At 39.0% G+C, this 255,717-nt stretch overlaps 42 protein-coding genes and 1 non-coding gene across 54 annotated transcripts; 23 read left to right on the top strand and 20 right to left on the bottom strand.

The window, feature by feature from the left end:
- Window positions 1-14,484: 14,484 nt before the first annotated feature.
- Window positions 14,485-18,973, top strand: LOC112172543 (conserved oligomeric Golgi complex subunit 6). Its single transcript, XM_024309934.2, has 9 exons — window positions 14,485-14,986; window positions 15,080-15,187; window positions 15,290-15,357; window positions 15,484-15,607; window positions 15,680-15,826; window positions 15,914-16,174; window positions 16,278-16,553; window positions 17,002-17,145; window positions 18,131-18,973. The coding sequence occupies exons 1-9, from the start codon at window positions 14,570-14,572 to the stop codon at window positions 18,638-18,640; spliced, it is 2,055 nt and encodes a 684-aa protein (XP_024165702.1). The 5' UTR covers window positions 14,485-14,569; the 3' UTR covers window positions 18,641-18,973.
- A 2,276-nt stretch (window positions 18,974-21,249) lies between these two features.
- LOC112172023 (WAT1-related protein At4g19185) lies at window positions 21,250-26,372 on the top strand. The gene is made up of 7 exons (XM_024309179.2): window positions 21,250-21,663; window positions 22,114-22,176; window positions 22,294-22,410; window positions 22,523-22,808; window positions 24,607-24,762; window positions 25,597-25,748; window positions 25,996-26,372. The coding sequence occupies exons 1-7, from the start codon at window positions 21,443-21,445 to the stop codon at window positions 26,201-26,203; spliced, it is 1,203 nt and encodes a 400-aa protein (XP_024164947.1). The 5' UTR covers window positions 21,250-21,442; the 3' UTR covers window positions 26,204-26,372.
- A 6,022-nt stretch (window positions 26,373-32,394) lies between these two features.
- LOC112173423 (ABC transporter G family member 14) lies at window positions 32,395-35,550 on the top strand. Its single transcript, XM_024311043.2, has 4 exons — window positions 32,395-32,821; window positions 33,007-33,814; window positions 34,115-34,312; window positions 34,400-35,550. The coding sequence occupies exons 1-4, from the start codon at window positions 32,684-32,686 to the stop codon at window positions 35,236-35,238; spliced, it is 1,983 nt and encodes a 660-aa protein (XP_024166811.1). The 5' UTR covers window positions 32,395-32,683; the 3' UTR covers window positions 35,239-35,550.
- A 10,012-nt stretch (window positions 35,551-45,562) lies between these two features.
- LOC112170381 (small nuclear ribonucleoprotein SmD3b) lies at window positions 45,563-47,136 on the top strand. Its single transcript, XM_024307644.2, has 5 exons — window positions 45,563-45,813; window positions 46,213-46,265; window positions 46,380-46,446; window positions 46,528-46,584; window positions 46,839-47,136. Exons 1-5 carry the CDS (start codon window positions 45,655-45,657, stop codon window positions 46,896-46,898), a joined length of 396 nt encoding a protein of 131 aa, XP_024163412.1. The 5' UTR covers window positions 45,563-45,654; the 3' UTR covers window positions 46,899-47,136.
- A 428-nt stretch (window positions 47,137-47,564) lies between these two features.
- On the bottom strand, window positions 47,565-53,197 carry LOC112170377 (BTB/POZ domain-containing protein At2g30600). Of its 3 annotated transcripts, none has more exons than XM_040509543.1 (13): window positions 53,088-53,197; window positions 51,837-52,702; window positions 51,284-51,613; window positions 50,893-51,123; window positions 50,370-50,531; window positions 49,763-49,975; window positions 49,598-49,645; window positions 49,442-49,500; window positions 48,710-48,842; window positions 48,529-48,603; window positions 48,374-48,454; window positions 48,027-48,095; window positions 47,565-47,915 (listed from the first exon to the last, which is right to left on the bottom strand). In XM_040509543.1, the coding sequence occupies exons 2-13, from the start codon at window positions 52,617-52,619 to the stop codon at window positions 47,697-47,699; spliced, it is 2,403 nt and encodes an 800-aa protein (XP_040365477.1). In that variant the 5' UTR covers window positions 52,620-52,702; window positions 53,088-53,197; the 3' UTR covers window positions 47,565-47,696. The 3 variants fall into 3 exon arrangements, with proteins under 3 accessions (XP_040365477.1, XP_040365476.1, XP_024163407.1); XM_040509542.1 differs by lacking the exon at window positions 53,088-53,197 and adding an exon at window positions 52,845-52,995; XM_024307639.2 differs by lacking the exon at window positions 53,088-53,197 and having other exon boundaries at window positions 51,837-52,808.
- A 1,848-nt stretch (window positions 53,198-55,045) lies between these two features.
- On the top strand, window positions 55,046-57,364 carry LOC112170378 (U-box domain-containing protein 15). The gene is made up of 4 exons (XM_024307641.2): window positions 55,046-55,360; window positions 55,466-55,579; window positions 55,687-56,109; window positions 56,207-57,364. The coding sequence occupies exons 1-4, from the start codon at window positions 55,046-55,048 to the stop codon at window positions 57,257-57,259; spliced, it is 1,905 nt and encodes a 634-aa protein (XP_024163409.1). The 3' UTR covers window positions 57,260-57,364.
- Window positions 57,365-57,509: 145 nt separating this feature from the next.
- On the bottom strand, window positions 57,510-62,461 carry LOC112170379 (ABC transporter E family member 2). 2 transcript variants are annotated; one of them, XM_024307642.2, is made up of 13 exons: window positions 62,304-62,461; window positions 61,586-61,708; window positions 61,362-61,447; window positions 61,152-61,249; window positions 60,955-61,072; window positions 60,776-60,865; window positions 59,664-59,968; window positions 59,340-59,535; window positions 59,075-59,260; window positions 58,676-58,945; window positions 58,355-58,600; window positions 57,992-58,124; window positions 57,510-57,902 (listed from the first exon to the last, which is right to left on the bottom strand). In XM_024307642.2, the coding sequence occupies exons 2-12, from the start codon at window positions 61,686-61,688 to the stop codon at window positions 58,005-58,007; spliced, it is 1,818 nt and encodes a 605-aa protein (XP_024163410.1). In that variant the 5' UTR covers window positions 61,689-61,708; window positions 62,304-62,461; the 3' UTR covers window positions 57,510-57,902; window positions 57,992-58,004. The 2 variants fall into 2 exon arrangements, with proteins under 2 accessions (XP_024163410.1, XP_040365478.1); XM_040509544.1 differs by having other exon boundaries at window positions 57,510-57,897.
- A 442-nt stretch (window positions 62,462-62,903) lies between these two features.
- LOC112170380 (F-box protein SKIP31) lies at window positions 62,904-66,512 on the bottom strand. Its single transcript, XM_024307643.2, has 8 exons — window positions 66,352-66,512; window positions 65,938-66,239; window positions 65,730-65,805; window positions 65,454-65,564; window positions 63,959-64,133; window positions 63,729-63,847; window positions 63,371-63,431; window positions 62,904-63,262 (listed from the first exon to the last, which is right to left on the bottom strand). The coding sequence occupies exons 1-8, from the start codon at window positions 66,427-66,429 to the stop codon at window positions 63,192-63,194; spliced, it is 993 nt and encodes a 330-aa protein (XP_024163411.1). The 5' UTR covers window positions 66,430-66,512; the 3' UTR covers window positions 62,904-63,191.
- Window positions 66,513-67,579: 1,067 nt separating this feature from the next.
- Window positions 67,580-68,346, bottom strand: LOC112172585. Its single transcript, XM_024309988.2, has 2 exons — window positions 68,052-68,346; window positions 67,580-67,978 (listed from the first exon to the last, which is right to left on the bottom strand). Exons 1-2 carry the CDS (start codon window positions 68,253-68,255, stop codon window positions 67,772-67,774), a joined length of 411 nt encoding a protein of 136 aa, XP_024165756.1. The 5' UTR covers window positions 68,256-68,346; the 3' UTR covers window positions 67,580-67,771.
- Window positions 68,347-68,527: 181 nt separating this feature from the next.
- LOC112172584 (uncharacterized zinc finger CCHC domain-containing protein At4g19190) lies at window positions 68,528-72,045 on the bottom strand. The gene is made up of 7 exons (XM_024309987.2): window positions 71,723-72,045; window positions 71,554-71,616; window positions 71,337-71,476; window positions 71,132-71,236; window positions 70,411-70,612; window positions 69,832-69,949; window positions 68,528-69,732 (listed from the first exon to the last, which is right to left on the bottom strand). The coding sequence occupies exons 1-7, from the start codon at window positions 71,939-71,941 to the stop codon at window positions 68,870-68,872; spliced, it is 1,710 nt and encodes a 569-aa protein (XP_024165755.1). The 5' UTR covers window positions 71,942-72,045; the 3' UTR covers window positions 68,528-68,869.
- A 1,403-nt stretch (window positions 72,046-73,448) lies between these two features.
- LOC112170366 (1,4-alpha-glucan-branching enzyme 1, chloroplastic/amyloplastic) lies at window positions 73,449-78,984 on the top strand. The gene is made up of 13 exons (XM_024307627.2): window positions 73,449-73,893; window positions 74,021-74,231; window positions 74,417-74,486; window positions 74,576-74,845; window positions 75,021-75,927; window positions 76,125-76,241; window positions 76,570-76,632; window positions 76,800-76,907; window positions 77,453-77,554; window positions 77,950-78,017; window positions 78,133-78,214; window positions 78,372-78,488; window positions 78,639-78,984. Exons 1-13 carry the CDS (start codon window positions 73,738-73,740, stop codon window positions 78,798-78,800), a joined length of 2,433 nt encoding a protein of 810 aa, XP_024163395.1. The 5' UTR covers window positions 73,449-73,737; the 3' UTR covers window positions 78,801-78,984.
- A 282-nt stretch (window positions 78,985-79,266) lies between these two features.
- LOC112170367 (glutelin type-D 1) lies at window positions 79,267-80,698 on the top strand. Its single transcript, XM_024307628.2, has one exon. It carries the CDS (start codon window positions 79,504-79,506, stop codon window positions 80,569-80,571), a length of 1,068 nt encoding a protein of 355 aa, XP_024163396.1. The 5' UTR covers window positions 79,267-79,503; the 3' UTR covers window positions 80,572-80,698.
- A 203-nt stretch (window positions 80,699-80,901) lies between these two features.
- LOC112172801 lies at window positions 80,902-81,940 on the bottom strand. Its single transcript, XM_024310288.2, has 2 exons — window positions 81,751-81,940; window positions 80,902-81,662 (listed from the first exon to the last, which is right to left on the bottom strand). The coding sequence occupies exons 1-2, from the start codon at window positions 81,860-81,862 to the stop codon at window positions 81,154-81,156; spliced, it is 621 nt and encodes a 206-aa protein (XP_024166056.1). The 5' UTR covers window positions 81,863-81,940; the 3' UTR covers window positions 80,902-81,153.
- Window positions 81,941-94,020: 12,080 nt separating this feature from the next.
- On the top strand, window positions 94,021-95,454 carry LOC112174270 (stemmadenine O-acetyltransferase). The gene has a single exon (XM_024312010.2). The coding sequence runs from the start codon at window positions 94,021-94,023 to the stop codon at window positions 95,452-95,454; it is 1,434 nt and encodes a 477-aa protein (XP_024167778.1).
- A 1,286-nt stretch (window positions 95,455-96,740) lies between these two features.
- Window positions 96,741-100,651, top strand: LOC112170129 (carboxypeptidase A6). Its single transcript, XM_024307301.2, has 11 exons — window positions 96,741-97,033; window positions 97,291-97,348; window positions 97,436-97,546; window positions 97,652-97,789; window positions 98,343-98,412; window positions 98,620-98,675; window positions 98,987-99,112; window positions 99,338-99,477; window positions 99,854-99,926; window positions 100,017-100,091; window positions 100,176-100,651. Exons 1-11 carry the CDS (start codon window positions 96,885-96,887, stop codon window positions 100,482-100,484), a joined length of 1,305 nt encoding a protein of 434 aa, XP_024163069.1. The 5' UTR covers window positions 96,741-96,884; the 3' UTR covers window positions 100,485-100,651.
- Window positions 100,652-100,711: 60 nt separating this feature from the next.
- Window positions 100,712-104,582, bottom strand: LOC112170128 (pentatricopeptide repeat-containing protein At5g42310, chloroplastic). 2 transcript variants are annotated; one of them, XM_040508131.1, is made up of 5 exons: window positions 102,428-104,582; window positions 101,695-101,847; window positions 101,522-101,593; window positions 101,202-101,392; window positions 100,712-101,020 (listed from the first exon to the last, which is right to left on the bottom strand). In XM_040508131.1, exons 1-4 carry the CDS (start codon window positions 104,180-104,182, stop codon window positions 101,279-101,281), a joined length of 2,094 nt encoding a protein of 697 aa, XP_040364065.1. In that variant the 5' UTR covers window positions 104,183-104,582; the 3' UTR covers window positions 100,712-101,020; window positions 101,202-101,278. The 2 variants fall into 2 exon arrangements, with proteins under 2 accessions (XP_040364065.1, XP_024163068.1); XM_024307300.2 differs by having other exon boundaries at window positions 100,712-101,029; window positions 102,428-104,581.
- A 10,984-nt stretch (window positions 104,583-115,566) lies between these two features.
- On the bottom strand, window positions 115,567-117,080 carry LOC112173346 (stemmadenine O-acetyltransferase). Its single transcript, XM_024310957.2, has one exon. It carries the CDS (start codon window positions 116,974-116,976, stop codon window positions 115,654-115,656), a length of 1,323 nt encoding a protein of 440 aa, XP_024166725.2. The 5' UTR covers window positions 116,977-117,080; the 3' UTR covers window positions 115,567-115,653.
- A 6,462-nt stretch (window positions 117,081-123,542) lies between these two features.
- Window positions 123,543-125,003, bottom strand: LOC112171754 (stemmadenine O-acetyltransferase). The gene has a single exon (XM_024308887.1). It carries the CDS (start codon window positions 125,001-125,003, stop codon window positions 123,543-123,545), a length of 1,461 nt encoding a protein of 486 aa, XP_024164655.1.
- Window positions 125,004-126,078: 1,075 nt separating this feature from the next.
- LOC112172221 (pentatricopeptide repeat-containing protein At1g76280) lies at window positions 126,079-132,409 on the top strand. 3 transcript variants are annotated; one of them, XM_024309484.2, is made up of 14 exons: window positions 126,079-126,302; window positions 126,389-126,440; window positions 126,563-126,623; window positions 126,820-127,013; window positions 127,507-127,614; window positions 127,812-127,994; window positions 128,722-129,243; window positions 129,526-129,621; window positions 129,753-129,926; window positions 130,418-130,645; window positions 130,860-131,003; window positions 131,097-131,285; window positions 131,363-131,482; window positions 131,583-132,409. In XM_024309484.2, exons 1-14 carry the CDS (start codon window positions 126,289-126,291, stop codon window positions 131,985-131,987), a joined length of 2,490 nt encoding a protein of 829 aa, XP_024165252.1. In that variant the 5' UTR covers window positions 126,079-126,288; the 3' UTR covers window positions 131,988-132,409. The 3 variants fall into 3 exon arrangements, with proteins under 3 accessions (XP_024165252.1, XP_040363422.1, XP_024165253.1); XM_024309485.2 differs by having other exon boundaries at window positions 126,080-126,302; window positions 126,549-126,623; XM_040507488.1 differs by lacking the exon at window positions 130,860-131,003.
- Window positions 132,410-132,804: 395 nt separating this feature from the next.
- LOC112172222 lies at window positions 132,805-135,796 on the bottom strand. The gene is made up of 7 exons (XM_024309487.2): window positions 135,465-135,796; window positions 135,179-135,268; window positions 134,968-135,048; window positions 134,748-134,879; window positions 133,989-134,210; window positions 133,557-133,649; window positions 132,805-133,187 (listed from the first exon to the last, which is right to left on the bottom strand). The coding sequence occupies exons 1-7, from the start codon at window positions 135,681-135,683 to the stop codon at window positions 133,026-133,028; spliced, it is 999 nt and encodes a 332-aa protein (XP_024165255.1). The 5' UTR covers window positions 135,684-135,796; the 3' UTR covers window positions 132,805-133,025.
- A 3,901-nt stretch (window positions 135,797-139,697) lies between these two features.
- LOC112173238 (O-fucosyltransferase 16) lies at window positions 139,698-144,819 on the top strand. The gene is made up of 10 exons (XM_024310830.2): window positions 139,698-140,170; window positions 140,275-140,325; window positions 140,414-140,510; window positions 140,643-140,719; window positions 141,097-141,185; window positions 141,345-141,528; window positions 142,457-142,638; window positions 142,971-143,073; window positions 143,261-143,592; window positions 143,685-144,819. The coding sequence occupies exons 1-10, from the start codon at window positions 140,021-140,023 to the stop codon at window positions 144,124-144,126; spliced, it is 1,707 nt and encodes a 568-aa protein (XP_024166598.1). The 5' UTR covers window positions 139,698-140,020; the 3' UTR covers window positions 144,127-144,819.
- Window positions 144,820-145,347: 528 nt separating this feature from the next.
- Window positions 145,348-150,059, bottom strand: LOC112170178. The gene is made up of 11 exons (XM_024307363.2): window positions 149,419-150,059; window positions 149,207-149,313; window positions 148,928-149,121; window positions 148,638-148,677; window positions 148,245-148,326; window positions 148,034-148,111; window positions 147,791-147,916; window positions 147,121-147,242; window positions 146,201-146,240; window positions 146,031-146,105; window positions 145,348-145,870 (listed from the first exon to the last, which is right to left on the bottom strand). Exons 1-11 carry the CDS (start codon window positions 149,745-149,747, stop codon window positions 145,669-145,671), a joined length of 1,395 nt encoding a protein of 464 aa, XP_024163131.1. The 5' UTR covers window positions 149,748-150,059; the 3' UTR covers window positions 145,348-145,668.
- A 1,717-nt stretch (window positions 150,060-151,776) lies between these two features.
- Window positions 151,777-156,364, bottom strand: LOC112170179 (WD repeat-containing protein DWA2). Its single transcript, XM_024307366.2, has 13 exons — window positions 156,148-156,364; window positions 155,978-156,061; window positions 155,772-155,904; window positions 155,215-155,326; window positions 154,622-154,721; window positions 154,115-154,239; window positions 153,686-153,755; window positions 153,269-153,357; window positions 153,063-153,108; window positions 152,723-152,796; window positions 152,554-152,627; window positions 152,423-152,481; window positions 151,777-152,109 (listed from the first exon to the last, which is right to left on the bottom strand). The coding sequence occupies exons 1-13, from the start codon at window positions 156,190-156,192 to the stop codon at window positions 152,068-152,070; spliced, it is 1,053 nt and encodes a 350-aa protein (XP_024163134.1). The 5' UTR covers window positions 156,193-156,364; the 3' UTR covers window positions 151,777-152,067.
- Window positions 156,365-159,552: 3,188 nt separating this feature from the next.
- Window positions 159,553-162,261, top strand: LOC112173680. Its single transcript, XM_024311362.2, has 2 exons — window positions 159,553-160,270; window positions 161,281-162,261. Exons 1-2 carry the CDS (start codon window positions 159,761-159,763, stop codon window positions 162,058-162,060), a joined length of 1,290 nt encoding a protein of 429 aa, XP_024167130.1. The 5' UTR covers window positions 159,553-159,760; the 3' UTR covers window positions 162,061-162,261.
- Window positions 162,262-163,789: 1,528 nt separating this feature from the next.
- LOC112171753 lies at window positions 163,790-164,089 on the bottom strand. The gene has a single exon (XM_024308886.1). The coding sequence runs from the start codon at window positions 164,087-164,089 to the stop codon at window positions 163,790-163,792; it is 300 nt and encodes a 99-aa protein (XP_024164654.1).
- Window positions 164,090-169,632: 5,543 nt separating this feature from the next.
- LOC112173520 lies at window positions 169,633-170,544 on the top strand. Its single transcript, XM_024311154.2, has one exon. It carries the CDS (start codon window positions 169,633-169,635, stop codon window positions 170,542-170,544), a length of 912 nt encoding a protein of 303 aa, XP_024166922.1.
- A 3,655-nt stretch (window positions 170,545-174,199) lies between these two features.
- On the top strand, window positions 174,200-177,440 carry LOC112173476 (protein ALTERED PHOSPHATE STARVATION RESPONSE 1). Its single transcript, XM_024311110.2, has 4 exons — window positions 174,200-175,097; window positions 175,261-175,364; window positions 175,464-175,687; window positions 176,200-177,440. The coding sequence occupies exons 1-4, from the start codon at window positions 174,332-174,334 to the stop codon at window positions 176,942-176,944; spliced, it is 1,839 nt and encodes a 612-aa protein (XP_024166878.1). The 5' UTR covers window positions 174,200-174,331; the 3' UTR covers window positions 176,945-177,440.
- A 1,075-nt stretch (window positions 177,441-178,515) lies between these two features.
- LOC112173455 (serine/threonine-protein kinase BSK1) lies at window positions 178,516-182,959 on the top strand. The gene is made up of 9 exons (XM_024311086.2): window positions 178,516-179,384; window positions 179,465-179,600; window positions 179,993-180,126; window positions 180,307-180,412; window positions 180,969-181,054; window positions 181,518-181,706; window positions 181,989-182,153; window positions 182,227-182,340; window positions 182,538-182,959. Exons 1-9 carry the CDS (start codon window positions 179,016-179,018, stop codon window positions 182,784-182,786), a joined length of 1,548 nt encoding a protein of 515 aa, XP_024166854.1. The 5' UTR covers window positions 178,516-179,015; the 3' UTR covers window positions 182,787-182,959.
- Window positions 182,957-186,002, bottom strand: LOC112173454 (ATP-dependent zinc metalloprotease FTSH, chloroplastic). The gene is made up of 5 exons (XM_024311085.2): window positions 184,686-186,002; window positions 184,071-184,317; window positions 183,787-183,970; window positions 183,467-183,638; window positions 182,957-183,322 (listed from the first exon to the last, which is right to left on the bottom strand). Exons 1-5 carry the CDS (start codon window positions 186,000-186,002, stop codon window positions 183,101-183,103), a joined length of 2,142 nt encoding a protein of 713 aa, XP_024166853.1. The 3' UTR covers window positions 182,957-183,100.
- A 1,641-nt stretch (window positions 186,003-187,643) lies between these two features.
- LOC112171751 lies at window positions 187,644-188,363 on the top strand. Its single transcript, XM_024308885.1, has one exon. The coding sequence runs from the start codon at window positions 187,644-187,646 to the stop codon at window positions 188,361-188,363; it is 720 nt and encodes a 239-aa protein (XP_024164653.1).
- Window positions 188,364-188,646: 283 nt separating this feature from the next.
- Window positions 188,647-190,539, bottom strand: LOC112170147 (NADH dehydrogenase [ubiquinone] 1 beta subcomplex subunit 2). Its single transcript, XM_024307318.2, has 4 exons — window positions 190,362-190,539; window positions 189,594-189,639; window positions 189,454-189,516; window positions 188,647-188,893 (listed from the first exon to the last, which is right to left on the bottom strand). Exons 1-3 carry the CDS (start codon window positions 190,463-190,465, stop codon window positions 189,454-189,456), a joined length of 213 nt encoding a protein of 70 aa, XP_024163086.1. The 5' UTR covers window positions 190,466-190,539; the 3' UTR covers window positions 188,647-188,893.
- A 1,077-nt stretch (window positions 190,540-191,616) lies between these two features.
- On the top strand, window positions 191,617-193,107 carry LOC112171750. The gene is made up of 3 exons (XM_024308884.2): window positions 191,617-191,643; window positions 191,788-192,320; window positions 192,537-193,107. Exons 1-3 carry the CDS (start codon window positions 191,617-191,619, stop codon window positions 192,658-192,660), a joined length of 684 nt encoding a protein of 227 aa, XP_024164652.1. The 3' UTR covers window positions 192,661-193,107.
- Window positions 193,108-197,142: 4,035 nt separating this feature from the next.
- On the top strand, window positions 197,143-200,078 carry LOC112170142 (4-coumarate--CoA ligase-like 5). Its single transcript, XM_024307314.2, has 5 exons — window positions 197,143-198,501; window positions 198,873-199,018; window positions 199,146-199,213; window positions 199,328-199,430; window positions 199,615-200,078. The coding sequence occupies exons 1-5, from the start codon at window positions 197,265-197,267 to the stop codon at window positions 199,732-199,734; spliced, it is 1,674 nt and encodes a 557-aa protein (XP_024163082.1). The 5' UTR covers window positions 197,143-197,264; the 3' UTR covers window positions 199,735-200,078.
- Window positions 200,079-205,710: 5,632 nt separating this feature from the next.
- Window positions 205,711-208,541, top strand: LOC112170143 (lysine histidine transporter-like 8). Its single transcript, XM_024307315.2, has 4 exons — window positions 205,711-206,274; window positions 206,536-207,100; window positions 207,182-207,313; window positions 207,858-208,541. The coding sequence occupies exons 1-4, from the start codon at window positions 205,796-205,798 to the stop codon at window positions 208,344-208,346; spliced, it is 1,665 nt and encodes a 554-aa protein (XP_024163083.1). The 5' UTR covers window positions 205,711-205,795; the 3' UTR covers window positions 208,347-208,541.
- Window positions 208,542-213,748: 5,207 nt separating this feature from the next.
- Window positions 213,749-216,532, top strand: LOC112170145 (lysine histidine transporter-like 8). The gene is made up of 5 exons (XM_024307316.2): window positions 213,749-214,153; window positions 214,261-214,394; window positions 214,995-215,431; window positions 215,525-215,656; window positions 215,739-216,532. The coding sequence occupies exons 1-5, from the start codon at window positions 213,789-213,791 to the stop codon at window positions 216,219-216,221; spliced, it is 1,551 nt and encodes a 516-aa protein (XP_024163084.1). The 5' UTR covers window positions 213,749-213,788; the 3' UTR covers window positions 216,222-216,532.
- LOC112170146 lies at window positions 216,465-218,263 on the bottom strand. Its single transcript, XM_024307317.2, has 2 exons — window positions 217,958-218,263; window positions 216,465-217,029 (listed from the first exon to the last, which is right to left on the bottom strand). Exons 1-2 carry the CDS (start codon window positions 218,068-218,070, stop codon window positions 216,822-216,824), a joined length of 321 nt encoding a protein of 106 aa, XP_024163085.1. The 5' UTR covers window positions 218,071-218,263; the 3' UTR covers window positions 216,465-216,821.
- A 131-nt stretch (window positions 218,264-218,394) lies between these two features.
- On the top strand, window positions 218,395-221,135 carry LOC112170141 (lysine-specific histone demethylase 1 homolog 1). The gene has a single exon (XM_024307313.2). The coding sequence runs from the start codon at window positions 218,426-218,428 to the stop codon at window positions 220,829-220,831; it is 2,406 nt and encodes an 801-aa protein (XP_024163081.1). The 5' UTR covers window positions 218,395-218,425; the 3' UTR covers window positions 220,832-221,135.
- A 2,941-nt stretch (window positions 221,136-224,076) lies between these two features.
- LOC112170454 (dehydrin ERD14) lies at window positions 224,077-225,396 on the top strand. The gene is made up of 2 exons (XM_024307750.2): window positions 224,077-224,512; window positions 224,614-225,396. The coding sequence occupies exons 1-2, from the start codon at window positions 224,192-224,194 to the stop codon at window positions 225,136-225,138; spliced, it is 846 nt and encodes a 281-aa protein (XP_024163518.1). The 5' UTR covers window positions 224,077-224,191; the 3' UTR covers window positions 225,139-225,396.
- Window positions 225,397-226,709: 1,313 nt separating this feature from the next.
- LOC112174910 lies at window positions 226,710-226,810 on the bottom strand. Its single transcript, XR_002926221.1, has one exon. It is a non-coding gene; the product is annotated as a small nucleolar RNA Z162 (small nucleolar RNA).
- Window positions 226,811-228,979: 2,169 nt separating this feature from the next.
- Window positions 228,980-232,555, top strand: LOC112174495 (neutral ceramidase 2). The gene is made up of 9 exons (XM_024312269.2): window positions 228,980-229,396; window positions 229,502-229,710; window positions 229,793-230,089; window positions 230,183-230,438; window positions 230,580-230,838; window positions 230,937-231,062; window positions 231,213-231,276; window positions 231,695-231,864; window positions 231,995-232,555. Exons 1-9 carry the CDS (start codon window positions 229,026-229,028, stop codon window positions 232,553-232,555), a joined length of 2,313 nt encoding a protein of 770 aa, XP_024168037.1. The 5' UTR covers window positions 228,980-229,025.
- Window positions 232,556-232,594: 39 nt separating this feature from the next.
- On the bottom strand, window positions 232,595-235,326 carry LOC112174496 (alcohol dehydrogenase-like 7). Of its 3 annotated transcripts, XM_024312270.2 has the most exons (10): window positions 235,163-235,323; window positions 234,908-235,044; window positions 234,769-234,815; window positions 234,240-234,568; window positions 234,012-234,094; window positions 233,845-233,920; window positions 233,592-233,656; window positions 233,355-233,450; window positions 232,929-233,093; window positions 232,595-232,838 (listed from the first exon to the last, which is right to left on the bottom strand). In XM_024312270.2, the coding sequence occupies exons 1-10, from the start codon at window positions 235,221-235,223 to the stop codon at window positions 232,719-232,721; spliced, it is 1,179 nt and encodes a 392-aa protein (XP_024168038.1). In that variant the 5' UTR covers window positions 235,224-235,323; the 3' UTR covers window positions 232,595-232,718. The 3 variants fall into 3 exon arrangements, with proteins under 3 accessions (XP_024168038.1, XP_040365718.1, XP_024168039.1); XM_040509784.1 differs by lacking the exon at window positions 234,908-235,044 and having other exon boundaries at window positions 235,163-235,326; XM_024312271.2 differs by lacking the exon at window positions 235,163-235,323 and having other exon boundaries at window positions 234,240-234,623; window positions 234,908-234,972.
- An 8,565-nt stretch (window positions 235,327-243,891) lies between these two features.
- LOC112173136 (alcohol dehydrogenase-like 7) lies at window positions 243,892-247,614 on the bottom strand. Of its 3 annotated transcripts, XM_024310701.2 has the most exons (10): window positions 247,339-247,609; window positions 247,102-247,238; window positions 246,950-246,999; window positions 246,355-246,683; window positions 246,097-246,179; window positions 245,918-245,993; window positions 245,668-245,732; window positions 245,450-245,545; window positions 244,464-244,628; window positions 243,892-244,375 (listed from the first exon to the last, which is right to left on the bottom strand). In XM_024310701.2, exons 1-10 carry the CDS (start codon window positions 247,388-247,390, stop codon window positions 244,256-244,258), a joined length of 1,173 nt encoding a protein of 390 aa, XP_024166469.1. In that variant the 5' UTR covers window positions 247,391-247,609; the 3' UTR covers window positions 243,892-244,255. The 3 variants fall into 3 exon arrangements, with proteins under 3 accessions (XP_024166469.1, XP_040364003.1, XP_040364004.1); XM_040508069.1 differs by lacking the exon at window positions 247,102-247,238 and having other exon boundaries at window positions 247,339-247,614; XM_040508070.1 differs by lacking the exons at window positions 243,892-244,375; window positions 244,464-244,628 and having other exon boundaries at window positions 245,444-245,545; window positions 245,635-245,732; window positions 247,339-247,605.
- A 1,783-nt stretch (window positions 247,615-249,397) lies between these two features.
- Window positions 249,398-253,489, bottom strand: LOC112173137 (alcohol dehydrogenase-like 7). 2 transcript variants are annotated; one of them, XM_024310704.2, is made up of 11 exons: window positions 253,384-253,489; window positions 253,070-253,272; window positions 252,839-252,975; window positions 252,216-252,262; window positions 251,598-251,926; window positions 251,186-251,268; window positions 251,011-251,086; window positions 250,764-250,828; window positions 250,536-250,631; window positions 249,829-249,993; window positions 249,398-249,695 (listed from the first exon to the last, which is right to left on the bottom strand). In XM_024310704.2, exons 2-11 carry the CDS (start codon window positions 253,119-253,121, stop codon window positions 249,576-249,578), a joined length of 1,170 nt encoding a protein of 389 aa, XP_024166472.1. In that variant the 5' UTR covers window positions 253,122-253,272; window positions 253,384-253,489; the 3' UTR covers window positions 249,398-249,575. The 2 variants fall into 2 exon arrangements, with proteins under 2 accessions (XP_024166472.1, XP_040364005.1); XM_040508071.1 differs by having other exon boundaries at window positions 253,070-253,209; window positions 253,384-253,436.
- Window positions 253,490-255,717: the final 2,228 nt, after the last annotated feature.

Here is a 255,717-nt window from a genome sequence, read left to right as displayed (position 1 = left end):
TGAGTTCATATTTATTTTCATGATATAATAATGATGGAGATATGAATCTACAAAGTTTTTTTTTTTGTTTTTTTTTTTTAGTAATGTCATGAGGGCGAAATAATGTATGCATCACAAGTCAGAATAGGCCGTTACATATCATTTCGCTGACATTTATAGGTAGATAATAAGCTAGTGGTAGTACACACAAGTGATACGTACATATAATCCTACTCATTACACATGTAAATACGTAGAGGTAGCGGACACCCTATTTCGGTACTACTTCAGAGGTGCTAGAAGTACATTGAGTATTCCTAATACAAGGAATTTATTGTAATTAGACAAACTAATAACATAAGGATGGGCCTAGGCCAAACACCCTAGCCCACCATAGAAGCCCAAAAAGGACAGCCCCATGAAAAGAAGCTCAAACTCAGGTCCGACAAAGATTGGTTTGGCCCAAGCCCAAACTTCATCTTCCTCAGCCGACTGGCCATGCGTACAACTCCAACGTAGTTCCAGCGGTTGCCACTGCCGCACCCCAACGTTGTCCCAACGACCCACGCCGCTACAAAGTTAATTTGATATGAAGGCAAATTAGTGCTGTACAGAAATAGGATAGTCTAAAATATTTTTCGATCTAAAACCACTCTTGCATCCATACTTTTTCTATTCAATTTTTTCTTCGATCTGGTTTACAACTTCACGTGCTGGGATTTGAACAAATGGTGAACCAAACCAAATCAAAATCAATTTGATTTGATGTTTTACCCTGAATAGCTAAACCAAGCATCAAATATTGACCATTAACAAGACATGTCTATACAAAAACTAAAAAAGTTGATCCAAAGTTTAGAAGAATAGTCGAAAATGGTTTCTCTTTGCAAACCCTATAATTTCTTGGTAAGAGGTAGAGTGATGTGTTTCGGTGATAGCCCGATGCATAGGAAGTCAATTACCTTGATGCACGGGTCGTAAGCATGTTTAGAGGGCTGAACTTTTAACACGGTGTGTTCCTGGTGTATGGGGTGGACTTCACTTGGTGGACCTTCTAATTCAGGAGTTGTGAAGACCAATGCCTATGGCGAGAGTGTTGGTGCAAAGGAATCACCGCTTAAGTTCTAGGCGGGTGGGTATCCATGTCAGGTTCGGGTCGCATCAGAAAGGTTGTGGTGGGCAATGTCATTGCTTCTATTCTTACTCAGGTGGCTACAACTTGTGTTGAGGAAAAAATTTGGTGACAGCAATGAATTCTGCGGATGGTTTGGTGGTGAATCCAGCCCCTAAAGGCCGGATAATGGTGGTGAACTGGTGATCTAGTATAGGTCACTCTGGACTTGGTCCTTGGGTATGACTCTGAGTGGTTATGTTTTCTCTTGTTTGATCCAAAATGGGTTTGGGTTTTAGGCTCTAAGCCTACTGCCTTAATTTCTTTTTCTTGTTTTTTTTAGGGGAAATGGTCATTTACCCAATTTTAGCTTTAAAATTGTTCACTTACCCAAACACTCTAAGAGATTATTTCCCTAATACCCAATTAAGCATTTTTTTATATTATTTTTTAGACAATTTTGCCCTCTCCTTCTTTGTCACTTAGTGAGAGAAGTCATCGGAGACCTTGCGGAACTTCGGTGACCAGTGGCCGGCCGGTGAGTCCGGCGACCGATGACCGGAATCAGGCAACCGATGACCGGAATCAGGCGATAGGTCACCAGAATCCCGAATCCGGCTACCAGACTAGTGACCGGATTCCGGCGTCTGAATTTATTGCCCGCCAATAATCATATTATTGCCCCCCAATAAACATATTATTGCCCCCCAATAATAAGTTCATTGGGGATCAATACTTAGTGAAAAATTAAGATGTTTTAAATTTTAAATGTTTTAGTAGGTTTATCTAAATAAATAATCTTATTATTGCCCTAATAAACATTTTATTCCCCCCAATAATATTATTATTGCCTCACAATAATCTTATTATTGCCAACCAAATTATAATAAAAAAGGAAAAATGTCCTTTTTCTCAGTGAGTGACGAGTCTCACTTTATGGCTCTCTCAGTTTTAGTAGAGAAGGAGAGATTGAAATAAGCTTGTAGTCCTTCACATGGAGACACATGCTTTCCTTTTTATCTTCTTCTTTATTCTCTTCTCCCAAAGAATCTCTCCCACCTTTTCCAATTTCTAGCTATTTCACTCTCCCACTGGGAGCCTCTGTGACTCACTTACCTCACTTTCAATGCGAATAAGCTGCGTTAGAATCTGAAGATTATTTCCTGGTCTATCTATCTACCCATGAATCCAGCCGTCAAGTACTCGCAACACTAGAATCACACCAAGCTCATCTCTAATTCTGAAGCCAAGGCGATGCGGCCCAGGATTGTATGAATTTTTGTCACTGACGGTGACGCCACCGATTCCTCTAGCGACGACAAGCCGGAGCCGTTCTTCGGCTGCCAGAGAGTGAAGAAGTATATGAATGAGATTTCGATTGAGTCGTGTTCGAGGGAGGCCGAGGAGGCGGTGGCGGTCTGGAAGAGCAAGACGTCGAGAATGGTGAGGAAGAAGAACTTCTACTTATGGCGAGTATGTAGGCCTCCGGCGACGGGCTCGGGAAGCAGAGGAGAGAGAGAGAGAGACGAGAAACAGAGGAGAGAGAGAGTGTGGCATGCTTTTAATTTTATAATGAAAGTTTGTCTAAAATAGTCTTCTTATTTTTAAATGGGTAAGTGGGCACAATAATCTCTTACTGGAGTAAGTGGACAATTTTGAAGCTGAAATTAGGTAAGTGGTCACGACCCCTCTTTTTTATTTTGGGCATCCCTTAAACTTGTTGATAATATGTGTCAAGTTCAATTCAGTGAGTAGTATTGGTGGATGTTCTGTAATGTAGTTATGTAATGGATGTTACTTTATGGAGGTGGCTCAGTGAAGATGTATGAATATAAAAATAGGGTTAATGCTCATACACCCCAAATCCGGGAAAATACTTCTCATACACCCCAGTGTATTATTTTTGTTCCCTCTTACACAATCTTTTCTCACTTTCCTTCCTACCTACCCATCTTTTCAAAATCCCTACCATGAATACCCTTATTCCGTTCTTTAGTTTTTTTTATGTTAGAGTCTGCATCTGCATATGTCTCTTTCATATAGCTTTTGTTTAATTAACAGTTTTAGAAACGTGGTGGGCCCATCAGAGTTTATATTTGAATATATATATGAAATTGACAATCATCCTCTAAATTCGAAAGGTAAACAGTATAATTTACTATTCATAATACCGATTGTAGACAGACTTGAGTTGATTGCTATCTGCAAAATTACTACTAAGGAACTTCAAAAAGAGAGAGAGAAATTGAGAAAATTGACAGCCTATAGAGACAATCTTAGTAGAGATTCTCCCAATTACTGGGATATTATTTATAGACTACAGACTAGAATCTATAGAATAGAAGAAGAGATAGATAATCTCTTAGATGTTCTGCAAGAGGAACAAAACCCTCTTGATTATTTGAGCATTGGTTAGATCCGCACATCACTGGTATCAGAGCTTGTAAAATAGCTCAAGGAGAACCCCTCCTTAATGGGGACTATGTCCGAATTGTTATTAGAGAAAATAAATTCTCTACTGAAATCTTCTGATGAGAAATATTAGAAGCTGTTACTAGAAGTATCTAGATGTCAGTCGACTCTAGAAAAACTACTTGCTATAATCCACCAATTAGAAAGATTGGAAAACAAACTGGATTATATCAAGGAACTTCCAAAAACGGAAGAAGAAAAACTGACGAGTGTCAGTAGAAAAATCAATGAACAGCAAAAAACGCTGGAAAAGATACTGAAGGACAAGAAAATGCCTACAGTAAAGAAGAAGACTAATGGGTTTAAACCATTAGAGAAACCAGACTCAAATAGTGTTCCAAACATGATTTTTCTGGAACCATCTACTAGTCAGACTAGTATCCGGTATGAAAACCCGGAAAAAAGAGAAATGAAGATGTTAAGCATCTTTGGAAAAAAGAAGGGAGTCCAACTCCTGAATTCTGAAGAATTTGAATACAATGAAATCGAGCACGAGGTAAAAAACGCCTCAATTCCAAAGCTAAATTTCAAACAGATCTACAGACGGGGAACATTTGACCTGATGGACAGCCATCATTTCAAAGTACTTGAATTCACAATCCCCTCAACATCTGGAGAGACAAATCTCTTGATGATCACTCCAGCTGAAGTTGCCAGAGCACAAGCAAAGAAGCATCAATTTATGCACATTGGAGCAGTCCAAGTCGGCATAAAGCTTTTGGCAAGAGAATGCATCAACTATTCAGTCCTGTGTGTCCTGCAAGACAACCGCTAACAGACTTCCAAGCTAGTCTGTTGGGAACTCTAGAAGCATCATGGTGCAACCAAGTAGCATATTTCAACTGCTTCCCCAACTTCTCAACCAGCCTGAAGGATGCAGCCCACTGTCTCCGACTGAGAGTCAAGACAGATGGCATATCCATGAAAGAAGATATGCAAGAATTGGCGATAGTATACAGAATATACTATAAACTGATGAGCACCACAGTAGAGCTGAAGACACGGATTTCCAACATCCCTGGTCTCACTACTGGATTCCTCACCAGCCAGAAGAACCATTCACAGCAGATTCACAAAGTTGCTTGGAATGAAGTAACTTTTCCTATTGAATGGAAATTATCCGGTCCGAAGCTACCAGCAGAAAGTGCAAAAGCAAAAATCTACGAGAGTAGAAGAACTGGAGAAATCAGCCTCAACTTCGACAACCACAGAAAAAGTGATGTCGGTCCTGAGAAGCTCAGGATAAACAACAACCTTCTGAGAAGAAGCTACAGCACTAGAGATGCTAGTGTCAGTGGAACAAAATCCACCCTAGAAGAGCCCATATCAGAAGAAGACCTGGAAGCTGATCTAAACAGACCAGTCCACTTGTTCAGAGCTGAGGAGCTCTATGATCTTTATGAAGAAGCTGAGAATTGTGAAAGTCCTGAACGATTAGAAAAACTAATCGAAAAAATGAAAGAGTTCAAAATCAGAAAGACAAGAAAAGTCTTTCCTTACCAAGATCTCGAAATGGAAGATAGAGAGAGCTCCAGAACTTTCATAAGCAAAGAAAAAAGGGAAACAAAACTCCCATTTCAGAAAGCCCCCGCGGGTAAAAAAGGAGAAAGAAATTCCCAAAGATTCGTCCCCGAGGACAATCTGCCTAGAGTTCCTATCACGAACTACGATATCTGGTTGAATCTAGACAAAAGTCTAGACAAAAGAAAAACCATTGACCAATGGGTAGATAGCCTGATGATGGCTTCTGCACTTACCCTTGGCAAATTTGAAGCACCAGATTTGCAGGTGTACTATGAAACTACTCTCACAGGAGTGGCAAAAAAGTACTACCTATCTTTCAAGGAAACCTCCAGAGGAAGAAACTGGCTTGAAGAGATCAAGAATTCAAAGTCTCCGTATGATTTTGCAGTACCCCTGTACGATCAATTCTGTGGAGATCTCTTAAATCTGAGTGAGAAAGCCAAAGAAACCGCAAAGTTGAATATCTATGCGCTCAAGATCTGCGACATGAGATACTTCGAAAAATACCTGAATGAATTTCAGGAATATTACTGTACAATTGGTGAACTAGAGAATACTGATCTAGTTAATCTGTTGCACAGAAAGCTCCCTGAACCATGGAGAACAGCTGTGAGAGAAAGCATAGCTGAAAAGCTAATTGAAAGATTTTCAGTTGGAGGAATTGCCGACAGAATCCGGCAACTACTGAAGGAGCAATGCAAAGCCAATCTTAGAGCTAAGATGACCAAGAAGCAACTCAAAGGAGTTGAAAATTTCTGCTATAGAATACTGGATATACCCACAAATTGGGGATGCCATGAATCCAAATTCCACAGAAAGAAGAAAAAAGAAAAATATTACTCTAAAAAATTCAAAAAGAGTAATCAGAAGAAGGATTGGAAGTTCAAGAGAAGTTCCAATTACAAGAAGCAGCAGGATGAAGATCCAAAAAAGAAATTCTTCAAGAAAAAGAAGAATACTCATCAGCATAAACAACCTAGCAAGAAATCTTGCAGATGTTGGTTGTGTAAAGCTGAAGGGCACTATGCCAATGAATGCCCGGAAAAGGGTAAAAGATCTACTAAAGCTCTCTTTGAAGAATATGAGCAAATAGTAGAGGTAGCAAACATGAAAGGCTACGAAATAGCCTATTCTGATGATGAAGAAGATGACAGGTCAGTCTATTCTGCCTGGTCTGAAGAAGAAGAGTCATCAGATGAGTCTGAGATAGATTCTGAAGTAGAGTACTTCGAATCCAGACAAATGAATGTTTTGAGAATCAAAAACTGGGAAGAAAGCAAGACATAATCCTTCATGTCTTCTTATCAGGTGAACCCTGGTACATTCGTTTGTGACTACTGCTTATGTCACGAAAAGAATGGTCTCCCTATGTTTTGTGAAGAGTCTAAGAAGACTGACAGGACTCGCCCCGGATTTCACCCTGAAATCCGAAAAAGTCCTGCGGGGCCCACCTTAGAAGAAATTCTACCAAAAAATTTGACAGAACTTCCCCTAAAAATGGACAACCCAAAACCTGTAAACAAACAATTACACTTCTAAATCATCCATCCTTATTCTCCTAGAGCCACCCTGCTCCCTATATCACAACATCTCTCATATCACAAAACCATTCTGAAACTTAAGAATATTAATCTCAAGAGATATCAGAGCAATCTATTTCTCAGTCGTACAAGAAGGTAGAATACAAGATAAACGACCAATACTTTTATAATGCGGAAGCTATGACAGCTATGCCTCAACCCCAAGTACGCTCGACCTCAAGCTAAACTGGCCTGCAAACTGGGCATTTAAAACCGAAGGGCCCAGGGGAAAACATTTAAAATCCGTTAGAGTGAGTGGACGAAAAATAAGTAATTTCAAATGAATAAGTAAAACTTAATGCTTTCCCAAGTTATTCTCTAAAACCTCGCATGCAGTAACAATCTTGAACACACTCTTAATCATCCTCTTTACTGAAATCTCAATCACGTAATAAGAACATCTTGAAGTCTCTTAAAATCTCATCCTCAATCCTTATAAAAACATCATTTTCATGAGGCTCGTTTGATGACTAGAAAGGACTGCTGTCTAGTCATCTCATGCCATCTAGGAGGGACTGCCACCCAGATGACGCATCGGAAGGGACTGCCAACCGGAATAGGAGGCGGTGGATAGATGGGACTGCCAACTAGCCACATGTAGTAGACGGGACTGCCGACTAACCACAGGTAGTAGACGGGACTGCCGACCAACTACCTCATGTCATCTGGAAGGAACTGCCAACCAGGTGACGCATCGGATGGGACTGCCAATCGAGCTGTAGTCTGGAAGGGACTGCCAACCAGACCATTACCTAGAAGGGACTGCCAACTAGGTAAGATACGCATGCGCCAAAACTGGCCTCCTTAATAAACTGAATAGCCTCCTCAGGAAACTGAAAATAACCTCTTTCAATTACTTGCTTTTGGAAAGAAACTCGGTATTACTTCAATAAATCAATAATAATTCACCGAAAGCATAACTCAGGATTAACTCACTAAATCAAACTTCAATATCTTAATAAATCCTCGAAAGCATAAAATCAAATACTCTGTAAATCAATAAATGCTTTCGGAAAGAAAACTCAATCTAACTTCAAGGCTAATAAGTGCGGAGCTCAAAGCTCAATAAATTTCGATAAAACATTCGTACTTGTGAATCCTCATAAAAACCGATATTTGAAATCCAAAATTCTCATAATATTTTCTGAATCAGTCACTTCCCGAAAATCATTTCCCAACTCAATAACTCATGAATGACTATCTCAAAAATCTACTAAAAGCCCTCGGGAAGGAATTTCAATACTAATCTCGTAATCCATAAATAAATCTCAATAAACTAAATCTCAAATATTCAAAACATAATTAAATCTCAATTGGAAGAAAATAATAATAATACTGCATGCGGAATTAATTTAAAAACAAATGTCCACTCACAGTACTATTTAGGCGACCATGCATACGAGTTCCTTCGTCGAGCAATAGCTCGGTACATCGCCCTGTACACAATTATATTCCGTGAATAACTATTCAACAATTAAATACGATTCTCAAAATCAAATCCTCATAATTACATCTCCACTTCTCCTCGGATGCAACCCAAATTATACCACTAATACCATTTCATTAATTTAAAGGTTCCAAGGCAGAACCGAGAGATATCCGACGGCCGGATTCTCGTAATTCGATAATCGAAACCCTAAACTTCAAAAATTCATAATTAATTCCAAGCTTCTCCAAAATTCACCAAATTTCACATATAAGCTCTACAATATTTATAGGATTTAATGGGATAAAAACTGGAATTAAAACACAGCCCAACACGCCTCCACGCGCCACCCACAGTGGCGGCGCGTGGGACCCACGCGCAGGCGGCAACCACCTCCGATGGCCACCATATTTTGACAGCAGCACCTACACAACACACTGATTAATTTTCTCAACTACAACACATCCCAATTTTACCTTTAAACAGTCGAATTCAACCGGTGAAGAAAACCCAGAAAATCAAGAACCCTAGATTTTCAATTCTGCCTCTACACTTCAAATCTTGATTCGAGGCTAGGGGCGAAATGATCTCCGTGGAAAACCAAACCTTCGACGGCAAAATGGTGACCAGAGGTGGCCGGAATCGCCGGAAATCGGCAAAAATGGCTAACTGCCACCGTAGCTTCCTCCGCTCCAAATCGAGCTTCTCCGGCCAAATCACCGTAATATACCTCCACAGACGTGATAAGGGGAAGAAACCGAGCTTGGGGGTGGCCGGATTACTTTTTGGGTCGGCCGGATGAGGAAGAAATCGGAGGGGGAAGAGATCGGGCCAAAAGGGAGGAAGGGTCGGGGAGAGAGAAGAGAAAGTTACCGGGGGCTAGGTAGATTTTCCAAAAATGGAAATCTACCAACAGTAATTTCCATATATATATACAACTTACCATGAACAGTAAATTCTACATTTTTGGCCATAACTCTCACATACTAAGTCCAATTTTTACGCATCACATATGCACGCACTCGGTTTAACGTCCTCTACAACTTTCATGAAGGAAATTTTCTCAAATTTTGACCCGAACAAAAAGTCAACTTTTAGGGCCCCCTAAAAGCATTGAAACGACAGTAAAAGTGAAAGTAAAAGTTGTTTACCGTCCAAATGACTAGTAACCCGGTGAATTCGGGTTCGGGACGTCACAAAGACTTATCATAAAGAATGCTTCATAGCTGAAGCAAGAAGAAAAACCAAGAAAGGTCTTGTCAGCCAGTTGGTTGAGCAAGAATATGAAGAGTATTTCGCTGAGCAAAAGGCGAAAGAAGTTGAAACTCTATTCCAGGAAACCATGGAACCTTCTTCCTCAAAAAAGGAAGAAATCATCGATGAAGAAAAAATTGATGAAAATATTGAACTGGTTGAAATACCAGAAAATGTAGAACTGGTGAAAAAACCAGAAACTGTTCATCTCTTAGAACGACAAGAGACTACTGAAACATGGGATCTACTTGGCCAGCCATCTGGCAAGTTTGACTATAAAGTCAGATATGACCCTCCGTCATGGTTCAGTAATCCAGACATCAAAGAGATAATTCCTACAGATTGGGATGATGGTGCAGACAAATCACCCACTCAGGAAAATGTTCCAGAAGAATGTAAACCATTCATTCCAACGGAACAAGCTCAAGAAAATAAGCTTCAACAATCGAAGGTCGTCTCTACCAGTAGATACAGCAACTACATAGAGATTGGACTAAAATTCCCGGATCATAGAAAATATCATCTACATGCCTTTGTAGATAATGGATCGGGATTTACTGTTGCAAAGAGATTTGTAATTCCAGATGAACTCTGGAACGAAGATAAGAAAAAGTCAGCTACTGGTGTTACATTTGATGGAAGCCATCTCACCATGAAGAAAGTAGCAAAAAATGTTCATATCACCGTTGGTGGAGGAACATTTATCATCCAGAATGTTTGGCAGTCTGAAGGCCAAGGATCTGATTTCTTGTTGGGAAATGATTTTATTCTCCAACAAAGATTCATTCAGGATGCAGAAGCGTTAGGCTTCAGGAAAGGAGAACGGGTGTTCTGGGCAGACCGACTCACATAAGCAAAAAGTGTGGTAGGTCCCGGTTTTACTACGCAGTATCAGAGATCGCAACAGAATAGTGGTGATCTTACCCCCTTACAAGCCCAAATTTGAGCCTATACTCCAAATTAAACAACAAGAAGAACTACTTGTTGAAGAATCTTCAGAAGAAACTAGTGAAGATGAAGAAGCTAGTTTCATCCATGAGCACAACCTCAAGCACTTTCAGAACAAGCTTGAGTCTCAGCAAATTCCCACTCTTGACAAAATCAAGAAACTACTAGAGCAGAATGTGGATACAAATCCTCATAAGTTTTGGGAAAAAGACCCTGTGGTCTGTGAATTGAGATTGCATGACATGAACGCTATCTGCCATGTCAAAGCCATTCCTCAGTACAAAGAGGAAGATCAGAAAGAATTCAGAAGTGATATTGAAGATCTCCTGAAGAAGAGATTAATTCAACCTTCCACTAGCCCTCATCATGCTCCAGCTTTCTACGTGAGAAATCATGCAGAAAATTTACGAGGAAAGGCTAGAATGGTTATTGACTACAGAGATGTCAATAAGAAGACTGTCAAAGACGGCTATTAGATCGCTCAAGTAAGAGTACTGATCAATCAGCTCAGAGGAGCCAAAGTCTTTTCGAAATTCGATGCAAAGTCAGGTTTCTGGCAGGTCAAGATGCATCCTGAGAGCATTCCTCTCACTGCATTTGGAATGCCTCAAAGCCATTACGAATGGTTAGTAATGCCTTTTGGTCTAAAGCAAGCTCCCTCAATCTTTCAGAGAAAGATGGACAACATCTTCAAGCATGTAGCGGAGTTCTGTGTCGTCTACATAGATGACATCCTGGTCTTCTCCAAAAACAGAGAAGAACACATGAAACACCTCCATGAGGTAGTAAAGCTGATAGTTCAGCATGGAATTATCCTAGGCGAGAAGAAAATCTTCTTTATCCTTGATGAAGTTGATTTCCTAGGGATAAACATCAAGAATGGAGTCATAAAGCTCCAACCACATATCCTTGAAAAGATCTGGAAATTTCCAGACAGAATTCCTGATGCTAAGAGTCTAGAGAGATTCCTTGGTGTCATAAACTATGGGAGAGATTTCATCCCCAAAATCTCAGGGTTAACAGCAATGTTATCTCCTAAGACAAGTTCCAAAAGAAAATGGAACTTCACTGAAGATGATGAAAAAATCGTGAAGCAGATAAAAAATCTCTACAAAAACCTCCCTCCTCTTCAACAACCAGAAGAGAATGATGAAATTATCCTCCAGACAAATGCGAGTGATAATTACTGGTCCGGTGTTGTTCTGGCGAGAGCGCCTGGAACTAACATTGAAAAGATCTGCAAATTTTGTAGTGGCAAGTTCAGCCCTGCAGAACTGAATTATCTCACAGGGGAAAAAGAAATTTTAGCTGTCAAGAAAACGATTTTAAATTCTCCAGCATATCTTGGAAAACCCTTTACTATCCGCACCGATTGTGCCAGAGTAAAGAATTTTAAAAATTTTAAACTTGACAAAGCTGCTGATAGAGGAAGATTAGCAAACAAGCAATTATTTCTTAGCCAATATGATTATACTGTTGAATTAATTGCAGGTAACAAGAATTATCTTCCAGACGCATTGACCAGAGAAATGGTAATGTTCAACCAAAGAGAAGACGACGAAGGTCGTAATCCCAGAAGCAGAAAAGCTGGGAAAGAACAGGAACCTGAAGAGAATCCAAAAGAAACCAAGGAGAAAATCCTTAAAAGGTTTCTGCTAAGCTCAAAAGGCTTAGCCCCAACTGATCAATCCCAGGGTAAAGGATTGGCTAGCCCGTCTCAAACGGCAGACGGTAAAGGCACATCAAGACCGTTGATGGCTGCTGCTTTGCCAAAAAGCAGACCAACTCCTAGTGGAGTTATAAATGTTTTTAATTATGAATTAAGAACTTTTGACACTCCTGTGTTCAGAACTGGCAGGAGACTACCTTATCACCAGAAGGCAATCCTGGATAATCTCTTATTTGCCTTTCAAGAAAGAAGCAGTGGTCTGATGTTTCCAGCCCTCTTTGCATTAGCTGAAGAGCTTTACGCAAATGGTAGGCCACAAGAGGAAGAGCTTCCTACGCAGCAGAGTGCTGTCAGAAAAGAAAAATTTTCCTTCCTTGAAAGTCTAGAAAGTGCTAGGGTCCCTATCATGGCACTAAATGAATCAGACTGGCATGAATTCCATCGTCTGATAGGAAGGCATAATCTAGAAAACCTAGTTCCTCCAACTCTCTTCATTGTCGCTGGACCATATGTTGGAAGATACCTGGTAAATGTTCAGAGTGAACATCCCCAAGAACACAAGCTTTGGCTTATTGAAAATGGTTTTGTCCATAATCTGTGGACCAAAACAAACGATGATCTGAAAGGTTTGCCGCCCATCATTGTCAACACTGTCAAAAATATCAGAAAAAACGACTGTAGACTTCGTCTGAAGTTCAGATCCACTCCTCCAGAATGGATCCAGAAGGCAAACAGTGAAGTTGAATATATTCCTCCATATCATTATGTGAGAATTATTCAAAGAAGATATCTTCAACCAGCCTGTGTAGCATACAACGGCCAACCCAATTCCAGCATCCCTTGGATGAAAGCCATGGCTCTTGACTACATCAAAAAGATCATCTCTGAAGAAGTCAACAATACCTTCCTGGCAGCAGGAGAAAAGATAATCATCACTGCTTACGATCATCCTGACGTAGTCAGCAGTGACTTATTCCTATCTCTAACCAGAAAAGAGATAGACTCGACAATGGCATGCATGCGTTGGGTGGAAAAGCTTGAAAATGACAACCACCACAAAATGTATGTTGATACAGACGTCGAGGATAATGCAACAACAACTCGCATGGCCCAGGCAGACAACAACTCCTTTGTCTTTGGCCACCAGTCTGAAACGGACGAAAACATGTGAAGTTACAGGTGAAGAATCAGCACCAAAATAGCAACTGTATAACTTTAGACTTTTCTAAAGCTACTTTTGCCTTTTCCTTTTCACAGAAGAAAAGGACGAGTGAAAAACATTTCACTTATCACCTTTTGCTTTTCCCTGACCCACCTCCACCAGCAGGAGCACTCAGAAAAGCAGGAGTCACGGAGTTGTTCTGTACATTTTTGTATTTTGAATTCTAGTTTGAGTTCCGCTCCCTATATAAGGAGCTTTAGCTTCTCTTAGAAGGCATTCAAAAACTTGGGATATCAGTTTTAGATGCAAAACTTTGGATATCAATTCTAGATTCGAAACTTTCGATATCAATTCTAGATTCGAAACGGGAGATAGAAAATATTCTCTCAAACAAGAAAGCCATAGTAGCAGTGTGCTTCCTTTCCTGTTTAGGTGTGAAGTAGTGTGCTTTCAGTACAAGTAAGTAACTGTTCTCATTCTTATGAATATAGCTAAACAGCTTTTGCTGTTTACCTGAGAATGAGGCTCTGATTATTTAATATCTATATGTATATTTGAATAAATAAATTCAGATGGATGTTCACCCACTTCTTTAACTTATAAATTCAGCATTATGTTCAAGTCTAAATGTCATTATCATACTCATCTTTATCATTCATAGTTTACTATGTAAAGTTTAACATTCGAATGCATGCATCTCATGGAAATCCAAAAGTTCTAAAACTTTACTGTTCAGCCGGAAAAATCAGTTTTAAAAACAGAAAAAATTAGGACAAGCAGCAGTGATTCCGCCCTGTGAGTAGCCGCTTAGACAGGATGTCGTTAGGTGAAATGTGGCATGTTGAAGGCTAGTCTTGTTTTTGTTTTGACGTTTTTTTTACTGGTCCTTTTTTGTTGAATCGGACTGTAGAAGAACCTAAAGGTCAACATAGTATACAAATGACATTTGTTTGTTTAAACCATCCCTGTTAGTTTTTGTTTATCAACAAAAGTATAATATCAAAGTGTTGGGCAGTTGGGAAAAATACCAAGGCTTTTTGGGTATACGGGAAAAGACCCATAAAAATATTCATTAATCATGGAGAATGAAATTCACACTGCTTAATTTGAAATTCACACTCATTTTTTTCTCTTTTGGTTGAATTCTTTTTTGTTTAAATAACAAAATTTTAGTTATTAAAGATAAAATTTAAATTAATAAAAGAAGAAACATGAAGTGTGAATTGTAAAATGTGGAGTGTAAATTTCACTTATGTTAATTATATTATAGAAAAAAACAATCGGATATGGGTTCGGTCTGTAAAGGCGGACATGCTCCACCTCTCTCGTTTTAGCCCTCACCCGACCCGATACCCATCTCAGGCCCCGCTTGTAAGTGCAGATTTAGAGCAAGCTCTCTCCCTCACTCCCAACACAACGAACAAGACTAGAGGACGACGACGACATGGACACGAAGCTGGCGCCGGGGCTCTCCCGGAAGTTGAAGAAGGTTCTGGACTGCCGCACCGACTCTCCCGACGTGCTCTCGTCCCTCAACACACTCTCATCCTTCTATGCCGAAAATACCCCTCAGTCGCGGCGCAATCTCAGATCGAGCATCGAGAAGCGAGGCCTCTCCATCAACGTCGACTTCCTCGAGGCGTCGCGTGCGGCGCAGCAGGCCCTGGATCGCGTGGAGGACGAGGTCAATGCCTTGGCCAATTGCTGCGACAAGATCGCCAAGGCTCTCAACAGCTGCAGTGCCACCACCGGTGACATTATCACCACCACCGAGCGGCTCAAGCAGGAGCTTAACGTCACCACTCAACGGCAGCAGATCGTCTCCTGCTTCCTCCGCGATTACCAGCTCTCCAACCAAGAGGTAAACGGAATATTTCTCCATTACAGTGTAACGGAATATTCTTCTTCCGATGGTTGAATCTGAGATCGGATTAGTTTGTTCTGTGTTTGGTAGATCAATGCTTTGAGGGAGGAAGAACTGAACGAGGACTTCTTCAAGGCGCTCTCTCACGTTCAGGAAATTCATGCTAATTGTAAACTGCTACTGAGGACTCATCACCAGGTACATTATCTTCGTTTTCCTGTGTGTCATTTATTTGAAAATCGAAAAGCGGAAATGTGATGCTTGTGGATATAATGCTGATTTGAAGTCGATCATTTACAGCGTGCTGGTTTGGAGCTCATGGATATGATGGCTGTGTACCAAGAGGGAGCTTATGAACGCCTCTGCAGGTTTTTCTTCTCTTATGGCTTCGTTGTTGTGAATAATCTTTGTTTATATAACGACTGTTTCGATTCGGTGAACACTAGTATGCTAGTCGTAACTTGGTGACTCTTTAATTACTCCTCCAATTTTAGGTGGGTTCAGGCGGAATGTAGGCAGCTTGGTGACTCTGATAATCCTCAAGTTAGTGATCTTTTGAGAACCGCGGTTCGTTGCCTCAAGGAAAGGCCTGTGCTTTTTAAGTACTGTGCAGAAGAGGTGGTTGTCTGGGCTAAACTGTTTCCCATGAATTTTCCACTTCGTTTATTTGCTAATGGACTAATCTTTCAGGTAGCGAATATGAGGCATAATGCATTGTTCAGACGGTTTATCAGTGCTCTTACACGTGGAGGACCTGGAGGAGTGCCGCGACCTATTGAAGTTCATGCTCATGATCCATTACGATATGTTGGGGATATGCTGGGGTGGTTACATCAGGTGTGGAAACAAAGGCCTATTGGTTATCTTATATCTGTGCATCTTAATTCATCATGTCTTAATTGTAGTTTCTTGCTCTCTTTGCAGGCCTTGGCATCTGAACGTGAACTTGTACTTGCACTACTTGATCCAGATTCTATTGCTGATAGTCCAACCACAAACCAAATGTCCAAGAGCCAAGAAAGTGATTCTCAGAAGACAGAGTCTGATATTACATTTGTTCTGGATAGAATATTTGAAGGAGTTTGCCGTCCATTTAAATTGAGAGTTGAACAAGTTTTGCAGTCTCAATCCAGTCTCATAATTTCATATAAACTAAGTAACACCCTGGAGTTTTACAGTTACACTGTAAGTGGTCTTTCTTGTAGTTCATCAATGGAACAAACTGTCCCAGATGTCTATAGTTTTTGTCGTTTTCCCACCCGATTTATCGCTGTCTGTTTACTTGCAGATATCAGATTTGCTTGGGAGAGATACAGCTTTATCTAATACCCTGTGGACACTGAAAGATGCTGCTCAGAAAACTTTTTTTGATATTTTGAAAACCCGGGGGGAAAAGCTTTTGAGGTATCCTCCCCTGGTTGCTGTTGACCTTTCTCCACCCCCAGCTGTAAGAGAAGGAGTCTCTGTACTGCTTGAATTAGTTGAGACCCATTACAGCATGATGCTTCAGAAAAAGCCTCCTTTCGATCCAGTCATATCTGCTTTACTCGATCCAATTATTCAGGTGTGTATATGTGGACATTTGATCTATAAATGGCATAATATTAAAGTTGCTGCGGTATCACAATACTTAAATGAACTTCACCTAGAGTGTGATTGATTGTTGTGTGTTGTATAATCGCACAAACCGGCTCTCTATTAGCTGGACCAGTCCATAAAGCAAATAAAGTTAGATGAGCTGGCCTTGTGAGCCAAACTTGTTGCAGGGTCAGACACTGACACGATCTTATGGAACATTTAACTAATATATCTTTTTATTGTAGCTGTTCCAGATCCACTCATGTTATAGGCTTAATAATAGAAGTTAGAAGTATCCAACCCAAAATCCATCTTCAATGGGTGGAGAGGCTCAGGATATTATACATTGCTATGCAAAGGCTTCACATGCACAATGTGATAGTGTCCAATCAATTTAATATGTTGAATAAACTCCGTTACTTCCATCATTGCAGATATGTGAACAAGCAGCAGAGGCACACAAGTCCAAGGGAGTTGGCCATTCTTCAAGAAGAAGTAGAATGGGTTCTGATTCTGGTCAATTCAGTAAGTCCTCAGTTGATGCACTACTGTCCAGCAGTTCTGCCCCATCACCTCAGGTTTCTACTTGCCCTTTTCTCAGTACTTTCGCTGCTGTCTGATTGCAAATTTATCTTCATATGCGTAGTGCTAGGTTTTGCTGTTCTTATCAACTCTACTGTATTGAAGTTTTCCTGGTGCTGAGTCATGTCAAACTAGAATCCCATCATCTCACCCCCACCACCAATCCTATATCAATCTTTGCAGACTACAATGACATCCCTCCTACTTTTAGAAATTTTAACAACTTCCCCTGGGACAAGTGAGTTCAAAGATTTCTGTCACTCCCATTTTTATTTTTTTAACTCAAAATTTTATTAAATGAAAGAGAAAAATTACAAAAGAGAAAGAGGGACTAGGCCAAAATCTTTCTCGGTAAAAGAAAGTAGAGAAAAACTCTCTAATACAATCAAACAAAAGGCAACAAGCAGAAATTAATGACATAGAGAATATGAGCTGCTAGAATCTTTGAGAAATCAACCCCAAGAAGAGTCATCAGACCAATATTTTGACGTTAGTAGCATGAGACCATCAGCATCATATGTAATCATGCAAAAGAGCTATGCTAAACTTGCCGAAAGAAGGGAAGCCTAGAGAGATCACGCCGAAATCTTTCTGAAGCAAAATCAGGTACCTCAGACCACCAGTGCCTTAAGTCATGAGTTGCTCCAAAGTCAGCAAAGGCATCAGCTAGACAATGGGGAACAGAGTTTTTAAGACTTATTAAAACTAATATTTCTGAGCTTTTCAAGCTGCAATCACTTTTCAAAAATAAAATAAAATAATAATAATAATAATAACACAACTTGTCAAAATGTTAAAGGGAGATTGGTAGAATCATAAAAGGGCCTTGTATTGTTAATGATTTCCAGCTTTGTTCTTGTGGTTGTAATATTTCATTCTAAGAGTTTTGAATCCCAAGTTTGGAATTCTGTTCCTTTTGTGATAATATCTAAGGTCTTCAAATTGGTTCTGACTATATGCATACTCCATGGATTGATGCAGTCTAGTGAAACATCCTCCAAAATTTTCCTCATCAACTGCTTGTGTGCCATCCAACAACCATTGTTGGGACATGAGGTTGCAGCAGAGTATGTGAAGAGTCTTGGGGCAATGATAGACAGACACATACACGGTCTCGTAGAAAATGAAGTCGATGCGATCCTTAAAAGATGTGGCTTGTCAACCAAAATGTCTCACTTCCGAGACTCGGTCAACAAAGAGTCTGGCAATACTCCATTGGTAGAGATTGAGGACACTTCTCCAGCTGCTCTTTCTGAGAGTTTGAAGGCTTTCTTTGGGCTTGTTTTGGGAAGTGACAGCTCCCTGCCTGAATTTGAGCAGATGCAGGTTCCAAAGTTGCGTGCTGAAGCTTGCATCCAAGTGGCCAAAGCATTGGCAGAAACATATGACCTTACATACGAGGCAATTATGGATCCGAAGAATGGCTACTCAGATCCCAAGTCACTTGCAAGGCATCCTCCGGACCAGATAAGGACCATTTTAGGAATATGAAGAAGCACTATTTTCTTCTCTTCACTTCCTCTTGCCTCCCATTTGCCTGTTTGTTTTATAAATTTGCCTTTTCTTTATTCAACGGCTTATCAAACACTTGATTCCAAGTATTAACTTTAGCCAAAAAAAAAAAAATTGTAGGTAAATACTTTAGGATGGATATTCTGGTGGTATAAGACATTAGTACGAGGGAGATACTGGTGGGATATGTTGTATTTTTGTGGATAAGATTACTTTTCAATAGCTTGTTTCATGAGTTTCGTGCAAACATATTTAGCGGGAAGCTCATTGTCTCTATATTTCAATCAATTCGTGATTCAAATATCCCAGTATTAGCATCGGCTTTTGGTATTGTAATTGCTTGGCATTGTATAATCAACTCATGATACAGATTCCTCTTTTATTTGTAATATTAAGGGCATCTCCAACAGACTACTTATTTCAAAATAAATTTAATATTTAGCTAATTTTAGGCTGAAAATCTACTCCAACAGAATACTTAAATTTTCTAGCTATATTAAATTTAGCTATATTTAGCTAGGATGAGAGAAAATTTAATTAAAACCTAAATTTAACTTGAAATTTAGGTATTCTGCTGGCAAGGTTTTAAAAATCGGCCTAGGCGGCCGACTAGGCGCTAGGCGCTGCAACCCCGTTCCAATTATGGCCTAGTCGATCGAGCTAGGCGTTGGGCAGAAAGTTGACCGCCTAGGCGGCCTAGGTGGTCCTGGAAGGTGTTGGGCGGTCGGCGATTAGGTGCTTCGGTGATGTGTGTGTGTGTGTGTGTGTGTATCTTTTTTTTGCTTCGACAAAACCAAACCCGAGACCTAAACACTCGTCGCACAGCCTCTCTCTGTCTCTCCTCTGGGTCCTCTCTCTCTCTCTCTCTCTCTCTCTCTCTCTCTCTCTCTCTCTCTCTCTCTCTCTCTCTCCGGCACGACCTTTTCTCTCTTCGACGGTGACGGACTGACGGTGGTAACTGGTAAGTCTGGGTTTATGGGTTTGTGTTTTTCACTCTTTATGAACTTCAATTGATCGGTCTCTTACTGTGACTGCGTTTCTGGGTTTTCAATTTGCAGTGTCCTCAAGAGTTAAGAGTCAAGTAGAGTTCTGGGTTCTTGAAGGCTTACTTGAAGGCTTGAAGGCTGGGTTCAATTGATACTTCGATTTCAGTTTTTGATTTCAGATTCTTGAAGGCTTGAAGGCTGGGTTCGATTTCGGATTTCTGGGTAAGTTCCTTGGTTACTCACTTTACTTACAAACTTGAGGGTTCGATTTCGGATTTGGATTTCTGGGTAAGGCTGGGTTCAGTGACTTCATTCGATACTTCCAGTCTTCCATTTCTGGGTTCGATTTCATTTTTTCCAGTTTTGTTCATACTTCAGAGTTGTTATTTGTTAATTTGTTATTACTATCTCATCTCTGTGTGTGTGTAGTTACTGATATGATCACCAATTATTGAATCAGTCTCATCGTTATAGCCATGGTGGATGGTTTCTACTTTCTAAGGGTTACAAATATAGTACTACTAGCTGCTGCTGGTGTATATGGTTTTGTATGGTGAAACTTGCTAGGATGGTATTTATATATATGTTGCTATTACTAAAGTTGTGGCTGTTGGACGATGAAATTTTGTATGTTGATTCTTTGTTTTCTTCATTTGGCCTAATTGAGAAGGCACAACTTCTCACAGGGACATTCACTGATCCACCGGAGTAGAAAGACCATGTCAAGCAGTTAAAAGGTCAAGATATGTTCCTGTAATCTGTTATTATTGCCAGTTTTGGTAATATGCAAATGTATTGGACTATTGGTATGCTGCTGCAAGTTTTGGACTTTTGGTAGCAAATGAACAAATGGTTGTTGTCTTATTGAGTTGTTGAATATTTCATGGAACATTTTATCCATATTTTTACTATTTTCAAACATTATAATACTTTTTATATTTTTATTTATATAATTATATGTTATAGAAATAAAAATAAAATTGAAAAAAAAAAACCGCCTAGGCCCCTGGGCGCTAGTCCCTGAGCTTCCGCCCGACTAGCACCTAGCGTTTTTTAGAACCTTGTCTGCTGGAGCATAACTTAATAGCTAATTAGTTATATTTCACTTTTAGCTATAAATATAAGTATCATTGTTGGAGATGCTCTAACACTGGACAGTGGGACATGCCATTTTTTCTATCGTCATTTTTAAAATGCTTGAAAAATTGTGTGTAATTCTCTCGAAATGATACACAATCTATTTCAGTGAATTATATATTAAAATTTAATTTATACACTGTAAAGAAACTCAACACCTATATATATATATATTTATTTTTTTTAGAATACTCAACACCTATATTCGAATACTTGATATTTGTATATTTCATTTTTTGTGAAATTACGTTAAACTTCAAGGCTTATCAGTTAGGGAGAAGAAAAGTCAACTGAAGACAAGAAAAAGAAAAATAAAAAGAAAGAACAAAGCACTTGGAATTCTGGGTCGCCGAGGTTGTTCTTAACTTCGTCTCGTCGGAGGTTTTTTTTATTTTTAATTTTTTTTATTTTCTCAAACTGAAAATGACACACCAACGCAAATAAACATCGCGACAAAAGAAAAAGAAAAAGAAAAAGAAATACAAATATTATTTTCTGGTGATTGGTCTCGAAACAGAAAGGAAATCTCCAAAGCTAGCCAAGTCTTGAAGACGATAGAGTCTGATCCACACAAACAACAACTCTTAACCCACTGCCCTTAAGATCCCTGCCCCTCTCTCACTCTCTCAGACCCAGAAAGCAAGAGAGAGAGAGAGTGATGTCAGCAGTGGTGGCTTCTGTGTCAGCAGCAGGTGTTGCAGTTGGAGGAGATGTATGGAAGGCACATGCGGCCATGGCTCTAGTTCAGCTCATCAACGGAGGCTATCATGTAATTACCAAAGTAGCCCTCAATGTGGGCATCAACCAGCTTGTCTTTTGTGTCTACAGAGACCTTCTTGCTCTGGTCATTCTTGCTCCAATCGCCTATGTCCGTGAAAAGTATGTTCCTTCTTCTTTTAATTGATTTGATTGGATCTTGTGGGCACCCATTAGTTTCTGTTCTATTGGTACTTTGTGTAATCTGTGCAAAGACATGAACTTAACTTGGATTTGATCAGACAGAAAGTTTGTACCTTTGATGCCCGATCAGTAAAATAAAAGCTGTGATTTTTAAGTAATCTGGATATCTTGGTATTGAGTCGAGAATGGGCACGAGCAAGAACTATGGAAGTTAAGAATCATTAGTAAGTCCACATATTTTGTATTTGAAGTCATACTGTGGAATAACATTGAGCAAGCAGCTGTTTTAGGCGTGTATCCAAATGGCCCTGATTTGAATAGGAGCAAAGCAGCTTCATCCAGTGCATGTAACTCTGTAGGTTATGATAGTGGTATGATCATGAACGAAAAACCACTGCATTCTGAATTTTTCTTATTTACTGTTTGTAGACGGATTCGACAACCAATGAATAGGCGCCTCTTCATGACCTTCTTCTTCCTTGGTCTAACTGGGTAAGACGAGATTTATCTCATTGGCATTCTTATACCCTATCATGATTACTTATATTACGCATGACCCACCGATCTAATGATGGAACTCGGCTTTTGTTGGTTCTTTGTATTAAACAGAATTTTTGGCAACCAGCTTTTGTTTCTTCTTGGTCTTGGCTACACAAATCCAACTTACGCTGCGGCCATACAACCTGCTATCCCTGTTTTTACTTTTATCCTGGCAGTACTCATGGGGTCAGTTTGACAATGTTTATCTTGAGCTCTTCATTTTTATGTTTCTCTAGAATATGTACACTCATAATGGAGGTTAATTGTACGATATCATATGTGAACGTTTTTCATGCAGCACAGAAAGAGTGAATTTGCTCAGAGCTGAAGGGCAGGCCAAAGTTTCTGGTACACTTGTATGTGTTTCTGGTGCCATATTAATGGTCTTATTCCGAGGGCCTGCTTTGATTGGAAGTACAGAACCAGACTTCACATCACACAGTGAGATAAGTGCCAGAGGTCAACCAGAGCCTGTTGGGTGGTTGATGTCCTCTTTCCTGGAATTTGGACTAGATCATTTCCATATCGGAGTTTTATGCTTAATAGGGAACTGCATGTGCATGGCGGCTTTCCTAGCCATTCAGGTGCATGACTATATACTCTACCTTTATCTGTTGAATCTATAATCATCTCATTTACTTACAAAGTTTGCAACTTTTTCTTTTCAAGAACGGAAAATTCACCTGACAAATCAGTAAGTTGAATCATCAACTGTTCTAGATGGTAGGTGTGCATCTTTATGCCATTCTTGACAGACACCTGTCCAGAATTACAAATTTTCTATAGGGAAATTGATATTGTTCAATGCATGATTTTTGATTTCTGGTTGAGTAATCATGTTTAACCTTTCCTATCAATGCTGGCATCCTGGCTACTCTTGAGCCAAGAATTTGGAGGAGCTGAGGTCAACTGATCATATTTTCAGCTTGTTTGGGTAGTGTATGAGTGAAGAGTCATATATATATATATATGGATGATGACATCCAATGGATCTTTCAAGGTTAAATCTGCTTCTGATCTCATTCTGAAACTGATAACCTCCTGCATTTTGGGCTCGTTTGTGGAAGCTGCAAGTTCCTCCAAAATGGAAAACTTCATGTCAACCTTGGTTCAAGATAATACAAAAGGTGGAACTTGACACATGACTCTACCGCAATTTGTGTAATGGGATTCTTGAGTCTTCAAACCATTTGCTGTGAGAGTGTTCTAGAGCTCCAGCTCAGCTGTTCTAACTGAATTGTTGATAATCCGAGATGTAGATCCCTAGGCATTTTTTTATGGAGATATAAGTTGATATTTTTATCATGAGATTGGCCTTGGTCTCATATTTGAGTTATCACTTCAGCACATGAGTACTGATTAGCCAATATGGTAACAAACCCCCAAGACAAGAGACGTTTCTATCTTTGCCTGTCCCTCCTAGGGTGTCTTGGTAAATGGTAAATTTGCCGGTGTTGAATTAATTAGAGGTGAGGGACTGCTTGGTTGATGTGTTTTTCAGAACATCTTAGAGGTGGCGGCATCCTTATTGCTGAGTTATGCGGCTCTGGTTTGGTTTGAAGCTAGCTTGGGAAAGGGGATTCCCCACCCCACAAAATTATTGTTGAATCTGACTCGAAGTGTAGTGGAGTTGTTCCTTGGGTCAGTTACTTCCGACAATGTTTATTGTAAATTATTGGCAGCAAGATCTGATTAATAAAAATAGGGATTGCACTCAACCATATTCAAGGGGGAGGAAATGTGGCAGCAGATTGGTTGAATTCTTTTTAGCCTGACTTCCAGAGTTCCTGTTAGCTATCAGTGTTATCAACAACTGCCTGGGTGTATTGACAGGTTCTGCAAGAGGACTTCATGGTGTAGCCAGACCTAAGAATTGTTGGTGTGTTTTTTTTTTTTTTTTGGGCCCCCATTTACACCCAAAAAAAAAAGAAATTTCCTTCTTCATTGATATGACTGCTTAATTGCATTTGTTGTTGATATTTCATAATTCCATCATGTTCAGAATGAGCTTACAGGCCACAGACTCCTGGCGTCATGGAAATTATCCATTCTCCAAAGTAGGTGCAAACTATTGACCAAAAAAAAAAAAAAAAAACCAAAAAGTAGGTGCAAACTATGAGACTGGGGGAGCTTTTGTCTTCTAGTTAACTGCTGTACAGATTTGTCAAAATGAATGAACTTGAATTGACTTGTTTTTTCATTAAAAGTTAAAATTTGATTTACCATGCCCATGAGTGAACCTTGACCTTTTTTAGTAATTAATTTTATTTTGTTTTTCTACTTGTTCAAGTGATAGGTAATATACAATTTAACGTGCTTTCTGTTTCTAACAGTTGGTACCTCACTACCTTGATGTTCTGATATTAATATTGAAACTTTCAGGCTCCACTTTTGAAAAGATATCCTTCCAATCTGTCAGTCACAGCATATTCATACTTATTTGGTGCTTTATTCATGGTGGTGACTGCATTATTTATGACCAATGAATCAACAGACTGGACGTTGACACAGTCCGAGCTTTTTGCAGTTATTTACGCTGTAAGTTTCCATCTGGCTGGGTATATGTGATTCTCTGGTAATGGATTACTATTCTCCAGGTGATAAACCAAATGTAATATCAAGTAAAAGTTCTGAGCTAATGTGAGCAGAAGCCTAACCTTTTTAGGTCAAGAAATCTGTCCAGGATTCTGATGGCCGATGTACTAAATATTATATCAAGCAAAAAACAAACTCTATGTGAAGAAAAACCACCCCAAATTTATATCTAAACAGATGGGAACAAATTTAGCAATGTAATCTGAACTTTGCCTGTTTCTGTTTGACCCTGAGCTCTTTTTGTGCCAAGTTGCCTCCTAAACTCTAATTTCATTTTTTAAAGTCCCTACTGTTGATTAAGATGAACTTTCTGTTAAAAATGGCATGATTAAGGATATACTAGTCCTTTTACTTGTTTTACAAAAAATAAAAAGGTCTTTTGCTTTTCCTCCACTTCACTTCCATTCTTTCTTTCACCAGATTGACCTCTATACCCATCTCCATAGTATCTGTGTTAGGAGAGAGAAGGTTGGTTAGCAATGGTAGACTTTGTAATTTTCAAGGGGAGGTGAAACTTTTTGACCCAAGCAGTTTCACAATAGATTACAAACATCTTATACAATGACGACTCTTTGGCATGTCTACTGGCTGTGTATCCTTGTGTATTATCTGTAATGTAGTCTGTAACTATATTACAAATAGTGAATCATACGGGTTATAATCTGTTTTATAGACATTTCTGTGAATTCTTTATGTATATAGTTTTTTCACCAAACCCTATTGCCAGTTCAGGCTGGCTTAATTCTTAAAGTTGTGAACATACTCCTTTATTTTCAGGGAATTATTGCATCTGCCCTTAATTATGGACTTCTGACATGGTGCAATAAGATCTTGGGGCCTGCTTTGGTTGCTCTTTACAATCCACTTCAACCTGCAGCTTCAGCCTTTTTGTCAAGAGTTTTCCTAGGGAGCCCTATCTATTTGGGAAGGTTTGCTCCGGTCACACCCTCAATTTCTGTGATTAAATCCTTCTGTTGGTTGGCCATAGATGTTAAGTTACATAGATTTACAAGTGCCTTCTTTTGGTTAATAAAATTGAGTTCTGCATCAACTTTATTTAAACTACTTTTAGAAGTCCCATGTGTCTACTTCTTTTGTACTCTGCTATTTTGTACCGGAGCACTTTTTTTCTGGAATGATGCTAATTGGTCCTTTTTCTTTTTCATGTGAAAACAGTGTTGCAGGGGGTTTACTAATTATTGCTGGTCTTTATGTGGTCACTTGGGCCTCCTTTAGAGAAAGACAAGCAGCTTTGGGTGTTATACCGCCGATTGCTCGGGTCTCCGAACCTCTCGTCTCCGAACCTCTCATCCACAAAGATGCAACAATTAACAAGACACCATTCCACAGAGTACACGTTTTACCAAAATCATCGTCAGATTAAGAACATTATATTGTTTGTGTGATATAAAGATTTACAATTTCTTGAAATCGACATAAACCCAGTTGAGATGTGACAGTGTCTTTTCCATTGATGTGTTTTCTTAATGAAAAGTCAGTTGAGAAGATACAGTTGGTATGAACTGTCTTTTCCCCTGATCCGTTCGTCTTCACGATTTCACTGTGCACGAGTCATTCACCTTGGTTATGATTATCCCAGTTTGGCTCCCCAGGAAAAGTGAAGAATGCTTCAAAGATTTCGGTCTTCTCGATTTGAACCAGGAACATGGTGTATAACGGAACCAGCAGCAGTAGTGTTCTCCTAGTCTTAAGTCTCTAAGGATAGACAAAAACCATAAAGCAATAATAACCTGATAACATCCTTATTTCAAAGTTCTACACTATTAAATTAAATCAGACGGTGAGAGATCGAAATTTCTTGATCGCCAAGACTTATGTTGAACTATCAGAACGTAGTGTTTAATGGTTGTTCGTTCTTGGTGGTGCTCATGCTTACGTGAGAATGATCAATAGAGTAAACAGGTACAATGCGCGTGCTCTATGCTTAGGTAATAGGAAGATACTTGGATTAGACTAGTTTGATTTTCAATTCGCACAATGATTCCAATTATATGAGATAGAATCCCACTTACAGCAACAGCATCAACAACAACAACCTAAGATCTGCACTACTATTGCCTTTTGATCAATAATATACTGGCTTGAAAAGAACACCATCAACTTGTATACTATTAGCTACTTAAGCAGGATATATTCATATCATTCTAGCAATCATAACGACCATTATCGACCTCCTCCATCTAGATTGATAGGCATGTGTGTCTAGTTTTAGAATTAAACAAGGACATAATCGAGTTTGAAGTGGGTGGGAGTACAACGAAAGCAAAAGAAAACAATAGACGCACACACGCGTGGTTTGAGGGCTTCTGTTTGTCTGCAAAGTCTTAATAAACAAAACATAATGGAAATCTCGCTCCAAGCCTTACCCTCGCGATCTCGCGTTGCTTACCCTCTCTCTCTCTCTCTCTCTCTCTCTCTCTCTCCCTCTGAGTACATCGATCATTGGTGACAGTGGCATGCTTTGGAATCGATCGGTCACATGGGGCTGTGCCAAATGCATGATTATCACACGTCTAAAGGAGCTCATATATTTTCTCCAAAAAGAAAAAGAAAAATTAAAGGAGCTCATATATAGTTGTAGTATATCAATAAATCTTACCAACTTAGTGATTTATCATGCTTCTGAGTTCTTCGAGTTTGAGACGTTTCGATAAAAAAAATTTTTATAAAAAAAGTAGAGTATCCTTTATTGGCAATGCTCATTAATGTTCAAAATTTGATTCACGTGAGGTGAAATATGTAACCAAATAACGGACGACCTAAAAATGATACATTAGTCATTTACTGATTAAGTGAACACCGTTGTACCTAATAAAATGATAAATGGCAACTCACAAGTCAGACTGCCATCAATAATAAGTTTGATTTCCTTCTCCACATAAATCAAGAGAAAGAGAGGGCGATCCAGGAGAAGTATGGATGGTTTTGTGCGTATATAATAGGAGCAGCCATTTAGGACCAACATAATTTCTGCCAAATCGAGATGGCATGCATTATAAGAAACATGATCGATCGAGTATAATCCTACCAATTCACTTTTTAGCAGATCTCTTTCCTTACTTTCACCCAGTCCTGTCGTCCTGATCATCATCATGTACTCATTAAAACAACCTCTTGTGCTTTCAATTATATGACATCCGAATCATACATCTATGCCCCCATTACTAATAATGATCATAATCGACCGTCAATACTAACAAACTCAATAATCATATCTATTTGACTAGTCTTGCAGTAATACCGCAGTAGTACTACTCAAAAACATAAAAATATATATAGATTGATATAGTAAATTAGTAATCAACTCCCACTTTCTACTCATGATCTTCTCTCTTCAAGATATTATATTAGTGCTCTCTCTCTCTCTCTCTCTCTCTGTTTTCTGTTCATGACAGTAACATTCATTTGTAATGCAAAAACTTCAATCACAATACATAAAACTGATCAGCATGTGTTGTTTGATAATGCTAGTTTAAATGAGGATAATCTAAAATATTTTAATCACCGAGTCTTCAATCAATTGGTCAGTTATCACCATCCATCAAAGTAAAGACTAAAGAAAGGTGGTCTCCCACCACACAGTTGAGCATTCTCCTGAGACGTAAACATCATAGGAAATCAGAGAAAAGCAATTTGACCTAGAGTCAAGAATTGAAATGAAAACGAATTATTTGTCGACAGAAAAATAACTCAAATTGATCGAACTCCACTTCTACAGATCGACTTGCAAATTTGATAGTTTCTCGAGATTTTCTCCTGCGAGGAATTACGGAGAGAAGTGATTGAGTTTTGTTTTAGAGAAAATATAGAACAAAAATCACATGAAAGAAAATAGGAGAAAAAGAAGTGTGGAAACAAAATTTTTGGGTTTTGGAAGGAAATGAGTTGGCGGGACCAGCAAGGACACTCCCACCAAATGATTTGAATATGACGCTCGAAAATTGATCTCACCCCACTAGAAAGTGGGATTGTGTGCCACGTGTCGATCTACCAACTGCCCTTATTTGGCCAACAAACGAACTAGACGACAAGACAATTTACCGGAAAACGCCGTCCCTCCAATGATCTTGTTACAAGCAAAGTAGCACAAGCTTCTTACGTGTGTATTCAAACCCTAACTGGAACTACACTTCACTGTCTCATTATTTCTCATATCTTTAATTGGGTATCAAAGTATTACATACTATGAAACATGATAGAAGTTTTCAAAAACAGTATAGAACGCGGGGGCCGGGCCGCCGGGGGTGGGGGGGGGGGGCCTTTGTCGGCGCTGAGAATCATTCTAAACTTCTATCTAGATAGCTAGCTATTTAGGGTCAATTTTCTAAAGATAATTAAAGTCCAGATAGAGAGAATCGATCCATTGATGCATATGAAGCTTTAGATATAGAACACAGAAATGGTGAAATACCAAGGATGTGAAATTAATAATGAGATAGAGACTACATCTGTGTGTGTGTGTGTGTGATATTAAAAAGCAAATGCAAGTTGGGATAGTAAAGAGAAAGCACTAGAAATATGATATGCGCCACCAAGCAAAGCTAAGCTAGCGTCAAGTAGCCAAAACCAGTCTTTTTTTTTTTCTCTTTGCGCAAGTCTTTGAAACCAGAAAAGGGCAGGCTCCACCATATATTCAGGCCAGGACCCATTAATATATTTCCTCTTATCTTTCTCAGTTCGATCAGAGACGTCTAAGAGTACAAAAAACTCTCGGTGCTCTCTGCCAAAAAATATTAATTCATATTTTTAAGTTTTATGGACAGAAATCGGAATCCCATTGATGGGTGCTTCCTAGCTTTAATCATTCTGCTCTCTAGCTTATGCAGCTTTGAGTTTTAAAATAGATTAGCAAACAAAACAAAAGTGAAAGAGATTAAGGCAAATGGGCAAATTGGGGAAGCAGACAATAGGACGATACATATATAGAAGATTAGAAGACTTTGTTTAATTAGCATCTTACTTGGGAACTTTTCCCCAGAATCTTTTGCAGATGATGAATATTATTAGTGATATATAAACATTATGCAATCATAAAAATATAGCAGTCATATCGAATTTCTATGATACGAATGTTGAAAACTACAGTCCGAATCAAAATTAACTGTATTTTTAAAGGACAAAGGAATATAGGAATCAATCAGTTGGCTGCTTTAGAAAGAAAAGCACCATTAGTACCACTTTTAATTTACTCAGAAATTCTTTAGACAATTCAATTCACCATAACTGGCTAGCTTTTCCTTTTGAACTTATTCTTTTGCTGTTAAGAGAAAAAGTAAATTCTACAAAGAGAAGCGCGCACTTGAATATGCTTTATAAATAAGTTTGTGACAGCTGCATGATCACCATTCACCAAGTAACTTCCGATGGCATTTTAATTTATTGTACTTTTGAATCTAATATTTGACTAGTTACGATCATATCTACAGAAGATAATAAAAGGAAAGGAAAAGGTCTTTTGACTTAATAATGATGTTGAGTCCTGAAATTTCTTTGAAGGCATTATGTGAAAAATAAAATAAAAATTGATTTTTTTTAAAATCTTTTTTTGAAATAAAAGTTGAATTTATTAGATCAACATCAAAATGGCTGAAGTCTACCAAAACTTACATAATAAATCCAGCAAGAAAATCCGGAGTAACCTACCTAAGCTAAAACAAACCTTTAAAAATCACTGGGATGCTCACATTTAAGCGAGCCTATACAAGAATGAAAAACATCGCCTTCTACGGAAAAGAAATAATTCAACTAGCCCTCACTTGTCAATCACGCAATTGTGGTACAAGCAAGAGACTAGAAACGTCATAGAAGACTCATAGAAGTGAATCCACCCTCAAACAGGCTCATACCCTAATAAATTAGGGCCCAAATTGTCGTGATCTGAGCCCAAGCCCGGAGGTCCAAGCCCAAGTCAAACCTTTCCTAGCAAGAATAGATCCTTGCCCCATCAGCCCAAGGTTGAACCTAGGCCCAAACCCGAGCGAACAAGGGAGAGGCATCCCTGCACATTGCTCCTGCACTGTCACCGTCAGGCGGTTCTCTGGCGACGCACCATAGCTATGGCGGCCGGCTTCTCCAACCGAGCATCACCATCGCGATCAGAAACTGTCGAAGCCTCTGCCTTAGAGCCTCGACCCCTCAATGAAACACGATCAGACCTTCGCTGCCAAGCTCGACTCAAAGCCTTGCGACCTCGAGCCCATAAGCCTCCGTCAGACCCGACTCGTGCTCGCTTCTCCTCTACAATCCAGACGACAACCACGAAGACAATCTCCAGCCGCTTTCGCTGCTGTCGCCCTCGTCACTCACCGCTTGGACAGGAAGACCGCCACCACGGACTGAGAAAACCCCTCGCCGCACCCACGATCACCGCAGAGATCCCTCCCCACGTCACCGCCGTCCACGATCGTCGCAGAGATCCCTCCCCACGGCGCCGCCGTCCACGATCATCTCCTTTCTAGAAGGAAGAAGCGACGCTGCCTGTTGAAACCTAGGTTTCGAGAGCCAAGTCGCACTGAGAAGCTCGGAGACGACTTCTTGAATAATTATTATTATGTTTAGGAGTTACATGCAAAGGCTAATTTGCTTTAATGGTTATTAATATGATAGTTCTCTCTTGATTTTTTTTAATCTTTTTTTCCTAGTATCATAAGTAATGGATTAAAGGGGATTAGCACTTTGGACTTTTGGAGCTTAGGCGAGACTTAGGTGGATTCTTATGTTAATTTTATTTTATTATACAACATATAAATATGTGCAATTAAAAAAAAGTAATAATATATTGATTCAAAACATAATAAAAAAAATTAGGAAGAATTCCACAAATGGTCACTCAACTATGATTAATTCGACATTTTGGTCACTGAAGTTTCAAATATATCACTTTGGTCACTCAACTATTACACTGTCAATCATTTAAGTCACCCAAAAAGTATTTTTTCTAATTTTTTTTAATGAAAAAAATTAACAAAGTGACTTAAGTGATTGATAATGTAATAGTTGAGTGACCAAAGTGATATATTTGAAACTTCAGTGACCAAAGTGTCGAATGGGTCATAGTTGAGTGACTATTTCTGAAATTTTTTCCAAAAATTAAGCATATAATTGGTATTTACAAATAAAATGTTTAAATCCAACCCACCTAGACACTGTCCACACTAAATTTTTAGAACACTAATCATAAACCTTCAAAATTAAATGATTGTTATATCTTATCATTTCGCAATATTAATGGTAATCTAGCATTAATATTATCATCGACTTTTTGTAGAATCTGCATTTTTGTATCGATTGTAAAAAATATCTGTACCCACGACGGATGAGTACTAATCAAAAGTATACAAGACATAAAATATACTAATGAACTATAGCCAGTGACCAGCTAGCTAGCTTGGTAGACTAGCATAAAAACTAATGGTTAACAGTTAGTGCATGTTAGAATAAACTAAGATAAGAAAAAAATTAAAGGTGGGTTCCCATCCACCGTCACCATGGAGGCTTAGCTAGCTTAGGCCTACATCACTCACACTGAGACCGCACACACAAACAGAGAAACCTGATCGAGGAAGAGGACATATATCCTCCATCCATCCCTAACCTGTATATATCTCGGTATCGACCATCTATATATATATACCCACATGCCCCATCTCTCCTCTCCACTATAAGGCTATAAGCAACTCAGAAAGTAGTGTGCTTGTGCCTCTCATCTGTTACTGATAGATCAAACAAGAAAAAGAGTAATTTCTTTAGAGAAAGTATACTTAGTGGTTCCTTAATTCTTCTTCCGATCAGTCCCTGCAATCAGCATCATCGTGGAATCCAGCTAGCTAACTGTGACGTCATTATGGAAGGTCTGCCGCAGGCGGAGGTGTCTGAAATCCACAACAACAACAAGGCGGCCGTCCTTGCCTACCCCGCCGGGGCTGCACAAGTTAATGCACAGTCTTTCCTACAACTCGCCATGTACCCTATTACTCTAAAGGTCGATCTTTACTCTCTCTATCAACTACTATTAGCTAGCATCATCTTGACTTTGATTCTTTCCAGTTTCATATCATCTTTGTTAGCCCAATGAGGAAACATTTGTCTAATTTCACAAAGGCCATGGTTTTTTTATATTAGTAGAAGGATTCGCATGATCTTGATCGTTCATATACGTACTTGCAGTTTGAGGAGGTGTTTTACAAAGTGAAAATGGAGCACAACGCTGGATTAGTACCGTGGCCGAGTAGTAGTAACAGGTCATCGTCTGAGAAAAGCATACTGAACGGAATATCAGGTGTGGTTTGCCCCGGAGAGATACTAGCCATGCTAGGTCCCTCCGGTAGTGGCAAAACAACTCTTCTCACAGCTCTCGGCGGCCGCCTCCACGGCAAGCTCTCCGGCAAAATCACCTACAACTCCCAACCATTCTGCGGCGCCATCAAACGGAGAACCGGATTCGTCGCACAGGAGGACGTACTGTACCCTCACCTCACCGTAACCGAGACTCTCGTCTTCACAGCCCTGCTGCGGCTGCCCAACACCCTGACACGAGACGAGAAAGTGCAGCACGTAGAGCAAGTGATCAGCGAGCTCGGGCTGACCCGGTGCCGGAGCAGCATGATCGGGGGCCCCCTGTTTAGGGGAATATCTGGTGGAGAGAAGAAGAGGGTTAGTATTGGACAAGAGATGCTGATTAATCCAAGCTTGCTTTTGCTGGACGAGCCCACCTCGGGTTTGGACTCCACTACGGCTCAAAGAATTCTGACCACGGTGAAGAGGCTTGCAGGTGGGGGTCGGACCGTCGTCACCACAATCCATCAGCCCTCGAGCCGCCTCTACCACATGTTTGATAAACTGGTCTTGCTTTCCGAGGGCTACCCCATTTACTATGGCCCTGCTTCTGCTGCCCTCGAGTATTTTTCCTCTATTGGTTTCTCCACGTCCTTGCCTTATGTCAATCCAGCTGATCTCTTGCTCGATCTTGCTAACGGTACGTACCTAATTAAGAAAGTTTATTAATTTCACGAAAGAATCTAGGTTGCGTAATTTAAGGTTTGGTTCTTGACTTTTGTGATTAAAATTTAAATGAAAAATGATGAGATAAAATTAAGAAATTAAAATAAATCACTAAGCACGTGCGTGTTACACACGACTTCACTAAATACATTATTAGCCATGATTATGTTATATATTCTAGCTCAATAATTCGTCGATAATTATTAGGCTTATACCTGATTAATTAGAGCATTGAACTATTTGATTATCTAAGATTATGTACGTACGTATAAAGGAATCGCCCCTGATTCGAAACCTGCCTCCGATCATCAACAACGTGAGAACATGGAACAGGATCAAAAGATGGTGAGAAAAGATCTCGTTTCTGCCTACGACAAAAACATTTACACAAGATTGAAAGCTGAGCTCTGTGGTGGTGGTTTGGAGGTCAACAATGTCTTCAATAATTACATCAAAGAAGCTGCTTCTTCAAGTAAATTAATATTTAAGCACATCCTCTCAACAATGCATCAATTTGTTCTAATTTTCGCTAAGTAGTTAGCTTGACAATCATGTGCAGGACACGATAAACATCATGAACATTTTTGGTGTACAAGCTGGTGGCACCAGTTCAAGGTACTACTCCAGAGGGGACTAAGGGAACGAAGGTACGAAGCATTCAACAGGCTAAGAATTTTCCAAGTCCTAAGCGTCGCCACGCTCGGTGGACTCCTCTGGTGGCACACCCCTTCTTCCCATATCGAAGATCGAATTGCCTTGCTCTTCTTCTTCTCCGTCTTCTGGGGATTCTACCCCCTCTACAATGCAGTCTTTACATTCCCCCAAGAAAGAAGAATGCTAATAAAAGAAAGATCTTCCGGAATGTACCGCCTTTCGTCATATTTTCTGGCCAGAACAGTGGGTGATCTACCACTCGAGCTTGCACTCCCCACCGCATTTGTGCTGATAATCTACTGGATGGGTGGACTCAAACCCGACCCGTTCACCTTCATCCTTTCTCTTCTCGTTGTTCTCTACAACGTCCTCGTCTCCCAGAGCCTCGGGTTGGCTATCGGCGCCATTCTCATGGACATAAAGCAAGCCACCACTTTGGCTTCGGTTACGACACTTGTTTTCCTCATCGCCGGAGGCTACTACATTCAACAGATTCCTCCGTTCATAGTGTGGCTAAAGTACTTGAGCTATAGCTTCTACTGCTACAAGCTTCTTCTCGGGGTTCAATACCGGGAAGACGATTACTACGAGTGCTCGAAAGGTGTCTTGTGCCGAGTTGGAGACTTGCCTGCCGTCAAGTCAATGGGAGATCTTAACAACTTGTGGATAGAGGTCTCCATTCTCGCCCTGATGTTACTAGGTTACCGACTTATTGCTTATCTCGCTTTGCATCGAGTTCGCTAGCTAACTAGTTAAAGTTTTTGCACTTCAAATCATCTCTGGAGATCGCGACAGTCTGAAGAGTTTTATCCTACCTTCTTTAACTGATCATCGTCTCTACATTGGCGGCTCAACGACTAATAATTCATTAATAAGATCTAGTTGATTAATTAGCTAGTTAGCAGAAAATAATGTACGTGGTATAATGGTAATCAAATTTTTGAGCCATATATATATCCTTGTGACCTATTATCAGAGCTGGCTATATGATTGTGGCTTTATATAGATTAGGTACTACTGAATTGAAGGTTCCAATCTTAAACCTATTTACTATAAGAGGAAAGAACATATGCTCTTCTTAATATCTGCATCATATATGAAGAAGAAAAAATATTGATGACCGCACCCTTTTGTTCTTTGGCGATGAACAATGACCGCAAGTTTTTCTTTGAATTAATGCTGAAAAGATTTATGAAACAAAGAGGGAAAAAGGAGGGTTGGTAAGATTGACAAGGCCAAGTTCAAGTCCAATAATCTTAAAAGTTCTAATTGGTAAGTAATCAGGTTAACTCTTGTGCGGCCACCATCAAGGAACACGGTAGGGCTCATGGGTCCATCAGTACGCTGACGAGTAAAAGGGAGCAATAGAACCATCGGTGGATGCCTGTGGGTTCTTCAAGGTGGACAACCTTGGGACTAACGAAGTCTGTCCACTCTCATTAATCTTGATGCGGGAAGTGTGAACACGATAGCAAGAGGTTTTGTCAAGCGTCGAAAACCATATGAGATGAACTAGAATCCAATAGTAATTACGGGCACATCCGTAAGAAACATAGAGAAACTTCTCTAATATTTGGGTTTTTTTTTATATTTATTTTTATTGATAATTTCCATGAAAATTACAATCTAAGAGGTGCCTTATATAGGACACATAACATAAACCTAATACAACTAGAAACCAGAAAGAACAATTTATTATAGACTAAAACTAGGAAACCTAATTAAATCTCATTAAAGAAAAATCAGAAATAAAATCCTAGATACTAAAGAATATTACGCAAATATGTATTAATTTGGAATCCCAACCAAGATTTTGCTCAAGAATCCCGATATATCTAAAAGAGTAATTTATGATTAATTCCATCATTAAGAAGCTATTTGAATACTAATTTCCAACATTCAAATCATTTTTCTTAATGTAAAGATGTTTCTTTCTTTTCGAGATTCTTTGTTGAAATTGGCTAATATCTCGTCCTATGTCAATCTCCTCCACTTGAAAAGAACTCGACCTCAAGTTCCTCTTGAATAAAGCTCGATCATTAGTAGGAATAAAACATGATAAGCCATCAACTTCAATATTCTCGAATTTAAAGGTATCACCATGAATCCAATACCATAGACAAGTTTAGAATAAGCATCTTGAAACTTGAATTCCTCCACTTGAAAAGGAATGGGCATTGACTTCTCCTTGGGTTGAACTTGAACACAATTAGGCATGCATGACATGGATATCGATGTGATGAATGAATCAGCTTCCTTGTCTTTGATGAGTTTCTCTTCAATCTTCAAAGTATCTTCTTCATGTTTCTTTTCATATACCTCAGGATGGTCATATATTCTTGATGTTCTTCCTTCCAGGCTTGATTTTAATTTTGTGCGACTCTCACATAAATAAGTATGTGTTGTCTTTGCAATAACCACCATTGACGCTTTTATGCCATGGTCTTCCAAAAAGCACATAAGTGTCGTCCATGTCAATCACATGACAGAAGCCTTTATAAGATTTTCCCGTAGAGATAGGAACTTTACAAACCTTTGTTACTTGTGCATATTCATCCTTCCCAAGTGAAATCCAGTATGGATCACTCGGCTTCACTGTTGGTAATTGAAAATAATCCATAACTTTGTTTGCTACAAAGTTCTCTCGTAGACTACTGTAAATTATTACCGAGCATACCTTGTCTTTGATGATACATGTTGTTCGGAAGTCGTTGTAATCCGGCGTTGTGAATATCCAAAGAGCTTTGATACCAAATGATGCGGGAAGTGTGAAAGTACACGATAGTAAGAGGCTTTGTCAAGCATCGAAAGGCATATGAGATGAACTAGAATCCACTAGCAATTACGGACACAACCATAAGAAACACAGAGAAACTTCTCTAATATTTGGTTTTTGTTTTAGAGAAACTGAATTTGGGAGGAATTTGCTGTGTATTCTCATTGATAATAGGGGCCTCTTTATATAGAGGATTACAATGCATAGAATCTCAATCATACAAGGAAAGTAATTCTACATTGATTAGGATTCTAGATTCTTCTAATTAAATCCTATTACCACTAGGTCAAGTAACCTAGAGTTTGGGCTAAACACAAATTAGGTTTTCCTTCAACACTCCCCCTTGTGTTGCCCAAACGCGGTGCTTCTCTCGTTGCCTAGTTAAAAACCTTGCCGAGTAACAAAAACCCAGTGGGACAAAAATAACCTCGGTCGAAGGGGAAAAAGAGCACAACACACCCTTCACGTTTCGAGGTGAACATGTAGACATCTCCCCCTAATGTCTGTGCCTCCCCCTGATGACTACGATCATGGGAGTTCAGATAATTTCCGCAAGTCAATTCTTGCCACATGTTTCTCGAACGTGGAATTGGGCAATGACTTAGTAAACAAGTCTGCCTCACTGTCCTCAGATCGAACCTAGTTCACTTTGATCTCGAGGAGTATCTGTTGTTGCTGATTATGCTTGGTGTTATCGCTATTGATGTAGCCTTGCCTCATTTGTTCAAAACAAGTAGCATTATCCTAAATGCTCGTAGGCTCATCTGTGGTAGACTTCAAACCACAATTGTTCGAACATGCGTAATTATGGATCCAATCCATATGCATTCACGAACCACTTCGTGAAGGGCAATGATCTCTGCATTGTTCGAAGATATAGCGACTACGGTATGTTCTGTAGACCTCCAAGATATCACGGTCTTTTTCCATGGTGAACACTTAACCAGTTTGGGAATGACCATTGTGTGGGTCAGAGAGATACCCAACATCAGCAAAACCTTCCAAAACACATGTCGTTTTGGGATGGGGATAGAGAACGCAGGCCAGCGTTGGCGGCGTTTCTGGTGTGTGATGGGTCCGAATCCATCATCTCTTTGTAGGGATAGAACAAGCCCATATCATTCATACATCTCAAGTATCGAAAGATATCTTTTACACCAATCCAATGGCATCGCGTTGGCGCAGAGCTATATCTAGCTAACAAGTTCACAACATATGAGATGTCCGGTCTTGTGCATTGAGATAAGTACAATAATGCGCCTATTGTACTAAGTAAGACACTTTTGCCTCTAGCACATCTTCGTCATCATCCTTTCGACGAAGATGATCCTTTTCAGGATCAAGACTACGGACGATCATGGGGATGCTTGAAGGCTTGACCTCGTCAAAATGCCTAAGCATCTATCGACACGATGCTCAAGTTCCAAACCGAGCCATAATCGTGTTCTCCCAAAATCCTTCATCTCAAACTCAGATTTCAAGTGTTCAGCGGTTTCCCTTAACTCTTTAAGGGCTTCTAATGAAGATCATGTCCAACATGAACCGCGATAGAATCTAAAACTTGTCATAGAAACGTATGGGCATATCCCTTCCCAATCAAGTAGTCACTTTAGTGAGCGTTTCAACCTCTTTGTAAACGCGCTCCATGGTCTAGAGCCACTTGACTTGGGTAAATGAAGTTCACCATGAACCTTCATGTATATTCAGTATCTAGATCCCTATAGAGATACGTAGTGACCACATTTGTAAGCTGCATGTTCAGTTATTCGGAAACTACCAAACTGACAAGGTAGTGGAGTGCAGTGACATCCACTACGAGAGAATATGTCTCATCGTAGTCAATTCCAGGGCGTTTTGTGAGAAGCCTTGCGCCATAAGGTGAGATTACCATCTCTTTTTCTCACTACGCTTTCTAACGAAGACCCATTAGTCAATAGGTTTTATGTTAGGAGGTGTTGGCATCTCTAGCTCGAAAACCTTCCTCTTCGTTAGAGAATCCATCTTAACCTGGATCGCATCTTTCCATTTAGGCCAAAAACTCTCTACGTTGGTATTTATTCATCAACGGAGCGTGGTTCGATATCATCTGACTCAACAAACTCATGCGCAACAAAATACGCAACTACATCACCAATTATGATGGAGTTTCTATCCCACATCTCATGTACACTAGTGTAAGTTTCATAGAGCTCTATATTCTCAGGAATAGGTTCTAACGTTGAGGCGTCCCCCAACGATAACCATAACCCGGAAGATACTCATGAGACGGATTTTGAGTCTTGATGATCAAAGGATTGGAATGTGCCAAAGTATCCTTCGAACCCACGTGCCTCCCACGCATCCTAGCTGGGGCCATGGCCTGTAACGCCAGAGTGCCACTCTCTTTGGCGTTGGCGCCTTGCCTACCTCCGTGTAGGGTGGCGCTACGTCCTCTCGTAGAGACGTCCTTCCTTGCAGGCATGTTTGCAGCATATTTGTGTGATCTTGTCACTTTAATAGGGATCAAGATGAGACATAGTGGGGACAGACTACGACAATTCCTGTCGTTCCTGTTGAACATTCGTGTTCTTATCTCCCCCTAACGACGGGAAGACTGTCTCATCAAAGTGACATCCGTAAATCTAGCGGTAAGGAGATCGCCTAGCAAGGGCATTTAAGTGGCGGACAATTGTTGGGAGTCTCAAATCCAACGTAGTTGCCCATTCGTCTGTAAAGACCCATCATAGAGCGCTGTGGCGGCGCAATTGGCACAAAAATGGCTCACTCAAATGTGCGTAAGTACAAAAGACGTGTACCCAGTCACTAGCTGTAACGCAGAGGTACATTGAGTGTCATTAGGTCGTAGACGAATTAGCATAGCAGCATGCAATATTACATCACCCCAAGCGGATGTAAGAAGATTGGTGCGCATTACCAATGTTCAGACTACCATCGTAGTCATTTCCGTGAGACCATTTGGGTGTGTTCATGGGAATGTGATGTCCAACATCAAGCCCATTGCAATATCCATCGAAAGTCTTTCGATGTAAACTCTCTAGCATAGTCAAATCCAATTGACTAAATAGGATGATTCGGGGAGTGAGCCCGTTGTTGTATGATATGTGCTAGGAGTGTAGCATAAGCAACATTACAAGTGGACAATGGCACAACACGTGACCAGTATGTTTGCGTGTCAACCAACATCATGAGATATTTAAACGTCCGCAAGTTGGTTGAATCAATCCACAAAATCCCTACGGATTCTTTGTAAGAACAGAATGAGTAATGTCATATCCTTTGCATAGGACGGTCTCAGTCCTAATTTCCCTAAGGAACAGGCTTAGTAAAAGATGTCCGTGTGAAGTCTTTTTGTAGACGGATCATCATATCATGACCAGGATGACCTATCCTGTCGTCACAAAGCCAATATGTGTCTAAGTCCAAGAGATCTTCTCTCATAACTTTATTGGATTTAATAGCTCGAATAGTGACATAAAGTCCACTAGAGCGACACATAAACTTCTCTAAGATGCGTCTTTGTTCGCAATCATTAGAGGTAATGCAAAGGAACTCATTTCCGTTCTCTACATGCATTTTCGCATGGAATTCGTTGGCTATTCATAGGGTACTATTTGCCCCAAGAGCGTAGAGAGTTTCTGTGACAACTGTAATCAAGGTGCCATTTGGCAAGTGGAACTTGGGCTATTCCATGTCCTTGAATTAATACTGATGGCCCAGCCATCGTAGTCACAAAGTCATATGCTCAGAATCAAAATTGAGTCATAATGAAAAGAACTCGAAATTTTATTCATAAGCCAACGGAATACATCATTGTTTCTATGATCAAAGAAAATCTAATCCAATAAAAAGTAATATGGCAATCGCCTACAACTCTTGGAAAATAAAAAGACTTAATCAAAATCGCCAGTTTCTGGGTCTTGATCCTTGTAGTCTTCCACCCTTAGATCTAGATCGCCATCTTGATCTTCTTGTGCCATGTAATTCGCTTCCCTTGCTTCACGATACGTCTTGTATGCGTTTGCAACATTCTGGGGTGCGGTACATGATTTGGCCCAATGTTCAGTTGATCCACATCGAAAACAAACATCATCATGGTCAGGCTCCCTTGATCGAGGCGCCATTGGGGCGCAATTTGAACGACCTATCCTCTTGGCGTTACTACCATGGTCGGAGGCTCCGCCTCTCTCTCTCTTCACACGTTGACCTCTACGGTTCCGTGCACGCCTCTCTTGGCGATTTCCTTCCTCTTTAGGGCGAATATATGGACCTGAACGTCCAGAATTGTCCCTATCCTTAGGGTTTCGCTCCTTACGTCCTCCATTAGGGGCGTGACTATAGTTAGACTCCGGAATAGGCTTAGTTCCCACGGGTCTAGCATTATAGTTCTTCACAAGGATATTGTCGTGCTTTTCAGCTACGTTCATGGCGCCAATGAGCTCATGAAACCTTGTGATACGTCCTGCATTTACATCAATCCGATAATTCTTTGAAATCATCAGTGCAGAGACGGGGAAGGTAGAGAGAGTCTTCTCGATCAACATCGTATCAGTTATGGCTTGGCCACAAAACTCCATCAGAGACTTGATACGAAGAGCTTCCGAGTTATAATCAAGCACAGACTTGAAATCACAAAAGCGGAGGCTATGCCATCGCACTTCTAAATCAGGAAGCAGGGAGTCACGAACGTTGCCAAATCGCTGCTCTAGTTCTACCCATAGCTTTCTTGGGTCTTCCTCATTGAGGTATTCATTTTGGAGCGCGTCATTCATGTGCCTTGTCATGAGAATTATGGCCTTAGCTTGTTTTGCTTCAAAAGCAGTAGCTTGCTCAATGGAGAGCACGTTCTGACCAGGCTCTTGGATGGCTCTCAGAAGTCCATCAGCCTTATGATGTTGGCGCACATCTCGGACCCACCTATGGTATCCTGCGCCAGTTGTTTCTAGTGGAACGAAGTTCAACTTGTTCAGGTTACTCATCCTGAAAAACAACACAAGATTAGGGTTAGTTTCGGAGCGAAAGGGCTACCACGAAAAACTATTAAATTTCTGAGCGTAGTCGCTTCCAAGAAATTAGAGATTTTCTGAGCGTAGTCGCTTCTAAGAAAATCCGATTCCAATAGGGGTTTTTGGATTAGATCGAAACAATGATGTATGTGGTCGATCGTTTTCTTCTCAACAAACTCTAAGTTTGGAGGACTCTACAAGCTCCAAGCTTGGAGTGAGCACGAACCCCCACAGTTCGGCTATTGGTCTCCCCTATGAAGAAGAAAGGAGGGTAGAAGAAGGGATGTTGGAAGTCCCTGAGAAAAGAAGAAGAAATTGAAATAAAACTTCAAAAACGGGAACTTTTAGAAAAAGTACCTTAAAAAGATGGTCGGAAAAAGTCGTCGCCGGAAGTTACTGTAGCGCCGGAAGTACTGCAGCAGTGAGTTACTGTAGCTGGCAGGAAAATCGCCGGAAAAGTGGTCGGAAAGTGGCCGGAAGTTGGCCGGAAAAGTGGCCGGAAGTTGGCCGGAAAGTGTTGACCGGTCGTTGACCGGGTGCTGACGTGGCAGGTTCAGTGCTGACGTGGCAGAAGGCTTGGCGGCTGGGTGGCTTGGCGGCTTGGCTTGGCGGCTTGGCAGCTTGGGTTGGGGCCTGCTGCACGTGGGCTCAACCTGTGGGTTTGGGCCTGCAGCAGGTGGGCTGCACAGGTCCCCTTTTTTTTTTTCTTTTTTTCTTTTTCTTCTGCCGGTTCAGGTTAGGAGGATTCCGGTGGCCGGTTCGGTGGAATTTTGGCCGGTTCCGGTGATGAAATTTCCGGTTCCGGGTTTCTGGGGTGGAGACGCTGCAGGTGGTCGAGTATGGCTGCAGGAGGTGGTGAGAAAATCTTTGAACCGGGCAGGGAAACCTTTGCTTTTTCCGGTGGCCGGTTCGGTGGTTTTCCGGCCGGTTCTGGGGGTGAGGCCGCCGGTTCTGGACTCCTGGAGTTGGGATCTTCAAGATGGGCGGCGGTGGTTTCTGGGATTTGAAGGCTACGAATTTAGGATTTCAGGGTTAGGGCTTCGTGCTGATAACGTGTTTTAGAGAAACTGAATTTGGGAGGAATTTGCTGTGTATTCTCATTGATAATAGGGGCCTCTTTATATAGAGGATTACAATGCATAGAATCTCAATCATACAAGGAAAGTAATTCTACATTGATTAGGATTCTAGATCCTTCTAATTAAATCCTATTACCACTAGGTCAAGTAACCTAGAGTTTGGGCTAAACACAAATTAGGTTTTCCTTCAACAGTTTTGTTTTTTTATTGATAACTTCCATGAAAATTATAATCTAAGAGGTGCCTTTTATAGGGCACACAACAAAAACCTAATACAACTAGAAAACAAAAGGAACAATTTATTATAGACTAAAACTAGGAAACCTAATTAAACTCATTAAATAAAAATTATTACGCAAATACAACCACGATTTTGCTCGAGAATCCCGATATATCCAAAAGAGTAATTTATGATTAATTTCATCATTAAAAAGCCTATTTGAATTCCAATTTCCAATATTCAAATAATTCTTTTCAATGTGTAGACGTTTATTTCTTTTCGAGATTCTTTGTTGAAATTGGCTAATATCTCGTCCTACATCAGTCTCCTCCACTTGAAAAGGACTCACCTCGAGTTCCTCTTGAATAAAGCTCGATCATTAGTCGGAATAAAACATGATGAGTCATCAACTTCAATATTCTCGAATTTAAAAGGTATCATATATCATGAATCCAATACCGTAGACAAGTTTAGAATAAGCATCTTGAAACTTGAACTCCCCCACTTGAAAAGGAATGGGCATTGACTTCTCTTTGGGTTGATCTTGAACACAATTAGGCATGCATGACATGGATATTGATGTGATAAATGAATCAGCTTCCTTGTCTCTAATGAGTTTCTCTTCAATGTTCAAAGTGAACTCTTTCGTCCGACCACTTCTTGGCGGCGCACCATTCACGTTCGACTCCTCTTCTCATCACGGACCTTTCCTTGGGGTCAATTCGTCTAAAATCCAAACAAGGAATGAGAATCGAAGCCAAGAGACTCTCGATACTTCCGTCAGTGTTTCTGTATTTTCTAGCGACTCCGATCACCATCGGAGATGCGTGAGGTATGGAAAATGATCGTCTCGTCGAGCTCTAAATCTAGATGTAATTAGTTTTTTTTATTTTGATTGAGTTTTGATCAATTGGTGTTTTGGGGTGTTGGTGGATTTTGTCTAAGTCACTATTCATCGCACACTGCTCTTCTCCGTACTAAACAACAAGCAAAGCACCAACACGCACTACCTCCTCCACGCTGGAGACTGGTTGCTTTGGGTCACGGAGACGCTGATCTCATTTTTGCCTGTAGAAGCAAGATTTTGCAGAATTAGGCTGAAGTGGTGACCTAGCCTAGATGGAGATTGGACTCTTCTTCACTGCTAAACTTGCTCTTACATCCGGACGTTTAGTTAAAAAAAACAAATAGGGAAAGCAAAAAAAAAATATAGAAAAAAACTTGGGCATGGCAACAAAAAGATTCGTCATTAAGGTGGTTCAAACTTAAAGTAGGGCTTGAAAACAACACATGGGAGAAGGAGGAGGAGGAGGGCCACATGGTGTGTGGATCCACAGAAGTTTGTTGAGGTTGGGTGGAGGCCCATGCAAAAGAGAAAGGACATGTCACTTCCAACTTTTGCATAGTGGAAAACCCACGCCATAATATGTTATCTTAGCAAATACATTGAGAGAGAGAGAGAGAGAGACAAGAAATCTATGCTCCTCCTTGTATATTTAAAAATAACTTCGAAGGATGATGATATAAAAGGATAAGAAAACAAAGAAGAATAAGCCTACCATGATCAAGTCAAAACAACTAAAGACTAATTTAAAGAGTGAAATAATCGTGGAAGCAAAATTGATTGAGGAGTGAAATAATACATCAAACCTATCCATTCCTCTTCCTGAAAAACGAACAATTGTTGGTGCGCAATCGCATACGCATTCAACTTCTCTTAAGCAGTCTAATTCTAATGTTGTTTTATGTTATGATCACAATGCTTAAAAGAGGAACTGCCAACTAGAAAAAAAGGTTTTACCACCCCAAATGGCAGAAGTAAAAAAAAGAAAACAGCATATTAGACAAGAGAAAACAAAAGAAAAATTTGGTGACGGATAATGAAAACCCAAATTGGCAAAGTAATCCAAAGCCCAATCTCCCGAGTGAGAACGACAAGTCGTATCTGCTTGTTTCTTCCGGAATATAAATAAGAGGGAAAGGGGAAGAGCACGGTCGTTTGCGTCTTCTTTTAGGGTTTTGCAGGGCGAGAGAAAGAGCAGAGTAGAGAGAGAGAGAGAGAGAGAGAAGAGAAGTAGAGTCATGAGCAGAAGCTTGGGAATTCCGGTGAAGCTTCTTCACGAGGCGTCAGGGCACATCGTCACGGTGGAGCTCAAAAGCGGCGAGCTTTACAGAGGAAGCATGGTCGAGTGTGAGGACAACTGGAACTGTCAGCTTGAGAGCATCACCTACACCGCCAAGGTACCACCGCTTTTTTATCTTTCTTTTCTCTTTATTTCGATTCTTGTTAGGGTTAGGTTTTCTTAGAACTGCGTTCTCCGCTCTGTCTGTCTAAAACCCTAGATTTCGGCTAAACCCCCTAATCAGAATCTGATTTGAAACCCTAGAATTGTTAGAAATCAAATGTATGCTAGTACCCTTTAGTAGAAGATTTGTAATTGCCCTATTGTGAATTGAGGAAATCGAACGACTTTTAAGGTTGAAATTGGCTTAATGATGGGGTTTCGGGTCTAGTATTGTTACTTTATGGACTGCGTTTGGATTAAGTGACGAGGGGTTCTGTTTTTGAAGCTTGCGCAATGTAGTTCATTTATTTTCTTCACTTAGAGTAGTTGCTAATATAACTATGCTTGTCTGCAGGATGGGAAGGTTTCACAACTTGAGCATGTCTTCATTCGAGGGAGCAAAGTGAGGTATATACATCCTACATTTTTCTTCAACAAATCTATTTGCATTCAATATGGTTAAGTATTGTGTTGCTACTCAGAATTGACTGTTACTCTGACACTGATGTGAATTTTTGATAGGTTTATGGTCATTCCAGACATGCTGAAGAATGCTCCAATGTTTAAACGTCTAGATGCTAGAATCAAGGTGTCTTTCCATTTCGAATGATGATAGAAATCTCCTTGATATGAATGTGTTATGTCTGACATTTTGTTTTTAATCTTGAAGGGTAAGGGTGCTTCACTTGGAGTTGGCCGAGGTAGAGCTGTTGCAATGCGGGCCAAAGTAAGTGTTCTTCTCTCTACTAAATCTTTACATAGTTCCTTTTTTAAGAGGTTACATTGAAAGCATAAGGATCTTGGATCTGTCATTCTCTAGTATTGTAGTTTCAACTTTATTATTGCTGTTGCCCATGTGGACTTTTCTATGTGAAGCATGGAGACAATGATTGCATTGTTTGAAATACCAGAGTTTCATCGTTTTGTTTGCTTGACACAATAGTACGGGACTTGGCTTGACTGAAGATACTTGTTTTGCAGGCTCAAGCTGCTGGTCGTGGAACAGCTGGTAGAGGAGTTGTGCCACCGGTACGGAGGTAATCAACCCTCTGTGCAACTCCTTTGCAGAGTCACTTCAATATGCCTATAATTGGTGTAAAAGAATAGGCTTCTTTGTTTGGAGAGTGAGAAGAAATCTGAGAACAAATTGTATGGTCCACAGGCTGGTCTCTTTCTGTATGCATGTTTTGGATGCCAAATCTTCTTTTGACTCTTACTGTACTATGTAGTTTCTATTGTTAATGTTAATGTAATAGCGGAGGTTTTATTGGTGTCTATAGTTCTTGATCTTGCTTTTTATGGTTGTTTATTTTGCTGTGTCCTATACGAGCTTTCTTTTTTCATCATTATTGGGCTCCAAAGTCTTTCGGCTCTCAACCTTATATATGAAACAACTTGATCTTCAGGAGGGTGTCTAGAGATTAGCAGTAAACCATATCCATTTTCTTTCAGAAGAATTCACCCTATCGTTCATGGATATGTATCTTCTGTTACCAAAATTTCATTTTTGAATTCAAAATTGATATCAAAGGTGCATTAGCAAGTAGCAACATTTCTGTTATCAGCCTCGCAACATGTTGTTTGGTGGCCTGCTGTTGGGACACTGCAAGTTGTCAATAGTCATCAGTGTTATGATCATCAAATTATGGCAATGCTAAACTTATGTTTTGGATATAATGGGAATCAAAAGAAAATCTCATGGTATGGTGAACAACAAGTGAACAACTGAAGTTCCATTGATTTATTTGAACAGTTTTAACTATTACACGTATACATGTACATATATTATTTGGACAAATGGGAAGCAAGGTTCCCATCAGATTCGTAAGATGTTATAGATTAGTGGAAGTAGCCATAGAGTTCTAAAAAGCAAATGCAGAAATTCCAAGGGTTTGAAGCATCCATTGTAGGTCCAGTCAGAACAACCCTAAAGAATCTGAACGGAAGTAGAGCATTTGGTCCTGTAACCGGCCATGATGCGAACTGCCCCGGCTTGCATATTGTTTGGTCATTCTCGTGAACTCTCAGATTTGTCCACGTCTTCCCATCCAGAGATCCCTGGAATACATGGAAGTTAGATCCTCCATAAGAACCGCCAAAAGTGACACATGACAACAAAGTAAAATAAAAAATATGGCTTTATAAGGAGCACATTAAGGTGAGCTTTACCTGGAAATTCCAATATCTCATGTATGCTCTGGAGCCATCATGTCTCAAGGTGTAGTAGTTGCAAATCAGCTGTATAAACCAACATTCGTGCATCAGAATTTTGATTGAAACGTGATAAGCCTCCAACAAGAAACAATTACATCAGACAGGAAGGTAATCCTAATGATACTATGTTAAGCAGATTAATTTCAATGTCAACTCTTCGGAGTAGTCTTCCACAGGAGTGGAACAGTGTCATTTATCATATAATAATTTGATAATGCTTCTCTGATCGACAATAGCTTCTCTCTTTTTGCTTTTGTTATAACTTATATCTAATGTGGATGAATATGATGCAGATTAAATACCTGATGATCTGCACCAATGTCGACCATCCACCAGGTGTTATTCCGCCCATCTTCAATCTGTGGCCCAGCGAAGGATGTTCCCTGATGTGGCCAATGTTAAATTACTAGTAGAGAAGCTCACAGCTATACCTTATATAACATTTCAATTGCCATACCTGGTAAGATCTTGAGACCAAAACCTTGGGATCAGTGAACCTAGAAGGGGGACTGCTAGCTGTAATTGTAATTCTCTGAAACATGCAAATTTATAAAGGATGAGCAGCTGCATTAAAAGTCATTAATACTATGGAAAGCTATGCAAAGAAACAAGAAGCTGAAGAGAATTTAGAAATTTACCTTCGCCAGAACAGGATTAACCCACTGATGTTCTCCATATGATGTACCTGCAAAGTACAGGACTCCATTGCTGTCCCCATCACATATGTACTGGAGCTCCTTATAACTAGATCGCCTATGTTGGATTCTCAGGCTACAAAATATAATTTTGTTAATCAACTATATAAACAAGTGCTCAAAATTCACATTAACCAAGAATTCCTTTCAAATACATCAGGAATGGGAGTAAAGGGTTTGCAAAGATTAAACCACGCCAGAGTGCAATAAGCTATTCCAATAAATCCATTTGAGGATGTACCAAAAAACATGAAAAATTTCTAATCATAATGATTAGGACTTGCGTCAGCTTAAGCATTAGCGGTGGCTATGATTCCACCTGAGTCTTCTACCTCTTCCTCTCTTCCTTCACTAGAATATAAAATATACAGAAATTGAGTAAAAAGCAGATTTCTATATCAGTTAAATGGTTCCACCTTCAAAAATTCAAATCTTTTATTATTAAAATATAGGAAGAAGGAAAATATATAAATAGGAATAACACTTTAATCGTTGACTGCCTTATGTGCAAAGTTTTATATGTCCAAACTTTTGATTAAAAATCCTTACTCAATTAGGTAGAAGATTGGTTTTTCTGTATCCTCTCCTTTTCTCAGCAACCAAATAATCAATTTAGTTTGCGGGAATCCACTTATAGCAAACATCAGAAACTTGAACATGAAAAACAATGCTCACTTGTGCTCGTTTTCCGGTCTTGTCAATCCATGCTCGATATAATTGATGGCCTCCTTGACCTGTGATAACAGGACGAGAAGATAATTATTAGAAAAACAATTGAGAGTTGAGCTTCATTTATGCCGAAAAGTTGTGTGAAATTAATGATCAACTCACAAGGTTATTAAACATAGACATATGCCTGCTAATGTTGCTCTTCTGTAACTGCAAGATCATTATGAAAAATGTTTGTTAGACACAAAATTTCATTTCTTAAGTAGATGTATTCGCACATTAATTAAGAGTTTCTGATGCATCTCTATATCCAAAGTCTACGTATACCTTCTCAAGCAAGGACAAAGGCAGCAGCAAAAATCGAACAAGTGGTAGAAGGTCATTTACTGTCTGCAGCCTATCCCCAAAAAGAGCTTCTGCGGTTGAATATGTCATCATCTCATCCACCACCTCCCATCCACACACTTCCTTTGCTTTTGCACCCCACATTAAGATTGCATTGAGAACCTTCTCTTCAGATGTTACAGTCAAATCTGGATGCTGCAATAGCATACCTACTTTAAGAGAATACTTAATTTGAAAATGCAGAAGTACCAACTTCTAAATTTTCCCTCCAACTCCATCATAGGATCTTTTACTCAACTAGTTTTCGTCAATTATACAAAGGTATCAAACCAACCCTCATTTAGTTAAAGCTCAGTACATAGTAAAATAATAGTAGTTAAATAGCCAACAAGCACAATGTGAACCTCATTTTCCTCTAACAAAGCTGCTAAACATACGACTTCCATAGGGCATTATATTATTATGGCCGTTGTAAGATATGAGACCTCTCATATACGGACCCTTTTGTATACATGATGTGATACAGTTATCTTGACTTTTAAGATGTCCCTCAGTGTTAAAACAGGTGACTTGAATGGTGAGAGCTTACCTGAATGATATTTCTAAAGGTTGCATCATCTAACAAAACGAAGTCAATGCTTGCAGTTGTGCAATAGTCAAAGTGCATAGAAAAGTTCGTCTCACAAGTTTCTTCAATAAGTTGACATGAAGGAATTGATGAAATCACTTGAAGCATCAGACAGACCGAGTCCTGCAACAGAAGTCAACAGTCAGCTTCAAATGAAATCGTCCAATTACTTTGCCAAAAAGTCTGCTTCCTCGTCCATTAAACTTGTGGTTAATAGAAAAACTCTTGTTGAATGACCTTCTTCGACTAGAACTCCATCCCTGCATATAATGTGCACATGGAGAATATCAATATCTCTATAATTCATTATCATTAAAGGGATCTCTTGTTTTGTTTTCAGAAGTCCGAAACCGCAAGTCACTTCTCCGTTCTTTTATTCTAATCATGCAAGTTGCATACTGTAAAAAAATGACAAAACACAGGCATTGTTTGAAATAATATACATGGATTAAACTTTGCTGTAAGATAAGGAGTACCAAACTACCTCTGATAGGCATTCTAAAAGCATTTTGCAGCATTCCTGATGAAGAAGAGTGACTCCAAATTGATCAGCCAACAGAAAAAGTTGGAGTAACAAGGCACCAGAATCCATGGTAGCTTCTAAATTGAGTTCCCCACTATACATGAACTCAAGCAAAGCTTGAAACGCTTCTGGTGATATATCTCTCAAAAGAACCTCTGAGGAAATTGTTTCACACATTCCATTTGTGAACATCTGCACAATGCAACATCTTTCTCTTATTTTCATTCTAATGGGAGTTGAGAAAACAAAAAAGCAGGAACAGAAATAAACCCCAAGTGCCTATGTGACAGACATAAGGGCACATAGAACAGGAGGATATTTATGAAACAAACAAAAAAGTGCATATGCTAACCTTTGCAAATGGTAGACTCCATAAACTGAGAATAATTTTATGAGACTGGGCAATAAGGCCATGACCTTCAATATAGATGTTAACATCACTGTACTTGTTAGTTGCATGCAATTGCCTAAGCCTCAGGACATCGATGGGAACTCCAAACGGGAAGGCTGTCCAACACTGTGGCCTACTGCATGGGTATGATAATTCTACACATTTGCCCGAGTCAAACAGCTTTTTATTTAGCTTGAATCTTTCCATGGACTCCTCGCATTGCTTCACTAATGAAATCACTTCGAATTGTAAACCTAGAGCTCTCAAGGAACTAAGCTGCGATTCTGAAATCTATATCAAACAGCACGAAGAATAACATATTTAGCATACTAGGTTAAAGTGATGATTTTGGTATACAAACAAACCCATATGATGAGCATTTTATAGCAAGAATTACACATATTTTTACTGTATTGATATGTTCATGCAAATTGCTCTATACTTTTGAGATCTCAATAGTATTTCTTTCCCTATAAGAGCATACACAAGTATCTGAGATAAGAGGACGGTATACCTGGGTTCGACCTGTGTAAATATATTCAAGTAGAGCATGGAGAAGGGGATAAGTTATCCCCTTTAGCTGGAGAAGGTCTTCTGATGATATAGGGAAATTCCCAGATGCTGCCAAAATAGGCTTGTGAGCTGGTACATGCCTTTCTTCTGGACCAACAACGAAAAGAACATCAGATAGCTCCCAGCTCTCAAGAAAATTTTCAAGCCCCCATTTCTCATAACCGGTTCGTTCATCCTGCAACTCCTCTTCGCCAGCTTCCTCATGCATGTACTCCTTGCAATCCAAATTCTTCCACAAGGATATATGGTTTTGAGTTAAAGGTAATACACTGACATTCCTATACCCAACATGTTTATCCCAACTACTAAGGCCAACATAACGAACACTACAATTGGGATTTGAATCTAGCCACTGAAAGACAAGATTCTGAAAAGGGTATCTTCCCTTGCCAATACTGATCAAACCATCACAGATGCTGATCCAATAGCTCTGAAATGCAGAAGAAGAACAAAGACCGACACCCTCCACATCCACCACTGTTTTCCCATCCACCTCAATTTTCAACCGCCTATTCCTATGACTACCCAAAATAACAGTATAGTGAGGACAATTATCTTTCTTGTAATGATAGTGCTGACTTCCCACGTTCTCCCGGAACACCAGCGTGACATCATTGTGAGCAAACGCTTCAAAGGCCACGCAGCCCCTCCCAGCTTCCCGGAACTTCAAATCATTTCGCCAAGCGCACTCGAAAGGCGCCACCGTAAGGAACTTCTTCTCCATCGACGTCTCTCCTTTAATTCATTCAACACACCACTCGATCAATCTCCTGATGCACAACACCAACACCTTGCCGTTGCCTATATCTACAAATATGACAAAACCAAAAGCAAGTAAACAAAAGACAGGGCTACTCAAAACTCTATGGAAATCAGTGAACCCAAATATGCAAACTTTTAAATGCAATCAATGACAGACTTTAGCCAGAAATTGCTACAAGACGACAACCCTCAACTTGGAAACAAATATCTGAAGCCACTAAACAATGAATCACAGGTCGCTCTCCACATTCTTATCCAACTTCACCATCAATACAACAAAATATCTATAATCAAAACGTCATTCAAGGCTAGAAAAAAAAAAAAACGACAAATGAATGCCATGACTTTCGTGGCGGATAATAACAACAACAAACAAATCAACACCAAGCTGCAAATCAAATTCCAGATAATACCGCACTCAGAAATTCACCGATAATGGAAAGTTTTCGACTTTCGTGGCACCTGTTTGAAGATTCATGGGTCCATCTCGGTTGGGGATTTGAGCCTGACCACAAGAACACAGATATTTTAAACAAGTGGGAAGGCAAACAAATTTGATCGGTAAACTGAGCTTTCAAGAACTTTGATGCCCATTAAAAAATTTGTAAATTGTGGTATATATCCACAAATATTACTACATTTCTACTTTGGGGTTAATGAAATTTACTATAATTAATTTTGTTATAAAATTAAAAAAAATGACAGAAGATCAATTTTAGTGGGAAAGGGGTCCACGCTCATCAGCAGAGGAATATTATAGTGGATAAAGAAATTGCACTAAGTTTTCCTTTTAAGAATGAAATTGAATTGATTTAAGATTAGTTTGGGATTGCTGTAATTTAAAAAAAAAAATTGGTTATGCTGTGTTGTGAGAATAATCGGCTATAAATTAAAATAGTTTCATGTTTTGTAAAAACTATTTTTAAAAGTGTTGTCAGTACATAAAATAACTGCAGAGCGTGTTTTGATCTACAACAGCTTCTAAAAGTAACCTCTGGGCTGCTTTTAAAATCTGTTGCCAGTGACCTATAACTTTTAATTAAAGCTGTTTTTTATTTATTTATCAAACACAATAAAATCTAAAATTTTGAACAAAAGCTTATTTTTTTAAAAGCGAAGCAATCCCAAACGGTGCCTGAGCATTTTCATTTGTGGTGTTTGGAATGATTCAAGACTTGAGATTAGAAAATGGTTTGAGAGAATTAATTTGTTAATTATTTTTCAATAATGTCAAATCAAATTAAATATGGAAGATTAAAATTGAATGAGTGGAGATAAGAATTATTAATTGATCAGATTTTATGAGGGGCTAAACAAGTAAATTTTCAATTCCATTGAATGAAGGAGTTGAAATACTACACCCTAGATGATATTTCTATTCCGCCTCTTTTATGAAATTGAACTCTGGTCAACTCATTTATTTTACTTTCTTTTCCAGACTTATGATCACGACAATTTAATGGAATGGGAAACTATTTCACTTTCCATATTTGATTTCCTAGCTAACAAACGGGCCTTAGTGTTTTGCATGTAAAAATTTAGAAATTACACTTCTTTTTAAGTTTTACTTATTAAGTTAGACAAATTTAGTGATTTGACTGTTCTACTAAAGACTCGATATTATCTCATTTAAAATTCATTTATAAACTCAATATCTGAAATATAAACAACTATGCTAAAGTGGTAAACAAGTACATAGAGATTCCAGACAACGAGCTATGTAATTTTGTGAAATTGGCTTAGATGCACTAATTCGTATATAACAAAAAATTTACTTGTATATTAATATATCAAAATATGTAAGTATATATATATATATATATATATATATATAAATGTTATGTTTATACTTTATAATGAGATGTTATGAAGATAAATGTTAGCAGTGAGTATATATCTACTAATTTGATTCAAAATTTGTAATTTTTAAATTAAAAGGATAAAAAGGAAAAAAATCATAAACTCCAAAGCAATTTTTTTTTTTTTTTTTTCTGATATGAATTTAGGATCACCATTCTCAACTTTGTTCATTCGGTCACACTAGTTAGTTGAGCTAAGCTTCCTGGTCACGGAATTTTTGACCTTGCAATTTACAGAAAGCCCCAAAAGTAGAAGTTTGTTGGTTAGAAATTAACCGACTTTCAAATAGGTATATCTATTTTAGGCGCTCTCACAGACCCGAAAAGCCCGCCAAATTTCTTGGTCTCACACACCACTTGGAATCCTTGCAAATCATCGTTAGGGTTTCGATTCCATTTCTCCGATCCCTCAAATTGCCGTCAACGAGACCAAAACCCTAGCTGCCTTACTCGTACATTGAATCTGTACACAACTAGACTTTTTTGTGGCGGTAAAATCGACATATATGGGCGAAGAAGATCCAGGTCGATGGTGATGGATGGAGAGAGAGAGGGATGTGAAGGTGAAGGATGTGGAGAGGAAACGGCGGAGGGTTTGATTCAATCGTTGGAGAGCGTGATTCAATCGGCGGCTCGATTAGGAGAGTACCGGAGGACGCAGAGAAAAGAATGTTACAACCTTCTGAGGCGTATGAAGCTTTTGTTGCCGCTTTTCGAAGAGGTACGAGAGCTCGAAGGCCCGGTTCCGGAGAGCGTTGTTGTTTGGATGGTGGATCTGAAGAAGGTTCTTGTCATGGCCAAGAAATTGCTCAAGTTTTGTCACGAGGACAGCAAAATTTATCTGGTATGTATATATATTCGAATTTCAAACTATGTACAATGTATTTTGGGACGATTTTATATATATCTTTTTTCATTTTTAATGATTTTGGTTTTTGGATAATTTCAGGCAATTGAAAGTGACGCAGTCATGGTTAGATTTCATGCGGTTCATGACAAACTCACTCTGGCTTTGGATAGTGTGCCTGATGAGCTTGGTATCTCAGACGAAATCCGAGAACAGGTCTGTCGTTAGAAAATACATATAGATCCAGATATTCGCTCGACATGAAATAATTAGCAATTCTGTTGATCCTCATGTAATGTAACTAAGCTTTTGTTTCGGTCCAGATTGACCTCATGGTGAGGCAACTTAAACGAGCAAGGAAGCGAACAGATACACAAGATATAGAACTTGCAATGGATATAATGGTGGTTTTGGAGAAAAAAGATGACAGAAATGCTGATAGTGCCATAATAGAAAGGCTGGCGCAAAAGCTAGAGCTGCATACAGTTGAGGACCTGAAAATAGAAACAATTGCTGTAAGGAACCTTGTTAAAGAAAGAGGAGGGATTAGTGCAGAAACTTCTCAGCAAGTCATCGATCTTCTTAACAAATTCAGACTACTTGCAGGAATGGAAGTAACCAATGTTGTCGATGAACCTGTTGTGCCGAAAATGCTCAAGTGCCCATCTTTGGTGATCCCTCATGAGTTTCTTTGTCCAATCACACTGGAAGTAATGATTGATCCTGTGATTGTCGCGAGTGGACAGGTGATTTTACATGTGCCAAATGAAACTGATTCTTCTAATACTACATCACACTAGAAACTAATCTTATTCTTTTTTCGGGTTTGTCCATCTTCTGAAGACATATGACAGAGAAAGCATACAAAAGTGGTTCGACTCCAATCATGCGACATGTCCAAAAACGAGGGTAACTCTGCCTCACCTGTCAGTAGCGCCAAACTATGCTCTCAAAAATCTAATCCAGCAGTGGTGCGAGAAGAACAAGTTCAAGCTTCCAGTAAAGGAACCTTCCCAGGACCAGGAAAGCTCCTCCTCCGAGCACAAAGAGGAGATCACAACCCTGGTTGAAAAGCTATCGTCCTGTCAATTAGAAGTGCAAAGGAAGGCTGCCATGAAAATTCGTTTGCTCTCAAAAGAGAATCCCGAGAACAGAATTTTGATTGCGCGAAGTGGAGGAATCCCACCCTTAGTGCAACTTCTTTCCTATCCGGACTCTAAAATTCAACAGCATGCAGTGACAGCTCTACTAAACCTATCAATTGATGAAACAAACAAGAAGCTCATAACCAGGGAAGAGGCCATTCCAGCTATTATAGAAGTCTTGAAGACTGGAAGCACAGAAGCTAGAGAGAACTCTGCAGCAGCTTTGTTTAGCTTATCGATGCTTGATGAGAACAAAGTAAAAATAGGATTATCAGACGGCATTCCACCATTAGTAGATTTATTGCAAAATGGGACAATTAGAGGTAAAAAAGATGCTGCAACTGCATTGTTCAACTTATCTTTGAACCAAGCAAACAAGGCAAGGGCCATCAGTGCTGGCATTGTACCGCCTCTACTCAAGGTACTCAAGGACAGAAACTTGGGAATGGTGGATGAGTCTCTCTCCATCTTCTTGCTTCTTGCATCACACCCAGATGGACGGCAAGAGATTGGACAGCTCTCATTCATCGAGACTCTTGTTGACTTTATTCGAGAAGGAACCCCCAAGAACAAGGAATGTGCAACATCAGTACTTCTCGAGTTGGGGTCAAACAATTCATCTTTCTTACTCGCCTCACTTCAGTATGGAGTATATGAGCATTTGGTTGAGATCACAAAGAGTGGAACCAATAGAGCTCAAAGAAAGGCAAAAGCACTCCTACAACTCATAAGCAAATGTGAACATATTTAAATATATTTTTGTTCTTTTTCTGCTTCTTTTCCTTTTCCCTCCTTTGTACATGATTTTATTGGATCCTTGGGTTACATGAGGTGTGTAACAAAAAAGTTCATTTTACAGGCCTTTCTTTTCTGTTCAAAAATATCAAGTTCTAGCGTTACAATCAATCCGGAAATGGAACAAAAAGGATCTTGATTTTTCTTGAAAATCAACCAAAAATGTACAGTTGAACCGCATTACAACCGCGAGCAGGGTGAGGATGTCCATCTCCCAACATGTGTATTTATTTAATTTATAAAGGCAGCATCGATGCATAAACTCAGAAAACACAAATGTTGAAAGAATCTATAAAAGAACTCATTCTTGGAGAAAAACTCCACTCCTCAAATAACATACGGACTCAAATATAGTTGATGTTAAGAGAAACCATTGTACATTTAGATTCTTGCCTCATGGCAATAACCAAAACTGGATAACTGCAAGCACACTACAAGGCATAACTCAAGTAGCAACATGGAACGGCCTGGAAACTAATCCACGTAGGAAAGCAAGCATCACCTCTTCAGCAGGCAAAGGACTGATCGTCTGTCAACATGTCGGAGGCCTCAGCCAAGATCCCTTTAGAGTCTGTATAATGCCCTCTGAATTTGCTAAACTGCAAAGTACAATTCCAATTAACAAAGAGATTCCATGAAGACGTGAAATCTAAGCAATGATATAATTTGTAGCGATGAAAAAGCATACCGTATTGATTATATCAATCATCCAGGTAATAGTAGGAACCAGCATTCTTTTGTTCTCTGTCCTTTGTTGAGTTCATTTTGTTGATCCTTGGACGAAAGTTTGTTGGGTCACGTCTAAATGTGATATCCAGATGCTGCATCAACCAAAAAAAAAAAAATTCAATAAAAAGATACTTGTGGAGACAGCACTTCAAATTTTTTTTTAACCCATTTTAAAATTAATTTGAGAGTGGTAGTACAAATAGCATGAGTTAGCAGAAAGTTTTGACTATGCATAAACAATTAACAGAATCAAAACTAAATTCATATCATCGCTAGTTACACTCATTAGAAGGGTCAAAAATAAAGTTGTCCGAACACTTACAGATAAAAAGAGGTTCATCCCAGTCAACAATGACTGCGGACAATTTGCAGTACAATCAATCGATGGCTTCCCTTCATAGACAATAACTCTATCTGCCAAGTACGTAGCCATGATAAAGTCGTGTTCAACCACAAATGCAGTTTTCTTGGCATGCAGGATAAACCTCTTTATGACTTTTGAAGCAACAATACGCTGCTCAGAATCCAGATATGCACTTGGTTCATCGATCAGATAAATGTCTGCTGGCTGCATTAAGTAAACAGATAAATATATTAAGAACTGAAAAGTGACCGCTGGTTAACGTTAATAACAATCGTTTACCTTTCCAAGGCACAAACATAATGCAACCCTTTGCAACTCTCCACCAGAGAGATTTACAACTTCTTGATCCATTAGTTGCTCAATAAGAAGAGGCTTCATCACATCTGACATGAACTGGGGATGAGTATACGAATCACGTATTTTTGAATGCAACAAGTGTCTGACAGTGTTCTGAAACTTTGGACTGATCTTCTGCGGCTTGTAAGAGACATTAAATTCAGGTATTTCCACATCTGAATTTTCTACATTATCAGGTTTCAATAAACCAGCCTGCAAAATGGATGAATACCCATACTCAATGTATCAAAATAAAAATACACTCACAAACAAAAAGACAAAAAAAGAGGAGAGAAAACATCTCAAGATACAAAGTGATTTGTGATGGAAAAAGAAAAATACCAGCATACGGATAAATGTTGTTTTCCCTGTTCCATTCTCACCGAGCATCACAATAATCTGCGAATCAGTAAATTCACCCTCCATCACACGAAGCCTGAAGTTTCCCTGTGTTTTACTCATTGTTGGGTATTTATATCGTGCATATGTTTCAATTTCCTCAGCAGTTTCCTGTGGAGTCTCAGCAACCTAGAAAAGGCAACAAAGTAAATCACATAGTACTAATATGTGAAAGAGCATTTCATGGGAAAAAAAATTGTAGCCTTGCCTTAAAGGTCAGTGATTCATCTCGAAACCTCAGATTTTCAGTAGGAACAAATCCAGCCAAGAAGATGTTGATTCCTTCTCTAACTGAGAAGGGAAGGGTTACAACTCCATATGCACCCGGTTTTCCATATAAACAGCAAATGAAGTCCGATAAGTAATCCAGGACACTCAAATCGTGCTCCACAACAATTACATAGCTGAACAACACAAAGACATATACCCATTACCCAAACGTTCTGGAACATAAATTTCTGGAATATAAGAGAGGGAATTTCCCATTATTGGGCAAAGGAAATCGAGGACACAAGATAGATTAACGACAAACCTATTAGGCCTGAGCAATGATCGTACAACTTGGGCAGCTTTGAGCCTTTGTTTGACATCAAGATAACTTGAAGGCTCATCAAACATATATATCTCTGCACTCTGTATGGCAACAACAGCAATAGCAAATCTTTGAAGTTCCCCACCTGATAAATCCCCTACATTACGATCAATAACCTGGTTCAGCTCAAGGTCATGACACAGTTCTTCCTTGACACCCCTCTCATCTTTCTGGTTGAGCACCTCCCCTACATTTCCATGAACTGCTTTTGGAATGTGATCTACATACTGGGGCTTTATAATGGCCTGTGAAATAAAAAGGAAACTATATAAGTATGGAATTAGGATAAGATAAATATTATATTTAGCACCAAAACTGTATCCATGATGACAAAAGAAAGCAGAAATGCATGCATTCAAATAGAATGGTAGACAAAATAAGCCAGCTTCTCCTAAAATGAGAGGACATGGGCCTAGGCGAGGATATCAGCTCGGCCAGGCCAGGCTCAGTGCCAATACTTTCAGTATTAAAATAGATGACCGTTCTGATTTCTTTAACCTGTTAAACTAGGAGTGCTTATCAGTCTGATCGCATAGGTTTATCAGTCTGGTTCAATTACCAAATAGAGTTGGTTTTGTAATTTTAATAGTCAGTTCATTGTTTATTTTCATTGACCACAGTGAAATTGTATAGCAAAACACACCTGGTTCAACAACTTGCCATTCTGAAATACCTTTAGGTAATTATGAGACCAATGTGTTCCATATTGGAAATCAAGTCAACCTCAACCCTACAGCAATGTTTACTAGTGCTAGCTTAATTTCGAAATGGACTAAGAAAGCATAACCAGAGAGTTGGGGACTGAAACAAACCATATGGCCTAACTAGTTTCCTAGGTACTTGAGTGAGAGTATAAATCCACATCAGCGAAACAACAAATGAAAGGAAAATAAAAAAGAGAACAAAACATATGACCAACAGTCAACAAACCACAACTGGTCAAGACATACATTATGTAAGGTGAGATGTATTAAGAATTGAAACGGACAAAGTCTTATTAAGTCATATCCAATCCCGTAAGAGAAGTTACCAGCATCAAAGTCAAAAGGTACCTTCAAATTGTCTTCCAAAATACGGGTAAAATAATTCTGCAACTCAGATCCACGAAAGTAGGTCAAGATTTCCTGCCAATCCGGAGGATTCTGGAAAAGAATGATAAAGATTAAGAAACAAAAATGCCAAAGTGATATCTGTATCAGAGAAGGGAAAAATTGAAAATAAGGAGTGTTACATTGAAACGGCCTAAATTTGGCTTCAGTTTTCCAGCCAAAACTTTGAGGGCAGTTGACTTCCCAATTCCATTAGTTCCAACCAAACCAAGGACTTGACCTGGCCTTGGGACTGGTAACCTGAAATTGTAATCGCTTCCATCTCAAAACAACCAAAACCAAAAGTTACGCTTTCCCAAAAATGTGCTATGGTACTAACCTGTGTAACTTGAAAGTGTTAGCCCCATAACGATGGGTGGTATCTTTGTCCAAATCCTTTGGCAAGTTAATAATCTGAATTGCCTCAAACGGGCATTTCTGCATCAAAACAAGAGATAGAGTCACAGACAGACAAGGGAAAAAAAACACCTTTAAACACACAATAGAGTAGAGAACAACAAGAAAAGTTATAGAAACACTTCTTACGGACCTTAACACATATACCACACCCAATGCACAACTCTTCTGAGATAAAAGCAATTTTGGATGCAGTAGTAACCTCAATACATAGTTTCCCTGCAGATTGATCGATCAGGTGAGACAATAAAAACAGCTTATAAATAAGTTTGTGTTCAACAAAAGATAATTTGATCCAATAATTGCATGAGTATACAAATATAGGGACACAAATACAAATTGCCACATTAAGTTTACCAGTCTTGACGACAGGACAGCTCTTCTTGCATTCCTGGCGACACTTCTTGGGCTTGCATCTATCAGAGCTCACAATAGCTATACGGGTTAACCGGTCCGACATCTCTTATTTTTCTTTATCCACTGTCAATTGATATACACAGACAGAGCAAAACATCAGAATTACAGCTAGAAGGGCCTCTCTTTCTTTCTGTATATTTGGTATTTAACACTAAACACACTTTTAACTTCCACTCTCTCTCCTTCAGATGGATTTAAGGAGGTGATCATCGGTTCAAAACAGTTGAATTTTAACAAAACTGAATCAAAGTTGGTCTTGTTAACTCTGCAATCCAATCCAACCTTACAACAGAGACAATTTCTGACAGAATTAATGGATTCGTAAATCATTGTATATGAAATCCTAATCTTCGAATATACATCTGGCAAAAATTGATACTTTTTCAGGTAAACTAGTAAATGGATATAGAACTAAACTAAATCCATTACATCTCCAAAAGAATTTCGCACAATTTCACAGAAAATCTGAAATTTCACAGAAAGACAGAATTGATCCATATTGAGATGAGATGCTTCCTGGTCGATTTTTCAGTTCATACCAACAACAATCAATCCGGTGAAAAAAAAAAAAAATCACATACGCACACAAAAAGATATGTGCTTTCGATAATCGAGGAATCCACGAGTAAAGTAGTAATAGAATGAGGGAGAAATATACCCAGTAAAACGAAGCCGATGGAAGCTCAGAGATTGAGAACAAGAAGGAGCTGAGACTCTAAAGGCGTGTGGCGTAGCAGAGTCGAACACAGGAGGGTTTGGTTGTCCTTTTTAGAATATTAGGGTTTCAGCAAGTAAAGACGAGAGGGACAGATGCGGCGCGTGAGCTTAGACACTTAAACTTTGTTTTAACTTTTAACTACACACGTACATATTTTACTGCCCTTATATATATATATATTTTTACAGTAAATACAGAAACTTTTATATAGTAAATGTATCTGTAAATTGAGAGATCTTATTTTAGTTTATTTTTCTCACAGTGATTGGGTGTCACGGTAAATATTCTCTACTGGCTTTTTCCATTTTTGAGACTATTAATAGTAATTTCTTTAGTTTAGGTTGAGCATTCATTTAGTGATTCAGATAATTTTTTTTTTTTCCATAATGAGATTTTTCCCCTCAACATAGGTATATGAGTTAATTACATAAATTCAGTTTGGTTCTCGACTCTTAACCTGACATCGATAAGACCAGAATCCCATTTTGACATCGGTTTCCAGGACTGAACCCTTTCTAAGTACAAATATAAGCACTTGAATTTTGAATAAATAAAATTTATTGCCTATAAGTGCCATATATATCGCATACAATGCTAAGAACCAGCAAGAGCAGCACTGATAATATTTTAACAACAACAATAATAGTACACTCCCCTCATCTACTATAAGAGTCGATTCCAGGAAAAGAAGAGGAAAAAAATCTACTCTAAGAGGTCATTTTAAGCATACAGAGCTGGGGATCAACTTAAGATGAGTAATATAAATAGTACAGACGGCATTTGTTCTAGATACGCCGAACATCACCAAGATGGGAGACCTTGATCTCTTCACAAAAACCTCCAAGTAGCTTCCAGCTCTTTCTCATCCGCACAGTTATATCCCAACAAATAAGCTCGCGCTGCCACAACAAATAACAGCACAATGAGTTTTGCACACCACAATCAAACACAGTGGTTGATAATCAACATTCAACTTCTCAAAGTAACAAATAAGGCAACTGAATTACCAAAGCGGCCGGATCCCATGAATGGTTCTGGCTCATCTGTCGGGTCTTCCTGTTGCTGTTCCTGAAAGATTTGTCAATGAAATGATCAAGTTACATATATACAAATCAACATACATGAGTAACTACTCGCCCATTCAGCAACCTATTGCATTTACCAATACTACAAGAAACAAGAAAAGGATGTGGGCAAACAGCGAGTGATCATAGTTTTCATGTTCCCATGGTTGATAAGGTGCCTTAATAATCGTATCTAATTATTTGTATAATTCAATATATCATGAGGACAAATGAGGTGCTACTTTATGAAGACTTTCAGTATGACAATTAAAATTGCAAGGTAGAGGAGATTTCCACTCACTGCATCTGACTCCACTTCTTGTGGTGACAGTACATTATCAAAGCAATGACCAGATATTCTACAGACCCAAAGCATATTAGCGGGATCCATAACAGCTTCTCTGCAAAACTCATCACATACTGAAGAGGAAAACAGAAAATAAAACTGGATGAGATCCAAAATCCATCATAAATTCCTAGATATATGCATCAAGATACAAAGTGCATGAAGTCATTAAGAGTATCTCCTACCATGAACCTGCCCAGTCTTCTCGCAAACAAACACATCTCCAACTTGGTAGTAAGTACACTTTTCACCGGAACAAGTATGATCAGTTACCACCTTATCAGTCAGGCCTTTACTTCTTTTCCAGATAGACACTTGATCAGCTACTGTCTTGTCAAGAATTAACCCATCATCTTTCGCCTTCACATGAAAAAAAGCAAACCAACAGATAAAGTTTAAAAGATTCTTCTTATAAATGTTTGCTTTATAAAAACGAATAATGTTATTAAGAGATAGAATAAAAAAAGAGTAAAAAACCAGGTGTCTATCAGAAATAGGCAAACAAAATCCCACAAGGTGGGAAAACAAACAGAGACCTGCAAAACCCTTAACACACAAGGAACATGAATAAAATGCCTAGACATAGAAGCCCAACGAGACATATACTTGATTCTGTCACATACTAAAGACACTTCTTTGTCATCAATAATTGCTCTATATCTTTCCAACCATACCACCCACAAAGAGGCCAAAACAGCACAGTTCCACAGAGTATTAGCCCTCTTGTCGGCACCTCTCTAGAGTCCAAATTCCCTGAGCAATGAATAGCAGTCGCTAGGAGCATCCCAGTCCAAACCAAAGACCCTGACCAATCTGTTCCAAATCCAAGTTATGAAAAAGCAGTGCAATGAAACTTGGTCAAAAGATTCAGCCATTGTTTTGGATTTGGAGAGTGTACACCAATGAATAAATAATGAAGAGTGGGGCATTCATTTTGAAAGTATCAGAAAAGTATTGATCTTTCCATGAGCCAACAGCCAAGCAAAAAAATGAGTTCTTGCACATAAAAGAGGGACCAAAGAATTCAAATTATTAAGCAAAGAAAGGGCTTGCAAGAAAAAACCCCATTTTTCGTATATAGACACTCTCTTCATCAGGACAGGTGAGATGCATGGCAACATTACTAATGCAAATCAGCAAATCAGAAGATTAAGTAACCTCCTAATCACATTTCTTCTAGAAGTAAAATTCCAATAAAATATGTAAATAACAACCTGGGAAGAAGAGAATGACATTAAGGATAGATGGACGCAGGCCTGTATAAATTAGAAATGGGCTATGAAATTCAAGTATCACCTACCCAGACACCCTCCCAAAAACAAAATCTAGCCCACTCCCCCTCTGTGGAACAGGGGGAAAAAATAAGGATGACTCTGGGAAATTCAGACCAAAACAAGAAATTGTGATATAAATTTTAAAGGGCATGAAAGGGAACCATTAGAACATGGGAGTCCAACCATTTCCATGCAGTCCCTACTCCACTTCTAGTAACAGACCACCGCAATAAATCTTGCTCAAGGGGGAACAGCCACAACCATTATGCAGAAGGTTTATACACCCATAAAAGTAAACTTATATAGTGGATGAATAGGAATAACAGCATGCTCTTCTCTAATCTCACATGAAAAGACAGCTTCACAAATATAAGAAGTAATTTGAGACTGAAGTAATTCCAATTACCTGTGAAGGAAGAGGTGCTTGGCTTCTTTTGGCAGCTTGCATTTGGACATAGTACTGCTTGAACTCAACCGGGCAATTTCTACCAAGATCCACCATGTCCTCTTCATCACGCTGCAAAAGAAAAGAGTTTACTTATAGGCTAGTATCGTTTATCTAGGTTTCTTCTATAATCATGTACAACTATGAAAACTTCAGTATTCCTAGTCCAATATAAGTGCTTCAAAATTGACAATGATAATTTGCAGCAATTACTACAACTGATAGAGAAAGAAGCACCTCAATGTAAAGCTTTTTCCAAGGACATTCCCGCAACTTTCTGGTAGGGGGCAAAAGACCCCATCGCATACGATACCTGCACACATATTAGCACATTATTCGAAAATTTGAAAACATCTAACATGGGAAAAGCAACAAGCTTTGGTGGCGAAAACATCAAAAAATGGAAGAACTTTCTACAGAGAGACTAAGAGAGTTAGTTACTCACAAGCGTTGCCACAAGGATTCATCAGAAGCTGCATGATTCAGAAATCTACAGGCGAGTGAACAAGCAATGAGATCCTCAGAAGATAGGAACTTGAGGATGTGACGGAACAGCTCAGGTGGGATTTTGCTCAAAATCCCAGTCTCAATTCTCATGAGCTGGTTGTTACTGACAATGGCGGTCGAAGAAGATGAAGAGCAGCTTGCTTTATCCTCTTCTTTGCTTTTCTGATTCTCTGCCTTATCCTCGGTCATATGCATTCTCTTAGGGTTGGGCTCCTTTATCATCAAATCTTCCTCCTCCTCCTAAAACGCAACCAAACCAATCAAAACGCAAATTCAAGACAAATTGAAACCCTAAAGATCGGAATTTGAAATTGAACAAATCGAAAATTGAGAGAAAGATGAAGGAGATGACCTGATCGGAGACCTCGGAGAGCACCTCCGTTTCAAGGAATTGAGCCAAACTCTCGTCCTCGTCCTCTGATATCGTCATGCCGGTGGCCGGAGATTGAAAAACCAAAGCAAATTTCAATCGGAGAATGGGCGGTGCATCCGATTCTCTGCGGATTATCAAATCTATCTTGGCACGTGTAATTACTGTTGTTGATCATGTGCACGTGTGGATGTGACGGAGTAGTTTTTTTTTTTTTTCCTCGTCTTTTTCTTCTACAATAACAATATACAATATGACAAGAACATAATAACTAAATTTCATAAAAAATTACATAATTTTCAATAATAAGAAGAGCCTCATCTAATCACTAAACACTAACAAAGTGACTCGGAGATTTTCACGGTACGAATTTTTTGGGCTACATTCTGTTGCATTTGTATAAGGTGCTCTGGCTCCCGTCACACCTTATAGTAGCATCTCCTCGAACATTATCTGTGAGCAGAGGATTCATTTATACCAGCTCAGTCCAAGGAGAGAAGGAGAAACCCAAAAGAGAGTGCGAAGCCTTGGCAGTAAAATCTGGATTTTCCAGATGTGAAGTTGTTAACTTCGTTGTTTCCAGTTTCGTTATCTGCAGCCAAAATCGGACATTGCAATAAGGGGATTATGAACTAAGTGACCAAAATTTCGTTGAACTTGATGTAGTCTCGTAGCGTTTGTTGGCCATTGCAATAGGGAACCAAACGCTTGCATAGCTGCAGCTTAGTTCATAATCCCTGTGTCTCTTCTTGTTTTGTATTATGCATCTATTACTTATGTACTTAGCAGGTAGGTTCAGCTGAGGCATTTCCATTTATACCACTGGGCAACAAAATTGATATAGATAGCCGAAACAGTATGTACATACATAAAATATGTAGAGGCTGAGGCGTTTCATCATCGTTTTTATGTCCCCCTGTTATATGTTCTGATTGGAAAAAATAATAAAGGCATGAAGATGAGCCTCACATTGAGTTCCAAACCTCACAAAAAAAAAAAAAAATATATATATATATATATATAGAGAAATTTTAAAATTTTTGTGCACTTGTAATTAGTTTAGACGGGTTTCCGATCCTGGATCCGCCCCTGCTTATGTTCGCATCTAATATAAGTTCTTGATTTCCTTTATTGATAAACACGGCAAATTTATGAACAAAGATGGTTACAAACGTACTGCTAGTATGAGATAGTGTTCAGAAAAACAGAATTACATGAGAAGCTCCAAATAATCATAATCAGATTAGCCACATAATTGTCCAACAATCAATTCAGCAACATCAACACCATGAAACAAATCCCATGGCTCGAAATAAGAACATCAAAGTATTCAACATGCACATTTTAAAGTAGGACAATTATTTAAACACTCTTTAAGATCAGGATATCATATCCTGCTGCTTTACTTTTTACTGGCCTTCCCAGTTATTTTCTTGGATTTGTTAGCCTCGATCTGCCCAAAAGTGGCTGTTGCATCGGTGCTTTTGATAGTGGAATAGGTGAATTCCGGTGAGAGCAATCTGGTGACCTCCGGCAACCCAACTCTGTCTTTGCCGTGCAATAATGTCTTCAAGTTCTGCTCCCAATTCCGGTCCTTGATTCCAGGGCTCTAAATAACATAACCCAATTAACCATAAATCGCTGGTCTGTAATTCCAAGAATTATAGTAGCAAAAGCATTACCTGATTGTTGTGGAGTCTGATGAACTTGGAAATTAAGAGAGCAGTCGGAGATCGAGATCGGTCAGAAGGGTCAGGGATGCCGAGGAATTTGCAGACCTCCGGAGAGCAAGCCTTGACCTTCAGTTTTGATTCCGTGACGGAGAGAGCGGCGGCAGCCGCCGTCAGAGACCCTCCTCTTATCCTGTGAGCGCTAGCAACAGCCATCTTGATTAAACCCCGAGTTAAACCCTACAGCATATAACTGACTTTGGTTACTTCCCATTTCCTACTAGGCTGGACTACCGCGCTGGGCTGCCGAACTGGACACTGAAAAAAAATATATATATCTTTTGGTTTTCTCTTTTTACTTTTTCTTCCTAGTTAATTACATTTTACTTCTCTTTAATTTTTAAACATCTTGCTGAAACCAGTTGTATAGATATTAGGAAATTATGTAATTTAACCATGAAACTGACTTCACTTAAAAGTTAAAAACATGAATACAAAAAGCAACTGGTAATAACATTCATATTTCTTCTTCAAATGTTCAAAAGTAAATCCTTTCTTTCTTATATGGAAGTTGTATCGATGGACTATCAGTTTCATGAATACAATACAACAAACACAGGTGACAAATAATTGGTCGTGTCAGTTGACTCGGGTCCTCCTCACGTTTCTGAGTAAAGCTCATTTCCACCAAAGCACTTTCCAGGCCAGATGTTCCAAAAGACTTGGTAAAAAAATTGTTCTGATAGCCAGAAGCCCAGAAGATTGATGAACTGGTGATGGCAACTGCAATAGTGTCTACATCTCTCATCCTCAAGAGTGGGAATCTACATCTAGTGCTTGTGTCTACTGTTTCTACTTGTACGATGCCTTTTATCATCGGTCTCATTAAATGAATAGGTAAGCTCATCCCTGCTTCTTTTACTTCTTTTCTGCCTGCCTATGTCAGTATCTTCAGACAAATAAGAATGCCGGTGTCTGCTCCACTGTCTTCTCTTGTCACTTGAATGGTGCCTATCAGGCTCAGAATCTTCAGATAAATAAGAATGTCGGTGTCTGCTCTGGTGTCTTCGCTGGTCACTTGGAAGGTGCCTATCAGGCTCAGAATCTTCAAATGAATTGGCACAACTGTCCCTGCTCTTCTCCCTTCTAAAATGCCTATTAATCTCAAAATCTTTATATGAATGAGAGTGCCTCTGTCTGTTCTTTGTACTTCTATGATGTTTTTCACCATCCGAATCCTCAGATCTTAGTCTGGTACCTCTTTGGTTCTTACCAGGCTCAGAATCTTCAGATGAATTAGCATCTCTGTCTCTGTTCTTGTCTCTTCTGTACTGCCACCTGTCCATGTCGGAATCTTCAAATGATTGAGAATGCTTCGGTCTGTTCTTTGAACTTCTGTGATGTTTTTCATGATTCAAATCCTCGGATGAATAAGATTCCTCGTATTTATTCTTTACTTTATGTCTATCAATCTCTGGTGAGCTCGATTCAGAATGATTACGCTTCTTTTTCTTTAGCTTGGATACTTTCTTCTTTGACCCCCTCTTGTCATCCTCATCAGAAGATGACTGGTCTTCTCCACTAATGGATGGTGACCGCTTTGTTTTGCGCTTGGTATTCTTTTTGGACTTCTTCTTGGGTTTGCTCGAGAAGTTGGCCAGCAACTCAGGGATGACATCCCCACTGAGAAATCCTAATAATGGATGGGGTTGGCAGTTATTTTGTATGCACTACAAAGACACAAGATATACATGCATATTCCAGAACTGAACTGAAATTGAAAAGTCAATACCTCCATACTCATCAAATATATCCTCCTCCGCAACTATTTGCTGGTTGGGGTCATCTGGCCTAAACCCTCCACGTGGAGGACTAATTCCTGGTTTTTGCTTGAGTTCCCACTTCAGAGGCTGAAAAAGAAGCAAAATAGGACAAGAATAGGTAGAAGTTTCATAGCAGGGCACTATATTTTTAGTAGTTGTGTTTCAAACAGAGTAAACCGTAAAGAAGCAGGGTATTCGAATCCCAAACCAGATGGGAGCAAACCATGGGTCTAACCCTGGTTGGTCTCTCAGGGTAGTATTAACCCAACTTAAGCTGGACATTCTCGTTATCACAACATAGTTTTCCAACTCCCCACCCACCCAAAGAAAAACAGACTCAGAATCTTTTAGCTCCAGCCCAAGAGGCAAAGATAGTGAAAATGTTAAATGGATCTAAAACAAATATAGATTGTATTGGTTCACATTCAAAGGGGAGAAGGAAAAAAAAAAAAAAAACACGGACACACACTCACACTATAATCCATGCCCTACACTTTGAGGCTCATGAAAACCTATTTGTTTTACCATTCAAATGAGAAAAGGCTGACCTCACTAGGATCTGTGTGTGCAAGAATGGCAGTCAAAGGATCGTCCCTTTTCAGTCGGCTCTCTTCATTAGGCATAATAACATCCTTCAATGGACATTCACGATCACCGCTTTGGTGACCAAATGTTCCACACCTGACACACTTTACATTGCGCACTTCAACTCCAAATGGTTTTGCCCTCGTAGGAACACCAGTCTCCAGCCTTTACAAACAAAACACAAATTATATTCTTATGATTCTTATCATCATCAAAAAAATAGTGTCAACTTAACTGTTCCAATGCAGTTCAATTATCGACAATGATAGCAAATAACAAAGAATGACTTTCATGTTGAAAGATACCCTTACATGTACTGTCACTGTTGGTTACTTTACAAAAATATAGACACCAAGAAAACCAAACCATCATTTACAGCACGTGATAACTACATCTTCAGCCAGGTGAAAGTAATTTCACATTGGAGTAAATCAAAAATCAATGTCACAATTACTCTACGAGGAAAGGTAAATTTCAGTATGAGATCCAAACCCCCTTTTGTAACAAAATGTATAATTCAATATCATATAATCTTACTTTATGCATCAAGTGAACAAATGCAACCTAAAACAAATTTATAAGGGAGAACTGTTACCCGTCTTCTTAATGCTAATGTTATTCATTTCAGTCTAGAAACTATAACATAAGTAACTTGCATGCTATAAAAATCTACTGAAGACACACCTAGGAGCATTTTTCAACACTTCAAACTCTTGTTCAGTAGGCAAACTGCGGCCAAATACATCTTTAGGCCTTGGTTTCTTCTTGCCTTCTTCACCACTGGGAGGCCTAATAAGCAAGGGTCGATTAGAATAAACACGAATTGAAAATATAATCAACTGCGAAATCAAAACAAAACAAAACAAAACAAAGAGAGAGTATATGGTACATTGAAGTAGAAGGGCCATCTGTTTGTGTTTGTTGACCATCTCTCATACTCTCATCGGCAAGCTCTGCAGCTTTGGCACTCTCGGCATTGTAACCCGGCGGACGAACATACATGAAGCTAACAGCTTTCATATTCTCAATCTACACATAATATAATATAATGATCAAATTTAACCAAATGTAGCTCAAGGAAAGAACGAAAAGAAGGAGATTATAACCTTTTCTTTATCTTTCTTGGAGATGAGAGCTGCCTGCCGAAAGAACTCCTGCTCTTGCGCATACTGCAAAAATCAAACACAATTGAAATTGATAACCATAACAAAAATTGAAGAAAAAATTGAGAGATTTGATGGAGACAGAGAGAGAGAGAGAGAGAAAGGGAGGTGCCTCGCGGGAGACTTCTTCGGAGCGACGCTGGTGCTGGGCCTGGATCTGCTCGGCGATCCACTTGCGGCGTTGGTTGGGGTAAGAGAGAGGGTGCCATGGCTTCTGGTTCAGGTACGAGTGGCTCCACGCCGTCCCTGACTTGGTTTTGTTATCGACTTCGCCTCCTTTGTCTGAGAACCTCTTGCTCAGCCTTATCCCTCCTCCTTCTTCGCCTTCCATCGCTTTCCCTTTTTCTGTTTCCGTTTCTGTTTCTATGACTATGAACTCGCTGCCGCTGCTCGTCTGCTGGGTTCTACTTGCTGTGCCCGGTGCCGGTGGGTTTAGGGATTGGGCTTCACTACTTGGCCCAATCCTTCTCCTCTTTCTTAATTTTTAACTGGACAATATTGTTGTTCAATAATAAATACATGTTTTTTTCAATCAAAAAAAAAAAAACATTGTGTTTTTGTTTTTTTAACCCGAATCATTCTTTTGCTAGATCAGAAGAACCGAGCTATATAGAAATTATAATTAAATCACAAATTGTTCATCAAACAAACGAACGATTTGGTAAATTTCACATTCTCGTGACTAGATGTCTATTTGTATGCGTAAATATGTCATTTTTATAGAACATCTTTAAATATTTATTAGTTTAGACGAATATGTCCAAATTAGTTTAAATGAGCCTATTATATATTTTCAATATGTGTTTTGGCAGTAGTCGATTCTTTATTAGTGTACAAGTATAAGTGTGAATCTTTTTCTTTTTTTTTTAATTTTTAATTTTTAATTTTTAATTTTTAATTTTTAATTTTTTTTAAAGAGAATCAAAGGATTTCACTCCTACCCTCATGGTGACTCGAATCTAGGATCTTGATCTTAGGTAGTAGGTGCTCTAACTACTGAGCTAACACCACATCGTATCTTTTATATTTTCAATACGTGTTTTGGCCGTAGTCGATTCTTTACCACTACAATTATAAGTGTGAATGTACCACAACTAAAGTTTGGCCATTGGGTACTTGGGCCACAACTAAATTTGTTTCGCAATTTTGGTACTTTTTTTTTCTTTTTTTTTTTCTCTAGAGAAATCTTTAACCTAACCAAATTTCAATTCAATGCATACAAAACGCATTAAGTAAACCTATTTTTGGTGATTGGGGACCAATGAAAGAGTAATCATGAACTCAAACAAAATTGTCATTTCAATTTGGGCTAGCATTTAGTTATGACAAATGAAAACCGCCCTTGATAATTTATAATGCACAACTTAACATTGTACATCATTTTTTAATATATTTTTTTTCAATCATCAAATCTACTTGTTCATTGTCCCTTATGGTATGACTCCCACTTTATCATTGGTTCTGCATAATTTGTCTAATCTTTAACCTACTCCCATCATTTTATGTCACCTATATAACATATGCATGATTGATTATCTCTAATCATCGTCTCACTTTTGTTTTTTGTCAAACATCGTCTCACTTATCTTCAAATGTTTTATTTAGAGCGATTAGTCTCGATATACATCATACTTTCAAACATGTCTAATTTTATGAACCGTTCAAAAAAATTAAAATATGTCATCCTTCGGAATAGTATAAAATCTCCGATAAATATCTCAAAGAAAAAGAATGAATAAAATGTGGAATATTCAATATTCTAAAGAGTAAAACACCTGGAAGCAACACGTAGCCGGTGAAGGAGGGATATAAGAGCAAAGGGAACCAACGGCTGTGGAGGAGTTGTCCTCATAGTCTCATAGTGAGCCGTCCGTCGCATGTCACGTGGAAATCATGTACTTGTTTCCGCTCCAAACTCCAAAGCAATCACATCCCTTTCTCCAGAAGCAGCAGTAATCAAGTCCAGCCGGGAAAAGTTAATCATTTTCGTGAATGCGGGTCCCCCAGAGGCAGCACCAACCGTCCAGATTTTTTCAGGCACGGCCTTCTTATTCTGAGGAGAGAGAGAGATGGTGGGAGAGTGTGTGTGGCAGGGTGGGAGTGAGGCCTAGTGATCGGTGAGCGAAGATGTTGGGTTCTTTGGGTCTTCATCTCACTTGTTCTTTTGAGTCTTTATCGTGTTCCAAGGACTACCTGAGTCCGAGGGTAACTCAAACTAAAGCAGTCTCTTTTCAGCTTCGACATGGAGTATTGTCCCCTCCAGAAGGTTTAAGATGTGGGAAGGTAGTTCTGGTTCACGTTTCTAAATAATCTGCCTTGATTTCCGTTACTAAAGTAGCAAAAGGATAGGGATTGATTTTCAAGCTAAGTAAATATGAATTATTTTCTTGTTGTTTTGTTTGTTAATTAGTTGGAGCGTAGTCCCAGAGTTTCAGCAGTTTTGACGGACGACAGCTCGAGAATGACAGTCAGTGATGAAGAGATGGAAGATATTGGTGTTCTGAGAACAGATTCAAACTTGGAGCCATACAAAGATCACTTCAAGTATCGAATAAAAAGATATTTGGAGCAGAAGAGTCTCTTTGAGAAACATGAAGGAGGTTTGGAGGAATTCGCGCAAGGTGATTTGTATTTCCTGTCATCAATGCTTTTCCCTTTTGGTGGTTTATACTTTATACTATGGATATCTATGAATGCTTTTTAAGTATGGATCATAACATATGGAACACTGTTTAGACGATATCATTTTTCTTAAACAAGGTTCTCAGTATGAAACACTGTTTTGCTTTGCTGCTCGATCCTGTAGGTTATGCGAAATTCGGATTTAACAGAGAAGATGGTGGAATTGTGTACCGTGAATGGGCCCCTGCAGCTCAGTGAGTTCATTAGCTTTTGAACAACCATTCGATTAGCTTCAGATGCATAATTATTATATTTTGATTGATTGTGTAATTCTAAAACTTAGGGAGGCACAACTTGTTGGAGACTTTAATGGATGGGATGGCAGCAAATACGAGATGGAGAAGGACCAATTTGGGGTATGGAGTATTAAGATACCCGATTTTGGTGGAAGTCCAGCTATTCCTCACAATTCAAAGGTTAAATTCCGGTTCAAGCATGGAAAAGGAGTTTGGGTTGATCGTATTCCTGCTTGGATTAAATATGCCACTGTGGACCCAACAAGATTTGCAGCTCCCTATGATGGTGTGTACTGGGATCCACCACCATCAGAAAGGTATTCTTCAATTTTTCTCTACTTTGCAAAATGGTCTGATGATTTGGAGAGTTTCTACTTTCTAGCAACTTAAATTTTGGCATCTAACAGCCAGAAACCTGATTTACTTTCCAAGTTAGCCTCTTTATAATTTAACTTGGTTTTTCTAGTAAGTTTTATCCATTGGATCATGCAGGTATCAGTTTAAGTACGGTCGTCCTCCAAAACCCAAGGCTCCACGAATATATGAGGCCCATGTTGGAATGAGTAGCTCAGAACCCCGCATCAGTTCATACAGAGAATTTGCTGATAATGTTTTGCCTCGTATCCAAGCAAATAACTATAACACAGTCCAGCTGATGGCCGTGATGGAGCATTCCTATTATGCATCCTTCGGTTATCATGTGACAAACTTCTTTGCCGTAAGCAGTAGATCTGGAACACCTGAGGACCTTAAATATCTAATTGATAAAGCACATTCCCTAGGTTTGCGTGTATTGATGGATGTTGTTCACAGTCATGCAAGTAACAACGTCACTGATGGCCTCAGTGGCTTTGAAGTTGGTCAATGCACACAAGAGTCCTATTTCCACACAGGAGATAGAGGCTACCATAAGCTATGGGATAGCCGACTTTTCAACTATGCTAATTGGGAAGTTCTCCGCTTCTTTTTATCCAACTTAAGGTGGTGGCTGGAGGAGTATCAATTTGATGGGTTTCGATTTGATGGAGTAACTTCCATGCTGTATCATCACCATGGCATAAATATGGCATTTACAGGGAATTATGATGAGTACTTCAGTGAGGCAACAGATGTTGATGCTGTTGTTTATTTGATGCTTGCCAACCATCTGATCCATAAAATTTTGCCATCTGCAACTGTAATTGCTGAAGATGTTTCTGGGATGCCTGGACTTGGTCGGCCTGTCTCTGAAGGAGGTGTTGGTTTTGAGTACCGGCTGGCAATGGCCATCCCTGACAAGTGGATTGATTATGTGAAAAACAAGAAAGATGAAGAGTGGTCGATGAAGGAAATTTCATGGAGCTTGACGAATAGGAGATACACCGAGAAGTGTGTTTCCTATGCTGAGAGTCATGACCAGGTATGAGGTTTTCTTTTTTTGCAAGAGACCAGTAGAAACAATAGAGTCAAGTTTTGTCATGGTGTATATGTTTATTCTTTTTTTTTTTTCCCTTTTTTCAAAAATCTTTAAAATGTCAATGGTCTTGTTTCATGTTCTCGTTATTGTTGCAAAATTTAACTCCTCTTTACAATTTTGGTCACTACTGCTTGTTGCAGGCAATTGTGGGTGACAAGACGATTGCATTCTTTTTGATGGATAAAGAAATGTACTCTGGCATGTCTTGTTTGAATGAAGCTTCTCCTACTGTTGAGCGCGGGGTTGCTCTTCACAAGGTTTGATCGTCTACTTTTGGTACCGGAAGCATCAATTGCATATGCTGATTCTCTTGCTCATTTTGTCTGTATATACAATGGCTACATCAACAAGGATCACAATGATCAGATTACACCAAAAATGTTCACCTATCACTGACAAAGTAGCTAAAATATTTGTTTTGACGATCTTTTGGGTCACCGACTTGCATTTTGGGTTTGGAGAAAATCTGAAGTTCTGAACTACTGCCAGTTCTTATTAGCATATTTATCTGTGACATGTTCTCCAACTCAATATATTAAGTTTGTGGACTTATTTAGCTCTCATTGTTGTTTTCCACTTTTTCAGATGATACATTTTATAACTATGGCATTAGGAGGCGAGGGTTACCTTAACTTTATGGGTAATGAGGTAAGCACATTTGCTAGTATGTTGCGTGCAAAACACTTGGTGCTGCAGTGCAGCATGACCTTGAAAAATTTCATATCGAGAGCCACTTCTTTTGTGAGAATATTTAAGACATGTGAAAAAAGTGTCGGCACATGGCAGCCCTGTAAAAAGGTTGGTTTATTTTATAGTTTGGACACCCTGAGTGGATCGACTTTCCAAGAGAAGGCAATGGGTGGAGTTATGAAAAGTGCAGACGCCAATGGAACCTGGTGGATACAGATCATTTAAGATATAAGGTCTGGACTCTGGAGACACAATCTACATTTACTGTTTTTAGCATTTGTTAATTTTGCATGTTTTGTTACATCTTCTGTCAATGGCTGCTCAAATTAAACATTTAACCATTGTGGCATGAACTGAGAAATAACTAGTTGGCATCCTTTGTAGAGTTTTCATGTGTGTGCTCGCATGTGAGCTTTCATGCACGTGTGCATATATTTAACACAAATCAGATTTACTGGACCAGTATAGTATATCTACTGACATTCCATCTGATCAGAGTGCTTGTTCTAAAACTATGTTCACAATATGTTCTCAACCATGTGTTCTATAAGAATCAGTCTCAGTTTATTGATTAAAAACTTGTGTGGAATCATGATGGAACATTGTGATTGATGTTCCTTGGAACTATATGCTTAATATTTGAGTTTTTCTTTGGGTTTTTGTTTTCTGACCCAAAAAAAGTTATGAGTTTATGTTGTATAGTTGATTTCTTTGCTTTTACATGCAATAAAAAAGTTTAATGTCACTTATTACGTCCTTATTCTTGCAACTTGTCCAGTTTATGAACGCATTTGACAGAGCTATGCACTTGCTTGATGAGAAATTTTCGTTCCTTTCATCAGCGAAGCAGATAGTGAGCAGCACAAATGAAGAAGACAAGGTAAGATATGGTGGTGTTCCTTTATTGTTTTTTGAACAGTGGTAGTATTCTATCTTATTATACAAATAGCAGTAAGTGGATATGTGGTTCCCAGTTCTCATACATCAAATTGGATTAGCAGGAATAAACCAATTAAATTACTGCACATATTAACAATAGTGGGTAATGTGGATAACAATTGTGGGTAATAGTCTGAGCAGCAACCCTTGGAATCAATATGGATATCTCTAGTGGGTAACGTTTTTAAAGTATGCTCCGCTGTTTGACCGACCAGTCACCATTTCTCTTTGCACTTTTATGAATATGAGTTTATGGATAAACTAGTCAAGTAAGAATGTAAACAAAGATGATTGATTATTTCAACTGACAAGTATTTTTGAAATTGCGCGTTGCAGGTTATTGTCTTTGAGCGTGGAGATCTAGTTTTTGTATTTAATTTTCATCCAGTAAACACATACGATGGGTATATTTCCTTTTGCTTATTTGTTGATGTAGCTGCATGCTTGATAGAAGCAGTTTGAACAATGATTGTACTGGCAAATTACATTATTAAGTGAATTGTGTTCTGAAACATACAGGTACAAAGTGGGGTGTGACTTACCTGGGAAGTACAGAGTTACACTAGATAGTGATGCTTTTGAATTCGGTGGACATGGAAGAGTAAGGATTCCCTTTACATACCTATTCCCAGTGTTGTATTAAGCAGAAGAGTGTTTTAAAGAAATTGCAATTAAAATAATCGCGGAAACAAAAAGTAATGCACCATCTCTCTTTGTTATCAGAAGTTGTTGATACGTTTATTACATGTTACTGGCAGGTAGGCCATGATGTAGACCACTTCACATTCCCAGAAGGAATACCAGGGGTTCCTGAAACAAATTTCAACGGCCGTCCCAACTCCTTCAGAGTACTCTCACCACCGCGAACATGCGTGGTATGATAATCTCCTGACAGTTTTGTTAATCATGACTTTCAAGTTTTCTTACATCTAGTGGTTGTGAGGTGTGATATTTTCTCATTTGCTTTAATGTGGCAAACGAACATCTGTTATTGTTCTTGATCATTCTGTTACAAACTCTTCAAGGTTTATTATCGAGTGGATGAAAGTAAGGAGACTGCTGTGAAGGAGGACTCGGCAGCAGAAGTTGTGGTTGGGCAGGAGAACTCCCAATTACTTGGATCCGTGAAAGATGGAAATGTTGGTCCAGGAGTGGAAGAGACCGTCAAAGTTTCATCAGATAACTGAAAGTGGTGCTCCCACTGATGGATCCTGAATGTGAATAAAATAACAGGATAGATTCTCTATCACTTGCAGATGCAGTCGCACTAGAATGTACATGAAATAAACCATTAGCATTACTATTGAGTTTGTAATTTTAATTCAGAATTCTAAATTTTAGTGTGCTTTGCCAAGCTCGAATTGTCCGTTATATCACTGTTAAACGTATGCGATGGGAATGAATTGATCAAACAACACCAACTAAGCTAGTAAAGTTATTTCCTCAGGGTTTCTTTCCCAGTTGATTCAGGATAATGCCTAATAATGTAATCAAATGACCCCAATTATTACATCTTAATATCTTATGCTAAATTCAACCCGGATTTGGATAATCCAGATTAATCCCAATTGTAATCAAATACTGAATCCTTTCTCCTCGTAGAAGAGACATACTCCTGGATAATCCAGATTAATCCCAATTGTAATCAAATACTGAATCCTTTCTCCTCGTAGAAGAGACATACTCCTGGATAATCCAGATTAATCCCAATTGTAATCAAATACTGAATCTTTCTCCTTGTAGAAGATGACATGCTCCTATAGTCGTACTTATATATACACCCTCAAACATCTGCACTTATCATCGGTCACAGACATTGTTCTTGATATTTAGTACTACCGTCACTTTGCTCTCGTTTTAGGTTTTTCTGCTTTCTGGTTAAGAGAGAAGATGGAGATTGATCTTACACCAAGGTTGGCTAAGAAGGTTTATGGAGGAGATGGTGGTTCCTACTCTGCCTGGTCGCCGTCAGAGCTTCCCATGCTCCGTGAAGGTGACATCGGAGCTGCCAAGCTCTCTCTGGAGAAGGACGGCTTTGCTCTCCCCAATTATTCCGACTCTGCCAGAGTTGCTTATGTCCTTCAAGGTAATGGAGTAGTCGGGATTGTTCTGCCGGAGAAGGAAGAAAAGGTTCTTCCAGTGAAGAAAGGTGATGCCATTGCCCTCCCTTTTGGAGTTATCACTTGGTGGTACAACAAGGAGGACACTGAGTTTGTGGTTCTTTTCTTGGGTGATACCAAAACAGCTCACAAAAGGGGTGAGTTCACTGACTTCTATCTCAATGGCTCTAATGGCATTTTCACTGGCTTCTCAACTGAGTTTGTCGGCCGAGCATGGGATTTGGAGGAGAGTGTTGTGAAGACTCTTGTTGGCAAGCAAACCGGCAAGGGCATTGTTAAGTTGGGGGGAGCTAATTTGCCTGAGCCAAACAAGGAACATAGAGATGGGATGACATTGAACTGCGAAGAGGCTCCTCTTGACGTTGATATTGAGGGCGGTGGAAGAGTTGTTGTTTTGAATACTAAGAACCTTCCCTTGGTCGGTGAGGTTGGGCTTGGTGCTGATCTTGTTAGGTTGGATGGAAGTGCTATGTGCTCCCCTGGGTTTTCGTGCGACTCTGCATTGCAGGTGACTTACATTGTTAGGGGAAGTGGCCGTGTCCAAGTTGTTGGTGTCGACGGAAAGAGGGTCTTGGAAACAACCGTTAGAGCTGGCAACTTGTTCATCGTTCCTCGATTCTTTGTCGTTTCAAAGATTGCTGATCCGGAAGGCTTGGAATGGTTCTCCATCATCACCACACCCAATCCAATATTCACTCATCTGGCTGGAAGTATTGGTGCTTGGAAAGCATTGTCTCCTCAGGTGCTTGAGGCTTCTTTCAACGTGGATTCAGATACTGAGAAACTCTTCCGATCAAAGAGAACTTCTGATGCAATCTTCTTCCCTCCTCCGAAGTGAATCGCTGAGCTAATACGATAAGCGTTGTTTGCTGTAGGTTTCATTGCCTTTTTCAGTATGGATTTGTTTGCCTCTTTTAGTTGGGATTTGTTTGGCTTTTTATAGGTCCTTCGTTTTATTGTATTTTTCATTAACGTTGATTCTACTGGTTTTAGTTCTAATGTTTGATCTTTTGATAATGAGTTTTTGTTAAATTTTTATAGCTAATTCTCAATGAGATTGTTAATTTCCCTCTATAATCCCATTCATCCCTGTGACTCGATTCTCTGCTTTAGCAAATAGTGCATATTGGCATGTAGAACTTGGTTCAATATCAAAAGACAAACTGAATAATTGCAAGACAAATTTGGTCCAGCCAATAATCTTTTCAACAATAACAATATCTAGAACTGCTAACATGTTACTCAGACAATAACATCTGAATGAACAACAGTGAGTTCCATAAACAAAGAAAACAGAGGCAAGCCAATATAACCCCACAAGTTCATCCCCAACTCCAAATCACAGAGTTTCAGAAACAAAGAATCAAAGGCAAGCCATATTACTAAAAACATAAACACCATTACTCAAATTCCCAAATTCCTAATACCCAACTCTTCGAGATGCTGTCTTCCTTCCCCCTCCTATCACGGATTTCTGAGCAGAATACAGAGCAGGAGGCTGAGACAGAGGAGGCTTCTTATTATCCTTGCTCATACTTCTCAGCATATACCTCGGCGGCTCCACCGAGTAGGCCGCAGACACCGATTTCCTGATGCTTTCGAGCTTCCTAGTCCCACTGCCTCGCTTCGCAGACTCCACCGCAACCCCCAGCTTCTGCTTAAACGCAGACTTGAACTCCTCCCCTGTTCCGCCATACTTCTTCCTCAGCCTCTCATTTCTTCTAGCAGAGTATTCCTCATAGAATCTCCCCCTCTCAAACAAAGGGCTTGAATTAGCACGAACCCCACCGGCCTTTTCGCAATCTTCATCCCCGAATTCCTTGCCGACCATCTTAGCCAGAGCCCTCAATTCGCAGGAAATGGAGCGGTACTCTGGCCGGAGATCCGGTTCCTCCATCCGGCTCGGTTTCTGGGATTTCGTCAGCGACCCTGAATCAATCAAATAACAAAAGTATCAGTAAAGATTGCAACGACAAGCGAATTTTGATCTGGGTGGGTTGGCAACAGAAGAACGCACCTGGTGGGGTTTGCAGAGAGGTTGCGCCTGATCGGAGGACCAGACTGGGCGGTCGGACCCGGATCGGGGACTTGGCCAGCGGAGGCTTGCGGTCCAGTTTCATCCTTGACATTGTTGGTTTCAGATTTCAGAGAGATTTGTAATTTAATAATAGGATGGAGCGTATCTTTTGTTTTGGGGTAACTGTGTCGCTTTGGCTTTTATTGAGGGAAAGGGGGGCTGTCTCCAACGGTCGTATTGGTCCAGATTTGAAACTTGGATTACTTTCCGGTCAATTCATTAAGTGGCTTCTAATACAAGAGGTATGATATTTGAGGGGGTTACGACTCTATGGTAACCGTTTTAATATTGGAGGATCTGTCAGCTATCTTCTCAACAAAAAAAAAAAAAAAAAAAGAAGCTAAAACGTTTATGTGGAATTAAAGGAAAATTCTCAACCAAAAAAAAAAGAAAGTGGAATTAAAGGAAATTGGGCTTTGATTGACCAAGCAAAAAGATATTGGGCTTGGATATTCTCTGTCTTATCATCAATTTTTTTTTTATTTTGAATAGAAATTGATATCATTAGAATCAATAGCCATGAAAAGATTAGAGTTTACAAACCCTCAAATAAGAACCCCGGAAAGTAACAACCGGTACAACCTATCTAAGAAAATGCAAACAATTAAAGTTCTAAAAGGGCTCGCGTGATGCAAGCCAATACAAGAAAGGATTACATTGTCTTCTAAGGAAAGGAAATCATTCAACTAGTCCCTACCTGCCAATCACGCAATTGTGGTACAAGCAAGTAACTAGAAACGTCTCAGAAAACTTATAGAAGCTCTCCCAACCTACACAGGCTTGAAACCCTAGGCAATGAAGATCTATGCCACAACTAGCTCCTTTCCTTTCGGATTAGAGCTTGCAGTAGCATCTGCACCATTCAAGTTAGACAATAGACTCTTCTTAGCAGACTTCTGCTTCCCAACACCATCTACCTTCAAGTCCTTCATCTTTGCCGCGATACCAGATGGGATTTTATTTTTGCTTCCCACCGGCCTCCCTCTCTTATTCTTCACCATGCCCGGAACATTCTGTGGCAATGAGACCAGCCCCATATCAGCAGGCTCTAGATTTTTTTTACCAACTGCCAAACTCAATTTGAGTTTCTTTGGAGATATGGTGATTTCAGCCTCAACCCTAGAACGACGTTTGCCTGTTAATGATTCCACCATACCATCAGACTTATCTATCTCTCTAATGCTTACCTTACGACGTGGTTTTTGCACCAAATATGTAGGATTGCACAGGAGTTGCTCCGGGATCATCCTAGGGAGTTGAGTCTTGAAGATCAAACTGTGCCCATTGAAAGAAACCCTAGGATTGAACGCAGCTTCATGGCTGCAACCTTCAGAACCCGACCCTGTAGTCAAGCCGCCGATCCCGACCTGCATGGCATTACCCTGCGTCACTGGCGGCCACCCTAATACCGTGCGCTCTGCAGCCTCATCTTCTTCGTTCAACGGCGGCGCCGAGCACGGCAGTCCAACATGGGTGATCAACCCACATACTCCACACCTCCCAAACAACTTATCATACCTGAATTTGCATAGAAACTCCACCGTGTCCTCCACCCAATATCAACGTTGAAAGGACAATGGCCTGATCAGAGGAATCTCAACCCTAATCCGGTACTTGCCAACCTTCTTCCCCTGCTTCTCAATCTCCTGAAAGTCTCCCAACGTATATCCGATCATCGTCATCACCCTTTCAGATCTAAACGCAGGTGGAATACCCTGCAGCGTGATCCAATAGGAGGATTTCACCAGTGGCACCTTGTCAATTGGCATAACCCCATCATACTCAGACAAAGCCACAGGAGCACGGTTAAAACCCCATGATGCGCTCCTCCAAACCCTAGCTCGGTCTGCAGGATCTGAAAAAGTGGACAAAACCCTACCTCCTTCAGCTTCTTCAACTTGCAGCGTCCCATTGACCTTCCAGGCATATCGAAACATACCTAGGAAGGAACGGACCTTGAACTCCCTAGCAGTGAAGAGTTTTCTAACCATAAAAACTTCAGATTGTCACAAGCCCTTGCCTTGCGATGGACGGAGATCTACCTTCTTCTTTCCCTTTGCCAATGCAAGAGAGGAGGCGAGTCAGGCAGCCATGGCATCAACGGAACTCATGATGAGGCAGTTGAAACTTGAACAGAACGTGAAAACCCTAACCCTAGAGAGAAAGAGAGAGAGCGGCGTTCTTCTTTTTGAAAAATTATCATTACTGTTATTGGGCTAAGATTAACATTTGAGTTGAGTTTCATGGCTCACCATGTTTTTTTTTTTTTTTTTTTTGCGTTTCACCATGAAATGATAAAACTCAAAAGTTGTTAATTACTTTATGAAGAAAAGATTACTTTCTCATAAAAAATAAAAAAATTTACTTTTTTGAATTCCCCTAACAATTTTCCTCTAAATAATAGGAAAGAGGAAGTTGAATTTGAAACATCTACCACAATGTGTTAGTGAAAATTACTTTACCCCTATTAGATTAAACGTTAAGAACTTGTTTAAGTCAATTTTATAAAATATTTTAGTATTGAGATTAGTAAATCATATCTCAAAATATTTTAAGTGTATCACATTTTGATGTATCGCATTTAAACTAAGATTGAATTCTACCATAACATCTACGGAAGTGATACTTTTCGTTACTTCAAATTTTGTGAACAATATAATGCAAGAAACACCATGCCCTCAATATGTAAAAAGTCTGATAGGACACGTGTCCTTTAATAGATTTGGAAGAAGTCCTGATCGGTATGACAGCAGTAAAAACAAGTTACATCACATTCAGAAAGGGCGTCTATGTTTTGTTAGGCTATTCTTGGCCATTTGTAACACTAGCAACTAATGCGATCGACTCGATAACAAGTGAACAAACTGCTGGGGACAAACCCAGGCGGCAGCTGCGATATGATTGATCCTATTTCTAATCCATACAACACCAACAACGTCATTAACTACGCAGGAAAGCACTCAAAACAGGCGACGACGTCTCCGATAATGATTTATGTATTGGATCGATCAACATGAGCTTATATCTAGAAACGTACCTATCCCCGTTGAAATCGATGCTTAATTCTTGTCAGATTAGCCTAGCTAATAATATATCATAATTATTCTAGCAACCATGTGTACGTTATTGCATGTTAGCCTACGGATAAGACAATCAAAGCTGGAGCAGCACCTCATGTAGAAAGATCCCTATGATTCACCAATTAATCCACTTTGTTAATTAAGTGAGATAATCAAGAAGAATAATCTTTATTTATATATCTAGCTTAATATTATATTGATTTCTGTACGTAGCTAGTTAGTCGTAACAATTAGGAAAATGATTTGTGGCCTCAATGAGGCCTAAGATTTGTGGTCTCAATCTTAGGTGTCATGCCATGTCATCTACATACATCACATATTTGTCAAATTACGCCATGTAACTATTAAGAAAAAGACAATCTTATCATTCTAAAATGGGAAAAACTTACAAACAGTACCTGAATTACGGGCCACTAATAACTTTCGTACCTCAACTTCAAAAACTATCACAATGGTACCCAGATTATCTAACAAGACCTAACATTCATACATGCTGTCCACTTTGCCGTTAACGGTGTTAAATTTACAAGGGTAAATCTGTCATTTCATTGTTCATCTCTCTTACCATGGTATTGTTCATTTTTTTTTTTTAAAAAAAATTTCCTCTCCTCAGGAAGAAGGAAAATATATATATATATATATATATATATATATGAACAGTACCATGGTAAGAGAGATGAACAGTGAAATGACATATTTACCCTTATAAATTTAACACCGTTAACGGCAAAGTGGACCGCATGTATGAATCTTGGGTTGGGGTGAAAAGTCCAAGTACCAAAATGATAGTTTTTGAAGTTGAGGTACGAAAGTTATTAGTGGCCCATAGTTTGGGTACTGTTTGTATTTTTTTCCCTTCTAAAATCTAATGACTCTAAATTATTTTGGCTTTCTTTTTACATTTTTTTTTTCATTACATTCATGCTTAGATTTAAACAACAATTTTTGTTTTCTTCAATCAAAAGTAAAAAAAAAAATTCATGTAATTTAGTCAATAGATTTGCATGTACATTCGATTAATTGTTAAAGTAAAATGACAATTGATCTACTCATTTCATTTCATAGTCCCTTATATAGGGATAAAATTACAACGGAAATATCGATTACATTAATGATACTAAATGCTGATTGAGCTGTGATTGTAATTCCTTGATTCCCTCATCATCAGTTGCTTTGACGAAGACACATAATGTGTTTTTCCATTAAAACTCCCCCTTGTGCCAAGTCAAAGAGGAAATGGTGCATGAGTTGTTGTCTCACTTAAAACCTTGCCAAGTAACAGTGGGACAAAAAATATACCTTGGTCGAGGAAAAGAGCACAACGCACCTTCTACATTTGAGGATGCCATGTATGTGTTAGACTCCCCCTGACATCTACACCTCCCCCTGATACTTGCATTAATCAAGGGAGTTTGGAAAGACTTCGCATTCCTATGTTTTTCACATGTTTCTCAAATGTGGCCTTGGGCAATGATTTGAACAAATCTGCCACATTCTCCTCAGACATTACTTGATTCACTTGAATCTTGAGGAGAGTCTGTTGTTGCTGATTGTAGAACAACTTTGGCAATATGTGTTTTGTATTATCACCCTTAATATAACCTAGCTTCATCTGTTCGATGCAAGCTGCATTGTCTTCATAAATGCAAGTAGGCTCTTCAGTGGTAGAACTCAAACCACTAGTCCCTCGAATATGTGTAATGATAGTTCTTAACCATACACACTCACGAACCGCCTCATGTAGAGCAATGATCTCTGAGTGGTTCGAGGAGATAGCCACAAGGGTTTGCTTGGTTTATCTCCAAGATATTGTCGTGTTCCCATTGGTAAATACATAACCAGTTTGAGAACGATTTTTATGTGGGTCAGAGACGTATCCAACATCAGCAAAACCGACCAAAACGTCATTTGGCGTTTTAGTGTAGTCAGTGGCGTTTTCGTCATCAACATTTCCTTTAGCAGTTCCATCTGCGGTCCCTCTTGTCTCTCTGTAGGGAAAGAACAGTCTCAAGTCAATGGTTCCTTTTAGGTATCGAAAATTGTTCTTGATACCATTCCAGTGCTGAGCTAAATCTAGATAACAAGTTTACTGAGAATGCAATGTCTGGTCGAGTACATTGGGCTAAGTACAATAATGCTCCTATTGCACTTAGATAAGGAATTTCAGCTCCCAACACCTCTTCGTCATCTTCCTTTAGAAGAAATGGATATTTCTTTACATCCAAGCTTTGACCGATCATGGGAGTGCTAGCAGGATGCGCTTTGTCCATGTTAAATTGCCTGACTTTTGGACATACGCAGACTGGTGGAGTAGTATTCTACAAACTCGGTGTTCTAGTTCAAGGCCTAGACAGAATCGAGTTTTCCCAAGATCCTTCATCTCAAATTCAGATTTCAAATAGCTCGCGGTTTCTCTTATTTCATCAAGAGTACTTATTATTTTCATATCATCGACATATACTGCTACAATTGCAACTCCGGAACTTGTTTTCTTTATGAATATGTAGGGGCATAATTCATCGTTCTTATATCCTTTCTCAATCAAGTAGTCACTTAGATGGGTATACCACATCCGCCCGGATTGTTTCAATCCGTAAAGTGAGCATTTCAACCTAATTGCAAACGCACTCCGTGGTTTAGAATCACTTGACTTGGGTAATGTAAGGCCATCAGACTCTTTCATATATATATATATATATATATATATATATATATATCTGAATCTAGATCCCCATAGAGATATGCATTAACCACATCCATGAGCTGCATTTCCAGTTCTTCTGAAACTACTAAGCTAACTAAGTAGCGGAACGTTATAACGTCCATTACGGGAGAGTATGTCTCCTCATAGTAAATTCCAGGGCGTTGTGAGAAACCTTGCGCCACAAGGCGAGCCTTGTACCTCAGGACTTCATTCTTCTCATTACGCCTTTTTGATAAAGACTCATTTATGTCCTACAGGCTTTACACTTGGTGGGGTTAGCACTACCTGACCAAATATCTGTCTCTTTGTCTGAGAATCTAATTCTGCCTGGATTGCTTCTTTCCATTTAGGCCGATCTGTTATTTGTTGACATTCTGCAACAGAGCATGGTTTGATATCATCGTGCTCTATGATTTCTTGAGCAACAATGTATGCAAATTCATCATCAATGTGTATGGAAAATCTTTCTATCAACTCATACGTACTCTCATAATCCATTGAGATTTCTTTGGTCTCTGGAATCATTTCAAACATTGGAGTGTCCTCCAGTATTGATTCATGGATATAACTGTAATCAGAGACAATCTCATGATAGGGATTCTCTACATTAATGATTAATGGATTGGTTTGTGTCTTACTCACCCTCTTCTTCCTTGGGTGAGTGTCAATCGAACCAAGTGGCCTCCCACTCTTCCTTTAGGGAGCCACGGCCTCAACCACACCTCCACTAAGTGTGGTTGCAGTGCCTCTATCTGCGGCACCGTGCCCCTTGTTGGGGACTTCTAACCTTGTTGGGGACTTCTAACCTTGCAGGCACATTTGCAGCTGGTATATGTGATCTCGTCACTTTTGCGATATCAGTAAACGCATCAGGCATCAAATCTGCTACGTTCTGAAGATCGATTATTCTTTTTCACTTCACTTTCACATTGTGAAGTGTGGGGATCAAAATGAGACAGAGTGGGGATAAACCATGACAATTCCTGTCGTTCCCTTGGAAAATCATTTTTCCTATCTCCCCCTAACGATGGGAACACTGTCTCATCAAAGTGACGATCCTCAAATCTAGCGGTAAAGAGATCGCCTGTTAAGGGTTCCAAATAGCGGATAATTGTTGGGGATTCGTATCCAATATAAATACTTAATCGTCTCTGATGACCCATTTTGGTGCGCTGTGGGGGCGCAATAGGCACATATATTGTGCAACCAAATATGCGTAAGTGTGAAATGTCAGGCTCATATCCAGTTACCAACTGGTATGCAGAAAATGGTTGGCTAGCAGTGGGTCTAAAATGAATAAGTAAAGCTGCGTGCAATATTGCATAACCCCAAGCAGTTATAGGCAGGTTGGTGCGCATAACCAATGCCCTAGCCACCATCTGTAGCCTTTTAATGGTGGTTTCTACGAAACCATTTTGTGTATGCACATGGGGTACATGATGCTCTACATCGATCCCGATAGACATGCAATAATCATCAAATGCTTTTGATGCATGTAAACTCTCCAACGTTATCAAGCCTTATAGACTTGATAAGGTGATCAGGGTAGTGAGCCCTTAAACGTATAATCTGTGTTAGGAGTTTTGCAAATGCAGCATTTCTTCTGGATAATAAAATGACATATGACCAGATTGTTGAAGTATCCACTAGAACCATAAAGTACTTGAATGATCCGCATTCTGGATGGATAGGTCCACAGATATCTCTTTGTATCCTTTGTAAGAATGGAATATTTGATTTTGTATCTTTAGCATAGGAATGTCTCGATCCTGTTTTTGCTAAAGAGCTGGCTGTGAAAAACGAGTGATGTGCCTTTGAAATGGTCAATAAGGCATAATGGGAGGGAGGTAGTGTTTCTGGTACTTCTGAAGACAATGGCTGCATTGAAGCAGTACTAAGACCGACACCTTACAGTGTGACGGATTTTTGTCCCATTTTATTTTTCACTTGAAAGAAGAGATGTCCATGTGAGTTATTTTAAATACGGATTATCATGTCATAACCAGGGTACCCTAGGCGGTCATGCCAAAGCCTGTATGAGTCAGTGTTCCACATTTCATTGTTGGTGATAGCATAGGATTCAATGACCCGAATCGTAGCGAGGTACAGTCCACTAGATTGACTCATAAGTTTCTCTAAAATGTGTTTCCTTCCACATTCATTAAAGTTAATATCAAGGTATTCAGTTCCATTCTCACAGTGTGTTTCTACTGGATAACCATTGGCACAAATAGCTTTGAAACTTAACAAGGTTTGATTAGCTCTTGGTGCATATAGAGAGTCTGTGACTTGAAATGTTGTGCCATTAGGCAGCAAAAATTTGGCAGTTCCTCGCCCTTTTATTACTTGTGATGATCCAATCATCATAGTCACAGAGGAATTATAGGCTATTAATTCAATGAATAATTTCCTATTTCTTAATAGGGCTAAATACTAGTTAGTATCCTGTGGTTTAGGTCCAAAATCAATTCAGTCCCTGGACTTCTAATTTCATCAAAAACACCCCTGTACTTTCAATTTTGATCTAATAGGTCCAATTTGTTAATATTCTGTTATGGGTTCAAGTTATAGTTGGATTATTTGTTGAAAAACTATTTATTTTTAATAGTAGGACTCACTCCTAAATTGACTATGCAGACCACCTCGACACCACATCATAAAACATAGACCATATATGAGCCACATTAACAAGTTAAATAACTCAATTGTCGGAAAACTAACAAATTGGACTTATTAGGTCAAAATTGAAAGTGCAGGGGTGTTTTTGATGAAATTAGAAGTTCATGGACTGAATTGATTTTGGACCTAAACCACAGGGTAGTAATTTGTATTTAGCCCTTCTTAATATTGTGTGGGTAGTCCCACTATCAACTAAGCACTCAAGTTCTCCTCCATTCATTCCTACAAATAAATGGGAGGTATTTAGAAAATATAACTCATATTTTTTAGAGTATTTCTATTTGCGTAGAATGGTATTCTTTTCATTCTAATAATTTTTCCTTTTTCTCTATGTATTGCTTTACATCTTTATAGTGCTATGTCGAACCATGCATGTAGTAAATAAAATCGAATAAATTCAATGCTTCAGAATAAAATCCGAAATTTATTAGTAAGCCAACGATAATCCAATCAAGGTCTTGTTCAGAAATCTAATTTATCAAACCATTATTGAAATAAACTTTAAGACCAAGTAGTAGTCTAATTAAAAATGAGGCACTATGCCTTCACAATTGTCTTTGGAAAATAAAGCAGATCAGTCAAGATTGAGAGCATCCATTGACTTAGCAAGTTCCTCTTTGCCATTGAAGTCTGCAATTGAAAGGTTGACGTCTTAGGTCATGACCTCCTTCTTCCATATAGTGAGCCTCTTGTTCTTTAGACTCTCTATATCTCTTGTAATTGGCTGCTACTCTGTTGTTTGCTTGGCAGTTCTTGTACCAATGCCCAATGAATCCACACCTATAGCATGGTTCATTGTCAACTCTTTCCTTTTGCATCTTGTTTCCACTTTCCCCATGTCCCTTTCCACGTGGTGCATTGTTGCCACGTGGGTAGGGATCAACACGTCTAAACCCCCTTGCATTGGAGTTCTTTCCACCTTTCATTTGTCCATAATTAGACTTGAGAATTTTATTTGTACCAGTGGGCCTGGCATTGTTGTTCAAGAGAACCTCATTATGTCTCTCAGCCACTTGCAGTAGGTTGATCAACTTATTGAAGGTTGTGATTCTTTTGTTGTCATACTCCAGCCTATACTCGTCCGCTAGTATAAGCGGTGAAGTAGGAAAGGTGGAAAGAGTCTTGTAGATCATATCATCTTCTGTGATTTTCCTTCCACAGAAACTGAGACGTGCCTTTAGGCGCAACATGTCCTTATTGAAGTCATTGGCCCTTTTGTAGTCAAGCAAGTGGATTCCATTCCACTGAATGGCTAGTTCTGAGAGCAAAGTGTCATGAATGTTCCCAAAACGTCCCTTAAGGGCATCCCACAGTTCTTTAGGTGTTGTCAACTGAAGGTACTCCCAGCGTAGGCTAGGATCAATATGTCGTCTCAGAAACATTAAGGCATTTTCTTTCACCTTATTAGATAGTTCATCATCTTTGGGGTCGGTAATCGTTCCACATCGGAAACCCAATGATAGTACTCAAGTCCTTCTGAGTCCAAGATGTCAAATTCAGGTCGAGTTGGATCAGTCATCTACATAAACAAGAGAGAATATATAAATTACGTAGTCATAAAGACATCCACGTAAATTATTTTCCAAAAATGTGAATTAGATTTCAAGACCAAGATTCGTAATGGTCACATTTTTTCTTTCGATGCTATGTGAAAATGCTTTATCACAGTAAGTGTGTGTGGATAATGCGCATGAATTTTCATTATCATGGCAAAACGGAATTGATAGGTTGCATTCTAAAAATAACCATATAAAACACAGCATATATAAAAATAAACTACATGGCACGCTCAAATTTCACACATATACAACAAATTATATGCTACACATAATAATTAGCAATAATATATTATAAATAATGAAATATACCATGGTATGAAAATAAATAAAAGAGAGCATACTTGGTTTCGAGAAAATAAAACAATCCTAACGCACGCGCGTGTTGATGCAGGCGTGCGTAGCGGTGTTTTTGTGCTTGAGAAAAAAACTGGGCCGCTTCCTCCCTCTTTGCAGCAGTGGGCCACGAGGCCTTTGTTTCTTTTTTTTCTTGGGCTGCTTTTTTTCTTTTCTGGGCAGCAGGGCTTGTTTCTTTTTCTTTGCTTTTTTTCTTGGGCAGCAGGGCCTGTTTGTTTGTTTTTTTTTTTTTTTTTTTTTTATGTTCTTTGCTTCTTCTTTTTTTCTTGGGCCACAGGGCCTGTTTTTTCTAGGCCCGCTTTTTCTTTTGCTAGGTCTTTTTTTTTTCAGATTGGGTCAACAGCCCAAAATGGACCCGAATCGGGATTTTTTTTTTTTTTTTCTCTCTTTTTTCTTTCTTCTTCTTCCTTTTTGGTTTTCTGTCTTCCTTTTTTTTTTTTTTTTTTCTTTTTCTGGTTTACAGATGGTGAAGGCGGGTCTGGGTCCAGATCGGTGGGTCTCAAGGGTGGCGCCGGTGATCTATGTCCTTTTTGTCAGAGATGGCCGGTGATCTGGGAAGCCGGTGGATGCAGGGGCAGTAGCGCAGGGTGAGGATGCCGGCTGACGCGTGTGGTGATGGATGCCGGCTGATGGAGGAAGCACCGAGGTCAGGTGGATTGGGCTGGAGTGCCGGAGTAGGTCGACGGGGGCACCAAGGCAAGGGCTAGATGAAGAAGAATCAGATTCGAGGTCGAGTCGGTCGTCGGTATCCGATCTCTGGTGGCATGTGTAGGTTGTGCGTGCTGGGCAAGGTGCTGCTATGCTAGCGTGAGGACATGGAGGCGCTGTGGGGTTGATGGCAGGGAGAAGAAATTTTTTTTTCGAAGCTAGGTTTTTTTTTTTTACTATTAGCTATTGGCTCTAAGCGTGCTGATAACGTGTTAAAGTAAAATGATAATTGATCTACTCATTTCATTTCATAGTCCCTTTATATAGGGATAGAATTACAACGGAAATATCGATTACATTAATGATACTAAATGCTGATTGAGCTGTGATTGTAATTCATTGATTCCCTCCTCGTCAGTTGCTTTGACGAAGGCACATAATGTGTTTTTCCTTTAACATTAATAGATTTGTATAATACGTATATGAATTCAACTTTTGTTGGGTTCCTGCAAATTTTTAAAATATAATCATATTCATATGATTGTATAATCTTTTGTTCATTGTTTTCTCTTTATGAGTTTAAACGTTAGATCTGAATTTATTATTTTTTGTTTGTCTTTCCCCTTATATTTAGATTGCAGATGTTAATTAATGGCTGCTAACATGTAATTTTTTCTTACCTCTTAATTTAGACATAAGTATTTCCCAAATTCAATTTACTAATGCTATATTTTTTTGGATGAAATTAATCAATATTTGAAAAAAAAAAAGTTAACGTCTATTTCTTGACATGTAATTCAATATATTAATGCCATTTGGGAAGAAATATTAAAGGAAAGAATTTAATTAAATGAAGAAAAATATTGATCAAAGAATCTGTAGACATATTTCTTAAATTAATATATAATTAATAGCTGATATTTTTTTTTGTCACCTAATTAAATTCATTAATGTAATTGATTCATCCCCTAATATCTAAAAGGAAATGTAAAATGGTAAAGTTGGTGGCAATATATATTATATGGAATTAAAAATAAATTTTTATTTACTTACATGACATGACACCTAGGATTTGAGGCCACAAATCTTAGGCCTCATTGAGATTGAGGCCCCATATCATTACCCTTACTATAAATCCCCTGGAATAAACGTTCTTCTTAAGCTTGCCAATCCAATAGAAACGAAAATGAAGGTATTGCAGGTAGAAGTTTTTTCTGAAGAGAAGATTAAACCATCTTTCCCAACACCCTCTCACCTCAGAACCTTCAAGCTTTCCCTTCTTGATCAGCTCATACCAGCTCCCTATGCTCCCATTATTCTCTTTTATGATCCCATTACTACCATTGCCACCACCAAAAGACTAGATGTGCTGAAGGCATCTTTATCTGAGGCCTTGACTGAGTTCTACCCCCTTGCCGGGAAGCTCAAAGATGATGAGCTATCTGTCGAGTGCAACGATGAAGGAGCTGCCTTCATCGAAGCCAGAGTTAAGTCCTTTTCCCTTCACGAGTTTCTCAGCCGTCCTGAACTTTTTGATTCGTTGCTGAACCAATTCCTCCCTGGAAATATTACTCATACGAGTAGTAGCAATTTTATTACAAACATCCAAGCAAATGTGTTCAAGTGCGGTGGCATTGCCATTGGCCTATGCATCTCACACAAGCTCCTTGATGGTGCTGCCTTGTGCACTTTCCTCAAGTCATGGACTGCTATTGGTCGTCGACTAGTATCAGGATCATCGGAGAAAGCAGCACCACCGCGTATATCCCCCAACTTATTTGCTGCGGCTTCTTTGTTCCCCACAAATGGCGATCTGTGGCTTAGAGATTCCTCTCTTCACATGTGGGGCTCCTTGTTCATAAAAGGCAAGGAGTCTAGTGTCACAAAAAGATTTGTGTTTGATGCCATGGCTATAGCCACCCTCAAGCTCAACGCTCGAATGGTTCGAAAGAAACCACCCACGCGCGTTGAGGTGGTTTCGGCTTTCTTGTGGCAGTGCTGCATGGCTGTCTCTAAAGAGAAACATGGCGTCCAAAGGCCTTCACTGCTGACACATATTGTGAACCTCCGCTCAAAACTACGGACTGCAATGGATGATTCCAATTCCAATCTTGAGCACTCTACCGGAAACCTCCTTTGGATGGCAGTCGCACGATCTTATATCGGAGATGTCGATGATGATGAGGAGGAGGAGGAGCAGCAGCAGAACTTGGTCTTGCCAGGCTTGGTGAGTGAGTTGAGTAATGCATTGTCGAAGATTGATGCTGATTTTGCCAAAGAAATCCGAGGGAAGCAAGGGAAGTCTCTAATGATTGATTCTCTGGAGGGAATCATGAACAGTGATGGGTTGGATTTAGATTATTATGGGTTTAGCAGTTGGTGCAAGTTTGGGTGGTACGAATCTGCTGATTTTGGGTGGGGGAAGCCTGCATGGGTGAGCAGCATTGGTTCCAATAGTGCTCCTCACTTCATGAATCTGATCATTTTGGTGGACACAAAGTCCGGTGACGGAATTGAAGCATGGGTCACCTTGGATCAGCGTCAGATGGCTCTACTGGAAGGCAACTCCAACCTTCAGAAATTGGTTTCAGTGGATCCTAGTCCTTTGATCTTAAATTAACTCCATGTATAATTGTATATGGTGTCAGGTAAACTACCGTCACAAAGCTTCCATTCGATTCACTCAGCTATCTGGTGATCGATTAAGGAATTTGTGATCACCCACCCTTGAATCTGATATCCAGGGTTGAGGTTAGAAGAGTGTATTTAAATATTTTTAATGTAGTCATCAATGTTTAATCCAAGTGTGGTAAGCAAACATCTTAGTCACATAGTAATCGATTCGAATGAGCATCAATGAATACACCACTGGAGGTAAGATCGTGCGGCTGCCAAGGTATACATATGGTCATTCGATTCGAATGAATATTAATTGGTGATCATATATATAGTCATATATCAAACTAATATACCTTGTAAGATCAGACCAAAAAAAAAATATACATTGTAAGATGGAGTATTAATTGGTTTTCATATATATGGTCATTCGAATCGATTACTTGGTGTTCATATATGTGGTCGTTCGATTCGAATGAGTATTAATTGGTGTTCATATATATGGTCATTCGAATGAGCACCAATGAGTACACCACCGGAAACCTTTTAGTTTGATATATGATGAAGTACTACATGCAACTTTAGCTTAATATAATGTGTTATCTTGCTAATGTATACGTAGTTTAGTTGTGATCATTATCTAGAGTAGGGTCAACCACATAATTGTAGTAGAGATAATGTCAATTATATAACCCAAATTTCAATTTGAAAACCCTAGCTAGGTGTCTGAATAATTCTTAGACAGTGATTGAACATGCTATGTTAGTATGAGTTTACGTTACTAAGAGTGTGAGAAAAAAGAACTCTACTAACAAAAAATAGTTTCGATTTTTATATATATTGGGTTAGGTCGTCGAACTATTTTAGTTGTTCGATATTCCGTCAGTCCAGCCGTCCGACTCTCTAATTTCAATAAACGGTGTTTTTGTACTTTTAGATATTTCAGAGATATATAAATTAATAAATTGTGATGGGTGCGTATGAGTATATGACTATCCTACTGTCTATGTTCTATAATTTTTTGATGACTTTCTATGCTCTATAGTTACGCAACTAAATTTAATTACTTGTGCATCCTATTGGGTTGCTATCATTGTGATACAGGTGGGTGTGGTCTAAGTTACAAGATGCGATGATGCCATTTCGTGTCCGACTGGCCGGAGGAGCAGGAGATGCCATGGAAATGTAAATAATGAAAATTAATTGTAAAATACAAATTTTAAATAGGTAAAGCAGAAACAAAATCAAGACCGCTGAACGTGGGAAGTCGGACGATCATGACAAACTGACAGAGACAACCCCCGCTTCGTTTTTCCATACATTCACACACTGCTTCGAAAGAAATGAAGAAAATAAATTAGCGAATAAATAGAAAAGCTTTGTATATTCTTCTTCTTCTTCTTCTTCGTCTGGGCTCTTGGACCGGGTCCTGTTATGGCTCATCAGCTTCCTCTATGGTCTCCCTTGTGCATCAGTTTGTGCTTCTTTGCTTGGTTGCAAGGTTTCTTCTCCGTCGTCCATGGCGATACTAATCTCTCTTACCCTTCTCTCACCCCCATTGACCGCGATCTCTACCATTCTAGGTCAGCTTTTCTCATTTCTTAACCATTTCAATCTGCCTCGTGTGAATTCTGTGCTGAATTGGAGATATCAGATTCATTGATTTTGCTCTTGATTTTGATTTCAATATTGGTTGAGGAAATTAGGTCTTACAGTGACTGAAGCTCGAATCTTGGCCATTCACTAAGTTATCATTTGGCTTACTTGATGTCAAGTTTTGAATTTGTTTGGTGAATTAGCCTTGAACATAATCAAAGTATTGCTTTCTATTGGTTTACAGTGGGGATTTGATGGAAGAAATTAAAGCTTTGGTCCTTCGACACAAAGATAAACTCACTGTAGGTTGCTCTTGCCGGTCAATCATTTTTTCTGAATTTCATTTCATGTCCTAAGGTCCTAAACTTTTCGTTTCGATTCGATGATAGTTGGATACAATTAAGGCTCAAAACAAGGGTTACTCTGCTGAGATTGCTGTAGTTACTTATAGTCGGAGGAGGCAGGAGGCCGACGACAAGCCAAGGTTTCGGATCCTTCTTGTAAGCTTTCTATACAATTCTATGTGTTGCATGACATGATTCGTTTTAATTAGATTTTGATTGGTAATGGCTGCTGTTTTTGACAGATGATTCCTTGTCTTCCAGAGTTTCGGGCAGCATGGAAGGGAGCTCATTACATCTGAAGTCGCTTTGCGAATCCTTTCAATCTTGTGTATAGAAAAGTTTCTGCCCAACCTAGACCAAGCTTCCCTAGACCAGACCCTTGACAATCTTGTGATAAAGGTAACAACTTTACTAAATTTTTTTCAATAGTTATTGATGTAGCTGCAATTAGCTTTTACCAAGTGATGTAAATAGTTTATGCAAACATTTAAGCAGCATATTACCATAGGATGGGAGCTACAATAAGAGGGGTACAGTAGAACTGCAAAGCAATAGATAGTCGCCTCTTCTTATCCTAATCCTCTCCCTCTTCAAGTATGTGGCTTTCACTACAACTTACCTTGCATTTCTCCTGAAGTTAAAAGGCAATATTGTTGTATACATTAGCTCTAACTTATAGACAACTCTTACATTGCGATGATTTTGCTTCCATGTTGTTCATGGATCTATTTCATATATTACACTAGAAATTTTTTTAGTTTGATTACCTTTTATAAGGTTTCCCATTTTTATTTTTCCTATTAGATGGAAAGCTGTTCCTGGCTTTATTAATCATCCCTAGAACCCAAAATCCTAGGGATCAGAATATCTTCCTCTTGAATTTTAGCTGGTTTCTCTGGATATGCTTCAGGAACCTTGGTAGTTTTTGAGTTCTGATTCTAATTTATGTCAGGTGGTGCCCATGGAAAACCTAAATGGCCGCAGACTTGTTGAAGCAGGAGACCTCTGCGAGAGGAGAAATGGTAATGCCGCTGATTATACTGACTTCAAAAGATACACATACACTACTATAAATAAAATTCTATTTGTCAGTCAACATATATAAGAAACGACAATATGGCAATTGGAAATTGTTTCACTTTCCATTATTACTTACTTTTACTCGTCTTCCTACACTAACACTTGTGTGATAAACTTATTTAAATGTTTAAGTTTGTATTATATGACAGGGAGAGGAGTTGATCTTAACCGTAATTGGAGCGTAGATTGGGGCAAAAAAGAGAAGGTTAATCAATGCTGCCCATTTGTTTAAGTCCCATTTTCTTTTCTATGCTATGTCATTTCATCATGTTGCTTGTTTATTTCATCTTGAAGGTGTATTGATCTCTTGTTGAGGTGGAAGTTTTTTAAGCCAGTGCATATAGAAATTCATTTCTATTGAATTTCATATGCAACGCACCATTAGATGAGTCTGGAGTCTCATTCAGTGGTCATGTTGCTTCACTCTTTAACTTATTATACAATTGTCAGTTCATTTCTTGGGCAGTTCTGTGCTTGACACTCTTCTTTCTCTTTCATGTTTGTGTTTAATAACAGGACTATGATCCGTATGAAGAAAATCCTGGGACTGCTCCTTTCAGTGAGCCTGAAGCTCAAATAATGCGGAAAATTGCAGTGTCATTTGATCCGCACATATGGGTTAATATACACTCTGGGATGGAGGTGGGTCAAACTGACTTCCAATTATATTCCCTCATGTTGTCTCCAAAATCATATCCACCTTTTTCAAGTTTCAGAATAAAGCACTTCTTTTTTTACTGAAATATGATCTGCATTACTTAGAGAATCTGTTCAGATTAAAGCACTTCTTAGGGTAACTTAGGATTTTGGCTGCATAGTCTGTCTGACACACTCTTAACAAAGTTTTTATTTTTTTATTTTTTCCAGGCTCTATTTATGCCGTACGACCATAAGAACACAACCCCTGATGGAGTTCCCTCACAAAAGATGAAGTCATTGCTTGAAGAACTGAACCATCTGCATTGCCAAAAACGTTGCATGATTGGGTCTGGTGGAGGTTCTGTTGGGTTAGTAGTTCACTTATTCATTGTTCTTATTGTTGTCATTATTACCATTAGCATGCTACTCTTTTATTCAATCTCATTCTCACTACAATGGCCAATGGGGGCTTGGGTGGAGGTGCAATGATGTGTGATAGCCAGAACGCCTTCAGCCTTGTGGCTTGGGGCACATTTCATAAATTTGGTGGTTAGGTTTGGCCTGCTGGCCTTGCTTGTAGCCATGTTCTGTTCTCTAATAATGTTATTTTGTCAAGCAATATTTATGTTATTAATGTGATGATAAATAGCCATTGTCAGAGCCAAAGTTCAAAGGATTCAATTTTTACTACTTCAAAATTCTTGCAGTAAGAGTTTTCAAATACTTAATATTGTTTAATTGCAGATATCTGGCACATGGGACAGCAACTGATTTTATGTTTGACATTGTAAAGGTGCCAATGGCTTTCACCTTTGAGGTTTGTCACAGCATGCCTCTTTTTCCTTAAAATTTTAATTTCACAGCACTTTGACTCATAGAAAGAAGTATCCTTTTTCATTGTGATTAGATATATGGAGATGGAGCAGCCTCATCAAAAGATTGCTTTAAAATGTTCAATCCCACTGACTTTGGTACCTTCAATGTATGTAACTTTATGGTTCATCTTCTATAAAGAGAAAAGGGAGAGCTGTTGTTTAACAGTGCAATTTTTTTTTTTCACTTTCAGAGGGTTCTCAATGAATGGTCAGCTGCATTTTTCACAATTTTTAAATTGGGGCCAAATCTGCTCGGTGAAAATTATTCAAAGCCCCCCTTAGACAAGTGGGTGTCCATAGATGAGTATCTTGATGGGTACTTGGTGGAGAGGAGTAGTAGATATGGAAAGAAGATGGAGGTGCTTGAGCTAGGACTGCAGGAGATAAGAACATATTTCAGGCTCTTCTTGTTATCCTCAGTTCTGTTACTGTTCATGTTCTGTTCCAGAATTTCAAAAAGCAAGTTTTCTAGACCAATTGTTTCTGCTATTGCACTCTGAATTCAGATATAGGATTGTTTGCCAAATTTTTGACAAATTATGCGTCTTAAATTTTTTATTTGTAAAGTACACACCATAGGAATATCTTGTTTTAACTTATAGGTGTAATGGTTTCTCTGTAAAACTCATTATTGTTTCTTTAAGGAAAGCATCGATTTGTGTGGCCACACAGAGCATCCAAGTATTTGGTAGACTGAATCTGCATCTATTTAAAGTGGAAATAGATATTGCTGGCATAAAAATGCTCTTCCTTTAGGATAATGAAGAAAAATAATACAATGTAGTGTTATAATTACATTCCACCTTGGGATAAAAATATAATCGGAAGATTTTACAAGATACACGGAACAAATCATATTTTCCCTGGTGCTTATGGAAAAAGAATTCCAACCAAAAATTAGTGAGGGGATGGGTTGTTTCTTCAATTGTTCTTGTTTGTCATCGGTCAGTGTCTTTGTTTCCAAACTGTGAAGCCATGATTGCCCTTGAATTTGAATTCCCTTTGCACGATGGCCGGTGTAAATCAATCATCATTCCTGCAAAATCTTTAGACCAGAGGAAAAAATGTTCAATGCGGTGGCTGGTGATTCATCACAACCTTTGGAGATGCTAACACACTTTGTGAAACTTATTTTCATAAAAAAAATCAACTCTCAAAACTTCAATTCATGCTTATGTAAAAGAAAAGCAATATCATTGTTAGGGTTTTGACCTAACCTTTATAGTAATAATCCTGACTCGATCAAACATAAAAGGTGGAACATATGTAAATTTGGCTGTAGGAGTCGATCATATCATCTATGATTCAGTGTCTGTTTCATGTATTTCAGGGCAGACCGTAACATTGCCCTAGCTTTCCTATCAGGAGTAACCCTAGAGTGGAGCATTTCTTCATACACATCTGGAACCTGAAACCAAAACCATATTTCAATATCAAACAACAGCAGATGCTGAAATTACGTAGCCCAAAGGCCTGTGATGCATACAATCAAGATGCAGAGGTCATCTATAGTAAGGACATTAAATAGGATTCATACCTTATAAAATTTATCGACGCGAATAAGGGCTTTCATAAGTGTAGTATATGTAACCACGTCTGGTTTTACATCCTGCAGTTATAAGAATAATAGTGAAGGTGGTAACATGGAAAGATCAATTGTACCACTGTATGCAGTATTTTTAACGGTGAACAGCAGCATAAATAACTTACATTGTCCTTCATGTACTGCAACACGGAAAAGGCCTCAGCATCCCTCCTATCTTCGCCAAATGCATTAATTAATGAATTGAGAGCTAATAGACTAGGTTTCAAGCCGTCTGCTCTCATAACCCTGAATGCATTCAGTGCTTGCTCAGACAAACCCTGTAAAGGATTCCATCAGATCATATTAATGATCAACCATCACATCCTCAATAAGAGTATCCGATTTATTCTCAGAGATTTAAATAGAAAGATAAATTGGTTGTCTGAAGTAAGATGAACTGGTAGGCAGTTCATCATAGAGCTTCAGCAGTCCAAAGAAAGTATGCAAATATATAGAAGCACACAAATTCTAATAGACCAGTAATTGAATAGTTCAGGAAGAAGAACTTGTATATTAAACATTCTTTAACGTCGTCACTGGTGATATTGACAGTGCCAAAGCTAAAACAGATTGTCATGTCAATAGAAGTAGATATGACATTGCACAATAAAATTAACCACATAACGGTTATGCAATTGAAAGTGCACAACAAGCTGGCCATATCATGGTTTCAATTCAAAGAACTATGCAATTAAAAGTGCAAGTAAGATCACCTAAGATGAGATGGTATACAACGCAAGTTAATAGATTAGGGTCTAAGCAATCTACATTTTAAGAAACGTCATCATGGTATAATGTAAAATCAAGTGAACCGACTGCATAATAAAATTGTCAAGGAGTGTAGAGAAGACAACTTACCCTTTGAGCATAGGCATTAATCAAGGCATTATACATTGTCGGGGATGGTTTCATGCCTGCAGACTTCATTATCTCCAAGCACTCTATTGCATCATTAAATCTCCCCGACTTCCCATATATGTCAACTAACGTGGTATAAGTAACTATATTCGGAAGTAAACCCTGACTCTGCATCTTCCCCATTAGGCCCTTCACTTCATCCCATCTCTCCTGCTCTCCTAAGGAGTTTATCATGATGTTAAAGGTGGTGGCACAAGGCGCGCAACCACTCTCCTGCATTTCCTCAAACAACTCCTCTGCCCTTACATGGTGGCCTGACTTACAATGACTATCAATGAGAGTATTCCAGGTAACAGTATCTGGCTGAATCCCCTCCGATAGCATCCTTTCAAAGGTAGCCATAGCATGATCAAGACAATTAGACTTTCCAAAAGTATCAATCATCACATTGTAAAAATGCCTATCAGGCATTACCCCACTGCTCCTCATCTCCCTCAAAACTTGAAATGACTTCTGCCACTCCCCTCTATCCCGATAACTAGCTAAAATCCTACTGAAAACATACGAATTAGGCTGCACATTGCTAGCCTCCATCTCCTTCAACACAATTCTCGCACTCTCCCACCTACCGGCGTTGGCATAAGCATCAATGAGGAGGCTGTAAGTGTGCTCATCTGGTGAAATGCCACTCCTCTCCATCTGTGACACAATGGATTCAGCATCTTCCAAAGAAGCTGCCTTCACATACCCTTTCAGCAGTGCATTGTAAGCTCTAGTCCTCGGTTGCAACCCACCCTCTTTCATTTCCTCGAAAATAGCTTCCGCCTCAACCACCCTACCGGAGTTCCCCAAAGCTGAAATAACCGCCACCAGAGTAGCGGTTTTGGGGCTCAAACCACTAGCCTGCACCATGGCAAGAAAATGCATAGCCTGGCTGGGCTCGCCGGCTTTTGCGAAACCAACAATCAAATCATTTAGCAGCTGTCCATCAATCTCAACATTCTCAGACTCAATCTCCCTGTAAAGCTTTAACATAATTGGAGAATCAACCTTGTTTGAGCGATTAAGCGACTGAATTACCAGGCTGTAATTCACGAAATCCGACCGGTAACCGTCCTGGCGCATCCTGGACATCAAATTGAGCGCCTTCTCCAGGTCGCCGTTGCGAGCGCACGCGCCGATGAGAGCGTTGTAGGTCAACGGAGTCAACGTCTGCCGCTGCGAGAGCAGGAACGCCTCGTAGAGCTTCTCGGAGCGTCCGAGCGCGTGGATGAGGATGGAGTAGAGGAGCTCATAGGAGAAGCAGAGGTTGTGCTTCTGGAGCCACGAAACGAGCGCGTAGGCCTGTTTCAAGGAGGAGGAGGAGGAGGAGGAGCAGAGGGATTTGAGGAGGGAGTGCCAGAGAGGGGCCGGGACGGCCCGGTACGACTCGGCCAGCTGGAACTCGGCGGGGTCGAGTGACGTCGGCGACGCCGAGTCAATGTCGTCATGAGTGGAGCTGGACGAGGTGGAGAGGAAGGCGAGCAGTGGAGCGAAGTCGTAGCGGGAAACGGCGGCCTGGTCGGTGTCGTAGTTATCCAAACGACGTCGTGAGGATGAAATTGGGGGGAGATGAGATTCGGCGGAAGTGGAAACGGCGGAGGGAGGCGCGTGGAAGATGTGGTGGTGGTGGAGGTGGTGGCGGATGAGTATCGGAGACGAAGATAATTGAACGGATGGGAATCGGGTGGAACCAGGCAGAGGCAGAAGAAGCATGTCGACGACGATTTCAGGGGACGTCGGCAAATAATTCTGCTAACACATTTTGGTGCGGCGTTCTATTTTATCGGTTTCATTTGCTCTGGGATATTTTCTGGTTTTTGTGGAGGCAAAGAGGACAGTGAGATAGTCCTACTGGTTACTACTACTACACTATACAGTCGTCTTTTCAAAAAAAAGAAAAAAAGAAGAGAAATGGAGGGCTTGTATTCTGCCACGTATGCATGATCGCGGGAAATATAAAGATACGGCGGGGCTTAAAGTTGAAGCTCAAAACTTGATCCCAGTTTCCGATCGGCTAGGGTTTTTCTGCAACGGTAGGTTCAAGGGTTCAATTACTCCAACCGCGATGCGATTATAAGACGATGAATATTTCAGCTGCAGAAAGACTCGGGTTTTAATTTCTGTTTCCTTATTGGTTTTAAATTTGAGGTCTTTAGTGCTTCTACTGCTTGGCTCAGCTTCCTTTGAATTTAGATCGGTTTAGGCAAATTAAATTGGAAAAAGGCAGAGGTAACTACAATTACTTTCTAACAGGAGAAGATTATTCAGACCAAAAAAAACAAAAAAAAGGAGAAGACTGTTCTATATTCTTATTCTTAATTAGAATAGGATTCTTTGTACTCAATTGTTATACACTTGTGTCCTCTATATATATCTAGAGGCTCCTACTATTGTCAATGAAATACACTACAATTCTCTCTAAATTCTCTCTCAATCTCGATCTCGTTTCCTTAAACACTCTATCAGCACAAACCCTAGGGACGTTGGTGGCGGCTCCACCACGGTCGGTAGTGTCGACCCTGCCTCTCCCATGTCTGCTCATCGTTATGGTGATTTCCTTCCTTTGTAGGGCTGTTGTATGGACTCACACGTCTAGTTTGATCTCCCTTAACTTCAGAGTTCTGCTCCTTGCGCCCTCCTTTAGGTGTGTCACCATAATTCACCTCATGAACGCTCTTAGCTACGACTGATATAGCAGTGACAAGCTGATGAAACCTCGTGATCCGTTGAGCATTGTACTCAAGCCAATATTGCTTTGAAACCAATAATGCTGAAAGCCTGAAATGAGGAAGGTTGAAAGAGTTTTTTCAATTAAATCTTGTTCTGTGAGGTTTACTCTATAGAATCCCAACATCGACTTGATTCGTAGAGCTTCTAAATTATATTCAGAAACTGTCTTGAAGTCAATGAAGCTTAGATCATTCCACTGCATCTTCAAGTCAAGGAGGAGGATATCTTGGATATCTCCAAAGCGCTCTTCAAGCACAATCCATAAAGCCCTAGGGTCCTTGATTGACATATACTCCCTTTGGAGTGACTCATCCATATGTCGCCTCATCAATATAAGGGCTTGGGCACTCTTAGCAGTAGTAGACTGAAACAGCAAGTCAGCATTTGGTGCTTGAATATTGGGCAAAATTCCATTGGCAGTGAAGTGATTTTCGACTCAGCCGCCCAACTGTGATATCTTGTGACATTTGAATCTAGTTTAGAAAAATCGAGCTTATGCATATTTGCAATTGATATCCTGAAAAGGAAAGAGAAGAATGGATTAGTTTTGGAGTATAATACTTCCACGACAACTAGTAAAGATTTTTTAGTGCTTTTGCTTCTAAGAAATCAAATTTCAAGAAATTTGGATTAGACCGAAACAATGATGTTTGAATGGTCGTCAAATTTCAATGCTCACGAATCTCTCATTCGTAGCTTTAGTGCAAACACTCACAGTTCGGCTTTTATCAGATCTCACGTTATTAAGAAAGCTAAGAGGTAGAAGAAGTGACAAGTCCCCGGAGAAAAGAATAAGAATTTAAAATTCAAAAGCAGGAACTTTGATTAAAAATCTTACTTGTTTTGATGCTTCTTTGGGATTGCAAATTGCTTTCGATCCTAAAATAGGATTGTAGAGGTTGCTTCGATCCTGGCAGAGGATTGCTGGTGAACTTTGACTTTTTGAAGCTAGGGCTAGGGGACGTTCTCGTGCACAAAGTGCACCTCAGAGGCAATCATAGTGAGGTATGCTATAGATGTGGATCTACCAAGCATTGGATTAAGCAATGTAATGTGAGTGAAAAGTTAGCTGCACAATACAAGGCGTATAGAGATATGAGAGAGCAAGAGGCTTATCTCGCAACTGAAGGAGAAGATGGAGATGACAATGACGTCAATCTCACAATTGGAGACTTCAAATCTGGCGAGGGAAACAACATGGATGCCGCAGATTTTGATTAGATAGTCTTTTATTTTTCCAAGAATTTATGTAATGATATTTTGCCTTAAACTATTATCAATAAAGACATTAGTTATAACTCTTTCACAACTAGGCCCATCTAATTGAGTGTGATGTCTAGAAAAGTAGTTGAGATAAGTGGTACTTAAACGAGCTTTGCTCCACCAATATCTCCTCTCACTTTTTTGGTCATGTCAAATTGGAGTTACCGAAAGGATTGAGATTTATTAGATGTTAACTTTATTAAGTATTTATTGATGAGGCTTGAGCGGATATCTCGACTAGTGCACGTGGTAGATTCACCACGCCAATTTAGGGCAACGTGGATGAGTGTTTACGAATTCAGCCTATACCTAGTTGACTAATTCCACTGACTAGTTCCTTTTTAACCAGATTTATTTTGAGAGGATCTAGCATTCTCAGAGCTTTCAATTAGTTTAAGCCTTCTCTTTTGGCCAGACTTTTGATTAAAACATGATTTCATCTCACTTACATCTTCTTTGAAGGGATTTCACTTCATTTAAATCACCTTAAGGGGATTTCACCACACTTAGATTGGCTTTTGAGGGGATTTCACCTCACCTAGATCCCCGCTGAGGGATTTCATCTCACTTAGATCTGCGGATTTCACCTCACTTAGATCTCCTTTGAGAGAATTTTACCTCACCTAGATCCTCTTTGAGGGGATCTCACCTCACTTGGACCTGCCATGAGAAGATTTCACTTGATTTAGATATGCCTTGAGGGGATTTCACCTTGAGGTATCTCCCAAACAAGTCGGGCTACTTCTTCTTCGACTCATTTCTTGATTAGGAACTCATTATTTCCTGTTCCAAAATTTTACACCCCACACACTGATTGATTTAGGATAACAATTCTTCTCTCTTTATTTCATGCCAATATATGTTGCTAAAAATGCTATATTTAACAACTCTGTCATAGAATGAGACATACAATCCATTGCCACTTCTTTTAATTCTATTACCTTTAAACACATTTTTAGAGAAGCAAATTTTGTAGCTGATGCTATTGCCAAATTAAGGATGGTCTTGTAAGAGGTTCAACTTGGATCAATAGGGTCCCTAGTGAGGCTTCAAGAGCTTTGCTCTTTGATGTTGTAAATTGTGATGCCTAAAAGGCTTCCAAATCTAATTTATAATCTTTTAAAATAAAAAAAGAAGAAGAGAAATTATATAAAACCCAAAAAACTAAGCTCCTATTAAGAAAAACCCATCCCTATATTTTCTTTTAATCTACACCCAATTCACATAATTAAACCTTCCTTATAGGTTTTAAATCTATAATTAAGATTTTTCATATTTTTCAGTTTGACTATTTTGCCCTTTTGATTGAATAAATAAAATATTTCTCAAATATAGCTGTTAACTATTTTTGAATTCAAATATGACATCAGTTATATAAACAAAAAATTTGAATTTAATACAATCAATTTAATCCTTGATTTTTCCCTTATTTAAAACTATTAATTGCCTTAATTACCCTATATTTCTTCCTTTATGATGTGATCTATATTTTTGCTATTTTTAGTAAATATGTTTGTGTATCATCAGATTGTGTTATATTCCTATTATATAGACATTTCTCTTTCTCGACATGATTAAACATCCTCTCATTAAGGTATGTTATTTTGCTTCTCCATTCTAATAGGTGTAGTTATACAATCATTCCATATTTATTACTTTTTTTAAAAGGGTCGAGTTAATGTAATTAGCTCATGTAAAATGTACTTGATGTAGATTGATTGCTTTAAGATTTTTTTTTCGCCCCTACATTTTTCTCCACACAGATGTCGGTATTCTATTGGGTGGTCTAGAACCACATAATAGTTATGTATAACTGTAGTGTTTGCTCAGTAAATAATTATCCCTTAATTTTGGCCACACTGAATTATTTTGAATGTGCAGGAATTTTTGCACTATAATTTAGCAAACTCATTATTATCATTGATTGTTTTACGATTGAAAATGAACTTCACAATATTAAGAAGTTTCTTTCTAACATCAAGGTAATTTAAAACTAAAAATTTATTGAACTAGGGACAATGAGTACAACCATAAATGATGTTCATCCAATATTAAAATAAACAATTTTAAATTTGTTTTTACAATTGAAATATAAACTTTACATTTTCGAACCTAATATAACGAACATTATAACATTTCATCCGTCATCTTGACTAGAACTTTGCAATGTAGTCTTCAAAAATCTCTCAACTACTAGTGCCTTGCATGTTGTGATTCCTTATACAATTGCAAAATAGCTTCATAGACCTATTTCAAAAAACTCTATTATGATTTACATACATATATCCGAAATATATTATCTAAATTATATGTATATTAATTGCCATTACTATACTTTATGGACAGAAACAACCTATGATATAGAGTCATACAACTAATTTAAAACTACAAAAACAGACATCCAAATCATAGGTATGACATATTAAAGCAATCTAAGTATCAGGAAATTAGAAACAACGATTCTATTTTGAATGAATGACTAACTTTTGTACCAGATTCATAGGTTAAAATTTCTAATTACTAAAAATCCATCCCATTCAAGCTTTACACATAATCAAGAGATTAACAAAGATATTATACTAAATAAATCTGATGAATAAGTAATTTGAATTACGAATATGATATATGTACCTATGTGAAATAAAGTCTCTAACCCATAAGAAAATGATGAAATAAATCTCATGAATAGGTTGTTTGAAATCATCCTTTGAAATCATACGCAACTTTGTGAAAGGTCTCCACCCAAAGAAAAGAATGATGAATGAATTCACTAGCTTCTATATATAGGAAGAAACATACCAAAAATTGATCATTATATGATAATAATGAGATTAATGTAAACATCTAATATTAAGTACTGATAAAAGCCTAAAGTGAAGGTAATACAAACAATGACGTCAATCAAACTCCATAATATTTGCTAGATGATTTTGACTATTAGTGGCAACTTGTGTAATATTGAAAAAAAAATAAGGATATAATATGTATCCTAGTTGGCATATTTGGGTGTATATTAAAAAGAAAATGTGGGTGGGTTTTTCGACTTTTTCCTACTATTTCTTATGAAAATTGGGTGTAAAATGAATTTCCCAAAAAAAAAAAACAACTCTGTCATAAAAGCTAGGATGAAAAAGAGGGCTTCTTAACAACTTTGGTTTGCCTTTCTGCTATTGTTGGAGTCAAATATAACAAGATTGAGATAATAAATTTTCAGATATTTGATTCATCTCACAGTGAAAGTATATAAAGAGGATTACAGGAATATAATTGTCTTACGTCTCTATTCTCTACCACACATAGAACAGGTAAGTACTAACTACGATATAATTACAATATATTGTATTTCTAATGTCAAGCCATGACTCACGCTAACACTCCCCCTTAAGTTGGCGCATACACATCAACCATGCCCAACTTGCTTAATGAGTCATAAAACGCCTTCCTGGAAACTCATTTGGTAAGTATATCTGCAAGTTGCTCCTCAGTTGGAACAAAAGGAAAACTAATAATTTTGGCATCTAGCTTCTCCTTTATAAAGTGACGATCAATCTCCACATGCTTAGTACGATCATGTTGTACTGGATTTGTGATATGTCAATGGCTGCCTTGTTGTCACAATACAACTGCATAGTACTTTTGAGTTTGAAACCCAGATCACGTAACAGATTTCTCAGCCACAACAATTCACACACTCCGTGTGCCATACCTCTATACTCGGCCTCAGCACTAGATCGTGCCATAACTTTCTGTTTCTTACTCTTCCATGTAACCAAATTACCTCCCACAAAGGTAAAGTAACCTGATGTCAACCTCCTGTCTGTAATATTTCTAGCCCAATCTGCATCTATAAAGCCACAAACCTCAAGGATGTTATTGTGTTTAGAAAACAATACTCCCCTTCCTAGAGCTGACTTTAGGTACTTTAAAATTCTCATAACAGCATCCATGTGACTCTCACTTGGGTTATACATGACCTGACTCACCACACTCATTGCATATACAACATCTGGTCTAGTATGAGCCAAATAAATCAAGCACCTAACTAACCTCTGATAGCGTGCTTGATCAGTAGGTACCTAATCTGGATACTCAGCTAAACAATGATTATGCTCAATAGGAGTATTAATAGGTCTGCAATCCAACAAACCTGTCTCTATTAGCAAGTCAAGAACGTACTTCCTCTGGCACAAGTAGATCCCTTCTCTCCCCCTGGCTACCTCAATTCCTAAGAAGTACTTAAGTTCACCCAAGTCCTTCATCTCAAACTCAAATGCTAGCTGTCTCTGCAGTCTATCCATTTCAACAGTATCATTGCCGGTGATTACCATATCATCCACATAAATAATTAGAGCTGTTACCTTCCCTTGTTGATGCTTGAGGAACAAAGTATAATATGAGTTGCTCTGTTTGTAACCAACCTTCCGCATGAACTGTGAAAATCTTCCAAACCAAGCATGAGGCGACTGTTTGAGACCATACAGAGACTTTTTTTAATTTGCATACAAAATCACCAGGAGAAGCAACTACATACCCAGGTGGAAGGCTCACGTACACTTTCTTGGCTAACTCTCCATGAAGAAATGCATTCTTGACATCAAACTGTCGGAGTGGCCAGTTTAAACTAGCAGCAAACGAGAGCATAACCCGAATAGTGTTCATCTTGGCAACAGGAACAAACGTTTCATCGTAGTCTATACCATATGTCTGAGTAAACCCCTTTTGCTACAAGGCGTGCTTTGTACCGATTCACTGATCCATCTGCATTATGTTTCACGGTAAACACCCAATGGCAACCTACAACCTTCTTGCCTTATGGTGGAGGCACCAGTTGCCAAGTATTGTTCTTCTGCAACGCCTCCATCTCTTCCTCCATTGCCTTCCTCCACTTGGGATCCCCCAATGCATCCTGCACTCTGTAGGTACTGACACAACAGATATTTGATTCACAAATGATTCATATGACTTAGACAACCTCCTAGTGGACATATAATTGGCTACTGGGTATTTTGATTTGGCAGTAAGAGTAGGTTCATATCTTTTGGCTGATTGACCTCGAGTGGTCCTATTTGGTAACACATATTGCCCAACATTAGACTCACTACTACTAGTACCAGTGGGTAGACATACCTCAAATGGGTGATCTTCAGTACCAGGAAGTTGTGGTTCAGGGGTAGAAGTGATGGCAGGAGGAGTTGTGTCTTCAACTTCATTTTCAATACCTAAAACTTGTGTCTGGATGTTTGGAGTTTCTGCTTCTGGAGGTGATGAGTTGATGCTCTCAACTGGATCCGTAAAAAAACCTCCTGCCTGTGCGACTTCTTCTCCTCTTTCTGATTCCTCCCCCTCTCCATGATACAGCTCTTCAAAATATGAATTCTCCCCCTGAAGAGCTGTATCTGAAGAGGAAAAATAGCTCAATGTCCTCAAATAAAGTAACATCCATAGTGACATAGTACTTTCTGGTAGGTGGATGATAGCACCTGTACCCTTTCTGATAGCCACCGTAACCAACAAACACACACTTAAGTGCTCGGGCATCCAACTTAGACCTCTGGTTTTTAGGAACATGAACAAAAGAAACACAACCAAAGACACGAGCTAGAATATTATGAAATGAAGGTAAGGAGACATGAGTTGTGAGAACCTCAAATGGATTTTTTCCTTGAAGGACATTGGATGGAAGGCGATTGATAAGATAGGAGGAAGCATGTACCGCATCGCCCCAAAGATACTTAGGCATATGAGCACTAAAGAGAAGGGCATGAGCCATATCAAGTAAATGACAATTTTTCCTTTCAGACACTCCATTTTTTTCTGGTGTTTGTGGACATGTAGTTTGGTGAACAATCCCATGGGTTTTGAAAAACTCTTGAAAAACATGATTAACATATTCTCCCCCATTGTCAGAACGAGGGACTTTAATGGTGCTATAATACTATGTTTGAACAAGAGTACGAAAGGTTTGAAAAGCTGGAAATACTTCATCTTTGATTTTAAGAAGAGCACCCATGACAATCTCGTACAATCATCAATAAACAAAACAAAGTACCTCATACCCGACACAGTGGGCTCTCTAGAAGGACCCCAAATATCAGAATGAATCAACTAAAAAGGAATAACACTTTTATTAGAAATACTAGGAGAATAAATAGCACGAGGACTCTTGGCCAAAACACATGTTTCACAATGTAAAATAGATGACCACACCAATAAACAAAGTAGGCATAGTTTTTCTCATAAGACTAAAAGAGGGATGCCCTAGACGGCGATGCCATAACCAAATTTTACTTACCTGATCAGAACTCGAAGTCAAAGCGGCGAGGAACTGTGCTCTTGGTTTCTCCCCTGCGTATGTCTGATCCAGATAGAACAACCTGCCCCTCAGATACCCCCGATCGATTATCTCCCTGGTGAGAAGATCCTGAAAAATCACATACATAGGATAAAAGGTTACGCATTTAGACTCAGTATTTAACTGGGGAACATATATATATATATATATCAAATGATGAGACAAGTCAGGTACATATAACACATTATGAAGTTCTAAGGTGGGGGTTATACGAACTGACCCTGACCCTAACACAGGAAAGGCCTCACCATTATCATTGGTTGCATAGGACACTGGTGGAGAAGACAATTTAGTAAAATATGATTTATCATAAGTCATATGATCGGAGGCACTAGAATCAATAATCCATGTATCAGAACCAACAAAATTAGAAACCTTTAAAGGCATACCAATCTTACCACGACTAGCTATAGAGGCTATAGGAGTAGCCCCACCTTTCGTACGATGAACCTGTCCGGCCACACCATAGAAGTCTGGTTCTTGGACCAATTGAACCGCAGCTGCCTTTGCCTTAGGATGATAACCATTCTTTTTAGGATATCCATTCAGTTTCCAACAAGTCTCTTGAACATGTCCAAGGTCATTGCAATAAGAGCATTGAGGACGAGGGCGGTTGGTGAAACCTTGTGGAGGACCTTGTTGATGAAGTGGGACTGAATTCTATTGCTGAAGGAAATGTGCCGGTGACTTGGCCTGAATGGTTAGGCTAGACACTTCAACCTGTGCATATTTGACACTTTCATGTTGAGACTCATCCTGGCGTACATATGTGAAAGCTGTGTTTAGACTAGGAGGGTCTGTCATTCTAAGCAATTCTCCCTTGGCACTGCTATGCTTCTCATCAAGCCCTCTTAAGAATACATGAACCCTGTCAAGTTCCTTCTCCTTCTGGTACCACACAAGATCTTCCTGGTTCTTGATCTTGCAAGGACTCTTCTGATCAAGTTCAGTCCATACATTCTTTAGCTTGGTGAAATACACAGCTATTGGTTGCCCATTTTGTTGCATACTGCCAGCTTTGCACATCAATTCATGAACCTGTATAAAATCAGACTCATTTGTATACAAATCTCCCAATCTCTTCCATATTGCTTCAACAGTCTCACACTCTTCCACCAACTGTAGCACATCTTCAGTCATGGCTTTGAACAAGATTGCCATCACTGATCCATCATCATCCTCCCACTTAGTATAAGCATCCACATCCTCCTCACTAGGAGCTTTAGTTATTCCAGTTACATGCCCCATCTTGTGTATGCCACGAAGATGGATAGACATAATCTTCTTCCATGTTCGAAAATTAGTACCATTGAGTTTTGTACCTCCAAAAGAACCTCCGTTTGAACTTCGGACAGAAACCTCAACCTTCTAGACCTCATTGATCTTGGAACTCTGACCTTCACTGTCATCATCACCCATTGCAATAATACAGTAGCAAAAGACAAACAAACCCCAAAGTATGCAACTGAAAAGGAACAGAAGACTCCAAAAATAATAATAACAGAAACTTTTTTTTTTTTTGGAACCGGGGTTGAGATGACAACAGAATCTAGACAACTTAGGTGAAGAGCAGATCTTTCGATCAGATCTTGATTTGTCATCGGGGCTGGTGATCTGAGCGCCGGATCAGAGGCGCGACAGTAGGCTAGGACGACGGGCTAGTGATCCAGGCGACGGAGGCGAGGGACGGGTCTGGTCTGGTGAACTGGGTGACGCCGCGAACTGGCATGTTCTGGTATGAACTGAGCAACCGCGTCTGGGCTGACTGGAGACTGAAGCAACGCCGAAAACTGGAGCAGCGACTGAGTCTGGGCTGACTGGAGACTGAAGCCACATCGGAAACTTGAGCAAGTGACCAGACAGTGCGGTGGAGGAAAAAGATCTGGAGAAGTTCTCTAGTGCCCAAAGGCAACTGTTGAGACTGAACGGAGGAAGACGAAGGCGATCTGAACAGAGGCAGATGAAGCTAGTCTGGTCGTGAGATGGAGAAGGCTTGTCTGGTAACGTCGAAGTCCAAGAAGAAGACGTTTTGGTTGGTCGTTCTTGGACAGATGTCGATGTGTGACAGATAACGGCAGGAGAGTAACACCGTTAAGAGGACAATAACCCTAACAATGGGGTTTTTAAATTAATTCCTTGAACTGAAAAAACAAGAGACAAAGTCTTCTAGGATCTTTGCTCTTATACCAAGTCAAATATAACAAGATTGAGATAATGAATTTTCAGATATTTGATTTATCTCATAGTGGAGGTATATAAAGAGGATTACAGAAATACAATTGTCATACGTCTCTAAATTCTCTACCACACATAGAACAGGTAAGTACTAACTACAATACAATTACAATATATTCTATTCCTAATGTTAAGCCATGACCCACTCTAACAGTTGGCCTCAAATTCGATTACTGATCTTCTTTAATTATCATCTCAAGATTATGGATATGCCATGCTTCTGATTCTTCCAATTGAATATCTGTATGCAATTATGTGAGAAACTACTGTGAAGTTCACATTGAATCTATCTGTTGATTTTTCAATTTTAGTTCATTGTTTAGACTGTAAAAACTAAAAACTAGCTTCAAGGAGTTGGGGTTTCATGTTAAGTTGTCAGCTATATTGAGATAAAGTATAGTCAGTACTCAATGTATCACTCTGAATTTGTATCATTCATTTACAATTTGAGTTGTGGTTATTATTGATAAAGGGCAATTAAGTATATAACTTAATATCGTTATTGGTGCTTCTGTGCTTTTTATTGGTTACTCTGGTACAATGCGATTATACTTCACACTAATGAAACATTTTCCAGTTACAATGAGTGGGGACGGCCGATCTTTCATGGATGAGAAACAGTGTTACCAAGTTCAAGAGGACTATGATCAATAGAAGCAAAAGCAAGAAAGCTGTCATCATGTTCTAATATTGCCATCTCTTGTTCACCTAGATAAATCCAGGCCTCAACTCCATCACAAGACCTTGTATCTGTTAAAAGGACTGAATTCATGAACACGGATTGCGGAGCATTGTCTGCACCAACACAAGACATCCATATAGGCTTTCCCCACCCGAAATCAACGTCATACAGACCAAAGTTGCACCAGCTGGTAAAACATATATAATCCAAAGCACCATCAGATGCTGCATCAGAGCAAGTATCACCCATCTCTTTTGAAAGCTCACACATTTTGGCGACCCCTCCATCCCCTTGTAGGCTTTGGACAACATTTCCATCTAGTTTCTTTATTGCTTCCCTAATCCAAATCACCAAGCTTCCCAGTTCTAACCCTTGAGCGTTGCTGCTGCATGAAGTAGCTGCAGCTGTGAAGAGAAAATTTCCCATACAGTTTTCTGAAAAGGGTGGCACAGCTCTTCGACGCAAATTGACTGCGTGAGTTATCAAACTTAACCTCTTCTGCCTCTGCCCACCATCAATATTTTCGGTGTTGAAGGCAGACGCAGCCATAATGCATTTCCAGATGAGTGCTGTAACAACCTCTACACGAGTTGGATTTTGCACGCTTGAGCTTGAGGCACTACTGGCTGTTGCTTTGGCCTTTAGTGCGGCAATAGCTGTGGCATCAAACACAAATCTCCTTGAAGCACACTTTCCCATTCTCAGAAAGGGGATCCATAAAGCCATAATAGTTGCTTCTCTTGGGAATGCATCACTTTGAGGAAACACAGATGAGGCATCAAAACTAGGCTTACATATATCAGATTCAGGAGCCTTACGAAACCTTGCAGCCCAAGCTTTAAGAAAAGTGCTCAATGCTGTTCCATCAACAACCATATGTGAAACCAAGACACCAACAGCAAAACCACCGCATGCAAAGTTGGAGACTTGGATCATAGCTAAGTGATCTCCTGGACCTGCTGATTCAGTGAAACTAGCACCGGATGGAAGGAACTGACCGAGTAATGTGACATCAGGATGGTTGAGGAACTCGGAGAGATTTATGGACTCGACTTCTGCCTCTGTGTAACTAGCCCCCTCGTCATTGCAATCAATAGAGAGATTGTCTCTAATTCTTCCGGCAAGTGGGTAGAAGCTAGTCAAGGTTTCTGAAAGGGATTGCTTTTGCAGTTTTGACCTTTGGCAAGTATTACCAGAATTAGCAGAAGCTGTTGGGTTTGGGTGGATGGGATAGAAGAGGATCATGGGTACATAAATGGAAGGAACGAACTGGTCCAAGAGGGAGAGCTTGTGGGTTCTCAGGTGCTGAGGTGTTGGGGAAGAGGGTTTGATGCACTCTTTCGAGATAATTTTCACGACCGTATTCGTCATTCTGATCAGCTCAATGCTAATTGTAGAAGATCCAAATCCATAAATTATATATGCTGTTGTCACTTATTAGTTGCTGGCTGCTTAGTTTCCAAGGAAATGCACTAAAATAAGTACGCACTAAAATAAGCTGCCGGCCGGACTGATCGAGGATTGTTTTAATGAGTTGATGAAATAAAGAAGTTATCCAGTTAGCCATGTATATTCTTCAATATAGTACTGCTACACTTACTGAATTTTCTTCACTAAATTTAATGTCTTCTCTGATTATTTACGGTTCTCATTTATTTAACTCAATGTTAGCGCTGAATTTTATTTATTTCTAAGATATACCTTGTGTAAGAGGATATTCGAACTTGAGATCTCTATAAATATTTTTGTTAGAGAAAAATTATCTTACGTACCAAACCAGAATACCAGATCGATGTTAGCCGACTTCTAACAATACTAATAAGCAAATTTGGTGAATTGGTGAATTTGACATTTTCTTTCTCTAATATGTGTTTCATTCATGCATGATTCCCATGAGTCTTTGTTCAAGAATACCAGATAAGGCCTACAAGATACTATAGATGTCTGCAAGTCGTTGGATCCAACGCTGCGGCTATAGAGCTGCCTTAGAGTTAATCTCCACCTCCATGGTGGACTGTTAACCTTGCCTTAATCAATCATATATATTTGGTTTTAGCGAGTGGCAACCATATGACCGACATTGATCTAAACAAACAAAATGATATTTACATATTTTACCAGCTCAAAGCCGAAACAAATGACATAATCACTTACGACTCATTAGTTTGGCTTAACCTGAGAGGACTAGGATATTGAGAGATGCGATAGCAATAGCTAGCAAGTCCTGGTTGCTTTGCAACAAAGCCGTTTCTTCTTCATCTAAAGAAATCCAGCTGGAAAACTGGCCTAACATTATTATTTCTTGCTCTGCAGGTACATTGCAATTATCAGCTCCTGAGTTCCACTTACAACACAGTGAGAATTATTTGTCATGAATGAGAGACATAGTACCCAAGTTTAACAAAGAGCAGTAGGATCAAAAAAACACAAGCAAGCTGTCATATATCATGTTCTAAATTCTAATATAACCATGTCTTGTTCACCTAGACAAATCCAGGCTACAACGTCTTGCTCGAACCTTCTATCTATTAAAATGATGGATCTGGCTCCTCTAAAGTGAGGAGTGTGTGAATTTACTTCAATTTCATAAAATCTAGACGTTCCATATAATCTAAGGGTTCTAAGAGCTAACACATCCCTCTATCACAATTTTTTGGGGTTTTAATCTAGAGTAAAAACTCTAAATGGTACCTGAATTATTGTGAAAGGTACTTTTTGGTGCATTTGAATTTTTTTAACTCCAAACGATACCTGAAGTATTGTGCCATTACCAAATATAGTACCTCCGTTAATTTTTCCGTTAAAACTGCCTACGTGGCATGTACTTTTTCGGAAAAAACTCCAAATGGTACCCAAACTATTGCATAATATATATTTTTTGGTACCTATAAATTCTTTTTACCCCAAATGGTACCTCAAGTATTGCGTTTTTATTATTTTTTTTCTTCATCATAATATGATATTTATTCATTGAAAGAAGTATTACATATAGGTTGAAACAATACAAGTTTCGGTATAAAAAAATTTAATATTTCAACAAATTAACTATTTATTTTTAGCTAAAAATTTTATCAACAAAAAAGATTTTGGCCAATATTTGAGGTACCACTGGGGTAAAAACAATTTATAGGTACCAAAAAATATATTTTGCAATAGTTTTGGGTAAATTTAAAATTTTTATTTAAAAAATACATGTCACGTAAGCGACTTTAAAGGAAAAGTAAACGGATGTACTATATTTGGTAACGGTGCAATACTTCAGGTACCATTTCGGGTAAAAAAAATTCGTAAGTACAAAAAAAAAAACCTTTTGCAATAGTTCAAGTATCATTTGGAGTTTTTATCCTTTAATCTAACCTGCACTAACTTGCCGTTAACTCTGGGTAAAAAATAAATAAAATTCTTGTCTTTCTCCTGTGCGTGCTGCGTTTGCTCTTTCTTCCTTGGAAACTTGTCCATAGTTGATACTCATGTAGTTTGCGTATCGCCAATTCACCATGCCATTAATAACTTGAAACAAACATAAGTGCTTCAATCATTATCTAATCAAACCAGTGTAATACCTGGGGGTAAAGTCAATTGTAAATTTGTTTGTGGATTTGGGTTTAGTCCTGTGAGTAATGTGTGTAAGTTGGTTATGGTTTCGATTCCGAGGGTGTGGTGGAGGTGATTGTTTTGACAGTTGGCTCTGGGATATTTTGAGAAGCATTGGCAGATCCGTATACCCTTGTTAATTGGATTCAATCATCTGGGGTTTATCTTAATGAATTTAAATCGCAAATAAAAAAAATCACCAAAGGGTGCAAAGCAATCGAAGGGACTTGTGATGAATTCAACTTTGCGGTACAATCTGATTCAATCAAACATATATTAATAAAAGAGTTAGTATTCTTCTTGATTGAGGAGAGAACTCAAAGTTATCAACACCTCAATCATGTTTATCATTAGAATTCTATAATTGTGTATAGGGAAAAATGCACAGTCAGTGTCTGGAGACTTTGAGGACTGTCAAAATGATACCTGAACTTTCAAATGTATCAATGTGATACCTGGACTTATATTTTCTTGTCAACGTAGTACCTACATCAACTTTTCGTCACGGCTCCGTCAGTTCGACTCACGTGTGATGCATGTGAGGCCGAAAATGAGGGCAACAAAGATTTTTCCACTCCATCAAATCCTAAATAAATAAATTTAAAATTTAAAATAAAAAAAAATTCATTTATTATATTGAAAATAAAAGATGATTAAATTCTTTTGCTTTTTCTATTAACCAAGATCAATCCAAAATATTCTCAAAAAAAAAAAAAAAAATTTCCAATCCGATAAGTATGAACCTAACATTTCTTCTTGTTCATCTTCTCAAACCCAGCAAAAAGGCAAAAAAAACAAAAGAAATCTCAATTGTTCATGTTCTTGAACCCATTCTTGTTCATCTTCTTAAACTCGATAAACCCATTTTGAAAGAGAAATGAAAGATCTGGGAACTCCAAGAACAAAAAAAAATGAGAAATAATTTTTTTTAGCAAAACTTCTCCCTTGTTCGATTCACTTCTAAAACACAAAACCAAGTCCAACTTGTTTCTGCAAAATCATTCAACCTTATTCAACTCCCAAGTATGCCTTAATTAGTGGCAACAACATGCTAGAAGTTGTGGCGAGGACCACGAGGTATGCACCCGAAGAAGCGGGCCGAGCATTGGATCTAGGAGGAGACCCGCTGCCTTATCAGCTTCCGCCCCGAGGTCGATGGCCTCTTCAACACCTCCAAGTCCAACAGAGAAAGCATGAAGACTTGGATTGCAAAACAACCAAAACAATCACAGATTTATCAGATCGAATTAACACAAAATTCCATTCCTCCTTTGAAATCGCCTCAACAACATCAATGCAGACCTGTTGTGAAATGGGCAATGAAGAAGAAGAAACAAGAAGACCTTGCAGAAACCCTGAATTTCATTTTCTGTCACCACCCACACCCACACCCACACCCACACCTCCACCAAAACTCGAATTCAAACTCAAAATCCATTAATATCAACTTATTAACTACAAAAAAAAACACCAGCAAGTAATGATATAGACGATCTCTCCATCCTCCTCCTTCCTCAATCTCAAGTCTCGCTTTGAGTACCGTCGAAGTTTCCAGAGAACCTAATCCAAATCCAAATCCCAATTTCAATTTCAATTTCAATTTCGTCCTCCAAAATGAAGGACAGAGTCTTCTCGAAGCCTTGCTTGTTGAAGATCTGAAATCGGTGATGAAGTGCGCCGCCGATCCTGTCGTCTAGGTCAACAACGTCAGCGCCGTGTGCCTGAAATCGAGGAGTACTAAGGTGTTGTTGCGGGAGGAATCGGTGAGGCCAACCAGTCTTTTTAGAAAGTGGTTGATCGAGGGGAGAGGAAGAAGATGAGAGGTGGAGGGGTGGAAAAAATTAATTAAAAAAATTAAAGGTAAATAAGTCTTTTTACCAAAAATATATATATTTAAAATGTTTTTACCAAAAAACAATATTTAAAATGTCAGTTATAGGGGAAAATCAGCCTTTTTACCTTCATTTTGTACCTCACATGCCTCACACGTGGTAAATTTAACGGTGCCGTGACGGAAAGTTGATGTAGGTAGTACGTTGACAAGAAAATATAAGTCCAGGTATCACATTGATACATTTGAAAGTTCAGGTATCATTTTGACAGTCCTCAGAGTCTCCAGACACTGTTCGTGCATTTTTCCCTTGTGTATATTACTAAGATTGAGTTTATCAAGACCTCAATGATTTTCAGAGATTTATTTTTCAACTACGGATGAGTTTCTATGGAAGCACAAAGCCAAATGCAGCAGTGAATCAGTGATGCACAGAAAAAACATCACGTCAAATCCCTAGTTTTTTTTTTTTTTGGAGTTAACAACGAGTTACCGTTATTTAATCTAAGATCCCAAAAATTTGTGATTGAGTGATGTGTCAAATGTTATGACCCTTAAATTATATGGAGAGTCTAGATTTTATGAAATTAAAGTAAATTTACACCCTCTTCACTTTAGAGGAGCCGGACATTCAAGAAAATGGGTGAAGCATTGTCTGCAACTCTGCATTAACACAAGATAACCCACGTATGTAGGCTTCCCCCGCCCAAAATCAACATCATATAGACCAAAGTTGCACCAGCTGCTAAAACATATGTAATCCAAGCCACCAGCAGATGCTGCACTAGAGAAAGTACTACCGGTCTCTTTTGAAAGCTCAACGAGTTTAGCAAGCCCTCTATCGCCTTGTAGGCTATGTACAAAATCACCATCGAATTTGTTTAGTGCCTCCCTTATTCGACTTACCAAGCTACCCAGCTCTAACTCTTGAGGGCTGCTGCATAATGCAGTTGCAGGCTTGCAACTATAGAGAGAAAATTTCCCATACAGTACTGTGTGGCGACTAGTTCTCTGAGAATGGTGGCACAGCTCTTCGGCGCAGATTGGCTGTGTGGCTGATAGAAGGATGATGACCTCTGATCAGTACTTTTGGCATTGAAGGCAAGTGCAGCCGCAACACATTTCTAAATGAGTGCCGTAACAACCTCCACACTTGAGGTTGCTGCATGCTGCTTTGGCCTTATGTTCGGCAATAGCTGTGGAATCAAATATAGCTCTTCTTGTAGCACACTTTCCCATTCTAAAAAACCAACTCTAGAAAGCCATCATAGTTGCTTCTTGTGGGAATGCATCACTTTGAGAAAACACAAATGGGGAGTCAAAATTAGGCTTACATGTATCATGAGCTAATTTAGCCATTTAGGAGCTTGATAACGAAACATTGTTGCGGCCCAAGCTCTAAGAAAGGAGACCAGCGCAGTTTGTCGACAACCATATGTGAAATAAAGACACCAACAAGCAACAACAAAACCGCCGCATGGAACGTTGGTGACTTGGATCGTAGCTAGGGGAGTTCCTGCAGCTGCTTCATTCAGCAAAACTAGCAGTACCACTTGGAAGGAAGTGGCTGTGCAATGAGACATAAGGCATGTCGATGAACTCGAATAGTTCTAGGGACTCGACTTGGACCTCTATAAAGCAAGCCCCCGACCTTGTCATTGCAATCGACAGATAGATTGTCTCTGATTCTTCCAGCAAGTGGCCGGGTAGAAGCTAGTCAAGGTTTCTGAGAGGGATTGCTTTAGCAGTTGCGATCTTCGGGTAATGTTAGAATTCCGGTAGGGGAGATAGAAGAGGAGCAAAGGTACATAGACTGAAGGAATGAGCTGGTCCAACAGGGAGATTGTGGATTTTCAGGTGTTGGGGTGTCGGCCAAGAAGGCTTGATGCACTCTTTTGATATTATTTTTACATCCATGCTGATTCTCATCTTATTAAGCTCAGTAGATGGAGCATAGTACTATCAACTATATGTATATATATGCTGCCGTAACTTCCTAGCTAGCTGATTCATACCAAAAGAAAATAAAAATTAGCTGCTTGGTTCATAGAAAAGCAAAGGTGGATCTTCATATCTTTTTTTTTTATTAAGATTTTTCTAATGGCTGTTGAGGACAAGATCCGCTATACTCGGGATTACTGGCTACATTTGATTATATCATTAGTGTCGAAGGTAGTGAAGAACAAGTTAGCCAATTAGCCAAGTTTGTTTATTAATCAATACTGGTATGGCTACCGAGCGCACACCCCAAGTTTTATTCACTCGGTTTTGAAAAAGAAAATGATAGTACAAAAGGAATTATTGTGAGGTAAAATCATACAAGTCCATTTTACAGACTTTAACAGCAGAAGGCTCAAGGCCAAAACAGAAATGATGAAATGATCAACTAGGACCCAATATTTTGGCTTAATCTGAGAGGACTAGGATTGAGAGTAGCAAAAGCAAGCAAGTCCTGATTGATTTGCAACATTGCCATTTCTTCTTCAGCTAGAGAAATCCAAGCTTCAAAACCATTGTTTCCCCATTCTCCTGTATCCATCAAACGAACCACATTGACCGAAAAGGCCTCGTGACAGGGCTCATGAACTGGAACGACCCACAGAGGCTTTCCCCAGCCAAAATCGGCATCATACACTCCAGAGTAGGCAATGCTGGTATACCCAATAAAGTTCATCTCCACCTGATCATCCCCATTAGTGGAGAGTGTGATAGCCTCGGCCATGTCTTGGAAAACCTTACTAATAGTGGCTAACCCATCTTGACCTTGTAGCTTCGCCACCAAGTCACCATTGAATTTCGATGTTGCTTCCCTCATCTTGCTCACCAAGCTTGACAACTCTAACTCCTGTTCTCTCTGATGACCATTTGCTATTGCACCTGCCAAACAAACAAAATTCCCCATACAATTTTGGGAAAAATTCGGCTCAGCTCTTCGGCGCAAATTCACTGCGTGGGTTATCAAACTTGGTGCAGATTGACCAGACTTGGCCTTCCAAGCAGCCGTGGCGCATTTCCAGATGAATGCTGACACTGCCTCCACCCGACTTGGATTTTGTAATGATGATGTTGCTGCTTGCTCTTTGAGTTTGGCCACAGCTGAAGCCTCAAATACAAATCTGTTCGTAACACACCTTCCTCTCTTGGCGAAACGCCTGTACAATCCCCTCATGGTTGCTTCTCTTGGGTGTGTTCTCTTACCTTGTTCATCAAGAATCGGAGGGAACAATGTTGCAGCATCAAAATCAGGCAATTCATGAACACTCTGACCTGATAGACTGTGTGCAGTGGCTGCAGCCCAAGCTTTAAGAAAATTGCTGATGGCAATGCCATCAACAATCATATGAGAAACAAACACTCCAATCACAAACCCGCCGCAGGCAAAGTTAGTCACTTGGATCATGACTACATCAGCTCCTCCTTCTCCTCCTAGGCCAGTGGTGGCATTTGAAATTAGATCAGTGTAATCAAGCAAACTGTTGAAAGTTGGAAGAAGCTTAGGGAGTACTGACAAGTCAGGATGCTGCAGAAACTCCGAGAGGTCATGAGACTTGACATCGGCCTCTATGTAACAAGCTCCTTCGTCGTTGCAATGGATGCAAAGGTAGTCTCTGATTCTTCCAGCTAGTGGGTAAAAGCGAGTCAGGGTTTCCGAGAGAGATTGTTTTAGTGCTTGTGATCTTTCACTTCTAGTAGTATTGAGAGGTGAAACAGGAGGATAGAACATGACCATGGGAACATAAACTGGAGGCATTACGTGATCCAAGAGGGAAAATCTGTATGTGTTAATGTGTGGAGGCGTTGGGGAAGAGGGCTTGATGTACTCCTTGGACAGTATTTGGACCTCCATAGCAGCAAAGCTTAATTCACAGATGGTATATATGATCAATGATTTGTTAACTGTATCTTCTGCTGCCTCAACAGAATGAATGAATGAAGTTCATGAGCCACTGCACTACTTTATATACTTGATTATTCCCTTTGGTCTTCTTTGTTGGATTAACTATTTGCCATTAATGAAAGGCTCATTAAGTATTTGCATCTTATATTTTAATCAAAAATTATTTGCCATCGGATTATTTTTATCAATAAACTTGCCTACCAAAATGTTATTAGTCTTCGGTCTTTGGATTCTGACCGGAACGTTCTATTTGATTTTCCCCCGGAAGCAATCTCTCTTCATGTGAGAGAGTTTGACATTTTTTTTTTTATATATTTGGTATTGACTTCATCAGAACTCTTATCAACATGGTTTTTTCTCGATATTTTTGATTAATTTAGTGTTTGCTTTGATGAACTACCAAAATGGGTATTAAACTTGGGTCTTCGGATTCTAGAAGGTTTATTTTATTTTTTTCTCTGGAAATAATCACTTTTCAAGCAAAAGAGTTTGACTTTTTTTTTTCTTCAATTATTCGCAAGAGAGGTTCAAATTTTTGAGATATTATTCAACATTATGAGTTGTAACAGCAATATTTTTATAAAACTTTAGTCTTTGGATTCTTATTTTATTATTTTCCTCCGGATAAAATCACTCTTCAAGTTAAAGAGTTGACTCATTTTTTATATTCAATCATAGGCAAGAGAGGATCGATTTTTGAGATATTATTCAACATTATGAGTTGTAACAGCAATATTTTTATAAAACTTTGGTCTTTGGATTCTTATTTTATTATTTTCCTCCGGATAAAATCACTATTCACATTAAAGAGTTGACTCATTTTTTTATTCAATCATAGGCAAGAGAGGATCGATTTTTGAGATATTATTCAACATTGTGAATTGTAACAGCAATATTTTTATAATAACAAAGTGACGTGCAATAATTTTTTATTCTTATTATATAACAGCTAGTTATCTTAATTTGAACTTATCTCTTACGTATGAATGGAGTTGTAACCAAAAAAAAAAAAACGGTATTATGGAGTAGTGGAGTCCCGCAAGCTTGGGCCTTCACTGGATTCGTGACCCAACATCTTAAGGCCCAAATTCAAGTTTCATTCCTTGGGTACTGATGGACTGATAGAGTGATATGAATGAAATCACAGCGGGGGGTTTTGAGATTTTCTGGAGAAAATTCGTCTATCCTTAGAAATGCTTAAACCCTAAAAAGGAATTGAGCAAGTTCCAAAACCATGCACAGAGCTCTGTAAGTATATCCAGCTCCAACAAACACATATATCAATTTCGCCTAACTACCTCCACCTTATTCACATTTCTCTCCTTGTTTTACAGGGCCAGGATTCCATTGCGCTCCATTGCAGAATCATTTTCACACCTCCACCATGTATGCCTTTATTCATCTGTGTATTTTGACAGAGAGTATACCATATACGAATTTTATGAATTTGATTTCCGTATCGTATTTATTTTCTGAGTTATGATTTGTTATTAGTGTTGTTATTGTAGGGACGAAGAATTGTTGTTGCTGAGAGACTGGACTATTCTCGAACTCTTACTATTTCAACTGGTAATCTTTCATAGCTCATCTATGCCATTGTAACTAGATAAGCAAATGCCTGTTTTTCGTGTGCGTAAGGGTGTATTACAGTGGAAATTGCTGGGCTTATGTTTTCTGTAGTCAAATATACTTTTACGGAAGAACTTAGCTGCTTTCGGATGAGCTCAAAAATGCGGATGATCACTGTGCAAGTTTATGAATGCAGGTCGAGATGTTTTATGGAATGGAGCAGAATCAACTACGATGAATTTGCAGATACAAATTGTTAAGGCTCTGAAATTGGGTAAAAGAGGCGAAGCCTCCAATCTTCTTTTGAGTCTAGGCCAGGGAAATGACGTTAAAGGAGCTGATGATTTCATGCATATTCTAAAGTACTGTGCCACGTCACCTGATCCTTTGGTAAGCTGAGAAAAAAGAGGAATTAGTTGACATATGTGCTCATTTGTCTCGGCTGGATGACTTGTTCTGTCATTTGTTTGTTTATTTGCACACCATTTAATCTAGGCGTTTGACATGTATAGATAGAATCTCAAACATGTGTTTTTAGCTGAGAAAATGATAATAAATGCATTTAAGGAGTGTTGATATTGTTTAATGTACATGTGAAGAGTATCAGAGGAAAATTCAACGTATTATGAATATATATATATATATATATATATAATATTTCTGGATAGATATATGTATATATGTAGATGTTTATGTTTATGTACTGGTAGCATCATGATATAACTTTATGAAATCCAACTTGCTGTTTGTAATTGTTCCATCCTGCATCTTGATTTTTGTCAGTTATAACATTCTCAGGATTTAGCTCCCCAGGTTTTCACAGTCTTCAATTGTATATTATTTGGTTTGTAACATTCATGGAAGTTGTTTACTTTTGATGCAGTTTGTCATGGAAGCTTGGACAATAATGGATGAGAAAGAGATTAGTCTGAATAGCCTTTGCTCCGCACTAATGGTGGAAGCTCTATGTAATGGAGGATACTTGGAGGAGGTATGAGTTATACTATAAAATTGGACAGCATTATCTAGCTAGCCTAGTCAGTTGGTAATAGTAAAGTTATCTTGTATGAATACTCTAATATCATAGTTATCGAACTATCGGTGCTACTATATTTGACCAGCTATCATTGTCAACCTTTGCTATGATCAACTAAATATTCTCGTGTTTTCTTGTTTTTCTTTGATCAGGCATTAAAGTTGATAAATTTTCTTAAAGAAAGTCATGGTATCTATCCGGTTCTACATGTCTACAACACTTTTTTGAAAGCTTGTACCAAAATGCAAAGTATGGTTTATGCCAATCAGTGTTTGGAATTGATGGATCGGCGAAAGGTGGGGAAGAATGAAGTTACATATGCACTGCTTCTCAAGGTGTGTGTACGAAAACATTTTGAATTGTGCTGTTTAGATGTCATTTTATTCCTGTTTCGACATAGCAGTTTTTGTGTGTGTGTGTGTGTGTGTGTTTTTTTTTCAGTTAGAAGATGTGGGCTTCATTTTTGCTATGATCTCTGTAAGAAAACTAACCTGGAAAATGATTTTGATTGGTAAATTAATCTCCTGATTTGTGGATTCAAATGGTTTGTTTTAGGATGCTTCAATGTTTTGTAAAGGGATCAAAAGATCAGTTTCAATTTCTAAGGCAGACCCCAGTCATAGTATATGAGTTTCCAATGGATGAGTGGAAATAATGCTTGATTTAGACATTGAGAAAGACCGTTTTAATTATGATTTTTTTTTTTTGTGACGCTTATGTGATGCTTTTGAGATGATTGTTTTTATTATGAATTTTTTTTTGGGTGATGCTTATGTGATGCTTCTTTTGAATTTCTGCAATGTCTAGATTTAACCTTTTTAAATTTTTCACATCAATTTTAGGAGTGGGAGATAAACAAAAAAAACTCATGTTCTTTGTACTGTTTGTTCCTAATGGTGATGCTTCTGAATAACCGTAGGCTCTGTTATGTTTTCCTTCATGATAGTGATATGACTAGCTGTCCATGTACACTTTAATCATAAATCTCTAGAAATATTGACTCTGGAACCAAATTATTCTAAGTTCAGTTTTGTCAAATGATAATCTGTTTGTTCCTTTTAGCTTGCAGTTTGGCAACAAAACCTGTCTGTAGCCCATGAAGTTTGGAAGGACTATATCAAACACTACAGTCTGAGCATTATCCCTCTGCAAAAGTTTCTTTTGTCCTTTAGTAAGTTGGGAGATTTAAAATCTGCATGCAAGACATTGCAATATATGGTGGCTTTAGTCATCAGGGGAAAGGCTTCTGTTAATAAATCTATTAAGGGAAAGTTGTATTCTTCAGGATTGGACATTCCTATACCTTTGAACTGTGAATTAGGCTTGAAGAAACTTAATTTGAAGGAGAATGAACAGTCTGTCCCTTCCAGATACTGCGAGAATTTGGATGGCCATGTTGTTTTTGTGGATCAATGCACTAGTTTTGGCTTGGGTTTTGGAGAAACTAAGAGTGTTCCAGCGGATGGTCTTAATATTGATATAAGTACTCCTGTTATGGAGCTTTTGAGATGTTCGTTCACGAACTTGATATATGCTTGTGCAGAATTAAGAAATGGTGGCCTGGCTGAGCAGTTAGTCCTACAGGTATAGTAATATCTCTTTTTATGTTGTGTATGTTCTGCAATATAATCTCATATAAAAATGGTACAATTCTCCATATTCAACCAGTGATATCATATGCAAAGGTTATGTTATAGTTATTTTTCTCATATGGAGAACTATGTAATTGTATATTTATGCTTAGAAGTTAAGATTATTGTTTCTGGAAACACTCATACCATTTATGTTTCTTTTGATCATGATGGCTCTTTTCTTGATGGATTTCAATCATCTACTGTAATATTAAAGGGGCCCATTTTTATGTAGATGCAAAAATTGGGGTTTCAAATAAATAGCCATGTGTACGATGGCTTAATCAGAGCAATTGTTCCAGAAAGAGGTTTCAGCAGTGGGATGGAAATTGTAAGTTATATTTATTTAACTGCATTTGTTTTCTCAAAAAAAAAAAAATGCACAGATTTTGCCTTTGGGCCATGTACTTCTTAGTTCTTTTTTCTTTAATTACAATATTTGCATTTGTTATTCTTCTGCAGTTGAAAAGTATGCAGCAGAGAAATTTAAAGCCATATGATCGCACTCTTGCAACCCTTTCAATAGGTTGTAGCAAGGCATTAGAATTGGGTTTAGCTGAGACTCTACTGGATCAAATATCTGTGTATTCACATCCACATGCTTTTAATGCTTTTCTTGCAGCATGTGACATTATGGTGAGCTGATATGCTATAGATCCAAATTCTCTTATCAGAACTATTTTCTTTCCTGTAGCTTCTGAACTAAAACTTTATAAAAATGAAATTGGATTCCCTCGCACTAGTGGTCATGATGTGGGTCCTGAGCATTCAACATTTGAACCTTTGTCCCTAATTCTTTTGAATAATATATCCGATATAGTTAGTTGTGCTGTGGTTTAAAACAAATTTAGTTATGTTAGGAAGAAGATTATAGGAGTTATGCTTCTATGTTCTTGGTGTGATAATTAATTATTTTAATTTGCTCCAATAATGAAAATTTTGTAGTTATGCTAGCAGAGGGCAGCAAGATAGAAATATCATGAAGATTTTTTTATTTGTTATATTATTTCCTTATAAAAGTTTCATCTGTTTTCTGCTCATTTTACATTCTCCATCAATTTAAAGCTGTTTTCCTGTTGGTTAATAATTCTCCCATCAAGTCAAATATTGTTGCATAAACTGTGCAGGATCAACCTGAAAATGCCGTGCTGATGCTAGCTAAAATGAAACATCTACAAGTCACGCCAAATATATGGACATATGAGCAGCTGTTTTCCTTATTTGGTAACGTGAATGCCCCATATGAAGAGGGCAACATGTTGTCACAGGTAGATGCTGCTAAACGGATTAAAGCTATAGAAATGGATATGGCGAACTATGGCATTCAGCACAGTTTTTTGTCAATGAATAACTTGGTAACTCCTGGCCTCATGTGCTCCTTTTACTTTGGAGAATTAAATATAATGAATTTCAAAGCAGATACTTAAATTTTGCCCTTGACGATTTGAGTTTGTGTCCATGTATCCTGTATTATAGTTCTGTGGTGATCAAGAAGCATTTACCTAGTGAACTTCTATGCACTATGAATATCTATGGCATTCTTTCATTTTTATTTCCTTATTTTCCCAGCTGAAAGCCCTTGGAGCAGAAGGGATGACGAGAGAGCTGATCCATTATTTACATGTGGCAGAGAATCTTTTTTGTCGTAATCACATTTATCTGGGAACACCTATCTATAATACGGTGTTGCATTCACTTGTTGAGAGTGAGGAAGTAGGTGTTCAAACACCATTTTTTTCCCTTTCTTTTGCAATTATAATGGAGTATTGACTAGTACCATGCTATTGTATTTCTGTTTACATGCAGAGCCAAATGGCAATTAAGATGTTTAAAAACATGAAGTCATGTGGTGTCCCAGCAGATGCTGCAACTTATACTATAATGATCGAGTGTTGTAAAATTCTCAGATGTTACAGATCTGCTTGTGCATTGGTTTCTATGATGTTGCGAGATGGCTTTTACCCTGTAACAATAACTTACACTGCTCTCATAAAGGTAATTTTATTCTATTTGAGGCATTCATGCTTCTTTATTGGTATCTGTTTTTATGTTGGGAGCCTACTTTGTTTCAGACTTTGTTGGAAGATGATATCATTGATGAAGCACTGAATCTTTTGGATCAAGCCAGCTCAGAAGGGAATAAACTTGATACTTTAGTTTTCAATACCATTCTTCGAAAAGCCTGTGAAAAGGTATATCAGGTGTCCCTGTTGCTGGTTCTTGATTTAAATTATCTTTATTTGCTGAGTTTGTGAGTAATATTTTCTTTTGCGTCTTTGAAATGGATTTCAGGAACTGATTGATGTAGTTGAGTTTCTTGTTGAGTGGATGCACCAAGAAAAAATCCGGCCTGATTCAGGGACGTGCTCTTGTGTTTTCACTGCATATACGAACTGTGGTTTTTACAGCACAGCCATGGAAGCATTGCAGGTTTTGAGTATGCGTATAATATGTGACGAAGATGGAAGCTGTTCAGAAAAGAGAAAATTTGAGGACGACTATATCTTTGCTGAAGACAAGGGAGCTGAATCCCATATAATCCAGCATTTTAAAGATTCTAAAGAGGACTTGGCTGTTGCCCTACTGAATTTAAGATGGTGCGCGGTGCTTGGCTTCCCAATTTCTTGGTTGCCTGATCAAAGCCCGTGGGCAAAAAGACTCTCAACTAACTATACTGCCAGGATAGGAGCTACCTAATAGGGGGAACACTGATTGTCGCATGGCAAGGGTGATCCATTGTTGTTATACAATCAGAAAAAGCTCCTCGACTTCAAAGGGACCTATCAGCCCCTGATGAGGCCACACTGCAACTAACCAATTTTAGATAAATAGCGCTAACCAGGAAGGTCTAAAGTCAAACAAAACAAAATCACTGATTTCTTAGATTTATTTTTAGGCTACATTTTGAGAAAACTAGGTGAACCGAGCAGAGAACACAATATTTAGGCAATTTTTGGTTGTACAGAATTCTTGGCTCGGTAGGGATAATGGGATTTACCCTTGTATTTGTTAGCAGTAGGTTTCTTGTAAAAAGATATTGTGTGCATTATGAGATGGATGCATGCTTTGGTGTTCAATCAAACCATGGGACTATAGGACTACTGCTATTTTTCCGGTCATTTTACTTCTGTTAGGGGAACTTATTACTGATTATTCAGGAGCCATGTTTAATATTCGAGGGATTACCATTGATGACAGGTAGAGGAACTGTTTCATGTTTTCTTCGACCGCCTTTCTTGGCCAAGTCGGGAAGCCTGACATTTCTTACCTCATGATCTTACAGTTGGAAACAAATGTTTCCTCTTCCTTGAGATCAAAATTAGTAGCTTTAGAGACTAAGAGAATTATTGTTACTTGAACAAATTACCAAGTAAAACAACTAATGTTTGCTGTCCCAATCCTACAAATGAGACAATAAATTGGAAGTTAAAATGACCGACCAAAGAATAGAAGTCAAAATGGTATTTCAAACAAACGAGACAATAAATTGGAATTTAAAATGACGGACCAAAGATTAGAAGTCAAAATGGTATTTCATTTAATTGATAATTTGAAATGACTAATAAGATCCAATTGTGTCTGCCATGAAACTACCCTTCAACTGCATACTCATCCGTATCAACACGTGTCTTCTAAAAGGGCACATATTCTATTGTAGCAGCTCGAAACAACCCATCAGCCTACTTGAGCCTTCCCGTTATAACTTTCCATTATTTGCGATTCCACACACAGCACTTAAACATTTTCACCTGGAGGCAATTCTGCGAGCTTTGGAGGATTCCCAAGTACTCGTTCCATATCAAAACGAACTTCAATGTTGCGAAGACTATATCCGACTACCATTAGCCAATAAAGCAGCTTTGCAAGTTCTGGTGCAGTTGTTGATGTTACACTAGCCTGTATAAAACAAGGTTATATGCAACTGAAGTACGCTCGAGTGAATTTTGTAAAAATAGGTCAACCTACTATCCTAAACAAAGAAAAATATTCCAATATGGGGTTCAACTCATATGACTTTGCTCCGGGATACAGACTGTTAATTCTGGTTTACAGACTGTTCAGTCCAACCCCACTGCCCCCACAGTGGAAGCTATTAGAGTATGATATAATTAGTTTAAGCTCAGACTCTGCCCCAAGCACCTATTTAACCAATTGTTGATGCAGATTATGACTTTCACAAAAATGATTGGAGAACACTAGATTGCAGGAAGGATGCAATGAACCATAAACCGGAGACTAAATAGAAAGCTCAACAGAAAGGCATACCTTCATTTGGCTAGGATCTGAAACAGCCAAAAGCCGCTTGATGAATGTATCCATTGCAACCACAACATCGTCTCCAGCAGTATTAGTCAACTCCTACAAATTTTAACACATTTAAACAAAGGTCAGGAAGAGACTTACGGCACCTCATAAATAAATGTATATGGAAGCAATAACAATACAAATTCATTAGAAAAATAAAGTTCACATCAATCAGCTATCATCTCCTGGGGATATATGCATATAACCCAACTGACTAGTAGGTGCATTCCAAGTTTCCAAAACAAAAATGTCTACCTCAAAGAATAATAGTTAGTAATAATAAAATTAATGCTGGTTATTTCCCTTCCACAGTGGATATGATCTAGCCGATGCATCATTGCCTAGCCATGAACCTAAAAGGCAATTCACATGAACAAAAGGGAAGGTGTTTACCTTTAAATTTTGGGGCTCGAGAGACTTGAGATACTCCAACAATTCATTTTGTCCATTTGCAGATTTCCTACCAACTTCATTATTCAATTCCTCAATCTCTGCTTCAAGTAACTCTATGTACTTCTTAGCATCTATTTTCTCAGGGCCAGAAACATTATTCCACCTAATAACTTCCCCTGACACATTCGTCTTCTGTGTACCAGGTGCATACTCTGGTGCATCCTATAAAAGTCACAGGGTCAAATTAGCACCATTTAAAGATTCTACATAGAAACATCTCAAGAAGTAAAACAGAAATGACAAATAAACCATATGAATGATTATAAAATATGTATATACACTGATGAATGAGTGGGTGTACAGACCCAAATGATAAAAACAAAATTGTTTTATGAGAAAGCAGCAGCCTTGATGAGAATCACTACCTAACAGTGAACAGCTTTGAATGCCACAAGGCAAACATAGAACTTAGGAGACAATGCTTCTAGGATCAGGTCTATACAAAAATTCAATATAATGCAACGACATTTTCCATGTCAGTTACAAAACAAAGGGTCTGATCATTGAATACTTTATCATAGACTGATACAATAACGATTTCACTGTAAGACAAAGCCTTCTTGAAGCACTCTCTCATGGAGGGGTAATGTCAAGTGGTGCCACCATAACTTCTTTCTTCAGCAAATGATGATATAGCAAAAGGTTTACATCAGCGACCAAAGGAAGTTCATAACAAGAAATGTAAAAGAAAAAAAAAACCTTTTTCTCTTGCCCTTCGGGAAGAGCAACTGGCTCTAAACTTTGCTGCAGTTCCAACCTGTACTGTGCATTTTGAAACATATATCCAGTCATCATGATGCTGTACATAAGTTGTGCAAGATTTTCGGCAACCTGAAACAGAAGTCAACCATTCATCCCACTGAATGTTCAGCAACTATAGAAATTTTACATCAGCTAAAAGTATAAGTTATATCGTTACGGTGGACACTGTGACTGTAAAAAATTGTGGGGGTAGTGTTCCAATCATGTTTGTCACAGTTTGGCGCATTGCATCAACCACCTACATGAGAAGAGTAATGGATTAAAATAAAAAAACGATACTCTCAATCCTTGCATGAGCAAGGAAGGCATCCTCCTCATCAACATTAAAATCGCGCGGCTGCTTGCCAAAGACATAAATAAATAAATACCTGCTGGGGCGCTCTCTTTACAAACAGCTCCATAAATTCAGGCTGCACATTTTTTACATACTCCAATAGTATATCCCTCCTGCTCTTTGGCTGTTGAATTCAACAATACAGATAAAATCTAATCAACTGCACATTATCAAAGCTCTAATTATGATGTTCTTGGCATTCATGATTAAGTAGTAGTGAAATGATACCCATCATATAATGGTCCTAAATTTTTAGTACTAGCTAAGCTATATCACCATCACCCATAAAGCACAGTATGAATCAATAATGGAAAGAGTACCACAGTGCCGTTGGGAGGTTTGGAATCACCGGAGTTGAGCCCATTGTTGTTCTTGGAAGAATCGTAAGCCACAATTCTCAAACTGATTCTGCTGCCCCTGCTTTTGGTCTTTATTGGGAAACTAACCGTAGAAGACGACGCAACCCAAGAATAAGCAGATGAAGAAGAAGATGATTTTGGTACAAGAAGAAAAGAGGGCTTCACCGTCAAGGAATACATGGTCTCCACAACAATCCAATAACTTTGGAAATCCTAATGCTTTGGGTTTTTACTTGGGTCGATTTACACGGAGACACGAAATAAAGAGAGAAGGTGAGAACTGAAGTGCAGGGATCAGGTTCTGCACGTGTGCTTAGAATGTGTGTAAGGCTAAGCGCCATGCGGCTGCGGTTCTTCGTTGGGCCGGGACAGTAAACCGGCTCAATTAGCTAGTCCAGGCCCATGACATAAGAAGGACGGGTCCAAGTCCACGACTCTAAGACCGGTCAGGCCCGATGTGCCAGTCATATGGTTAAATTCCCTGAATACTCCGGACTAGGGACACCGGCTTTATCTCCAACTGGCTGTTGACTGTTGAGAATATGTCATGGTGAATTCAATGAACACACACGTGCGTATCTGCACCATTTAGTTAGTAAATGTCTCTTATCTGTATCATAACGTATCCTAATCTTAAGATTTCTATAGGGTCCTTGACCCAAAGCACTAAAATTATCTCACTTACCCCAACAACAGATTTGTATTCTCATCAACTCAAATCAAACAGAAATGACAAATATGCCCTCAGCTTAATTAAGAAACTACAACCACTGCCACCCACTCATCTCTTTCTCATCCCGATCTTTCTCTCCTCCAGCGCTCTCTCTCTCCTCCGGCATGTCTTTCTCTTCTCCGCACCGTCGTTAAGGCTCAAAGGGTACTAGAATGGCCGGAAAACGCCTGGATAACCTGGAGGTGATTCTCGACGACGCTCTCGGCTCTGCTCCGATCGTTTTGCAGAACCACCCACCGCTCCGATCATTTTGTAGAGCAACCACTCGTCGTTACTTCTCCGATCAACCTCTCGACGACGCAAAACCACCAGTCACCATCGTTTTGCAAAACCCAATCTAGCGAGGACCCGATTTGGCGGAGGTGCAGCCTAGAAGCCGGCGATCGTTGTGAGGCGGCGCCATGGATCGTGCCACTGGCGGCGACTACGTGCAGCTCCTGCAAGACAGCTTCAAGACAACTCCGGTCACGGGTCTGCAACCAGAATGAGAAGGGGAAGTGGTTGCCCAGATCATTTTTCTGGGTGTCCAAATCAAGAATTTTTTTTTTTAAGTAATAGAACAGAATGAAAGAAAAAAAAGTTTTAAATGTCTATTGGAAAGCAATAGACATTTTAAATTGATATAATCTCTTCATTTTTTTCTTTAATCAAAGTTTTATTTGTCTAATTTTAAGAATATTAGTTCTCATTCTTTTAATCGAAAGTTCTATTGAGAGGCAATAGAGGTCTATTAGGGGGCAATAAATTATTGAGGCAATAGACGTCTATTGGGGGGCAATAGACATCTATTGGGGGTAATAGAGGTTTTCAGAAAAATCCAGTGGGCGGTGACCGGAATCCGGCAGTCGGTGACAGGCTTCGGCGAAGTCTCCTATGGTTTCTCCTTTTTCTTTAAGTAACAAAGGGGTGAGGATAAAATGGTATTAAAAAAAATATTAAAAAAAAAAAAAACCCTTAATGGGGTATTAGGGAATACTCCCTTAAAGTGTTTTAGGTAAGAGGAAATTAAAAAAACTTAATGGGTTAAGTGGAAAAAAAATCCCTAAGGGGGGTGTATTGTATATGGAATTAGTGGAACTTTTAAAGAAATCTATGGAATTTAAAAGTCTGGGTGTATTCAATATAGACTTTTAACCGTCCATGAAAGTCTTGAGGTATTCAATTAGGATTTTTAAAGACTTCATGAATTCCACCAAAATCTAGGGGTATTCAATTAGGACTTCTAAAAATGAATAAAAATACAGAGGTATTCAAAATATCATTCATACTTACGGAATTAGAAAATCATGCACTTTGTAGTGTTAACTATACATACCAAACTCCAATAATTTTCCAGTTTCCAGACCAAAGATTTCAAAAAGTCTATCAAAGTTTTCTCTTCAAACAAAAAAAAAATCTATTAAAGTTCTTCTCTCTACGCATGAAGAAGTTTGTCCTTCATCATCTCTCTTTCTCAATTTTTTGTCTTTTCTCTAATCTTTTATGATATCAACCTTTTTTGATACCCAACATGTTCATTGTAGTTGTTGAATGTGATTTTTTTTTTTTTCAATTGTGATACTTTGAACCCTAATAGCAATAAAAATGATTTATGAAACCCTAAAACTCAAATATTGTGGTCTAACCCTAGGACCTTGAACCATACTAAATTTTATCTTATTAATTAATTATTCTCATTAATTTGAATTTATATTATGGTTCAAAAAAAGGTTAAACAATTGAATTTCAATTGATTGATTATAGATCAAGACATTGACCAATATTGCTACAATATATGTTAATCAGCGAAAACAAAATTGATGAGAATAATTAACCATAAACATCAAGTGATCTATATTGTATATTTATGTTGTTGGGAGATTAGGAATGAGAACAAACTCGCTAGACAGACTAACAATCATTTATTTGAGTTGATTTCTATTAGAAGATGCTGGAGCATTGAAGAGACAACAAATTATTATTTTGTTTTGTGTTTGGGCTACATTTGTTTATTTTTTATATATTTTGTACATTCTAGGAAATCTGTAGGAGAAGTTTTAAATACACACCCCTAATAACTTAATACACACTCCTTACTCAATACACATACCATTTAATTTCTCATTCTAATATTTTACTAAATACACAACCCAAATTACCTAAAATATCCTTAAACTTAAAAATCATGAAATACACTATTATTTAACATTTGATTAGTATAAATAATTGACCATATTAATTACTTGTGTTAGTTATTGGGAAATCCATGAGGATTTATTATTGTTCCATTCAAAGTTCAAATAGATGCTTAGAAACAGGTTTTGTATTATTTGAGTTCTCATCCACCAAACACCCTATTGATCAAGTATAAAATTTTGAGTCGAACATTCAACCAAAACTGTATCAGTAGTTTCTCCACAATGGAGGAACTACGAAGTTATCATTGGATGGTCAAACACATTAACAATTACAAAGTTTTATACATGTGATGTTTTATATTAGATAAGAAATTGTCTAATCATCACTTTTAGATAAAAAAAAATGAACTAAAAAGTGGGAGTAAAGCGATATGTTTTAAAAACATTTAATGCTATTGATTTCGAAATTCTAAATTACTTGGTATCTCACCCCATTTAATTACAATTCATTTAAGAAAAATTTAAATTAGATTGTTTCTAACTTTATTATTGTTTTAAATGAGGATGCCATGTATAGAAATTCATTGTGTTTATAATTATAGAATAATATAGGGAACATATGATTATTTTTTTTCTTTTTCTTTTAATACATAAATGTCTATTTTGGTCATTTAACCTACCTATAAAATCTGATTTGAAATATAAAATAATAGGGATGTGTATTAAGTAGTTTGAGGTGTGTATTTAAAATTTCTCAATCTGTAGAAGTCATTCATAATAAAGTATATAGATTTTCATGAATCAATAAAAGTCTGTTGCTAAAATCAATGGTTTTTAAGAAATCCATAACAGTCTATCAATTTTTTAAAGAATCTGTGGACTTTTCAAAAAGTCTGTCATTTAAAAAAAGTCTGCACAAATCCAAATACAATACACTCCTCTAAAATTACTGAAAGACATGACATTTGAGTACGATTATCTACTCTGACACTGTTCCTTTGCCAGAACCGCCACTCAAATGAGCATCAGATGTCCCTCAGCGACCGGATTCACAATGGGCCTTCTAATCGCATTTCTATATTTTACAAGTCCTTCAAGATGCAGTTCACCTCTCACAAAGAAGCAAAACCAGCTTTGTATTTCTCAAATTTCTACTCCTCCGAGCATGAAGACTACAACTATTTATGATTGTAATGATGTTTTATTTCCCCTTACCAAAAAAAAAAAAAAACTTTTGAACTTGGATATCTGTATCCGCTGAACAACGAATCGGTTCGCTCACTAATTAACGAGGGTGACACTCATATCAAATCTGTGTTAACATAACACGGATTGACTTGTCCATATTAGTTGGGCGTGGTCGATGGACGAAGAACGTGAAACAAATAGTATGTTTATTTGATAGGAGGAAAGACACTGGAGCAGAGAGGGTGTCAGCAATAAAGCCAAAAAAAGAGAGCAAATGCCAGCCAGGCCAAGCTAAAGCCTCCCCTAACCAAAGCCAGGGCCAGCCCTCCCTCTGCTCATTCACACGTCCCAGTCTCTAACAAAACCCACCAACCCCAAAAGCAAATTCTCAGGAGGAGATTAGACCTCCGGAGCTTCTCCGATTCATCTAGCTGAATCATTTCATTCTAAAACAGTGAACCAACCACAAGCACACAAAAATGGCGCCACTGCGGCGGCGCCACCACTACTACCACCGCTTCCGGTACCTTATTCCGCTCATTTCCGCCGTCTCCGGCGCGCTTCTCATCCTCTTCGCCGTTCTCTTCTTGTTCCTCGCTCCTACTCCTTTCGATGTTCATCAACGTCAGGTCTGCCACACTCTCTCTCTTTTGCTTCTCTCTCGCTCTTGCATTCGCGTCACTCCCCTCCATTTTTTTCGTCTTAATTTAATTTCTTGTGCCTTTCGTTGCAGAATGATCGGGTCGACGATGCGATTGGAGATACAGTAGTGTTTCGCGTCCCGGTTAGGGTTTAATTTTACTTCGTTTTTGGTACTTTTTCATGTGCATTTTGAAGGTTTGCTTGATCTCTGTATGCTTGTTCATAACCAGAGTCGTGGCGGACGAAGATCCTCCGATCGTGATCTTTGGACTTCTAGGAATGCGAATCTCTACTATGGATGCAGCGATGCCAGCAAGAAGTTTCCGAGTGCGTATTTACTCTAGTGTTAGCGATTTGCAGTATTCTATATTGATTCTACATGTTTGTGTTAGCTGTTGTCTTCTAGTTTACAATGGCAATTAGTTTAATCAAATATAACAAATTTGTTTATACTTGCAGAAGTTGAAGATGTCACGCATCCTAATAGGTATTTGGCAATTGCAACAAGTGGAGGCTTGAATCAACAAAGAACCGGGGTAACCATCTTTACGTTTGTATCATAATGATTGCATTGATAGCTGTTGAGAGTTTTAGAAAGGATGTTTGATTTATCCCAAGTCTGACGGTCAAATTGATGGTCTAGGTGAGGATAAAAGGAGTATAATGTAGAGTTAGAGGTTGCCTGGTGCTGATTAAGATGTGGATGCTTGGAAGTTTGCAGTTGTACCTAAATTTGTTCCTTGCATTGATTGTTATCCATGGCTTTCTAAATCTTAGTGGGATTAGTGGCACAGTTTGGTTGCCTTCTGTTCAGTTTAAGTTAAACTGGAATTAGTGTAATTGTCTCTTTAATCGGGTCCAGCAAGAAGTCTTACTGCTGGAGTGAAGCTTACTGTGTCTGTACCTTTGGCAGATTACAGATGCTGTTGTTGCTGCTCGCATACTGAATGCTAGTCTTGTTGTTCCAAAGTTGGACCAGAAGTCTTTCTGGAAGGATGCAAGGTTAGACATTGAATGGCATATATATGCAGGCCTCTTTATTTGCGTTCTGGATTTACTTAGATGAAGACACACACACACACACATACACATATTATGCATTCACTAGTTAAAATTTTATTTACATATTTGCAATAATGTCTTTTTGCTTTTCTTCTGCAGTGAGTTTTCAGAAATCTTTGATGTTGATTATTTTATATCATATCTGTCGAAAGATGTTAAAATCATTAAGCGACTCCCAAGAAAGGGTGGTAAAACATGGACTCCATACAATATGCGTGTCCCAAGGAAGTGTAATGAAAAATGTTATCAGACTCGTCTAGTGCCTGTTCTTTTGAAAAAGCATGTAAGCTTTATGTTCTCTTAAGCTTCTAATTTCTTGGATACTGCATGAACTTCTTTTACGAAGTAGGTAGTAGTACTGCCTTCTTCATTGCTCAATTTGTATCTTAATATGATTTTTTTGTCAGTTGTTCGTGTCATGATATGATGTTTCGCTGTTACATGAAGCTACATCTTATCCCGTACTTATGGATGAAATCAAAACATTTCTTAACTGCTAATGGACACTATGCGAAGTAAACACAGAAATCTTGAGCTTGCATTTGATGCATTCCTTGCCGAACTATTTTGTTTTTCCCATTTTTCAAATCTGTTGATTTCATAGGGTTCCGAATCACTTCCGATAGATTGCTTATGTATGTCTCACATTCAATCAAAATCCATTTTCTTCCAAATTCTGGAACGGGTCTTTTCTTCAATCACAAAATGCTTAAGTCCTAAATTTACATTTTTTATGACCCTAAAATTAAATTTATATTACAGTAAACGTGCTAAAAGTATGATCATTGTAATATTTTCTTTTATTCCCCATGCCATTAGAAGTCATCTCATTTCACTTCCTCAGATTTTACCCAATTGTTTTTCCCCTTTTAAACCATCTGTATATGTTTGGGGCTGATTAGACTGGACCCTGTAGGCTTCAGCAAGCTCAGAGCTAAGAATATATTTACCAGTCAGTTAATAAGTTGGAGCTTGGGCCTAAGCTTTAAATTATATGTTGAAAGTATTTATATTAGTATAGAAGAGCTCTGTGATTACCATTAAAATTAACTGATTAAATTTACAGGCTCATGTGCTGAGACCAAGTAAAGCTTGTGGTTAGGCTCATGTGATAAATCACCCTAAGTTTAGGCTTTGACAATGGCTTTGATCTTAGTACAAGCATCTGAAAATTCTAAAAAAGGAACTTATTACTCTTCATTCTATGACAGGCTGTTCAGCTCACAAAGTTTGATTACAGACTTGCAAACAGGTTGGGTACAGATTTGCAAAAATTGAGATGCAGAGTGAATTATCATGCTTTAAAGTTTACTGAGCCAATACGGAAAATGGGTGAAAAGTTGGTTTATCGAATGAGGATGAAAAGCAAGCACTATATCACATTGCACCTGAGGTAAGTTTGTTTGGCTTTTCTATTTTCTGTGGTTAGCTACCATTTAGTTATAGAGTTAATATTTGTTAGCTTTTAGCATCAGTACAGTTTTTCATTGTTGCCTTGTCTTTCTTTTATATTATCCTGACCCATTAATTTCCATGTCGAGCATGTGGTTCCACTCACCATATCTGTATGTACATTTGTACACGTGTTTCCATGTCTATGTGATACACATGCTTACATGTTTACAAGTAGAGACTAAAACAACCTCTCAAATTCCTTTCCAGATGTTGCAACTTCAAGGGTTGCTTATAAGGTGGTGTCCTGATTTAAATAATTTCTTGCTATAGGTTTGAACCTGATATGCTTGCATTCTCTGGATGCTATTATGGTGGAGGAGACAAAGAAAGGAAAGAACTTGGTGCAATACGGAAGAGGTGGAAGACGTTACATGTAAGTGTTAAGTGTAATTGAATATGGTTCCCTGGATCTACGAGGAATGCCATGTCATGATTGCATTGCTCTCTGTTTGTTCCAAACTTGAAGTCTCCTGATTATGCTGTATGTATTGGAATGATTTCTCTCATTCATCTGGATCTGTAGAATGTATGTTTTTGACATATTTTGTTTTGAGGTGCAGATAAGCAACCCTGATAAGCCAAGGAGGCATGGGAGATGTCCCCTTACTCCAGAAGAAGTTGGTCTGATGTTGAGAGCACTTGGTTATGGCAGTGATGTTCATATTTATGTGGCATCAGGGGAAGTGTATGGTGGGGAAGACACATTGGCGCCCCTTAAAGCACTATTTCCCAACTTCTATTCAAAAGAGACAATAGCAACCAAAGAGGAGTTGGAACCATTCTATTCATTTTCTTCTCGCATGGCTGCTCTTGATTTTATAGTTTGTGATGAAAGTGATGTTTTTGTCACTAACAACAATGGTAATATGGCCAAAATATTAGCTGGACGAAGGTAAGCTGTCTCCCCCCTCCTCCTCTTCTTCTTCTATTCTCTTCTAATCTTATTTCTTTCTGTTTAGTTTTGACATCTTGTATTTGTTGCAGGAGATATTTTGGGCATAAGCCTACTATTCGTCCAAATGCTAAAAAACTTTATCGATTGTTCTTGAGCAAAGAGAACACAACTTGGGAAGCTTTTGCATCTAGTGTTCGTACTTACCAGAGAGGCTTTATGGGTGAGCCACATGAAGGGAGGCCAGGCAGGGGTGGGTTTCATGAGAACCCATCCACCTGCATATGTGAAAATTCTCAGGCTAGAGTCAAGAGAGATGTGGAACCTGGAAAATACGGCAAGGGTAGTAATGTACCAAGAAAAGATGAAGAAGTCGATGTCCAAGACTCGGAAGATGATCCAGAATGGCCCGACTCTGATGAGGATGAAGATCTAAGTGTCCCGCTGGAGAATGATCACTTTAACAGAACTACAGAGGATTATGATACGGTAAACTCAGAGGAACCTGAATTGGAGGAGCTTATTTCTGACTAGACAAATCTATCTCAACTCTGGTTCACTACTGCTTCCTCATATTTGGCTCATCAACTATTTCCAGCTCAAAGTCAGATGATAACCATGTCACTGTATATACAAAATGACAAGGAAAGATAAAGTGGATACTACTTCTGGGAATACTTTGGCTTGAGCCTCGTTTCATGACAGTTAAACAGATTTCGACCTTCAACTTGAAAACATATTGTTCAATGCAGGGGTATGCAAGGGTCTGTGCTTTCTGGCTGAAGAGTGAAGATGGCTCTTATACGTTTCCAGAGTCTTTGCATTGTGGGGGAAGCATGTATGTGAACAGTTGTCAGCGGCCAGAAAATGGTGGTTGTGTTGTGGCCAAGGTAAAGCATGGGGCTTAAGTTTAGAATCTTCAAAAGAGGTTTACGAATTCTTTTCAATTTAGGTTTCTTAGTTGAGGATCTTTCGCCATGCTATACCTATTCTTGGATTTTGATCAGAAAACTGAGTGACAGATCACTGCTGTAAATTAAATCTAAACAAGGGAACACATTTTTGGGTAGCTTTTTTATTTTCACAAATTTTAAGTCAATGTAAGGGGTAAAAGATCGGAGTACAGAACCTGATTTTCAGTGACTGGGTTATCTTCCGATTGTCTACATGAGTTTTAGGATTTTCATTTTGAGATTGAATGGAGAAGGTTTTGTTTGATTTGTTTCTTCTGATTTTCTCCTCTTGTTAGGTAATCAGTAAAGACCCTTTTTCTGTCTAAGATGTCTTATGTATACAATTTGTGAAAAGTCTGAGCTTTTATTTAAAGTGGAAAACAACTTTGCCAACGACTTTTTTGTAAAGCAATTAAACAATAGGAAGAATTCCACAAATGATCACTCAACTATGACTCATTTGACACTTTGGTCACTGAAGTTTCAAATATATCACTTTGGTCACTCAACTATTACACTGTCAATCACTTAAGTCAGCTAAAAAGTATTTTTTATAATTTTTTTTAATGAAAAAAATTAACAAAGTGATTTAAGTTATTAACTATGTAATAGTTGACCAGAGTGATATATTTGAAACTTCAGTGATCAAAGTGTCGAATGAGTCATAATTGAGTGACCATTTGTGAAATTTTCCCTAAACAATATCCGATGACTTGTGAGAGTCATTGGAAATTGTTATAGATTAAATTGCACTATAAACAAACTTGCAAACTAGTCGGAAATTGATTAAAAATAATTCCAATTTAATGTTCCATTTGAATTTAGGATTCGCTCAGTTATAATTTGAAATGAAACACCTCTACATGTGAACTAAAAAATAAAAAAAATAAAAATTGATTTTCAAGTTCTAATGACAACGCATATGCCAACACTTGTAAAATCAATGAAACTCCCAAATGAATAATGGGAAACGCAGCAAGATGGAGATTGAAAGAATGAATAAATTTAGGAGTACTTTTCGCCACATGACAAGAGTTTCAACCAGCGTAATTGGACTTCGAGCAATATTCTAAACATCCTAACATTAATTACCCTTTCATTATGGAGAAAATTCATCTGCCGGTTAATCTTCCGGAGGTGGTTCATCCTCTGTAGGTGGTGGTGGTGGTGGTGGTTCATTCTCTGGAAGCGGTGTACCCATTGCAGGTGGTGATCTCGTAAAGTCAAAGTTTGGGTAGACCTCAGGCGGCTTTTCACGGGGTTCAATTGATAGTAACTGGGTAGAATCGCCTACAACATCTGCCCATCCGTAATGCGGCACAGCCCTTTAATCAAAAAGTGACCATCAGAATTAATTCACTTTGATATTTAAGTTTTATTGTATCTATAGAAATCGTAATGCTTCCTTCCCAATACAATTTCAGAGTGTAGATTTGTGTATGGAATGTATATGAATGGAGTATAATGACAGTGAGCAAGTCTTACTCATAATAGGTCTCCTCATCCACAACAATATCCCAGCTTTCACCTGTGGTGCTCTTCCCATATTTGTGCACTTTACTGCAAAGAAAAAATACGCGTGAATAACTTTATACACAGACCTGACTCAAATATAGACACCGATGCAGTTCAGCAAGGTTATTCCGTTTGCATACCCATTTCCTATGTGTTCTTCTCCCCATGTCCTTGACCAACCTAGACATCAAAGAACAATATATGAGCTACATCAAACTCCATAAATGAAAGATCATACAAAGAAACTAAAGATCTGAACAAGCAGACTAAGTGGAAAAAGAGTAGATCAGTAAAGCAACACTTTCTAGAATATTGCTCATAGATTAATTGGACTTTGAGCAATATTGTTGCTCATGACACGATCCTTATATCAAATTTTTTCAACAAGTAGATTACAGTAAGCAACAAGATGTCAATAGTAGTAATATAGATATATTGAACAACGATCATCACTTAACTCATGCAATCAAGGACATCTAATATCTGATATGAAAAAATTATACAGGACATCTTTTAGATCTCGAGGGGTAAAATAGGACGATGGGACTTTTTCTGCTATACAAACATGTACATCAATGGCTCAATATATATACACTACGGGCACCAGCTCTTTGCTGGAGGTTTCCGCAACAAATGTGTTAATAGAATAATTTCTTCACCCAGCCGTACTTAGCTTACAACATTATTAAAAATTTTGTACGTCATGTCTTTTACCCAACTATGAATAAGCTTTACAGAGATGCAAACTATTATTCCAGAGTATAAGACTACAAAATTTCTCAAGGTTTGATGCCATAATTGTTTGATGGTAATTAAGATAATCGAGACCAGGGGACACGAGATGTGGATTTCGGTTGATAATGTAGTTCAAACTGGAAGGAGGAAGAAAATAAGGAGTTCATTCCAATCTAGTCACTACATAAGGAAAGATAACCAGTCACTACATAAGGAATAGTGATATAAGTATCATACCGCATGCGATAATTAACGCTTAAGTAAACAAAATAAAGGCAGACAAATCTGTGAGTTGAATATTTATATTCAATATTGTAGGACATACGGTCATCATTGGAAGTTACATGCCATGTTTCCCCTTGTCGTGAACCTATACCCTCAAAGAACTTCTCTTCCCACTTGTCTCCCCATTTAGTTCCAAGTTCAGTCTCTGCCCATTTATCTGTCCTGATATTTAAGAAAACAAAAGAGGAATATAGGGTAAGTTCTTTTAACTAAGAAATAAAGATATAAGGGTCAGTTGGCTAAATATGCCATGCTTACTCTTGATAAATAACAAAAGAAAAAACAAACAAACAAAATCAGATAATTAAAGTTTATGAACAGAACAAGGAAATATCAAAACAGATTTCACAAAGATATGAAAACAAAGTTTTGTTTTGGTTGCTCTGTTTTTTTTTTTTTTTTTTTTTCAAAAAGACAGCTGGTTTTATGACAGTAGAGAAGTTGGACAAAGAATACATATAACATTTAAGCACGTAATGATTGTAGGTAAATTAATTATGTTCTACATATCATAGAATCATAAAGAAAACCATCCTACCAAATTATTAATAATCAAACTAAATGGCTAGATAGTTTTAGCTGTATTGTGCCACTTTTAATTGTAAAAGATCAAATTATTGATGCCAGATTAGAAAAAGGCATCCTAAATTTCAAGGGGAACAATTAGCAAACTAAGAATTACATCAAGTTGAAAATAGATAAGAAAAAACCATTTGAGAACTGATCCCCTTCCGTCATAATGCTCTCCCCACTTCTCCCACCAAGACTGTTCATTAAGTCTACCCCATTTGTGTGCTCCTTTCTCAGTCCAGCCTTTGGCATCATATTTCTCCCACCTGCATCAAAATTATGGATGTCAACATACATATGTTCCAGATATATTTCATCTGTGTAACGGACTATAATATGAATAAATCAACAAAATATTAATTAGCACCCAAAATGGAGCTTACCATTTCTCAGACCATCCAGCATTTTCAGTGCCTGATTTTGCTCGTTTCTGTGCACTTCTCTCAATCCTTGCTAGGTTACTGCACTTTCAAAGTTACAGAATTCATAGTTTGGTAAGAAGATGAGAGATTTAAACAAAACTGTATCTGGATCACTTAGTAAATACAAAGTAACCAAAAATATTTAATCACAGAAAGCTAAATAAATAAAGACCTCCATTCATCTTGATGAAGAACCTCTTGCCAGGTTTCCCACCATGAATCCCCCTCGGCATTTCTACCAGATTTCTCCACACCTATGAAAATATAAATTATGTAAATACTGCCTGCCAATATATACCAATGACAGATAATAGTGATATTCACAAAAAGATCAATAATTGAGATGTATGAACATGATTAGGTAATCTAGTATGTTGTGCATAATTGTGATTCCGTGCCCTCAGTGTTTGCCACGGCAGTGGAAAGTGTTCATTTCAGAAATTCTAGAAACATGGATGAATACAAAAGTACTTCAATATTTAGATTGCATAATCATGATCCTCTTTTTTTCTGAACAGGATTGATATTGGCAGGATTTGGAGATAGAAACAAGGAAGAGATATACCTAGCTCTTTGTATCCGGTCCAGTCACTTTTCTCCCACCACTGTCAATGAGATCAATAAATCCAATTAAATGCACTTATAAAATCAAAGCCAATAGAGGCATCCAAATTGCCCCAATTTGTTTTAGACTCTTGAGTATGAACAAAAGTAACACACATACAAAGACTTTAGTGTTGTTTTCCACATTAATCTCAATCAAATACAAATGCCTGATAAACTATGTTATGTCATGGTTGAGTTTCCGAACAAGCGAAGAATGATAGTCATGTATATATATGTATATATACACACCTCTTCTCTCCACTCTGAAGAGGAGTCATGAGAAGCACCACCCATCCTTGTCCACCTACATCTGTACCCAGTGTTCCCCAGCTCCTCCCCGCTTTCTCGGTACCAAGTACTTCCATCTTCATTAGTGCCGGATTCCTTCACATGTTCGTTTAACAAGCTAATACCCCATTCCTTCTCACTGGCAATACCAGTATCTACACCAAACCGAGTACAAGAAATGCTTCATTACTCATCACTCAAAATAACAAGAAGCAACCATATCTGGACTCATCAAATCACCTCTTTTCGGCGGAGTATCACGAGATTGTGGACCGGTATTCCCCGGAGTACAGCGAGGGCGGCGGCGAGGGTTCACCTTGCTGTTTTGTTTGGAGGCAAATTGAGATCTGCAGCAGTACAAAATCGATAACAAATACCGAATTACTATTCCAAAACACAAAGGAATCCAGCTTAAAAAAAAAAAAAAAAAATACAAACAGAAATGAACGTACTGCTCAGAAGCAAAGGGCAATGCAGCAGCAGCTTTGAGTCCAGCTCTGTGAGGAGGCCTGTTGTTGGAATCGAACCGCCGCTCATCGCACTTGTTCCTCTTCTCGGCGGGGGAGCTGCTCCGAATCGGAACCGCCGAGTCGGAACAGCAGCAACTGATTCGACTCACTCCGACTCGGTTTCGGCCGATGGTGAGCCTCCGCCGCTTGCTCAGCTCGTCCACGTCGGCGGGGTGAGCATTGTTCCGGTGCGGATGCGGTAGGTGATGGAGGAAGGAGAGGTGGCTGGGGTGAGTCGCGAAGCCTCTAGTGGTGGTGGTGGCCGCCGCCATTGCATTTACGAAAATGACATCATCGCCAAAATCCCAAGGGCAGCGGAGGAGAGGAGGTTAGAGCTAGAGAGAAGGCTGGGCGTAGGTGTGGTTGATTTGTTGGAGTCCAAGAAGAGAGACTTCGGTTTTGTTTGTTTTGGGGCTACAATTTAATTAAATACGTGGGATTTCGTTTCCTTCTCACAAAAGAAGGCCAATGAGAGCGACGGAGAGAATTTCGGGGCAAATCTAAAGATCAGAGCAGTTTCTCTCTCATCTGCTCTCTCTCTCTCTCCTCATTTTCATTAGAGAGTGACCGACTGACCAGGAGGGAGGGATGGTCTCCCGGTGGTGGGTGTGAGATAATGAATATAGGAGAAATTGATAATGAGATCGGGCGTCCGAATCCCGAGAAATTGATAATGACACGTGTTGCATACTGAGCCGCCACTTCCTGCTTCAACTACCCGTAACTCAAACGCAGCAAAGACCAAATGCAAAATCTATTCGAGTTTCATAGATGAATTCATTGCAACCTCGTCCATTTCAAAACGTGATATCAGTTATGTTGGTTAGCTCGAGAATTTTGAAGTTAAACCGTTGAATTAAATTAAACATATTTAAAATATCATCATACTCATCCAATAATTGAACTTTAAAGTCTTTAATCAATCATTATAAGATATAAATTATACCAAGTTTTATATTACTTCGTACCTAGTTCTATTCAAAGGCTCATTTGAGAGTGTTCTTGAAATTTGCAAACACTTTCAAGTTATCAAATACCAATTATGAAATGCTCCTATTATGTAGTTACATTTGGCTCATCCTAAACCTACCACCCTAATGTCTGTTTCATGTTATCAACCTATAAACTTAAAACATGATAAACGTATTAAAGTCAAATTTAACTTCTCTTCGCACTAACTAATAATGCACCTATTTTTTTCTTATTTTTGCGATTTTAGGTCGGTTACTATCCTCAAAAATCAAGGGTTATCCATAAATAAAATAAAAGATAACACACAAAGGTAATAAGTCAAGGGTTAAACAATGTTTTATTGACTTTCTTTCTTCCAATTTGAGCTGTGGATCCAACAAAACGATCTGTGTATACTTGCCTACTTGGTTCGTTGGCTGAAGAGGCTTTTCAGTTGAGGAGTACCAGAGTCCTCGGTGTAACATAATGTAAAAGTGTGATACTATTGCGACAGGGAGGACCAGTGACCCAAATCACCCAATACTAGTGGAAAGGGAAGAAGAAGCTCGAATCTCTCTCCTGGTTGCACCACGTGTCAGTAGCTAGCACCATGATGACATGGCCGGACCTATTGACCACGGGGTTCCTTTTATGTGGATAAGCTAAACAAATCCTAGCTTACGTGTTAATCAAATCAGGACGTGGCAACAGAGCTCTGGTAAAATGGTGACACGTCTCAGGATGAAAACATGTGGGGAAACTTTGGATTCTCCTGCTGTTGGACGAGGAAACCAAACAAATATATTTTCTGAAACCATATCAATGATACGAGTGTCAGGCCCCAGTTTGGATAAGCTTAATGTCACACTCTGACCCAATAAGTTTGAAATTTAATGGCTACCTCTAACTTTCTGACCCACATAATGAAAATGGAAGATACGTGTGTGACTCGGAAAGCTCGGAAAGGATGAAGATCCAACTCATAAATGTAATCCTGATTTGAGGCTACACTATGGGAAGCCGGTCGACTTCAACTGCTTAATTCTGAAGGCCTGACTTAATTCTCATCCCGAAAATACCAAGGAAGAAAATAAGCATATGATTTGAAGATAGAAATATTACCAAAACTGAAGAATTTTTGGGTTTCATATTAATTCCTAATGCGATGCACAAACGAGAGATCTTATATCAGAAACAGTACAATTTGAATATGCATAAAGGCTATAGCAGCACAGACATCTCATTTGATGACTTTGGAGAGGATGCTTATTCAACATTCACACCTTCGTAAGGAAATAGATGCAATATGTGTACATATAGGGAAAAACTGATGAGGTTATTGAATAAAAATGAAGTTATAAGGGGGGAAGTGATTATATTTACTGATATACATGCAACTCAATCGCCTAACATTACCCTTTTGCCTTATAGGGTATTGTATTCCCCAGTGGTAGTATAGCAGTAGTAATAAATACACCAAAATTTCTGCTGATGTTTATGTTGGAATATCATGTATAATCACAGAGCATAATTCACTCGAACATCTGAATCTAGAATTTCATCATTACAGTTAACAAAGATATTTAGAATCACACGCACCAAGTATGCTGATGACAGCGCTGAAGCAGTTTGTGTTAGACCTTATTTCCTTGAGAGAAATGGTTTCACTGATTCTACAACCACCTGTGAAAAAGAATCAAATCAGTTTCCATGTTCCATCATGGCATTACAGCTCCACACCAGACACGATTTCTCAAGTTATTAAACATGGTTCTTCCAACAACACATGCATGTTCAAACCTTGTGACAGAATGGTCATTTGATTGCATATGTATATTGCAACTGAAATAAGTGCAAATGCATATGAAACTGGTATCATCCAACAGAAAACAGCAAACATTCATGCTCTTAGAGATTTTTTTATTTTTTCCAATTAGGTTCTGATAAAGTTTGGTGTTCTTTCTGGTTTTCCCAGACCAAAGATTAGTGTTCTTACCCTCCCATCATAGGATAGTGATGCAAATATCCAAGGCTCACGAGAGCTCCAAGCGAGGCCTGCAATTTCAAATAAAAATAGTTAGCCCAAGATTAAACTTAAGTGTATGCCTAGGGAGTTGTGGCAGTTACCATAGATACTGTCTTCATAATCACTGTAAGACTGGAGCAATGGATCAATCCGCTTACTTGGTGACTCTACAAAGCTGCCAAAAGCATAACAAGAACCTTCCCATTAACCAAAAAACCTAATGAGACAGCATACAAAAAGTGTGGAACATCAGTCATCAATATAAACTACCTTTCAGTTATTGATTCATTGTTGCTAGGCGCAGATGCTAACCACAGGTTGACTGTCGAGTCCGTACCAGAACTCTGCAGTAACACAGTTTTATTAGCTTTGAACTCAAAATCATGTAAACCACAGTTTTTGGTCACTTCAACAAGGTCAACATATGTCTACAGAGACAAGACAGTGTGGCAAAATCCCAAACTATCACTGTGGTCTAAACTGGTGCCATATTTGGAATGCAAAAATGAGAAAATGATGAAGGAAGTGCAATACAACATAACTAATAGTTCAGTGTGTGTGTGCGTGTGTGTATGTGTGTGTGAGTCAGAGAGAGAGAGAGAGAGCAAACCAGAATCAGCCCGTCATACTCAGGGTTGCACCTGACAGTCCATGTCCTGTAGGTATATTCAACAGATTAAACTATGCATTATTGAAACTTTTTCCATACAGCTCACACACTCCCTGATGCACCCCCAAAAGTGTTATAAACATACAGGGGTTCGTCAGGGAAACATTGTTGAAAAGATCAAATGCAACAGAACACTAAATAGTTACCAGTGTGTGTGTCCAGGAAGTTCCAGGATGGGGACCTTTGGCTTCCTCACATCCCACATGCGAATCCCAGATTCATCTTCTGCAGTCATCTGTAAAAATGTAACCATTTGTGATATGGTAGCAGAAACGAAAAATGCCACACACACACACACACACACACAAAAATAATAAAATAAATAAATAAATAATGACCCCGGCCATTTCAAAATAGATGGTCTTTTTTTACGATTACAATAACTGTAACTACTGTGACAGTTGATACATGTCTTTGTGTGCATTGTGCATGTAAGATATTCAAGTTGCATTACACAACACCCCCTTCAACTTCAGGACTAAAGGTAATCATTGTAGATGAGGAATAAAAATTACTTATAGAATGGCACAAGCACATTCAGTGGAGCAGAACTACATTCTTACAAGTATATGTGTCTTCTTGGGATTATAATCAACATTGCGGACATGAGCATGTTCAATTGAATTTGTCTTCCTGCACATAAGCAATTTGTTTTGATCAGTTGAGGACTTTGATGACAATCTTACATTCATGAAGGTGAAACCTCATACAGTTAACAGCCCCAAAAATGTTTCAGTGTTTCTTGGTTGATCAGAGTAAATATATTGTACGAAGAGTTTTACAGAATCTAGTTTTCCCTTTTTGGGCATTCTTCTCCCGCAACAGAATCTAGTTTCCCCCTATTATGATGCAAATACACCAAAAACATAAAACAAATCCTGAGTAAAAACTGAATGCATGATTCAAGAGAGACCATAAATTTTAATCATCCAGGTTGATCCTGATTGGCAAATAACGCAATGTAACTTTTACAGTATCAAAAGAAAACATACTTCATTGTCCGTAAATCCCAAAACTGAATGGATGATTCACACGTTACTGCAACAGCATTCATGTCATGCGGATCCCATGCTCCACCAGATTGAGCAACAAGACCAGCTGACTCCTGTGATTGTACCTGGATTGAGCAAAAGACCTAAATAAGAATCAGTCTGAAAAATTGAATTTAAACAGATACTCTATCAAGTGCGAGAAGCTTTAGTAGTAAGAGATTTTAAGGTCTTAAAGTCCCAATAAAAGCTGTAACAAAATTCAAAACAAAAAAGGAGACAGGAAAGAGGCCAATTTTGTTAACTTTCTCCTCTCCTCTCCATTGCATTCTTCCCCAAACACATTTCTTTTTCTAATGAACTTTTTACGTATTGTAAACACTTTTTAACCTAGTAGAAATTGTCTTAGTTTTAAATATTGAAAGAAAAAAAACTTGGTTACTTATCCATATATGTATAGTTGTCTACTAAAATTACAGACGATTGACAAGAGATCTCATGCATTCATACCTGAGCAGTTTTTTTGGAAAGATCTAAGCTCCACAAGGAAATATTTTGTTCATCAATGCTGATCAGCTTATCATGCCTTCCAGATGGCCACCAAATAATGCTGTTCCATGTATAAGTGCATTCATAAGAAAGCCACCGAATACATGGACGATCAATAAGTCCAACAGATACTACAAAGTTTATTCAAATCTCAAGATATAGCAAAACAAGTAAGACAAAATCAACATGAGATATATTCCACAGAAAACTATTGCAGTATAGGATGCTCAAGAATCCAACCAAAAGATTATACCAGCAAAATAACTTTAAGCACTTATATGACCCAAGAACATAATATGAACACCTTTTTTGCAAACCTTAAGTTTAATCACTATGAAAGAAAACACACACACACACACACACACATATATATATATATATATTATAGTTCCAAAATATTCTCTACTATTGGCATACGGCTTTCTGTTTTTTTTCAACAGTTCTCACAAACTTTAATTTACAGTATACAAAACAAGAAAAAAGATATAACTAGAATTCGTGAAACACAACTAGTCAGCTAATGTACAGAGAAAGACCAAGGTTAAAACACTCACGATTTGATTTTGCCAACTTCCCCGTCAAGGGTGGTAATTCTTTCCAACTGAGGAGAATTTAATTCACCATATAACTCAGGGATCTGCCATATTGATGCTCCATATGATTCACCTTCAAGCACATTGAACTTCATTAAAAAAAATAATAAAAAAAACTCCCCTGTGTTGGAGATACTAGAGTTGCAGAGACTTCAAAGCAGAACAAGATAAAGAAACAAGATGAAGAATAGAGAGGAACTATGGCAATTAAAAGTAATTTTGGCAGATATATTCAGTGACAAAATAACAATAGGTTTTCTTAAACAGTTATCACACGAAGTAAATGGGGATGCCATGATTACTGATCCAAGGCACATGCAGCCATTTTTCATATAATTGACGAGCTATCATAATCGATTCAAATGTTGAATCATCAAGCAATCAAAGTGCCTAGTTTTGATTGTAACAACCATTCATAAACATTACACAATATAGCAATGCAAATGCACCAGTTCCATTCATAAACAAAATGCACAACAAATACATAAATAAATGAAAAATCAGCAAACAAAAATTACCAGTAGAATAAACAGTAGAGAAAATACGCTGGTCGAATGGACAGGATGAAATGTCCCAGATCTCATTGGGGTGCGAAAACAAGCCCTCACACACCAGTTCAGTTCCATCCGAAGAGAGCCGAATCAAATGCACCTACTCAATTCCAATTCCTATTCCATTAGATCCAGATCCAAATTCATTCGAAACCTAACGGTAGAAGACGAACCTCATTTTCTTCTCTGAGACTAAGAGTGCCGGTGATGAAGCTAGTGTGATCTGTGTCAGCTTTAACATCTGATATACATCTAGCCTGGAAGCGACGCCCAGAATCAGATAGATTGAATCAAAATTAGGGTTTAGGGATTTGAGATTGGAGCAAGGGTTTTGGGTATTGACCTGGTATTTGAGACCGTATCCGATGCCCGATGATCCTCCTTGCATTGCTGCGCTACTGGTTCACCTCTGGCATGCAAAACCGATTGGAACACTGTCACTGATTACAATTACAACGGCCAACACTTCCGTTCTTTTTTTCTTGGGCTAATGTTGTTGAATAAGGCGCGCAGGCCCAAAATAGCGGGTTCTTTGCCTGCTTGGGTGTTTTTGGAAATAACAGAATTCGGGTTCAATTTTTCTCTTATTCACATAATCTTGGTAATGTAGTTTTAAGATCTGAACATTACCAAAAAAAAAAAAAAAAAGATCTGAACGGTTCGTCAAGTTAGCTTTTAAGAGTTGTTTGTGCAAAAAAAAAAAAAAAGATCTTAATAGGAGATGATTTTTGTTTTGATTAAGTGTTTATAATGATATTTAAAGAATTTTCTAGCAATTATTATAAAACTATGATCACAGTAAAAAATAAAGAACCCTCTTAGAGTGGTCAAATTTTCTAGAATCACTTTTAAATCTTACTGAAACTTAATCAAGACAAGTTGTTTTCTTCCTCTCTCGCTCGCTCGCTTACTTGCTCAGTGTGACTTTGGCTCCTCTCGACTTCAAGAGATCTGATGAATCTTTATTCAACCTTCTTCTATTTGATCCTTCTTAACTGCCCTCAACTACCATATTGATTCACCGGAGAACAATCCATAACTACCATGGGAAAATGAAAAATGAAGAGAAGAGTTTTGTATAGACTTGTCCAAACTGATTCAAATGATAATAAAATTATTTTGATAATATATTAATGGTAGATGCTAGGTCTTTATGAGCTTACAATGTAATTGTTCGTCTCAAACTTCTAAAATGTCATAACCGATCATAATTGTACACCCGTCAAGTTCTTTCCTCTTTCACATGAGTCGTACATGGTGGCTTATTGGATTACGTTATTCATTAACTGAAATGCATGGAAGTATTTTGTTCAAAGAAAAAGTCCTCTTATGCATAAGCTGTAGTGAATAAAATTTGTCATAGGTATAGTCTCACTATACTAATCATATAATCGCAAAGTCATGTTTTAATAATCAATTAATTTATATCTAGGTTTGCATAACTATTGTTGGATTTAAATCTAAATGCAAAGAATAATAAACATTTCGAATAATAAACATTTCAACCATCTTTAAATCCAACAGTAGTTAAATGTAAGGAAAAATTCACCAACGGTGTCTGGACACTCAGGGGACTTTCAGAATGACACCCGAACTTATAAAGTTATCAATGTGATACCTGGACTCATTTTTTCATATCAACGTCGTACCTACGAACAGTTTCCGTCACGGAACCGTTAAATTTTGCACGTGCGATGCACGTAAGTCACTTCATGAAGATAAAAAGACCGATTTATCCTCAAAAAATTTTGGAAAAAATTCACCAACGGTGTCTGGACACTTAGGGGACTTTCAGAATGATACATGAACTTACAAAGTTATCAATGTGATACCTGAACTCATTTTTTCATATCAACGTCGTACCTGCGATTAATTTCAGTCACGAAACCGTTAAATTTTGCCCTTGCGATGCACGTGAGTCACTTAATGAAGACAAAAAGACCGATTTACCCTCAAAATATTTTTTTTTCCTTTTCTTTCTTTCTTTATTCTTCTTCTTCTTCTTTTTCGGATTCTTTATTCTCTCCTTCTCTCCTTGCCAACACCACCGCTTTCGGAGAACCCACCATAGAATATGCAGGAAGAAAAATGGGGGAGAGCCACAACAGCCTCCACCACCGCACAATGACGTCATCCTCCACTGCTTCTTGATTGGATTTAGGGATAAGGACTGCTTCTTCCTCCACCACTAGCGAAATCGTGGAGGCTCGAGACCACATTCTAATGGCCACCGGCCGGAAGGACCGCCACAGCAAGGTCTGAACCGCCAAAGGCCCTAGGGACCACCGCGTCCGGCTCGCCGCCCACACCGCCATTCAATTCTACTACGTGAAAGACCGGCTCGGATATGACCGGCCCAGCATGGTCGTCGATTGGCTTATCAAGAAAGCCAAGGCCGCAATTGACGAGTTGCCGCCGTGGAACCTGAACTCAATTTCTGTTCAGACAACATCTTCTCCGACGATGTCGATATCCACAGCGCAGGACATGCAGAATGCGAGCCTCCATTTCTCGATAGTGGAGGCTCCAAGTTCTTTGTTTGCTAATCGGCGAGGCGCAATGGTGGGCAGCAGCGGAGTGGCGGAGCTGGTGAATCAGAACTGCTCGAATTTTATGCAGATGAGGATGGTGTGGAGGCCGAAGTTAATGTTAATCTTTGTCTGCCTACAATTGCCTCTGATCGAAGTTGGGCTAGAGGCCGAAGTTGTCAGCTAGACTGGTGAAGTTGCAGGTGAGGATGGTGTGGAGTTGGTGTTGCATGTCGGGAATGACGGAGAGGATGGCGGGGTGGGATTGGAGATGTGATTTGAGAGTGGAGAGCTAGCGGGATATGAGTTTCTGATCAATGGTGTATAAAAGGGGGTCGAAGGAGAGAACAAAAGTGGTGGTGGCTAAGTCGTCGGCGGTGGAGATGAACTCAGAGTGAGCGGTGAAGCCTCAATACACAATTTCAATTTGCTGTAAGATTTGAAGTGGGAGGAACCAGAAGCATCTGCGATGCATGAAGGTGGATTGAGACGCAACAGCGGTGTTTGATAGGCGATCAGCGATCAGCGGTGGGAATCGGCCGAGCAAGATGATTTGAATCTTCATGATTCAAATAAGGGGAAGAAGAAAACAAAAAATAAGAAGAATAAAGAAAGAAAGAAAGAAAAGAAAAGAAAAAAAAAAAACTTTGGAGGGTAAATCGGTCTTTTTGTCTTCATCAAGTTACTCACATGCAAAATTTAACTGTTCTGTGACGGAAATTGGTCGTAGGTACGACGTTGATACGAAAAAATGAGTCTAGGTATCACATTGATAACTTTGTAAGTTCAGGTATCATTCTGAAAGTCCCCTAAGTGTCCAGACACCGTTGGTGAATTTTTCCAAATTTTTTTAAGGTAAATCGGTCTTTTTATCTTCATCAAGTGACTGATGTGCATTGCACGTGCAAAATTTAACTGCTCCATGACTGAAACTGTTCGTAGGTACGACGTTGATATGAAAAAATGAGTCCAAGTATCACATTGATAATTTTGTAAGTTCAGATATTATTCTGAAAGTCACCAAAGTGTCCAGACATCGTTGGTGAATTTTTTCCGTTAAATGTAACCAACTTCTGCGCGCAAATGATTTTGGTCTACGTATTTTCTCAATGAGACTTTAAAAGCCCAAATCAAACAAACCAAGATAGCTCCAACATAGCCCACTAAAACGGAAACCGAAAATATCCCAATCGAAGGTTATCCACTCCAACTACATCCTCATGCGAAAACGCCTTGTCATCTTCTCTTATTACATCGGGGGAAAAAGAAGAAGAAGAAGAAAAAAAAAACAATAATAATTACTTTCCTCAAATTTGAATCTTGCAAAAAAGAAGGTGAATAAAGCTGGAGAAGTAAACCCAAAGTCACCCAAATTTCTCCTCATATCACTCCTCCTCAGATTGTGATGTCTCCAATCCTGTCCAAAAAATGCTAGAGAATCCCAAAAAAGCTCTCATGTATTTCTCCCGCTGCTTCTCCGATCTCGACTGGCGGCTCCTCCTCCTAGTCATCCCTCCCCTCTCTCTCATAGTCTTCTTCTCACTCTCCTCTGCCCCCACCAATCCCCTATCCCCAATCCGATCCTTCATTATCGGCCGTACGATCCTGCAGCCCCAGCACAACGTAACAGCCAACTCAACTGACGTCGTCGCGTCCTGGAAGGATGAACTGGATCGGTCGAGAATTGCGGTGTGCTTGGTGGGTGGGGCCCGGAGGTTCGAGCTCACCGGGCCGTCCATAGTGGAGAAGATTCTGAGAGAGTATCCGAATTCGGATCTTTTCTTGAATAGTCCGATGGACCCGAATGCCTTCAAGTTCTTGCTTCTGAAGACCGCGCCGAGGCTCGCGTCCGTCAGAATTTTCCGGCCAAAACCAATGGCCGAGTCCGAGTTGCAGCTCCGAGTCTTAACCGCCCACAACTCGCCCAATGGCATCCAGGTATTCCTTTTCTCTTTTTTTACCTTTTTTCCCTTTTTCTTTTCTTTTGAAAAATTCTATTTCATTTATTTAGGATATTTTTGGTATCTTTAGAAGGAAAAAAAAAATGGCATATCTAGTTGAAGAAGACAAAGTTGAACCGGGTAGTCTTCTGATTTCCCTATCAAAGTAACGCGTCTTAATTCGCCGTTTCAGTCATTGAGAATAACGTTCTTGCTGTTACTGTGTGTTTCCGATTTTAAACTTTCGTTTTTGGTAGGCGTTTTACTTTTCTTGAAAGAAAATTTCAAATTTTTTTTTAAGAAGTAAATTTCAAAACTTTTCAATATTACCGAGTCTTTCTTTTATGTTGATGCAAGTAAATGTTGATTTACTTCCTATCAATAGTATTAGTAAATAATACCTAAATGTAATTCGTTGTTCAAACAACTGCTAAGAGTATTTGAAGTTAATGTTCATATTGTGGCAAGTAAATGCTGCTTCACCAAAGTTATGAAAACTTGGTGAGCGTTGCCTAACGCCTTTACTTCCCTCTTAAACCAAAAATGAGATGAGCCCATCCTCATTTTCTTTCTAGTAGAAAAATAATATTAGAAAAAATCTTGCAGTCACGTGCGCGTGGAATGTGGACCACGTGATTGAATTATTATGCTGATGCACCCTGAATAAAATGCAGCAGATAATAATGGTCAAAGCTTTGTACAAAAATGACGGGTAGTGATCTGATCAGCCATGTTGGCCGGCCGTGTGCCCCACCTGAAATGTCGCAAGTGGAATGGCACTACTGCCAAAAGCCACCTACTGATTTTTAGTCTTTAATCATTTCTTTTTGTCGCAATTAATAGTCAAACCTTGAATTCTAAGCATGGTCAAAATCTAAGCAATGTATTTTCATTTTTTAATACTCCAAATTTATTTTCACCCTGAAATCTTCAGTTCTTCACCATGATTTTTAAACTGGAATGGTAAAAGAAGTTTTGGTGTTTGATGTTTTCTTATGGCTTCTTTAGGGTCTTTTGCAATATTTCAATCTGGTGGAAGGCTGCCTGACTCTAATTCAAGAATACCAAAAGCAGAACAACTTCACCTACGACTGGATAGTCCGAACCCGAGTCGACGGGTACTGGAACGCCCCACTCGACTCGAAATTCTTTGTACCGGGCAAGTACCTAGTCCCACCCGGTTCCAACTATGGCGGACTCAACGACCGACTTGGAATTGGGGACCTCAACAGCTCCACAGTGGCCCTCTCTCGCCTCTCGCTCATACCCCAGCTCGACGCTGCTGGGTTGCACCAGCTCAACTCGGAGACGGCGTTCAAGGCCCAGCTCACCACCCAAGGGGTTACTTCCGTCACAAAACGACTCCCGTTTTGCATAGTTACAGACCGCAAGTATGATTTCCCGCCAGCGCGTTTTGGAGTTCCGGTTGCAGCCCTGTCGAGCCCGGGCCCATTGAGCGGGGCAAAATGCAGGCCTTGCAAGCCGGTGTGCCAAGGCCCGTGCGTAGGGGACGTGATGGAGCGCCTGTTCAAAGGGTGGAGCTGGACTGACTGGGCCAACGGGACGCTCCAGCTTTGTGATGCGCATGGGGATTGGGAGAAGGGTTGGGAGAAGATATTTGATAGAGTAGCTGGGAAGAAAAAGAGTGCCGAGCGAAAACGAGTTTGGAGTTTGACGGTGGAGAAGTGCATTGCTGATTTTAATCAGATGAGAAACCGGACCGGAATCTGGGACACGCCGCCCGTGGATGAGATTTGTAGGATAGGAGTCACTTCCGGTCCCAAGTGAAGCTACAAGCTCCTTAAAGAACAAGAAACTAACCAAAACAAAAAAAGCATACAAGCACAGGCTCCTTTAAAGAGAAGGCATAGAGAGAGATTTTTGGCTGATGTAGAATTTCTCTTCGGTTGTAGTGTATATTATTGTTGTGATTTTTTCAAACAAAAAAATAATAATAGTTTACCGACTTTACGGTACATTACAGATGAATATGATGGTTATTCTGGTACTAAAATTATCGTATAATCCGTACAAATATTAGCTGAAAGTTCATGAGAAATCTAACAAAAAAAATTTGGCCGGAGATTAATGTTTTGAGTGTTCTAGCCACATAAGTGTCACGGTGTCCCCCCCCCCCCCCAATGTTTTAAAACGCTGAGGCATTTTCGGGAGAGCCTTAATAAGGCGTAAGCCTCAAGACAAAAGGCGTAAGCCTCAAGACAAAAGGCGTAAGCCTTGCATTATACGAAAATGATACATATATTATAATTATAAAACAATAATAATGTAAGGAAATAATTTTATTCACTAATAATTATTGGTCGACCTAATCTCTAACCCTTTTTTCAGTTATACTTGGTCTTTATCCTTATATCTTTTTATTTTTCTAGTTTAAACGTATCTTCCTTTAACCCCTATCCCAACTCCAAGAGCAGATTCTTAAACCCTATCCTGTTCTCTTTCTTTCTTTTTTCATTTTTTCTTTTTTCAAAAAGGGATAAAAGGAGTTTATCTTCAGCTAGTATTTATCAATAACTTCCAGAGAACACGATCTCAAACCATATTCATACGTATTTCAAACCTAGAAAAGAATTATGGAGAGGCCGGTCTGTGTTCAGAGTAGCCATGGCTGGGGAACCATGGATTTCACTATTCATATTGCAGCAGCATTCAAAGTAGTCATGGCTGAAAAACCATGGATTTCACTATTCGGATTGCAGCAGCACTCATTGGCGCGTACGCCTTTCACCACGTTTTTCACGCTTTTTGCGCATTTTGCGCCTTAAGCATACGCTTTATGCACCTTTGCGCCTAGCTACCAAAACAGAGGCGTTTTGAAGGCAAAATGACGCCTTTCAAGCTTTGAAGCGCGCCTCTTTTAGTACATTGGTCCCCACTAAAATCCACCTATGATAGGTTTAAGAAAAGAAAAATTAGTGTTAGCACCAATATTCGCCTATGATAGGTTTAAGAAGTGAATAAGCAATTTGGTATTGGTAGGTGCATTTGTCTAAAAGATTTGGTAAGGTAGTTCAGATTTTGATTGTCCAGTTGTAAAGAAAATGAATTTTAAGCAAATAACACATACGTACGTCCAAGTCTCAAATGTTCCTCTATTACTCTATATATGTCTTTGGTACATCACATTAATGTTTCATACACTTATTCATGCCTCTCGCTCATCCATCTATTTACCTGCTTCACCCCTGGCTATGGGATCTCAACTATCACGGACAATAATTCCTTCATGTTTTCCAAACCAAAAAATATTTTTTTTTTCCATTCCGTTATTGCTTAGTAATTAGCTCAGGTTGTCTGTTATTCCAAAAACCAACATCGTTCCTAGTTCCTACTAAAAAAAAAAGAGAGAAATACAAGAGAGAATCAGAAGATTATATATATCAATGAAATGGAAACAGACGTGAGAAAATGGAGATATATATTAAGGAAAAACAGCCAGCTAAAACCCTAAGTAATACAATCACATAATATTACATATAAATATCCCACAGCCTAGCTACTGAATATAGGTCTGGCCAGTTATATCGAGGTCTCGGTCGCCCGTGGACGGTGGTGGTTTATGCTTGGGTGGCGGGCTAGGTTCAACAGGTCCATCAGCGCTTTGGGTGTCGCTCGCCCTCCCCAAGTGTGGCTTTTCCTCCGCCGCGGCCTCGCCGGAATAATGCTTCTCGTTAGCGTACAATCCACCGCCGTATGCCTCACGGTTAAGTGGCTTCATATCTGAAATCACGCCATGTTTCTCCTTCTCTTTCCGCTGCACCTCCTCTCTTACTTGCTTCTCGCGCTCCTCTTCCATAACTTGATAATTTTACTTGAATAATTTGATCGGTATGCAGATTTCTCTAAGCTCAATAATAAGCTCGAAGACCACTTTTCAAAATTACTCCTCAATATAAACTCCACCGCCAAATACGTGGCGAGAGAATGATCTGCCTTGTCATTTATGATCCATGCATATGCATAAATCATGAACGTACTAATGTTTATCCGTTGCGGTGCTTACTTTATTCAAGGCTTTTGGGCTACTGGGCTACGGCCTGTGGGCTACAATGCGAACACCTATTTAAAATGGCCCAATTATGGCAAATTTTGCAATAAGATATTGAATAATATTAATTAGGGTGGTTCTATCCATACCTCCAAATTTGTTATTTAGACCTCTCTTGATTTTTGAAAAAAAATTAATCTCTATTTTACCCCTATATAAACTGAAAGGAAGAAAAATCAATTCAACACCATTTGATTCTTTACTTTTCGGTCACTCATAGCTTTCTTTCTCTCCTCGTATGTAGAAATCATGCTGTTAATGAAGTATTGCCTAGTTAATTAAATCTCATCTGGGTTAGCCCTTTCAAAACCGTTTGGATTAGCTTTCTTTCTCTCCTCATATGTACAAACCGTTTGGGTCTTCTGCAATTATCATTTTGATTTTCCTTATGTCTTTTGATTGAGATTACTAATCACAATCAAGGGTTGATACTCTGGGTTTCTTAAAATTAATTATGATTGAGTGCATGTGAAATTGATGAGAGATTTTTATCAAAATCCTACGGCCATAAACATCTTGCTTCACACCAATGATGCTAATCTTGGTGTGTGTGTGAGAGAGAGAGAGAGAGAAGAGAGGGGGGGGGGGGGGGTCAGAGAACCGTAGCACATCCACATAGGTTTGCAGGTATAAGTTGGAGAAGGGGAAGAAAAAAATATGGGCAGAGTTAGAAGTTTGTTGTGCAAAAATATCAAGAGAGGTCCAAATAGAAAATTTGATCATTCAGAGGTAGACCTGTAAATGAACCGGATTTGGATCGGATCGACCTAAATCCAAATCCGTTTACTTAAAAAAAAAAATCGATCCAAACCCGCTCCGTTAACCCTGCGGATCGTTGATAGCTCAATCCAAATCCGTATCCGCTAGGTTAACGTATACCCGATCAGCTAATCCGATAAGTTATAATTTCAAATATTTTAAAATTTTAAATAGTAATATTAAATTTATATCATGATACCTCATAAGATATTAATAAAATATTAAAACAACATGAAAAGTATCACCAAAAGTAGAATTACATTATCAAAATTCTTAATGCTTCTTGGAATCTTGGGTGATAGACTGTCCCTTAGATTTCTGCAAAAAATTTGTATTAGAAATTCTTCATATTTTATATTTTATATTTTTAAAAAATAATAATATATTAATAAAAAAAAATATTCTATTATTACAAAAAGGGGCCGGATCATTAATAGATCGGATCGACCTAGATCCATATTTGATCAGTTAAATAAACGGGTTAACGGATTCGGATCATTAACGGATCAAAACTTTCGATCCAAACCCGTCCAATAGTCACGGATCTGAAGAGGGTCCGGATCAAAATCCGGTCTATTTACAGGTCTATTCGGAGGTCTTGAGTTTGATTTTTTATTTTTTTTGTCATCGAAAAAAAAAGGTTTGATTATTATTATTATTATTATTTTTTAATGAAAAAACTAAACAACTACAAATTTACGTTGATCATTCTCAAAAGATAAGCTAGCCAATCTATGAGCAACAACATTTGAAAACCTAGAAATATATGTAAATGTCATTCTTGGACCAGTAGTCATTCCAACCTAATATCATCCAAAACATTGCCCGAACTAGATAAATCTGAAGAAGCAGCATTTAGGGCTTGAGTTTGACTCTTATTTTAATTTTTTGTTGTTATATAATCAAAACAGGAAAAGATAAAATTAAGTATGTTGATATTGCTAGCAACAGATATGAATCAAGTTTTAGTGTAATTGGTATGGTATGTTACTGGAGGTGTGTGACCTTTTTTGAAAGGATTTGATTTTATTAGATAACAAAGCCATGAATAAACAGGCCAGAGTCTAACAGAACTTACATAAGAAGAGCCGGAACAAACCGGATGTCCTATCTAAGTCACACCTAAACTCATTAAAGTCTAAATGGTTGCTCGCTGAAACAGCAAGCCAACAAACTAAGCAAGAATAAACTCACTTCCTAAGGCAAAATCATTCATCTAGTCTAATCTGCCAGCACTCAATTGTGGTACACATATCAACTAGAAACATCTTAGAAAAGCATATAGAAATCACTCCCGCTTGAGAAGGCTTGAAGTTCAGAATGTCTTGAAATTTTTGATATCTTAAGCAAGCACCTGCTCTTTCCCCTTAGGGTTAGAGCTTGTACTTACCTCAGACTCATCAGCAGCCAACAACCTCGGCATCAGGTTGGTCTTCTTGCTCTTCGTCTTGTCAGATTCTCCATCTTTCTTTGCATTCTTCCCTTTTCCTGCTGTCCCATATGGTAGTTTGTTGACACTACCAATTGGGCGTCCCCTCTTCCTCTTAGGCTGTTCGATAGTATTGGAAGGTCCCTCTAGTAATCCCATGTTCACTGCATCCAGATTGTTCTTGCCAATGGCAAGACTCAAACGGAGTTTTTTAGGAGAGATTGTTACCTCATCATCTTCCCGAATCCTACGTAGTCCGATGATTGGGTTCTCATTGAGTCTTGGTTCAGGCAGTTCCCGAATCTGTACCTGCCTCTTGTGTCGTCGCATGTTCATCACCGATTGGGGAATAAGAGCTTCTGGTATACTCCTTGGCACCTGAGCTTTGAATATTAGGGTTTGGTTATTGATCACCACCCTAGTAGAATGAGGGTTCAGTACAGGTTGTTCCCGCATGACAACTAAGGCCGTGGGTGGTGCTACTGCCCCCATCGGTGTATCATTGTCTTCAACTAGTTCCGGCCCGGAGCAGGGGAGGCCAACATGAGTAACCAATCCACAAGTGCCGCAGCGACCGAAAATCTTGTCATACCTGAACTGCACTATGAACTGGACTTCATCTTCTACCCAGAATCGACGACGGAACAACAGAGGTTTCACATAGTCGATCTCAACCCGAATACGCATGACTCGATTCCTGAATGCCGGACGATCGATTTCCTTGAGGTCGCCAATCGTGTTGCCAATGAGGCGCATAATGCGCTCCGATCTGAATGCCGGTGGTATTCCTTGTAGCGTCATCCAGTACGATGACTTCGTGAGGGGTACATCCACCGCCGAGCTGACACCGTCATACGATGAAAGGGCTATCGGAGCTCTGTTATAGCCCCATGGTCCGCCTTTCCAGACACGATCTACATCAGATGGGTCTGTGAAGGAGAACAAAACTCTGTCATCTTCTCCGACTTCCTCCACCCGGAGGTTGCCATTAATCCTCCATGCAGCTCGAAACATGCCCAGGAACGATCTGCGAGAGTATTCCCTTGCCGTAAGGAGTTTGCCAATCATGAACGCTTCAGGTTGTCTCAATCCCTTGGATGGGCGCAGATCCACCGGTTTCTTCCCGTCAGCCAGGGCTAGGGAGGAGGCCAGGCGGGCTGCCATTGCATCGATCGTTGTCATTGACGTGACAAAGAGAATAAGCTACGCAGGAGGCTAAAAAAACCCTAACCCTAGGTTAGAGAGAGCGGCTGCGACTTTTAGTTTTCTTTTTTCATTTGGAGGTGTGTGACCTTGTTACTAATCAAGATTGGAAAATATGATATTTTTTTGGTTATGTTGGAATTTTCACAAATACTTGATTTTACCTTTCACTCTGATCTGTTGTTAAATTATCAATATACAAATTATGGATAATTAGATACGTTTCAAGCTAACTAACTATGCCATGAAAAAGAAGAAATGATATTAGAAAACGTGACGCATTCTTAAGTTTATACATTATTAATCGACCTATAAATGGAGAATTAGATACCTTCCTAGCTAACTAACTATAATCTCCTCGTGGGATGACTCATCACCACTGTGTATAATTTAGGTCTGTCTTTATTATCATATGATTCATGCTCTTCATAATACATACATGAAACCCGGCCCTCAAAACTTCCATTACACCAATTTCACTCATTATTCATGCATGGGACACGGAATCTCTAACTTCATTTTCAATAATATATTACGAAAGCACACAACTTGATCGAGCTCGGTCTTAACTCTTGAGAGTAAAACGAGGACAACTTCATCAGAGCCTATCTGTGAATCTGTGATTGTCTGGTTTTTGAATCCTGAGTTCTACAAACTAGGGGATCCGGAGTTTACTTAGTCAGCTTACCGTATTAGGGCTAATTAAGAGTGGTTATTGGTGATAAAAAAGTCAAGAGTATTTTTGCAACCTGGTCAATGTAATCCTCCTCGATCAATTTCGTAGCTAGAGCTATACAAATTGCAAATCAGAGTTTCAAGCTCCAAGTCCTATAAAAAAAAAAAAAAAAAAGTTTCAAGTTCCAAGAGATACACCACACGCATCGCAAAATATACAAAACCATCATCACCAACCTAGTTTAGAGCACGCGTACGTTTACAGTTCAAAACTGCATATGCAATCTTGTTTAGAGCAATACTGTGGCAGGAAAACCACGTGTCCATGTTCTAGAGTTTGTTAATAGCTAGCTAATATTCTCTCTCGATCGATTACGGGACATAATTAAGTAGACGTCCTGTAATTCCACTAAAATTAAGAGTTGGAAGGTTGGGTTTATCCTAGTGGGTTATGATGAATCTTATTCTGTGATAAATAATAAATATATTGGTCACAAACTAAAAAAATTTCTTAAACTCAAGGACTAATCTTTCGGTGTACGTATGTAAAATATTTCAACTGTGCATTGCACAATGCACAGCTACTTTAGCAGCTTCGTGAATCGAACGCGTATAGGGATTTCCAACCAAGACACTCAATTATTAGGCAATTTGCAGTGGTTACTAGCTAAGTACTGAATTAAGATTATTTTCCTGCACCCTTAAAATAAAATAAGTAGATGATTGATATAGAGTGTCATTATAATCTATGCATTCACTATGTGAGTCAACCTATTCATTTATCTTTGAGATTAACGAATTTTGACTATACATTACCCAAAAAAAAAAAAAAGGTATTTTGACTATAGCTGTTCATAATCTGAACAATTCCAAACATCCCTAATAAAGGATTCAACAACAAAAATGGGATCTTTAGAATATAGAGATCGATGGAGACAGCGTGTACAAACCACATGCATGCTCCATATCTCCACAGGGAAAAGCAAAACCTGCATGTACGCGCCTTGGTTTATACCCTAAACCCACATGATTAGCTGAAGTAGCTACCTAATCCAGCTTACAGCCTGTTCTTATCAACTTGCCAAACCCATGCCTAGCTGCCTCTTCACTTCTCCTCCATCCTTACTATAAATACAGTCTTCCATTAACATATATTATTATAACGGTCTTTGCTTCCAACTCCGATCCGATCCAACTCTTCAAGAAACTCCAGTCAAATCTCGAAATGGTAGGCGTTTTCCGCCGCTCTCTTTCCTTCCCAAACAAACCAAATACCAACCGTCCGTCCAAACCTAGCTTGGCTCGTCACACCAGATCTGTAAGTCTTCCATGCAGATCGCACCCATTGATCTCTCAGCTCAAGGACCACATCTCCGAGCTCCAATCATGGTCCTCCAAGTGTGATTCCTCCTCCGCTTGGCTCGTCGACGGCCTGACCCGCCTGACGGAGTTGCACCACTGCCTTGACGACACTCTTCAGCTTCCACAGACCCAAGAAGCCCTCCGCCGCCAGCCACACTACTCATCCATCGAGAACCTTCTAGAACAGTTCCTCCGCTTCGTCGACGTGTACGGCATCTGCCGGAGCTCCGTTTTGGCTCTCAAGGAGGAGCACTCGGCGGCTCAAGTGGCTATGAGGAAGAGAGACGAGTCTAAGATTGCCTTGTACGTGAAAGCCCGAAAGAGAATGGCCATAGAAATGTCTAAGATCGTGAACGAAGTTCGCTTCTGTAATAGGTCATCTGAGTCTGTCTCTCCTAACAGTGTTAACGTCGGAGATGTTGAGCTCGCCGCCGTTGTGAGCGACGTCGTTCAGGTGACGGTGACGGTGTCTGTTTCACTCTTTAACGGAATTGCATTGTCATTTGGGCCGCGAAAATCAATCACGTGGATGAATATGGGGATGGTGAAGAAAGGCAAGGTTGATAATCAGGATCAAGGGATTCATGAGTTTGAACAAGTTGGGATTAAGAGCTTGTTGGGTTTGAGGAGGAAAGGAGATGAAGAGGTCAAGATGACTTTGAAGAAAATGCGAGAATTGGAGACCTCCATTGAAGGAATTGAAACTTGCACTGAAAGAGTTTTTAGGGGTTTGATTAACGCAAGGGTTGCGCTGCTCAACACTCTTACTAGCTAAAACGTAATCAAAGTTCAATAGATAGAGATACCATCAAGCTAGTTTGGTTTCCTTCATTTGTAAATTGACTTTCTTCAAACATTATGAATTACAGTTGCATGTGTTTTAGTATACAAAGAATTCTTGTTGATCCATCCTAGTAATCTTCACGCATTTTAATTTTGTGCATAATATGGTTACAAAAAGGATAAGAAGTTAAGGTTTTCTTTAATTTCCTTGTCATCTTGAACAGATTCACTGGTTTTTAATTTGGTAGTGCCAATGCTAGCTAGTGGTCGTGCTTAAGCACATGGACTGGCTGTTAATTAGTGCATACAAATTAAATATGGGACGATGGAAAATAGAGCATCTGTACAGGTAAAGCCAATATCAAATCTGGTTTTGGCGGTTTGGAGAATGAACCTCATGGTCCGACTTAATTATTCTCGTAGCTTGGATAAAATTTGGACTTCGACTTCTTTCAATGCATGGTTCCCGCCTATTTCTCTCCTTCCTCCTTGGCCTCGATGGCCAATTCTTGCTCTTATGTTCAAGTGTTTGTACGTTGTTCAATTTGGTGAATGAAATTTTTGGTCTGTAATTGATTAGTACCGGAATCCTTATTCTCCATCAAAACTGTATTATTGGAATGTTTGAATTCCAACAGAAGAAAGACTCTGGAAAAAACTACTTGAAAAATGTTCCATACGGTTAGTGTATGGTGGTATACGTTTTGTATACCTTAGAATAAAAAGAAAACGCCCACATGATTAGTTTGTAGCTGCATGTATATAGAATACAATATAATTCATCCTATCATTGACCTCTGCTGCTCTAATTGTCCGCCCCCATCTCTCCTGGATCAACTTGGAGTTGTTTGTTGTTGTTCTATATAATGTACATTATGAAGCATGGATTCTCCATTGCACCGTCATCGACAGCTGATCATCATCGATCTTTTAGCATAAGATGGGCTACCATGTTTTTGTTCTTCCCAACTAATTATAAGTGGCCAGAATAATAGAGATGGTGGTCCTATATATCATTCACCTTTCTATTATGAGCTAGGTCTAAAAGTTCAAAAGCAATATAAGTAGGTTGCATAATGATTGAATTATGTGTCGAAATCCATTATTTATTGCTTTCGATTGACTCAAGTGGTGATGGAATAGGGATAACAAAAATCACCATCGGGTAGGGTATCCATCAGGTATTCGACCCTAACGGGGAGAAATTCGGGGGAAATCGGGTAACGGGAATGTGGAACCCCAGTATTCAAATTTTGAAATCGGGTACTGGGCGGGGATGGTATTTTAATCCCCATCCTCATACCCACCCAATAAGAATTATCTGAAATATATATATATATATATATTATTTATTATATATATTTTTGATATTATTTATAAATAAATAGGTATGTAAACTTCATCTTTTTGTCAATATTTAAATTCTGTTAATAAATATGTTAAAAAAAAAAGGAAGATTCTTTTAATAAAAAATCTTTATCAACATGTCAATTTTCCATTGATAAAAAAAAAAGTCAATTTTCCTTGATTGAAATAAAAAATTTATTTTATTTTGATATTTGATTTTAACTTCATATTTTACAATCCAAAATTATTTGAATGAATTTTTATATAGTAAATTAGTAATATTGTTAACGGGGATTGGGGAGGGTACAGAGACCTAGTCCCCAATGGGGATGGGGAATCCCCAGTATCTTATTATAGGGATTGGGGCGGGTAAGGGGATGGGGAATGAAGTTGGGTATGGAGATGGTAATTTAATCCCCTTACCCTACCCTCCCCATTGCCATCCCTATAATGGAAGGCGTTGAGAATTGGGTTATGTCAGAAATTAAGTTAGCCCAACTACATATTTAATTTGCAGCATCCTTAAAGTAGTTCATGAGATTTTGTCTTTTGGGCTTCCCCTTAGAGCCTGCTTCGGTTTGTAACAAAGTTGTTTAGTATGGGCTTTGGATTATCAAGGCCTCCGTACATGCATTCCACAAGTATAAAATTTGGTTTTAAGAACAAGTTCATCCGTTGAGTCATGGGGTCACCCATTATTCACTATTTTTTAATGTTATTTTCATCCTCTGAGTCACGAACACAGTTTCCAAACTGACCTGTCACCAAAATCACTTTCTGGGTCACTTTCATGACCTGCAAACTTGGAAACTGTGTCGGTGACCCAGATGGTGGAAATAAACACTAAAAAGCAATGAATAGTGGGTGACCCAACATGTGAACTTGAGAGTAGGGTTGCAGATTTTAAACTTTTGGATCAAATTTGAGCATATGACGTGGTAAACAACATCATGTTGAAATTTTCTATGTTAGAAATGAGGATGGGAGAGATGTTACATGATTTGAAATTCAAATTTCATAACAATATTTGAGACCTCAAACATTTTGTATGACACTTAATATATATTGTTTGTATAGAATTAACCTAATAGTTCGTTCACGTATTTGATTCAACTTACACTACTCATTGACATGATTTTTTTAAATAACATCTCATATATAGATGAGAAAGTCATTTGTTTTCTTAGTTAGTACCTATATGAACTGTACATTATAATGTACATTATGGTAATGTATAGTGTTATATCTTCTAGCTAGCACATGGAGGAACAAAAAGTTTGTCTTTCCTAGGATATAGGACGACTCGACACTGGTCCATGTCTTCTGGTTCTCAGCCTCTTCTTCTTTATCTATTCATCTCCCACTACATCAAAAGCAAACAGAAAAAGAGACACACAACACAAAACAACTTCAACCCTTTCATGATCACACAAAAGCAAATGCTGCCAAATTTTACCGAGTTGGAATTCCACCAGCAACCAACGACTCCTCCTTTTTCCACAAGATTTCCTCAGATCTAAGAATCATCACATTCCTTTCTACTTTCAAGTACATCACATCACTCTTCTTTTCTATCTGATTTCAAAAATAATTCCCTTGGGAATTCACTTCAACATGAGTAAATGACATTTACAACGGTTACTATCTTCAAAAACCTACCATATATAGGACACTCTAATTATAGTACTTTTGACAACTTAGTTATGGATTATTAATTACTAGTATAATGCTTGATTTTGTTTTCAAAAACAAAATCATACCCCTTTCAGTTTGTCAAACGCTTCATTATTCATCAAATTCTATGGTAATGGTGATAGGTAATGGTGATATGTACCTCCCCATGATGATGAGTACTACGAGGCAAAAGTAGCAATGATCCTTTTATCTCAAGAGAATTTTCATGGCCAGCAGAGAAATGCCTTTCTAATTTTCAGACCTACCTTCAGGTCACGTGCTCAGGACAATCAACAATATTGATTTTATCTACCAAACTCAAACATTTGCTTCAAAGTTCAAATATTTCATCATTTGTGACGTACGTAGTAAGACGTTATGATCATTTTGATAATATAATAAAGAAATGGATGCAAGAGCGTAATAAAGAATAAAATCAGGGCCATAGAAGCAATTTTTCTGTTCATCACTTGTGTGAGACGTAGTTTGAAAACATAAACAAGAAAAAGTAAGAAGGGTGCAATAAACAATAAAATCAGGGCCATATTAGCAAAAACTCTAATTTAAAATAGAGACGTTATATATGAATATATGCCTCTGTTCACTTTTACTATCCCGCCAGCTTTTCCCTCAAAATTATGGAAGATTATTAATAACCATCCCTATTAAGCTTAATCTCCCTATTTAAATCCTCCATTTCTGCAATCTCAATCCTCCAAATCCAAATCCGAGAAATCACAAACACTAACTACAGTGCCATGGGCTGCGCCCCCTCAAAGCTCGACGACCTGCCGGCCGTGGCTCTCTGCCGGGACCGGAACAAGTGTCTGGACCAAGCTCTCCGGCAAACCCAAGCCCTCGCCGACGCACACGTGGCGTACTCGGAGTGCCTGAGAGCACTCGGCCCCTCCCTCACTCGTTTCTTCGATATCGGACTACTTGAAGAAGAGAAGTACGGTAATTCTCGGACCACCTCGGCTTCCGATTCCAAGTCCAAGTCGGGCTCGGGTCACCTCCAATTCTCTTCCGACTCCGAATCCGAAGACGGCGCCGATAAACACCCGGATGAGCCACGTGTTCACCGATACGGCGATTTGAGTTCGAGCGGCAGCGGCGTCGTTTTGACCTCCCATTTTGCCAAAACCCCACCGCCGCCGCCGTCTCCTATCAGCTCTACTTGGGATTTCCTGAACCTCTTCGATGACACGTACGAGAGATACGAATCGATTTGTGCTTTCAATTCGGAGGCTGTTACTGATCACGGTGAAAATATTAGAAATAATAAGATCGAGGGTGTGGTAGTAAAAAATGATGTGAAAAATGTCGAAGAGGAAGAACAGAAGAGTGAGCCGACGGAGAAGAAGAGTCAGTCGGAGAAGTCGAGTACTCCTCCTCCTCCTCCAAGCGTGGAAGCCAAAAACGGCGTCGTTGAGGTTCAGTTCGAGAAAGCTTCCGAGTCTGGCAATGAAGTTGTGAAGCTGCTGTCTCATAGTCACCATCACAGGATTAGTTCGGTTAATCCAGGTATATACACTTCCCTAAATTGCTCAATTTCAGTGCTTAAAGAATTTCGATTGAGTAAAATTATTGTTTTTCTTTTCATGTATGAAATCATATATATGGTTAATTATGATTTGGTATGAAATATTCCATAATGATTTGATCCTGTTGGATGTTGGATAAGCAGAGTGTGGGTTTGATCAGGTTGATTCCGCGATGAGTTCGCAGAGCCTAGCATACACTCTGAAGACTCTCTCCTTGTGGGAAAAGAAACTCTATGATGAAGTCAAGGTATGTACATTTGCTTAGCTTCAGAGCTTGCTCGTTATTAATATGTTCATCTGCATTGTTGTTATGTTGTCAGATGTGTTTCTATATTTTGTAATGCAGGCTGAGGAATTACTGCGTTTGACTCATGAGAAGAAGACTAGGATGCTGAAACAGTTGGACAAGAAGGGTGGTGACTCCCCCAAAGTCGACTCTATTCACAATTCACTTAGCAATCTGTTAACAAAAATGAAAATTGCAATTCAGATTGTTGATAGAATCTCGATTACCATCAATAAGTTGAGGGACGAAGAGTTGTGGCCGCAGATTATTGAGCTGATTCACAGGTATGTCATGTTGTTCCTGTTTATTTGTGAGTTGAAAAAAGCTTTCTCTTGACTAATATATTGCGTACATTTGCCTGGCTACCCATTTATAGAGTACTCACTCGAGTTATTAGCTAGGACTAAGATGGCTATGCAATGAAAAACTGAAAACTGAACCTATCAGGTTCCTTTGGATAGCAAGAATGTGTTAACCTTCTTGTTTGGAATTTGAAAATCTGTTTTAGACCTGATTAGTGTCCATGATGGTTATTGTTATGGTTTGAACTTTGAACTTAGGTGCAGTACTGCAGTATTTGTATTCAGATTATTCTAAAGAATGTTATGTTTGATTATGCATGTCTACCCAAACTATGACTAATGTGAAACTTCCCAAGTGGTTTGACATGGGTTTCCATTCAGCATCTAGGTTCTGGGTGTTTCTTATGTCATTTGCAGACTCCTTCCGATATTCATGGCTTGACTATATCTCCTTCCGATATTCATGGCTTGACTATATCTACTTGGTCATTCAGGTTACTAGGCATGTGGAAGGCTATGCTAGAATGCCACAAGCTCCAGAACCAAGCAATTGCGGAAGCCAAAGGCTTAGATGTCATTGCATCCAAAATTAAGTACTCTAATGATGACCATCTTGAGACTATAATTCAACTCAAGATAGAGCTTCAAAACTGGAATTTATGCTTCTCCAATTGGATCATCACGCAAAAAGGCTGTGTAAAAGCATTAAATGGTTGGCTTCTGAGATGCCTTCTATATGAACCTGAAGAAACACAAGACGGTGCAGTACCCTTTTCTCCTGGTAGAATGGGAGCGCCACCTGTTTTTGTGATATGTAACCAGTGGTCCCGAGCTATGGATCGACTCTCAGAGAAGGAAGTAATTGAAGCCATGCAGGGATTCCAAACTAGTATAGATCTTCTTCTGGAACAGCAGAATATAGCACTGCAGCAAAGGGTTATTGAAGACAAAGATCTTGCAAGGAAAGTAAAACTTTTGGAGGAGCAGCAGCAAAAGCTGCAAAAGGTCATGCAAGCTGGAAGAGGAAAAAAATTTGGTCTACTGGGAGGAGAAGAGGGTAGAGTTGTTTTACCTGGAGAGAAACTGCAAGTGCCGAGTGAGGATAATAAAACTTCTAGGAATACAGAATGGGATCTGAAGCAGACACTAACGGCAATGGAGAAGTTCACTGCAAACTCCTTGGAAGCATACGAAGAGCTCCATGCACACATTGAAGAAGTCCAGCATGCTGCTAATTGAGACAAACCAGTATTATTCAGGTTATTACTTAACAGGCATAAAGGTACTCGATAGAAATTTAGATTATTTCTACTTAGATGAGTTAGAACTAGATCATTTGATTAGTTTAGAAACTTGGTTTTCCCTTTTGAGGGGTTCAAGGTTTTGTGGATATCCCAAATATCAAAATGTTGCTATTGCTGCTTTCTCATCAACAAGGGGATTAGGCTTGACCGGAACATGAGCCAGCTTGTTTAAATTGTCTTTGAGAGAAATAGCAATAGCATCCTGGTGATTACTTGGTAGATGTTTTTGAGATGCCAAGATTTCTGGACTACAAAATAACTTGGTTCAGTTTAGTCATATAATTCCCGCAATGCTTAGGAAGAAGAAAGGTTACCTAGCAATTTGACACAAGCTCGGATTAACTTCCTAAACAGAGAATGCTTGCTGGTTTATGGGTTTCTCATTGGACCTACAAGTCCTATAACTTATCAGTGGGCTTAGTCTTGTCAAACCAATCCGTCCTAACCCAACTTCTAACCTCCCCCTCACTCGGGCTAACTACATAGGTGCCTTGCTTGCACATTTTGATCCAAGTATTCAAATCTTTTATTTTATGGTATAATTTATATACTTTAAGCTGATGACCAGCTCTGGACCGATTGGTCTTTACCTATATAAGAGTAACAGATTAAAGATTCCTGGAGGCTATAATTATCTATCGGAGGTTATGATATAGTCTTTTTTCCCATCTGATTAGCTGCAATGAAACAGACATTTGGAAATAAGGCGCGCAAGTGTGAAAAGAGACGGAGATACTTTGTAGCTGCAGCTAAGAGCAAAAAGGCAACGTCCTTTTCTTTAGCCGCGTTTATGCTCTCTCTCTCTCTCTCCTCTCAAAGCGAGACGCGCTTTCTCCTCTTATATCGCACTCATATAATTGTTTTGTTTATTATTGCTCATTTGGCCCTCCACGGCCCCACCTACAAATTCCAACTAAACACGTATAGCATAGCATTAGACCAAATGGCAATGATTTTCTTTTCTCTCAAGTGGAACACTTTTTGTTAATTAAAGAAAACATGCATTAATTGGGTCCCTATTGTCAGCAAACAAATATGCATGGAAACAGAGAACTAATTTTACGTTACACGTAATATCTGAAACATAACCCAACTTTTCAGTTATCGCTCAATTAAGCATGATAGAAAAATTTCTCACAAAGATAAGGTTGATTGAGAGGTCTAACATGAAACTCTTATTTGTAGCGTTTGGGTCTCAAGTCTCATCAGTTTGTGGCTAGTATGTTTGAGAGTTTTTGAGTTCGTGCATCTACAGCAAGAGATTAATCTAATTTTGCTAAAATATCATCGTGCCTCGATCTGAATATTGACTAGGTGAGTATGCTACCAACTCACAAACATAACTGAAGTATTTTTCTACCACAACCGGATAAACAAAACAAAAAAAACCTGTAACAGATTAAAAAAATAAAAATAAAAATCTGTCTGAGAGCGGTTAATCTTGCTCAAAACAATCTATTTCAAACAACTTGAAGTGTGAGAGCGATTAATCTTGCTCAAAGAAGAAGAAGAAGGCTGTTATTTAATGGAAGCCGGGCCAATTGGTGTTGAGCTAAATGATGTTATGTTGTTCTAAGTTTCTAACATATTAGATACGAGCGGCCAGCCTGTGTCCATGAGGTTTGACGTTATTTTTGTGCCCCCCCCCTCCTGCTGTTGATCATTTTGCCCAAAAAGCTAATCAATTTTAGAGACGTTGGTCCGGTACTGTGGCTGGTTGGTGCGAACCGGAGAATTACCAGAATATCCCCTTTCACAAATCTAAAAAGGACCCTCCAAAAGTTGGAGACTTAGAGGTAACAGAGAGGCAGGGAAAACGCATTGAAATTGTGCAATGAGAGGGAGAAGAAAGCTCACTACTTGGATTCTCTTCCTTCCCTCTGTGTGAATTTACATAACTCTCCCTCTCTCTCTCTCTCTCTGCTCTACTCTGCTCTGCTCTCTATGATTGTTGAGGACAACGAGGAGCTGGGGAAGGCGGGGAAGTGAGTCGACTCGGCCGAGTTATGGGCTGCTGCGAGTCCTCGTTTTTACCACGACGGCTCCGGCGGCAAACGAAAGAAGAGAAGAACAACCGACAGCAGCAGCAGAACAAGAGCGCGGCCTCGGCGTTTAACGCCACGTCGTTTGCGAACGGTCCGCCGGAATTGTCCAACGGAAACGACGCCGTCACGGAGCCGGGATTCTCGGAGTTCTCGCTGGGGGAGCTGAAAACGGCGACGAACAACTTCAGCTCTGACTTCATCGTCTCCGAGAGCGGCGAGAAAGCCCCCAATGTCGTCTACAAGGGCCGCCTCCAGAATAACAACAACCGCCGCTGGATCGCCGTCAAGAAATTTACCAAACTGGCCTGGCCTGACCCCAAACAATTCGCCGTACGCCAGCTCTCTCATTTTTCATTTTCCAAATTTAATTTTAATTTTAATTTTTTTTATAATTTGGTATTGGTGTTCAGGATGAAGCTTGGGGAGTAGGGAAGCTGAGGCACAAGAGGCTTGCCAATTTGATTGGATATTGCTGCGACGGCGACGAGAGGCTGCTGGTGGCCGAGTACATGCCCAACGATACTCTTGCTAAACATCTCTTTCACTGTATGTTTTCTCCTTATTTATTTATTAGTAGTAATGTGTTGTATAACCTGGCTTCTATCCCTCAATGACTTTGTTATACAATTTTTCTTGAATTCATTCATGATGAGAGATTCAGTTTGTCTAGTACTCTAGTTGGAGGAGCATTGCATTGGATCAAGTTAGTAAATTCAGAATTGAGCTCTGGGGCGGGGCCTTGATATTGAGTAAATATCAGTATACTGTTAATATGTGGAAAGCCATAAAAAGTTTAATCTGGCAAGATAGGCTTGTCGGCGCCAAAAGATATAACTTTCTCTCCTTTGCCCTATTATTTTTAACGTTTGGCCCGGTGATTCTTTTTTTTGGTAGAGTTCTTTCTGTGGATATACATTGAGTTTACACTTTCTTGACAGGGGAAAATCAGACCATTGAGTGGGCCATGCGATTAAGAGTTGCTCTATCCATTGCTGAAGCATTGGATTATTGCAGTAGTCAATGCCGTCCGTTGTACCATGATTTAAATGCGTACAGGGTTCTCTTTGATGAGGTGTGATCTTAAATCTTATTTCCTTAAGCTTGAATATATAATAGTTTTAGCCAAGAGTAAAAATGATTTTATCACATCTTTTCAAATTTTGGTTTCTTAAGTAGGCATTAAAATATGTCATCTGTAGATTACATGGTTTATATGAGATCAATGTGGTAATGTTGTGGATGATCTTGGCAGAATGGTGATCCTCGGCTTTCTTGTTTTGGGTTGATGAGAAACAGCAGGGATGGAAAAAGTTATAGCACTAATCTCGCCTATACTCCTCCTGAATATCTTAAAAATGGTATGTGCTTATCTTCTTACTTCAATGTGTATAAGTTATGTTTCTATTCTGCTTACTATTTATTAGACAATCTTTTTCATTGTTGTGATTGATGTTACTTAATGCATTACAAACAGCATCACTGAAAGCATCATTAAGAAAGATCGTTTCAGTCTTGGATGTTTACCATTACTTATCAATTAGGGGGTTGGATGTTTCTGCAATATCAAGTATGTAAGATATCCAATTGTATTAGTAGACATAAAGCCTTGAAATGAAAATCTTAATGATTAGGGATATCTTTGATTATTAGGAATGGTAAACTAAATCCAGACTGATGCAATGACTCAGATTATTTGAAGAATCAGATATGAGAGTGTAGTCCACCCTTGCCCGTAGTTTTGAAAGTTTCTGTGATGTGCCATTACTAGTATATGTGTAATAAATGTCCTGCTTAAGACTTAGCATGATACATGTGGTAATTTACACTGCCCGGGCTGTTGTATGAAATTCTTTCTGGCTGAAGAACTACTTTGGTAAGTGCTTCCCATACCAACTTTAATTGTGTATGCTGCAGGAAGGGTGACTCCAGAAAGTGTTACCTTCAGTTTTGGGACCGTCCTTTTAGATCTTCTCAGTGGGAAGCACATACCTCCAAGTCATGTAAGTATTTTACAACATCATGCAGTTGTTTTACAGTTTGTCAGTGTGGTGGCCCATAATCAAATAGCCAAAGTGCATGCTTTTGGCTTAGTTATGCAGAAGTCCAGAGTCGGTATGGTAACAGAGGAGTTGAGTTGTTTGTTAAAATGCCTCTTTCTCAGAAATGTTTAGTACATGGCATCAAAGGGGCCCTTGTTTTTCCTCATTGTGTGATTGAAAATAAAGTTGAATATGAATCGCTCATAGTTGGACACATTAGTTGACTTTTATTATAGCCACCAAGTCATGGACTAAAATAAATATCTTTGTTACTCGATATGAAGTTGGTTCGTCATTCATAACACTGATGTTGAAGAACGTTTCGAAGAATATTCTTTTAGTTTTTCTTAAACATGTAATTTTGTTGTAAAGGCTGGGCAAACAAAATATCTATAAATTTATATTGATGTTTGTGTCTATGCAGGCTCTTGATATGATTCGGGGTAGAAACATTCTTCTCTTAATGGATTCACATCTAGAGGGTAATTTTTCAACTGAAGAGGCAACTGTGGTTTTTGATCTTGCTTCACGATGTTTGCAATATGAACCTAGGGAGCGGCCAAATACCAAAGACCTTGCTTCAACACTTGCCCCACTGCAAAATAAATCTGATGTAAGTATTCTTGCCTTCTTCCCTCGTGCTTTTCAAGTATATGCTATCTTCTATCTGTTAAAATAATGCATTTTTCATTATCATAACCAATATTGTCAACCAAAAGTACTGCAACTAAATTTTCATAAAGTTTACTTCAACGATGTTGTAGATCTTTATCATGCTTTCTGTTGCATATTCTCACTCCTTCCTAGACTTATTCTGTTCCCCCAAGCAATTTTACATACCTATGTATTTTCCAAAAGAGGCTTAAGCAGCATTACTTTTACGATGATGATGCAGGTTCCATCATATGTGATGCTGGGAATTCCAAAGCACGAGGAAGCACCTCCGACTCCACAACACCCTCTTTCTGCCATGGGTGATGCCTGTTCAAGGATGGACCTGACAGCTATCCATCAGATTTTGGTAATGACACACTACAAAGATGATGAAGGAACCAATGAGGTAATTAAATTGTGCAAATGTAAGTTCTCATGCTTATCTGATTCCTTACTGAACCTTTTTGTCTTTGTTTTAGTTGTCTTTCCAAGAATGGACTCAGCAAATGAAAGATATGTTGGATGCAAGAAAGCGCGGAGACTTGGCATTTCGTGACAAAGATTTTAAATCTGCCATAGACAGTTATTCTCAGGTATGTATGCTGAAACGTACGCAGATTGTAGCATCTCATAAGGAGTTAGAGGACTCCATTTCTTGCCCTGTTTAACATTTTCGTGCCACAAGGAGCTGGGGCACTTCATTTCTGTACTAATGAATGAAGTCTCAATTGTGAGGATGCATGCCCCTGCCCCGCTGTAGTTGATTTATTTTTTATTTTTATTTTTGCAGTTTATAGACGTCGGGACCATGGTTTCTCCAACTGTCTATGCACGAAGAAGTCTTTGCCATCTCCTTTGTGATCAACCAGATGCTGCCCTCCGAGATGCAATGCAAGCGCAATGTGTCTACCCCGACTGGTCTACGGCATTTTACATGCAGGCAGTTGCTCTTGCCAAACTAGACATGCACAAGGATGCAGCTGACATGCTGAATGAGGCTGCTGCGCTTGAAGAAAAAAGACAACAAAGAGGGAGATGATCTATAAAAATGCCTTGTAATTATTTGTTTTCGTAATACCACTGCCACCAAAATCATTTATTGTTGTATTGAAGCTGATATACCTGTTGTTGTAACGAAACATGTAGGGTTATGTACAATAGAAAAAGGGAGAGTTGTTTCAATCCAAAAATTTCAAGTCGACTTTTTTCTTTTCTTCTGCATCAAGTACTGTGCTATATTTTTTTCCCTAATTTGATTAAATAATTGATTAACCTGTACGTGTGTATTTGAAACTTATAATACAACATTTTTACGCCGAGTAATGATACATGAATTTAGTTTCAATTGCCCAATTATGAGACATAAAGCTCAGCCTTTCCATCAATAAAGAGGCTCATGAATTCTTCACCATCTACACTTTCCTTCTCTATCAGGAGGTTGGCCAACTTGTGGAGGATGTCAATGTGGGTTGTGACGATCTCCGTGGCCCTTTTGTAAGCTTTCTCTACCAGCTCCCTCACCTCTGCATCCACGATATCAGCGGTCGCCATGGAGTAATCTTTTTGGGATGACATCTGCAATTAAAATGTATATAAATCATCAGTAAAGGCACTAGCGCACAATTATCATGCATCCCATGGGCAAAGTAATAGAAGAATTTCCATGTAGATGATAAGATGAAGAAAGGCAATTGCTTAAATTCGAGGGCACTGCTTTACCTGTTGACCTAAGAAGGGATTGCCACCTGAACTACCAACCGCAACTTGTCCGATCTTTTTGCTGAATCCAAATCTCTCGACCATCTGCCTTGCCACCCTTGAAACTTGCATGAAGTCATTTGATGCTCCTGTTGTCACATTCGCCTGACCAAAGATGACTTCTTCAGCCACCCTGCAATGGCAAAATGAGGGTGAGAATTATATTATACACTAGATTATCAATACAGCCCAAACTCAGAAAGGAATTTTGAAAAGATTTTCGTTTCTTTTGTGCTGCTCAGGGCATTAGAGGTAAAAGACGAAAGAGTTGTTTAACTAACCTTCCTCCAAGGGCAACAGCCATTTGATTCTCCAGGTAGCTTCTGCTGTACAGTCCAGACTCGAGTCTCTCTTCACTTGGAGCAAAGAAGGTTAGACCACCTGCTTGGCCACGGGGGATGATGGATATCTTGGCTACAGGATCATATTCCGGCATCAAGGCACCAACAAGAGCATGCCCAGCCTCTGCAAAGGAAAATCGTAATACATAATTAAGCACTCCATACCAAATAATTGCAAAAACATTAGTTATTGGATGGGATAAGTTTTTTATAATTCTATATACCATGGTAAGCAACTAATTTCTTCTTCTCCTCCGAGACTACAGCATTTTTCTTCTCTGGTCCGGCAATGATTCGCTCCAGAGCATCAGCTATCTCATCTTTGCTTATTTCCTTGAGCTCACGTCTGGCTGCAAGAATGGCAGCTTCGTTCATCAGGTTCTGTAGATCTGCTCCTGTGAAACCAGGCGTTCTTCTTGCAATCTTTTCAAAGTCCACATCCTTTGCCAGTGCCTTCCCTCTGGAGTGCACCTGCCATTAAAAAGTGCGTGCTCTACTTAGCATATGGATATATACAGCAAGATTCATTCTCGCAAATTTTTAACCTCACAACATTGCAGAGTCCACACACACTATCGTCTACAATCATGCTTAAAGTAAATGCATTTAATCGAATTCACAGAGATGCCTTTGATTAGTTCAGCATATGTACTTCTTCAACTAGTTTTACTCCCTTTACTAAATTATAGTAATTTAACTTTTCTTTGTTGCAGAGTCCACAATCCCATTAAACTACTTATGCTAGCTTACACTAAAATTGCTGTTTTTAGTCATATGCATATTATAAAGTAATAAAAAGAATGGCAACTGAATTCACTGTACTGATAGAGTTAACTAACCTGCAGGATCTTAACTCTCCCAGCAACATCAGGCCTGTCCACGGTTACTTGTCTGTCAAACCTTCCGGGCCTCAACAGAGCTGAATCAAGAACATCCGGCCTGTTAGTCGCCGCCAACACAATCACACCAGAATTACCAGAAAAACCATCCATCTCCGTCAACAACTGATTAATAGTCTGTTCTCTCTCGTCATTTCCACCTCCCATTCCTGCCCCTCTCTGCCTCCCAACTGCATCAATCTCATCAATGAACACAATGCACGGCGCTTTCGACTTTGCCTTCTCAAACAAATCCCTCACTCTCGAGGCCCCAACTCCAACAAACAGCTCCACGAACTCCGAGGCTGCGCACGAGAAGAACGGCGTGCCAGCCTCACCGGCGACGGCACGAGCCAGAAGGGTCTTTCCGGTACCGGGTGGCCCCACCAGAAGACACCCCTTTGGGATTTTAGCTCCAAGAGCAGTGTACTTATCCGGGTTCTTCAAGAAATCAACAACCTCCTGCAACTCCAGCTTGGCCTGGTCAGCTCCAGCAACATCAGAGAAAGTAACTCCAGTTTCTGGAACCTCCTGGAACTTGGACTTGGACCTTCCGAAGTCCATGGGCCCACCGAGGCCACCGGGTCCTCCCGGACCTCCCTGTCCCCGCCTGAAAAGGAAGAACAATCCGGCGAAGGCGATTATCGGAAACAGCAAATTCCCAATGAAGTTGAATATCCCACCTCCGGAGTCTCCCTCGGAGACGGAGATATCAACGCCGTTCATGGCCAGAATGTCGATGAGGTCCGGGTCGTTCGGGACCACCACCGAGGCGCGACGGCCGTCAATCGCCGTCAGCTGAAGAGCAGAGCCTTCTTTGGCGAACCTGACTCTCTCCACCTTCCCCTTCTTCACGGCGTTCAAGAACTCGCTGTAACGCCATTGGCTGCCTTCCGGGAGGTCAGTAACGGACTGCTGTTGTGGCTTTGGTGCTGTTAAGTTGAGGTTCTGAGAGAAGGGAGAGGAATTGGGCTTGGTGGGCTGGGCCTGGAGCAGCGGGGCGGGCTGTGACGGTGGTGTGACGTTGTCTACGGCGAGGGCTTGTTGGGTGGTGAGTGAAGTAAAGAGCAAGCCAGCTAGAGTGGCCTGGGATGTGATGGATTTGAAGGAGTCGGAATTGGGTTCTTCATTTTTGGCAATTACAAGCTTTCGTTTGGAGAAGAACGGAAGAGGAAGAAGTGGTGCTGATGATCTGGTGGTTTTGGGGGTTGGAGGAGAGTGGAGGATTTTAGTGCCGTAGAAGCTAGAAGAGAGTAGAGGGTTCGTTGTGGAAGCCATGGATATGGATTTGGTTGCAGAGAAAATGGGTTGGGTGGGTGTTGGTTTCTTTTTTCTGTTATCTCTTCAAAATTATTGAAGCTAAAATTTCCAATCCACCAGCAAATCGTGGACGTACGATTTCTTTTTTTGAGAATACCGTGGACGTATGATTTGGTTATTGTGGAGAAGAGAAATGAAAATTTTATTTATAGGGAGAAAGAGGCGTGAAAGTATTTAAGTACATGTCGTGGCTAGCTTGGAACTGGAAATTTTGGGCTCTGATATTTTGTTTTTTTTTTTCACTTGGAATTTTGTATTTGGTCAAGTTCTTCACTTGGATCTTGGGACACCATAGATGAGGAGTTTGGATTGTTTTGCTTGGGTTGTGAACCTACGTGGTCTCTTCGTTTCCATTCATTTTGTCCGACCTCAAAAATTATTGATTCATTTTTTGTGTTTAAAATAGTTCATTTTGTACATTAGGCACTTGATGTTTACAGATTGGGCCTAATGTACTCTGAATTTGTTATTGGGCCTCAATTCGATGAACAAATTGTGGAGCTGCCCACTTCTTGATTGGGTCTAAAAAAATAAATAATTTAGAATTTATTTATTTTTGGATGTAGAGCTCACTCGCATTCCAACTCCATTTACGTTGGTAAACACTCGGAAAGCCATGCATTCGGGTCAACTTTCTTATTCCAATACTAATCAAAAGTAAGTGAGTAATGAGTTCTCTATTTCTTTACGGATTCAATTACATGGTTGGCGACCTTGGGGTAAGTAATTGAAATTCGGATACTGCCAGGAGTAGTTTATTTCCATTCATGATTAGTTATCCAACTATGTGATTATCTATGTCCTAATCAAGCTTCAGAAATGTCTTGAGGCTCAATGGCAGCAACAATCCAAATTCGTTGATAAATATTTCCCTAATTTTGTACAGTAACTATATGTTTGACTAAAACTGTTTCCATGAACTTCTGTGAAGTTCCTTCAACTGCTGCAACTGTGGATTTTGGTCTCAGCTTCTGATCAATCACTAGGTACTATGTCGTACGTTGAGAAAACAAAACCATATGAACACTTGTCGTTAAGTGGATCATTTCGTAACACGTCCGTTAAATTAAGCTCCTTAATCAAGACTTAATATTTAGCTAATCTTGATTTGTTACAACATCTTGTCTCCTTGGTTTCTAGCAATTAAAACCAGGCTGGCCTGTGCCGTAGTCCCCCTCGTGCATGTATGATTATCCTTATAAGTCTAATCACCAACAGCAATATCTGCTTCATATATTGCTTTGCCTCCATATTTCTACTTTCTTGCTATCTAAAATACTAGTATTTTATATGCATGGAAGGTTCCTCCTCGATATTATTCAGACAAATTTGCATGAATAATATTATATGTTAGCTAGCTGTTTACCAATTGTATAGCTACCGTCACTAGCTTCCGTACTCAACAGGATTCTTCATGGTTCTCTTCCTCTTCAAGATCTCAGATCTCTAATTTAACTTATATGGCTAGCGTTTATATATATAGGCCGGTGCTGCTAGCTTCTTCTTCTTATATCATCCACCTACAAACCCTTCAACATCAACATTCTCTAGGCTCTAGCTGATTTCCAAGCTCCCTTAGCTCAATCAAATTATTCGAATATGGCTGGCCTGAACTTTGAAGCTCTGAGAAACCTGCACAACTCTGCTAATGATCTTCTCCACTCTCCCATCATCCAGCAAGCTCTGGTCCTCAACAGTCAAGAAAAATGGGTTCATGAAGTCTCGGAAGCATCTCTGAGACTGTTGGATGTGTGCAGCATTTCGAAAGACGTTCTTTTGCTTGTGAAAGAGCATCTCCAGGACCTTCAGTTCACTTTACGTAGAGTGACCAGCTCCGGCGAAGAAGATATTGGGAGCAAAATGACAGCCTACAATTTCTATAGGAACAAGTTGAAGAAGGAGACCCTCAAGTGCTTGAATTCTTTGAAAGGACGTCCTATGAATAACAAATCCTCCATCGTTAGCTCAGAAATTTGCCCTATAGACGAGAACCTTACGCTTGTTGTAGATGTGCTAAGACAAGTGAGGGTCACCACTGTTTCCATTGTGGAGACTCTGCTGTCTCTCATTTCCATTCCCTGGCTGGATGGAAAATCAACTAGTAGAAGTACCGCTACTTCTTTCAAGTTCATGTCCAAGTTTGTGTGTGGAAAGAGCCAAAAAGTACATGACCTATGCGATGCAACGGCGCTTCAGAGTGCGAATACAAGGTTGGATGCTGTGGAGATTGCCATTCAAGATCTTCAAGTTGAATTAGAGTGCATGTTCAGGCGCTTGATCGACACCAGAGTTGCACTTCTTAACATCCTTACCAACTAGTTAATTAGCTAGTTACTTTGTAGCCAATGATTCTTTAATTCTTTGATCCATTAATAGTAATTAATGTTACTGATTCTTTTACTTCTTTTGGTGAACAATTCTTTGATTCTTTAACGATAAACTGCTTTTGCCCAATTCATTATTGTAGTTTTACTAATCTTACAATAAACTGCACCTCCAGACTCCGAAGGATGCAAAAGAATAGCACCACACGAATGCTTGAAAACTGTGGATAGCATTGTGATTTGTGAACACTCAATTGGGTTGCAGAGACGCAATGAAATATTATCAGAGCTAGAGCAAAAGCAAATCCAACTACTTTCAACATCGCAATCTGTTTACAGCATACAATATGATTTATAACATTTTGAAACAAAGTTTGATGTCCTGGACATAAGCTGCCCATCACACTCTTTTTCACAATCACTTTATTAAACAGAAATCAACAAAGATGCTCCGATCACATTTGCACCAGTCTCCCAACAATAAATCCCTTGATGATTTCCACTCTTGGTTCTTCAACAAGAGATCTGCAAACAATACAAATGAGTTTGTTCATTCAGTATTCATTCATTTTATATGACATTTTCATTAAGGCATTAAAACTTGGGAGTCTGAAACAAAAGCTAACAATCAACCAAGATGACGGTCGCTCGTCGCCGACTCATGGACCTCAATTAGGCCACTACTTCAAGAGAGGGTCATGGCCCAATCAGAAAATCTACAAGCATAAATCATACTAACCCTAGATTATGACCAACCTATATAGGACCATGATCCTTGTGTCTAAAGATTCTTTCATTGAAGGCTTAGGGCTAGTCGCTACTTCTAAGTACAGCAGCATAGACTCATTGCATAACAGTGTGAAAGCATAACCATAATCCAAAGTACAAATGTATAGACTCATTGCATAACAGTATGAAAACGTAACCCAATTGTTCTGTACTAAAAATAAGAGCTCTTAAGTTCGAAACTCTCTCTCCCAAATGTCACAACTCATCAAAGAATATAAAGCATCACATCAAGAAAACAAACAAATGCAATGTGCAATTGTCTAGTGGAAGCTGAGGCATATAATGATAGATTGTACCTAATGATGTTCATCATGCCCATGACCATGATCATCATGGCCCTCCCAGGGATGTCTCCAACCCTAAAAAACACAATATGAAAGTCAGTCCATGAATATATCACATAACAACGATAAGTGAAACAAAGAGAAGGTCTTACCAGCACTACAGGACCATCTTGCTTGGCCCTGTAAAGTACCCAAAACCTGAGACATCAAAGTTTAAACAAGACCCGTAAGCTGCGGAGAAATGCAATGTTATGCCCAAAAAAAGAAACATAAAGAGAAGAGGAGGGAAAGACACATAAACAAATTCACTATCTATCTCCATTGCTAGGATAGAGATCACTAAAATTCACAACAAGAGAAAAAGATAGGACAACTTAGTGCTGGACTTGGAGAAAGCAATGAACCCATTTATTGCAAAAACATTCATCAAAGTCCTCTTCAGGTTTTCAAGTACTCGGTGCATAAGCTTTACAGTGTAGTGAAACAACTCTCTTTACTGTTATTCTCTATGCTGTAAAACAACTTTAACACGGCCACTAGCCTAATCATCAATCCAATTGTTGCGAATAGTAAGAAATCCCATTACACAACATCAACCCAGAGTAAAGCCTGTGCAATTCAGCTTAGCTTATTGAATGAATTATTTTCCAAGCATTCTACTCTCACGCCTGTCTTCCCAACAAAACGATAAATTCCGCAAACATTACAGATAATAGCCCAAAGATTAACAGCAGATCCGAGATGACAGAGTACATTGAATTGAACGAAATTTGATCGATAGTGATTCAACAAACTTGAACAAAAGCAGTAATATGGGTTTTCTGTAACTAAGCAAAACATAGACAAGTGTAAGAGCAAGATGTAATAACAGGTGGGTCAATATCTGCAGAGAACATTCAAGTGAGCGGCTGAGGGTTTACCACATGACGGCGCAAAGGCCTTTTCCGGTGACACTGTGCCACCGCTTCGGCTGATGGATGGTAACGCCCTTGTACGTTATGCCATCTCCATGTCCTCCTCCCATCTTCTTCTCTCTTGTTTCTCTCTCCCTCTCTGCACTCAATTCAGATTTCACAAATGCTGGTGCGTGCTGCTTTTTCAACGCCGCACTGAATCACTGCCCCCTTTGTGGATTTGCGGAGATGGGCTGTTTCTGGGCTTTTGTTGTTCTAGTGCCATTGGTGCCCCGTAAGGTTTGAGGCCCGCTTGAAATGATTTCGTTGGGCTTTCTTTTTGTTCTGACAATGTCCACACTTAAAAAAACATGAAGGTGGACTTCTGCCAGACTATTACTATCACGTGTCCACGATACGAGACTGTCAATACATTTGCTTTCTTTTGTTGTAGGCGTATTCAACTTATCTCTACTATTATAAAGAGAGGCGTAGTCTTTGGTGTCAAAAACTTCACTAATTTTTGGAAGTCCCCATTTTACTTATTTAATCCATTTTTCTTTCCAGAAATATCCTTATAAGATATATTCATTTAAAAAAGATTTTTTTAAACTTAAATTTCTCATTTAATTTATACAATAAAAAAAACTAAAATATATTAAAGTTTTCTAATAAAATCATAATCAAATTTACTTCCATTTTTTTCCTTTCAATTTCAATGTTCTTCTGTTTCAATTCATATCAAAATATTAGTAAGTTAATAACTATGAGCAATGAAGAAGAGATTGATTTTTTTTTTTTTTTGTATTTTAAATTTTTCACTTTTGGTGTTCAAAAAGGGTATTGCAAAGATTTTGATGAAGTTAACACTAATAGTTTTATGAATTGAATAATGAATTAACAATGAGAAGGCAACAAAAAGACGAAAAATAGTAATAAATTTACATTTGAGTGGAGAAAATGAAGACTAATGTTATCAAATGAGAAATTAAGTAGCATGTGTATTTAATTAATTAGTTATGTATTTATTTTTCCTTACATATTTGAATTTTAGAAAATTAGTGTACTTATTATTCATTTTGCACTTTGGTAATATAGTCTTTTAATAATTTAAATGATTATAGGGTGAACTAAGAAAATTGTAGGGTGACAATAGCCGCACCCTTTTATTTTAGTATAATGTTGGTATGTCTAAATCAGTTTGGACCTAAATATTTTTCTTCTTGTTGTTATGATGTATGTTTTTAAGTTATTGAGCTGTAACTTATTGATTACTATCAACATGGCCACATTTCTTGTGGACAATATTGTTAGGTTAACGAAAAAATAAGTCTTCTAAAAAATAATTTTTTTTCAATGGTGATTTAGTTACTTTTTCAATTTTACATTTTGTTATGTATACATTATTTTAAAAATCATAGTGGGATTGGTGAGTCATATAAAAATATTATAGACACTTTATATTTTGGTGAACCCAACTAAAAATATTCCCGCTTCCTCAAATGTAGTTGGACATTCCGCTTCTCGAGTCCCTAGTGGTACCTTACTGGTCTTCCCGCATATTCGAGGTCCTAACTCCCCTGCTAGAGGCCCCTTCTTTCAAGACGAAGATTCAAATTCCCATACTAATTCCAATTGGCAGCAGGTCCATCGTTGCAGCTTTAATCTATATGCTCGTTCTCCCAGACAGCCAGCTACTAGACGCCCTGGTGTTTCATTCAGGGATGTGGTTTCAGAAGCTCATAATTCTCAAGCTCATGCAAATGATCCGGTTCAAGACCCTGCTCCAGATCCAGGTCACATTCTTGTTCCTGATCCAATTCCAGACCATCAGATGCATGAGGGCGATCCCTTGGAGCCCATTCCTCTAGCTATGATCTTCCCAAATCAAGATGACCCTCTTCAGTTCAATGAGAATGCTCATCTGGCGGATAACCTTAATTTAGCTCCAGACTCTGATGAAGACCAGATGTTTGAATTGAAGGGGTAAGCTTTTCCTCCTCTGTTTCAGATTTAATTCAATCCTCAAATGATATTATATCGTTTGAGTCGAATTCTGTTGCTTCTGGTTTATCTACTCTTAGTTATACCTCTATAGAGCCTGATTTGGATTATGTTCCTGAAAAGGCTCCATATCTGACTATTCTGAATTCGCTTGATAAGGATAACATGGTTTTTCCCCCTTTATATGATTTCAATCAGGAGGCTAATGTGGATCAAGACTCTTCTGGCAATGTTAAAGCAAATTCTGACTCTGGTAATGAGTCGTTTGCTCCTGCTCTTTCTAATCAGTTGCCTAGTCAAGATTTATCTGAAGACCCCATGAATCAGGACATCTCTGGTCCAGTTTTTAGAAGCCCTCAGAAGAGAGGCAGAGATTCCATTGAAGATTCTCATGCAGAACCTTCTAATATTCATAGTCCACAATGACAATCTTATGTTGGAATTGTCGTGGCTATTCACGGCAAGGTTTTCTTCCTCAAGCCACTTTCTTATCATCCTTAGTTGCTCTTAATGTTTTTTGCCTGCTAGATACTAGATTAGATGAGGATGGTGTAGAGAGGCTAGCTACTAAGTTTTATTTTGCTAAGTTTTGTTGTAGCCCTGCTGTTGGACAATCAGGTGGCCTGATTTTGTTTTGGAATGAAATCGACTTTAATCTTTCTGTTGTTTTTGTGCATCCCAGGTTTATTCATTGTTCTTTCAGTAATCCTAAGAATGGTGATAATTGGTTTATTACGTTTCTGTATATGTATCCTCACAAAGAACTTCAACTGGATTTATGGAATACTTTATTGGGTCGTTAAATTGTTATGATAACTCTCCTTGATTTATTATGGGAGATTTTAATTACGTTCTCTCATTGGATGAGAAACTTGGTGGTGTAAGATTGGCTAATAGTTACATGATCAATTTTAGAAAGTTCCTAAACTCTGCTGCTCTTATTTCCCTTCCTTTTACTGGTAATTGTTACACTTGGTGTAATAATCAACAAAATGATAATAGAATCTATGAAAGGTTAGATAGGGTGGTAGCTAATAGTAAAGCACTTTCTATGTTTCCTTATCTTACTCTTACGAATATGCCTATTCATGATTCTGATCATGGTCCTATTTGTCTGCTCTCAATCTTACTCTAACTAAAAAACGAAAATCTTTTAAGTTAGAAGCAATGTGGCTCTCACACCCAGATTTTTCCAATATTGTCTACAATTCTTGGCTAATTGCCACTGCTGGATTGCTATTCAGAATTTTGTTTCCAAAGTCAATGCTTTTAAGCATCTTGCCAAGCATTGGAACTTCTCTTCCTTCGGTAATCTTTTCTGCATAATGAAAGATCTACATACTCAATTACAGAATCTTCAAAACCATCCTAATTTTGGTATTGACCACAGTTTATTCTTTCAATAAGCTCAAATTGCGATAGAATTGCATAATCTTTATAAGGATGAGGAGATTTTCTAGGCCCAGAGAGCTAAGACTAAATGGCTTCAGTGTGGTGATAAAAATACAAAAAAATTTCAGACTCAAGCTTGTCTACGTAGGCAAAAGAATCTAATTTCTAGGATTAAAGATGATAATGGCTTCTAGTTTGACACACCAGAAGCAGTTGCTAATATCCTCATTAATTCTTTCAAAAAGCGTTTTTCTGGTTCCTCTACTCATCATGATTCTCTTTCACAGTTTATTTCTTGTATTAACCCTGTCATTTCTAATGACGATAATGCTGGTCTTACTGCTCCTGTTACTTTGAATGAAGTCTATGTAGCTATTCATAGCATTGGCCCTTTGAAGGCCCTGGGTCCGGATGGTTTGCATGCTATCTTCTATCATACTTATTGGCATCAGGTTAAAGTCCCTCTTTTTAGTCTTGTCTTTGATTTCTTCAATAATAATTTGGACTTAAGTCTTATCAATAAAACCAATATAGTCTTAATTCCTAAAACAAAAGCTCCAGAAACTGTGCATCATTTTAGACCTATTTCTCTTTGCAATGTTGCTTATAAAGTCATTACTAAAATCATTGTTTCTAGACTACGACCTCTCTTAGATAAGTGTATCTCGCAAAACCAAGGTGCCTTTGCACCTGATTGATCAATCCATGATAATATTCTTATAGCACACGAGCTTTTCTCTTCTTTCAATTAGAAGAAAGGTTATCAAGGTTGTATGGCTATTAAAACAGACTTAGAAAAAGCTTATGATTTCTTGAATTGGCATTTTCTTTTCCAGTGTCTCAAAGCTTTTGGTTTCTCTGATAAGTGGATAGCTTTAGTTAAGAACTGTCTTACTTCCGTTTCTTTTTCTATTCTTCTAAATGGCACTGCTTATGGTAATTTTTCTCCGTTCAGGGGCCTTAGGCAGGGCGATCCCCTTTCCCCTTATCTTTTCATTCTAGCTATGGAACCTCTAATTAGAAACTTCAATAAACTTACTCTACACCCAAGAAACCAAGTCGGGGCTCTGACTTCGAACCATGGGTTTAGAATTTATAATTTAATGTTTGCTGATGACTGTTTAATCTTTGGTAAGGCCTCTCATATAGCTGCCAAGAATATTCTCTCAGTGCTTAATCTCTTTGCAGAAGCTTCAAGACAACATATCAGTTACCACAAGTCAGTAATATACTTTTCTTCTAATATTTCTTACGTTGTCAAGCGACATTGCTTGGTGTTTAGGAATTACTCATAAATCTACTATTGGTAAATATTTGGGAGTATATAATATAATTTTCTGGAAGGACCCTATTAATACATCTGAGCTTATTTTAAAAATTCAGAAGAGGCTTGCAAGTTGGAAAGCTCATACGCTCTCTAGAGGAGGTGAACTTAACACTCATTCAATCCAACCTTTCAGGTATTCTCAACCATGTCTTATCTTGTTTTAAATGCCCGGCTAAGATTACTTCTAGAATTGATAGAGAAAGTCGAGATTTTCTTTGGAACTCCTCTACTCCTCCGGTTGCTTGGAACCAGGTTTGTTTACCGAAGCGAATTGGAGGTCTTGGTATTAGACCCTCAGCTTGGTTTTATAATGCTGCCCTAGCAACTTCATACAGAGCCCAACAATTGGTGGGTTAAGCTTGTCTCTTGTAAGTATCTTAGAACTAATCACTGTTTTTTTGTTAGAAAGAAATCTACAAACTCTTTAGCTTGGAAAGGTATTTTGGACGCTAGAAATTTATTGCTTCAAGGCATCAGATGGTCTGTGGGAAACGGAGAAAGCATAAACTTTTGGTCCTTCAATTGGGTTTTACCTTTTCCGCTTTATATTTATTGATAATCATGTTTGGAAAGTTCATGATCTTCTTTCTGTTTTGCCTCAGGATATTGTTGAAATTTTTTTGGCTATTCCTATTCCTTTGAATAATATTCAAGATGAATTTTTCTGGGGTCCTTCTAGTTCTGGTAAGTTTAGTATCAAGGGTGCTACTTGGTTACATGCTCAGCACTGTCCTGCTCATTCGAAAGCTCCTCTCCTTAATAGATTCTGGAAGCTTAGAATCCCTCGAAAAGTCAAGATTTTCTATTGGATTTTACTTAGAGAAAAGCTTAGAACTAGAGACAAACTCTCTACTTTTAATCCAAATATTCCTCCTGACTGCCCTCTTTGCTTCTCCCAGCTTGAGTCGTTAGATCATATTTTTATGCATTGTCCCTAATTTGCTTCTTATGTTTAGAATCTCTCTCAACTCCCCTTTACTCCTATTTTTTGGCAAGATTCTTTTGTGAATTGGATTCAGCATCTTTTTGATAATCCTAATGTAGAGATTACAACTATTGAACAAATTTTATTACTCTCTTGGTCTATTTGGAATACTAGGAACCGATTAGTCTTTCGGCGGCTAGTTCCTTCCCCTTCTCAAACTTGTTATGGGGCTGCTAATTTTGGAACTAGCTACTGGCTGGCTAATCGTTTAGGTTCCGAAACAGAAAATCTCTCGATCCTTTCATATCAAATGGAATCCTCCCGATGATAATCAAGTCAAACTTAACTTTGATGGTTATGTCAAGCATGGTGTTGCTTCGACTGGTTTTTGTATTCGAGATTCTAATGGTAATCTTATTGCGGCTGCTCGAAGAATTGGTCATACTGGAGTTCTAATTGCAGAAGCTACTGCCTTAAGAGATGGTTTGAATCAACATTTCAATATTTGGGTGGAAGGTGATTGTAAGCTGCTTATTGACTGCATTCTCAAGAAGACCCCCCTTCCTTGGGGGATCAAGCTTCTAGTTGATGACATTGCTTGTCTGGCAGCCAAGTTCCACTTCATTAGATATATTTTTCAAGAAGCCAACTTTGTGGCTGACAAGCTGGCTGGTTTAGGTTTTCGAAGTTCTACTCCTTTGATCTGGTTCCATTGTCTCCCTATTTCCGTGTCCCCTGTGTTCCATTTGAATCAGCTGGGCGGGGTTATTGTTGTGGCTTTTCTTTGTAGTTTTTCTTTTCTTGGAGCAAAAAACCAAAAAAAAAAAAAAAAAAAATTCCTCTATTTATAGTAGTACTGATTCAAAATAAGATAATGTAGAGGTAGGGATAAAAAAATAAAATAAACTCAAAAGAATGAAAAAGGAATGTTTCCAAATTCCTAAGTACCCAATATGGTAAATCATCAGGAGACTTTGTTTTACTTTTAACCGGAGGTGAAAACTCGGGGTGGAGCTCAAAGGGTCACGCCGTTCGCCGTTGGTCGGCACTCCGATGATGATCGAAGCATGGTTTACACGTGTGTCAAACTCTCAATCAAAGCCTCATAGGCATGAAACTCATTTGACTATACTGATGAAAATTGAACAGTCATATTAGCAATAATTCGTCCATCCAATCCATCATAAAAAGCCACCACACACTTTCAACTTGGACCAGCAGCAAATAAAAAAGCAAACCACCCCACTTTGATTCTCAGAATTGAAGCCGCCACACGTGATCAATGGCACCTCCGTCTCCGGCCGCCGCCGTCGATCCCAGAAGCGGCTTCTGCAAATCCAACTCCATCTTCTACAGCAAGCGCAAACCAATCCCCCTCTCACCCAACGACTCCCTCGACGTCACCACATTCATTTCCTCTCATGCTCACCGCGGCCGCATCGCCTTCATCGACGCCGCCACCGGCCGCCACCTCACCTACTCCCAACTCTGGCGAGCAGTCGACTCCGTCGCCTCCTCTCTCTCCGACATGGGCATCCGAAAAGGCCACGTCATCCTCCTCCTCTCTCCCAACTCAATCTTCTTCCCCGTCGTCTGCCTCGCCGTCATGTCCATCGGCGCCATCATAACCACCACCAACCCTCTCAACACCACCCGCGAGATCACTAAACAGGTCGCGGATTCGAAACCCGTCCTCGCCTTCACAACTCGGGAGCTACTCCCTAAGCTCGCCGGGTTCGCTTCCAATAACATAAGCTTGATGGACGGTGCTGATCAAGCTGCTAAGACTAGGAGCAGTAAAAAAGTGTTGACGCTGGCGGCGATGATGAACAGGCCGCCCACCGGAGGTCGGTACAGGGAGACAGTGAACCAAAACGACACGGCGACTCTGCTTTATTCTTCGGGAACGACAGGAGCCAGCAAAGGCGTGGTGTCGTCTCACCGGAACCTGATCGCGACGGTCGTGACCATCCTGGGGAGATTCGCCGCCCAAGTACAAGAGGAGGAGCAAACGTTCCTCTGCACTGTTCCGATGTTCCACATATACGGCCTGGCGACGTTCGCCACCGGTTTCCTGACGTCAGGATCCACCATCGTCATTCTCTCCAAGTTCGATATGCACGACATGCTTGCGGCGATTGGTAAATACAAAGTTACTTACTTGCCCCTGGTGCCGCCGATTTTGGTGGCACTGGTTAACGGCGCGGATCAGATAAAGGCCAAGTACGATCTGAGCTCGCTGCACTTGGTTCTGTGTGGTGGGGCCCCCTTGGGCAAGGAAATGGTTGAGGGGTTCGTGGAGAAGTTTCCTGCGGTCAGCATTCTACAGGGGTACGGCTTGACCGAGTCAACGGGGCTGGGAGCCTCGACGGACACGTTGGAGGAGAGCCGGAGGTACGGCACGGCGGGGATGCTGTCGTCGAGCATGGAGGCCAAGATTGTGGACCCCGACAGCGGCCAGGCTTTAACGGTCAATAAGACCGGTGAGCTTTGGCTCAAGGGTCCCACCATCATGAAAGGTATGGTTACCGCCACTATTGGCGCCGTTGACTGGTTTCTTAACATTGCTTAGCTGTTTCATTCTGTCCTTTTGTGATTGCTAATAGATTATGACCTTACTTATTGTCCACTAAAAACTATATGCAAAATAATCTCATCCTTATTTGCACGTTAGTCTTAACTGGGGATTGGAATCTCCTTGTTTGAGGGATTGGGATTGTCATTAGATAAGCTTGATGAGCTTGTTTATATGTGTTTAATTTGATAGTTTAGACAGAGAGAAAGACAGTTCAATATTTTATCTGCTCGATCATATGATTTGTGATTAGAAAAGTCTCGCGAGTTATTTAGAGGCATTACGAATTAACCTTGGTACGTACAATACAAACAGGATACTTCTGCAACAATGACGCCACTGCATCGACGCTTGATACGGAAGGATGGTTGAGGACCGGAGATCTTTGTTACATTGATGATGATGGATTCATCTTTGTGGTTGATAGGTTGAAGGAGCTTATTAAATACAAGGCATTTCAGGTGAGTGGATAATAATATGCACAACGCATGGCACGCAGAGTTGAATATTGTTTACTTGTATTCATCACGTGTTGAGTAATTTAGAATAAACAAATTGAGGATCTTAATTTCCAAAATATGTCTATAGGTGCCCCCAGCGGAATTGGAGGCTTTGTTACTCACTCATCCCCAAATTGCTGATGCTGCTGTTATACCGTAAGCTTATTTCCTATATCCAACTAGCAAATGATACGAATCACATTTTCAACTTCAGTACTCATTTCCTCATCAGCTCAACTGATTTTATGGTTTTGTTGATTTTCCCATCAGATTTCCTGATGAAAAGGTGGGGCAGTTTCCGATGGCATATGTGGTAAGAAAAGCCGGAAGCAATTTATCGGAGACGGCTGTCATGGACTTCATAGCGAAACAGGTTGGTCTTTTGTTTACAGATTACTGCCAAGTGCTTGTTTGCTACAAACTTACTTAAACAGAACAGGCCGGACAACATTTTCTGTTACAATATTGATCAAAGAATTAAAGTAATGATTTCTGTACGTACTCGATCTGTTAGCTTGTTTGTTACTAATTGGCGCTATATCAATGATATTATGCAGGTGGCTCCGTACAAGAGGATTAGGAAAGTGGCGTTTATAGCTTCGGTACCGAAGAATCCATCTGGCAAGATTCTCAGGAAGGATCTTATTCAGCTTGCAACTTCTTCTTCTAAACTATGAAGAAGTCAAGGGAAACACCAGCTGGTAGCTAATCTGGCTAGAGTCAGTTCTTGAAAGCCTGTTTCAGTTTTATATAAGGGCATTCTCATTCTGTGGACAAATACTAGTTTAGGTCGTCATAATTTTGAATCCCAACCAAGTACCCCAAGTACCCACCTGCAGGCCTTGCTTGCCCCTCTCCTAGTACTATCATTTTACTATGTTTGCCTGGTGAATTTTCATATAAATTCTTCAAATTTTTACTGGTTATTCGGATGATTTAAATCTTGAATTTCCTGAATCTCAAACGGCAATGTGTAGCAGTGGTTGCTCATTAATCATTACAGCAGAGACTCAGAGTTTGACCGGGAATACTGTAATATTGATCTTTCTTGAAGATGCATGGGTTGCACTAATGTAAAGCCCAATTACTTACTCTAGGCTAGCGATCTTTTAAGATCAAGTGGCCCAGTGAAAATTTAATGAAGAAAGAGGCCCAACATTGAGTTAGCCGCATGAACGATGAGCCGAACTTGAAAAGGTTCTTAGAGCAACCAAACGATTGTCTATCACGACTAGCTTGCGTTTACTATTGTCAACGAAAGATTGCCGTCCAATTAATATACCGGCCGGATCTAGATAGAATCTCTCTGGCTATCGTGGAACTGCAATTGAACGATCGGAATTCTTTTAAGTAAGTACTATTTTTCTAAATAATTGGTAGATAAAAAAATATAAGCTTCCCCTATGTACTCGCTCTGGGGTTTAGAAGAAACTTTTCCACTCTCCGTCCGGCGGCTCACCCCACTGGCGCTGTCGTTAGACGGGTTGTGTTGTCTGGCTTGTTGTGAGGTAGTGGTGTCCTCAATCGTTAGGATTCCGACATGGATCGCTGCGTTTTGAGGGAGGTGATCATGGTTGTTGTGTGGGCGTGGTCGGATTCTTGGAGGTGGGGTTGGATGCTGGTGTCGTCATCGGGTTTATTTATGGTCGCCGGATTCAACTGATTGGTGGAAGGCGGATCCGATTTGGGGCAGTCTGTGTTTCAGTTTCGATCTGGTTTGGCACCGATCTTTCTTGGGTTTGGGTTTCCAGTTCGATCTGGATTGGAAGCAGGCCTGGCAACGTGCGGGTATAGTGCAGGTACCGTGTGAGTTTTTAACGGGCTGACAAGGTAAGAACTCGTTAGCTTAACGAGTTTCGTGGGCTAAACCCGTCGCGTTTGCTGGTTACCCGTTGGAACCCGTTAAAACCAATTAAGACCCGTGAATATAATTTTTTTTTCTTTTCAAACCCATTGGACCCGCAGAGCCTTGAGCGGATTTTTTTATTTTTTTTTCAAACTTTTTCTCAAACCAATTGTAACCAATTGAAATTTATGTATATAATTTGATATCCGATTGAACAAACAAAAGCAAGGCACATGCTTATGTCAAACAAAATTATATAATTGATCATCCACTTATAACCAAACACTAGCCCCCAAGCTCACAAGATGAGCAAGGATCCAAGGAGAGTGAAAGAATGAGATACAGGTAGATTAATTATATCGTCAGTATAAGAAGCTTTGTATTGAACTATATAAACTGGAAACATCAAGTAAAGCAATCAAGTTTGATTGCCAGTCATGAAAGCTTCAAGAATCTGATTTCTCTAGTTGTGTTTATGCAGCTACTATATATACGTGGTTCATCTCAAATTTGTCTATCTCACATTTTCATGTCACTTATACGCAATCTTATTCCTACAATCCAGATCCTCAATGAACCATTAGCTTAGAGGTTGAGCAACGCCGATGCATGACAAGTCCTTTATTATCTGTCAAACAAATGAAGACATCCAAACCTATTTGCGAATATTTTCATTGAACTATACCAACATTGACAGATTTCTCCAACAGAATCCTACAGTTAATTGAAGAATCTATAAATCAAACAAAAGCAACACAACCGTGTATATGTATGAGAGCAAAGTTTTGAAAACTTAGACCACACTGAAATCAAACCAAACCAGAAACCTTAATTCATCCCCCAAGAGTAAGTAGAATTCCGAAGCAGCAGAAATCAAACCCAAATATCATTTAAGAAATCAAACGCATACCCCAAAAAATAAAATTCATACAAATCCAGAACACAATCACACACATCAACAAAAGCACAAATGCAAAACCTCTCTATGAGAGGGAGAAAATTGGGTTTTGGGTGAGGGAAAAGAAAAAGGCGGAGGTTGCTGTGGGTTTTGTTTTTTTGTTTTTAGTTTACGGGTTCCAACCGATTCTAACGGGTTCAGCACGCATGGCGAGTTAATTTGCGGGTTTTTAGCGTGCGGGCTTTTCTAAACACGGATTAATAAACGGGCGGATTCGTGTGGGCTTTTAGCGTGCGGGTTACGGGTTTAAATGCCATGCCTAATTGGAATGATGCAGAGTGTACTCGCTCGGATTTGGAGGATGAGGGTGGTGGAGCAACCATCAGGAAATCTGATTGGAGGCTTGCTGGAAGTGGCGGCCGGACATAGGTGGGGCGACGGGGAAGATGCGTGGTTGGCACGGGCTGGGCTTGAATTGGGCTGGGCCTTACATGGCTATGATCTCCTTGCTAGTGTTTGGGTTTGGGCTCCATTCTTGAACCCTGCCTCAGCTGTTTTTTTCTTTAAAATTGTTATTTATTTATTTTATTTAGTTCAATTGCGCTTTTTGCGAGCAATAAGTTCCTACACTAGTTGTGTAAGGCGAGTCGGGCTTTGTGTATGTGTGTGCACTCAAAATGTCTTCTCTACTCTAGGTAGGCAGCGAGTTTCTTGTTTCGTCAAATGGTTGTTACCTCCTAGTGGCAGGGTGAAGCTAAGTGCCGTCAGATCTATCCTCTTGCGGCAACATAATAGGAAAGCTATGTTTATGGTAATTATGCTATGATGTAATCAGATTACATATCGAGTTATTTTTCCGTTATGTCACTGCCATGTCAAAGCAAATAGAGCGGTCAGTAGTGCACTCTTTGCTAGTTGGTGCTTGTTAGAATACATATCTTCTGTAGAGATTCATGATATTATTTAGGGAAGTATACTAGATGCTTATTGTAATAAGGAGTTTAGGCTTAATGTTCCCCCTCCTTGTATTCAGCAGTTTCATTAATCAAGGAGGACAGCCGCACCGGCCCTTTATTCAAAAAAAAAAAAATAGTAGATAAAATTCGTTTGGTTATTGGATCTTTGACCAAAAGCACCTCCCTCCCTCTCCCCCTCATTTGTACTGTTTCTGCAAGGAACGTGGAGCCACCATTGTGCCAGAGATGGAGGCGGCGTCAGCCAAGGAGCAGCAGAGCATGGTGGCTTTGTTCATGGAGATCGCCGCCGGCCAGACCAACGAGGTTGCCTGACAATTTTTGCAGGTCGATTAGGCTCCCACGAGAGGGGTTTGGTAATCGAAGTCCTGCTCCCGACGCACAACTCGCCGAAGCTTGACGATGATGTGGAGGTCGATATAGATCGGCGTCGAGTTCTGATATAAGGATATGATGATACATGCACTGGGGTTTTTGTTTAAACAGAGAAGAATACATGCTGGGCTTGAAAATTGAAGAGGGTATGGAGTGAGAGAATGCCTCCGTTGATTTAGTCGTACAAGGAAAAACATGGTATGCGCGTCTTTGTCCAAATGGGAATGCAGCAGAACGAATGATGATGATGGTCTTGGGTTCTTCTGGATGGTAAGTGAGTAAACGGTGCATGTGCGAGGTATATATATTATTACTTTGGTATGGTATTGGTTGTTTTTGAAGTGACAATTGAATAAAAAAACTTTTGCAGCAGAGAAAGATTAAATGTCCTCAACGGACGTGGCTATCAGTTGACAAACAAATTGATTGTTTTTTTTTTTTTTTGAGAAATTTAGGGCTTTATATATATATATATATAGAAAATTGAGATAGAGTGAGATTAATTGCGTTTTTAGTGCTATTTTTTTTATGGTAAAATGGGGGGCAGAATGCCAAAAGGAAAGAAAATTGATGTCTATAAGTTTATTGGGAGGTAATAGATATTTTGAATTGATGTAATGTCCTCGTTTTTTTTCTTAATCAAAGTTTTACTTGTCTAATTTTACAGAGATTAGTTCCCATTCCAGCAACCGCAAGTTCGATTGGGGGACAATAGACATTTATTGGAGGGCAATACAGGTTTATTCAGGGGGCAATAAACCTCTCCGGCGCCCCCATATGAGATATATAACAACCTCTTTGGAGACTTCCAGCGATGTTTCATAAACCTCCATTACCTGACCCCCAATAGACAATGTGGGGCAATAGAGGTTTATTGCCCTTCTATTGGGGGGCAATATATATCTATTTGGTGGCAATAAACTTTTTCAGTGACTATGAGATCTCCGACGACCTCTTTGGGGACCTCTGACGAGGTTTTCAGAGAAGTCCGGTGGGCGGAGGCTGATAACCTGAATCCGGCGAAGTCTCTTATGGTTTATTTCTCTTCCATTTTCTCTCTTTCTCTCTCCAAGTAACAAATGGGTGAGGGTAAAATAGTCTAAAAAAAAAAATTAAGGAAGACTTCTTTAGATTGTTTTGGGTAAGGGGGAATTAAAAAATTTAATGGGGTAAGTGGGAAAAAAATATCTAGAAATGGGGTAAATGGACAAAATCCCTTGGTTATGTTTTATATATATAAGCTTTCACGCACAATTTCTATCTATACTTATTTTTATTAACGTATTAATGCATCAATATACTAACATGAATCATCTATACTTAATGTAATGAGAAACCAGCTCCACTGCTCCACGTATGATAGTTTAATTACTACCGTATGAAACTAGCTTATTACAACATGAAACCCATTTGCATTTATGTAGAATTGATCAACGCATGATGAATGATTAGAAATATTTAGCACAGATATATGAGCTTCCACAATGAAATAGTTTTTAATTTGGATAAGGTGACATTAACAATTTCTCAGGACACAATAATATGACCTACTAGAAGGCATATGAACGCGTTTGTTTGACAATTAATCTTGCCATTGAATTTCTGGAGTTCTCAGACAATGACTTCAGATGGACTGTGTGTGTCGTGTGCATTAGAGCTGTAGAAATTAATAACAGAAAATTGCCTCTGATTTCAACCGCACTTTTCTAATCCCAGAACCGCGGAATTAATGACTTCATATATTTAATCGGTGATCTACTGATCAATCATGTTTTTCAAACTTTCTAGAAGGACAGAGGGATCGATGTTGATTTTTTTTGTTTTGTTTGCCCCCTCATTTACTGTCCTATCAAATAAAAGGAACATAGCATTCTTGGTGCGAATATATATTAGATCATACAATATATTGCGAAAGTAGTTTAACCTATGGTTTTAGAGTATTGATCCAAAAGTATGAAATTAATTTGATTTACGAGCATGATCGATAATGATTCCATGGTATTGAGCTTGCACATTTATGGGGGAACAAAAAGAGATCTACCAAATATGAGCTTTCTGGTAAGCTACTAATTTTTAGGCAATGCTCAGAAAAATGAAGAATGTTCATTAACATATAAAGAAGAGTTTAATTGACAAGACCCGGTCTAAGATTTTGACAAAAGTAAGGCGCAATTCCGTTTTGGGATAGGTGGTAACTGGTAATCCAATTATTAAAAAACTGATTCATGAATAATTAACTCTCCTTCAGCCTTAGAAGTCCTTGGTCCAAGTCATGCAGAAAATACCTTCACCAGTACATGACACCAGAAAATAATATCAAATGGATCTGATGGATGTTCTTCTTCAGTACTTCCTTTTTTTGTTAATTTACTTATTATGATCGTCGTAGAAAATAAACTCGTTTGACGGAGAAGAGAGGAAGCTACCATATGAGGAAATAATTCCACAAGTGCCGGTCAACAAAAGCTGTTGACCTAGCCAGAAGTATTAATGTCAGCAACCATGACCTAACTGATTATGTTGTCCAATGAATGACGTTAGTTATCTATATATTGCAGTCTGTTATTAACTCAATCATTAACCTTATTTGGTGAAGCTTGCATTGCTAGCTAGCCAGCTAGCATTGAATCAGTTAAGGTCCAAAAATGGCAGAGAGTAACCAAAGAGAGCTGGACATTCATGATGAGTTCATGGAGGAAGATGACATTTCTGCAATCCCTGTGAGCACTACATCACCCCCAGAAATAGATTCTGCGTCGCAGGATCATGTAGATGATGTTCATAATAATCATGTCGCAACAGCGCCTCCGGTGCAAACAGATCAATCCAATCCTAGCGGAATGAGTTCACCGTCTTTGTCGGAGAAGCCACTTCTGAATCTCTCCATAGTACCTGTAAATGTACGTAGAGTAACCCCGAGGTCTCACACTCCCAATTTCTTCACGCCATTGGGTAGCCCTATTAGAAGGGCTATCCGGCTTACCAAGTTTGATCCTCAGGATGCTTGGCTCCCCATCACAGAGTCAAGAAATGGCAATGCCTATTATGCTGCCTTCCATACCCTTTGCTCCGGTATCGGAATTCCGGCCCTTGTACTTCCCGTCTCCTTCACCGTTCTCGGATGGTACAGAACCCAACTACTATTTTCATTTGGAATTCCTAATACAATTCTGAAGATGTCAATTTGTTCAGATTTGGAGAGAAGTGTGCACTATTTTCATAAAATTTCCTTATTGTTTTAGGTTAGGTGATGCTTTGTATATTCATTAGGTCTGTATGTTTCGCTTATATATATTTAAGTCAATTGTATTAGGTTTTGAAGTTTTGTTTTCGTATTTTGTTAATTTGTAAGCGGCAATCTAATTAGTTAATTAATTGCATGCAGGACATGGGGGATCATAAGCTTGACGGTGGCCTTTACATGGCAGCTCTACACTCTCTGGCTTTTAGTCAAGCTTCACGAATCGACCGAAACTGGGATGCGTTACAGTAGATACCTCCAGCTCTTCAGCTCCACTTTCGGCGACAAAATGGGAAAGATCTTCGCCGTTTTCCCCATCTACTACCTCTCAGGCGGCACGTGCGTAGCCCTCATCATAGTTGGTGGTTCCAGCATGAAGCTCTTCTATGAGATGCTGTGCGGCCACGAATGCACTTCCAAGCCGCTCACCTCGGTGGAGTGGTACTTGGTGTTTACGTGCGCCGCGGTGGTTCTGTCTCAGCTGCCCAACTTGAACTCCATCGCTGGAGTCTCGTTGATCGGTGCGATCACCGCTATTGGCTACTGCACCATCATGTGGCTGGTCGCCGTCACAGAGGGCAGGCTTGACGGCGTTTCTTATGATCCTAAAAAGGAAGAATCCAATATCGCTATGATCTTCAGCATTCTCAATGCTCTTGGGATTATTGCTTTTGCTTTTAAGGGTCACAATCTTACCCTAGAAATTCAGGTAATTATTTATACTCAAACAACATCATTAAGAGTTAGAAACTTGATTCAATTTGTTACTAAAAAATGTGTTTTTATACAGGCAACTATGCCTTCAAGTGACAAAAAGCCATCCCATGTGCCAATGTGGAGAGGGGTAAAGTTTGCTTATGTAATCATCGCATTGTGCTTATTTCCTCTAGCAATTGGTGGATATTGGGCGTATGGACACATGGTATGTAACAACTGCATGGTACACATTATGTATTTATATGCTTGTTCTAAAAAACTAAGGTGAAAATTGAGAGGACCAAGTTGAAAAAATTATTTTGTATACCGGATTCAGTAGTAATGTGTTGTTTAACTTAAATATACTACAAATTTACATAAAATAATAGGTCCATTACACAGTATATTATTAATTTATAATTTATAATTTATAATTATTTATAATTATTAATTATTAAACATTCAACATTTATTTGAATGATATGCTAAATAAAAAGATGTAATTCGTATGTAAAATAATTGTTAGAAAGAAAACAATCTAGCATTGCTATGTTTTATATTTAATTGTCACCATGAGGCTACCCGGTATCAAATGGTTTTCGAATTGTTCTTTGTTAATTAGTATATTTGTATGTCGACTCTTTCATAAAGAGTTAGCTGGGGTTTATTTAACATAAGTTTGACTTGAACTAGGTTGAGCTAATTTTATGCTCTCTTTCGAATTCAACAGTAATCAACTACTCTTTTAATCTTTGTTCATGTTTTCATAGATACCACCAAATGGGGGAATGCTGACTGCAATTTATCAGTTCCACGGGCGTGACACTTCGACATTCATTCTTGCACTGACAGCCTTATTCATCATTGTCAATGCTGTAAGCTCATTCCAAATCTTTGGGATGCCCATGTTCGATGATATGGAGTCCAAGTACATCACTCGCTTTAACAAACCGTGCCCGTGGTGGCTCCGATCAATTTCTCGGGCCATGTTTGGATTTGGCTGCTTCTTCATGGCGGTCGCAATCCCCTTCTTGGGTAGCTTTGCTGGTCTCATTGGAGGGATTGCCATACCGATTACCTTTGCCTATCCTTGTTTCTTGTGGTTGAAGATTAAGAAGCCCAAAAGGTACAGCTTCATGTGGTTGCTAAATTGGACACTGGGACTTTCTGGCACCGCTCTCAGTATTATACTCATAGCCGCTGGCATTTATGTTGTCATCGACACCGGAATTCAAGTCAGCTTCTTCAAGCCTCAGTAATCTATTCTACGATCAGTATCAAGATTTAGTTCATTATTTCATTAGGATTCCCTTGCATCCCATATTCCTGTTGTTTCATGGTGATGATATATACAAGTTATATTTTGTGATACACACTTAATAAATCTTAATTTGTATCAGTACTTGTACTTGTACAGTTTTTGTGATGGACTGCAATTTTGTTATAATTATATAAGATATCTAATTTGAAATATTTTAGAAATATGTATTTTGGATTAAGTATCTCAAAGGAGGAGCATTGAACCTTGCTCTTATACCCAGCATCTACCTGACTACCTGTGGTGAAGGTTCAAGTTCCAACTTTCTTTACAGGGACATCAAAGTAAGAGGCTATTTTTAAGTGCAACATATTGTTATATTCAATTTACACGATCAAAAACGTATAAAATTGGACAAATTAACTTCCTGAATTTTTGGAAGAATCAGGCCGGTCATGCATGCAATGAACTAGATAAAGTGCATTAATTTCTATGTATGTGGATCCTTTGTATTGAGCTAGCTAGATAGCCACACGACAAATGATTTACTTTTTTTTCTTGGTCGATCATAGAAATGGTTGCTGCATCTCGTGCTCAAGTAGTCAAGTTAGTCATCACCAAATAGAATTTTGTTGGTTTTCTTTTCCAGTCTTTGGCTACTTATGGTGAAGAGGGAATAATAAAGTACAGATTATATATCTTTAGCTCTGTTTTAATATCGACATTCAGATAGCAAAGAGTAATGAAACAATACATAAATGGGCGAAAAAATATTAATTTAGAGAGCTTCAAAGTATCTTTCACAAAAGCAACCATACAGAGCCGTGATCCAAGTAGGAATTTCCACGAAATTAAACAGATAAAGACTCATTATTTTCTTCATGCAGCCTCCATTGAATATCTTTTATGCGACTTTTATATGCGGACCTTTTATATGCAGCCTCCACGAAGTAATATCTATTGACGCATAACAAGCCTGTGTAGGTATTTTTATGGGCTAAATATTGTTTACTACCATATGGTTTGAGTCCAAAATCAATTCAGTCTCTGCACTTTCAATTTCATCAAAAACACCCATGTGTTATCAAATCTCGTCTAATAGGTCATTCCGTCACTCTTCCGTTAAATGGTGCCGTTAAACTGCTAACTTGGCCTGCCAACTCAGCTCAGGTGGGGCCCACATGAAAAGGAAAATTTTAAAATTGCTCCTGTCTCCATTTTACCTCCAAACCCAGCGCCGTTCTTGTTCTTCCGCTTAGCAAAAGCCTACACCCATCATGAATCATATTACAAAACCCATTCTTTTTGTGGCTGCTACTAATTATTTTAATTCTCAAGTTTTTTGCTTTTTCTTCTTCACTTTGTCAAATACTTCTCAATCCATAATTCTGTCAAAAACATAGAACCTAATAGATTTGATTTCTCATCTTTAAACAAGAAACCATATACTTTGATCAATTCTTAATCACACATTTGTCATTCTGCATAATGAAAAAGTAACCCCCAAAATGCCTCCTCAAACCCACCACCCCTAATGTTTTCTTTCATTTTTCTGAGTTTTCAAAAAAATAAAAATAAATAAATAACAGATCAAGAACATAAGAAAACAAAGGAGTGAATCTGAGAAAATGGGAAGGAACAAGGGAGTAATGGACTTTGATGAGTCACACCAGATGACTTTGATCCGGTGAATCTGTGCAAGGACCCGGTGGCGATGCTGGAGATGAGGGATCAAAATAGAGAAGCTAGGCCAAGATTTTTCTAGAGAAGCTCCGCTAATCCTACCATGTCGAAGGGATCAACCACCTCCAAAAGTATCGCCTCCTCTGCGATCAGTACCTCTAGTCGATTTTATAGAGAGAGAGAGAGAGATCAGTCGTCCACTTGTACTTCTTCTCCGACCTCGCCTTGATCTCCGCAGCGTACGTGTACTTCAGATGGCCAAGGCCGGCGACCTTGATCTTCGCGAGGCGATCGAATCACGACTCCAGCTCAGTGACTCGGTCGCTGAGGCTCTGCAAGTAGAGCTCCCCTCCGAGCCTCTCCACGCGTTGAATCAGCTTGTAGGACAAAAGCGACGGAGTTTTGACGGGGCTAGGGCACAACAGGTCTAATGCGTATCCAAGTTCGAAGTCCTCCTCCACCACCTCTTCAAAAAACAAAGGGAGTTTCGGCGTAGCAGCGAAAATGGAGGTTTCGCGGAAGAGAACCCCCGGCGGCAGCAGGCAGTAGTAGCAAGGCTCTACAAGCTGGATCTACAGTGAGTCAACGGAACGAGTCGGGTGATTTGGGTGGGAATGTTTATGTGTGTGTGAGGATCGCGCTAGGTCTGGAGGTAAAATAGAGGCAGGGGTAATTTTGAAATTTTCCTTTTCATGTGGGCCCCACCTGAGCTGAGTTGGCAGGCCAAGTCAGCAGTTTAACGGCACCATTTAACGGAAGAGTGATGAAATGACTTATTGGACGAGATTTGATAACGCATGGGTGTTTTTGATGAAATTAAAAGTGCAGGGATTAAATTGATTTTGAACTCAAACCACAGGGTAGTAAATAGTATTTAGCCTTATTTTTATTGAATTGGGACACATAATTTGTCCCTTTTCTGATTATAGCGACACATATCTTCTTTAGTCCCCATTTCTCATCTAAAGGCACGAATCCTTCATGTGTCTCCAATATATATGTCCCCTTAGGCCCTTTTTCTAGTAATGTACGTATGTGGATCCTTTGTATTGAGCTAGCTAGACAGCCACACGACAAATGATTTCCTTTTTTTCCTTGGTCGATCATAGAAATGGTTGCTGCATCTCGTGCTCAAGTTAGTCATCACCAAATAGAATTTTGTCGGTTTTCTTTTCCAGTTTGGCTATACTTATGGTGAAGAGGGAATAATAAAGCACAGATTATATATCTTTAGCTCTGTTTTAATATGGACATTCAGATAGCAAAGAGTAATGAAACAATACATAAATGGGAGAAAAAAATATTAATTTAGAGAGCTTCAAAGTATCTTTCACAAAAGCAACCATACAGAACCGTGATCCAAGTAGGAATTTCCACGAAATTAAACAGATAAAGACTCATTATTTTCTTCATGCAGCCTCCATTGAATATCTTTTATGCGACTTTTATATCCAGACCTTTTACGAATAGTTGCAACTTTTAACATCATATGGCATTACGGGACATCAGGACATGTACAACACAACGAAAAAGGAAAAGTAGAGAGAAATTATTTGAATACGGTCGGTCAGAAAGTGAACAGGGCGAACCAAACAAGGAAGCTCTCAGCCGGTGAGTGCTCTAGTCTGCAGAAAACTAGAGGTTGCAAAGCACTGAAAGTCTTCGCCAAAAAAAAAAAAGTACTGAAAGTCTTCGCAAAAAAAGTACTGAAAGTCGATGATGTAAGCAGCTACCAAAACCAAACCTACCAGTACCATCTCGATTATCACAAAACTTAATTACTTTATTAGTACAATGCTAGCTAGTTAAGATTTACATATGTAAACAGGAAGGCCGCCAGCTTATAGTGCAAACTGCAAAGTCTACAACTCTACTACATGCACGAAGACTGCTCAGTCTCGAGCAGGCTTAACTGTTTAAAGACGCTGGATCATGGAGTAGGCTGCAATGAACCAATACTTTTGTAGACCAAGAGGGCCCCACTGACATGGCCAATTATGTTCCTCACAAACTGATTACTTTATGTTGACTATTAATGGTCTGTTAACTGTAATTTTTATGCCGTCATGGTAAAAGAATGAGGAGTTTATGGTATTTTGGCATCTGGAATGATGTAAGTAGCTTACCTTTTGATTTTGATTGCAGCTCTGGGAGCAACCCCTATAACTTGGCATATGTAAGCAATTGTTCAAATATAAACAAAGTGAGAATTCCCAGTGTTTGTTAAAAACGGGATTAAAAGGAGTTTTAATGACCTCCTCTGGGATTCAAGAGCAGTGAGAATTCCCAGAAATTGTAAAGATATCAACAAAAAAAAAATGACAACCCACATTGGTCAAGACTCTTCCGCTCAAAACGTACAAATGCCTCATATGTAATCAAAAGCAAACTATGCTACCCATAAAAAACAAAGACCTAACCATCAAAATTGATCAAGTGATAGTTACAAAAACAATAAAGAAGATAAATTAATTAGAAGAGGTGGCGGAAGCTGATCCCACTCCCATCATGAAAACCCAGCAGCCTAAGCTTAAGACCCAGCTTTTCTCACCATCGTCTTCCTCATCTTCTGTTTTGTAATCTTCCTAAATAATCAAGACAACGGAGAATCATTTATAGGACATTTAATCATTGAATTGAATTGATCGAATCTTTAGGGTTCAGGAAGTTAGTTGTTTATCGGATTCACGCTTTCTTCTTTGCAGGATGAGGAGGACGAGGGAGATGATCGACTTCAACTGTGCTCTGTTTGCAGGTTGATGGTTTCTTCAAACTGGACTTTTTATCTCTTTCTCGATGCAAGTGCCTTTCTCCTTCTCCCCTAAAAGCCCCTGTGGTAACTTGATACTTTACAGTTTCATCTTCCTTGTCCTATGCGAGTTGACGCAGTCAATGTAACAGCTAACCTGACGGCATCTGTTGGTCTACAAAATTATTGGTTCATTGCAGCCTACTCCGGATATCATAATGAATTAATAGATTAGTTTTGTATTAACCATAGCTAGCTAGCTAGCTAGGGTTTAGAAGTTAGAGAACTATAGGAAGTAAATTTTCACTTTCCCACACGTTAGCTAGGGTACTGATTTTTGTTTCTTTACTAATATTGTAAGAGCATTAGGCAGACTACATAATTTAATATCACTTAAAAGTTATTTATTTCTAAATACGTACGTGTTTACTAAAACTTCACTTTTCACCTTTTCGGTAATATATACCTACTAACGCAAAGATGAATTAGTGATTGCAGTGAACAAATCTGCATGGCTAGCTAGCTAGCTGGTATGTTACATTACATACTCGATCTGAAATGCAATTTCATCATTCAAGTAGGAAGGAAGTGTTCTGTAATACAAAAAGTTTCAAAGTTACTAGGGAATGCTAGGTTGTTGAAGTCTTTTTCCTAAACGACAAGCAAAGACTCAAAAAGAAAAAGTGTCCAACGCCATTACAGCAGATTAGCAGCCAACATACCCCATATGCTAGTCAAAAAGATTCTATTTTAGAAACCTGCCCCCACGCTTCCTCATCACCACTTAGGTCATGACTCACCAGATACGACTCGACCTATTTCGATCACCCGCACTCACCAACCCCTTATCCAGCAGCTAGCTCTCTCTCTCTCTCTCTCTCTCTCTCTCTCTCTCTCTCTCTCTCTCTCTCTCTCTCTCTATATATATATATATATATATATATATATATATTCATCATTGACCTCCACCACTTTAAAAATCAGTGATCATCTAAACACAGTTTATCAGATATGAGTAGTGAGGTGACGGAAGTGAAATCGAACTCAATGACGGCAAGGAGGGCAGCAGATTCAGAAATCGAAGCTGCGGCAGCCGATATGTCAAGCCCAGCTGGTCAGCAAAAAACGCCTAAGAGCCCTTTTGCTTCGCGTTTTATGAGTACTCCTCTTGCCAGCCCCATGAAAAAGGCCATTGTAAGCATGCAAGGCTACTTGGAAGAAGTTGGACACTTTACCAAGCTCGATCCTCAAGACTCCTGGCTACCCATCACCGAGTCGAGAAATGGTAATGCCTACTACTCGGCGTTTCACACGCTCAGTTCCGGAATCGGAGTTCAAGCCCTCCTCCTTCCGCTGTCTTTCACTGTTCTCGGTTGGTAAGTAGTATATAGAACCGAAACCCTAATGCATAAGTAAGCATACCTTCAATTTAGTCCTCGATCGATCAATTATTTTATTTTGCTTATATGGTACGTACTTGCAGGGCATGGGGAATCATATGCCTCTTAGTGGCTTTCATGTGGCAGTTGTATACTCTGTGGTTACTGATACAGCTCCATGAATCGCAATCTGGGATGCGCTACAGTCGATACCTCCGCCTTTCCATGGCCGCTTTTGGTATGCACTATTACCATGAATCCTAGCTCATCGATCTTCATCATCTCATCCCATAATTCTTCAAGCTAGCAAAATCAAAGTCTTCTGAAAATTAGTGATTGATTACAATAATAATTACCAAGGCAACTTTGAGGGTTCATAATATAAATGAAAAGCAATGCATGCATGCTTTACAAAACTAGCAAATCTCAGGATCCGAAATATATAATTACCACTATTCGCTTTAGTGAGAGTGGGATGATTAGTGGCCCTCAATTTAAGGATTTATTTTTACTTTTAAACCCTATCGCTAACTACTTTAACATACTATATTTTCACTTTTAAACCCCATCACTAACTACTTTAACATGCTGTAAAGATATACAAAAAGATGAAGCTAGCTCTTCATAAAATTATGTAATGTGTTTTAAGGTATCAGAAAAGCAATATGCCTCAATAAAAGTTTACAATATGTTGATATCATTTGTTTGATTGGGGGAAAAGAGACCTGGGAGTGCCCTGGTCAAAACCTAGAAGCTTTCACTCTTATAGGGAACTGTTAATTCCGTCATCTTTGTCGGCACAGTATTTAACGGCAGGTTAACGTTACGTGACTGGCAGGTGAGAAACTAGGGAAGTTGCTGGCGCTGTTTCCAATCATGTACCTCTCCGGTGGCACGTGTGTGACCCTGATCATGATTGGTGGTGGAACCATGAAGATTTTTTACCAAATCGTTAGCGGTAATAATACAAGTTCTTTGACCATCCTGGAGTGGTACTTGGTGTTCACCGGCATGGCCATTGTTCTTGCTCAGCTTCCTAACCTCAACTCCATTGCCGGGGTTTCGCTAATCGGAGCAATCACTGCTATAACTTACTGCACTCTCATTTGGATTGTTTCCATTACCATAGATAGGCCAGCGGGTGTTAACTATGACTATCCAGTTCTTCCTCCCCAAGCAAAATCTGATCCAGCTGCTTCGGTTTTTAGTATTCTCAATGCGCTTGGGATCACTGTCTTTGCATTTAGAGGCCACAATCTTGTGCTCGAAATACAGGTAAAATGTTTAAAACCATTTGAATTTTGATTACGTTAACCGTCTCTATCTTGCTGACGGTTAATTTGATGCTGATATGGGTTTTATTTGCAGGGGACTATGCCTTCAAGCACAAAGAGCCCGTCGTGTTTGCCAATGTGGAAAGGGGTGAAGTTTGCGTATCTCATCATCGCAATGTGCTTATTTCCCCTTGCAATTGGCGGCTACTGGGCATATGGAAATTTGGTAAGAACTGTAAGATACATGGTTTAGACTTTAAACTATTAGTTGGAGTATCCACTAATGTAATATGATTATTCTATGGCAGATACCATCAAACGGAGGAATGTTAAATGCCTTGAACGAGTATCATGGACACGATACGTCAAAATTTGTGTTAGGTTTTACGAGCCTGCTGGTTGTGGTTAACTGCCTAACCTCGTTTCAAATATATGCAATGCCGGTGTTTGACAATCTGGAATTCAGATATACTAGCTGCATGAACAAACCTTGTCCACGGTGGCTCCGCGCAGGGTTCAGGATTTTGTTTGGCTGCTTCGCCTGTTTTATTGCAGTGGCACTACCCTTCTTGCCAAGCTTGGCAGGGTTGATTGGAGGAGTTGCAGTACCAATCACATTAGCATATCCATGTTTCATGTGGGTACTTATAAAAAAACCTCCTAAACATATCGCAATTTTCAATTGGGTACTGGGATCCTTGGGGATAGTCCTTAGTATCTTGATTGTCACCGGAGCAATTTGGAATATAGTGACCATCGGAATAGAAGTTCACTTCTTCAAGCCTGAATAAGTAATAGCGGGCATCACAAAGTCAAGTAATGAAGCCTAGCTTCTACAAAGTATATCTTCAACCAGCCTCCTCCTATTAACGTTAAACTACCATATGGATCTCTTTCAGTTGGTTCCTGCAGTTGCCTAGTAAAAGGAACATACCCAACCCTGATCAAACAGAAGGAACACACTACTTCAACTGTTCGAATATCTAAAATAACTGTACAACATCCTGCATGACACTCTAGGTACGAATCTGAAATGTAATAACAGTTTGTTTCTTATGTCATTGTATTGTTGATAAGTAAGATAAACATCAATCTCTCAGTAGTTTGTAGGCCAAAAAACGAAAACCCTCACTAGTAGGGAGTAGTAGCAGAAAAGCAACCGTACCTTCAACTAATCATTCTTCCTCCCTTGCGTATTCTTTCTATCTTGAAAGATGAGCATGCCACTTTGATCAGCATCTTCAAGAGTAATCACATCAAGTTATACTTTCTACTTTTGAAGGTGTGATTACACACTAAAAACAAAAGACGGGATAGTCAGGATACAGATCAATTGCAATGGCCAAGAACTTCCATGGCTAACTTCAGGTACTGTGTGTCTCCATCTGGTATTACATAGATAATGGAAGAAGCATCCTTCGTTTCTTTTTCCTAGCCAACTTCACTTGCCTAGTAACTTTTATGCACAAAAGCAAAAGCATCGCGATACATACTAGGATGAAAGCAAGTCGCATATGCCTAAAGTACAACGAAACTGCTGAAAACACCAGGAAAGCTAGAATTACCAATTCCCATATTACAAAGAGCACAACATCTACCCTGCATCCAAAAATTGGGAGAAATGAAACAAATAAGAGATATGATCATGATTAAAATGAGCCAAAAGAGTGAAAATGCAAACACAATGTGTGTATACGTTTACATGGATCAAAATGTTACAGTTAAAACACTAAACTAATTACTATTTCCCAGTATGGAAAATCAAGCTCATCAAGTATAAAAGGCAGAAGAACATGAAAAATACAATATCAAGTCAACAAAAGCCCACAAACTATCACTGCAAGATAACCATGACTTCTCTGTGATGAAAATTTGTTAATAAGAATGATATAGCAACAAACACCTCGCGATTACAGAGACCCCTCACAATTCATATGCTTAGACCAGCTCTATCAGAATAAACAAAAGAATATGCATCCCCATGCTACCACTCTGCAATAAGCAAAAATCAACAACGTTCGGAGCATGCACAACAACAATCTCGGCATAAGTTTTTCCCTAATATGAATCCCTATCTTATTCTTATAGATCTAAACGGACAGCTCTATGGCAGACAGCCACTCCGAACCACAGGCTACACCAGCAGAAATCTCTGGTCATCACTATATTCTCCGCCTCTAAAATTTACTTCCTTTCAACTATTCATACAGTAATCAAGACAGATTACCTAGCTTCCAGACTACAATCATCAAAAAGTGAACCAAAAAAACTTTAAAATGAAAAACCTAGACCCTTTTACATAGACATAACAATTTAGCTTCAGCAACTCAGGAAGGCTGCCTCAAATTAAAAATTAACCAACTTGCATAGCAAAATCAGAACAGGAGCTGATCTATCTCAAAGAATACAGGTAACGAATCAAGTTCTTACGCACATAGATCCCTCAATCACAGAAACCAAGCAAAAAGATCACAAATTTAAGCATAGATGAAATCGAAAATTGATAACAAGGCGAAATCTCTCTCACCTTGACAAAGTGTGGTTAGAGGTGGAGGAGAAGAAAGAGACGGAGGCCCAGTCATGCTTCGATCGAATCTGATACTCTCGCAACTGATCTGCCAGATTCGATCGCGTTATCATCTCTTCCAAGCCCTTCGCTTTCTATTTCTATTCAGAGAGATCGGAGTCGGAGGTCTTCTTCAACGGCGGGAATTGCACGTCGCTTCACCGGCGGAATTAAACGTCGCCGCTTTCACAACCGTCGCTGGCTTCACGGCGGAATTGAACGTCGCCTGGGTTGAGAGCGAATCACCGTTCCGTGGACCTCCTCTCACTACAACTCTCTTCCCTTCCGCTTTTTATTTGTTTATTGTTTTTCCAGGTCGGCCAGGCCCAACAAAACTTTCTGAGGCCCAAGCCCAACAGAGCTAAACTGTAATTAGGGTTTGGGTAAAGTAGGACGGTTCTACACACGACTGATGAGTGACACGCCCATATGGAAGCAGCGGACCAACCCCAAAACCCTTACGATAACCAAAACGACGTCGTCTCCGGCGATTCCTCGCCGGAAACTGACCTCACCCGCTCATCGAGCCCTCAGGAAAACAACCAAAACGATTCACAGAACCAGTCCTCGGAAAACCCGTCGGCACCACCGCAAGCGCCCATTTCGGACTCTCAAGATGACTCCTCCGAACCCATCCCTGAAGACACCCCTAATGAACCGCCTCAAAACCCCGCCGGACCGGGTCCAGCAGAGACCACCAGCCTTCCGGCGAAACGACGCCGTCGCAGGAAGAAGTTTTTCACGGAGCTGATCGGCACTCCGTCGATGGCCAAGAGCCGCCGGACCGACCTCAACAAAGAGGTCGACACCGAAGCCCTGATCGCACTCTCGGTGGGGTTTCCGGTAGACTCGCTCACCGAGGAGGAGATCGAGGCCAACGTGGTCCCCACCATCGGCGGAGTTGAGCAGGCCAACTATATCGTCGTCCGGAACCACATTCTGTCCAGGTGGCGGTCCAATGTTTCGTTCTGGTTGACCAGAGAGCTGGCTCTGGAGTCGATTCGGCTGGAGCATAAAGGATTGGTCGACAAAGCTTACAATTTTCTGGTGGAGCACGGCTACATCAACTTCGGGCTAGCTCCGGCGATTAAAGAAGTGAAATTGAGGTCGTTTGATGGGTCGGAGAGGGGCAATGTGGTAATTGTGGGAGCTGGTTTGGCCGGTTTGGTGGCGGCCAGGCAGTTGGTGTTTTTGGGGTTCAAAGTTGTGGTATTGGAAGGCAGGAGTAGGCCTGGAGGGAGAGTGAAGACGAAGAAAATGAAAGGGGAGGGATTGGAGGCTGCAGCTGATCTCGGTGGGAGTGTCCTCACCGGAATAAATGGGAACCCACTAGGGGTTTTGGCTCGGCAATTGGAGCTGCCTCTTCATAAGGTGAGGGATCTTTGCCCTCTTTATTTACCAGATGGAAAATCTGTGAATTCTGAAATTGATGATAGAATAGAGGCTTCTTTTAATAAATTGTTAGATAGAGTTTGTAAGCTTAGACATGCAATGATTGAGGAAGTTAAGTCCGTAGATGTTCCGTTAGGGACTGCACTGGAAGCTTTTCGAAGAGTGTGTAATGTGGCTCAGGATCCGCAGGAGAGAATGCTCTTGGATTGGCATCTTGCTAATTTGGAATATGCAAATGCCACCTTGATGTCTAATTTGTCAATGGCGTATTGGGATCAGGATGATCCCTATGAGATGGGTGGTGACCATTGTTTTATTCCCGGAGGCAATGAGACCTTTGTGCGAGCCCTTGCAGAGGGCCTTCCAATTTTCTATGACAGGACTGTGGAAAGTATTAGGTATGGAACTGATGGGGTTTTGGTTTATGCAAATGGCCAGGAGTTTCGAGGGGACATGGTTCTTTGCACTGTGCCATTAGGTGTGCTTAAGAAGGGGTCAATTGAATTTGTCCCAGAGCTGCCACAAAGGAAGAGAGATGCAATTCAGAGTTTGGGATTTGGATTGTTGAATAAGGTTGCCATATTGTTTCCTTATAACTTTTGGGGTGGAGACATTGATACTTTTGGGCATTTGACTGAGGATCCGTGTATGAGAGGAGAGTTCTTTCTGTTTTATAGCTATTCTTCTGTGTCAGGAGGCCCTCTTCTAGTTGCGCTTGTTGCAGGAGATGCTGCCATTAAGTTTGAGCTGATGTCTCCCGTCGAATCTGTGAATAGGGTGTTGGAGATACTGAGGGGCATTTTCCACCCGAAAGGTATTGCTGTTCCGGAACCTATTCAGGCAGTGTGCACTCGGTGGGGGAAGGATGACTTTGCATACGGGTCATATTCATATGTTGCAGTAGGTTCTTCAGGAGATGATTACGATATTCTAGCAGAGAGCATTGGGGATGGGAGAGTATTCTTTGCTGGAGAGGCCACTAACAAGCAGTATCCGGCAACAATGCATGGAGCTTTGCTCAGTGGGATGAGAGAGGCTGCTAACATGTTGAGAGTAGCTAAAAGGAGGTCAATAATCCCCTCACAGAAATTTAATAATGCTTCCGAGGACAATGAGGATTTGGATAAATTATTTGACACCCCTGACTTAACATTTGGGAGCTTCTCCGTTTTGTTCGATCCCAGGTCATCGGATCCTGATTCTACATCCCTGTTTAGGGTTAAACTCGGAGGGGAAAAGTTGGACATGGGATGTTTCAGTTTGTATGGCTTAATATTAAAGAAGCATGCCTTCAAGCTGAGAGATGTAGAAGGTGATGGGAACAGGATGACAATGTTGAATTTTGAATTCGGAGTGAGGCTGGTTGGGAGAAAAGGTCTGAGTGGTGTTGCGGAATCTCTGATCACCTGCATTAGATTAGCAAAATCAGGTATGAAACAGTAGTAGGTCGGAGCTGTTTTTGCATAGTGAGTCAGATCATTGGTTTCAACAGCAGGAGGGAATTCAATTCATGGTTAATTGTTGTTGTAGTTAAATTAGTTTCTTATGCCAAGAAGACTGGAAGACTGAAGTGATTCTGTTGGTCATAGAGAACCACTGCAGTTGTTTAACAAGTTTAACCAATGCTTTTTCGTAGTCGCTTGGTAATTCTTTTTTAGAAGTGAATAACTGATCGTTGAGTTCTTTATTTATCCCCACATTGACATTGTTGTACATTCCTCAATTTAGTTGCAGTATCATTTTTCTATTTTTTGATTTATTTATTTATCATGTATCATTTTTCTATTTACATATTGTTTACTTTAACGGTTTAACCTTGTTTGGGATTGTTTGGATGCTTCAAATGTGAAGTTGAGCTGGTTGGCCCAAATCTGGATGTATAACGACGTCCACAGAACTGTCCGTGATCTTTTGGGCCCAATGACTAGTAACTGATCTTTTGCCTAATGCTGAAACCCAAATGATTTTTCTTATAATTTTTTTTTTTGAATAGAATTGATATCATTAGGATCAATAGCCGCCATTTAGCTAATGGCTAGAGTTTAGATGCACTTACAAAAAGATAACCAGCAAGAAAATCCGGAAACCCTAATCTAAACTAAGCAAACTCATTATAAGTCAATCTTAAGCTCGCTATAATTAGCGAACTTATAAACAAAGAAACTTCATGTCTTCTAAGGCAAAATTATTCACTAACCTCCCATTAGTCAATCTCGCAATTGTGGTAGCAATATAAAGCCACTTTCTAGCCAACAAATAGGAGCACCTCCTTATTCATAAACTCACTTGAAAAACACCAATCACATCCAAGATAATTACCAACTCTCGAATAAGCCATGATCCGAATATATTGGCACTTGAAGACCATAGGTAGCTCCAAACATGCCCAAGTAGGTCTAAAACTCATGGGCCGGGCCTGCCCAAGTCTAAGTAACAAATGAGGGTGGCAAGGCACCTTCCTTGATAACCCATGAGCTAGACCCAGCTAGCCCAAGCTCAGAATCAGACCCGGAACCCCAGGCCCAACTCCAAACCTAGGAAGCCGCTCTGAGCAACACCACTGGCGCTGCAAGTTCTGGCGCTCGGCTTCTCCAGAAGGCCATATCCGCCCTGCTGTATCCAAGCAAACCGGGCCACCCAGATCAGATTGGCAACAACCGATCTGTCCCAATTTGCTCAACCTCAAGTTGATCAGAGCCTTCCCTGCCGACACCAAAACCGACCAAGCGCCAAACACAGACAGCCCAACCATCGACACTACCACACTGCTGCACTACCCTCAATCTATATCACGTCGATCACATTAAACTGGCAGATCAACTCTGCTCCCTGATGCCACTGACAGACACCCTTCTGCCTTCGATCAGAAACCGGACCGGTCGGCCAAACACACGACCAGGCCCTAGATTGCCCCAACCCGAGACAAAAAGCCTTGTCGTCGCTAGAACCTCCTGCAACTGGAGAAACTCTGGCCGCCGCACTGAGCTAAACCCTAGGGTTTCTACTAAAAATATTTTTCATCAGCTTTACAGATACTTTTGCTCACATTCCTATGACTCATATGATTTTTCTTATAATGTTTATTGAACTTTCTAAATAATGTTTGCAGAGTTTCTGATTAATAAATAAATAAAAATTTCTCCATTTTCCCTTTACCTCATTGGTCTTGCCCACCCTTTCTTCTTCAATTGTTGGAAAGGAAGCAAATTGGACAACTAGTATTCTTTTCTAATTTCCATTCTATCTGCCGTAAAAAATTATTCATCATCGATGGCACTGTTATATGAAATACATTTTATGCACCTAATTTGTTTTTCAAAAGTTAAATCGTCAAGTTCCATCTTCATATCCCCAAAGCCGCTATCACTTCCTATCTTTCTGTACAGCCTTCTCTGCACAACATTCATTTTAGCGACACCATGAGGGTCAAGTGGAAGAAGAAGCGCATGAGGAGGTTGAAGAGGAAGCGTCGAAGGATGAGACAAAGATCCAAGTAGTCGCCATCATCGATCAATGTTCAACTCTCCGAAATTTTCATGTTTTTGTGTTTCTAATCAAGTAATCAACATCGATTAGTAGGATCTTTTATAAATTTATAGATTGTTTGAACACATTTTGCATACTTCAGTCGGTTTTGAACCTTATAAAAATAAAAAAAACTCATTGTCATTTCACTTAATGTAGAGCATGTTTTTGAAGTAAAAAATAGGTAAATGTCTCAATTTATAAATCTCATTTTCATTATTCAAGCGAAAGATTTAAGTGATGAAATCAGATGCCTAAAATATACGACGAAAATACTTATATTTTCACTTCAAAAATTAATTTAAGTACCACGTCATGTGCATTGACACGTGCGAATGTCGGGTCTTAATCATCCAAAAAGGATATAATTGATTAATTTCTATATCTAATCAAATAAAGAAACTTAAATTGATTGAAGCAAGATAGTTGAAAAACTAAAAACGGTACGACTCTTTCATATTGTGGGCAAGTGGCAACCCCAAAGCCCAAACGGCCCACAAGGTAACGCATTCCAAGTAAACGACAATCATCAAATTATAAAAGCGATAGAAAATGTCCCTCCCCACTGAAGCTTACGGTGCACCTACCAGTCCCTAATCGGCTAATCTAAAAACCGCTCCCTCCTCCCAAAGCAAAGTGCCACGTGGGCCACCTCCACCGCACCGCCCCTCTCAAATATCAAGGCCGACACAGAAAGGGCCCCACATCTACCGTCCCCCACGTTACTTCTGACACGTTGCGCGCACTTATTGGCCATAGGCCTACTGCTCTGCCCACCACTAGTACACCGTGTCCCTTTCTCTTGCGCCTTTCGTCTTTTGACTGTTTGGTTTCCATTACTCCTTCGCTTATCATACACGCACAACTCGCTGGCCTTCATAGGGCACATATGCCCTACGGACACGTGTCAAGCATCCATAGCGCGTGTTCGATTCCAGCGCGTAGGAGTACTTTGTTCTTTAATGATTTAGTGCAACGCAGAGGTCGGTTATACGAACGCAGAATGCCAATGGGTAAACAGGATTTGGTGCAAGTTATCAAAAAGAATAGGATTTTGGGTTGGGCCAGCTAATTTTGAAGCCTTAAATTAATTTACTTAATCGCGTCACGTCCGCGTAGGATGGCTGGATGGTGCTATAAAAGCTCACAGCCTGAGTGAGCTTAGCCTCATCACAAACACACAGCATTTCACCACTTGTCTAAGAAAACAAAGGCCTACTCTAGCTTATTTGCTTCGTTCATTGCTAGTTATTTGTGTTTTAGAGTCGATTTATAAGAATGGCTGGTGAGTACAACAAAAGCCACGAGTACGAGACCAAGGCCGAGGAGGGCGGTCCAGTTGAGACCCAGGATCGTGGGTTGTTTGATTTCTTGGGGAAGAAGAAGGAGGAGGAGAAGCCTATTCATCAAGAACAGGAGGAGGTGATTGTCACCGAGTTCGAGAAAGTCAAGGTGTCTGAGGCTGAGCCAGCTTATGTAGACTACAGCAAACCTGCCGAGCATGGTTATCATCATGAGGAACATAAGGAGGAGGAGGTGGAGAAGAAGCACGAAACTCTATCCGAGAAGCTTCGCCGATCCGACAGCAGCTCTAGCTCGGTAAGTCACCTTTTTTAAGTTTGAATGCGTTTGTTTTTCGGATGATCTTTCTTTAACACATTACCTGAACTAACAATACATATTGGATAATGAATTTGCAGTCTAGCGACGAGGAAGGAGACGACGAAGAGAAAAGGCAGAAGAGGAAGGAGAGGAAGGAGAAGAAGGGACTGACGGAAAAGATCAAGGAGAAGATCTCCGGCGACAAAGAAGAAGAGAAGAAACACGGCTACCAGCAGCAGGACACTGAGATCCCGGTCGAGAAGTTCCACGAGGAACACGGCCATCCCTACGATCACGGCCCAGTCGTCCACCACCATGAGGAGCCAAAAGTTGAACCAACAGCTGTGTACGGAGAGGAGGAGAAGAAAGAGGACGAGAAGAAGGGTTTCCTTGAGAAGATCAAGGACAAGCTTCCCGGACACAAGAAGCCAGAGGATGGTCCAGTTGCGTCTCCACCACCGCCGGAGTATGAAAATGTTGAGCCTGCTCATCATGAAGGTGAGGTGAAGGAGAAAAAGGGTTTATTGGAGAAGATCAAGGAGAAGATTCCCGGGTACCATCCCAAGACTGAGGAAGAGAAGGAGAAGGAAAAGGAGAAAGAGAAGCCAACTGGTTCTTATTGATCGGTTTACTTTTGTGTCCGAAAGAGTGATGGATGATGATGGTGTGGGGTGTTGGCGTCTTTAGTTATTTTTCTGGGTGGTTTTTCTTTTTGAAAAAAAAAAAAAGTATATATAGGGAAAATGCTTCATCTTTATCTGCTTATTTGTAAGTTTGTTTATTACTTAGGAGTTTATGTTTTCATATTAAGGTCGTCATTTTCTTATTTTGTTTGTGATTTAAAAATTGTTGTTAATAATATTCCTATTGTATTTTCTTTAGTGTGGAACTTTCTTTATTATGCTCATGTACTGCTGTCATAATGTCACTGAACCCACATTTTTCCAGAATAGGAATAAAGCGAGATTGAAATGTAGTGAGTAGACGTTAGGAAGGTGCTTTGCTTGAGACTTAGGGAACTGCATGTTCAACAAATAATAGTATATGGGGCCAACAAAACCAATTGAATTTACTAATGTGGTATTGTGTACGTGTTCGTGGGTTGAGCAAGTTAAGGACTTTAGCAATGTAATATGGACTATACGAGCCGGCCTCTCTAGAGTTTTTGACTAAAGTATAAAGTAATGCATTTTTGAATGATTTAGAAGAATTTAAGTTTCCATTTTTGTAGTTTTGGAGTATTAAATTTAAAATGTGCTAAAAAAAAATGAACTATGGTGTATGCATGGAAAAATCTGAAATATTTTAATTTTATTCACATTCATGAAAAGTTTTTTCAATCGGCTTTCAACTTTGATCTCTTTGGAAAACTAATATAAATTTTTAGTTTTATTCAAAATAAGTTGATGAATTTTTTCATCAATATCTATGAGATCCAAAAAATTGTTTGATACTACAGGAATGATCTAAACAGATATTTAGTGGATGAATATGGACACAAACTCTGGAAAGGTTCAGCAGGATGAACGTTACCAATACCAATTTTCCACTTGTGGTGAGATTCTTAAGCTGCCTATTAATCCAGCAATCAATTCTTTCAGGCTAAGCAAGATATAAAGATGACGACCGTTTCAAAAATAATCATCATGCTGGCCACTCCTTCTAATAATTAATTAGATATTTCGATTTCATGCAATATATATAGTATTAATAATACTTTCTGGTAGGGATCTTAATCATACTCGTCATTTCCACTGGAGAAAATTCCAATCGAGTATGGGTGTGGGATCGCCATGTTTTATGGATTTTAGGTACAAATTCAAGTCGATCATCAACTCCATTTATAGTTTTATACGTCCTGTATTTCATAACCGCATTTCTTCTTTTGAGGGAAGGAAAAAACAGTTCCAGAAAAAAAGTGAAAAAAATGTAGGGAGTGGATCCTTTCCTGAGCTTCCTAAGCTTTTAATCTTGTAATGCCATGTGTAAAAGCAACATCCAATGGTCTACAATACTGCCACGTAGTATCTCTACTCATAATAATTTTCCTAGTCCTTTGTAGCCCTCTCCAGCCTCCACCAACAAAGGTTATCTCTCTTAATCTTCCACCCCTACATCTCTGTTCTGCTGTTCTGTTAGAAATTGAAAGCTGAGGAAGAAATAAGCAAATCACGAACCGATACAAAAAAAAAACGTTGCACTCAGAATGAAAAGGACTAGTGAAGTAGTGATCGGATATCATCTATATTTAAATCTCATGAATACCACTACAAATTGGATCCTCATTGTACCTCTTTCAGTATTCAACATTTCCGGGTTTGGTTTCTTTCATTTTACTGCCAACTTATGAATCTTCCTTTTGGTTTGTATGCTAAGTTGCTAACCTCCTCCCTTCTCTCTTATTCTTCTTCATCCCCACATATGTGAAAACTTGTAAGCAAATAAAATCTATAAAAACAAGATGTGGATATGAGAACTTCAAATGGGTTCTTATTCTTATACCCAGTACCCATTTCATTCCAGTATGTTTTACAAAGATTGATAGGCAATATTATAGACCATCAAACACCTGTCATTCTCTTCCACTCTGTACCCATCTCCGCCGGCGAACAGAGCCAAAAGCATGCTGGCTTGCTGCGTTGGAACCGAGATGACCGGAGTGAAAACGGTCGCGTCGAACCGGTTCGCCACTGGGAGAGTCTCCACCACAGTTGATCTACGGCTCCAATTGCTTAACCACCGATGTGGAGAGACTTGAGGATGTAGCGGATGGCAGAGGCTAGGATTTTCGAAACGTCGGAGTCAGAGAGGATGAAAAAAGATGTTCGAGTAGAAGGAATGAGAGAGAGAGAGAGAAGAGAGAGAGGAAAAAAATAGAAAAAGAAAAGCTAAGCGTGTTGTAGGCCATTGGATCCAATAAAATCCACGTGTCACCATCTCTTTCAAAGCTCAGGTGGCTCAGCAGAGAGGTTTGCTCAGGAGAGGATCCGGGTCCAAAAAGGTAATGTCTCCCTCAAGCCTACAATAAGAGTAAATTGCGCGATCGACGCAAAATTAAAGGAGGGATGACCAAAATGAAAGCACAGTGGAGTGGTGGAACCGTCATGGACCATCTCCATCCTCTATCCCTCTTAATATTCGGAGCTTTCCTTTCGTTTGGTGTACGTATAGTAACTAATTTTCGAAGCTGAACATTGCTAGATTATCCCCACATTGGTGGTGTAAAGTGTAAACTCGATTCTTCAAACGTTGCTGGCTAAAGTCGTAAAAGTCATAATTGATCTCGATGACCCAAACCTGACTATGTCCATGCATGATACTATGATGAGTAGAAGAGGCACCATCTACAAGATTAAGGTTTGCATAAGGAAAGAAACTAAAACATCTAAAAATTATAATTTTAAGGTGAACATGCAGCAATCCTTTCTGATTTTAAGGTAACTGCTTCGTGATATGAATATGTTACATATTGTTCAAAATGACATTTTTGATAACATTCTCTAATCTCTAAATTGGATTAGTCGGCACAAATCATTAAATATTAATTTCTTAATTTTGAATTTTAATTTAGAATTTGAAATGAAAAAATTCATGAAAAATGTATGAATAATATTTCGCAGCTAACCAAAGAGAGTATGGTCACATACTGACAGGTGACAAACGATAAGATAACCACTTATTAAGGCTTTTAAAGTCAAAAGCCACGAAATTCGTAGGTGCATGCGTATGGGATATGAATCCAAATTCAAAGCCAACATTGACGTATCAACTGTTCCCTCTCGCATGCCAGTGATGCCACCATTAAATGAGTAACATGTCCGCTATACACTGCTACCATTTTACTCAGAACCTCATAGTGACCTGCCTACAACAAGCCAAGAGTGGTTATATAGCCTCATCACTCTCATGGAAGTAGCAGCTACTATCTAGCTATGCAACACACTTTTAGATGGGGATTTAGATATATGGATGGCATGGGAGGGAAATGTCTTTTGGCTTGCTGGTGCCTCTCTTTAGAAGAGAAACTTCTTGCATATCCGCATCATATGATTTCCGAAATTGTGTTCATTTTGGTCTGTACTCAGTAACTAATCGACCAAATAATTTTTGGCTAATCACCATTGAGTCTAGATACAGACATGAAAACTCTCATTATCATATTGTTCCCCACCTGATCTTTTATTTTTTACTTGATTACCTACGGGGTATTTATTACTTGGAGGCTAAACTTGCATAATACATAGAAAACCCCACAAAATGGAAAAAGACCAAACGTTGGCCATGTTTCTTGCATTCGGAGCAACCAAGGAAAGAGATGCTTTTCTTTCTTGTGCCAACTCAAACTCCTTTGGCGCCTCTCGTCTTGGGTCGAAAAAAGCGATGGAAGTGATGAAGTCACAGCATACTATACCTAAGAGAAACAATAGTACCTGCCAAAATAAAATCAATAATTTATAACTAATCCTGAGCTATATAGTTCAAGCTTCATGTACATACAACTCGCAACTCCATGGTATTGATGAAATTTAAATCAAACATGAAGATCAAAAGCAAATTTCCTCACACAAGGACACTCTTATCACTTACTGTTGTTGCTATATGTGTTATAAAATCAGTGAGTTGTAGTTCTACTACTGATGATAATGGCAAGTATTTGATCGGAGTTGGAAGCTATGACATGACCGGACCGGCAGCCGGAGTGGTCATGATGGGTTACGCCAACATGGGCCAAACCACTGCGGGTGTACATTTCCGGCTAAGGGCAAGGACTTTCATCGTGGCCGAGAGCTCCCAAGGTCCAAGGTTTGCCTTTGTTAATCTTGATGCAGGGATGGCTTCACAACTCGTCAATATTAAAGTGCTCGAGAAACTCAAATCAAGGTACGTCTAATATGCCAATCCAATCAATATGATATTATTATTATCATCATCTTCAAGGTTAATGCAGGTTAATAGTTAAAATTTTCTTGTTCTTCGTTTTGAAAGGTTTGGCGATTTGTATACCGAAGAAAATGTGGCGATTAGTGGCATTCACACCCATGCAGGACCTGGAGGTTATTTGCAGTATTTTCTTTACTCTATATCAACACTAGGATTCATCCAAGAATCATTCGACGTCATTGTCAACGCAATTGTGCAAAGCATTGTTCAGGCTCATCATAACCTCAAGCCTGGTTCTATTTATATCAACCAAGGTAACCGACCTACCTCATACAAAGTCTGTAACTTACTAGAAAACCTACTTAATTACTTCACCTTATTGATTTAATTTTATAGGGGATGTGGAAAACGCCGGAATAAACAGGAGTCCAAGCGCTTATTTGCTAAACCCAGCAGAGGAGAGAGCACAGTATCCGACCAACGTTGATACCCTAATGACTCTTTTGAAGTTTGTGGATGGTGCCAGCCAACAGAGCATTGGAGCATTCAGCTGGTTTGCCACTCACGGAACCTCCATGAGCAAAGAGAATAAGCTCATCAGTGGAGACAACAAAGGTGCAGCTGCACGGTTCTTCGAGGACCAGTTTGCTACAACTCCCATCAGAGCACCCTTCAACTCCTCTAGCGAACCAGGTAAGGAGTTAAAGCTCGTCAGAATACTCGGCAACATTAGTTGTTACAAACGTCGATCAATTACATTTACTAACTTTTAGTTATTTGCAATAGATATTGGTGAGTTAGTAAAGAAGGCGCAGACAATCAAAGCAACAGGAGGGCAGCGCTGCAGTAAAACGAGCAGCCAAGACTGTAAGGTGAGGAAGAACGACGGGTCACTATTCGTGGGAGCTTTTTGCCAATCTAATGTTGGAGATGTGACCCCGAATGTGCTCGGAGCATTCTGCACTGATACCGGAAGACCTTGTGACTTCAGTACATCCTCATGTAATGGGAACGACCTGCTTTGCCTCGGCCGGGGACCTGGGTATTAATCACTGTTTAGAGTACCTTAAAATGACCTTCTTAGTGTCAAATGGCTTGCGCCAGAAGAAAGAGAGAAGAGGAATAACAACACTTTTCTAAATAACCAGCTTATGTGTGACTGTGATTTCGTGTTGTGCAACAGTTATCCTGATGAAATACTAAGCACCAAAATTATAGGGGAAAGACAGTTTAAGAAGGCAGCTGATCTATTTACATCGGCTTCAGAGAAATTAACCGGGGCTATTGATTACCGTCACGTGTACCTAGACTTTACGGATATTGAGGTTGAGCTAGAAGGAAACAAGAAGGTGAAAACATGTCCAGCAGCAGTTGGTGCTGGTTTTGCTGCTGGGACTACAGACGGACCTGGTGTCTCTGGGTTTCAACAAGGTGACACAGAGGTCAGCACTTTTTGGACCCAAAAAAACTTTGGTTTTTAGTCTCCAGGCATATCAGTCTTCTCTGCTTGCTTTAGTACTTACAACGGTTTTATTTACAGATCCCTGAAAAATATAGAAAACTTAGGGACGCACTGCAAAAACCTAGCGAATATCAAGTGGACTGCCAAGAACCCAAGAATGTTCTGCTTTCCACCGGTGAAATGTTTAAACCTTACGCATGGGCGGTAAGATTGACTTTCACTAGTTCTCATCATTCTCATTAACTTTTGCATAGATACATTATCCAGAAGACTTATAGTTTCTGTTTTGACTTGATTTAAACTAGAATACAGATAAGTATTTACATTTGTTTCGACTTTATGATGCAACTGCAGCCTGCAATTGTCCCTATACAAATGCTCAGATTGGGGAAACTCATCATACTTTCTGTCCCAGGAGGTTGGTACTCTTTTAAAAAATTCACATCAGCATCTTTACAGATAGAAGAACTCTTGTTACTTTATGCTTGTGCTGATAGCAGCATGTGCACCATTGCATCAATTCAATGACTGTAGGCCATTTATTGCATATATACTTGACCAAATTGCTAAAATTGAGCAATATAGAACCTATATTTCCCTCGAATAATTAAAACAGAGAACGTAGAATAAAGGGTTTAGTACATTTACCGAGCTAAGCATCTAATTTCTAACAAGGTGGACTCATGTTCATTCCGGCCAACGATATTGATGTTCTCTTAAATCTACTACACAAGTTGCATGTCTTAATACCAACAGACACCTTAAGCTGATCATCACAGGCTTTGACATTCACAAAGCACGTTAACAGCAGTACTATAATGGTTTTTAACTTGCAGAATTCACCACAATGGCGGGGAGGCGGCTAAGGGACGCAGTAAAGGAGACATTGATAAGTAACAGCAAGGGTGAATTTGATGAAAACACCCACATAGTAATAGCAGGCCTTACAAATACTTATTCCCAATATATAGCAACTTTTGAAGAGTACACACAACAGAGATATGAGGTACATACTCAACCTAAAAAGAAGAACTCATCTCTTCAATATGTTTGGCATGAGATTCACCTAAATGGTCCTGGGTGAATAATAACTTAATTTTCTAACTGGGTTCTTCCATATATTACTTCATCTTCAGGCTGCTTCCACTCTCTATGGTCCTCACACATTATCAGCATACATCCAAGAATTTGAGAAACTAGCCAAAGCAATGGCCAAGGGAGAAAAGGTCATTTCTAAAGGTCCCTCACCACCAGATCTTTCCTCTGTACAAGTCGAAGTCTTACTTGGACCTTTTGGAGATTCGCCTCCACCACATACAAAGTTTGGAGATATGAAACAAGATATCATTATACCAAAAAGTGGTTCATTCAGAAAGCGAGATTTGAATAGACCAAATGCCACATTTTGGAGTGCAAACCCAAACTATGACTTGTTGACAGAAGGCACATATGCTGTGGTAGAGATGCTTCAAGGGGATAACTGGGTTCCAGTTTACGATGATGATGATTTCTCCGTGGTTTTCAAGTGGAATAGAGATGATAAGGGATTATATAGTGCAGCAACCATAGAATGGGAAATACCAATTTATGCAAATTTGGGGGTGTACAGGCTCAGGCATTTTGGTTCATCAAGGAAAAAGAAGGACTCCCCCATCACCTACTTCACTGGTGCATCTAGTGGGTTTGCAGTGTCGTAAATATCTATTTAGTAATTTCTTCCATGCATATCGTACTAATAAAAAATAAGAAGAGCTAGCAAAACTGAAACTTATGATAATATGGTTTCATTATTTATGTGTTTAGATGGTGGTTCCTTACTAAAAACTGAAATGTTGCATGTAAAAGTAAAGGCTGTTTCTCTTACTGATTGTTCATACAGATTACACAACGGAGACATTTCCCTTCAGTGAGCAAATCAAAAGCTTTGTTGATGTCTTCAAATGTCACCTCATGTGTTACAAACTCATCTAGTTGTAGTTCCTGATAAAATGAAAAGCTAAATCTCAAAATGACTTCCAGGTATAACTTACGCAAAAAGCAATTAAAACAGACAGCTAACTGCTAAGTCACCTTGTTGATGTAGCGATTCAGGAGCACAGGGATATCCGACTTAGGTTTGAGTCCTCCAAAGAAGGATCCCATGAGGGTTTTACCCTTATGAAGCACATCGTATGAGGGAAGGGTCAACTGTGACCCTGGCTGGTCCACACCCAATACAATTGTTTTTCCCCAACCCTGAAGTTAAAAGCAAGATGCTTAATATAAGTTTAATACAATGGAATTACAGCTGCATTGCTGCCTAATCTCATCCTGATGTGAGTTAGCACGTTCATAAACTATGAAGTCTAAGATACATAAGGAAATCTACAGAAACTAGACTCGCTGGATCTGTATAATAAGAGATCACATTCTTGAAGATTTAAAGTTATGATAAGGCATGACACTATGAAAGTGAAAGAGAGCACGCCCGCGTGTGTGTGTAAGTGAGAGAGAGACCTTCCGGCAGCAAGCATAAGCTTGTTGCACCAGTGATGCAATTCCAACACATTCAAAGCAATAATCTGCACCCCCGTCAGTCATCTCAATCATCACCTGCTTTACATGCGAAAAAGAACAAGTGTGCCACCAAAAACATATTCATTAGCAGAAATGAAATATTAATGTCAAGAATAAAGTTCATAGGAATACAAAAAGCTAACAAGGAAGACTCCAGAAAGAGTTTATGAGAAAGACCTCTGTAACAGATTTATTCTCACAATTTGCAGGGTTGATGAAGTCAGTGACTCCAAACTTTTTTCCTGTGTCAACAAGAAACAGCACACTATTATTATCCAAATCCTTGCAAAGAGAAACAACATAGCATGATCTGATTAGCAGATCACATTTGCCTTCTGTGAAGAAGGATATCTGCGGCATAGATGAACAAGAATACAAAGCTCATCACTGCTTAATGTAAATCAAGTACTTCCCAGTATGATGCAAATACCAATTTCAAATTTGTGTTGGTTAACATCCACCCCGATAATTCTAGTAGCTCCACATAGTCTTGCACCTTCTGCCACCTGGATAATTCAAGCATGGTGATCTGTAACAGGCTCTGAGGAGGAAAAGAAATAAAATGATATATCTAGACTAAGTTCTGAAAATGCATACAGCCAATCCAATTGAACCAAGCCCAAATATAGCCACAGTTGATCCCGGCTCCACATTTGCTGTTCTCCAAGCAGCACCAACCCCTAAAACCAGATTTGTGAAATTTTGGTGAGATATCACAAGCCAAAAAAGGACGGAGTTTCTAAGTACAATTCAAATCTAAAAAATGAAAACCATCCCTTCAGGTCAATAAAAATACCAAAAGAATAAAAGGAATTTCAAGTCTACCTGTTGATACTCCACAACCTAGAAGGCCTGCAGCCTTGGTTAAAGGTATTGCAGAGTCAATCTTTGTGAGATGGGCTATGTCCACCACTGTATACTCGCTAAAACTAGATACAGATACAAAATGGTGAATAACCTCGCCATTGAGGTCTGTGAATCTGCTTGTCTCATGTCTTGGCATAAAAGGTGAGATCTTGAAGGGAAGTTTTGAACAAAGATTGCTCTTTGTTGATCTGCAATCTACACATTCTCCACAATCCGAAATCAATGTGGGGATGACAGTATCTCCTTCGGCTACCTCAGTCACATCCTCCCCAACACTCTCCACAACCCTACATGGCATCACCATTGACCATAGATCTTCAATGCTCATATTTTACATGCATTCTGTAAAAAAAATTCATTTCATAACCTAAAGATGAATTTTTTTTCCCCTTATTAACGGTTTAAAAGATGTCTTAAACACAGGAAATATGGTCTAATCATTTGGAATTGAAAGATGAACAAAAGGTCGCACAGTGTTGGAGCTCACCCAATAGCTTCATGACCGAGAATTCTAGGGAAGACTCCAGGAAAGTCCTATATACATCAACAGCTTGTTAATTATTCGAAATAGCAGCGTCAAGTATGAGTTTGAGGTGCTTAAAAAAAAAAAAAAAAAAAAAAAAAACCTTCATTTTCCAAAAAGTGATATCACTGTGACACAGAGAAGTATAGACAATCCGAACGCGAACTTCATGGGGCATTGGCGGCGCCACCATGATCTCTTCCATCACTAGTGGCTCACCTGGCTTGCGAGAGACCGCAGCTACAGTTTCGTATTAGCATTATTAGATATACAAGGATTTGGTCAGTTTCAGACTATATCCATTATCCAGTGAAAGCAAAAGAGCTAATGATTTTGAATGTGTGATTAGAAAACGAACCTCTGCATCGAATAGGCTTCCCTCTGTTTCCACTTGACAACTTCTCATCCATGGCGGCCATGGTACTATTTGTGTCGGTGGCTGTAATACCTATACTTGACGAAGGGTCTCGGCATTTTATAAGGACAAAGGCACCAATGGCGTTGCTACAGACATTGAAATTTACGGGAAAATTATTAATTCGGGTGTTTGCGGAAGTATTTACACTGTTTAGTAACAATAGGAAATAGGAAACTAATCACAAAATGAATAGTAGTTGCGACAAGGTTGATATTTACCAAACATGAAAATGGTAACACTTCTACGCTTCCTAGCTAAGTTCAACTTACTCCTATGGAGCCAACCAACCTTCCTCTTAAATTACATATACATCTGCTAGTATGAAATTTACCAGTTGAGAGTTTTACATCTAACTGCATTAACCTTATGGTTCCTAGCTAACTTATGTACTGTTTGTGTCGGTCACTGCAATCACTACGCTTGACTTTGGCCCAAGTCTCGGCCTGTTATACGGACAAATGAGCGAACAGTGCTGCAGCGTCGCTTTTTTTTTTTTTTTTTTGGGGGGGGTGTGGTGACCCGAGAGAGGGGTTCCACAGCGCCGTGACCCCGAGCCAATGAGAAACCGACATGTCACGAATGACATCCCGATAACTCATCAACCCGAAATCGCAAGGCCTTTTCGGTACAAACTGTTGGTTTACAAAACACCTTCTTGGACAAGTCGTTCTAACAACCAAACAACACATTTTCAAAAGCGGAATTTGAAATGGGCTAAGAGTTTTGGGCTTGCAATCGGAGCCTAATTTGGAAAGTAAAACAAATCACTAAGTAACTACAAGCATGAGAGACGCGCCCCAGGATTACGGGTCTCCCGGAATTTTTGTAAACGAGTAGGAAATAAATAAACAAATAAATTAGTGAGAAAGTAAATAAACAAGTTACATCAAAATCCGATAAAGGACCAAAACCATTTCTGGATAAAGTCCAAGAAGAATAAGTCAAGCCAGGCATGTGCCTCCTCTATGGGTGTGTTTGGTATGGCTGTGCTTTTCAGAAAAGCTGGCTTCTGCTTATTTCTGAGAAAAAGTAGCTGAAAAGCAAAGCAGCTGAGTGTTTGGTAAACTGTTTTTTTTTTAGTGCTGTCAGTGACAAAAAGCAGTGCAAAGTGTTTGGTAAACTCAAACTGGCTTGTGCTTTTTGTTTGTGAAATGACCAAATTAGACATGAGAGATTATTTTGCATGGATTGTTTGGTAATACAATGTTGATCAAATGCTTTTGTCTTTATTATGTCCTTATTCATTTTTGTCTACTTTCAATTTTTATAAATTATGGTGAGCATATGATTAATATTGGACAATTTTAAAAACAACTTATACAAATATATTAGACGGCCAATTTGATTGCCCACAATGAAGTCTTACATAGGCAATTGATAACCCAACCCAACATATAGTGAAGCCTCCCAGGAGTCAAAAGCAATTAACATTTCACTTGTGGTCAGAGTGCATATTGTATGAAATTGTAAGAAACTGAGAAATTGTGATATTCAAAATTTCACCAACATACATGTTTGAACAAATGTAATATAACTTGCAATTAAATGTTAACTTCATCACCATGTAATTCAATTGATATTCCTAATATAACAGACAACATTGTGTCATATCCTATCAATGTCATAAATTAGAGTGCTAGGAGAAGCAAAAGATAATGTTGAAACACAATCAACCAGAATGAACGATCCTCTAAAGAACACCTTTAGAGCTACCTCTTCGAACAGCTACCTCTTCGAACACCTTTGTCTCATCATTTGAAGCATTTGGCATCCAACAAGGCCTCCCCCTCAAAAGGCTCCTGATCTTTAATCATCTGGTTCACGCACTCCTTTTGATCCTCATCAGTGATATCAACCTTATGCTAATCATACAGTTCATATCATAACATTCATCAATTATGACCTGGGGAACCTCTTGCCCACGGAACAGCCACAATCCCTCCACCTTGAAAGGAGGATCAGATCCAATCACCAACATCTTCCCAAACGCATATTTACGAGCCAAATCCATCCGCTGCAGAAAGCCGCCCACCTTGTTTAAAGTCACGAATGAGACTGTATTCTCATGCATCATTGTATTTGTAATAGCAAAATCAAAGAGAGTAGCCCTCTGGATCATACATGTCCCAGAAGCTGCCGAAGAACCGCCTGAGAACCCGAAGCTTTCCGGCTTCGATTCTTCTTCCTCATCCAGCGTATGGATGATCCAAGACCACTAGGGGGTTGACAATGAAGAGAGGAGCCCAACCGCACCAGTATAAATAGAAACCAAAGAAAAAAGACAACAAAAGAGATCAAAGTTGATGTCGAAGCAGATAAGAGACATAGCAACACATACAAAGTTAACTTGGGTTTACAGATAACAGATGAAGATGTCAAATTTCCAGTAAGAAGGTCAGTTACCTAATATTTCAGGAAAATTTTTCTGAAAACAAACTGAGAAGTCAAAACTTTTCAGTTCCAATATAAGTAAAATAAACCACTACACAGAGAAAGAGACATTGCAATAGCTTAGGGAACTTCAACAATGTGCAAAGAAGCACACTGTAAGCATAAATGAACAGTCTTTTGCACCCACTAGTTAAGCAAGACAGATAGTGCAGAGTTTCATACAGAAAGAGAAACTCAAAACTTTAAAATCCTATAATCCCCAAACCCACAATTAACCAACAGAAGCTGAGCAACCAATGATGTAATTTGATAGAGATTTGTAGCACAATTCAAGTAAATACAGATTGAGATTCAAACAAGGCTGCCAGGCTGCCGAAAATAATTGAGCTATTTAAAAAGTTTTTTTGCAGGTAGACCTTACTGCAGTACAAAATAGTACTGATAGGAGAAAACCCTTACCTTAAATTGATTAAAAAGGTATGATCATTATACCATCTGAATACAATGATTTGGTTTGAAAAAGATGGATAATTATATAGGACCAAAAAGAACCTCTTTAACCCTTTAACTTTGCACAAACTCAAACCTCCAATATTTTTTCTAAGCTTATATCGAGCAGAACATGCACTTGTATCATGACCTTCATCATTATACATCTTTCTGTATACATGATTAAAGAGTAGTATGTTTCATTGTTTTGTGATAAGTGTTTTCAAACAGTGTTTTCCTGCTCACCCAGATAATTGAAAATGAAACTAATAACCAGACAATCAAAGACAGCAAACCAACCTTAATATCTGCAAACAGATATGGAAGAAAAACTGAAAAAGAAAGCGGTTGAGTTGTTAGTTCTAAGAACAGTTTAAAGATCAATTACATTTTCAGCAGCTCACTAATGAGATCAAATTCCAGAATCAACTCTCCTAAAGAAATTCAAAACTCTACTGTTGTATGCTTGTCAAAGAAAAAACTCATTTCTTCCAACATTAGAAAACCAAGCAATCTGTAGCTAGCAAAATTTGAAAAAAAAAAAAAAACAACCAAAATCCCAGATCAAACATGCACTTCGTCTAAGCCCAGAAACCCAATGTCACATAGCAATACAGAAACAAAGTAGCAGCTAGATAATTGGTAATTGAAAAGACAAACAAAGGAAACAAGAGGCGAGCACCTCTTGACAAACAAGATTCTAGTAATCAGCTTCTTGGTTGAAACTGTGAACTTATAAACCATCAAGCTTAGTCAATGAAAATTGCAAACAAGGATTTGAATATAGAAGCATGACCCAGATGAGCATTAAGCGAATCAAAGAAGAACCCAGATAGGGAATCATAGATTGAGAAATGAAAGATGACATAGGAACTGAAATGGAAAAGGGAAGAGTTATTAATACCTGGAAAGCTTTCGATTTTCAGAGCCTGGTATGAAAATCTGGAGATTGGATTGAGGCTTCGAACACGAATGGAGAGGAGGCAGTCAGCGAGATGCAATTGTGCGTGTTCACTGCGAGGCGCTGGGGGCTTCACTTTTCAACACGGAAGAGAAGGATGGCATTGTGGTGTAATTGCTGAAAGCAAGAGAGGACACAACCCGGTATTTTGAAAATTTCATTAAACTACAGTAACTCCCGCTACAGTGAAAAAAGCCAGGCCTGCTTCTAAAAGCATGGGGGTGCTGGCTTCGGCTTTTCGACCAAAAGAAGCAGGGGCTTCTGTCAAAAGCAGGGCAAGAGCAGGTTTACCAAACACCTCCAGGTCAGGTGCTTATAAGCAGGGGAGCAAAAAAGCCCCCCCAAACGCACCCTATATGCTCCCCGACCACATCCTCGAAACCTGCACACTGTTGTAGGGATGAGCTTTCATCCTCGCATGCCCAGTAGGGGCTGACCCAACCATGCTAGGTTTGAAAGATAATAATAATAATCGAAAATATTTACTACATAATATTGTGCACGTTTATCGAAAATATTTTATAAAGAGGCAACCACAAACATTTATTTCTTTTATAAAACATATGCAGTATGTTTCACACAATTTGGAGCTCCAAGATACTTACCTGCCAGCTAAACTCAAACAAATCGATGACCGACCCGGTTCGTCATCCTTCGAGAACCAGCCAACTACTCTGTAGTCCGGGTGACTACAAGTAGCGAAAGTGTCCATTTCCTGGCCCTGAGTCTGCTATGACTGGTTCACTGTCTGTACCCACTCTTTCTCGACAAACATAGGAGCACGGCCCCCTCCGGAGGTTCACGGTTATCGACACCATGGGATCCCTAGGAATCTACGCGTCTAGGTCCCATTCACTTTCAGGTCACAAGTATAAACATACAAGGGTACAGTATCTCAACATGCATGTCTAGCCTCGGTTTTCACAATTAGCAATTATCAGTTCTGAAAACACATGTATCACGGGGCATCGACTAATGAACAACCAAAAACATGCTTACAGGCAACATACTATCTTAGAATAGCATTCCACATATACTGAAAAGCCTATAACAAGGAAGGGACAGCTCACCCTACATGGATATGGAGTGCTCGCCCAAACTTAGCTTCGTTTTTGACTTTGGATACTTCGTCCAATTCCATGTGCACACGCTCGAGTCCTTTATAATAAAATTAAACCAATAAGTAACTTGACTTCAAAGCAATCAAAAACTCCTTGAAGTAAAGAAAACTGGCTGCTGAAGTTATAATCCTTTAAAGATCTTTTCTTGACCACTTTTAGAAACGTTGCTGGTGATCCTACTAATACCAGTACAAGGGCGTGGCCTTGTAATCTCAAAGCATACTAACATTTCCAAGTACGTTGCTGATACCACAATCATTTATTTTCCCAACAATTTCTATAATTAGGGAACACAATTTCTCAACTCCCTACGGACCAATGGCAACCCAAGAATAGCTTATATGACTCTACTAGTCATTCCTCAATTTCTTGTGTTTCCCAACAAAATAATTTTGTCAACACAACAACACAATATTAGACTTTCCAAAGCAACAAAGCTTCATATCATTCCACCAATTAACAACAGAATTGGGGCGATGCCAAGTTCAAGCAATAATCAATTTCATGTTTGTGTTGCCATTACAAGTTTCCCTATCAGTCCACCACTTGGGAAACACTTGAGTGGTGTCTACCTTACTCGAAAGTCGCACCTTCTTTCCGTAGAGTATCGATGGGGAACCGCTGCAGTCGGACCATCGCTCGGAAGGAAGAAGAGGAAATCGAGTGAAAATATGAACACCACTGATCCAAATGACTATATAGAGGTCATTATCTCACTTTTTACTCAATTTTTCACTTTGCTCCACACAACACTCTATATTTTTCAATACGTGCAACAATATATGTAGTACAACAACTTTAATCCATCAATAAAATTTACTCTATAACACTAGCATGGGGGTACACAAATATTCCTTTCAACTTCATCTCTAACCTACTTTTCCGAGTATCAACTCACCTAATATAACCTCGTTAACTCCTTAATGCTCAATCCCCTAATAATTTACCCAACACTTTATCCAACTTTCATACTTACTACCTTTGGAACGTTTGTGGTCGAGTGGCATCATGACGGCATTGGCAATTTAAAGTTTAAACCAAACTTTAAAGCACAACAAAAGACAAACTAATTAATTTTTTTTTTTTTTTTCCAAGAAATCTCAAAGGCATCTTTACTTTTCAAATCCAATGGGAATTCTTTGAACGACTCGGAAGTAGCCTTAAGGAAAAATATTTGCAAGTGAAATGAGGTAAAAATGTATCATCTGAAAAGAGTAAAATAAAAGAAAGGGTCAAATTATTATTATTATTTTTTAAAAGCCCAAGAAAACCGAGTTTTTTGCTCAACCAAATTCGACACTTGAAAAATTTGAAAAGGGTTGCTAGTTTTGCAAAAACAATTTCCAAAGTATTTCGAAACCTAGAGCTCTGATACCACTTTACTGTGCTGACCCGAGAGAGGGGTCCCACAGTGCCGCGACCCCGAGCCAATGATAAACCGACATGTCACGAATGACATCCCGATAACTCATTAACGCTACGAAAATATACAGCGTATCTATATGGGGATCTAGATACGGAAATATACATGAAAATTCCAGATAGAATTCAGTTACCCAAGTCAAGTGGCTCCAAACCACGGAGCGCGTTTGCGATTAGATTGAAATGCTCACTATATGGATTGAAACAATCTGGACGGATGTGGTATAATCGTCTAAGTGACTACTTGATTGGAAATGGATATGTCAACAATGAACTCTGTCCATGTGTGTTCATAAAAAGGACAAGTTCTGGATTTGCAATAGTAGCGGTTTATGTCGATGACATGAACATAATTGGCGCCCTTAAAGAGTTAAGGGAAACCGCTGAACACTTGAAATCCGAGTTTGCGATGAAAGATCTTGGGAAAACACGGTTTTGCCTCGGTTTAGAACTTAAGCACCGTAGAGATGGTATCCTGATTCATCAATCAGCTTATACCCAAAATATGCTTAGGCGTTTCAACACTAACAAAATTAAGCCTTCAAGCACCCCAATGGTCATCCGTAGTTTTGATCCAAAAAAGGATCCATTCCGTCCAAAAGATGACGACGAAGAAGTGCTAGAGGCAGAAGTGCCCTATCTAAGTGCAATAGGCGCATTATTGTACTTAGCACAATGCACAAGACCGGATATCTCATTCGCTGTGAACTTCCTAGCTAGATATAGCTCTGCGCCAACACGACGCCATTGGACTGGTGTTAAAGATATCTTTCGATACTTAAGTGGTACGATAGATATGGGTTTGTTCTATCCCTACAAAGAGAAGATGGATTCGGACCCATCTAGTGTCAGGGACGCCACATATGGTGGACCGCGTTCAAGTTTTGTCTGATAGTTTGTGGGAGTTAAAAAATTAGTTTTTTTTTTTTTATTGAAAAAAAATTAGTTTTTTTTTTTTTATTGAAAATAAATTAGTTTTTGAGTTGAAGAAAAAAAAATTGAGTTAAAATGTGGAGAGACGAAATTATCCTTTGGTAAATAAAGTTTTGACGCCATTATAGACGACGGGGTACTAAAAGTGGTTTGAGTTTTAATGTTGGGGTACCAATATGATAGTTTTTAAAATTGATGTACCAAAGTGATGAATTACTTTTATTTAGGGTACTCTATGTAAAATTTTCTCTAGATCAAATAGACAACTTTACAGTAACGAAATCCGTGAGGCTATTTACTGGGCTTCCGGGCCTGTCCTGAGAATTCAGAGACCTAGTGCGAAAATTTGACAGAGGTATTATGTTCATTGCATAATGACTTTAAAAAAAAATGGGTACGGTAAAAAAAATGTTATGACAAGATCATTCAATGATATAAAAATTATTTTGAAACAACTAATCAAAATAACTAAGAAAGTTTCAAATAATGTTAAATGAGACTATAACTCCTAATTCATTCATGACGATAACAAACTTGGCTTAACAGCTTCGAATTTGTGTTGGGTTTAGTTTTATTTCTTTGCACATGTCTTTTATAAGGTTAATAAAAACCTAGTAACAAAAGGAAAAAAAAAAATCTGATTTGCTGACTTACCAAAAAAAAATCTACTAAAAAAAGGAAAAAGAAAATCGTAAACCCTAAAGGAATGTGAGATTGTAGAAAAAGAGAGAAGAAAAAGAAAATCAGGGACACAGAGAGTGAAAGAAGAAAAAAGAAAAAAGGAAGATTAAAAAAGAAGATTTTCAAGAAAAAAAAATCAGGGACATGGAAGGTTAAAAAAAAAAAAAAAAAAAGGAAGAGAAAAAAAGATTAAAAATGAAAGCCTGGGATTCGAACCCGTGACAAGGTCCTTATATAAAAACCCATGCACATATTGGCCAGCATACCAACTGGACTACACAAGCTTCTATGCATGGATGGGGATCTAAATTAATTATATTCATTTATACCTATATATACACGAAACTCAAAGTCGGAGGCCTCCAATTTTCGGAGGCCTTGTGCGGCGGCACTACCTGCACACCCTCAGGACCGCCCCTGCTGGGCTCAGCATCTAATTTCTAAACAGGAAGGCTCATTCCAACAGTATGAGATTCTCTTATACAAGATTAATTAAAAACCTAAACCCCACAAGCGACGCATATAAATACCAATAGCCACCACAAGCTCACCATCTCAGGTTTCACGTTTGTAGTGCCTGTTGACAGCGATCTAACTAGCTCCAAGCTACTGAGCTTGCAGAATAAACACAATGGCATAGCAGCGGCTATGGTAAAGCAGTGAAGGAGACATTGAAAAGTAACAACGGGAAATATGATGAGAAGAACCACATTGTAATAGCAGACCTTACAAGTTACAAACACTAATTCACAATATAATGCAACTTTCAAGGAGTACATGCAGCAGAGATACAAGGCGCACAAATACTCAACCGTCTCAACATATTAGGAAAAACTCACTTCGATGAGTTATAGCATGAGATCCATGAAAATTGAACTTGGGGAAACAATGACTTGAGAATGCTGTAGTTCTATTGGTTTTATCAATATATATATTACGGAAACTGCTTGCTGCTTCCACTCTCTAGATGGTACTTCCTTATTAAACCCTGAAATCTTGCATGTGAAAGGAGAGGCTGTTACTAATGGAAGTAACTCATTGATCATTCATACAGATTACACATCGCAAACATTTCCCTTCAATGAGTAAATCAAAAGCTTTGTTAATGTCTTCAAACGGCACTTCATGTGTTACAAACTCATCCAGTTGTAGTTCCTGATGCGATGAAAAGCTAAAATGTTAAAAGGGAAGTTAAGCGAAAAGCAATTAATTACAATTAACAAAACAGTTACTGTGAAATCACCTTGTTGATGTAGCGATTGAGGAGAGTAGGAATATCCGATTTGGGTTTGAGTCCTCCAAATAAGACTCCAATGAGGGATTTGCCAGTAGTAAGGATATCACGTGAAGAAATGGTCACCTGTGACCCTGGCTTGTCCACTCCTAACACGATTGTTTTTCCCCAACCCTGAAAGATATTTTGTATATTGTGTTAGAATTTACACAAAATGAGTACCATAAACTATCTCAGAATAAGCACATGTAAACACATTTATTGTAATTTGCATATTAGGAGTGTTGTGGTAGACTGGTAGCCGCATCCTAATTTAGGATTGCAACAATATATCTATCCTAATATCTGCAGATTTACATGAACAGAAAATCAACTATAACAAATATAGGATTGATAGTTATTTTGATCCTAAGTTAGGATGCGTATGATGTTGCAATCTCATAACACAATAAGTACACATATACATATACATATACATATATATATATATATATATATATATATATATATATATGGCAGCAAGCAATATAAATTGAAATTAAAGATAAAGGGATTGTAGAGATACTAACTAGATCCACTGCATCCTTCCATTGTTCTTCCCCTAGATTCACCCTTGATCTCATATTGTTAATGGGACAATTTGATTGAGGTGTGGTGCTCTAGCTAGCAGGGATCAATTAAGGCATTGTAGTAATCCACTTTATATCAGAAAAGCAGTTAAGGCAGTTCCTTCCATCAAGGAACTGTCTTATAACTTCCTTGTCTTTATCTAAATAACCATACTATTTGAATTCAAATTCAAAACATATTGCATTAATAAAAATATTTTCGATTACAAGTTTCATTTAATACTCTGATGTTACAAACTAAACTCTAATACTCCTCACAATGTCAGCTTAAGTGAAAATGCTGATGTCTAGTTCAATAAGGTCTTACATATTGTTTACGTGCGTTGGCTATATATACAGTATATATATCTAGAGAGAGAGAGAGACCTTCCGGCAACAAGCATAAGCTTCTTGCACCACTGATGCCATTCCCACACATTCAAAGCAATAATCTGCACCCCCGTCAGTCATCTCAATTATCACCTGCCACAAAAAGCATATACATTCCAGAAACAAAGTATTAATCTCTAAAACAACTGTGCAAAAGAATACTCTAGCAAATGATGAATTACCCACAAACTAGAGGCATAGTTCTAGAGAAAGACCTCGCTCGCAGATTTATTCTCAGAATTTGCAGCTTTGACGAAGTCAGTGAGTCCAAACTTTTTCCCTGTGTCAATAAGAAAACAATTTTATGACCCAAATCCCTTGCGAAATGAAACAGCATAGCACAATCAGATGGCATACTCCTCCTATGACGAAGGGTACATGTCTCTACCATACATTGGCATGACAACAAAGCTCTTCACTGCCTAAAGTGACTAAAATCAGATACTTCTGATAAGATCCACATACCAACTTCAAATTTGTCTTCGTTCACATCCACGCCGATAATTCTTGTAGCTCCACAAAGTCTTGCTCCCTCTGCAACCTGGATAATTTAGCGTGGCTGTGAGCATTCTCATAATTAAAAATGTGCCGGAGGAAAAGAAGTATATATGAAACGCATCTAGACCAAGGTTGCGAATGCATACAGCTAATCCAATTGAACCGAGCCCGAATATAGCCACAGTTGATCCTGGCTCTACATTTGCCGTTCTCCATGCAGCACCAACCCCTAAAACCAGATTTGTGATTAATGTATTCTAACTGTTGGTTAGATATGACCACGTAGCTTCACAAGCGCGCGCCCCCCCCCCCCCCCCCCCCCCCCCCCCCCGCGCGATGGCATTTTGTTAACCATCTCATCAAAACAAGAAAGTACCAGAAAACAATGCAGATTTCAAGTCTACCTGTTGATACTCCGCACCCCAGAAGGCCTGCAGCCTTGGTAAGAGGTATTCCAGAATCAATCTTTGTGACATGAGCTATGTCTACCACTGTATACTCACTAAAACTAGACACATATAGGAAATGGTATATAGCCTCGCCGTTGAGGTCTGTGAACCTGCTTGTCTCATATCTTGGCATAAAATGTGAGGACTTGAAGGGTAATTTTGAACATAGATTGCTCTTCGGTGATTTGCAATCTCCACATTCTCCACAGTCTGCCATGAATGTTGGGATGACAGTATCTCCTTCGCTTACCTCATTGACATCCTCCCCAACACTCTCCACGACCCTACAAGGCATAAACATTGATCGAAAACCATATCAACTCCATGACCAAAATATGTAGTTTTATGCAACCTCAATTACCAAATATATGTGATCCTTAGTCCGTATACTATAGTGCATTAAGCCATTGAGCAATGGATGTTTCTCTTATTAACAGTTCAATTTGAAGACAAAAAAATGATAATTAATGTCGGTGATTAAACTAACAATGTGGTCTAATTTGGTTTTGAAAGATGAATTAAAGCTACAGTACGTGTGTTGGATACTCACCCGATAGCTTCGTGACCGAGAATTCTAGGGAACATTGCAGCAGCAAAGTCCTACAACAACAAAACCAAACAAAATAAGATAAGCATCAACAGCTTGTTAATTAGTCTAAACAATGGTATCACGTACATATTCTGAGCTGGGCTAAAGATAACCTTTATCTTCCAGAACAAGAGATCACTGTGGCACAGAGAAGTATAAATAATTCGAATGCGTACTTCATGAGGCATCGGCGGTGCCACTATGATCTCTTCGATCACCAGAGGCTCACTTGGCCTCCGACACACCGCACCTAGAGTTCGTAACAGAATCAGAATCAGATAGGCAACATATCAGTTTCAGCCCATTCATCAAAAGTTAACGAATGCAAAACTAATATAAACAAATCCTACCTCTGCATCTAATAGGCTTCCCTTTACTTCCACCGGACACTTTCTCAGCCATGGCTTCCACAAAGACACCGTCTTTGATTCTCTGAGAGTGTGATGACTATTTATTTGGTTAGCCCGTGTCTAGTTTGGAGTGTAACATACGTCTTTGATTCCCTCTGCAACATACGTATGACTTCGCTCTCTTGGTTTTCTCGCAGAATGTTATTTGATTGGAAATTGCTAATGGAAGCGGTAGGTGGGTTGGGAAAAAGGAATCTTGATGTGGGGGTGGCGGCATTGTTTAAGTTTAGCTTTGTAGTTTGTGCTCAACTCACTTTGGCTTTCGTTTCCGACCTTACGTACGGATAAGTCGCCAAGTGGAAATGACGGAGACTTTTGTCTTTACTTCTCTTAATACTGGGGTGAAATGGGCCCCGTTTCAATATGATGCAGAGGACCGGGCCAAAACTCAGATCAATGATTACCTCAAGCCCAGCTCAAGCCCATTTCATTATTCCTAATAGCCCATCTCAAATCAAACTGGTTAATATGTAATAAGGCATCCGTGATGCATGACTTTATTTTTTGTGCAGTAAGAATTTTGCGGTAATTTACTAAATGAGACCGATAAAATATTATATTGCTCCTTTAGTTTTGAACTTTTGATGGACTGTTCTTCGATTCAATTTCTCACATATTTTTCACAAGCAACAAGAATCAGTTCCTTTGCACTAACCAAACATGAAAATAGTAGCACTTTCCGCTCCCTAACTAACTTATGTACTATGCAGCTGACCAACCTTACTATTTCTCATACATATATATTTGCTAGTATGATATTTTTTTTTTTTTTTAAAGAGCTAGTATAAAATTTGCTAGTTCATAGTTTCACATACATCTAATTGCTAGTATAAAATTTACTAGTTCATAGTCGCACACTGCAGCATCGCTTGCCAAGTCGAGGGTGGGTCTTAACAGATCGGTTGACTGACCACCACCTTCTCTTTCTCTTGTCCCCAGAAACGATGGCCTTCTGTGCCCGCCGGTGCCGGAGGAATAATCATATTTTGTTTGCAGTCTCCGTGCCTTTTGTAGGATCTCTTTCTTTGCCTATCTCTCTTTGATTTAGTCGATAGAGATTCTTTTCCTTTTCTAGTTGTATCCTGAGCTTCAATGCTTCTACTGGGCTCTCTGGGCTTCTACCTTTTTAATGAATATTTCATTAGTCCAAAAAAAAAAAATTTACTTTAACCTGATGGTTCGATTGCAACCTGGAAGTCTTACTATATAATTTCTCAGAATGAGGAAACTCGTCATACTTTCAGTCCCCAGAAGTTGGTACTACTATTTCACAATTAACATTACCAAATCTTTACAAAAAGATGAATTCTTTATGCTTATACTGCACGGCTTATTCTTTGCATTCTTATATAAAACAGACAACTTTACAATAACAAAATGCCCTGAGTCTATTTACTAAGCTCAGCATCTAATTTCTAAACAGAGAGTCTCATTCCAATATTTTTTTTTTTCAAGATTTTCTTATACAAGACCCTACAAGTTCACCATCACAGGCTTCACGTTCGTAGAGTTTTTTTTAATTATTCTTTAAAGATGATCAAAGTATTTCACTTCTACTCCTATGATGACTCGAACCCATAACCTGGATCCTAGGTAGTGGATGTTCTAACCACTGAGCTAACACCACATCGTCACGTTCGTAGAGCTTGTTGACAGCAATACTCTAATGGCTACAACAAGCTCAAAAGCTACTTTTTGACCGAAAAAAGAAAAAGAAAAAGACGAAGCTCCAAGCTACCGAGCTTGCAGAACTACCACAATGGCGTGGCAGGGTAACCTGTAAAGGAGATATTGATAAGTAACAATGGGAACTATGATGAGAAGAGCCATGTTGTAATAGCAGTCCTCACAACTACTAATTCTGTATTTCACAATATATTGCAACTATCAAGGAGACAAGAGTACATGCAACAGAGAGATATGAGGTACAGGCATACTCAAGATAATAGAAAAAACTCACTTCGATGAGTTTAGCACGAGATCCACGTAATTACGTAAATGAAACTTGGGGAAACAATGACTTTATTAAAGTATGCTGTAATTCCATTGCTTTTATCAACATATTACGGAAACTGCTTGCTGCTTCCGCAATTTAAATCCACTCTCTAGATTGTAGTTCCTTTTTAAACACTGAAATCTTGCACGTGAAATGAGAGGCTGTTACTAATGCAAGTAACTCACTGATCATTCATACAGATTACACATCGCAAACATTTCCCTTCAACGAGTAAATCAAAAGCTTTGTTAATGTCTTCAAAAGTTACTTCATGTGTCACAAACTCATCCAGTTGTAGTTCCTGATGGGATGAAAAGCTAAAATGTTAAGTAGGCATCCAGGTACAAGTTTTTTTTAATTATTATTATTATTATTATTATTATTTAGAATAAATGCAGGCGTAAGATTAAAATAAACAGTTACTGTAAAATCACCATGTTGATGTAGCGATTGAGGAGAATAGGAATATCCGATTTGGGTTTGAGTCCTCCAAATAAGACTCCCATGAGGGATTTTCCAGTGCAAAGGATATCATTTGCAGGAATGCTCACTTGTGACCCTGGTCTGTCAACTCCTAACACAATTGTTTTTCCCCAACCCTGAAAATATTTTGTATATTGTTTACGCGCGTTGGCTGGGCATAGATACAAAGATTATAACTTTGATATATATATATATATATATATATATATAAATACAATTACATATCGGCATCTCGACTATTCAATTTTTATGACTTCATGAATAAATCATTTCTATAAATTTTCAGCCAAATTGATAACCGCTAATGTATCGAACTAGATTAAATCAATGGACAAACCAATATGTCTAACATGAACCGTTCACATTTATAATTGTAAATCATAATTATGAATGCCTTAATAATTATCAATATGGCTGAAAATTTGCATAAGTGATCTACATATATAGACTTAAAAATTGAACGGTCGAGATACCGATATGTGATCGAAATTTAGTATAATAAGCAAATGGCCAAAAAAAGAAATCTCACACTAGAAGGAAGTGTGTGTGTGTGTGAAAGGAAGTGAAATCCACACTCTCTCTTTTCTTCTTTAGTCAAAATTCTCATAAAAAAAAAAAATTTAAGTTAGCAAAGACAAATATAAATATAGAGAGAGACCTTCCGGCAACTAGCATAAGCCTCTTGCACCACTGATGCCATTCCCACACATTCAAAGCAATAATCTGCACCCCCGTCAGTCATCTCAATTATGACCTGCCACAAAAAGCATATCCATTCCCAGAAATGAACTATTAATCTCTAAAACAACTGTGTACGTATAAGAATACACTAGCGAATAATGAATCATCCACAAACTAGGTGCATAGTTCAAGAGAATTGAAAGACCTCGCTCGCAGATTTATTCTCAGAATTTGAAGCGTTGACGAAGTCAGTGAGTCCAAACTTTTTCCCTGTGTCAATAAAACAATTATATCATCCAAATCCGTTGCGAAATGAAACAACATAGAATAATCAGATGGCATACTCCTCCTATGACGAAGGGTACGTATCTCTACCATACATTGGCATGACTACAAAGCTCTTCACTGCCTAAAGTGACTAAAATCAGATACTTTTGATAAGATCCACATACCAACTTCAAATTTGTCTTCGTTCACATCCACGCCGATAATTCTTGAAGCTCCACAAAGTCTTGCTCCCTCTGCAACCTGGATAATTTAGCGTGGCTGTGAGCATTCTCATAATTAAAAATGTGCAGGAGGAAAAGAAGTATGAAACGCATGTAGACCAAGGTTGCGAATGCATACAGCTAATCCAATTGAACCGAGCCCGAATATAGCCACAGTTGATCCTGGCTCTACATTTGCCGTTCTCCATGCAGCACCAACCCCTAAAACCAGATTTGTGATTAATGTTTCTAACTTTCGGTTAGATATGACCACGTAGCTTCACAAGCGCGCCACCACACATCTCCCCCCCCCCGGGGAAAGGATGGTGTTTTGTAAACCATCACATCAAAACAAGAAAGTACCAGAAAACAATACAGATTTCGTGATTAAGGTATTCTAACTTTCGGTTGGATATGATAATGTAGCTTAATTAACAACCCCAAAAGGCCAAAAGGATGGAGTTTGTTAAACACAATTGAAACATAAATTTTGCAAACCATCACATCAAAAGAAGAAAAGTACCAGAAAACAATACAGATTTCAAGTCTACCTGTTGATACTCCACAGCTCAGAAGGCCTGCAGCCTTGGTTAGAGGTATTCCAGAATCAATCTTTGTGACATGGGCTATGTCTACCACTGTATACTCAGTAAAACTAGACACAGATAGGAAATGGTATAGAGCCTCGCCGTTCAGGTCAGTGAATCTGCTTGTCTCATATCTTGGCATAAAAGGTGAGACCTTGAAGGGTAGTTTTGAACATAGGTTGCTCTTTGCTGAATTGCAATCTCCACATTCTCCACAGTCTGCCATGAATGTTGGTATGACAGTATCTCCTTCACTTACCTCATTGACATCCTCCCCAACACTCTCCACAACCCTACAAGGCATGAAAATTGATCGAAAAGCAAATCAACTCCGTGACCCAAATATATAGTTTTATGCAACCTTACCAAATATATCTGATCCTTAGTCCTTATACTTTAGTGCATTAAGCCTTGAGTAAAAGATGAATGTTACTCTCATTAACAGTTCGTTTTGAAGAAAAAAATTGCTAATGTCAGTGATTAAACTAACAAGGTGAGGTAATGTCATTGATTAAAATAACAATGTGGTCTAATTCGGTTTTGGAAGATGAATTAAAGTGACAAGAGTGTTGGAACGCTCACCCGATAGCTTCGTGACCGAGAATTCTAGGGAAAATTGCAGGAAAGTCCTACCACAACAAAACCAAACCAAATCACCATCTTTTTAATTAGTCTAAACAATAGTACCACGTGTGTGAGTGTGTATATACATATTATTAATGAAGTTCTTATTGATAAAAAAAAAAAAAAAAAAAAAAAAACTTTGCTCCGGTGCGGATATCCGCACCTAAGAAAAAAGGTATGGATTTCCAGTTTTGACCCACTTTTCGATCATATTTTCACATCTTAACCGTTCAGTTTTTAGGTCCTAATGTATAAATTACCTCTGCAAAATTTCAGCCAAATTGGTGATCGTTAAAGCATCAAAAACTGAAATTTACACGAACGAACCGAATCTGCCGAACCGGAACCGTTCATGTACATTTTTGTAAATTGCAGTTTTGGATCACTTAACGATCACCAATTTGGCTGAAATTTTGCAGAGGTGATCTATACATTAGGACCTAAAAACTGAACGGTTAAGATGTGAAAATATGATCAAAAAATGGGTCAAAACCTAAAATCTGTGACACTTTCCACACTCGAATTATATATAATGCGCTGCATATATATGTATATATATTCTGAGGTGTGCTAAAAAGAACCTTCATTTTCCAGAAAGTGAGATCACTGTGGCACAGAGAAGTATAAATAATTCGAACGCGGACTTCGTGAGGCATCGGCGGTGCCACCATGATTTCTTCGATCACTAGCGGCTCGCTTGGCTTCCGACACACCGCAGCTACAGTTCAGATAGGAAGCAGATAAGCAACATATCAGTTTTAGACCATTCATCAAAAGTCAACGAATCCAAAACGAATAGAAACAAATCCTACCTTTGCATCGTATAGGCTTCCCTCTACTTCCACCGGACAATTTCTCAGCCATGGCTTTCACAAATACAGAGTCTTTGATTCTCTGAGGGTGTGAATGACTATTTGTTTGGCTAGTCGAAGTCTACTTTGGAATGTAATACCTGCAACATTCACGGAAGCAGCTGAGACGTCGCCATCTGGGATTTCTTGCATAATCTTGTTTGCTGTAAGCAGATGAAGAATTTTATTTTATTGGAAGTTTTTTTTTTGGATGGACTATTGGAAGTTGATAATAGAAGGAGTGCGCAGGTGGGCTGCCAAAATGGAGTGTTTACCTGGCTTTCGTCTCGGACCGAACGTACCGATAAGTCGCCAAGCGAGAATGACTCGCAGACTTTTTGTCTCTGCATCTTTTAATACGAGGGTATGATACAGAGGACCGGGCCAAAACTCAGATCAATGAGCAGCCCAAGCCCGGATCAAGCCCATTCCATTATTCCTACTGGTTTAAATTTTTTTTTTTTAGGTTTTTGTCCAAGATTTTTTTCCCACTTACCTCATTAAGTTTTTTTTTTTATTTTCTCTTACTCAAAACACTCTAAGGAGCATTCTCAAAAAAAAAAAAAAAAACACTCTAAGGAGGTCTTCCCTAATACCCCATTAAGATTTTTTAAATTTTTTTTTTTTAATATCATTTTACCCTCACCCCTTTGTTACTTAAAGAGAGAGAAAAAATGGAAGAGAGATAAACCATAGGAGACTTCACCGGAGCCTTGTCACCGGCCGCAGGAATCCGGCCAACTTTCCCTAGCTTCCTGTCACCGGACTTTTCTGAAAACCTCACCAGAAAGATTTATTGCCCCCAATAGACATCTATTACCCCCCAATAGTCTATTGTCCCCCAATAGACGTCTATTGCCCCCCAATAGAACTTCCGATCGCCGGAATAAGAACTAATCTTCCTAAAATTAGATAAATAAAACTTTTGATTAAAAAAAGAGAGAGGAGATTACATCAATTTAAAACGTCTATTGCCCCCCAATAAAATCTTTTTCTTTCTCTTTTTTCTTTATGTCCCCATTTTACCAAAAAAAAAGGAAAATGATTTGGACACCCAGAAAATGTTTTAGGCACCTAGAATTGATTTCATCACTTTCTAGTATTAGAAGAGCATTCAATTCACCAACTACAATGCCTTCTGATCTAGAGCGAAGCAACCTTACCAACATAGCTACAGGCACTTAAAATGTTTCTTTTTTTTTCTTTTTCCTTTCTTTATAGGCATTTTGCCTCCATTAAAAAAAATAATGAAGGGCCTGAGCTCGTCTCCAGAGCATGAAGGCCGCGCACTCACCCATCTCCTTCTTCCCTGATCCAATCCCCTCAAATCCAATTCGAGAACGTAGACCGAGGAATCATCGATCACCAAAGCCGCTCGGATTCGGACCCCCTGGCCCGACTCATGGAGACCGCCCCGACGCAGCCACAGCTTTAGACCGCGTCGCTAAGCACAGTCGGAGAACAACAATGAGGCCAACTGTTGACGTCGTCATCGTCAGTGGCGGCAAAGTACGATGATGAGGAAGATAAAGAGGATGTGTGTCGAATCTGTAGGAACCTGCAGACGCCGATAACGCTAGAGGGGGGAGAGAGAGATGAGATAGTGGCAGAAAGTGTAGTGTGTTAATTAGATTAAGGGCAAAATTGACATTTTATCTAAAATTAGGTTAGTGCGAACAAAAATCAGTTGTTAGGGTAAGAGATAATTTTAGCCAATTTTGGTGCTTTGGATCAAGGCCTTTTTTTTTTCTCAATAAAAGCTAAAGAAAATCAAACAAGTTAATATGTAAAGAGGCATCTGTAATGCATGACTTATTACTTTGTGCAGTAAGAATTTTGCGGTAATTTACTAAATGTATAGCTCTTTTTTTTTTTGATATAAAATGTATGAGTTTTTCTATTGGAACCTCCAAATTTACTTAATTGACCTCCTTGCTTTTTACACCTCCTATCAAATTTTCAAATACTAAAGTTACTCACTAAACCTCACTTAAGTTTCTGAAATAACCTCACTCATATAATTTACAAATTACATATTCATTTCTTAACCAAATTACATAAATCTCTTATCTAATAAAAAAGAAACTCAAACACTATGTATTGGGCTTTAAAAATTAATTTCTAATAATTTTTTTTTTTAATTTTTACTTTTCTTTTCTCTTGTAGATGTGCAAAAAAAAAAATGAAGAGTAATTTTTCTTAATGTTTAATTATTTTCTCTATTTTTTGTACCTTATGATTAATTATTTAATAGTTTTTTAGATTTTTTTTTTACTACTAGCTCTTTTTTTTTCTTTTGTAAATATAATGGATAGACTGGGATTTAGGTCATAATATGATTTCTTTTGTTATCCCTCACCAATATGCGTTCAACATATATGATGATAGGAATTTTTATGTCACATGATCTTGATTATAGTTTTAATTCTTATTAAATATATATATATATATATATATATATATAAATGCTTTAATGAGTATGTAGTGAAATTGGAAAATGAAAATAGAGAAGGAAAATAATAAAGAATGCAATATAATATTATTGAATTGGAAAATCTAGAGAAATTAAATATAATATTTTTTGGTATAATTATTGTCCTTAATAGTCA

Source organism: Rosa chinensis, chromosome 6 (assembly GCF_002994745.2).
Source record: "Rosa chinensis cultivar Old Blush chromosome 6, RchiOBHm-V2, whole genome shotgun sequence".
NCBI classification, from domain to species: domain Eukaryota; kingdom Viridiplantae; phylum Streptophyta; class Magnoliopsida; order Rosales; family Rosaceae; genus Rosa; species Rosa chinensis.
This window is presented reverse-complemented; position numbering and strand designations above follow the sequence as displayed.

Excerpts from the sequence above, each read along its gene's own strand:
- LOC112172543 (XM_024309934.2), top strand. The coding sequence starts at position 14,570 with ATGGACACGAAGCTGGCGCCGGGGCTCTCCCGGAAGTTGAAGAAGGTT. Across the intron at positions 16,175-16,277 it reads TGGAGTTTTACAGTTACACT|ATATCAGATTTGCTTGGGAG; the intron begins GTAAGTGGTCTT and ends GTTTACTTGCAG. Across the intron at positions 16,554-17,001 it reads TACTCGATCCAATTATTCAG|ATATGTGAACAAGCAGCAGA; the intron begins GTGTGTATATGT and ends CCATCATTGCAG.
- LOC112172023 (XM_024309179.2), top strand. The coding sequence starts at position 21,443 with ATGTCAGCAGTGGTGGCTTCTGTGTCAGCAGCAGGTGTTGCAGTTGGA. Across the intron at positions 22,177-22,293 it reads TTCTTCCTTGGTCTAACTGG|AATTTTTGGCAACCAGCTTT; the intron begins GTAAGACGAGAT and ends TGTATTAAACAG. Across the intron at positions 22,411-22,522 it reads ATCCTGGCAGTACTCATGGG|CACAGAAAGAGTGAATTTGC; the intron begins GTCAGTTTGACA and ends TTTTTCATGCAG.
- LOC112173423 (XM_024311043.2), top strand. The coding sequence starts at position 32,684 with ATGGAAGGTCTGCCGCAGGCGGAGGTGTCTGAAATCCACAACAACAAC. Across the intron at positions 32,822-33,006 it reads TGTACCCTATTACTCTAAAG|TTTGAGGAGGTGTTTTACAA; the intron begins GTCGATCTTTAC and ends ACGTACTTGCAG. Across the intron at positions 33,815-34,114 it reads CTTGCTCGATCTTGCTAACG|GAATCGCCCCTGATTCGAAA; the intron begins GTACGTACCTAA and ends GTACGTATAAAG.
- LOC112170381 (XM_024307644.2), top strand. The coding sequence starts at position 45,655 with ATGAGCAGAAGCTTGGGAATTCCGGTGAAGCTTCTTCACGAGGCGTCA. Across the intron at positions 45,814-46,212 it reads GCATCACCTACACCGCCAAG|GATGGGAAGGTTTCACAACT; the intron begins GTACCACCGCTT and ends GCTTGTCTGCAG. Across the intron at positions 46,266-46,379 it reads ATTCGAGGGAGCAAAGTGAG|GTTTATGGTCATTCCAGACA; the intron begins GTATATACATCC and ends AATTTTTGATAG.
- LOC112170377 (XM_040509543.1), bottom strand. The coding sequence starts at position 52,619 with ATGGAGAAGAAGTTCCTTACGGTGGCGCCTTTCGAGTGCGCTTGGCGA. Across the intron at positions 49,501-49,597 it reads TGTCTATGTTTAATAACCTT|GTCAAGGAGGCCATCAATTA; the intron begins GTGAGTTGATCA and ends CTGTTATCACAG. Across the intron at positions 48,604-48,709 it reads TTAATCCTGTTCTGGCGAAG|AGAATTACAATTACAGCTAG; the intron begins GTAAATTTCTAA and ends TGCATGTTTCAG.
- LOC112170378 (XM_024307641.2), top strand. The coding sequence starts at position 55,046 with ATGGTGATGGATGGAGAGAGAGAGGGATGTGAAGGTGAAGGATGTGGA. Across the intron at positions 55,361-55,465 it reads AGGACAGCAAAATTTATCTG|GCAATTGAAAGTGACGCAGT; the intron begins GTATGTATATAT and ends GGATAATTTCAG. Across the intron at positions 56,110-56,206 it reads TGATTGTCGCGAGTGGACAG|ACATATGACAGAGAAAGCAT; the intron begins GTGATTTTACAT and ends CATCTTCTGAAG.
- LOC112170379 (XM_024307642.2), bottom strand. The coding sequence starts at position 61,688 with ATGTCGGACCGGTTAACCCGTATAGCTATTGTGAGCTCTGATAGATGC. Across the intron at positions 61,250-61,361 it reads GGTGTGGTATATGTGTTAAG|AAATGCCCGTTTGAGGCAAT; the intron begins GTCCGTAAGAAG and ends GTTTTGATGCAG. Across the intron at positions 60,866-60,954 it reads CAAATTTAGGCCGTTTCAAT|AATCCTCCGGATTGGCAGGA; the intron begins GTAACACTCCTT and ends ATTCTTTTCCAG.
- LOC112170380 (XM_024307643.2), bottom strand. The coding sequence starts at position 66,429 with ATGACGATATCAGAGGACGAGGACGAGAGTTTGGCTCAATTCCTTGAA. Across the intron at positions 65,806-65,937 it reads GAATCCTTGTGGCAACGCTT|GTATCGTATGCGATGGGGTC; the intron begins GTGAGTAACTAA and ends ATATGTGTGCAG. Across the intron at positions 65,565-65,729 it reads GGAAAAAGCTTTACATTGAG|CGTGATGAAGAGGACATGGT; the intron begins GTGCTTCTTTCT and ends TTTCTTTTGCAG.
- LOC112172585 (XM_024309988.2), bottom strand. The coding sequence starts at position 68,255 with ATGGCTGTTGCTAGCGCTCACAGGATAAGAGGAGGGTCTCTGACGGCG. Across the intron at positions 67,979-68,051 it reads TCAGACTCCACAACAATCAG|AGCCCTGGAATCAAGGACCG; the intron begins GTAATGCTTTTG and ends TATGTTATTTAG.
- LOC112172584 (XM_024309987.2), bottom strand. The coding sequence starts at position 71,941 with ATGGAAGGCGAAGAAGGAGGAGGGATAAGGCTGAGCAAGAGGTTCTCA. Across the intron at positions 71,237-71,336 it reads GATGGCCCTTCTACTTCAAT|GCCTCCCAGTGGTGAAGAAG; the intron begins GTACCATATACT and ends CTTGCTTATTAG. Across the intron at positions 69,733-69,831 it reads TATATTTGATGAGTATGGAG|GATTTCTCAGTGGGGATGTC; the intron begins GTATTGACTTTT and ends ATCCATTATTAG.
- LOC112170366 (XM_024307627.2), top strand. The coding sequence starts at position 73,738 with ATGTTGGGTTCTTTGGGTCTTCATCTCACTTGTTCTTTTGAGTCTTTA. Across the intron at positions 76,633-76,799 it reads TTAACTTTATGGGTAATGAG|TTTGGACACCCTGAGTGGAT; the intron begins GTAAGCACATTT and ends TTTATTTTATAG. Across the intron at positions 78,018-78,132 it reads CCAGTAAACACATACGATGG|GTACAAAGTGGGGTGTGACT; the intron begins GTATATTTCCTT and ends TGAAACATACAG.
- LOC112170367 (XM_024307628.2), top strand. The coding sequence starts at position 79,504 with ATGGAGATTGATCTTACACCAAGGTTGGCTAAGAAGGTTTATGGAGGA.
- LOC112172801 (XM_024310288.2), bottom strand. The coding sequence starts at position 81,862 with ATGTCAAGGATGAAACTGGACCGCAAGCCTCCGCTGGCCAAGTCCCCG. Across the intron at positions 81,663-81,750 it reads CTCTCTGCAAACCCCACCAG|GGTCGCTGACGAAATCCCAG; the intron begins GTGCGTTCTTCT and ends TGATTGATTCAG.
- LOC112174270 (XM_024312010.2), top strand. The coding sequence starts at position 94,021 with ATGAAGGTATTGCAGGTAGAAGTTTTTTCTGAAGAGAAGATTAAACCA.
- LOC112170129 (XM_024307301.2), top strand. The coding sequence starts at position 96,885 with ATGGCTCATCAGCTTCCTCTATGGTCTCCCTTGTGCATCAGTTTGTGC. Across the intron at positions 97,790-98,342 it reads TTGACAATCTTGTGATAAAG|GTGGTGCCCATGGAAAACCT; the intron begins GTAACAACTTTA and ends AATTTATGTCAG. Across the intron at positions 99,927-100,016 it reads CAATGGCTTTCACCTTTGAG|ATATATGGAGATGGAGCAGC; the intron begins GTTTGTCACAGC and ends CATTGTGATTAG.
- LOC112170128 (XM_040508131.1), bottom strand. The coding sequence starts at position 104,182 with ATGCTTCTTCTGCCTCTGCCTGGTTCCACCCGATTCCCATCCGTTCAA. Across the intron at positions 101,848-102,427 it reads TTAATGCCTATGCTCAAAGG|GGTTTGTCTGAGCAAGCACT; the intron begins GTAAGTTGTCTT and ends AATCCTTTACAG. Across the intron at positions 101,594-101,694 it reads TGCAGTACATGAAGGACAAT|GATGTAAAACCAGACGTGGT; the intron begins GTAAGTTATTTA and ends TTATAACTGCAG.
- LOC112173346 (XM_024310957.2), bottom strand. The coding sequence starts at position 116,976 with ATGATCCTCTTCTATCCCATCCACCCAAACCCAACAGCTTCTGCTAAT.
- LOC112171754 (XM_024308887.1), bottom strand. The coding sequence starts at position 125,003 with ATGGAGGTCCAAATACTGTCCAAGGAGTACATCAAGCCCTCTTCCCCA.
- LOC112172221 (XM_024309484.2), top strand. Across the intron at positions 127,995-128,721 it reads CATATGCACTGCTTCTCAAG|CTTGCAGTTTGGCAACAAAA; the intron begins GTGTGTGTACGA and ends TGTTCCTTTTAG. Across the intron at positions 131,004-131,096 it reads CACTTGTTGAGAGTGAGGAA|AGCCAAATGGCAATTAAGAT; the intron begins GTAGGTGTTCAA and ends GTTTACATGCAG.
- LOC112172222 (XM_024309487.2), bottom strand. The coding sequence starts at position 135,683 with ATGTATTCCTTGACGGTGAAGCCCTCTTTTCTTCTTGTACCAAAATCA. Across the intron at positions 134,211-134,747 it reads CCGAAGGGCAAGAGAAAAAG|GATGCACCAGAGTATGCACC; the intron begins GTTTTTTTTTTC and ends TGACTTTTATAG. Across the intron at positions 133,650-133,988 it reads TCGAGCCCCAAAATTTAAAG|GAGTTGACTAATACTGCTGG; the intron begins GTAAACACCTTC and ends TAAAATTTGTAG.
- LOC112173238 (XM_024310830.2), top strand. The coding sequence starts at position 140,021 with ATGGCGCCACTGCGGCGGCGCCACCACTACTACCACCGCTTCCGGTAC. Across the intron at positions 140,326-140,413 it reads CAGTAGTGTTTCGCGTCCCG|AGTCGTGGCGGACGAAGATC; the intron begins GTTAGGGTTTAA and ends GTTCATAACCAG. Across the intron at positions 140,511-140,642 it reads TGCCAGCAAGAAGTTTCCGA|AAGTTGAAGATGTCACGCAT; the intron begins GTGCGTATTTAC and ends TTATACTTGCAG.
- LOC112170178 (XM_024307363.2), bottom strand. The coding sequence starts at position 149,747 with ATGGCGGCGGCCACCACCACCACTAGAGGCTTCGCGACTCACCCCAGC. Across the intron at positions 149,314-149,418 it reads TTGCCCTTTGCTTCTGAGCA|ATCTCAATTTGCCTCCAAAC; the intron begins GTACGTTCATTT and ends GTACTGCTGCAG. Across the intron at positions 146,241-147,120 it reads TGTAACTTCCAATGATGACC|GTTGGTCAAGGACATGGGGA; the intron begins GTATGTCCTACA and ends TTTGATGTCTAG.
- LOC112170179 (XM_024307366.2), bottom strand. The coding sequence starts at position 156,192 with ATGCAAGGAGGATCATCGGGCATCGGATACGGTCTCAAATACCAG. Across the intron at positions 155,327-155,771 it reads CTCTACTGTTTATTCTACTG|GTGAATCATATGGAGCATCA; the intron begins GTAATTTTTGTT and ends ATGTGCTTGAAG. Across the intron at positions 154,240-154,621 it reads TTTCCAAAAAAACTGCTCAG|GTACAATCACAGGAGTCAGC; the intron begins GTATGAATGCAT and ends TGCTCAATCCAG.
- LOC112173680 (XM_024311362.2), top strand. The coding sequence starts at position 159,761 with ATGCTAGAGAATCCCAAAAAAGCTCTCATGTATTTCTCCCGCTGCTTC. Across the intron at positions 160,271-161,280 it reads ACTCGCCCAATGGCATCCAG|GGTCTTTTGCAATATTTCAA; the intron begins GTATTCCTTTTC and ends TGGCTTCTTTAG.
- LOC112171753 (XM_024308886.1), bottom strand. The coding sequence starts at position 164,089 with ATGGAAGAGGAGCGCGAGAAGCAAGTAAGAGAGGAGGTGCAGCGGAAA.
- LOC112173520 (XM_024311154.2), top strand. The coding sequence starts at position 169,633 with ATGGTAGGCGTTTTCCGCCGCTCTCTTTCCTTCCCAAACAAACCAAAT.
- LOC112173476 (XM_024311110.2), top strand. The coding sequence starts at position 174,332 with ATGGGCTGCGCCCCCTCAAAGCTCGACGACCTGCCGGCCGTGGCTCTC. Across the intron at positions 175,098-175,260 it reads GATTAGTTCGGTTAATCCAG|AGTGTGGGTTTGATCAGGTT; the intron begins GTATATACACTT and ends TTGGATAAGCAG. Across the intron at positions 175,365-175,463 it reads AACTCTATGATGAAGTCAAG|GCTGAGGAATTACTGCGTTT; the intron begins GTATGTACATTT and ends TTTGTAATGCAG.
- LOC112173455 (XM_024311086.2), top strand. The coding sequence starts at position 179,016 with ATGGGCTGCTGCGAGTCCTCGTTTTTACCACGACGGCTCCGGCGGCAA. Across the intron at positions 180,413-180,968 it reads TCCTGAATATCTTAAAAATG|GAAGGGTGACTCCAGAAAGT; the intron begins GTATGTGCTTAT and ends TGTATGCTGCAG. Across the intron at positions 182,341-182,537 it reads CCATAGACAGTTATTCTCAG|TTTATAGACGTCGGGACCAT; the intron begins GTATGTATGCTG and ends TTATTTTTGCAG.
- LOC112173454 (XM_024311085.2), bottom strand. The coding sequence starts at position 186,002 with ATGGCTTCCACAACGAACCCTCTACTCTCTTCTAGCTTCTACGGCACT. Across the intron at positions 184,318-184,685 it reads GGAGAGTTAAGATCCTGCAG|GTGCACTCCAGAGGGAAGGC; the intron begins GTTAGTTAACTC and ends TTTTAATGGCAG. Across the intron at positions 183,639-183,786 it reads GCTGTTGCCCTTGGAGGAAG|GGTGGCTGAAGAAGTCATCT; the intron begins GTTAGTTAAACA and ends TTGCCATTGCAG.
- LOC112171751 (XM_024308885.1), top strand. The coding sequence starts at position 187,644 with ATGGCTGGCCTGAACTTTGAAGCTCTGAGAAACCTGCACAACTCTGCT.
- LOC112170147 (XM_024307318.2), bottom strand. The coding sequence starts at position 190,465 with ATGGGAGGAGGACATGGAGATGGCATAACGTACAAGGGCGTTACCATC. Across the intron at positions 189,640-190,361 it reads GGCCTTTGCGCCGTCATGTG|GTTTTGGGTACTTTACAGGG; the intron begins GTAAACCCTCAG and ends TTGATGTCTCAG. Across the intron at positions 189,517-189,593 it reads AAGATGGTCCTGTAGTGCTG|GGTTGGAGACATCCCTGGGA; the intron begins GTAAGACCTTCT and ends TGTGTTTTTTAG.
- LOC112171750 (XM_024308884.2), top strand. The coding sequence starts at position 191,617 with ATGGCCACATTTCTTGTGGACAATATT. Across the intron at positions 191,644-191,787 it reads CATTTCTTGTGGACAATATT|ACACTTTATATTTTGGTGAA; the intron begins GTTAGGTTAACG and ends AAAATATTATAG. Across the intron at positions 192,321-192,536 it reads CAGATGTTTGAATTGAAGGG|GAGGCTAATGTGGATCAAGA; the intron begins GTAAGCTTTTCC and ends GATTTCAATCAG.
- LOC112170142 (XM_024307314.2), top strand. The coding sequence starts at position 197,265 with ATGGCACCTCCGTCTCCGGCCGCCGCCGTCGATCCCAGAAGCGGCTTC. Across the intron at positions 198,502-198,872 it reads GGGTCCCACCATCATGAAAG|GATACTTCTGCAACAATGAC; the intron begins GTATGGTTACCG and ends CAATACAAACAG. Across the intron at positions 199,214-199,327 it reads GCTGATGCTGCTGTTATACC|ATTTCCTGATGAAAAGGTGG; the intron begins GTAAGCTTATTT and ends TTTTCCCATCAG.
- LOC112170143 (XM_024307315.2), top strand. The coding sequence starts at position 205,796 with ATGGCAGAGAGTAACCAAAGAGAGCTGGACATTCATGATGAGTTCATG. Across the intron at positions 206,275-206,535 it reads TCCTTCACCGTTCTCGGATG|GACATGGGGGATCATAAGCT; the intron begins GTACAGAACCCA and ends AATTGCATGCAG. Across the intron at positions 207,101-207,181 it reads ATCTTACCCTAGAAATTCAG|GCAACTATGCCTTCAAGTGA; the intron begins GTAATTATTTAT and ends GTTTTTATACAG.
- LOC112170145 (XM_024307316.2), top strand. The coding sequence starts at position 213,789 with ATGAGTAGTGAGGTGACGGAAGTGAAATCGAACTCAATGACGGCAAGG. Across the intron at positions 214,154-214,260 it reads TCTTTCACTGTTCTCGGTTG|GGCATGGGGAATCATATGCC; the intron begins GTAAGTAGTATA and ends ACGTACTTGCAG. Across the intron at positions 214,395-214,994 it reads CCTTTCCATGGCCGCTTTTG|GTGAGAAACTAGGGAAGTTG; the intron begins GTATGCACTATT and ends CGTGACTGGCAG.
- LOC112170146 (XM_024307317.2), bottom strand. The coding sequence starts at position 218,070 with ATGATAACGCGATCGAATCTGGCAGATCAGTTGCGAGAGTATCAGATT. Across the intron at positions 217,030-217,957 it reads TCTAACCACACTTTGTCAAG|GGTAGATGTTGTGCTCTTTG; the intron begins GTGAGAGAGATT and ends TTTTGGATGCAG.
- LOC112170141 (XM_024307313.2), top strand. The coding sequence starts at position 218,426 with ATGGAAGCAGCGGACCAACCCCAAAACCCTTACGATAACCAAAACGAC.
- LOC112170454 (XM_024307750.2), top strand. The coding sequence starts at position 224,192 with ATGGCTGGTGAGTACAACAAAAGCCACGAGTACGAGACCAAGGCCGAG. Across the intron at positions 224,513-224,613 it reads CCGACAGCAGCTCTAGCTCG|TCTAGCGACGAGGAAGGAGA; the intron begins GTAAGTCACCTT and ends ATGAATTTGCAG.
- LOC112174495 (XM_024312269.2), top strand. The coding sequence starts at position 229,026 with ATGGTATTGATGAAATTTAAATCAAACATGAAGATCAAAAGCAAATTT. Across the intron at positions 229,397-229,501 it reads CTCGAGAAACTCAAATCAAG|GTTTGGCGATTTGTATACCG; the intron begins GTACGTCTAATA and ends TCGTTTTGAAAG. Across the intron at positions 230,090-230,182 it reads CAACTCCTCTAGCGAACCAG|ATATTGGTGAGTTAGTAAAG; the intron begins GTAAGGAGTTAA and ends TATTTGCAATAG.
- LOC112174496 (XM_024312270.2), bottom strand. The coding sequence starts at position 235,223 with ATGGCCGCCATGGATGAGAAGTTGTCAAGTGGAAACAGAGGGAAGCCT. Across the intron at positions 234,569-234,768 it reads CTCGGTCATGAAGCTATTGG|GGTTGTGGAGAGTGTTGGGG; the intron begins GTGAGCTCCAAC and ends GATGCCATGTAG. Across the intron at positions 233,657-233,844 it reads CCAACACAAATTTGAAATTG|GAAAAAAGTTTGGAGTCACT; the intron begins GTATTTGCATCA and ends TTGTTGACACAG.
- LOC112173136 (XM_024310701.2), bottom strand. The coding sequence starts at position 247,390 with ATGGCTGAGAAAGTGTCCGGTGGAAGTAAAGGGAAGCCTATTAGATGC. Across the intron at positions 245,994-246,096 it reads TCGGTTCAATTGGATTAGCT|GTTGCAGAGGGAGCAAGACT; the intron begins GTATGCATTCGC and ends TAAATTATCCAG. Across the intron at positions 244,376-244,463 it reads TCAATCGCTACATCAACAAG|GAACTACAACTGGATGAGTT; the intron begins GTGATTTCACAG and ends TCATCGCATCAG.
- LOC112173137 (XM_024310704.2), bottom strand. The coding sequence starts at position 253,121 with ATGGCTGAGAAATTGTCCGGTGGAAGTAGAGGGAAGCCTATACGATGC. Across the intron at positions 252,976-253,069 it reads GAAGCCTATACGATGCAAAG|CTGCGGTGTGTCGGAAGCCA; the intron begins GTAGGATTTGTT and ends TCTGAACTGTAG. Across the intron at positions 251,269-251,597 it reads GAGCTGTGGAGTATCAACAG|GGGTTGGTGCTGCATGGAGA; the intron begins GTAGACTTGAAA and ends ATCTGGTTTTAG.